This window comes from Canis aureus, chromosome 1 (genome assembly GCF_053574225.1).
Source record: "Canis aureus isolate CA01 chromosome 1, VMU_Caureus_v.1.0, whole genome shotgun sequence".
Lineage (NCBI taxonomy): Eukaryota > Metazoa > Chordata > Mammalia > Carnivora > Canidae > Canis > Canis aureus.
Genome location: NC_135611.1, coordinates 113113389 through 113392568, shown reverse-complemented (window position 1 = coordinate 113392568; position 279180 = coordinate 113113389). Strand labels below are relative to the sequence as shown.

Below are 279180 nucleotides of genomic sequence, written 5' to 3'. Positions count from 1 at the left end.
AACAGATGGGCAGAACTTTGCACAAAGTTTGCACCACCCTCCAAAAAAGCCATGATAACTTTTTTTAAAGATGTTACTTATTTACTTGAGAGCAAGAGCAAGATACATCACAGAGGGAGAGGGAGAAGCAGACTCCCCGCTGAGCAGGTAGCCCGACCTGGGGCTTGATTCCAGGACCCCGGGATCATGACTTGAGCCAAAGGCAGACACTTAACTGGTCCTGAGCCACCCAAGCACCCCAAAAGCCACAATAATTAATTGGCCCCTTTATCACAGGCCTTTTATAGGCTGATGGGGATGCAGTGGTGACCAAGATAGACCCTGTCCTTGTTCTTTCAGAGCCCACAGAGCAGCAGGACAAGACAGACAGCAGATACATAATGTGGCAATAAATATATCATGACTACCCATGGGGCGTTGCCAGAGTAAAGGATGGAAGTATTGAGGGCAGACAAGGGGAGACCTAGGGTAGACTGGGAAGGACCAGCAGAGTTGTAATGGGGGGGATGACTGACATGGGGGTGCAGGAGGTGGGGACAAGGCTGCGGAAGGATGCTCCAACACCAGTGAGCTCAGAGAGAAGCCTGGGGACAGGAGAGGGAGACGCAAGTTGATGCCAGAGGACCTGAGGTAAATAAGATTTTATCTTGGGGGCACCTGGGTGGCTCAGTGGTTGAGCGTCTGCCTTTGGCTCAGGTCGTGATCCTGGGGTCCTAGGATCAAGTTCTGCATCGGGCTTCTCGCGGGGAGCCTGCTTCTCCCTCTCCCTATGTCTCTGCCTCTCTCTCTGTGTCTCTCGTGAATAAATAAGTAAAATCTTAACAAACAAACAAACAAAAAAGATTTTATCTTGAAAGGTTTGGGGCAAAGGAAAGAAAAAGTCTGATTTGGGATTGAGAAACATTTGTCTTGTCTCACTGGTGACAGGTTAGAGGGAGGGAGAGTGGTGGTGGCTGGAAGACCAGGAAGGAGGAAGCTGGACCAGGGTGAGGTCACAGGGAGGAGGGCAACATCAGGCGGGAGAGAGGTCTCTGGAGCTGGGTCCTCCGCAGGGACTTAGTAACTTACTGCAAGGTGGGGAGATGTCCAAGAGGACCCCGAGAGTCTGGCTTTGGTGGTGGGACAGAAGCTGAGGCCCTCAGTGAAGTGACACACATAAGACAGCTCAGGGATGCTTTAAGTGAAGAGCACTGAGTGCCAGGCTGAGGAGCTGAGAGCTCAACCCCGGCACAGTGGAGACTCACAGTTAAGCAGGAGAGGGACGGGGTCAGAGATTTTATCTTTATTTATTCATGAGAGACACAGAGACAGAGAGAATGGCAGAGACACAGGGAGAGGGAGAAGCAGGTTCCATGCAGGGAGCCTGACGTGGGACTCGATCCCGGGGCCCCAGGATCATGCCCTGGGCTGAAGGCGGCGTTAAACCGCTGCGCCACCCACCCGGGCTGCCCAGAGTTGTTTTTTATGTTTGTTTGTTTGTTTGTTTTGAGATTTTATTTATTTTCTCACAAGAGACACACAGAGAGAGGCAGAGACACAGGCAGAGGGAGAAGCAGGCTCCCTGTGGGGAGCCCATTGTGGGACTATATCCCAGGACTCTGGGATCACGACCTGAGCTGAAGGCAGATGCTCAACCTCTGAACCACCCAGGCATCCCGGCAGGGTCAGATTGGAGTTTCAGAAGCGACAGGGGTGGGGAGAGCATGTCCTATACAAGCAGAACGGCCTGGAGCACAGAGATGAATGTCCGACCTCCTCCTGCGCAGACACCCAGGCTTGCAGAGGACCCCCACCCCCATGTGCAAAAACAAAGAGGGATGCGAAACAGATAAACCGTAAAACCGACACACACAGGCACCAGATCCATCTTCAAGGACCAGGGTGCACGGTCCCACCAGACGGAGACGGCCAGAAGGAGACAACAGATGAGGGACAAACAGATGACAGGCAAACACTCCAGGGCACCTTGTCAGCTGTGTTACCGCATGTGAAGAACTGCATGTGTCCTGACATCCTCCCTCTGGCTTACCAAGTGGGCTCTATCCTTATTCCCCCATCTTACAGACGGACACACAGAGGCTCAGGGAGGCCAGTCACTTGCAAGGTCACACAGCGAGAGGTAGAGCTGGGATTCCAACCCGGATCTTTGGGCACCCCTAGTGAGTGCCCCTACCCTTGTGTCCTGTTTCTCTGCCCTCGTGGGGTGGGTCTTTTTTTTGTTATGAGGGCCCACGTCTGCCCTGAGTCTACGCAGGGGATGCCCACCCAGCTGCGTCCTCCCGTTTCTGGTTTCTGAGTTTCTGCGGGCACGGAGTTCCTGATCCGGCTTGTCTGAGTGGGTCCGTGGGCCAGCAGCGTGCCCCTGCACGCCTCCCGCTGTCCCAGCCTCCGAGTGTGGATGACATCTGAGTGTGTGTGTCCCGCCGAGGAGCTGAGAGTGTGAGGGGGGGTGCCTGCCGGGGCTGGGCTGGGGGGTGGAGGCAGAGGAGGGGGCTGTCTCAAGGGCTGAGAGAGGAGTGGAGTTCTGGAAGAATGTTTACCAGACGCTGAAGAGCCTGGAGGGACAGCGCCCAGAGCCGGGATAGAGCCACCCGCACAGCCTCCCTGCCTCGCTGGCCGGGATTCGGGGTGCAGCCTTTGGGGACCCCTTCCCCCTCCGCAGCCTCCCTCCGAGGCCCCTTTAAGACAGGGCCGGTCCTCCCCTCCCCGAGTTAACCCCTCCAAGCCCGGTGGCCCCCGGGGCTCCGGCCTGGTGGGCGGGGGCGGAGGCGGAGGGGGAGCCAGGGGCGGGGAAGGGTTGCCCGAAGTCTGGGAGGGAGAGTAGGAGGCTGGGGAGCAAGGAGGGCGGCCGCTGAGCGAGGGGCCCGCCGCGGCAGGCAGGCAGTGCCAGATCCCGGGAGCCCGCAGCCGGGGGGGAGGGCCGGGGACAGCCCGGCCCTGCCCCCTCTCCCGCGGGGCGCCCAGCAACTTCTGAGGAAAGTTTGGCATCGTTTGCGTGGTGCCCCGAGGATGGGCAGGGTCCCGCTGGCCTGGTGCTTGGCGCTGTGCTGCTGGGGGTGCCTGGCCCCCCCGGGTGAGTGATGGGGGCCCGAGCGGGGAGGACCCCCGTGGCTGGGCTGGGGCAGGAGGGAGCGGTGTGGGGGTGGATGGCAGGTGTTGGGGGGAGTCCGGGCTGGCTCCAGGAGCGTCTGAGGGACCCCGAGAGGGAGACAGGGAGGCCCGGAGACAAGCGGAGAGGGGCCGGCGAGAGAAAGGGGCTCCGAGAGGAACAGGACCAGAAACAGAAACTCGGAGGGTCCGAGTCGGAAAGAGGTGGACATAGAGGGCTGGAGCGGGGCTGGGCTTGCCCCGGAGGGCCTTAGGGAGAGGGGCTGAGCTGGGGGCTGCCCCGGAAGGAATCTTCCAGAAAGGAGTAATTAAGTCAGGCAGTGGGTTGAGGAGGGCTGCGGAGCTCTGGGGAAAACCCTCCTCACTGTCACCCCCACACACACACTTGTCCTTACCCCGTCACTGCCTGTCTGCTCCACCTCTGGGCCAAAGTTCTCTGGTGCTGGCTCTATCTCCACCATCTCTGTGAGATTCATTTCTCTGACCTGGTCTCCATCTTTATCTCTCCCTATTTTCTAGATGTCTCTATGATGTCTCTTTCTCTGTCTCTGTCTGTGTCTCTGTTTCCTTCAGTGTCTCTCCCCTAACTTCCTTCCCTCTCACTGTCTCTCTCCTCATCTCTCATCCCCTGTGTCTCTCCAGTCTCTGTTCTTTGCTGTCTCTGACTCCTCTTGCCTGACTTTGGCTTCTCTCCGTCTCTCCTTCCCTCTTTCTCTCTCTCTCTCCTCTCCCTCCCCACCTCTTTTTCATCCTCACCATCCACCAGCCCGATCTATCAAGTCCCTAGAGACCCTAAGGGAGGGCAGCAGGGGTGGGGGAGCCAGGGGGCTGGCCCTGCCGGGCAGGCCGGGCAGTCCAGGGGCGTGGGAGGCTGCCAGACCCGGGCCTACTTCCCGACGGACCAAGGATAGGGGCCCCTGGGAGGATGGAGGCCGGACCCCAGTCCCCTGGGAAGGCTCCCATCCTCCCCCAAGCCTCCACCCTCCACCGCCCCCCCGCTGAGGTCACTTTACAACTATGTGAGCCTAAGGGCCTGGCAGGCTGGGAGGAAGCAGGGGTTCCTAAGCTAAGTCTTCCCTGTCTCCGGTCTCCCAGCAGGCACACAGGCTGAGGCAGACCCCTTTGTGGGGAGTCCAAGGAACATCACCGGTGCCCGAGGACTCACCGGGGCCCTTCGGTGTGAGCTCCAGGTTCAGGGGGAGCCCCCCGAGGTGACGTGGCTTCGGGATGGACAGGTGCTGGAGCTGGCGGACAGTACCCAGACCCAGGTGCCCCTGGGTGAAGACGGGCAGGATGACTGGAAGGTGGTCAGCCAACTCAGGTGCCCAGCCTCCCCCTGACCGGCTTCACCCCTCCTGATCCCTGTCCTCCCCCACTGCCACCTCCAGCACGTGGTGGGTGAAAAGCTATGGGCAGGAGCCCCACCTGGGCTAGGACCCTGGTGTGGCCACTCGCTAGCCGTGTGGCTTGGAGCATGTGATGTAACTCTGGGTTTCACTTTCCTGTTCTGTAAGACGAGTTAATAATACTACCCACTTCTTAGCTTTGAGGAGTTTCTAGTCCAAACCCCCTGTTTCAGTTCTGATTACCCCCGCCCAGTGTCCGGCACTGACCCTTTCTCTCTCTCCTCTTGCCTGGTTAGAATCTCATCCCTGCAGCTCTCAGACGCCGGGTGGTACCAATGTGCCGTGGTCCTGGGAGGAAAGACCTTCGTGTCGCAGCCTGGCTACGTTGGGCTGGAGGGTGAGCCCTGGGCTCAGAGGCCATGGGAGGGCAAGAAACCTGAGTGATCAGAACGTGCTGGAGAATTCAGGGTGTCCCCCGGGGACATGCAGCCTGGGAGTGTCAGCGATCTTTGGGGGTCAGGAATTACTGAGGAATCTCTGAATTACTAGGGGCAGGACTGGGTGAGATGATCTGTCCCTGGGTGGGGGGGAAGACATCTTGGGGGTTGTGGCATGTCCTAGGGTCATAGTGGGGGTAGGACATTCTGGGGATTGGATAAGGGGTCAGAGGTACAATTTAACCCTCTCCCCCACCCCTGGGGCCCTCACTTTACCCATTGGTAAAATGGGATGAGAAGCCAGACATTTTGGAAAAGAGACATGAGGGACTCAGATGTCCCTCGGGTCAGACACTGGCTGGGGCATCAGATACTGGGATCATGTGATCTGAGGGTAGAGGCCTGAGAGGTCAGACATCTGAAGGAAGTTTGGGTGTCCTTCGGGATCAGATATGGGGGGGTAAAGAATCTGCAGCCTGCAACGTCCTAGCAGTGAGTCAGACACCTGGGGAGGGGGACTCAGAGGGACCTCAATGACTACCACCCTCCCCAGGCCTGCCTTACTTCCTGGAGGAGCCCGAGGACAGAACCGTGGCCGCCAATACCCCCTTTAACCTGAGCTGCCGGGCTGAGGGACCCCCAGAGCCTGTGGATCTACTCTGGCTCCAGGATGCCGTCCCCCTACCTCTAGCCGCGACCCACAGTGCCCAGCACACGCTGCGCATTCCAGGTAAGCCTGGGGTTGTAGCCAGCTCAGCACCGAAGGCCAGACAGGATGGGAGTGGGGAGGGATCCCTGGGTGGCACAGCGATTTGGCGCCTGCCTTTGGCCCAGGGCGCGATCCTGGAGACCTGGGATCGAATCCCACGTCGGGCTCCCGGTGCATGGAGCCTGCTTCTCCCTCTGCCTGTGTCTCTGCCTCTCTCTCTCTCTGTATGTGACTATCATAAATAAATAAAAATTTAAAAAAAAAAAAAAAAAAAAGGATGGGAGTGGGGAGCATGGGCACCTCCCGTGCCTCTGTCCCTCTGTCCTTCATTGTCTGTCTCATTGTCCACCCCCCCTCTTTCTCTCTCTCTGTTTTCTCTCTGTCTATCTGTCCCTGCATGTCTGTCCCTATCTATCCCCTCGTGTCCCTCTGTATGCTTTCTCTGGCCCCTTCTGTCTCTCTGTCATCTCGTTCTCTGTTTCTCTTTTTTCTGCTTCTCTGTATGTGTCTGTCTCCCTGTCCCTCTGTCTCCTCATTCATCCCAGCCTGTCTGAATAGAACCCTTTGTCCTGGGTTTCCTCTGAGCTGCCCCATGGCCCAAATGTGTGTGTGGGCCTAATGCCCCGTTATCAGCCCTTGACCCTAAGCAGGGCATCGGAAGTAACCCTGCCCTCCTCTCCTCCACCTCCTTCAACCTGCCCACCTCTGGATCTGAAAAGCTTCACTGGGGCAGGCCAAGCTGAAAGCAGAGACAGAAGAGAGGGTGGGACAGTCACCGGGAGAGAGAGAACAAGAGACACAGGAGAGACAGGCCACCCGGGTAACCTAAGATGGAGAGAGAGACAGGACAGAGAGGTCTGAGAAGCAATAGAGACTCTCCTAGTTCCATCCCCTTCAGCACCGCATCAATGGGCAGGACCTCACTTGGGATCACGGAACAGTCAGAGGCAGAGCTAGGGCCGCTGGATGCAGAGGTCCCCCCTACCACGCTCACTGAGGAAGGAGAGATTGGGGAACACAACCGGGTTAGGATCAGGCAGAGGGAGGCAGCTGACCGTGGAGGGCTTCAGCTTCTGGCACCTCCAACCTGCAGCCTCATCTGCAGAGATGGGAGGGGAACCTCCTGCCTGAGGGTCTCCCCAGGCAGGAGAGGGAGGTGTCCACATTCTCAACATTCCGGGGACCCTGAGTGTGCAAGGATGAGGTGGTGAGCATGCCAGCCCTTAGAGGGGTGACTCAGGTCCGTGGCTCTGGGGTCTGAGTCAACCTGGCAGGACCCTGGAGATGGGAATGGAGTGGGGGATGGGCCCCGCACCCCATCCCAGGAAGGAGAAATGCCCCACACACACCCCTCGCCACGGGCATAAGAGGGCCTGCGTGTGTATCAGTGTGTGGTAGAGCTGTAGGGGGAGGCTGTCTGTATGTGTGTCTCTGTGTGTGTGTGTGAGGTCTGGGTGTGGACGCATCCATGTCCCACTGGATCTGCATCTCTGTGTCTCAGTGTCTGTTGGCATCAACCTCCTTGGATGAGGCTGCACTTTAGGGCAGGCCAGCTTCTATGGATTTTTAGTGTGTGCACGCACGTGTGTGTGTGTCTAAGAATACCAGTGTCAGCCTGGTGTCTGTCCTCCTTTGTGTTTGTGTGTTCACAGGTGTGACTCATTGTGTGAAGGTGGAGTGTGGGTGTGGGGGCGGGGTGGAGAGATGGCAAAGTGAGGGAAGGCAGTGTTTTGTGGCTGTTTAGTATATACCTCCTTTAGTCACCTCACAGGTGTGCATCTATGGCTGTGAGTGTGTCTTGGTGGGGGCATCTGTATCCTTGTGGAATCAGGATGTATCAGTGGACAGCTCGGTGTTCCTCGGTGTGTTGCTCCTGACTATGGCTGTCCGTGTGTATTTATGCCTGTGTCCATGGATGTCTCTGTGGTTTCTCGTATGTGTCACAAGGTGAGTGTGTTGGTCTGTGACTCTCACATGGACCCTGTATCTGTGCATGTGTGTGTGTGTGTCTGTGTGTATGAAGGAGAGAGATTCACAGCAGGCAGCAACAACTCACAACTGCTTCTGTCCTGTTTCCCTGTGTATCAACCCCAGCCCTGATTTCCTCTTGGGCCATAAACTTACCAACCAGCGTGTATGTGTGCGTCTATGCCGCCTCCGTGCACACGGCAGCTGAGTGTCTGCATCAGTGTTTATGCAAGCGTGTGTTTTTGTATAGTCTGCATCTCCGTATATGTGTCTGAAGCAACCTGAGTGTCCAGCTGTGTTTGAAGGACTGGCTGTGTTTGTTTGCAAGCAAGTCAACATCAACCTCATTCATGTCCTGGTGTGTATCCGCGGGGCTGCCTCGACTTCCATGTGCGTGTGTCGCTCGCGGTGTGTGTGTATTTCAGCCTGGGGAGGGCTTATGTGTTTGTCAGTGTCAGCCTGGCACATTGTGTTGCTAGGTGTTTGTAGTCCAGGTACCCATGTTTGTGTGTTTATGTTTGTGGATATATGTTTGTGTGTGTGCCCGGATGTCAGCCCCTGTGTACATGCGTGCAAGTCGCTGAGTGGATACTGGTGTCCCTGCGCGTTTGCCATCAGCCCTTGGTCGCTTAGCCAGTGCCCGGTTTTCTGTTTCTGTGCCAGTAACGGCCCCTGTGTGATTCACTGTGTGTGCTGGGTGGGGGCGGGAGGGGGGCTGTGTCAAGGAATTTTGTCCGTTTATGTGTGTCTGTCCCTCGATCTCTGACTCAGGGCGTGCCCTCTCTCCTTCCATCCCTCTGATTCCCTCGGAAAAAGCGCGGGGGAGGGGGGAGGAGGAGCGGACAGGGAGAGGGAGAGGGAGAGGGAGAGGGAGAGGGAGAGGGAGAGGGACAGTGCATCTGGAAAGCACATCTGGAGCAGGCCCGCTCCAGCCGCGGAGGCAGAGCCCGCTGGAGGGGAGAGGGTCCCAGGGCCCCTCATCCCTGCTCTCCCCGTCCTCGAGGTGCGCCGGGCCGAGGAAGGGGGATCCTGGGCCGCGGCCCCCCAGGCCACCGGAAGTGCCGGAGCGGGAGGGGGGCGCCCCGGTGACTCAGGCGGGGGCAGGAATGCTGCGGTTGGAACGGGACCGGGTTCCAGAACTCCCTCCCGCCCCAGGGCTCCTCGGGCGGGCGGGCGGGCGGGCAGCGCCAGCCCCCGCATGGTGACCCTGGCGGGCCCCCACGTGCCAGGTGGCTGGAGCGGCCCCAGGCTCCCCCCCTCGGGCAGCCGTCCCGGGGCGCTCCTGCCCTCCCCCGCCGGCGAGGGCTGCGCCGGGCACCTGACCTTGGCGGGGAGCTGTGCCCGGGCAGCGGCGCTGGGGAGCGCCCCTGCCCACCCCCTTCCGTCCTCGGCCCACTTTCCCTGGGTCCGCTCCCTCTGCCGACTGAGAAAAGGAAACTCTGTGTCTGCGGGTGGATGGTGGTGGTGAGAACACAGGCGCGCGCACACACACACACACACACACACACACACACACGCAGACCGAGCAGGAGGCACACACAGGCACGCAACATCCATAGACACACACAGACCTGCGGTCGCACGTGCAGACTCAGACTTGGTCCTCCTACATCCTGTCACCCACCGTGTGTGTCTCTATTTCTCTGTGTGTGAATCTGTGGATGTTGTATAGCTGTGTATGTCTGTGTTTGTGTGTCTGTGTCATGTTTGTCTCTCAGTGCATGTCTTTGTGCCGGTGTGTGTCTGCCTGTGTTCCCACCAGCACCACACTGCAGAGGGGGGGCAGTCCACCCCCAGACACCCAGAAATAGGTACTCAAGACACATATTGGGACATCTGGGTGGCTCAGTTGGTTAAGCATCTGCCTTGGGCTCAGGTCTGGATCCCAGGACCCTGGGATGGGCTCCCTGCCCAGCAGGGAGCTGGCTTGTGCTCTCTCTCCCTATCTCTCTCTCTCAAATAAATAAATAAATAAGACCTTAACAAAAGAAAAAAGACACATATTAAATCACTTACCCGGAGAATTACACAAGCTCACATTTCTACATACATACATACCCAGAAACACTCATAAGTACACAAAGGCATACGCATAGATTCATTCACTCGTTCAACAGGCACTTATGGAGTACCTACTGTGTGCAAGGCCATTGTAGGCCCTAGGGCAGACAGCAGAGAACAGAAGAGATAGAAACCCCCGCAGTCCTGGAGCTGACAAGTAGCTGAGTGAGCAAGATATACAGGTAATAGGTATAGGTAAAGGTAATAGGTAATAGGTAAAGTATGTGGTGATGAGAAGACCCAAAGAGGAGAAGTAAAACTGAGGAGACGGTAGATGTGGACGTGAGGTCCCAGCTCTCAACAGGGCAGCCAGGGACAGAGCCAAGGAGAAGGGGGGGTCTGGGTACCAAATGTGAAGGAGGGTGGGAGGGAGCCATGTGCACATCTGTGGGAAGACTGATCCAAGCAGAGAGAACAGAAATGCAGAGTTCCTGAGGTAGGAACATGCCTGATGCCTGTTTTCCAGAAACACCCGGAGGCTAGGGAGGGAAGGAGAAGGAGGGGAGCTGCTAGGAGCTGAGCTTTGAGCTTTAAAATGAGCAAACACCTCTAGCTTTACACACATCCATGAGGGTGCTCCTTTGGTGTGTGCCTGTTAGGGATCTGTGCCACTATGTGCATCCGTGAGGCTCTATGTGATCCTGTGTGCGTGTGCACATGAATGTGTGTGTTGGTGTGTGTCTAGGTATGAGTATGTGTGCTTTTGCAAGTGTGTGTATAACTGTGTTGGTGTATGTGCCTGGTGTGTCTATTTGTAACTACCTCTGTGCACACGCATAAGTATGTGTGTTTTAGCATGTGTGTTTCTAAGTGTTGCCTGTGTGAGTATATAAGTGTGTGTGTGTCTATGTGGGGTTTTTTTTTTCTATGTGGGTTTTTATAAATCTATGTGCTAAGTGTGTATATATGTATGTGTGTATCTGTATGGGTGCTGGTGTGCATCAGTAGGTGTGTGTGTTTATGTGGTGGAGCATTAGGACTGAGGCCATCAGCCTCTCCTTGGGCTGGCGATGGAGGCCTGTGCTCACAATTCATCCCGCCCGCCCCCACAACTCTCCCTTCAAGCAGGTGCCCATGTGGGCCGCCCTGACTCTATCAGGCAGGGCATGGTAGGAGGTGGCCCAGCATGCCTGGGAAATCCTCCCTCCCCTCTCTGACACTGGGCCTCTCTTTCTATGGCTCCCCAGGCTTGAACAAGACATCTTCTTTCTCCTGTGAAGCCCATAATGCCAAGGGGGTCACCACATCCCGCACAGCCACCATCACAGGTGACAGGAAAGGGAGCTGGGGAGCTGGGTGTCAGAGGATGTGGGGTCTGGGCCAAAGGTCGGAGCTGAGGTAAAGGGCAGGGTGGGGGTGGAGGGGAGCTTGGGCAAAGGCCCCCCAGGGTCAGTCCTTCCCCTCATCTCTCCACAGTGCTCCCCCAGCGGCCCCGCAACCTCCACCTGGTTTCCCGCCAGCCCACAGAGCTGGAGGTGGCTTGGACTCCAGGCCTGAGTGGCATCTATCCCCTCACGCACTGCACCCTGCAGGTGAGACCTCACATTTGCTCAGCCCTCCTTCCACCACACAGAAGCCCCCATCTCCTCCCTGGGAAACCCGCCCTCCCAGCCATTCATGTGTTGAGAGGCAGTAGAGCCTCAAGTCCCACCAGATGTCCTGGGTTCAAATCCTGACTCCCCCAGCACTGGCTGCAGGAGCTTAGACCGTGACTTAACATCACTGGACCTCAGTTCTCTCATCTGTAAAATGGGCAGATAGGCTTGCTGTAAGAATTCAATAAGTGAATGTAGACAACAAACTTAAAATAGCATCTGGAATACGGGAAATGCATAATAAGCTATCACCTGTTTTAACTTTTTTTTTGTATTAGTAATATTGACTGGCCAGAGTAGGAGTCCTGAGACAGCAGGGCTCAGAGCCATCTCTTTCACCATCGGGTGCCCACAGCCTTATGCTTCTCCCATCCCAGCCCTGATCACTCGGGGTTGTCAATATCTGGGGGTAAGTCTGTCCCCACACGAGACTGGGAGCTCTGGAAAGGCTGGTCCCGGCTATCTCAGTCACCACTGGGTCCTCACGATTGCCCAGTGCTGACCTCAAGTAGGGCACCTTTTTTTTTTTTTTAAGATTTTATTTATTTACTCATGAGAGACACAGAGAAAGAGGCAGAGACACAGGCAGAGGGAGAAGCAAGCTCCTCAGGGGGAGCCCAATGCAGGACTCGATCCCAGGATCCCGTGATCACGACCTGAGCCAAAGGCAGATGCTACAGCCACTGAGCCACCAGGTGCCCCTCTAGTAGGGCATGTTTGCTGGAGGAGTACGTGACCTGAAACGCTCTTGACCCAGCTTTCAACACCAAATTCATTCCAATTCTATACTAAGAAAAACAAATGCAGATCTCTGAGTACAAGACAAAGTTCTGGCCTGATGTTTTCTGAGATTTGGAAATTGGAGTGAGGCTTGGATAGTGCCTGCCAAGACAGATGACAATAATTAATAATGACCAGCTTTTATGGAGCGTCAGTTCCTTACGCACACCCCCTTGTGTGTTTATGGAGCAGGGTCTATGGTTACACCTGCTTTCCAGATGAAGAAACTAAGGCTCAGAGTAGTTAAACAACCTGGCCAAGATTACAGGTGGGAAGTGGCGGAGGTGGGATTCAAACCCGCATCTCCCCAAACCCATACAATCCCCTTCACCTCCTTATCCTTAGAGTCCATTCAGAGCCAGTGCTCCATCGAGTAAGAGCCGTCTTTCTTTTAATTACATGCCCCAGACATAATCTCATTCACTTGTCATTTTAACCCTAGAAAATAAAAATAAAAATTAAAATTAAAAAAAAAAAAAAACCTAGAAAATAATCTGCTAATCTTCCCGTTTTCAAGGGAAGGAACTGAGGCCCAGAGAGGGGAAGTGACCTATCCCATTGGCCAAAAAAAGATAAAACTGATTCAATCACCGAGACTGGGCCCATTTGGGAGACCTCAAATGCCAGGTCAGGCATCAGCCGTACCCCTAACCCACATGCGTCCAGTGGCAAAGGAAAGCAGAAGTGTGTCCTCTTCCTTCTCCAGAGCTCACTTCCTGCTGTGCCTGGCCTGGGTGGGAGGGTTCGAACGGGAGGGTGACAGGAAAAAGAGAAGTGGGAGTGGGCATTGGGAGGCTGACTGTCTGGACTTAAGTCCCTCTCTCCCCTTTACCCCAGCAGAGGTTCCCCTTCCCATCTGTCACTGCAGGTCAGAGAGCAGGCATGGGGACAGCTCCCCCCCACCCATCCTGTTACCCACCAACTGCCCACTCCCTACCAGGCCTCATGGTGCTATCCTCACCACACAGGACTCTGTGTGGCTTCGGGCAAGCTGCTGAACCTCTCTGGGCCTCTGTTTCCTCATCTGTGAAATAGGAATGAAAAAAGAATTTGACCTCAGAGGGTGGTGGTAAAAAGCCAGTGAGTTCATCTAGGATTGCGCTTGTATCAAGCAGGGTGCTTGACACAGGGTCGGTCCTCAAGAAATGTTAGCTGTTGACAGGGTGTGCAAAGCAGCTTACATGCGGTATGTCATTAAGTCTCACAACCTGCCAGGTAGGGAGGACTCGTGGATGCCCATTTTCCAGAGATAGAAACGGAGACTCAGAGAAGTAAAGACACCCACTCTAGGTCACACAGCAGATGATAACCAAGCCAGGACTTGGATCCAAAGAATCTTGGGTCCACACCCATAAGCAGTAAACTCCTTCTGAACACACAGTGTGGCAGTGTAGGTTGGGTCTCCTGGTTGCTTCCTGAGGGGGGATGGCAGCGTCCTTACCGTGTGGGACTGTGCTTGTATGGCTGTAGAGGGTGTGTGGTTCTGTGTGGCAGGGCTGTACAAATATATTGCCCAGCTGTGGCCCCTGCCATGCCGATCATGCTATTCCCAGGGACCAGATGAGCCTCCCAGCCTGTGCTGCTGTGTAGGGTGTGCAGAGTTTCACATTTGTATTCTGGCAACCTCTCACGCACACACAAAATAATCACGGTAAGGGATCCCTGGGTGGCGCAGCGGTTTAGCGCCTGCCTTTGACCCAGGGCGCGATCCTGGAGACCCGGGATCGAATCCCACGTCAGGCTCCCGGTGCATGGAGCCTGCTTCTCTCTCTGCCTGTGTCTCTGCCTCTCTCTCTCTGTGTCTATCATGAATAAATAAATAAAATCTTTAAAAAAAAATCACGGTAAGCACTCAGTGTGCACAGGTTCTTCTAAACGCTTACAAGTTAAACGCTTGCAAGTCAACCCTGCAAATCAGGGAACCATCACTATTATCCCATTTTATAGATGAGGAGACTAAGGCACAGAGAGAGCTAGATGCTGGTAGAGGCTGGATTAGAATATCAGATCCAGCATCCGTGTTTAGCACTGAGCTACACGGCCCCTCTGAACAGGGGAGAAGTATTGTTACTATCACCCATGTTCTTTTTTTTTTTTAAGATTTATTTATTTACTTATGATAGAGAGAGAAAGGCAGAGACACAGGCAGAGGGAGAAGCAGGCTCCATGCCGGGAGCCCGACGCGGGACTCGATCCCGGGACTCCAGGATTGCGCCCTGGGCCAAAGGCAGGCACCAAACCGCCGAGCCACCCAGGGATCCCCTATCACCCATGTTCTTAAATGGACATCCTCACTGTGAGCGGGGCAAAGGTTTTGAAGATAGGTTGGGGTTTCGTTCCCAACGTCGTCAGTGACAAGCTGGTGACTTTGGGCAAGTGATTCCATCTCTCTGAGACTCAATGTGTTCATCTGTCAGTGGAGATGCACACAGTACCCACAGGCAGGGCTGACGTCAGGGTCAAATGAATTCAGATGTGTAAAGGGATTTTCTTTTTATTGAGCTGTAACATACATAATGTACATAATCTTTCATGTACACCTAGATCCTTTATTTTTTTAAGATTTTATTTATTTATTCATGAGAGAGAGAGAGAGGCAGAAACACAGGCAGAGGGAGAAGCAGGCTCCATGCAAAGAGCCCAGTGTGGGACTCGATCTCCGGACCCTGGGATCACACCCGGAGCCAAAGGCAGATGCTCAACCGCTGAGCCACCCAGGCGTCCCAATCCTTTTTTTTTTTTTTTAAGATTTTTTTATTTATTCATGAGAGACACACAGAGAGAGGCAGAGATGCAGGCAGAGGGAGAAGCAGGCTCCCCACAGGAAGCCTTGCATGGACTCAATCTCGGAACTCCAGGATCACGCCCTGAGCCAAAGGCAGACGCTCAACTGCAGAGCCACCCAGGCTTCTCCACCTAGATCCTTAAACATGAATGTTCATGTATTGTCACGAGCCTCCAAATCACCACCCACCAGCTCCCCACAAGTATCCCTCAGCCCCTAGAGATGCCCACTCTTCTGATTTTTTTAAAGATTTTATTTATTTATTCATGAGAGACATACAGAGAGGCAGAGACATAGGCAGAAGGAGAAGCAGGCTCCCTATGGGGAGCCCGATGTGGGACTCGATCCCAAGACCCCAAGATCACGCCCTGAGATGAGAGCAGATGCTCAACCACTGAGCCACCCAGGCGTCCCTACTCTTGCGACTTTTGCCTGTGGTTGAATGTCATCGTCATTCTATTGATGCTGACCGCCTGCCACACGCTGTGCAGCTTGTCCTACTTTCAACCTTTAGGCAGCCTTGGAAGGTGTTTGCTCCTCCAAGCCCCCATGTTCCAGATAAGGAAACTGAGGTTCAGAGAGGGGAAAATCTTGCCAGAGGTGGCTTTTGCAAGTGATGACAGAGCCACACCGTGCAACTGGGTGGTCTTCTCGCTTTGCAAATGCAGGTGCCCATGTTACCCCAGCATGGAGCTCACATATACACACACACACACACACACACACACACATCCTTGCAAAGTTGTGTAATCACACTGGGGCCACCACCAACGACTTGTGTGACTGACTACCTCTTGAGATTTCGTGACCATCCTGTCCTCATGCCCCTTCCCTGTCCCCAGGCTGTGCTGTCAGATGATGGGGTGGGTGTCCAGCTGGGAGAGCCAGACCCCCCGGAGGAGCCTCTCACCTTGCAAGCGTTTGTCCCCCCTCACCAACTTCGGCTGGGCAGCCTCCATCCTCACACTCCTTACCACATCCGGGTGGCCTGTACCAGTAGCCAGGGGCCCTCACCCTGGACCCACTGGCTTCCTGTGGAGACACCAGAGGGAGGTAAGAAAGGGCTGGTCGGAGGCAGATGTCACTTGCAGCCCTGCTGGACCATGCTCACAGCAGTGCCACCCCCAGCAGCTCTTGTCCCCCATTTACCCCATGTGGCCTCAGTCCTTCCCATCCAGTCCCTGACCCCTCAGCATGGCCCACTGGCATGTCTCCCAGACCTCTTCCCTCTGCTTCCGCTCATGCGAGGCCTGCACAAGTTGCCCACGCGCATGCCCTTTGCACCCTGCCCCTGCTTCCTGGGAACAGGGGAGGGGGTCAGGAAGAGGTGGGGGTGCCAGCTTCCCCTCTTCCCTGTCCTCCAGTGCCCCTGGGTCCCCCCGAGAACGTTAGCGCCTTGCGGAATGGGAGCCAAGCCCTCGTGCGTTGGCAGGAGCCAAGGGCGCCCCTGCAGGGCACCCTGTTAGGGTACCGGCTGGCCTACCGAGGCCAGGACACCCCCGAGGTGGGTGCTGCTGGCTGGGCTGGGGCGGAATGGCTGGGTGGAGGGAGATGGGGAGGACAGGACACGAGTGCAGTTGGGGTAATATGAGACCACACTACACCTAGGAGGGCACATCCTGGGAAGGGGTCCAGGCAAGGGGTAGGGAATGGGAGTGGCTATTTACAAGTCCTTGTGAAAAACATTTCAGTAGACTTACAAATGTACTATCATGATTTTACAGCAGATAATTGTATAACATCTTGAAGAAGGGGTGACTTTTCCTAATTTGCACAAAGGTGGTCTTGGAGCAAGCAGCACCCTGGGTTGGAGAGGTGGGTGGGAGAGAGAGGGTGGGGGGTTAGGAGGGGATAAAGAGAGGAACCTGGGTGGAAAGATGAGGGTTCAGTCCCTCACTTGCTAGCACTTGACGACGGGCTGTGAATGAGGCAATGGCCCAGTCCCGGTGGAGCTGATGTTGGAGTGGGCATGGGGATGGAGAATGGAGGTGGGGGTGACAGTGGGGATGATGGGTCGGAAGAGGTAGGGGTGAAGGGCTAGGGGGTGGGGAGGGGGCTTTGAGAAAGATAGGGACTTAACGGTGAGGGTGAAGTCTTAAGAGTTAGGGGTGGCGGGGTGGGGGCTTTACCTTGATGCTACATCTGGACGTCCTAGGTGCTCATGGACATAGGGCTAAAGAGAGAGGTGACCCTGGAGCTGCAAGGGGATGGGACGGTGCCCAACCTGACAGTGTGTGTGGCAGCCTACACTGCTGCTGGGGATGGACCCTGGAGCCTCCCTGTGCCCCTGGAGCCCTGGCGCCCAGGTAACTCCAAAGTCCTGCTCAGCCCCCTTCAACTGATTCACGAGGACCCTGTCTTGCCCAGATAGCCCTGACTTGCTCCCTGTACCTTTCAATGTTACCCCAATCTGGGCTCTTTTCCTACCCAAAACCTTCCTGAGAGTCTCACCGGTGTCACACCAGTCTTATCCTCTCTGAGTCCTCCCTCTGTCCTTTCTCCTCACAGGGCAAGGACAACCAATCCACCAGCTGGGTAAGGGCTTCACACCCTCTTGCCTCCCTCCTTTGCCTTCATGCCCAGTGAGGACCCCATCACCACAAACATACCCATAGACATTTCTTTCATGTTTCTCAAACTCATCATTCTAATCTTCTACTTCTCGGGTTTGTGTGGTCCTTGATGTTGTCAGGAATGGCCCCCGTACATTGTAGGTACTCAATGAATGGTGGATGGATGGATGGATGGATGGATGGATGGATGGATAGATAGATAGGTGGATGGATGGGTGGGCAGGCAGATGAGCTATCCCCCTCAAATCCATCCCTCTCAAATATTTCTCCAGCAATTCTCAAACACCCTTTGTACCCTCCTAGCACTATTATAGTTCATCTCTTGTAACTCAACCTACTATTCTTAAGGATTCCTTATGTGCCTTCCTGCATTTCTTTGCATACCCTTTCCACACTAATGCCAGCCTTCTGTCCCATTCATCCTATTATTGTCCTTCGTTCCTCACACATGCCTCCCAAACCCAGTGCACACCCACACTTCTCATTCACAGACTGCACACTTTTTACACACTCGCCGTATATCCCACATTGCAAATACTGGAAAATTTTGGATCCACACTATCCCACACTCTTCAATTCTTCCTGCACACAGGGAGTGATGCTCCTTACACATTACTCCCTCAACACTCGCCAATCCTAACCCGTTCCCACTCTGCACACACCCACACCAAACTCCTGGGACACTCAGCACGTACCTACCCATTTCCATCCCTTACATACCCATTCCCACCCTTTGACACCCCATTTCATCTCCTCCCATGCCCACACTCCTCTCACACCAACGTTACATCCTTACCAAAAAGTTGCTCATGAGGTGTATCTAAAATGCCTTAACTACTCCTCACTCACATACCTCTAACTCCTCCAATACCCATCTGACATTCTGTGCACCCTTCTTTTGCACATGTATTTCACTTCTATCCCTCGCTTAATAGAAGCCCCTCCATCATCAGTGCATGTTCCTCAAGACCATTCCTTGGTCGTTTGTCCATGAGCCTCATACTCCTTGTATACTCCTCGCATGCGCTCCACACACCCATCCTACACTCCACACATCCCCTCCCCTGCTCACACAACTTGTGTGTTTTCCACACCCAAGTCCATCTCCCTGGATAAGTAGATGCACCTACCTACTACATGCCTCATTAGATATTTCCACATCTGTCTCCCTCCAACATCATATCTTTGGGTCCTGGGGAGCAGGATCCAGGGCTTCATCCATGACCTGTGTGCCATACCCCCTGACAGTGAGTGAGCCCCCAGCCCCTGCCTTCTCATGGCCCTGGTGGTATGTATTGCTGGGAGCAGTCGTGGCTGCCGGTTGTGTCCTCATCTTGGCCCTGTTCCTTGTCCACCGGCGGAAGAAGGAGACCCGCTATGGGTGAGTTGGAACTACGTGAGTAGGGAGGCTAACTTGGACTGGGATGGAGAGGCTGGAGTCAGGGAGACCATGAGGAGGCTGGTGCGAGATGAGAGATTACCAAGAGTCAGAATGAGGTCAAGGGTCTGGGTAATAAATGGAAGGCAGAAGGTAGAAGTCCAAGTCATACTCAGCAAATGCTGGAGGAGAGGGCGGGCAGGGCTTGGGGTTAAGGGTGGTGTTCGCTTTCACTGTTGTCCGAGAAAGGGGGTTCCACCTGGTCCTGCCCTGCCCTCACCTCCTGCCTATTCCCCCCAGAGAGGTGTTTGAACCAACAGTGGAGAGGGGTGAGCTGGTGGTTAGGTACCGTGTTCGCAAGTCCTACAGTCGCCGGACCACTGAAGCCACCTGTAAGTGAACCTCATACCTCCCTGCCCTGGTGTGGGGATGACAAGTGTAGAGATTGGGGTCTGCCGGGCTTCTTTCGATGCATGAACCCAGAGTTTCCAAAGACCCCGGAATACTAGGATGTGAGAACCATAGACTAAGAACAACAGAATTGTGAAACCACACAGATCCTTAAAATAACAGGGTCCTAGACAATAAGTTATAGAAAGACCAAACTTTAGGGCCACAGGATCCTAGAACAGTATAATGATGATGACGATAATGATGATGATGATGGCAATGAAGAGGACAAGGATGGTTAGATAATTGTAAAGCCAATAATGACAGCCAGCCCTAGCACTTCCTATGTGACAGGTGCTGTTCTAAGTGTCCCACACGTCATTTAATTGAATTCTCACGACAACCCAATGAAGTAGGTAAGTCACTCTCCACTTTCACAGATGGGGAAGCTGGGTACAGAGTGGTTAGTAACTTCCTCAAGGCCACACAGCTTTTAAGTTAGACAGCTGGGCTTTGAACCCTGGTCATTTTGCTCTGAAGTTCATCCTCTTAACTACCTCTTGGAATTCTAGAATGTTAGAGAGTGGAATGGATTTTGGCCGAAACAATCATAGGCTCAATATCATAGACCCTTAAGATCTGGAAAACCATATGCTCTAAGAGCTCTAGACTCTCTGTAGACTGTGGAATTTTGAAGGGTCCCAGCTAAGGAAGGACCTCAGAGTGCACCTTGTCTAATCTCTTCATCTTTCCAGCTGGGAGAAACTTAAATCCAGAAAGGAAAGAGACAGAGTGATGTCTCTTCCCAGGACACAGTGAGAAGGCTGCCGGGGCCCCAGGGAGATATTGGAAGGGGCTGGGAAAGACATTTATTTAGGAGAAGCAAGAATAAGAAGCAAGGAGGTCATGGCGCTCTAGTGGGGTGACATGCAGCAGCAGTTCTCAGAGTGTGATCCAGGTCCCTGAGGGTCCCTGAGACCTTTGCAGGGGGTCCATGAGGTCAAAACTATTTTCATAATAATTCCAAGATGTTATATGCCCTTTAACACTCTCGTTCTCTCACATGTGTTCCGTGGAGTTTTTTTTAGAAGTTCTCTGATGTGTGATGGTTGACACTCTATTGGTTGACAAATGTGTGTTGGTTTATTCTTGTGTTTGAAAAATCTATCCATTTTAATTTTGAATACAGTAAGTATTGATCCATATAATCCCAGTGAATGAAAGCTCTATGTAGTCCTCAGTAAATTTTTATTTATTTATTTATTTATTTATTTATTTATTTATTTATTTATGAGACACAGAGAGAAAGAGAGAGAGAGAGGCAGAGACACAGGCAGAGGAAGAAGCAGGCTCCATGCAGGGAGCCCGACGCGGGACTCGATCCTGGGTCTCCAGGATCACGTCCAGGGCGGAAGGCGGTGATAAACCGCTGAGCCACCCGGGCTGCCCAGTCCTCAGTAATTTTAAGAATGAGAACAGGTCCTGAGGCCAATAAGTTTGAGAACTGTTGCCATATAGCAATGAAAATAAATTGCAATTACACACAACTAACTACATGACAGCTGTCTCATAGACACTGTGTTGAATGAAAGAAGCCAGACATGAAAGAAAACATAGTACGTGATTCCATGTTTATGATTATATTCCCAAACAGAAATGGCCAATCTATGAGAAGAGAAGTCAGGAAGGTGGCCACTCTTAAGAGGGCAGGTCATGGTCTGTTCTTGACTTGGGTGCTAGTTATATTATTGTGTTTGCTTTGTAGAAATCCACTGAGCTGGGGTGCCTGGGTGGCTTTGTCACTTGAGCATCCAGCTCTTGGTTTCAGCTCAGACCATGATCTCATGGTTCATGAGATGGAGCCCCATGTGGGCCTCCCCACTCAGCTGGGAGTCTGCTTAAAGATTCTCTCCCTCTGCCCCTCCCTGCTTCACTCGTGTGCACTCTCTCTAGAAAGAATAAACTTTTCACCTGGGTGGCCCAGTTGGTTAAGCAGCCAACTCTTCTTTTCAGCTGAGATCATGATCTCAGGGTCGTGAGATTGAGCCCTGTGTCAGGCTCTGTGCTCAGCAGGGAGTCTTCTTGGGGTTCTCTCTCCCTCTCTCTCTGCCCCTCCCCCTGACTCATGCATGTGCAAGTGCTCTCTCTCTTTCTCAAAAAGAAATCACCGAGCTGCTTGATGAGGATTTGTGCAGATTATATTTCAATAAAAAGTCAAGAAATATTTTTGGCAGGACACTGACCAATCAGGGTGCCCACTGGTGCAAGATTATGTGCCAGGCTCTAACCCTTTAGCTGGTCTGGGAGAAGATTCAGGGGGTCTAGAGGAAGAGCGAAGGTGGGATGTGTGCTCAGGGCAGTAGCTGTTTTTGAATGAATGTAGAAATATTTCAATATTTTAACAATGGATACATCCCTCATGATATCCAAATGTTACCTGAGTGTCAGCCCTGCTGCATGGCTCTGTCCACCCCCATCTCCCATGCAGTGAACAGCCTGGGCATCAGTGAAGAGCTGAAGGAGAAGCTTCGGGATGTGATGGTGGACCGGCATAAGGTGGCGCTGGGGAAGACCCTGGGAGAAGGTGAGTCCTCCCCCTGCCCCCTCACCCAGAGTACACACACACACACACACACACACACACATCCCCCTGAACCATGAAGTCCTTCACTTCCCCACTCCTACCCAGTCACAGGAAATGCAGTCCCCACAAGCCCCCCTGAGGTCAATATCTCCCTCTGGTCCCCCACAGGAGAATTTGGAGCAGTGATGGAGGGCCAGCTCAACCAGGATGACTCTATCCTCAAGGTGGCTGTGAAGACAATGAAGAGTGAGTCTGTACTTGCGTGTCCATGTGGATGGGACCCTTACCCCATAACTGTAGGCCTTTTCCCTATGCCCCCAACGAGGCAGAAGAGCAGAAAAGTGAGTAGCAAATTAGCCCTGTCACAGAATCCCAGGGTTTCTGGGCAGGAAATGGAGTCCACACTAGGTACTTCAAAAGAAGGAATTTAATATGGGGACCTTTACTACAAAGGCATAGGAATGACATGGAGCAGCGAGGCCACCTGGAGATTAGCAGCAGCAAGGCCTGAAGGGCAGAGGGAGGAAGTGGTGTCACCAGAGCCTACGGCCGGGCACACATGGTGGGATTTGGGATCACAGATTTAGGGGCTGCCTTGTGGAAGCTTGAAACACACAGCTTTCACCAAGGCAGTGCTGAAAGCAGTAAGGGACAGGGTGAAATACCCTGACTTCTCCCCCTCCACCCTCCCACCTGCCAGTCTCCCATCAGTACTTCCCATTGGCAAACTCCAACAGGAAAATAGTATGGAAGGGAGCCTGGGAAATCTAGTTTTTGGGGATCAGCCCCCTGAGTTACCTAACAGAACAGGGAAGGTCTGGAATGAGGCACACCTGGCTTCATTAGCCAGCTGTGTGATCTCAGGCAAGTGACTCTGCCTCTCTGAGCTGCCTGCCGTTCATCTGGAAAAAAAGGATCATAATGTCCTTGTTTCCTAGGGTGAGCCAAAGCACTTAATGCTGGGAACCGTATGTAGTTATGTGCAATGAATGTGGAGTGTGGCTGTATTATTTACATGGTCAGGGACGGTGGGAGCCAGTCCAGGGTCACACAGCACAGGAAGTCTGGGACCAAGCCCCTTCCATACAGGGAAGAGGCACTGAGGGTCAGGCTGCCGCTGGTGGTGAGGGAGGAAGGATCCTTTCTGCATCACTGGGGCAAAAAGCCTGGGTTGTGGGGTTATCAGTCTCTCCCCATTCATTCATTATTGAGCACTTCTTACGTACCAGGTTATGCTCTTCACCTCGGTTTGAATCCCAGCCGTGTGACCTTGGGCAAGTCGCTTTGCCACTATGAGCCAGTGTCCTGAGTTATAAAAAGGGAGAAATCGTATGGATCCCCAGGGAAGCAACCTAGCATGGTGTGTGCACAGGGACCTCAGAGCCGGACCACCAGGCTTCTGATTCTGCCTAATTCACTTGCAAGCTGTGTGTGCCCTTAGGCAGATTTCCTGACCGTTCTGTGCTTTGGCTTCCCCATCATTAAAACAGGGAGAACCTCAGAGGGTTAAATGAGTTAATATATAGAAAGTGCTAGAGTGTGGCACCAGGTACTTAGTAATCATGTTTGATGAAGAGGATGATGATGAAAGAGAGGAGGGGAGAAAGGGTCCTCCCTCCCCTCCTCCTTATCCACCTTTCTCTCTCCCCCAAGTTGCTATCTGCACAAGGTCGGAGCTGGAGGATTTCCTGAGTGAAGCTGTCTGCATGAAGGAATTTGACCACCCCAACGTGATGAGGCTCATTGGTGAGGGAGGGGCAGATTTAGGGGGCTCTACAGGCCCCATTGAGGCCACTCCAGAAGGAAGACCCCTCCCTCTGGCACTGGGAAGATCAAACCTCTAGGCTCTCTGCTTCCCCCTCCTTCAGAATCAGCAAGCTCCCCTCCTTCTTCTTTCTCTCAGCTTGGAATGTGACCTCTGACCTTTCCCAGAAATAGCTGAGGTCCCCAGGAGGGCTCTGGAAACTTCCCTGGGAACAGTGCTACAATCGGCTTCTCTGAAGCTTGGTCCTTGCCACCCCACCCGTCCCACCCCCAACAATTTGGAAGATTTGAGGGGGAGGGAGAGACAGAGTGGAGGGAGGGGATGTCTTCCCCTCTCTGTCCAACTGGAATGACAGGGGCTGCCTGGCGGTGGGGGGGGCTCAGGCGTCTGTTTCCAGGGTTCCGAACGAGAGGGCTTCCCGGCACCGGTGGTCATCTTACCTTTCATGAAGCATGGAGACCTGCACAGTTTCCTTCTCTATTCCCGGCTTGGGGACCAGCCAGTGGTGAGGGACGTTTCCTTGTCTGGTCTACAGGTGTTAATTGAGCACCTGTTAGGTACCCAGCACTGATCAGACCATGGTGACCAAGAACTTGCCCTCATAGAGCTGTCTGCCGTGAGGGGTCCAGGCAACAAATAAGTTAACAAATAAGCAAGATAATTTTAGGTGCCAGGAAGGAAATAGAGTCAGATGAGCCACAGAGAGTCCAGGCAGTTAGTTTGGGTGGACAGAAAAGGTCTTACTGAGGAGGCAATCTTGAAGGAAGAGGCAACCAGCAGGAGGTGGGGAGACCTGGAGGGAAGGGGTGCTGGCAGAGGGCACAGCATAGGCAAAGGCTTAGAGGTGGGAACAAGCATAATCTGTCTGAAAACCAGAAAGGAGGCCCCTTGCTGGAGTGAAGGTCACATGTCCCAGGCAATAACATTAGATCAACTTGGTGGGGAGGGCAGGAGGAGATTGTACAGGGCCTTATTGGAAAGATGTTAGATTTAATTCTTGGAGCCATGGGACACCACTGCAGGGAAGAAGGGAGGGAGGAGTGCTGGATCTCAGGGTCTTGGCCGACCTCGACTCCCTCCTGCTCTGCCCCCAGTTCCTGCCCACTCAGATGCTGGTGAAGTTCATGGCAGACATCGCCAGTGGCATGGAGTATCTGAGTACCAAGAGATTCATACACCGAGACCTGGCCGCCAGGAACTGCATGTGAGTGTTGAGGCTTGCAAAGATACCCCCTCACTCTCTCCTTCAGGGAGCTGCCTCTCTCTTCCATTCCAGGATGGAAGATGGGTCTAGACATACATACCCTTCAGGCAGGCCAGAACTCAGGACTGCGATAGAGAGGTCAGCAAAGGGATTGGAGGAGCCTTCCTGGAGGAGGTGTGCCTGGAACTGAGATCCTGGAGAGGGGTACTTGGATGTGGAGGAGAGGCAAGAGGGAAGGTTCAGTGGGTGACATGAGATGAGCAAAGGGGCAGAGATGACCAATGATGGTGGTGGCACTGAAGCCTCATCTCTGTCTCCCTCCCTGCTGAGTGTCTTGCCTGGGGCTGCCCTGAGGGAGGCGCCACATTGAAGAAGGGGACCAGACACCACCACCACCCCTGCCCTGCCAACAGACATGCCAGAAAATAGGGCAGAACTAAACTAAGGTGAGGGTGGTGTGTGTATATACATACCTACATATATACGGTCCTACCCGTCCAATCCATATTCAGATTCTTCAGTTTTCCTCCAAAATGTCTTTGAGGGCTGTTTTATTTTTGCACCAAATCAGGATCTATTCAAGATTGTTTTCCACGGAGTTTGGTTGTTACGGCCCTTTGGGCCTTTTTAATCTGAAATAGCCTCCCCTACCACCACCTTTTTTTTTTTTTTTTTTTAAGATTTTATTGATTCATTCAGGGGAAAGGAGTACACATGTGTGCCAGGGGAGGGACAGAGGGGGAGGGAAAGGGATAAGCAGACTCTGTGCTGAGCGGGGAGCCCTATGTGGAACTCAACACAGGGCTCATTCTCATGATCCTGAGGTCATGACCCAAGCTGAAACCAAGAGTCAGATGCTTAACCAACTGAGCGACCCAGGCACCCCCTATGTTTTATATTTTTACAGCATATACTTTGGAAGAGACCAGGCCATCTCTCTTGTGGGATGTGACATATATGTATGTGTTTCCTTGTGGTGGCATTTGCCTTATTCCTCGTTTCCTGTATTTCCTGTTAAGTAGAAAATGTATGTAAAGGGTTCAATAGACTCAGTGAAATGGAAATTCCTTTCCTTCTGCAACTTGGGCTGATCCTCATCAAGCCCCCCCATGGAACAATGACATTGAAAATCAGAGTAGACAACCCATTGCGGGGGTTTTTTGTTTTTATTCATTTGTTTGTTTATTTTTTAGACAACCCATTGTTATGCACCTGTGCTTTTTTTTTTTAAGATTTTATTTATTTATTCATGAGAGACGCACAGAGAGAGGCAGAGACATAGGCAGAAGGAGAAGCAGGCTCCATGCAGGAAGCCCGATATGGGACTGGACCCTGGGACTCCAGCATCATGCCCTGAGCCAAAGGCAGACACTCAACTGCTGAGCCACCCAGGCATCCCACACCTGTTGCTTTTAAGTTAAAATATTAAGAGGCTCCTGGTCAGTTCAGTTGGTGGAGTGTGCGACTCTTGGTCTCCAGGTTGTTACTTTGGGCCCCATACTGGGCATAGAGGTGACTTAAAAAAAATCTGAAGGGGTACCTGGCTGGCTCAGTAAGTAGAGCATGCAACTCTTAATCTCAGGTTGTGAGTTTGAGCTGCATGTTGGGCATGGAGCCTACTTAAAAAATAAAAATAAAATAAAATATTTTCTTAAAAGGAAGTTCTTGGGGCACCTGGGTGGTTCAGTTGGTTAAGCATCCAATTTTTTTAAATATTTTATTTATTTATTCATGAGAGACACACAGAGAGAGAGAGGTAGAGACATAGGCAGAGGGAGAAGCAGGCTCGCTGTGGGAAGCCCGATGTGGGACTCGATCCCAGGATCACGCCCTGAGCCAAAAGCAAATGCTCAACCACTGAGCCACCCAGGTGCCCCTAGCCCACGTCTTTGTTAGCTTGCTTTTTTTTTTTTTTTAAGATTTTTTATTTATTTACTCATGAGAGACACAAAGAGAGAGGCAGAGACACAGGCAGAGGAAGGAGAAGCAGTCTCCATCCAAGGAGCCTGATGCAGGACTTGATCCCAGGAATCTGGGATCATGCCCTGAGCCAAAGGCAAACGCTCAACTGCTGAGCCACCCAGGTGTCCCTAGCCCACAACTTTGTACATATTGGTTAGTTCCTTTTTCTTTGCTCTGTGGTATTCCTTTATACAGATGATGTCCCACGACATTCTGTCTCTTAATCTGGGTGGCGGTTACATGGGTGTGTTTATGAAACTTCATATGGAGGGAACAAGAAACAATACATTTCCCTTCCATCTGGGGTTGACAGATCCTCACCCCCAAGGACAGCCAGAGTGGGAAATGAAAGCGGAGTCTGAGAGTTGAGGGCAGGCTTCCTGGTAGAGGAGGCAATGCGGTCACCCTGTTCCTCTCCCCAATCTGGGCAGGCTGAATGAGAACATGTCCGTGTGTGTGGCGGATTTTGGGCTTTCCAAGAAGATCTACAATGGGGACTACTACCGCCAGGGACGCATCGCCAAGATGCCAGTCAAGTGGATTGCCATTGAGAGCCTGGCTGACCGTGTCTACACCAGCAAGAGTGATGTGGTAGGTGCACCCTTGAGAGGAGCGAGGGTCAGTGGCCTGTTCATCACTCACTGCAGTGGGGAAGCACAGGGGCCTGACCACATGGGCTAGGCATGTCTGCGGGTGTGGTGGGAGTCTGTGAACGGTGGTGTGGACATGCTGGGGATATATACAGGTTCATGCGTGCATGGTGGCAAGTTCATACAGGGGACATGTGGCCAATTTAGGTTGGGAGAGGCAGAGGTAAGTATACATGTGTGTACAGCCAGGGTGTGGAGGGTGACACATGAGACCATGTGTCTATGAAGTGTGTAAATGTGTGCATGGAAGTTACCTCTGTGAGTGTGCAATGTACCAAGATAGCTATGTACACATGTGTACATATATGTGGGTGTACCCATGAACCTATGTGTTGGGGGGTGTCTCTGTGCAGGAGAGACCAGCTAATTCTCTCCCTTCTGCCCCCCCCCACAGTGGTCCTTTGGGGTGACGATGTGGGAGATTGCTACACGGGGCCAAACCCCATATCCAGGAGTGGAAAACAGCGAGATTTACGACTACCTGTGCCAGGGAAATCGACTAAAGCAGCCTGTGGGCTGTCTGGATGGACTGTGAGGATCCTTAGGACCCCCTCACCCACCCCCGTCCCATCCTAGATTTCACTCCAAAACCCAGAGCACCCCACATGGCCCCAACCCTCTAAAACTTGCACAGAATCCCTCAGGCTGTTCAGGAACCCACACTGAGACCCCCCCACCCCCAAAATTCTAATTCACCCCAGACTCCTGAGCACCTGTATTTCTCCAGTGCTCTTCAACACCCAGGACCCTCTGCCAGCCCTCCAGTTTGCCATATTGGGCTTCTCCAAACTCACAGGTCTCCTCTGAGATATCCTCAGGATTCTTTAGGACAGTGCTTACCAAACTTTGCTGTCTTACAACACGCAGAGGAGAGCAGAACATTTATCCAGCATTTTGAGGGCAAAGTCTGCTCTAGCAAACCCTCCCTAGAACACTACCCAATACCCAGGGAGGTTCCCCAAGACCCTTTCCAGCTCCCGCATGTCCCAGGACACCCCTTGGAAACTCTTGAGAATTCCCAAACCCCAAACTGCTAAGGTTCCTTCCAGTTCCATAAAATGCCCCCAAACTCCCAGAATGCTCCCCTTCTGAGCTCCTGCTCAGTCTCCCACCCCTCATTTTGCTGCCCTAGGTATGCCCTGATGTCCCGGTGCTGGGAGCTAAACCCCCGGGACCGGCCGAGTTTCTCAGAGCTTCGGGAAGATCTGGAGAACACACTGAAAGCCCTGCCCCCTGCCCAGGAGCCCGAGGAAATCCTCTATGTCAACATGGATGAGGGTGGGAGTCATTCTGAACCACTTGGAGCTGCTGGAGGAGCTGACCCCCCAACTCAGCCTGACCCCAAGGATTCCTGCAGTTGCCTCACCGCGGCTGAGGTCCATCCTGCTGGACGCTATGTCCTCTGCCCTTCTACAGCCCCTGGCCCCGCCCTGCCTACCGACAGGAGCTCCCCAGCTCCTCCAGGGCAGGAGGATGGAGCCTGAGACATCGCTCCACCTGGGACTCCTTCTCAGGACCCAAGCTAGGCACTGCCACTGGGGGAGCCTCCCCCCCAACTATTTCACCACTCCAGGCCTCATCCTCGACTATAGCCTTCTCTTCCTACCCTATTCCACTTCCATCCCAGATGGATCTTCTCTTTTCTTCATGCCTTAGTGTCCCCATGTGTAAAAGGAAGCGGTTGGGCTGCAATCCCTAGGGGTCCTCCCAGGTCTCATATTCCAAGATTCTAGATTCTAAGGTTCAAAGAGTCTAGATGTAAAGGTTCTAAGTTTCAAAGATGTTATTAGTCTTTGGCTCTAAGGACTTAAAATCCCAAAGTCTCTAATTCTAAAGTGCAGGACTTAAAATCCCAAAGTCTCTAATTCTAAAGTGCTAAGGTTCCAGACATGGAAGTTGTGAGGCCTATATTCTAAGGTTCTAAGAGTCCATGGCTCTAGATTTTTCTGATTCCAGGATTCTTTTTTTTTTTTTTTTGATTCCAGGATTCTTGATAAAGCCCACAAGATTTTAAGTTCTGAAGCTCTAAGATTCTAGTTCTAAGACCCAAGGCTCTATGATTCTAGATTTTGTTTTTCTAGGGTTCAGAGTCCTCAGAGTATAAGATTCTAGATTCTGCAATTCTAGACATGGAGATTCTAAGGCCTAATGTTTTAAAATTTGATGTTCTAAGCCTCTTAGACTGTAAATCCTCTGGCTGTAAGACTCTATATCGTAAGGCTTCTAGATTTTTGTCTTCTCAAGTTCTAAGATTCTAATAATGGTTAATTATAAGTTCTAAGGCTTTATGATCCTTGAAACTCTTATTATGAGATTCTGGATGCTAAAGATTTAAGATTCTAAAATCTGCCATTCAAAAGTTCTAAGAGTCTAAAGATGGAGGCCCAGAGGTCTAATGTTCTAAGATGTGGTGTTCTAAGACTTAGTCTAAGAACCTAGATCCTGTGTCTAAGATTCTAGACCATATGCTTCAAGATTCTAGATTATTAAACTCTAAGATTCTAATGTTGTTCTGTTCTATGTTCCAAGACACTCTAGACTCTATCGGTCCAAGACTCTGGATCCTTAGCATCTAAGGTATAAGACTACAGTTAGTTGTGACTAGCTAGATACCAAAGTTCTAATCATTTCCAGTGTTGGATATATTTAGTTTCTATGTGGCATTCCACCTGCCTAGGATTTTAGTTAAGGGTCCAAGAATCTACAGTTCTAAGTCTTAAGATCCTAGGCATTGTAGTTCTAAGATTCAAATACTGTCAGATTCTAAAGGTCTATAGGTCTAGAATTCCAAGGGATGATTCCAAGGTTCTAATTTTATAGATTCTTCTGTTTGACTCTCCCCTTCTGAGCCACCTCTGCTTCCTCCTCCCCTTAAGCCTGTGCAATAATGCATTAGGGATGCCTCCTTTCCCCAGGGGGCAATTTCCCTCCTTTTGGGCCATGCTGCCCCCGCCCTGAGCCAGTCCCTCAAGCCCCCTGTACAGAGGTGTGGACTCTGGCACTTCCAGAGGGGCTCAGATCACATAAAACTTTATAACCACACTTCTGTCTCCTCTTGTTTCCACTCAGCTGCCATGTAGCCCCCTCTCCCTGGCAACTTCCCATCAGTAAAAAGAAAGGTTTGGCGGGGTCTTGGAGTTCTTCCTTTACAGAGAGGGCAGAAATGAGCATCCATATAAACAAAAAGACATGCAAACAGCAGCCTCTCCGAAATCCCTAGTGAGGAACAGGCACTCAGAGACTCAGTGTCAGACACACTCTCCTCCGCACCCCAAAGTAGCAAACCCATTAGGATATACTCAGGCATACCTGGCCACGAATAAGAGAGATGCTGAAATTCAGACACATGTAGTAACAGATGCAAAAGATTACACAGACACAAACATATTTACAAACATATGAAAGGCAGATATACTCACCAGGGATAGGAAGAAACCCGAGTAACACAGATCACAAAGAGTACACACAGAGCACAACAGGTACTCACAGACTTAAGTGTTCAAATTCACAAGAAAACACAGGCACAGGACACCTCCGATCATCACGGGCCCACAAAGGGATTCCTGCCAAGGCAAACCCACTGTGCTTTGCATGCATCCTGGGCCCGCGATCCCGGGTGCACCCGGCAGCACATGGAGAAACCCTTGCCAGCGCCCGGACGCCCCCCGGTGGCGGCTCTTGAGAACCGGGGATAGTTCAATCCGGGCCACAAACTTTTTTTAGAACAAACCCTTGTGGGAAGCTGGGAGGAGAGAGGAAGTCGGACGTTGGCGAGGGGCGGGGTGTCTGGACTGGAACCTCCGGGCCCACGTGAGTGTCTGCCCCGATTCTGAGTGGGTGCTGTGTGTCGGGGTTGCCGTGTCAGCTCGTAGCGTAACTTGTCCTTTGTCTTTATCATTCGGTGCCGCCTGCCAGTGCGGACCTTAGCGGCCCCTTCTACGTTCCCCTTAACTGATGCATCCAATCTGACCCACGGCCACTTGTTTATCTCGTCGCGTGTGTTTTTGTCCAAGTAGAGGTGGTGTGCGGCTTCCGTGGGCGTAACGGTGCGGCTTAGCGGGCAACGGGCGTTTGCATCGCACCCCCCCCCCTTTGTGTATCTTTGCAGAAGTTTTGTGTGTTTTGAGTTAAGAGGCAACAGGTGGTGGTGCAGCGCGGTAGACACTGCGAAACTCTGGCGTTTGCCCTTGCAGCGTGAGGCTGAACTACCAACCTGTGTGTCTGAACTTGTCAGTCTCAGACGCCAAACAGCCAGAACTACTCGACAGCGGTTTAGAGGATTTGGAGTGGAGACCCGCGAACTCCTGGAGGTCTTCCCGGAGGGGAAAGGCTCTATGGTCGCGCGCAGAGCGCCCACTCCACGTAAGATCCCAACCGTAGAGAACGGCGGCGGCGAAGCTATGACCGTGGCAAGAGGCGCCCCTTGAGATCAAAGGGAAGAGGGTGCGATTTCCTTTACAACTTTTCTCCCGTGTGTTTGCTTAGCCTCTTTCAAACCCGCGGGACTCTCTGAAGCCAAGTTTCCTTTGCATAAAGGCGATGGAGTTAGAAGATGGATAATTTATCTACTTTACCTCGCCGCTCCCCGCCCCCCCCCCCGCTCCCCCCCCAGCGACATTTGCGAGGCCGTGCGGGGAAGAACGGCCAATCTGGTTAGCTTTATCCAGCGAGCCCAACTGTACCCGCTTTATAGGATAAAACAGTCATCGCGATTGGCGGGCAGATTGTTTTGAAACCGCCCTAACGGCAAGGGGCGGGCCCTTGGCGAATTCATCTTTCCGGTTTCTTAAAGGCGACAGCGGAACGGAGGCGGGGGGAGTGGGTCGGCCGACCCTCCGTTTGATTGGTTCTAGTCGTTTTACCCGCCTGGACTCCTCTAGGGGCGGGAGATCTCGACCAATCAGGGTAGGTGTTACAGGAGCCCCCAGTTTGATGAAAGGACCGCTCAGGGAAGGCCGAGAGTGTGTGTCTGTATATGTGTGTATGTGTTGGGGGGCGGTGGGGGTTCATTCTAAGATCTCGTCGCTGATTGGGCCAAGTCTTTACTCCTTTTTCTTCATTTGACCCTACGGGAGCGGGCGCGCGGGCACTACCCAGTCACCGCGTGCTCCGCCTCCCGCCTTTTCCCGCCCTCCGCCCTGGCGGCGGCAGCGACGTAGGCCAACGCTTCCTCTCTGGCGGCTCCAGAGCCCTTTCATTGCCGTTCTTTTGAGAGCTACGCTCTGATTGGCTGAGCTTCCAGGCCCGCGCCCGTTGTCTCCACGCGGTGGCCAATCGGCACCCGTGTTGCATCGCATGGAGACACGGAGGAGGGGGAGGCGGCGGCGGCGGCCATTTTGAGCCGCCGCCGCCATTGGAGCGGGCCCCCCCCCCCTTTCCCCCTTCGCCTCCTGACAGGAAAGGTTTAAGGGGGACAGAGCCCTGGGAGGCCGGGCCGGGCTCGGGGGCCGCCCCGGGGGCCCGGGCCATGGATGTGCGCCGTCTGAAGGTGAACGAACTTCGCGAGGAGCTGCAGCGCCGCGGCCTGGACACTCGCGGCCTCAAGGCCGAGCTTGCTGAGCGGCTGCAGGCGGCGCTGGAGGCCGAGGAGCCCGACGACGAGCGGGAGCTCGAGGCCGACGACGAACCGGGGCGACCCGGGCACAACAACGAGGAGGTCGAGACCGAGGGGGGCTCCGAGCTGGAGGGGACCGCGCAGCCACCGCCGTCCGGGCTGCAGCCGCACCCGGAGCCTGGCGGCTACTCGGGGCCGGACGGACATTGTGAGAGTGCGCGGGGCGGGGGTCGGGGAGCCCGGAGTGCGGGCCGAGGAAGGGCTGTGGGACGCGGAGTCCGGCGCCTGAGGTCGGGGAGACGGTCTGAGAATTGGGGGATCCCGCTGCCCGTCGCTGAGAAGGATCTAGGGCCGTGGGCCTCGGGACGACGAGAGGGTGGACCCTGGCATTCGGGGCAGGGGAGATACTGGAGTGGGGGCTCTGGGTTTCGGCAATGAGGAAGGTCCGGTGGGGGGAGGGGGGAGCGTAGAGGATTCCGGAGCCTAGTGCTCGGAGACCGGAAGCTGTGGTTTCTGGAGCCGAACAGTCGGAAGAACAAGAGGTTTTCTAATCGGGGACTGAGGAGGGTCTTGGAAATGACGATTATTTCAGGGTTTGGAGCTGGGTGGGCTTAGGGACTCTGCTAAGCCCAGCGTCTCGGCTGGGCGTCGGGAGCCGTGTATTTTAGAGCTGGGAGAGTTTTTGAGAATAGAGGATCTTGGAGTTTGCTGCTGGGTGGGGTATGGGGAATTCTCTTGTTTGGTACTCGGATGGGTTGGTGAAATGGAGGTGCTGGTGTCTGGCCAGGAGGGAGCTGATGGACTGGGTGCTCTGGTATTTGCTAGTGAGCACTTAGGGAATGTGGGAGACTACCATGTGTTTGGACTGTGGAGGACCCACCTCTTTCTGAGGATGGCCTGGGGGACTCAGGGCTGGAAGGCCAACGTTGAGGCAGGGCCAACTTGGGCATTTGGTGCTGGGAGATCTGGGGACCTTCTGGTTGACTTCCAGAGGAGGTAGGTATGGGGATCCCGGGTCACTGGAGGCAGGCAGGAGAGGGAAGAATGCTTCGCTGGGCAGGGAACCTAGAGGTATTGAGCTGGTAGGTTCTGAGGACCGGTAATTTCAGCGGCTACTGCTGAATGGTTTTGGTTTAACACTATGGATTGTTTGAAGAACAGGAGGTAGCTGGGGGTGGGGTGTGGCAGAGAACAAATTGGTGGAGCTTGAAGTTGATGGAGTATCTGTGGGACAGAGGATCCTTGTGTCCAGTACAGGAGTGTATATGTGGTCTAGCATATAATGGGAGGGAAGAGACTCTAGAATGGAAAGATAAAGAAAACCTGTTGACTTGGCTAGGGGCCTCTGGATGGAGTGAGGGAGGGGAGTGTTTCTGAGGCTGAGTGTCTTGTCCATGACAAAGCTCCTTGGTCCCCAGAAACAGTTATTTGCGTGCCCGGGGATTGGGGGTCTCTGGTGTAATAAGGAATCATTGCATGAGCCAGAAGTTATGACTCAGAATGAGAAAGGACAGGGTAGATGTAAGATTATCTGAAGAGAGAAGACCCTGGAATGGAAGGGAAGAACTCTGGAGTTAGAAAAGCATGGTTTTCTAGCAGGACTGGGGAGCCGGGATTGGAGAAGTTAAAGAGTAAATAGAAAGGACTCTGGCATCCAGCGTTTGTGGTTTTTCTGAAAAGAAGGTGCTATGGGGGTGAGAGAAGAGACAAGAAATTGGGTTGGCATTGGGTGTTTACTGACTTGGTTCATGAGAGGTGGGACGTCCTGGAGTAAAGATTTGCAGTGGGGGCAGCCTAGGGATTGTCCAGGACCCATGTGCCCCTGCAGGGAAGAATACTTCCCCTTGCAGAGACCTATGTAGGAAGGAGAAGTGGCCAGTGTGCTTGTCCAAGGCAGGAGAGACCCTGGCAGGAATGCCTAGGAGGAAGGGCCAGTGATCAGAGGTGCCTCAGAAGAGGGCATGTTAGACTTAGACGGACTTTGTTTTAAAGATGGCTCAATGACTTGTGAGCCCTAGTTTCTTTGTGTGTATGACAGGGGTAATTACAGTGCCCCCAGGATTGTTATGAATGAGGTCACATGTGTAGGGGTTTTAGCACTGGGCCTGCCTATTATTGGGAGGCAGATGTTTTAAAGAGCGGAGGACCCCACAATCATGGCTTATTAGGGTGAAGCTTCCTCCTTGAGCACAGGAGAAATTCTTAAGAAGAGATGTGAATATTTGTGGGAAGAAGAGCACTGTGCTTGGAGCCCCAGAAGAAAACCAAATGGTTTGATAAGCCTGCCCTGTGTTCCAATTAAGGAGATATTCTATTTCTTCCTTTTTCTACTAACCCCTACAGCAAAATCCTCTGAGCCCGCTTCAGGCCCCACTGCAACCCTTCCTTCAAGCTCTGGTAAACAGGGCTGTAGCAAAAACCACGTGATCTGTTACTTTCCTCCCTTTGGGCTGCACCTGGTTTGTCCCCAGATGTATTTGTCCTCTGCGAAAGGATCCAATCAGTTAGCAGGTAGAGAAGAGTCTCCTTCCCTCTGCTCCTGTGGGTTCTGGCCCTAGAGGCACCTAGCAAAGCTTGCTCCTGGGTGGAAAGCCAGCTTGCTGCTCATCCTAGGTTTCCAAACTTCTCTCTGGGTTTGGCTATAAGGGTCTTGAGTTTCCTACTCTGGTTTTGGTCTTACCTCGGAGCTTTCACATGTTATTCTAACCCCAGGAATGTTTTCTCTATTCTCGTCACTGAGCTCTCACCTATGTATTCTCTGAGCTGAGGCTTATCTTACTTTCTGGGTCCCTGTCTTAATTTCTTTATAGACCTGAACACAATTAGAATATGCTTTTTGTCTCTTAAGTATTTGTTGAACGTACATCCATTTCACTAAACTGAAGGCTTCAGCGAGACAAACTTATTCTTAGCCGTACCCCAGGGTCTGGTGTATAGTATGCACTCTATGGATAGTTAATATTATTCTTATAAGTTTCTATTCTTCGTCTTATTCCATAATATACCTTCTCAAAACCCTTCCCATCTAGCTCCAAATATTTCAGGACTTATCCCTAATGAGTCTAAAAGGCCACTGTTATGACTCCTGTTTTCTTAACAGTTCCTTTCCCCCCTTCCACCCCAGTTCCCCTTCAACTGGTATGGTTACCCTTTTATCTTTGCAGCTATCGTGGGGTGGAAGGGATTCGTAGAGAGGGTGGACTGTGCAGATGGTAGTGAATTGGGTCCAGCAGAGGACTCATATGTGCCCTGAGCAGTTTTTAAGGTTGTGCTCTACAGCCAACTCCCTACACATTATACCATGTCAGAGTACAGCCAGACTGGTGGTTTTTAAACTGTGCTACGTGGAATCCAAGGTGTCTGTAGAGTTGCCCCAGCCTTGGAGTGAGGACTTAGGGAGTAAGGTCAAGCTGGATACCTTCTCTGACCTTCCCATCTCCTTACTTTAACCAGAGCAGTTCTACTTCATTTGGTTTAGTTTGTTGGGATTCTGTACAGCCCAGTCACAGATGCATCACCAACCATTTGAGGGACTAGAGGGCATGTCCTCAGGCAGCTGGGGCCGCTGACTGCCCAATATGTTTCTATCTGAAGGCATTGCCACACCTCTTAGCCTTTGGCAGGCTATCCCCAGTGGGGATGACATTGTGTAGCACCAAAAAAGCCACCTCTGGTCCCAAGAAGCACCTTCTAACTGGCCACTTTTTGTTTTAAGATGTCATGGACAATATTACCAGGCAAAACCAATTCTATGAGAGCCAGGTCATCAAGCAAGAGAACGAGTCTGGCTACGAGAGGAGACCGCTTGAAATGGAACAGCAGCAGGCCTATCGCCCAGGTGGGAAAGTGCACATGTATACTTCTTTTGAGGGAAATAAGATCTGTACGTGGCTCATCCCCTCTGCTGAAAGCCTGTCTTTCCAGAGAGATTTTGCATCTTCCTCTTGGGCAGTCCATTTGGGCTCTGTCCCTCTGGCAAGGTTCTTCTGAAGGAGAGAACTTAATCCTGCTCCCAGGTGTTAAGAGAGGGGAGTGGTATCTGTTTTCAAATGTTAGTATCAATACTGGGGAGAGTTTAGACTCGGGCCAGTATTTAAGTCTTATTTAAAATCTTAGAATGTAGCATTCAGCAAGGACCTTCTAAATCTAGTCCAGTTGTTCCCATGTTATGAAGAATATTGTTCCAGGAGATATCATTAGGGACTTCCCAGGAAAGGGTTCCTTGGCCAAAATATATCTGGAAAATGCAGCACGTGCTGTCCCATCCCTGGGAGAGTCACTGTAAAGGCTCTGAGAAGTCCTGGACTGAAAAAAAAAAAAAACTCTGTGTCACATTGTTTAAACTCATGGTTTCCCAGATGTGTAAATATGTCTTTTCAACAAAGTTCCCTGCAGTGTCAGTTTTGGAACCACAGATGTACCTTAGCTCTTGCCTCTCATTTTACAGACTGGGGAGGTGGCTTGTCTGATGGCAGAACTGGGGTTAAAACCCGGGAAACTGGAGTCCAGGCCACTGCTCTTGGTTAATGAGGAGCATTCCCAACCATTTGTGTCCTACTGTTTGAAAAGCAAGCTCCCACTGTTGAGTAATGATGGAGCCAGGACTGCCTCCCAGCTTGTGCTCCTTTCACTGTGTTGTGGCCCCAGTGCCTTTTCTTAGTGAATCTAGTTGAATGTATCTAATTTCATTCTTGGTTCATCCACAAAGTGAAATGCCCAGACATTTCTTGTGGGTGGCTCAGGATTGATTGATTGATTGATTGATTTTAAGATTTAATTTATTTGTTCATGAGAGACAGGCAGAGAATAGGCAGAGGGAGAGGCAGGCTCCTTGTGGGGAGCCCGATATGGAACTCGATCCTGGGACTCCTGGATTGCGCCCTGAGCTGAAGGCAGATGCTCAACCTCTGAGCTACCCAGACGTCCCTGGCTTAGGATTTTAATTTTTTTTTTTTTTTTTTTTTTTTTTTATTCAGAGGCAGAGAGAGAGAGAGAGGCAGGCAGAGAGGCAGAGACACACGCAGAGGGAGGAGCAGGCTCCATGCAGGGAGCCCAATGTGGGACTTGATCCCAGGTGTCCAGGATCACACCCCAGGCTGCAGGTGGTGCTAAACCGCTGTGCCAGCGGGGCTGCCCATGGATTTTAATTTTAATGTAGGTTAAACTGTAGATTCGTGTCAGGCTCTGTGACACTCGTGGGATCTTTGGCCCAAGGAGAGAGTCAGCCTGAGACTGGGCCTTTCCCTTGTTTTACAGCATGTTATCCTATCCTTTCTATTTGTGGTGTGACTTAATAAGGCCGTCACACCTATAGGCTGGCTTAAGTGTAGACCCCTTCCCTTTCCCAGGGGTGACTCTGGGCTTTGTGGTAGAATGATTGAAGCCAGTGGAGTTAGCTATAGGACCACAGTGTCCTGTTGAATTGACCTTCCCCCTCCCTTTCCCTTGCCAGACTGAAGAAGCTTTGTAAGAACTGAGGTGGAAAAGATCTCTGGGAGGAGAAATTAAAGAATGTCAGATCATGGGATCTCAGCTTAAAGGAATCTTAGAAATTTTCTAGGGCTATCTCCCACTTGGTATGGGCCAAGGTAGCTGCTAGCTTTCATGGGGCCTTTGGCAAAGTAACCAGAGGCAGCCATTCCACCTTTGGGTGGGCCTGTAAGAGAGCTTGCCTTTATTTAGTGCTGAAGCCCCTCTCCCTCCCCATGAGGCCTGAGAATCATCTGGCTGACATGGGTCACCCCATCAACAGTCAGTGCCAATGTGCCTGGCTAGCCATCTCCGGCCTCCCTGTGCCCTGGCTCTTTTCTGCAATGCAGCCTCCTTGGCTTCCTTGGCAGGCTTCTATTGAACCCAGCAAGCTGCTTATGCCCAGTCCATCATCACTGTAGTCAGGATCCTGTGAGCATCTCCTAAGGTCAGGGGACCAGAAAAATGATAGCTAAGGAGTTTCCTATCTTGATCACCTGGATTTGTCCTGACTGTAGAAGTGAAGACTGAGATGAAGCAAGAAGCACCCACCAGCTTCCTCCCGCCCGAAGCTTCTCAACTCAAGCCAGACAGACAGCAATTCCAGAGTCGCAAGAGGCCTTACGAAGAAAACCGGGGACGGGGGTACTTCGAGCACCGAGAGGATAGGAGGTGGGTGTGTGAGGTGATGGTAACCCCTTTTCCAGTGGGTTTCTGTGCCTGTAGCCTGGTCCCCATGGGGACCTTTGTACTCAGCCAAGGGAGCAGAGCTCTTCCTGCCCTTACACATTTGCTTAGTCCTCCAGGCACTCATTGCCAGATTTAGCTTGGCTAAACTTTTGCTCCTTCCTTCAGCTCTTCCCTCCTTGTTACCTGCAGGGTGAAGTCTAAACACTGCCTTTCATGTGTGAGATGCCAGCCTCCCTTTTCAGTCCTTTCCCTCACTGCCTGGTCTTCCTGCACGGTGTCCTACTATTCTTCATGGCTGCTTAATATTCCCTGATGGAAAAGATTTATTTCCTGACTCTTTTCCCAAACACACCCTTCTGTCCATCTCTCATTCATTCATTGATTGTCACACTCATGCTCTTTTCACAAAGTACCTGCCTTTGGGCTGAACACAGATACGTGATTTGGACGGTGGGTTTTACCTTCTTTTGATCCCAATCTAGGGCCTGAGACAGGCGCATATGTAAGTAAGTCACCACCTAGAGGGGCCAGTAGGCAGGGTGCGTTTCAGTGTCGGATCAGAGTGGGGAGTGGCCTATCTGCCCTGGTCATTTTCCTTTCCTGACAAGCTCTCCCTGTGCCCCTGCCCTTGCCCCCCCCTTCCGTTTCTGCACAAAGATTTTTCTGATCACGGAAATTTAAGAATGACCATTCCTTCTCTAGTTATGTGGACTAGTTGTCTGACAGGTTTTATTTCCTACTTGGTGGAGTCTATTCTCTCACCAGCTTGTGACTCAGACAGGGCCTGGGTCTGCTGGCTGCGACTAAAGGTAGGATGCGGAACTACCTCCGAGGAGTTTCTCCCAGTGCCTTCTGCAGAGCAGAGGCCTAGGCTACTAGTCTGTGGAGAGAGAGAAGGAATACTTGATCTGATTTGTGACTGGCAGGGATAGCTTTCTAGGATGGACTTAGTGTGTGCTGCACTCCTTCTTTGTACAGGTCTTTGTGCTAGCCAAGGGCCAGAAAGGCATTCCACCAGAGGGAAGCCTCCCGGGTGGGCTTTGGTATTTGATCCGGGCACATGGTGGACAAGGGTCTGATGTTCCAGGCAGGACCCTGGGCATTAGGCCCCATTCCTTCCACATCTCTCCTTTATTCCTATAAGGTGGAAACCAGCAGTATTTTAACATTAGTCCCTTTTTGGTGTTTTTATTTTTGTTTTTTTTTTTTAAGATTTTATTTATTCATGAGAGAGACAGAGGGAGAGAGAGGCAGAGACACAGGCAGAGGGAGAAGCAGGCTCCATGCAGGGAGCCTGGCGTGGGACTCAATCCTGGGTCTCCAGGATCAGGCCGTGGGCCGAAGGCTGCAACAAACCGCTGAGCCACCTGGGCTGCCCCCTTTTTGGTGTTTTGATGGGAGATGAGTCTCATTCATAATTTAGGACACTTGACAGAAAGACTGAAAAAATGGGTCATTTCAAACACTTGTGGATGTGGAGTCCTGGGAAGATGTGGACAGATGGTGATCACTGGGGTTGATCTGAGCCTTTGCACATTTCCCTTCCTGGCTCAGTCCCCTCTGGGCTACTGTATCCTCTCATCAGCAACAGAACCCAGTATATTTTTATTTTTTTTATAAGTTTATTTATTTATTTATGATAGTCACACAGAGAGAGAGAGAGGCAGAGACACAGGCAGAGGGAGAAGCAGGCTCCATGCACTGGGAGCCCGACATGGGATTCGATCCCGGGTCTCCAGGATCGCGCCCTGGGCCAAAGGCAGGTGCCAAACCGCTGCGCCACCCAGGGATCCCCAGAACCCAGTATAGAGGCAGCTCTCGACACTCCCAGAGTATGGGTCAGAATCTTGGAGTATGCGAGAAGAGTCATCTTTGAACAAGCTGGCCAGTTAATTGTGCCGGCCCTTTCAAGCAGAGCATGCCCTCTCTAGTCCCCGTCCCCACCCTAGGAGTTAACAGTCATTGCTCTCATGGCAAGGGTGTGAGGTGGCCGAGTTCTTTTGCTAACCTCTGTGGGAAGAAACTGAAATCCAGGAAGCAGTCTGGAGGATACTTGTAAATTCTAACAGAACCTCCATTTCCCTTCCTCTCTGCTTATCCAATCCTTCTTATGGGACTTAATCCTTTTTCTGACAGGGGCCGTTCTCCTCAGCCTCCTGCTGAAGAGGATGAAGATGACTTTGATGACACCCTTGTTGCCATCGACACATGTGAGTCCTTGGGATGCCTGTCTAATTCTACTTTGCAGTCAGTATTGGGAGACTGGTATGAGAGAAACGAGGCTCAGGAGTGAGGTATTGGTTCAGAGGCCAAAGGTCTCCTCCCACTTTTAGCTGGTATCCTGGGCAGATCATTCTGCTTCTCTCACCTTCTCTTTAGGGAGGCATAATCCTGCCCTGATGACCTCAGAGGACTTTCAGTGACATTCCTCAGAATGGGTATGAGAGCATTTGGAAAACCCCGAACACCCAAGGGGTTGTCATCTAATCAAGAAGGGAACCTGAGTGCAGCTGAGGAAACTTAACTCTTTGACTACCAGTCCACCAGTTTCCATCTGCTGCTCACTTTCCTGGTGAAACCAATGCCACCTTGTCCTCTGAGGCATTAGCCTGGCCCTCCCTGTTCTCCGTCCTCCAGTTTCTTTCCACTGGATAAGTGGCTTCCCCTTGACTGTGCATCAGGTGTAGTGGGTGTTAATAGGCCCTGCCTCTCATCAGACAGGATCTCAGCGGTAGAACTTGGGAATCTGACTTTAAAAAGAAGCCCAATCAGGTATGAGAAGACTGTACTTTCAACAGAGCAGAAACTCACCAGTAATTCATATATTTCTTTATTTAGCTCGTGTTTATAGAGCAGTGGCTGTGTACTTTGGAAGAGAGACGGACTTCTCTTACATAGTCCCCTCTATCACAGGATCTCAAAGCCCGTATACCCAGAGTAAAACCAAACTTTTTTAAAAGTATAGGATGGCAGTAGTCAGTGAAGTGGTGGCCGATCAAATGCCAAATGTACAGACCACAACTTGCAGCCTTTTAAAAAAAAAAGGCAGCCTGCTGGATGGGATGGTCAGGAAGGACTTTCTTGGAGGTCTGACTGGCTCCTTAAAGAATGGGAAGAATCAGAGCTCCAGCAGGAGAGTCTGAGGGCTGCAAAGGAGGTGGGAGCCTGCAGTATACTTGGACAGTGGTGCCAGAGTGGCAAGTGTAGATCCAGGTCAGATGTTTGTGCCGCTGTTGGCAGCAGGAGTCTGGCTCCCAAACTGATAGCATTACCATGGAGAAATGGTTAAAGTGTATGGCTGTGGGATCAGCCTTTTTTTTTTTTTTTTTAATGCTAAATCCCTTGAACGTGTTGAGGTACTCTTACTATCAAATGTACATTCCTTCCTGCAAAGTGCATTTGTGCACAACTTCTAGGGGTTCACCTAATGGCCATCTTTGGCCTCACCAGATGGAGAGCCCAGTTCCTATGTCTAATGGCAGCTTTGATCCTGTGCAGGCCAGTTTGCAGTAGTCTGGAGCCTTGCTACTAAATGGGAGAATGGCTGGCTGGTGTTGGTTTGTCATGAACCATACTATGTCTGCTTGTGTACTCTGGTTAACACTTTCGGAGGACTTAACCTTTGCCTGTGCCTGTGCCTGTCCCTTTCTTGGATCTTTAAAATATCAGCCAACTCCTGGCTTTTTCCTCCACAGATAACTGCGATCTCCACTTCAAAGTGGCACGAGACCGGAGTAGTGGCTATCCTCTCACAATTGAGGGCTTTGCCTACCTGTGGTCAGGAGCCCGTGCCAGCTACGGAGTCAGAAGGGGCCGTGTGTGTTTCGAGATGAAGGTGAGTGGGAGGAACAGACAGGTTAGGTACAGAAAGCATGTTCATCCTTTAGAATGAGCCTGTCATTAGGTACTTCGGTCAGAGCCATTTTTTTTTTTTTTTTTAAGATTTTACTTATTTATTCATAGAGACACAGAGAGAGAGAGAAAGAGAGAGAGAGAGGCAGAGACACAGGCAAAGGGAGAAGCAGGCTTCATGCAGGGAGCCCGACGTGAGACTTGATCCTGGGTCTCCAGGATCACACCTCAGGCTGCAGGCGTCGCTAAACCACTGCGCCATGGGGGCTGCCCAGTCAGAGCCATTATTATAAAAAGAGATTTAATAGAGCATAGACTGCATGTCAAAGCAAAAAAAAAGCATGGTGGGCTCTAGAGAGTTATGCCATTGCTAAGTGTCCCATTGGGAAGACAAGCCAATCATACATTACCTCATTGAGCTGATTTTTCCTTGGTGGGATTTTTTTTTTCCCTCAGTAAGATTTGATCCAGGTATTATACAGCCAACCTTACTAGGGATGACTGGTTGTAGAACTGGTAAAAAGAGTTGTTTGGAAGAAAAAATGAGCTAGAAAGAATGTAAGTGGGCCCTTAGAGAGAGGCCAGAGTTAAAGAGAGGCCAGAAGGAGACCTGGGCAAAGAACAGTCCTGCTACCAGGCAATCCTCTACCATCGTCTCCCATGGTGTGTGACAGGTTATATTTAGGAAAACAATATGTTCTTATGTTCAATGAAATTGAGACAGCACAGAAGACTGTAGGGTAAAAAACAAACAAACAGAAGTTAGACTCAAACCCTCCCAGTCCCTACTCTACTTTACAGAGAAAACACGTGTTGACAGTTTCTTGCACGTCCTTTATTTATCCAAACTTGTTTAGAATCACTAATATTTACAGAACCATTGACATGCACTAGATAATGGTGCTGGGCCCTTTACATGGACATCTGCATTAATCCCCAAGGTACCATCATGAAACGGGCACTGTCCTTCCTCCTTTTTTAAGAGGGGCGAGTTGACACTGATACCATTTTTTATTGACTAAGTCTGTCAGTTGTGAGTTGCACATTGTTTTGTTTGCCGCTCAGAAACACTGTCAGTAAAACTGCCAGAGTGCTGTCTTACCACATCAATTATAAGATCTGCCCTGATTTGGACATGTCAAAATGTGGAAAACGTGCATCCAAAAGGTAGCAAAGTAGAGTAACTTTACAGAAGCTACCAATTAATACACATAGGTGTAGGTGTTAGGCAGTCTAACCTGTAAGGTAAGTCAGAGGTGAGGTTTATTCTTTCTGCTTCTTGTACTTAGTACTGTGTCTTGGACAACATGTTCCATACCGATCCCTTAGCCCTGGTTCATTCTCTGGCTGCTTCACCTATTCTGTGGCATGGATGTGCTGTAATGTGGCGGTGCCTTACTGATGGTTTGAGGGGGGTGGTTGTTTTTCATATAAATAGTATCACTTTGAATATTTGTGTGTGGGGGGGTGTGGTCATACATACACCTATGGGTGCATCTGTAGAGTAAACTGGAAGTTGAATTGCTGGGTTATAGAGCATATGCATTTGCAGTTTAGATAGAGGTTGCTAAATTGCCCTCCAAGAACATGGTGCCAATTTATCCTTCTACACTAAATATGAGAGTCCCTGTTTCCCACACAGCATGTTAAAATTTTAAAAAATTACTGTACTTTGAAATGCCTATCTCTGTGGCCCTATACTTCCCGAGCCCTTCAGTGGCTCTGCTTTCAGGGCAGCAGGCCCTTCTGAGCAGCTTCAACACCTTTTCCCCAGCAACAGAAGCCACTGCTGATTTTTAATGCCTGCATGCTTCTCTCTTGTATTGCCTTATAACCTGCAAGTCTCTGAGCATCAGTTCTGAGCCCTCTAATTCTTTGTCCCCAGATCAATGAGGAAATCTCCGTGAAGCACCTTCCTTCCACAGAGCCCGACCCACATGTTGTCCGCATCGGCTGGTCCCTGGACTCTTGCAGCACACAGCTGGGTAAGGGGAGGTCAGCCTAGCAGGCCAGAGAGTGGATTCTCAAGCTCCCTAAGCTCCTCTTCCCAGCGTGGGACTCAGAACACAGCTAGCCTGGGGTGGAACACCTGCCTGTCTTCAGGCATATAAGATTCAACTGAAAGGACTACAGTCAACTTTACTATGAAAAATGTATTCATCTTTTAGGAGAGGGTCCAAAGTTCTCTTCAGAAGGCTGATCCTTTTCTTTCTTAAAGATTTTATTTATTTATTTATTCATGAGAGGCAGAGACATAGGCAGAGGGAGAAGCAGGCTTCCCGTGAGGAACCCGGTGTGGGACTCAGTCCCAGGACTCTGGGATCACACCCTGAGCCAAAGGCAGGCTCAACCACTGAGCCACCCAGGCGTCCCTGATCCCTTTCTTTAGAAAAATCAGTTGTCTTCTGTCCTCAAACCATGCTGAAAAGAAGTTCCTCAAGCCCTGTTTGATTCTGACTGGGGTTTTCTGTCCAAAGCCAAACCCAGAGTAAAAGGGGAAGCAGGGGGCTGGTTGGCAGAGGCAGAGGCTGACCATTGAGAGGTTTTGAATGTTTAACAGGCCTCCAGGCCTCAAGTGACATCCTGGCCCCGGGTGGCTGATTTCAATGACTATTGCTGAGACCTTTTGCTTTGGTCATAAAAACATTCTGATTATGAAAGTAGTACGTGCTCTTTGTAAGAATTCAGGCCACATGGAAGGGGGGGTGGGGAATGAAAATCCTCCCAAAACTGTGAGATAACAACCAATGTTAACATTTTTATCTACAGTCTTCTGGCCAGTTCTTTTGTTCTTTGTATATCTCAAACTGGGTCACACTATGTGTACTATCTCATAGCCTGGTTTCTTTTTCCTACTTAATAGATACCAGGCATATTTTTGTAAATAAGTAGAGCTGCTTGACCACTACACAATTTTCCATTTTATACTTGTGTCACTTACTTGTTAAGTGTTTTGTGGATCGTGTAAGTTGGTTACAATTTTTTTCTGTTAAACTCTTGAGCCATCCTTGTGTGATGATCTGACCATTCACTTAAGACTGACCCTTAAAAGTAGAAATGTTAGGTCAGAAGGAGTGTATAGTTTCATTTGGATAGATATTCACACTTTTTACTTCAGATGCCTATGTCCTCTTGATTTCTCTCTTGGTTTTTGGGTGTAAGCGGTGGGTAGTTGATACAGGTAAAGATTCAAAACCCAGAACGGTCAGATGTCCAGGGCCAGCAGCTGGTATGTTGAAGCACTGGGCTTGGAATTCATACCTGTTGGTTCCTGCTTTTCTGGCAGGATGCGCCGTGGGTTCCTGGCCAATGATTTCCATATAACCCAGGTGTCAGGCAGAGCCCTCAGGATCTCACTCCTCCTCCCATTGGCAGTCTTAACCGGCCTTTGCCTGTTTGTTCCATCAGGTGAAGAGCCTTTCTCCTATGGCTACGGAGGCACTGGGAAGAAGTCCACCAACAGCCGGTTTGAGAACTATGGAGACAAGTTTGCAGAGAACGATGTGATTGGCTGCTTTGCGGTGAGTTCCGGCAGCCTATGGGAGGGTGCAGAACCAAATGTTGGTCCTATCAGCCAAACCCGTAGGCTTCTTTCTTAGAATACCTCTGTCCATCGTCTGCCTCGTGTCCAGCGTCTCTTGCTACAGCTTTTTGTCTCTCTTTACCAAACTGGAATGCTGGCTGGCTTTTTGGGCAAGGTGCTGCCATTCTCCTTTCTCTGATCTTCTGTGCGAAGCTGTCAGATGGCACCTTGGAGAGGTTTGGGGACATCAGGTGTGTGTAGCCTTTCCTCCGATCCTAGGTACCAAAGGGACATTTTCTGAACAAACTGAGGATTTCTTTTCTTTCTTTGCTATGGAATACCCTACCTGCTCTCAAGGGCAGTGCTGTTGGCTCTCGCCCCACTGTGGCATCCTCTCATTCCCAGACCTCTCCCTTCCTTCATATCACACTGGTGGAGCCAGACTTCCTACAGTGCACTGTTTTCTAGAAGGATGGTGGTGTGAGTAGATGCAAAACAGAACAAGATAGAGAGTGGCTCCCCTGCAGTCCAACTTCAGTCCCTGAGAACAGTGACTGACCCTTGACTTTTTTTTTTTTTTTTTTTTTTTGACCCTTGACTTTGCTGTACACTATGGCTGCCAGCTATGGGGCCAGACTCACTAGACCTAGTTCTGCTTGTCCATTCAGCCCTGGGCAGCCCCCCTCCCAAATACTCCCCAAGTATTTCAGCATGCTTTCAACGAGAGTCGACCCCTACCTCAGAATTGTGTGTAGGGTCAGTAAGCCAATTCTTTAGAAATACTTCTAACAATGCCTGGAGCATATGAAGTGTTCAGTAAATATTACTTAACATTTTTATCATTAGGTGTTCTAGACATTGTAGAGCGTGTCACAAGACCTCAGGTGGGGTGGCTACCTGGTGCTTCCTCTTGATCTTGTTCTTCTCCCTCCCTCTTACTTGTATCCATGTACTGTTTTGTTTTTCCTCATTCTCACTTTAAAATGATTTCAAACTCAAAAGCCCTAAGAAATCTCAGTCCTGCCCAGATTATAACATTTGCCAATTTGCCTTTACCATTTCTTAAACATATATGCATATGTGTCTGATTTGTATCTGGTCTACTTGAGAGTAGGTTGCCTATATCATGTCTTTAGTTTTTAATCTCCAGTCTGCATTTCCTAAGAATAAAGCTGCTGTCTTAACCACAATAGTTATCAAATTTAACATTGATGTAATGCTATTATCTACTCCACAGGCCGCATTAAATTTTGTCAGTTGTCCCAACAGTATCCTTAGAGCAGTTTTGTTCCTCATCCAGGATCCAGTCCAGGATCACGGATTGCATTCTCAAAGCTTTTTTTTTAGTTTGAAATAGTTTATCAGTTTTCTTTTGTTTTTCATGACCTCATTATCATTTTAATAAAAAACATGTTTTCTTCACCAAAAATTCACCACATTTATGCTCTATAAACTGCTCTAAACCTTGCATTTTTTCCCCATTTAACAGTCAATCTTGGCTGTCTTTCCTTCTCCACACAGATAGTATAGATCTAGATCAGTTAAAAACATTTTTGAATAGTTAATGAATTCATATGGCTTCCAAAGATATCAAGAGAGATATATCAAAAGATACGCAGTGCAAAGTCTTCTGCAGACCTTCCCCTTCTGCCCATTGTTCACATACCCCCTCCCCTCACAGGAACCCACCAATCTTAGGATTTCTGTATCCAAATACAAGAAAGATGATTGTCATTTTTCTTTTGTGCAAAAGATAGCATAGCATACCTGTTATTCTACATTGTTTTTGCTTAATTATCTTAGAGATTTTTTTTTTTGTCACTACCTAGAAGACTTTTTGTTCTTTCACATAGTCTGCAGTCATTGTGTGGACCTACCGTATTCACACAATCAGTTCTCCATTAGTTGGCATTTGATTAGTTTCTCTCTTTTTTTATTAGGTGGCGCCTAATATTCTGGCACAGGCACCAGTTTACCCTGCATTAATTTAGCCACTCTCCTGTCGCGATGGCTGGGGAAGCTGTTTGCTGGGGTAGTCAATGCTGCAGTGACAGGTTTTCCTTTTCCCACTTATCAGAGTATCTTGAGGATCTTTCTGTGTTTCCACACTTGGATCTCCTCTTCTCCTCTGTCCCATAGTCTCTCCCACTTCCCCATTGGGGCACAGTTGGCAGTGCTGTGTTAAGTGATTTGTATATACATCTTTGCATTCTTGTGGGAATCCACCTGAAGTGTTTATTTCTGAAAGTGTAATTTCTGGGTCAGAGGTGGGTTTTTAAATTTTGATCACTGCCACCAAGACCATGCTCCAAAGAGGCTGTGTCAGTTTAACATGTCACCAGCATGTTAGGGCAGCATCCCCCATACTGTCTCCCATCTGAGCATGAGGCTCTGAGTCTGTGCCAGTTTAGAACTATAGGCCTTGACTCTTGCTGCAGCTAGATCATTCAGCCAGGGACCCCTCTACTTCTGTTTTTAAGATTCTATGCCCAGTTTCCTTTTTTCAAAGGGTGCCATAACTTTTTAAAAGGCTTGGGGTGAGGGGTTGGAGGAGGTGTGAAAACCAGCGGCCTGAGGGAAGCCAAGGGGAGCCCATTTGTGTTAGATCTTGAGTTCTCAACAGTCACAAAACACAGGACAAAATGGCTGCCAGGCAGTGAGAATAAGATAACCCATTTCAGCAGACCGTAAGGAGTAATGTACTTGGAGCCTTAGGGACAACACAAGGAGGTGTGAGAGATGAGGCTGCAAAACTGATGGGCTCTGAATAACACTGGGCATGATGACTTTGAGGTTTGAGGCCCTGGACCAGCACCATGTATTCTAGCAGGAGTGACAGGACCACACTTGCCTCTTGGACAGGTGGCCCCAGCGGTGGTAGATTGTCAGTTGAGGGAGCTGGTTTCTGTACAATATGGTAAATTTCCTTAGTGAAGCTGGTGGCCTTAAGGAAGGCTGACCCCCTCCCCCGGATGTTCATCTCCATGGTGGAGCAGTGGGGACCTGGGCCACTCTTGCTCAGGTAGGAAGATATGGCAAGGATCCTGCTGCAGGGATTGGGCAGGATTCACTCTGGCAGATGTTTGTGTGTCTACTCTGCATGGCCTTGACCTCTGTGAGCATTTAGAGATGAACAGGTAAGCACTATATAGAGCTGTGTCCTGTGAGCACTGAGGACAGTGGTGAGGAAGCTACTTAGGGAAAGGGATTCTCACCCCTTCTTAAAGGACAAGTCCCAAGGTGGTCTCCCCATCAAGGAGGGAAGGAATATCACATCTTGGATTTTTATATCAGGAACCTGACCTTGTACTTGGCTTTAGTCTGGCATCTGATGACAAGTTTTGAGTCTCTCTTAAATGTAAACCTTTACCCTGCACCCAGAGTGATCATTTTGAAACCACTTTGACGGGCCATTCCCCTGTTCAAAAAAGGTCAGGGGCTCTGCTCTGCCATCAGCATGGAGTCCACACTCCTGAGGTGATTGAGAGCCCCTCACAACACTGAGGGCAGCCCATGATGCCTGGCATCATTGCTCCTATTGACCCACTTAATCCTCAGAACAACCCTTTGCAGCAGAAAATCTTGTCACCGCCCCCCCACCCCTTGTTTGATAGGGAAGCTGCAGATGAAACACCAGGGTCACACAGTGTGTAAATAGGAGAGCTAAAGCAGCCTGCCTTCCCAAATGGTCTGAACCACTAAGTTCTAAGCTCCAGCTGCTCCACAAGGACTCCATAGTTGTTGAATGAACAGATATGCCTGACTTTCCCGCTGCACCTGAAGTTACTTCTCCCTCATCTTTTATGCTTTAGCCAGGCTGACCCTTTGTTCTCTCACCATCAGATTTATAAACAAGCCACACTTCTCTGTAGGACACTCTCCTCCCACCGAAGACTTGGCTCGTTTCCATGTATTGTTCAGGACTTGGCTTACAGGTTTCCTCCGAGAATTTTGCTCCCAGATAGGTGCTCTTACCGAATCAGGATGGTGTTCTTGTCTGATTCCCCACTAGGCCCCGAGCTCTGTCAGGCCCAGGTCACCATAGACGTGTACATAAGGAAGAGCAGGAGCTGTGCAACATGTGTTGAACAAACATGAGTGCATTTGTAGAGCTGGGCTTGACTCAGAAGGCCCTGTTGTGGCTTGCTTTCCAACTGTTCTCTTCGCAGACTGCCCTGACTGGGCTTGAGGAGAGACAGAATCGTCTTTTCCTTCACGATTATCTCAAGCTCGGCACAAGACTTGGCACTTCCTAATAGGACACATGTCACATCCCCTGGGTTTGGGAGCAAGGAGGGCTTTGGCTGCACTTTCTCAGCAGTTCCCTGGTGGTGCTTCATGTATCTGTGCTGGGGGAGGGAGGCCCTTAGTTGTGGGCAGGAGCCTGTGTTTCCATTCCCTGTGTCTGCTCCCACCCAGCTTTGGCTCCTAATGCCTAAAGCAGAGCGTTGCCAGTTATCTTCCTTTGGCTTTTTCTCCTAGGACTTTGAATGTGGAAATGATGTGGAACTTTCCTTCACCAAGAATGGGAAGTGGATGGGCATTGCCTTCCGAATCCAGAAGGAAGCCTTGGGGGGTCAGGCCCTCTACCCTCATGTCCTAGTGAAGAATTGTGCTGTGGAGTTCAACTTCGGGCAGCGGGCAGAGCCCTACTGTTCCGTTCTCCCAGGCTTCACCTTTATCCAGCACCTTCCCCTGAGTGAGCGGATCCGGGGCACCGTTGGACCAAAGAGCAAGGCAGAATGTGAGGTGAGTGGGACTGGAAGACCGAATTGGAGGCCACCACTCAAGAGCCACGTCCGCTGCCAAGGCAGAGGGGAGACACGGCAGCCAGGTGATGAAAGGGGCACAGCCTCTCTTGAAGGAGTAACCGTGGGGCCTCTCCTTCCAGGCTTCCCAGAACTAGGAGAGAGAGGTGAGGGTGGTAGGTGTGGCTTGGGCTGAAGAGGGGAGGGGCTGAGCTAAGAGACCTAAATCTTGGAAGGGTTCCCAAAGGAAGTTGTCATGTGGCTTCTTCCACACTGCATTTTCAGGGAGTCCAAGACTGTCCAAGAACAAAAAATGACAGTTGATCTTGGGGGTGATTTGGCTGCAGAAGCTGTACTGGCGAGCTTTGCTCTCAAAATAATGTTTTTTCAGATACATAAGTGATTTTATGTTTATTCAAAAAAAAAAAAAACTAAACATGAAGATTAGTATCCAATAATTCCACTGTCTGCAAATAAGTTCATCGATAGAATTTTCAAGTTTATGCTGTCCTTTTTGCTGTGCTGGGTGCCTGTTTTATACACACACACGCTTATAATTGAGATTGTAAAGTATAAGCATTTTGATATCCGCCCTTTTCACTCAATATTATTTTGTCAGCTTTATCCTATTACATGAACCCCTTTTTAAAATCTCATTTTTAATGGCCTTACAAATGAATCATTCCCCTCTTGGTGGGCATTTAAGTTGTATCTAGTGTTTGGCAAATTCTAAATGTACTAAATAAATAAATACCATGCTTGTACTCCTGTGTATAGTCTGTCCCCTTCTCAGACTCCAGGAAGGTTGTACCACTACTCACGGCCACTACATGTGCCATTCACAGTGCATGACCCTCTCTGGGCTTTTCCCTGTCAGCCACTTAATCCCGCCTGAACAAAAACGTAAATATTCATGATAATAATACATGATTTTGTGCTCTCCCCATGTGAGGCCCTCTGTTAAGCATCTGACTCCTCATGTCTTTGAATCTCAACAGCAGCACTGTGAGGTAGACACTATTATTGCTTCTGTTTTCTGGAGGCAGCCATGAGGATTAGAGTTACCCTTGAGGTCACCAGTGAGTGAAGATTGTGCCAGGCTGCCATACCACCTGCTGCTACTGCTGCAGTGTCACTCTGTCCCATTCTTGTAGATTCTGATGATGGTGGGCCTGCCCGCTGCTGGTAAGACCACATGGGCCATCAAACATGCAGCTTCCAACCCCTCCAAGAAGTACAACATTCTGGGTACCAATGCCATCATGGATAAAATGCGGGTAAGCATGGTTCCTGGTTTCTTTGTAACCACTTCCCACCCCTCAAATGCTGCTTGGCAGCCAGGACCACCCACCATTTCACCACCCTCTGCCTGCAGGTGATGGGCCTACGCCGGCAGCGGAACTATGCTGGCCGCTGGGACGTCCTGATCCAGCAGGCCACCCAGTGCCTCAACCGCCTCATCCAGATCGCCGCACGCAAAAAACGCAACTACATTCTAGATCAGGTATTTACTGGTGACCATCATGTCCCAGGAAAGGGAAGGGGTCTGTTGAGTGCCTCAGAATTCTCTGGTCCTTTTATTTTTTTTTCTCCAGAATGTCTGGGACTGCAGTGCTGATCAGGGAGTCAGCCATACATGATGACACAGTCCCAGACTCTTAGCATAGTTGTCTGAGCCCAGTCTGTGGGTAAGGTCTGAGGTCATGATCCAGATGTAGCTCAGGCTCTCAGCAGCCCAAAGAACATCATCAGGTAAGAGCTATTTAGTAAAATGGAAGGGACATGGTTTTCTGAGCCGGACAAACATCGGCTTAAATCCAAGCTGTGCTACTTCCCAGCTAAGTGCCTGTGGGCAGCTGGTTTCATCCTTCAAATCTCAGTCTCCTGGTTGGGAGAGATCATAATGGTGCCCACGTAACACACGTTTTGGCAGATAGTAGCTGGAGATTGTTGTTAATTGCTCTACAAAATATTTATGTCCTAGCTGCTGTTAGCCTGGTTTTTGTTTGTTTTTAAATATTTTACTTATTCATGAGAGACGCAGAGAGGAAGAGGCAGAGACACGGGCAGAGGGCGAAGCAGGCTCCGTGCAGGGAGCCCAACATGGGACTCTATCCCAGATCTCCAGGATCACACCCTGGGCTGAAGGCGCTAAACCGCTGAGCCACCCAGGCTGCCCTGTTAACCTGTTTTTATGACTGTTGGATACATACCTAAGTATGTATTTTCTACCAGTTATGAGGAAGGTTCTTAGCATCAGGCAATCTGAGAACCTTTGAAATTAAACCATAATTTTGTATGCAAGCAGAGATATGTCCTTTAAAAAAAAATAAACTGGACATGGGCAGCCCCGGTGGCACAGCGGTTTAGCACCGCCTGCAGCCCAGGGCGTGATCCTGGAGACCCTGGATCGAGTCCCACGTTGGGCTCTCTGCATGGAGCCTGCTTCTCCCCCTGCCTGTGTCTCTGCCTCTCTCTCTCTCTCTCTGCATCTCTGAATAAATGAATAAAATCTTAAAAAAAAAAAAAAAAAAAAAAAAAAACCTGGACAGTTTTGAGTTAGGATAGGAAGATTGTTCATGGCTTTCAGCATTCTCAAAAGAATGAGTGACCCAAACATGGTTAAGGATCCCTTTCTCAGAGTAATGAATTCCTTAGGTTGGGCGCCTTGAGACGTCCTTCTTGATACTGTCCTAAAGGCTGTCTCAAGTAGTAGATCCTTTATTTTGGGATCTCTGAACAAGCCTCTGCTCCCCTTAACCTTGTGCACGGGCTTTCTTAAAAATCTGTGAGTGCAAATACGAGTAGCACCCCCTACCCCCACCCCACCCCAGCCCTTACTGGAGTGCCTTCCATACATGTAGCCCTGGATACTTGATTACCATGAATTCAAAGAGTTCCTGATGAGGGTGGAGCTGGTGGGGGTAGGCTTGTCAGAAGGGTGGTTGGAAACTCCAGGGAACCAAGTTGGCTTTGTGTAGGAGTAAGCATCTTCTACAAAAACAATTGAGCAGGAACTCCAGGTTGGGCTTGTGGACATACGGAGATTTGGGGAGAGTGGTGCCGAGAAAGCACAGAATTTCTGTCCCATTCCCTATATCTTGCCCTATGTATCTTCCACCTAGCTGTTCTCAAGTTACATTCTTTTCATAATAAACCAGTAAGTTGATGTGTATAGCAGAAGAAATGAAGTCTCATAGCCAGCATTTGAAAAGAGCACATAATAAGAACTAGGGTTTTTTAAGTAATTTTTTATTTTTATTTTTTATTTATTTACTTTTTTAAGATTTTATTTATTTATTCATGAGAGACACACGCAGAGAGAGAAGCAGGCTCCATGCAGGGAGCCTGATGTGGGACTCGGTCCTGGGACTCTGGGATCGCACCCTGAGCTGAAGGCAAACGCTCAACCACTGAGCCACCCAGGGTTCCCCTAAATAATTTTTTTAAAGATCTATTTATTATAGAGAGGGCACACAAGTTGGGGGAGGGGTAGAGGGAGAGGAGTAGGGAGAGAGAAGCCAACTGAGCCAACAGCAGCCAACTATGCCTGCTGAGTGTGGGGCTTGATCTCACGACCTTGACATCATGACCTGAGCTGCCATCAAGAGTCAGACACTAAAAAAAAAAAAAGAGTCAGACACTTAACCAGCTAAGCCACACAGGTGCCCCAATGAGAAATTAGTTTTTAAAGATAAAAAGAAGCTATTAGCTGGTGATAGTTTTTTATGGTAGACAAATTAAAAGATCCTGAGAAGTTAAGTGTTGAGTGGAAATATGTGGTTTGCTGATGAAACCGCATACTACAAAACCTTAAAAGTTGGCCAAGGTTATGCCACACCTTTGGCTCTCTTACATGATGGTGGACATGTGAGATTCACCCTAGATGTTGCTTTTCTAAAAGATGGACCTGAAAGGTGTATTTTCATCCAGTGAGCAATGCTGCAATCATAAGATTGAGCCCTGAAGACTCCCATTTGTAAAGAACACAAGACATGAGACACCTGGTTTGGTCAGTGGTTGCGTCTGCCTTTGGCTCAGGGCCTGATCCTGGATCCAGGGATTGAGTCCCATATCAGACTCCCTGAGAAGAGCGTGTTTCTTCCTCTGCCTGTGTCTGTGTCCCTCATGAATAAATAAATAAAATTTAAAAAAAAAAAGGACATGATCCTATAATACTAAACTTTGATAAAAATAAGTCATTGCAAAAAAATAAAAACTTTAAAAATTTTTTTAAAAATAAAAAAAAAAATAAGTCATTGAGCTAATGAAAAAAAAAACACAGTTGAAAACAGTTGAGCACAGGATAGTCTAAGGGCCACCCAAGGTTACTATCCCAGCTCAGCCCCATTCATGATGCATATAGCCAGCCTTTTCCCCCTTTAAAAGACTTTGTCTTTTATTTTTCTTTCTTTTTTCTTTTCTTTCTTTTTTTTTTTTTTTTAATTTCAGTCTTCTACACCCAAGGCTCAAATCTATAACCCCAAGATCAAGAGTTACATGCTCTACCAACTGACCCAAAGACTATGTTTTTTAAACAAGCCTCATTTTGCCACATACTTAGGGTGTTTTGAAAGTATAGTCCACCTTGACCCCAGTGTGATTCCAGGTCCTGAAAAATAGAGAGCTGCACCCTCAGGATTCCTTGTTTGGATACCCAAGAATCCTTGCCCTTTTTTTTTTTTTTTTTTCCTCTGTTTCCTAATTAAATCATTTGTGAAACCCATTTCAAATATGTGGCCCAGTGGAGAAGGATTATAATCCTAGGGGAAAATGGTCTTTAATGTCTGTATTCAACATTTCAAGGTGGGCTTTCCCTGGAAGTCAAGCCCCCAGCATCTCAGCCAGGCACAGAACAGCTGAGGTCTGAAAAGACTCACTGTTGGCCTTCTTGGTTTGTGCTAGCTTGTTCAGGGACAGGGTCCAGGGCTGTACCAGGTGCACCTGTACTCTTCAGGGCTGCTGGCCTCCTGGTGGAGGGACCTGCAGGTCAAGTCAAGTGACCCAAGCCAACAGAGAGGCAAAATAACCTAAACTCTGAAGGAGGAACAGGAGAGTTCTCTGATTAACCACAGATTGGAGGATTGAATAGGGGCCTGAAGCTATAGATTATTCAGGCCTCAGAAGAGGTCTGAAGCCAGTGATTTGACCTATTGTGGGCTTAAGCCCCAGAAGTGGGTTCCAGAAAACCGTGGAGGTAGGATGTAAGATTCAGAGCAGAACCCTGGCCAGGTGCTGGCACTTCCCACTCCACCAACTTCAGCAGTGAGGGATAAGTCGATGTATAGCTGAATCCTGAGCTAGATAGAACTCCCAGAGCAGAGACAGTACCGCCGGCAAAATCCCTACAGTCCTAGGGTCTTAGCTTAGGGTTATCTTTTCCCTTTCCCCTCTGATTTTTCCTAAGTGGTCAGACCTCCCCACATTTGGCTCTCCCAAGGTTGGCCTCAGAAATGCTCATCCTTAGAGGGAAGGAGAAAGAGGCTATGTGAGCCAGAATTCTGCCTTTGGCCAGAATCCCAGCCCCTATCCCAGGCTGTGTCTCATTGAGCACAAGCTCTCAGGTGTGTTGGAGCCTGGACCTATATATCATGATGATTTCAGTACTCTTGATATGGGGGTGTTAGAGCTGTGGGACATCTGAGGAGGGCAAGAAAAAAATAGCTGGATTTGGGGGGGAAGCTGAGCCCTCATCAGAGAAAGGAACATATTTGAAGTAATGTAGTCAGTTTACTGGTAGAACAGGTTTTAGCTGACCTCCCAGAAAAATCACAGCCAAGAATGGTGGGGTCTATGGTGGAAAATTAGGAAAGCTGTCTGGAAATGGGGTGCCTGGCCAGGATATGGACGATGATAAAAGGAGTTGAGACTTTGTCCTGAGGGCAGTGGGGAACCAGGATCATGTTTTCATCAGAGAGGGACATGGCTAAAGGCCAACAGAGAAGTAGGAGGCCACATTGCCTCAAGTGCTCTTTAGGGCCCTTTCTTACCCATGGAAAGCCTCTGGAATGAGTTCCTGCCTGGCCTGCTCCTGGCCTACCATAGAGCTTTGAGATGGTGCAGAGCAGGGGCAGGAACTCTCCTGAAGGCTTTGAGAAGGCCTCTGCAGGGCCATGTATGAGGGCCCCAAACCATTCCCAGAGTTGAGGGCTGCAGGCAATGAGTTCTCTTAGGGCTCTCACAGCACAGAGCCAGGCCAGGCAGTAGTAATCAGAAGCAGAACTGGATGTGACAGCATTGCCAACCCTGTCTCAGTCGTCAGAACCTGTGGTATTAGTCCTAGTCCTGCTTTGCATCCCCGTTGATGATGATGACCAAGAACAGATAGGAGTTAAAAGCCTAACCATTGGGAACCTCCCCATGTCCTGTCAGCAGCTGTCAGCAGCCGCTTTCCCAAGTCCCATGCCATGCCTTCCCGTGAGACAGAAACCTAGAGCTAAGAGGAGAGGTCCAGAGTAAACCGCCTCTTGATGGCAGTTGTTGTAGAGAGGGAGGTGTTTCTCTTCTCCACCTTCCCCATCCCCAGAGCCTCAGCCTGTTGCATTGTTGACAATTCCAGACAGTTCTCTTCCTGCATTTGTGGTTCCTTCCACTGGGTTTACCTCCAAGCCCAGAGTTCTTTTGTCACTGACTTTGTCACCGGCTTTAAATGTGCTCCTCTGGGGTCCAGCCAGGTTCCTGTCATGGCCAGCCTGACCCTACTAAGCTCTGGACAGGAGACAGTGGGACTCTCACAGCCGGAGTTATTTCTGCTACTGTATTTCTCCCTCATTCCCCCAGACCATCATACACCAGAACTGCCCACAGAACTTCTTGGAGAAACTCAACTCCTGTCCTTTGGCCCACTTCGCTGGGGATTGAGGATAGCTAGGGAGCCAGGGAACACAGCCCCAGACCTTCTTAGAGTCAGCATCTCTAAGCAGGGTGGGACCGGGAGAAGCAGGAGCTGGGCAGAGGGATCCCACACAGCTGGAAGAGCTGACCTAGCTGTTGTGCTGGTCTCCTAGCAACAGCCACCAGCAGCCCCCAGTGACCATAGCATTGCTGGGCCAACCTAAGGGCTCTGACCTCACTGTGTTTGCTGTAGCAACAGCTACCAGCAGCTAACTCCCTTTCCTCCAGGAAGCCAGACATTTGGATTTCTGCTGGCCTGGTTCAGACTCTCTTCTTCCCTTCCCCAAGACCAGGAATAAGGGGAGGGAAAGACACTCTTAAAAACACTCGCCAAGTGTGTTCTCAGTACCTCCGTTCCAGAGTGTCTGAGGACCCATCCCTCAGAGTCTAGCCACTTCCCAGGACAGGGGCTGACTATTATTAGGAGTCCAGTATGCTCCACCCCCACTCCTCCCACTCCCATGAAGCTTCAAGGACTAGCCTTCTTGACCACATTGCTTCTATTTTCTGCCCCCTCATCAGCACATTTACAGGGCAGGTCTGCCCTTGGAAAATCTCCAGGAGGTGTTTATCCCTGTCTTTGGGGTTTGAGGCAGTCAAAATAGGATCATTTCTTATGGGCAAGAACCGTGGAATGGGTTGTCCACAGAATGGTCTGGAGCCACAGTCACTCTGGCTTTTGTGCCAGGAGAAAACCTCATTATTTAGCTGGAGGAGGCCAAATTCTATCTTGTTATGATCAGATGCCACCTTGTTTTGCTTTTAGGAATGAGTCCAGGAAGAGCAGTGGGAAGAGGGCCTTTTCCTCTGTAACCTGATGTGCCTCTTAACCACTTGTGGCCCACGGCCTCTCCAGGGGCCAGTCTTCAGGGCCCAGATCCCAGCATGGGTGTGTGCTTGCAGCATAGACTATCCTCCTCCCTCTCCTTGAAGGGTGGAACATTTTCCCTGGGGCACGGGGAAGAACATCCCTGCCTGTTGTGTGTCAGGATCAAGGGTCTGATTGGTTTAGAGAACAGCTGCACCTACAGCCCAGATCTCCCAGCAGATGTGCACTGGGGTCCTTGGCCTCTGGCCGACCTACAGCCCAGTATCCTCTTCCTTGTGCCTTGGGAGAGGATCTCTTGTGTCTTGTCTTTTCTTCGAATTTAACTTTCCTTGGTCCTTTCCATTGGGAAGCCTTTCCTGGGACAGTGTCAGTCCTATTGGCCATATTTTCAGATCCACCCTATGTGTGTTGACTTGGAACTTTCCCTGCCCCCTCCTTGCCACATGCCAGACACTCACATCTGCAAATCCTCATCAGAGCCAAGAGGAAGATCTGATCCCTCTCTTTCAGATGAAGAAATTTGAGACACAGGCTAATTAGGTGACTTGTCTAGTCTCACAAATAGTAGGAGGCACAGCTGGGATTTCAAACCCCAGCTTCTTCCCCAAAGCCTGTGTTCTTTCTACCCTGTCTCACTGTACCTGCCTTTTAGAGTATGAGCAGGGAGAGGGAGAGAGAGAATCCCAAGCCCACTTCATGCTGAGCACAGAGCCTGACTCAGGACTCAGACCCACGACTCTGAGATCACGGCCTGAGCCAAAACCAAGAGTCAGATGCTTAACCAACTGAGCCACCCAGGGGCCCCTGTCCCTGCCTTTCCTTTTTTTTTTTCTTTCTTTTTAAGATTTTGTTTATTTATTCATGAGAGACAGAGAGAGAGAGGCAGAGATACAGGCAGAGGGAGAAGCAGGCTCCATGCAGGGAACCCCATGCGAGACTTGATCCCAGACTCGAGGATCATGCCCTGAGCTGAAGGCAGATTCTCAACTGCTGAGCCACCCAGGCGTCGTCCCTCTGTCCCTGTCTTTCTGATGGGAAGTCACTATTAATTTGATCTTCCCGTGGTCTGGATCACTTCACGTTTACTTTACAGTGAGACTAACCATGGCATACCTCCCTCCCCAGTAACAGCCATAACAACAGTGGCTCCCATTTGTTGAATGTTGGCTGTGAGCCAGGCCCTGGGCTAACCAAGGGCTTTTACTCAACATGAATTCCTGAAGTCTTAATAGTGAACATATGACATTCATACTATTTTCCCCTTTCAGGGCTTGAGACTCATTAAATGCAAAGTCTGTTGATTTTACAGACAAGTAGGTTGAGTGGAACTTGTTCACCCAGGGCCACGGGGGTGTGACCTGACCACACTCTAACTTAGGTTAGAGTTGGGATATGCCAAGCCACCCACACACACACTGCCTGCCTCTATCAAGACAGCTCCCATGCTGGAGGCTGCCTCAGAAACCCCACTCAAGGTCTTAATTGTGTTTGGGGCAGTTGTTCTATTATCCTTTTCCGCTCAGTCTTTAGCAGCCCTGGCAGGGAGGCATTTCATCTGATTTACAGATGAAGCAACTATAAGGACTGGCCAGAGTGAGTTAATGGCCAAACTAGGACTTGACCCTGGGCTTTTCCACCCTATCAGGATGGAAATACAGTATTTTTTGTGTCTCTTGGTACCTGCCCCTCAAGGGCTTTTCCCTTGAGTCCCTTTCAGAGCTGCTAAAAGTTGTTCAAAAGCAGGTATTCCTCAGGACTCCTAATTCTCTTCAGTGTCTTAAGTTTGGATAGGGAGGATACCTGTATGGTGCCTGGGTCCCGTCTCCAGAAACGAGTTTGGTAATTCCTGAGTGGCATTAGGGCTATTCTCTTTTCCAGTAGCATCCAGGTGATTTGGGTGTACAGGCTGAATCTGTGAGCCCTGGGGTGCCACAGGTCTGGGTCTCAGTTCCAAAGAGCACATAGAAGGTACTCAGTAAATGGAAGCTGTTGGCAACTGCTACTCTTGGTCAGGTGTGTTCTAGAGCACCACTTTGTGCCAGAACCAGCCCAGGACACACCTGTGCATCACCTAGAGGAAGGGAACAGAACGTTAGCAGCAAAACTGCACTTGTGAAAAAGCATGGGCTGTTGCCTTGTCCCGCTCTCTGGGTAGAAGCCTGTGGGTAAGCCTGATGGCTTTAGAGAAGGACTAGGGGAATAAAAGAACCACAGTGTTGATGACAACAGTCCACAAAACTGTCAGAAGGGGCTGGTTAATTATGGCAACCATTCTGTAAATATTATGTAGCCATTAAAAGAGAACACTGGCCCAGAAAAACGTTAGAGAAACATTAAGTGAAAAAAGCCTTCCAGAGAGTATGTAGCATGATTCCACTTGTATTAAAAATCACACACATCGGGATGCTTGGATGGCTCAGCAGTTTGGTGTCTGCCTTCAGCTCAGGGCTTGATCCCGGGTGCAGGGATCAAGTCCCATTTTCGGCTCCCTACAAGGAGCCTGCTTTTCCTTCTGCCTAGGACTCTGCCTCTCTCTCTGTGTCTCAGAATAAATAAAAAATTTTAAAAAATCTTAAAATAGAATAAATAAAATTTATTCTTAAATTTATTTATTGTTAGAATAAATAAAATCTTAAAAATCACAAATCTGTGTTGATTTCAACAGCACATACGCTAAAATAAAATTGGAACGATACAGAGAAAATTACCATGGCCCCTGCTTGAGGATGACACGCAGATTCGTGAAGCGTTCCATATTTTAACTATGACCAATTTCCCATGTGTACCTCTAAGATTTTTCCATCATATCTCAAAGTAAATGCTTTAAGAAAGAAAAAAATTCATACAGATCTTTCTAGAAATACATAAATTCAGTTCGGGTCATCTCTGGGAAGGAGGAATGGCAGTAAGCAAATAAAGGGATTCTTAACAATAAATTCTTATTCCTCTGAAGTTTTTACCATGAGCCTGTGTTTCTTTGGAATTGGGGAGAGGGTATGAAGTGGCGTACCAAGAACAGATAGGAGTTAAAAACCTAACCATTGGGAACCTCCCCATGTCCTGTCAGCAGCTATCAGCAGCTGTCAGCAGCCGCTTTCCCAAGTCCCATTTTCTGAGGACTGGCTCAAGAATATTAAGAGCAGTAAAAAGAGCAGTTTCCTGAGTTTTTCTGCTTAGGAGAACTATCATTCTTTTCTCAAATCCTGGCCTACATAATACCTGACAAGAAAAAGCCCAAGTTGTAATGTACCATCTCTTGCCTCTTTTGTTATCTCCCCGTAGACAAATGTTTATGGGTCAGCCCAGAGACGAAAAATGAGACCATTTGAAGGCTTCCAGCGCAAAGCCATTGTAATTTGTCCCACTGATGAGGACCTAAAAGATCGAACAATAAAGCGAACCGACGAGGAAGGAAAGGATGTCCCAGATCACGCGGTCCTAGAAATGAAAGGTAGGAGATGAGCCGTTCCCAGGGGGCCAGCACAGCAGGCTCCTCCAGAGAAAAGCTCCTTCCGCAGTCCCTTCCTCCCCAGCTCCTGGCTTATTCCTTTTTTGATCTTGTCCATTCTTCCCTTACTCCTGTTCTGCCCTTCCTTGTCTGGTGCAGCTGTGAATGGAAGAGCTGCTGGCAGTCCTGTAGCACAGTTTTCAGACTAGTTGGGGCTGGGGCAGGATGAGGGAGAAGATGTGTGGGAAAAGACAGTGAGAGCCCCGCACTCAATACCACCAGTGGGGTACTGAGCAGGCTTCAGTCTCCTCCTCTGTAGAAATAAGAATGCTGGTTCCACGTGCCTGGCCCACCTCCTGGGGAGGCTGGAAGGAGTGTTTAAATTTGGTGGCACTTAGCCACCTCTTCAGAAGAGAGGAGGGTCTTTGTTAACTCTTGATCATTGTCAGAAAGATTGAGACTCTTCTCACTTTGTTACTCACTTCTCATCCCCTCTACCATCTCCCTTCTGGCAGGCCAGTGTCCTGGGGGTGTAGGGGACCAGACCTCAGAAGATAATGACCTCTGTTCCCTCTGGGGCCCTGACTTCTTCCTAGCCAACTTCACATTGCCAGACGTTGGGGACTTCCTGGATGAGGTGCTGTTCATTGAGCTGCAGCGGGAAGAAGCAGACAAGCTGGTGAGACAGTACAATGAGGAAGGTCGCAAGGCTGGGCCACCCCCTGAAAAGCGCTTTGACAACCGTGGAGGTGGTGGCTTCCGTGGCCGAGGCGGTGGTGGAGGCTTCCAGCGCTATGACAACAGAGGCCCACCAGGGGGCAACCGAGGAGGCTTCCAGAACCGAGGGGGTGGTAGCGGTGGAGGAGGCAACTACCGAGGAGGTGAGACATCTCAAACAGGGCTCTCTCCGCTTTTGGCTCCCAGAGCAGGGTTGGGCTTTGTGATTGCTTACTCAGTCAATAGATGAGACTTCTGTAGGACTAGCTATGGGCTGAATTCTGGTGGAGAACCACAGCAAGTCCAATTCTGGGCCCTCAGGGGAACTCTCCTGCTGTCTTGCTTCCCCTGGGCATTGTTCCTGAAGCCCATACCCCTTTGCAGGTCACTAGTATCATTGGTGAATCTTCCCTTCCATCTGACCATGAGTTTATTGCTAGTCTTGGGTTCCAGGTCAGGACCTAGTACAAGATCGATGTTAGGACTGTTTTGGGTACTAGGTGTCAAATAGAGAAGTGGGCTGAAAAAGGTTAATTTGCCCAGCTAAATCCAGAGATGGGACCAAGTGGTCCAAAGCCCAGGCTTTCTGTCACTAAGTTCTGCTATCTCTGAAGCAAAGTGTATGATGATCTAACTAGCATGCCCAACTCTGTTTCAGTGTTATGCTAGATGATTCTGGGGACACAGCCATGACCCAGACAGACACATCAGCCTGTAGTGACAGTCCAGAAGGATTCTGGGCCGAGTGGCAAAGCCCAGGGTTAGTGTGGGCTTGGCTGATACCTGATCCAGCCTGGGAGGGAGCTCAGGAAAGGCTTCCCAAAACACCAGTGGCTAAGCTGAGGTCCAGAAACCTGTTGGAGCTGGCAGGGGGAAGGATTCTGGGCCCAGCCACATCTGTTCAACGACTCAGGAGAGACCGGCTGTGTCCTCGGTACTTAGTTCCCCTCTTCCTGACCACCCCTTCCGATTGGTTCAACAGCCATTGAGTTGCTGGGGACACAGTAGAAACCCAAACAGCCCTGGTCCCAAGCTCACAGTCTAATGGGCAAGACAAGCCTGTCTGCAGATAGCGATGACTTAGTTATTAAGGCTGCATGGCGGTGGGGAGGAGCCCGGGGGTCTGAGGGTTCGGAGCGACCGGACCTCTCCCTGGCTTCTCCGATACAGGCTTCAACCGCAGCGGAGGTGGTGGCTACAACCAGAACCGCTGGGGTAATAACAGCCGGGATAACAACAACTCCAACAACCGAGGCAGCTACAACCGGGCTCCCCAGCAACAGCCACCACCCCAGCAGCCGCCACCGCCGCAGCCGCCACCCCAGCAGCCGCCGCCACCGCCCAGCTACAGCCCTGCTCGGAACCCACCAGGGGCCAGCAGCTACAACAAGAATAGCAACATCCCTGGCTCAAGCGCCAATACCAGCACCCCCACTGTCAGCAGCTACAGCCCTCCACAGGTGAGAGAACACGTGTGTGTGTGTGTGTGTGCGCGCGCGCGCGCGCACATAGGCCAAAGGAAGTGGACCTGGGGAATGGCCAATATGTGCTCAGCCAAGATGGCTCTCTGCTTTTCCCTCCAACCCTGTCCTTCTTCCTGGCAGTGCTTTTGACTGTGACGGACCCTAGACTAGATGTTCCTTCCAAACCCAGATAAATTGGGAACCTACCCATTCTCCCAACCCCTTAGGGTTGTGTGCTGTGAGCATTGGTTGCTCCAGCAAGTACATTTCTCGTGGTGGTGTCGCCTCTGCTAAATCCTGGAGGAAGTACTTGATTGGGTTTCCTTTTCCCTAGGTTGGAGGAAGGAGCCAACCCCCTTATCTCCAGCATATGGAGACAGACCCTAAGTTTGGGAGGTCTTGCCCTGGGCCCTGAGAGCTTCACTCTGGAGCAGCTTCTGGCTTGGTTCCAGTTCTCCAAAAGCTGGTGCTTGGGCTCTGGAATGCACAGGCCCCTGTTAACCAGAGCAGTCCATAGCCGTTTCTTGAGTGTCTTTCAGATGCCAGGCCTGAGAACAGCTGCCAAGAGACAGATGAATGGCTCCCAGTCCTGGTCTAACCAGAATATTTCCTAGAACAGGATGGGAAGGCACAGATTCAAACCCCAGCCCCACAACATCTTGGTTCTGTAACCTTGCACAAACAGTTTAACCTCTGTGGACCTCATTTTTTTCATGAAGGACTAGAGCTGTTAGTAGAACTCATTTTCGAGGTTTGTTGCAAGGGATGGGTGGTATTACAACTTTGTGGGTAAGACTCTGGAACTAGACAGACCAGAGGCTGAGTCCCTGCTCCACCACCTTTTACTGTGTGACTTGAGCTCAGTAATTTCACTGCCCTGAGCTTCGGCTTCTTTCTCTGTAAAATGAAGCTAGTAGAACCTGCCCCACAGAGTTGATGGGGGGATTAGATGGGTTAATGATACCATCTGCACGTGGGAAGCACTTGGGAAATTGCTACTACTTTTCTCAGCCGACCTTCCCAAACAACTACCACCATTTATAGAGTAGCCAGTGGCTTGTACACTCAGGCTTACTGAATACACAAGGCAATCTGAAGGGGTAGTTCTGTTGTAATTATCATTTTACGGGGCGGGGAAGCAGTGGAATTTCAGAAGATGCTTCTGCCTTGCTCCCCCAGGGTCTTAGAGCTGGGAGTAGAGCCCAAAACACAACCCTACCTCCTACCCTGTCTCAGCATGCCACAGAGCTGACCCATTTCCTCAGCCTTCAAATAACCTCCACCAGGGAAGTTCCTTTGTGGCCCACTGCTTATAAAGGTCCTTTCTCCATCCCAGCTGAGCTATTTCACAGAGCCCTGGTTTTCCCCCCTATTTTCCAGCCGAGTTACAGCCAGCCACCCTACAACCAGGGAGGTTACAGCCAGGGCTACACAGCTCCACCACCTCCACCTCCACCACCACCTGCCTACAACTATGGGAGCTATGGCGGCTACAACCCGGCTCCCTACACCCCACCACCGCCTCCCACTGCACAGACCTACCCTCAGCCCAGCTATAACCAGTATCAGCAGGTAGGTGCCAGATTTAGGAGGGAGTCTGGGACTTGGGGGGCGGGTGCATATAGAGAGACTTCTGGGGGACCCACATGAATGTGTATTCCGTGATTGGAGTCCCTATTTATTCCTGCTGCAGAGATGGGCTGGCCTTGAGCTGGCATTCATCTGATGTAGCCATTTCATTCAGTCAACACTTCTGCACTGGCTGCTAATAAATAACTGTATCTGAACCTCTTCTCCCCAGTAAAGCCAGCAAATGGCATAGTAGAGGCCTCCAAATCCTGCTTCAGCACCATGGCCAGTGTCCATTCCCTTGGTTGATGCTAGACCATCATACCTGTTGCTATTTGGAATATGGTATCTACCTACACCTGGAAGGACATTAGGTTGGCAGGCCAGGAGGTCTGGGCTGTAGCCCCTGACTCCCCAGCAATGTGGCATTAGGTCAGTCACATGTCATCCCAAGGGACCTTGATTTCTCTGTCAGGGGACCCGTGTGTTGGCTATCGTCAGCACGCTCATCTCTGCCCTGGGTGAGAGTGGGGTCAAAGCAGCAGCCATATGTGGATCTGGGTAAGGACAACCTGGTGCTCTTGGTTTCTCTCTCCAGTATGCCCAGCAGTGGAACCAGTACTATCAGAACCAGGGCCAGTGGCCACCATACTACGGGAACTACGACTACGGGAGCTACTCCGGGAACACACAGGGAGGCACGAGCACACAGTAGCCAGTGTGCTCTGGAGGCCCCTGCCGGCTTCCTCCACCAGCGCCCACCTCGGCCCCCTCGTCTACCCACCCTGGGTCCTGTGGTGCTGGGGGACGGGTCATCCGAGGGCTGCCTCCTTTCAGCCCACTGCCTCCCCTCTGAGGGGCTTCTTCCCCAACACAGGGCTGGGCATTTTTCTCTGGATTCAAACAGGCAACAATGACCTTTTATTTTCTGTTTGTCCCCTTACCTTCTTCCTCCCCCTCTTCCTCTTCCTCCTCTTCCCTTCCTCATTTTTGACTAAAGACACATACCCCCCTTGGTCATACAGTGAGGCTACAGTGGCTGAGGGGGGCCCTTCTGCCCACCTCTCCCAGCCCTGCTCCAGCCCCTCAGCTTCCAGACCCTCATGCAGTTGGTTGTACATTCTTCCAGGAGCTGTTTTACTGTCTACTTTTCAGGATTAAAAAAAAAAAAAAATCAAAAATTAAAAAAAAAAACACAAGTTTAAAAAGTAAAATGTGGAGGGAGGAAGCAGTGACAGATATTTTTTGGTAATTATGCTTTTTTTTTTTTAATTTTTAGAATATCTGTTTTTACTGTGGCTGTTGATATTTCATCAGGATAACCATTTCTTTGCTGAGTTCAGGTGACTGAGGAAGAGCCACACCCTCAAAACAAAACAAAATACACACAAAACAAAACCACAGAATCATCTTTAACCTAACTTTTTATACGATGTCTCAGTTTCCCGTAACCTTGCACACAAGCTTCTGTGTTGAGTTGAATTGTAACTGCTTTTTGTATTTGGAGAGAGTGTGACTATTGAACTTGAAACCTTTTATTCCGGGCGTCTTGGTAGTTTCTGGTGGGATTAAGCGGGTGAGAGGGAAGAAGGGGAGGTTAGGGGGGGCTCCTTCCCTTCAGAACATGAAATTTCTCCCACCGCCTCCTCTCCAGAGGTCTCCCAGGTGCCAGACCTAAAGGTTTTTCCTACAATGATCCTCTGATTATTTTTACTCCCCCCTTGACCCATATGTTTTAACAGGATTTTAACAAACTGCACTTATTAAGAAATGTGTTTGCTTTGTTTTGTTTTCTTTCAATAAACGACATGGCACCTCCTAGCAGGAAGGAAGCAGGGTTGAAACCCTGAAGTGTTACTGCAGTTGGCCTTTAATTGGGGTGGGACCTTTTCAAGGGGACATTATTTACTCATCCATTAAACACCTACTGAGGGATGCCTGTGCCTGGCCCTGTTTTTGGTGCTGGGGATGCCCCCGCTTAAACCTGGGGCTCTCAGTTTAAAATCCACTAGTTCATTTTAAAATGGTTCCACTTCTGGTCCACTCACAGCCCCAAATCTCTCCTGGAATTTGTGTAAAGAAGGCATGGCAGGTCCCTAGGTAGAGCTGATGGGATGGAGACCACGGCTGGACTGTTGGGGGTTATCATTGGGTGTGACTGCCCATCTACCTCGGTCCTGGCCTTGGATGCTGGAGTTAGGACAGGTCCTGCCCGCACTCCTGGATCCAGGCCAGTGGGGATTCCAGGAACTTTTTTTATCCAGCAACTATGTGTTAGGTACTTGCTCTATGCCTCACTCTTTCGACAGTGCTGGGAATATAGCATGGTTAGGGCAGTTCTGAGCCCTGCTCTCGCATGTCTCCCAGTCCAGAGGTAACACAGACTTGTCATCAGACGGTGACAGCACCAAGTGGTCAGCTGTGAAAGCCTGAGAGTGGGGAGTGTGGTAAGGGGAGATCTTCCTGGAGAAGGGAACAATTTTTTAAATAGCCAGGGTAGAAAGACTGTGATTGCATCGCTATAGCCCAGTATCTTCCTTCCCCAGCAACTGGAGTCATTTTCTTTATCACTTTGGGATATATGGTGTTCCTGGCCCCTTGTGAGGGACAGTGCTGGGGCACAGGAGTGCCGTCTCAGTCCCATCCCTTCCCTTACAGGAAGACCTCAGAGCCTTAGGAAAGCAATGGCTGCAAAAGGAGGAAGGCTGACTAGTTTGGAGGTCAGGGATGTGAGGTGGAGCCAAAATTGGTGGCCAGTTAGACTAAAAGGGACTCAAGAGTGCCTCCATCTGCCTGCAGGAGGGGAAGGGCCTCAAGTCTATCCAGGAAGTCCCCTTCTTTGCAGGTCCACGTGTTGGGCAACAGCACCCTCTGCTGGCCTCTCTGGGCAATCTCAAGTGGCAGTTGCCACCTATCAGCTGTGACAAATGGGCATCCAGATTCCTTATCCTGGCAATGCAAATGGGAAGTTTTTCAGCTCCAGTCCACACGGTGTGGATCAGTGCACCAGCCTCCTCACAGATCTCCCTTACCTCCAAACCCTGATGCTTTCCCTGCCCCAACCCCGCCACCCGAAGGATAAAAGAACACAAGCTACTTAGTGTGGCTTAGGAGGCCCTGTGTGCCTGGTCTCCAGTGACCTTTCTGGCTTCACCTTTTGCTACTCCCCCTTTGAACTTCAGACTGCTGGTTTGTTCTTGGGGAGTCACAAATCTCAATCCAAATGCTATCAACTCTGCTTTGGAAAATGCACATGTACATGGAATTTTGCAAAAATATTCAAGAAGTTCTCAGATCTGCAGTCCAACCATGGCCCTTAAGTTCTAACTTTTTTATTCCCTAACCACACAGAAAGCCTTGCAGTAGCCAGAAACATCCATGCAAAGTCTTTACCTTGCCCTTTGCTTCCTAAAACCTTCCACTTTAATTCCTATTCATCTTTCAGGTCTCAGCTTGAGTGTCCCTTCTTTCTAGAAGGAAAACTTCGTAACCCTCCAGGCAACCCCAGGAGAGCCTGGGCCAGTCAGGGTACTCACCTGTGATAGGTCTGTCCACTTTGTTGCTAACACACCTGAATGAGTCAGTACCCATCACCCAGAGCAGATCCAGGACCAGGGTTATCACCCTTCACATCTGCAATTCTTCAGGTCCTGGAACACACCGGGAAGTTCTATCTGATCTCACCACCCATATCGTGCTAGTCCGGGACTGGTTTTGATGACAGTAGTAAGAGACAAAGCTTAGTAGATACTCTTTGAGGTGCTGAAGGAAAAACGGATGGAGTCTAAACCAAAGTACAAATCTTCAAGAGGCTCAGGACTATGGCCATTCAACCATCCATCCCAGAAGTAAGCATGCCAGGCTCTGGAGTCAGCGGTGAGCAGGTTGAACGAAGGGTCACATCCTTTCTGATAGTGCAATTCCGCAGCAGGTCGGATGGGGGCGGGGGGGTTGGGGCAGGGAAAATCCACTGACCCGGGCGCCCTTTAGGTTCCCGGCTGCGGGGGGCGGGGCCAGGGGGCCACGCATGCGCATTGGAAGGTCCGCCTTCAGCCCGGAACTGTTGTTTGGGACTCCGCCGAGCACCCGGCCCCCGGAGTGTGCTCAGCCGGAAGTGGCCGTCCAGGGCTCGGGCCCGGGATTGGCGTGCAGACCCCACCGCGGCGGCTAATTAGTGGAGAGTGAGTATGGAGGCCGTGGCGACCGCGGCGGTGGCGGCGAGGGAACCCGATGAAGGTGAGGTCCTGGCCACGCGGAGGTGGCGGGAGGGTGGGCCTGCGGTGTCACTGGGAAATGATTCCCCGTCGGCGCGCAGGAGGACTCTTTATAGGGGGACGCTTGCGGGGTTACCAGTCCCCCTCGCCACTCTGTCCAGATTAATTCCACTCTTGTCGCGGGCTGCCGCCCTCGCCCCGTCCCCTGCCCCGAAACTCTCCCCTTCAGAGTTCCAGGCCAGCCCTTTCCATGTGCCAGGCTAACCCGACTCCTCACCAGGTATCAGGTCAACCCACACCTGGCCCCTGCCCACCCGCCCCCCTGCGTCGCACTGCCCCTTGCCTTGCTCCAGGCGGGCCTTCCTCTTGTCCCACGCAGACTCCGCTGATGCCACATGTACAGCTCCTCCGCTTCGTTCTCATTCCCCCGAAGTCCACAGTGCCGTCTGCGTTCTTAGGTCCCTAATCCGTTTCTGTGCTCCCTCCATCTCTCTCCTTTGCATTTTCATCTTATCTCCCCTGATGCCTTCCCATCAGAATCTAAAACGCCTTCCTTCTGCTCATCTTAAAATTTCATGCCTGGGACCCTTGGGTTTCTCAATGGTTGAGCGTCTGCCTTCTGCTCAGGTCATGACCCCGGGGTCCTGGGATCGAGTCCCTCATGGGGGGGCGGGTACTCCTCGCAGGGAGCCCGCTTCGCCCTCTGCCTGTGTCTCTACCTCTCTGTGTGTGTCTCTCATGAATGAATAAATAAAGTCTTAAAAAAATTCCATCCCCCTGTTTCAGATTCATCCCAGGTGGTGGGAGATGTAGTTGAGAGGTTGGCTGAAACATCACTGGCCAAGAATTGGTCATTGTTGAAGCTGGATGATGGGTATATGGGTATATTGTATTCTCTACATTTGTGCATGTTGGAAATTTCCCATTAAATTTTTTTTGCTTAACCTAAAAAAATCTATCGCTCGATTCCATGGGCCTTAAGATACCGTGTATCTTCTTCAGAGTCCTCCACACCTGCCTCCATTTCTTCACCTCCCACTGACTTGCAGTCCAGATTCTGCATCCACAAACTGCTCTGATCAGGGTCACCAGTGACCCCACCCCCCCTCAGTGTAGTTAAAAGGAGTCACCCCAGTCAGGTTTTCTCTTATTAGACCACTTGGAGAATTCAATGCCATCGACCCCTCCATCCTTCTTGAAAGCTGTCCTTTGGTTGGTTGGTTTCCTTCTTTCTGAGATTTATTTATTTATTTGAGGGGGAGGGCAGAGGAAGAGAATCTTCAAGCAGCCTCCCCACCAAGTGAGGAGCCTGAAGCCCAACTCCATGCTCTGTCTCATGACCCATGAGATCACGACCTGAGCCAAAACCAAGAGATGGACACTCAACCAACTGAGCCACCCAGGGTGCCCCTTTGGTTTCTGTGACACCACTTTTTGACTTTCCCTTCTCTCAGCTCCTCCCACTCATCCTCTCACAGTTTCCTATGGCTGCTGCAGCAGAGGACCACAAACTGGGGTCATCTTAAGATGCAGAATGCATTTTCTCACAGTTTTGAAGGCCAGAGGTCTGAAATCGGTACCATGAGGCTGAAATCAAAGTGTTAGCAGGACCGTGGAGGGCTCCCTCAGAGGCCCTTCCAGCTTCTGGTGGCTCCTGGCATCCTTGGCATGTGGCCACATCACTCTGATCTCTGCTTCTGTCCATCTCCACATGGCCTTCTCTTCTCTGTATGTCCAGTCTCCCTTGGACTCTCTTATGGACCCTCCTCATGACATGTAGGGCCCACCTGGACAAGATAATCTCCCTGTCCCAGGATCCTTTAACTTCATCACATCTGTAGAGACCCATTTTTTGGCCATAAACAGTCACACAGGCTCCAGAAATTAAAGCGTGGCTGTCTTTCCGGGGCCCATTTTGTAGCCTTCCATGGCCTTCTTTGTAGGCATGGCTTCTCCCCATCCAGTCAGGCTCTCCTAGCCTACTCTTCTCCCATCCTCACACACTTCCCTTGCCCTCCCCAAGAGCTCTCATTTCCTTTAGCTTTGGTTCTTGACTTGGTTCTGCTGACTCCATGGCTCTGTCCCCAGCCCTATACTTTTCTCCTGAGAAGTCGCTAGCCCCACACACCAGCAGTCTCTTAGATGTCTCCCCTTGGAAGTCCCCTGGGCCCATGTCCCAGACTGGCCTCAGCATCTCTGCCTGCCCCTGCCCCAAATCTGCTCCTCATCCATTACTGTCTCAGGGACATTTTGATTAGTTCCCAGACCAGAGCCCCAGACCTGAACTGGTTGCACCCCTCGCCTCCCAGCCCTTCAGCGCCATGGCTTGTCTACTCAGCTTCATGAACATCTTTCTAACCACCAACTGCCTCCTGTGCCCTCCTCCACGGCCCCTGCCCTGGTTCAGCTTAGTTTTCTCTGGTCCCTCTCTGAAACCCACTGCACTTGTAACCCTCGCCCCCTCCCTCTTCCCTGTCCCAGCCAAACTGCCCAAAAGAGTTGCCTGTACTTTCTGTCTTCTCTTATTTCCTGCTTGCTCAGCCTCGCTCCAGTTCCTAAACATTTTGAGAAGCATCTCTCAACAAGGTTTGCCTGTTACCAGTACCTGTTTTGTCTTTGACCTTCCTGTCTTCCCCATCATACTGGCTGTTCCCTGAGGGCAGGAGTTGGGCTGGCTCATTCCCATGGATCTTCAGCATGGCCCAGTTCAGGGCCTCACAAGATTTGGAGTTGCTGAAAAGTGGCTAGATGAATGTGTGAGTGAGTAGGAGAGAGCAAGGGAGTGAGTGAACAATTTAGTGGATGTGTTAGTGAACAAGTGAAAAGGCAAGGAATTGAGTAAGTCAATGAATGAGGTGGTGAAGGACCAACTTAACACACTAAACACACTCCTACCTCAGGACCTTTGCACTGGCTGTTCCCTTTCTGTGGAACTGTCTTCCCCAAAAAATGTCGTGGCTCAGTCTCTCAACACCTCAGGTTTCTACTGTCGCTTTTTGGCAAGGTCTTCTCAGACTGCCCCATTTAAAATTGCAGCCTGGGGTGGCTCAGTCAGTTAAGCGTTTGACTCTTGGTTTAATTTCAGGTCCACGTTGGCTTGTGCTCAGCACAGAGTCTGCTTCAGATTCTTTCTCCCTTTTTCTCCCCCTCCCCACCTCCCTCTTCCCTCTTTCAAATAAATTAAATTGCAGCCTGCCCACCACTGACCCCATTCCCTCTTCCTTCCCTCTTCATTTTTTTTTTTTAAAGGAAAGGCTTAATTTAATTTTTTTTAAGATTTTATTTATTTATTCATGAAAGATACAGAAAGAGAGGCAGAGACATAGGCAAAGGGAGAAGCAGGCTCCCCTCAAGGAGCCTGATGTAGGACTCGATCCCGGACCCCAGGATCATACCCCAAGCCAAAGGCAGACATTCAACCCCTGAGCCACCCAGGTGTCCCTCTTCATTTTTCTACATAGTTCTTAGAACCATACAACAGACTGTATGTTTGCTAACACATCATATGTTTTCAATAATTCTATTTTTCATTGTTCATGTCCCCTATTAAAATGTCAACTTTGTGCTTACTGCGGTATCTTTAGAACCTAGAACAGTGCCCAGGAGATAGTAGGTTCTCAGTAAATGTAAAATGAGTTCTTTCTACCCACTCCACCTCTCCCGCATTCCCATCTCAGGACTAACAAATCTTCCCTCTCTCCATAGACTGTACACAGGCCAGTACTGGGCACTGGGGAGAACTGAGCTGGACACCTGTCCCACCCAGACCCCAGAACAAGGTGGAAGCAGCAGAGAGAGCACCAGGGGCCCCAGATGATGACTCCCCTGGGGCTGAGAATGCGGCGGTGAGTGCCATGCTGCGTGCTGTGGCTGCCAGCCGCCTGCCTGTGTGTAGCCAGCAGCAGGGCGAGCCTGACCTGACTGAGCGGGAGAAGGTGGCCATCCTGGGCCAGCTATACCACGAGAAGCCACTGGTGTTCCTGGAGCGCTTCCGCACGGGCCTCCGAGAGGAGCATCTGGCCTGCTTTGGCCACTTGCGCGGTGACCATCGTGCAGACTTCTACTGTGCCGAGGTGGCCCGGCAGGGCAGTGCCCGACCCCGCACCCTGCACACCCGCCTACGTAACCGACGCTACGCTGCCCTGCGTGAGCTCATCCAAGGTGTGGGGACAGGTGGGCTGGGTGGGTAGGGATACTGAGGCAGAGGAAGTAAGAAACAGGATGCAAGGACAGAGACATGGGCAGAGGTCCTGAGAGATAAGTTTTGAGACACGGACACAGGGAGGTTGAAACAGAAACATGAAGTGATGAGGCAAGATAGGTAGAGACAGGAACCCAGGGAAGAGAATGGGACAAGCAGTGAGAAGGGCCAGAATTTAGTAGATGACATCAGTGGATCACAGACACAGAACCCAGCACTATGATGGCTGGTTATCCCTCAGGGAAACACGATTCCCTACCTCACACCATACACAGAGGTGCTGAGGAAACCCAGGACAGTATGTCTGTGACTCTGGGGACAGAGGCCCTCTGAAACAAAGCACACATGTGAAGGCCATGAAGGAAAACACCCATACCTTTTTGACCACAGCAGAATTACAAGCATCTTTCTGAACAAGGACACCAGAACTGAAGTTGAAAGATGAAAGCACACAAAGCAGAGAGTGAGTGAAGATTCTGGTTAGGGAAAAGACACAGGCCCTAGAGCAAGGGAGGTGGAGAAGATAGGACTCTGTGACAGGCAGGAGTGAAGAAAGATGGGAGGGAGGAGGATCCAATGAATGGGGTAAGGGGGTGACAGACACAGAACCCAGGAGGGACAGGAGGCAGAACGGCAGAAACAGACTGAGGGAGAGAGGCTGACAGCCAGAGAAATGGAGAGAGAGAAACACTATGGTGGGAAACACCAGAAACAGATGGATGAGGGGGACGGTTAGAACAGGGATGGCCACAGACCCCAGCGCTGCAGAGGCCAGGATTCTGGTTAGATTCTTGCCCTGGGCCCTGAAAACAGGGCTGGGACCTGTGGGTAGGAGGGACTGGGCAGATTTAACTGTTTTCTGAGGGTCAGAGCCACCCTACAGGAACAGGCAGCCAGGGGAGACTCAGAGATCCTGGGTTTGAGGGTGGTGGGGAAGCCAAGCCCACCTGAGGGAAGGCTACTGAGAAGAGCACTCTGGGGGAGAGGTGAGATCTGGGGTCTGGAAGACCACCAGGGATGCCCACATCTGGCATGTCCAGCTTGTGCACAGACGGCCACACATAGTCTACATCCTGGCTCCTGTGTGCAGGCCACTTGGCTGTGGCATCCTTTTTTTTTTTTTTTTTTTTTTTTTTAATTTTTTTATTTATTTATGATAGTCACAGAGAGAGAGAGAGAGGCAGAGACATAGGCAGAGGGAGAAGCAGGCTCCATGCACCGGGAACCCGATGTGGGATTCGATCCTGGGTCTCCAGGATCGCGCCCCGGGCCAAAGGCAGGCGCCAAACCGCTGCGCCACCCAGGGATCCCCTGGCTGTGGCATCCTGCACGCCGACTCCCAAACACGCCCAGTCATGCATTCAGGAGGCTGTGTATACCTGTGTGACCATGGACACCAATGGGCAGGGATGTGTGAACTCTGCCCAGGCATAGCTGTGCACGGGCCCCAGGCCACCGGTGCTCAGGGGCCAGAATGTACATGGCTGACCATGCACGCGTGAGTACATGTGCTGATACAGGGCTGATTGCGCACACATGCTCAGATGCATGTGCGAGTACTCCAGTCACGTGACCTCAGTCCCCTGCACGTTTCCCTACGTGTCTGAATGTACACACATACGCTTGCACTTGTGCGCTCATGGCTCCCTACAAGCATGATCACGGACATGTGTCTGCTCAGACATGCTCATCCTGCACCCAGGCCCCAGCTTCACGCATAGACCCCTGACCCCATACGCACCCTGTCTCTGCAGGCGGCGAGTACTTCAGTGACGAGCAGATGCGGTTCCGGGCCCCACTGCTATACGAGCAGTACATCGGGCAATACCTAACCCAGGAGGAGCTTAGTGCCCGCACCCCAACCCACCAACCGCCCAAGCCCGGCGCCCTCGGCACACCTGCCTGCCCGCTCTCTGACCTGCTGCTCCAGTCCTACCAGGAGCGGGAGCTGCAGCAGCGGCTGCTCCAGCAGCAGGAGGAGGAGGAGGCCTGCCTGGAGGAGGAGGAAGAGGAGGACGACAGTGATGAGGAAGGTGAGGGACAGTACCAGGGAGCCTCCCAGGCTGGGCCTCTGACCTGCAGGAGCAGACCTCGCGTCCCTCTCCTCCCTGCATGGCCTGAGTGCCCAGACTATTCCCAATCCTTCCAGCATCTCTGTTCCCCACTCCCCAAAGGCACCCAGCAATCGCTCACCTCTAGGCCATTGTTCATGCTGTTCCCTCTGCCGGGAATGCCTTCCCTTTACCACACTCCAGGTAGCAGGTCCTGACCCTGTTCTGCAGCCTCCAGAGCACTGTACTGTCATTGTGTCTGGCATGGGCCCCAGGAGGGCCGGGCTGGGGCTGTCTTGGTCACCACTGTATTCCTAGTGCCACCAGCACAGAGGAGGCGGCTCCCAGGGTCTGAGTGTTCAGCACCTCCCCAAGTGGTCTGCTCACATCACCCCCACTGTGGGTGTCCACCCTTACAGACCAGAGCTCCAGCAAAGACTCAGAAGCCTGGGTGCCTGACTCAGAAGAACGGCTGATCCTGCGGGAAGAGTTCACCAGCCGGATGCACCAGCGCTTCCTGGACGGCAAGGATGGGGACTTTGACTACAGGTGACTGGGGCCCCACTCCCCTTCCCCCAGCCTGGCACCCCACAGCCCTCACTCTGCTCAGATGGCACGAGGGTTTCACATCAACCAGAGATTGGTGGGTGTCCTTGGTTGAGCTTTGTCCATCTCTGAGTCTCCATACCCTCACCTGATGAAGGGACTAAGCAGGGCTGACGATCAGCTCAAACTGGATAAAACATTGAAATATTTCCATTCAGGTGAGTGGTGGTGGCCTTGTAGGATGCCACCACCCCAGGCCTCCCCAGGTGTCTCCCAGGCACCCCAGCTTCTTCCTCAGACTTCCCTGTGCTCAGGAAATAACCCCTGGCAGTCAGTGTCTGGCACAGGGGGTATTTTGGGGGCTGCCCCCACAGTGCTGCTCGTTGACATCCCCATTGTAACATGGCAAGACACAGCCACTGCTTTGGAAAGGATTCTTGCCATCAGTGAAAAGGACACAGGAGCAAAGTATCCAAGATAAATGGTTTTGACAACTGAGGCAGTCTCGCCTTGTGGGTGTGCCAGCCAAGGGCCGGCTTCAGACCCAGCCCCAGCAACACACGAACAAGTGGAGCCTCACTGGCTGAGTGGGGAGCGCCATTGCCACGGCCACCGGGAGCATCGCAAGCCTGATCTAGGGCTACCCCCACCCCACCACCCAGCTCTAGAGGCAAGGCTGGTTGATCCACTGCCAGCTGTGGTAGAGCCTCTGGGCCCAAGTTCCCACACAAAGCGGGGCACAGAGTTCCTGGGCCGTGGGGAGCCCTCAGAGAGCCAGGTGCCCATGAGGAAACTGGGTATGACGTAAGGGAGAGGAATGAGTGGTGAGCAAAGCCCATCCCCTTGGAAGGGCCACTGCTGGGTAGCAGGGCCAGTGGGTCCCTCATCTGCTTTCAGCTGCTGTGTGCTGAGTACCTGCCGTTTCCAGACTCCTGGGCTAAAGCAGTGAACAAAACCGACAAAAGGGTTCCCTGCCCTGAAGAGAGTCCCATTCTAGTGAGGAAGCAAAAGAAGTATTTAGCATCTAGTACTGATGGGCCTGTAAAGAAAATAAAGGCAGGGTCCAGGAGTGGGGGGTTGGGAGTAGTGACGAAGTGGCCAGGGAAGGCTCTCCAAGCAGGTGACGCTTCAGCACAGACTTACATGATGTGAGGGGTAAGCAACATAAATATCTGGGATGAGAATGTTCCTGGCAGGGAGAACAGCAGGTGCAAGGGCCCCGAGGTAGCTCAGAGGAACAGCAAGGTGGCCCAGGTGGCTGGAGCAGTCCACGAGGGGCGAGGTAGGTGGTCTCATCAGAGGTTGCGGGACCAGATTAGACCGCTTTCTGCACCCAGGCAAGTGTGGTGGAAGTCATGGAAGAGTTTGGTGTTGAGCCAAGGGTCCTTGACAATTCAGGATCACTGGTCACCTTAGGGTAGACATTTCTCAGCACTGTTGGCGTATTGGGCCAGATGATTCTTCATGTGGAGCATCATCCTGTGCACAGTAGGGTGCTGAGTGGCTTCCCTGGTGTCGAGTCCCCACATGCCAGTAGGAGCCCCCTAGCTGTGACAACCAGTGTCTCCAGTTATCCCCAAACATCCCCGGAGGGGAGAATCTTCCTGGTTGAGAACCACTCGGGAGTGTGAGTCCTCCTGTCACCACATCTTCCAGCTTTTTGAGAGAAACCAGAAGTTTTTTGTTTGTTTTTAAGATTTTATTCATGAATAATAAGAGAGAGAGAGAGACAGAGACACAGGCAGAGGGAGAAGCAGGGAGCCCGATGTGGGACTAAATCCGGGGACTCCAGGATCACGCCCTGGGCCGAAGTCAGACGCTTAACCCCCAAGCCACCCAGGTGTCCCAGAAACCAGAAGTTTTTATGTAAAATCTCTGCTTTGGAAAATGTTGCCTTTTGTTTGAAGCTCTGAGAGACTCTGTGCCACCCCTCCAGGGGTCAGCTCCCATTTACAGCTGCCAGCATATGGCGTTTGACTTTGGGGGCCCACAGAGCCAGCCCCTGACAGCCCCCTCCATCTGCAGCACTGTGGACGACAACCCCGACTTTGACAACCTGGACATCGTGGCACGGGATGAGGAGGAGAGGTACTTCGATGAGGAGGAGCCTGAGGACGCACCCAGCCCAGAGCTGGACGGGGACTGATGGCCTGGCCACCTGCCCCACCCACGACTCCCTCTAGGGCACAGCCTCGCTGGCTCTGGTGCCATCCCAGCTGACTCCCTGCCCCTCTGTGTGTGGGGTTCCCTGCTTCCCCACCACCCCCCCCCCGCCCTCCAACCCCCACTCCGCCTGTGTCTGTCTCTCTGGCTCACTCGCTTTTTCTCCCCGCTTTTCTCTTGCTTTCTGCATCCCTTCCTCCCTCTGCACCTGTCTTTCCTCTCTGCCTTTCTCTCTGTCCCCTTCCCTGTGCCTCTCTCCCCACGACAGGGCCCAGGCCGAACATCCTCCCCTTGAGCAAGGCCAGTGGGCCCCTCGTAGCTGTAGGCCACGTGAGGCCAGGTGGATGGAAGTGCCCAGTGCAGGGTCCGGGTCTGCCCCCGGCCTCTCCCCTGAGCCTCTTGTTTCTCCACCTCTGCACTGCACCTCTTGCCTCCTTGCCTCTGTTCCATCCTGTCTCCTTCAGCCTCGCTCCGGGGCTCTGGCTCTTCCTGCCTGTACGCTCCCATCTCTTGCGCTCCACGCTGTCTCTGGCCCTCTGTCTGCCTCTCAGGCTTTCTGTCTCTGGTTTCCATGTGGTCCCCCCAGAGCCCTGACTGCAGAGGAAGGTGGCTACCAGCAGTCACCTCTCCGCCAGGACCCCGGCTTGGGAGGAGGATGCAGGGGCATCACTGGGGCCACGAGCCTGCCAGCTTGGGTGTGGCGGGAGGGGGCAGGGGGCTCTCCCCTGTCAGCCCCACACCCCCGTCTGCTGGCCACAATGTTCCCTTCCTTCATTTCCTCCGCCTCCTTCTCCCTCTCCTGTTTACACTCCCTGAATACGCACAGGCTGTTATCATGGGTCCTGAGTCATCCCACACACAGCCTGCCCCAGCATCCCTGCCCCCAGCTGGCCACAGGGCCCGCCCCACAGAGCCCCCTGCCGCCCCGGGCTAATGGGAGCCAGATGGCCTCCCGGTGACTCAGCCACTGGCCTGTGGGAACCCAGGCGTCCCGCCTTCCCATGCCCCCACACCCGGCTCCTGCTACCCCAGCAGACACACATGTGGAGACAGGGTTAGCTTCTTACGTGGGGGTGGGCGCCACAGGTCAGAGAGGCGGGGCCTGGGGACCCTTTGCTCCTGGAAGCCAGAATGGTGGCACCTCGCCATAGCCAAGCCCACAGGACCCTCAAGACCACTTCAGGCAGGCAGCCCAGCGTAAGGGGAAGACCCCGAGGCCTCCTGGGGCCACAGCTCTTGACCCTTGGGCGTCAGCTCTGCCCTCTGGGTCAAGCAGGACTAGAGCCAGACACAGAAAGTGAGAGCTGGCCTAGAGGCCGAGGGACATTCACATGGAGAGACTTAAGTATGGAAGCATCCAGTGACTGAACAGCCCTGTCCTTTGCCGGGCCCGGCGCCACACTGAGTCCTCCAAGCAGCCCTGTGAACCGGGGACTCACCTCCATTTCATAGGTGAGTCAGGGGAGGCCAGAAGGGAGATGTCACTTGGTGAAGGCCGCCCGGCCAGTGGAGATGGAACACTGGGTCTAGGACCTCACAGGTGCTGGAGACCACTGTCGTAGGCTGCGTGTCAGGAAGACCAAGGAGGAGCTGGCTGTCAGGATACCAGCCGCTAAGCTTCGCCCCCTCCCCACGCGCTTGGCACCGCCCCGCAAGGGCTCGGAACCGTCTGGATGCGTGTAAGTCAGCACCTGGACCGGAACCATCACGGCGCTCCTGCGCCCCACGTACCGCCGCGTCGCTGCCCCGGCTCCCCGAGAAGCGCAGCATCGCCGCCGGCCCGGCTTGCCCCTGGGGTATGTGTGTGCCCGCAGCCCGGGAGGGTTTGCTAACACAGGAGCAGCCCTCCGTGATGTGTGCGGGTTTCGTCCGTCTGTCATTTGGTCATTAATGCTGTTTGTGATATACTTTGCCGGACGTAGATTCGTTACATAATAAAGTGATGAGAGACAACAGCAGCTGAGTCAGAATTAGGGTTAGTCAGATGGCGGAGACGGAGCGTTGGCCGCTGAGACAGAGGTGGGGCCGGTGGAGAGGGCCTGTGGGAGACACACCCCCGACACAGCCCGCTGCGACCTGGAGGTGCCCCGGGGGGCGCCTGGCCCTCCGCCCCCAGCCCTCGGTCGGGGTGGACGGAGAGGCTGAGTCAGGGAGGGAGAGCCCCTCCGTGGGCATCCGGCCCCCACCCCGTCTCCTGTGTGTCCTGGCTGGCCCTGCCGGCCGCCACCCGCACCCCTGTCTGACCCCCCTGCATCTCCTGCCTTCTCATCCTGTCCCTCCCACCGCTGCCCCCCTCCCCTCCCTCCTCTCAGCCCCTTGGGCCTCCCCGGCTGCTCTGATCTCCCATCATTTCCCACCTCCCCTCTAGCCCTCTACTCTCCGCCCCCCTCCCCGTCAGTCCTGCCCAAGAAGTCTGCCACCCTCTGGCTTCCCTCCCGTTCAGCCCTCCACACGGGTCTCTGCACCTCGCAGACCATGCCTGTGCCTTCTTACCAGAGGCTCCACCCCCTTTTCTCCCTCTCCCTGGGGTCCCCGGCCTGCCCCCTCACCCCTGCCCCCTCACCCCGGGGCGGCTAATCCCTCTTCTCGGTCTCCCAGACCCTGGGAAGCCCAGTGAAGATGTTCAGGTCAGAGGGTCACTGGTGGCCCCTGGGAGCCCAGGATGAGGGGTCACCGCCACACCCCCATCCAGAAAGGGGGCGGGAAGGGGCAGTGAGGCTGTGGCCTGTCTGGCCAGAAGGAAGTGTCTGCGCTGTGGCCTGGTCACCCCCGCCCCCAGGACCTGCTGGGCTGCCGCCGCCCCCAGGCTGGGGCCGAGTAAACACAGCCGCCGGCAGCTGGGATATTTATACCAAGGTCCGGGCGTGGGTCCAGTGCCCACCACAGCCCCTGCCCTGCCCGCCTGCCACAGCCAGCCCCGAGCCAGCGTGGCACCAGCCGGCAAGGGGACACACCGCAGACGCAGCCTCCACTCAGCACAGAGGCCACTGGGCGTGTCGCTCGGGATGCCAACGGCTTCCCTGGGGACACACCATGCCCCCCCCCCCTTGCTCCAGCCCTGGAAACACCAGCACAAAACGCAGACCTGCAGGACACAGTGCCACCCCCCTGAAAACTCAAAACACCTCGAAGATCACATGATGCAAAATAGAGACCCACACAACAGCTCACACACCGAAGTCACCAGCCCACATGTGGGGAGACAAAACGCAAACACCATCTGCTCCTAGAGCTGAGGATACCAGTCCCTGAATGGACAGATGGACACACACACACACACACACACACACACGAGGAATATGACAGCAAGCATGCTGGAGACACACCCCACAGACGCAACGTGCTCCGAATACCAGTGATGCACACACTGATCCCAAACATCACCCAGAAACAAGCCGCCCACAGCACACAGACGCTGCGAACTGCCGCACACAAGCACTGGAAAGCCAGCTCCCACAGCAAACTCCTGGAAACACCTTTCTCGCAGACGTGTAAACATGCACAGAAAACATCCGCATTTCAAGTCAAACTTCCCGCAGAATGCACGAATTTACGCCCTGAGAACAACAGCAAAGGTGCTGAGAAAAAGCTCAGACACACAGCCCGCCCCAGGGAGACGACCCACTCCTGCACACAGACTTGCTGAGACACACAGTGTCATGTCACAGAGCCCAGAGAGAACACCAGCTTCTAGACCGAAACACAAAACTCGGACCCACGGAGGGGACATGTGCTGGGGACACACTCTGACAGTACCTGCCCACACTCAGCACAGCTGGAGGGTATCTCAGGGTGGTTAGAAACCCCCATGCTAGACACAAAACTCAGAGCAAAAAGCTTGCGCGCGCGCGCACACACACACACACAGGGGTCCTGAACGTGTTCAAATATACATTAGAAACACAAGATACCAATCAGGTTTGGAGGAAGGGGCTTTCTCTCATCCCCCTCCCCCACCCTTGCTCCCCCCACTCCCTCCAGATGACCTAGCTCCCAGGCCTCTAGGGGAGGGGGCAGGAAGGCCTGAGCTGGCCTCCCCGCCCGCTTCCTGCCCCCGTGGGGGCCGGACGGGAAGCTGGGGCTCCGGCCGGAACCCAGGCTCCCCCCACGACTTCCCTCCCCTCCAGGGCTGCCCGCAGAAGTGGGGGAGGGGAGCGGGGCGCCCCGAACCCCCGGTCCTGCCCCGCCGGTTGGCTAGGGGCCAGGACTCCCTCGTCCCAACGGCCCCCAGCGCCCCTGCGGCCGGAGGTGCCGGGTAGCAGGGCAGGGGCCGCCCGCAGGCAGTCCAGGAAGGTGCTGAGCCCGCAAGTTTCCCTTCCTGGGCGGCCTCCCCGCCAACTCAGCCGGGCCGGCAGGTGGGCGGGGTGTGTCACGAGGGCGTGGCGAGGGCTCAGGCGACCGCGGGGCGTGCCACCCCCAGTGTGCGGCCAGGACTTGTCCTCGGGCCCAGGCACGGGCTGGGCGTGCGAGGGCCGCGACCCTGGGGGTGTGTCTGGGTGTGTAGGACTGCTCCGTCTGGGACCCGGGGTGTGACAGTGTGTCTGGGTATGACGGGCCAGCTGCTGTCTGCCGGGCCTCGTGGGACTCCCCCGGCCTGAGTGTGTGGGGCCAAGAGATGTCAGACTGAGTGGGCATGACGGGCCTGCAGTCTGTGTGACCCTGACGTGTGTCTCTATGTGTGGTGTGTGTCTGGGTGGGACTGGGCTGTGTCAGGTGGTGTGCGCGTGCACTGTGCCTGTTTGTGAGCCTGACCCCATGGAGGATGTTTGTGTAACTGTTGGTGGGTCCCGGCAGGAGTCTCTGTTCCATTTCCTGACGGGGCTCCGATGCTGGGAGGTGCATGTCTGTGCGTGGCACCGTATCCGGTGTGCAGTGGTCGTGACTGTGACCCTGCAGAATGCATTTGTGCGGCTGTGTTCTGCTGTGTGCCGGGGAGGCCCCAGACTGGGCTGTGCACATGTAGTGGGTGGCATGCATGGGCTGCGTCCACCAGGTGTCAGGAGTTTTTGTGTATCCCCTGTGGCTCAGAGAGGTGAAGGTGTCTGGGGAGACTGTGGGACACTGTCCATATAACAACCTGTGGAGAGTGTGAACGCGTGTGTAGTTGTGCCGCATTTTCACAGGGCTCCAGTGGCTACGGTCTGTGTCACCACGTGCTTGCAAATGTCTCCACACAGGAGGCTGGTGAAAATGGTAGCATGTCCTTACACAGTGACCCCCACCCAGGGTGATCCCTGGGCTAGGAGCAGAACAGGACCGGGCCCTGGGGAAGGGCAGGAGATAGTGGGGGGAATCAAAACCTGGGACACAGAGGGGAAGCTGCAGAGGCAGAGAAAAGAGGAAGGAGGAGAGAATTCATGGGCAAGCCCCTAACAGATGGGAAGAGACAGGGCAGCAGATGGAGGGCCACCCTGGCTCAGGGCACTGGCATTTCCCACTTGGACAAATGGTCGCCCTGCAGCTCCCCTTACCCTCATTCAGTGGAGGGACCCTCTGAACCCCGAAGTCAAATCACACTCCTCTTCTGTTCCAAACCTGATGTAGCACCCATCTCCCTTGAAGTACAAGTTCTCACAGGCCCCCAGAGGCCTGATGTGGACCGGGAAGCAGTCCCAGTGCAGGGGTTGCAGGCCTAGATCCTCAACTCAAGCTGTTTCGGTTCGAATCCTACCTCTGCCACGTGCCAGCTGTATGACCTTAAAAAGTAGCAAACCTCTCTGTGCCTCAGTAGTCCCATCTGTAAAGTGAGCAGCAAAGGGTCTCTGTAGCAAGAGCTGGCAATTTTTTTCTGTAAAGGGCTAGATAATAACTATTTGTGACTGCATACAGTTTCTACTCAGCCCTAAGTGATGTACAAAGGAATGGGCATGGCTGTGCTCCAATAAAACTTTATTTACAGACATAGGCAGCAGGCCAGAATTGGCCTGCAGGTAGTAATTTGCCAACCCCTGCTCTGCTGGGCTGTGGGAAGAATAGGGGAGCTCCTACACCCGTACCTGGCAGGGGGACTATTATCACTCTCTGCCCCTTGATCATTTATCAACTGACTCAGCACCCAACACCCTTCCCCTTGTCCCTCCCCTCCAACCACATTGGCCTTTCCTCCTAGTGTTGCTCACTCCAACTTCATCCTCATGGCCAAGCTCTGCCTAGGTCTTCCTACCAAGAACACACTCCCTCAGGGCTCCCCCCAGACTGCCTTTTTGACTTCCTTCAAGTCCCAAATGCTTACCTCCTCCAAGGAGTTCTCCCTCCTCCTCTCAGTCTATCCTGCTTTCCTGTCTTAGTGTCGCTTTCCATATCTACTTCCCAGAAAGTAGGTTCCAGGTGGGCAGGACCTATTCCCTTAATCTCTCTGGGCTCTGGCTTCCTCACCTTTACACTGAATGTTATCTCACATAACACAGCATCTCAGAGCTTTGTTACTGTGATCAATGTGTTAATCAATTTAAAACATTTGGAACCGAGCACTAAGTGCTCAATAAATAAATCTAGCGTCCACCGGGGAGTACTTGGAGCTTAGCGAGTGCTCCGCAGGTGTCGGTGGGAGGAAATGAATGAGAGCTACACGAGGGGGCAGATGGAGCGGGAAGCCGGGAACGTCGGGAATGTCGGGAGGGGGACCCAGTCAGGGACCCAACGACACACAGAGACCCCAGTCCTCTCTCCACCTTTAATGGACCCCGGGGATGGGGGGGGGGGATGCCTGGGGCGCGGTGTCCTTAAATACAGCCCGGCGCAGCGGGCGGGGGCGGGGCCGGGCCTGCCGGTGGGCGGGGCCTGCCGGACGGGGCGGGGCCTCAGCTGCACTTGCAGGAGCGCACGATCATGTTCGACAGCTGCTCCACCTTGGGCTTGCGGCCCACGTAGTACACGATGGGCAGTGGCTCCAGCGCCTGCGGCACGCAGCACGGCGCCGCCGACGCGCCCGGGTTGTGCTGGTTGTACAGGGCCAGGACCTGCGGGCGGGGTCAGGGCCGGGGGTCGTGGGCGGGATGTCCCCACCCGCCCCCTGCCGGTCAACAGCCCCCCGCCCCCCGCCCTCCCTCCGTCTCATCTCGGTCGGATGGGCGTTCAGTCTCGGCCTCTCCGCATTTGCCGCTCCTGCCCGGTCTTCGGTCTCTGCATGGCGGGCGGTCTGTGGACTCCGGCCTCTTGCTCCCCTACCCTCTCCGGCTCCCTCTCCTTCCGTCCTCCCCGCCTCCCGCACGCGCCGCGTCACTCAGCCTCGGTGGAGACGAGGGTCTCCCCAGACATCCGTCTCCCGCTGCGCCCCGTCTCTACCTGCTCAGACCTTGTCTCCATCCCCTCAGATCGATTTCCCGGTCTCTCTCCACCTCTAAACTGCCCAGTTCCCCTCTGTCTTTACCTGTTCGTCTCCCTCCACTCCCTGGGTCCCTGCTTGCTCCCCAGCCCGTGGCCAGACGCACCTTGCTGTACTGCGTGTCCAGGCTCCAAATGTAGGGGCAGGGCCCCAGGCAGAAGTTAGCGTGGTAACCCTTGGGCTCATGGATCCACTTCCAGCCCAGATCCTTGCGGAAGTCAATGTAGAGCTGCCGGACGCAGCAGTTCTTCTCCGTGGAGCTGCAGGCGGGAGGGAGGAGCTGGGGTCAGGAGGGGCTGCTGCAAGGGCAGCCGCCCCCTACCCACCCCCGGGAGGACACCTCGGTTGCCCCTAGCACAGTCCCCATCTCGGTCTCCCCTGCACCGCCTGTGACAATGACAGCAATAACAGCAATAGCAACGATAAACACTAACACCGACAGCACTCAGGCTAGTCCAGCACCCCGCTAAGTGCACCATAGTAAACCTTATCTCACGCAAAGCTCAGAACAAGCCTGTAAGAAGCCAAAGGACTGTCCACATGCATGCACTGAGTTCGATGTGGGCAACAAATGTTTGTTGATCCCGTGTGCTTGGCTGGGATCTACTAGGGACTCAGTACAAATGAAACAGAAATCCCTGCCTTCTGGGGCCACATGCTAGGGCTTGTCATGTTGCTCCTCTGAACAGGGCTCAAACACCACTCAGGGCAAATGCCCAAGTCCTCACCAGGAACCACAAGGTGCTTCCTGGTCTGGCTGGCTGATCTCAACTCCCTCCCCACTTTCCCTGACTCCAGCCACACTAGCATCCTCCCTGTTCCTCAAACACAGCCCTGTCCCAGGACCTTTGCACTTGTTCTTCCCTCTTCCTGGCTTGTTATTCTGACAGATACCCACTCTGGCTTGGTTCTGCAGTTCATTTAAACATATGCTCAGATGTCTTTTACACAGGGAACCTCTCCTAGAACACTGGCTGACATGCAGCAGGCGCTCCATAAATATCCAAAATACCAATCCAAATGATCATGAATTCCACTCAGTATAATAATGGCATTTTAGTTATGGAAGAAAATTTGACAATGTCTGTATCTGAAGTAGGGCAAATCTTTTTTTTTTTTTTTTAAGATCTTATTTTTGGGGACACCTGGGTGGCTCAGTCCAGTTGAGCATCTGCCTTTGACTCAGGTTATTATCTCAGTGTCCTGGGATCGAGCCCTACATCGGGCTCCCTGATCAGTGGGGAGCCTGCTTCTCTCCCTCCCTCTGCTTCTCCCCACTGTGCTTTTTTTTTCAAATAAATAAAATCTTACTTTAAAAAGATATTTAATTTTTAAGTAATCTCTACACTCAAATGTGGGGCTTGAACTCACAACCCTCAGATCAAGAGCCGCATACTCTACTGACTAAGCCAGTCAGGCACCAAGTGGGACAAATCTTGATACCTGTTGAAGCTGGATGAGAATTCATGGGACTTCATTATACTATATCTTGGTTGCTTTTGTCTACATTTCAAATTTTCCATAATAGAAGAAAATTTTAACCAGAATGGAAAAATAGTCTCCAATATCTAGTTTTTTTCCTCTTCCTCTATTTTCCATTTTTTAAAAAAAGACTTTATTGACTTATTCATCAGAGACACAGAGGGAAGCAGAGACATAGACAGAGGGAGAAGCAGGCTCCTCACAGGAAGCCCAATGTGGGACTCTATCCCCAGACCAGGGTCACGCCCTGAGCCAAAGGCAGACAGTCAACCGCTGAGCCACCCAGGCATCCCCCTCTATTTTCCTTCTTAAAACTTATTGAAAAAAAAAAAAAAAACTTATTGCCACATGGGGCACCTGGGTGGCTCAGTCAGGAGAGCATGCAACTCTTGGTCCCTGGGTTGTGAGTTCAAGCCTCACATTGAGCTCAGAGATTTTTTTTTAATTTTTATTTATTTATGATAGGCACACAGTGAGAGAGAGAGAGGCAGAGACACAGGCAGAGGGAGAAGCAGGCTCCATGCACCGGGAGCCCGACGTGGGATTCGATCCGGGGTCTCCAGGATCGTGCCCTGGGCCAAAGGCAGGCGCTAAACTGTTGTGCCACCCAGGGATCCTGAGCTCAGAGATTAAAATATATTTTTTTAAATATCTATTTATATAATATATTTTATACAATATATGTGTGTGTTAGGTTTTTTAAAAACACGTTGGAGAATAGTGATGTATAACACTCTACTGTTCTGGACTCATAATCTCTGTCCCATGCTCAGAAGTTAAAGCCAATCCTATGCAGCTGGAGGCCCAGGCTCCTGCTTGTCTGGAAGGAACTGGGACCTTTTATGTGCTGGCTTCTGGGGCCATGGCTGAGCTGGGCAGGGACCGTGGCTAAAAAGCTTGATTCACGGGCAGCCGAGAATGCTTTATATTCCAGGTACATAATGTATGAAAGAAACACTATGCAAAGCTACAAGTGCAGTATGATCCAAATTCTGTTTTGCATAAAAGGACTGGAAGGAACTATATTCAAATGTTGACTTTTTATGTGTGGTGGTATGATGGGTAATACCTTTCTGTATTTTCCAAATTCTTTTTTTTTTAAGATTTTATTTATTTATTCATGAGAGACAGAGACAGAGAGAGAGAAGCAGAGACACAGGTAGAGGGAGAAGCAGGCTCCATGCAGGGGGCCCGATGTGGGACTCAATCCCAGGACTCCAGGATCATGCCCTCAGCTCAACTGCTGAGCCACCCAGATGTCCCTGTATTTTCCAAATTCTTAACAGTGGGTATGTGTTACTTTTAAAATGGAAGGAAGGAAGGAAGGAAGGAAGGAAGGAAGGAAGGAAGGAAGGAAGGAAGGAAGGAAGGAAGGGAGGAAAGGGGAGGGGAGGGAAGGAGAGAGGAAAAAACATACAGTGCCCTCTCCACATCCACACTACTAAAGGACTCTACAATTTGGGCAAAATAAAAAATATATGGCTATGTATAAGTGTTTCAAACAGACACTATCTCTGGAAGGAGACACGAAGCCAAGAAAACTGGCTGCCTCCTCTTCAGAGAGGGGTGGGTGTCAGAGCTGGAGGGTCTCTGAGAATCCTTTCTAGATTTGGTCCACATTCACCTATTTACCCTTTCAAAAATTAATCAACAGAGAATGAATTATCTCCAAACCCTAAGAGGCAGGCCTTATTATTATTCCCATTTGAAGGGTGAAGAAACTGAGCCCTGAAGGAGGGAGTGCTGCCTGCCCACACACAGCGGGTAAGTGGAGATTGGGGCTGGGTTCCCACCCAGGAGCCTGAGCATGGCCATGTCAGCTCAAGCAGAGCGGGAAGAGGTGATGATACAGCATTTCCTGGGGCAAGACAAGGCCTCTGCAAAAGCCACAGAACCCTGAGAAGGGAGCCAGGAAACCAAGATCCCTATGAGCTCAGCCTGGTCCCCCCCCCTCCCCGGTCTGTTTGAGCCTCAGTTTCCCCATCTGTCCAGAGACACAGGGGATGTTAGGTCAAGTGAGGTGCTGTTAAGGGCCAAGGAGGTTATCAGGGAGTCCATGTTTGGGTTCAGCAAGGATCCTGAGCTCCTGGGGCTCCTGGGTGGCTCAGTGGTTGAGCATCTGCCTTTGGCTCAGGTCATGATCCCTGACGGAGGGATCAAGTCCCACATCAGGCTCCCGGCAAGGAGCCTGCTTCTCCCTCTGCCTGTGTCTCTGTCTCTCTCTCTGTGTCTCTCATGAAGAAATAAATAAAATCTTTAAAAAAGGGGGGGGAGATCCTGAGCTCCCAAAACCATAGGCACATATGTGTGCATTTATAGACCTATTTTTGGTGAAATTTCCTGGCTTTCAGTTTCTCAAGGGGGTCCTAAACTCAAAAAAGGTAAAGAACCCTCATCCAGAATAATCTTTCACTTCTGGCTCAACTCCAGCTGCTGGGGGTGTTCTGAGGTCCTGAGATTTGAATAGTCTGTGACTCTTATCACCCACCTGGGACATTCTCCATGTGGGGTCCCCACAGCAGCAGATGTACCACCTGCAAACTTGTGCAAAATGCAAATTCCCTGGCCCCACCCCCAACCTAATGAACCAGAAACTGGGGGTGGGCTTGGGCTGGGGGACAGTAGGCCATACTTAACAAGTCTGCAGGTGACTCTGAGGCGCTGGGTAACCCATTTGTTCAGGGCAAGTCTGAGGCCTCTTGCAAAGCTTCTAAGTACAGTGGGGTGGCCATGCTCAACATGGAGCTTGAACTCACAACTCTGAGATCAAGAGTCACACGCTCTACTGACTGGGCCAGCCAGCCCCCGCCCCCACCCCACCCCCGGCTTGAGAAGCTCTTGCAGAGCCTTTCTGCCATCAAGTCAGGGCTGGATAGGTAAAAGAAACCCACTTGGGGACCCAGGACAGGCTTAAGGGCGTCACATTGTCCTTGGGTGCCGGGGAAGTGTTCAGGGAGGCTAGTTGCCACAATCTCACATCACGGCCAAATTCACTGCATCTCTGCCCCTCCCACCATCTCCTCTCCTGCTGGATGATTTCAAAGTACAGACCATCTACCATGTCATATCATCCATAAATATTTCCCCACACATCTCCAAAAAAAATCAGGAATCTTTTCAAACATAACCACAATACCACATAAAAAAGAATTCCCCAATTATTCCTTGATATCATCAAACATATAGAGTTCATAGTTCCCCAACTATCTTGCAAACATTTTTTTTTGTTTTCATTCGCCTGCAGAAATAAAGATCCAAATAAGGTCTACAATTGGTTGATGTATCTATTCAGATCCCTTTAGAAATCTACAGAACTGTCTACTTCACCCCCCCGACACCTAGCTTTGCATTGCATTTGCTGAAGAAAGTGGGTCAGGTTTCCCACAATCTAACCATTGCTGACTGCAAGCACATGGTGTTGTTTAACATGTTCCTCGGTCCCTGCGTCTCTGGAAAATTGGTAGTTGGATCTACTGCCTTGATCAGCTGCAGGTTCAATTTTTTGGTCCAATTTCCTAGGTGACACCATGACCCTACCTAAGGAGGCTCACTGGCTGGCTGCCTCCCTTTGTTAGATTTATTAATGTCACTAGCGCTGAAGACCTCAATCCGTGCATTCATTCACAGGGTTGCGGGTCTGAAGGCTGGGGCTGAGCCTGGGAGCAGAACTGACTTTCCAACAGGAGAACAGCATATAAGAAAGCCCAGAGGTACCATCACAATATTAGCCAGGGGAGGGACAAGGTCAGGTTATCATTCTAATTCTGCAACACCTGAATCTGAATTTCCACATTTTAAGGAAGCCAATTTCTCAACTTTCTTAGATTGCAATATTCCAGCATCTTAGGGTTCTAACCCTCCAGCAGCATTTCCAACTTGCTGGGATTGCCACATTCCCACTCTAGGATCTTGCCATTTAGAATTCCAACATTACAATATTGCATATACCAGCGTTCCATAATCCTGAGCCCATCACTCAAGAGGTCCAAGCTGCCACCTCCTTAGATCCCAGCCTTCTGAGATTCTAACATTCCAACACTGAGCCCCAACCCTCTAGGATCCCAATACTCTGGCTTTCTCCAACCCCAACATTTGTGGATGCTAGTATTTCAACATAGGCTTCCACCATTCTGAGCCCAATAGTCAAAGACTCCAATCTGCCAATGAATGGCACAGGACTCCAACATGTGTGATCTTCTAATTCTGAATCCCCAAATTCTAGGAGTCCCCAACATTCTGTGAGTCCAATGTTCTCAGGTTTCAGTCAGTAATGCTGAATCCTAGTGCCCTACAGTCCCAACATTCTAGAACGCCAACCTCCCCCCCTCGGAACTCCCACATGCTCCTTGTCCCTCGTTCCAACTGTCTGATTCCAACACACCGGCGAGAAAGCAAGCTGATCTCAACACTAGGGCCCCCCAGAGCACACACCATCCCACCATTCTAGAACTCGGGCCTTGTCCTCTGAGCCTTCCAGGCTGGAAGAGATGCCACCCCACACATAGCACCAGCCAGGTGCCCTATGTGGCACACCTGGTCAGCCTAGGAGGCCGGGTCGAAGGCAGAAAGGTCACCTGAAGCAGTAGTTGGTGTCCAGGGCCCGGCGCTGCCGGGAGCTGTGCAGGTGCTGGGCCCTCTCCAGTGGGGTGGCCATGAGGAGCAGGAAGGGTCGGTTCATGCCATGAATGGTGGCCAGGTCACCTCGGCGGCTGGAACTGAACCCTGCTTTGGTTTGGAGTTGGGGGTGTGTGGGGGAGACAGACACACACTCTCAGATGGATGAATAGGGACAGGGGCAGCGGGAGGAAGACTCTCTCTCTCTCTCTCTCTTACACACACACACACACACACACACACACACACACACACACACGCTGGCATGGGTCTGGGCCAGGGAGATGGGCCTCACCGTTAATGTCTACTTGCAGTGTGTTATCTTTGCTGTCACAGGAACAGTGGGCACTGAGGCGAAAGCCCTCGACTTCCCCTGTGGGAGTGGGGAGGGGGAAGCCAGTATGAGGTGTGGCTCACCCCGATGCTGCAGGGGGCGGGGAGCAGCCCTAGGCGCAGGTGTGGGGTGGGGTCAGGGCTCCTGCCTGCCTCTTCCCCCACCCCCGCCTGCCCCCTCCCTGCACCCTCTTAAGAGTTCCAGTTCTTGGCCTTGCTTCCTCCTCCTCCTCCCACTCCTCCTCCTCCCCTCCTCCTCTTCCTCCTCCTCTGGGTCTTAGCTCAGAGGTCACCTCCTCCAAGAGGCCCTCCAGGACATAGGCCCCACCCCCACAGTGGCACCACTTTATTTTCTCCATAGTACTTACCCTCTCTGACACTGGCATCTGCCTATTTATTTTCCCTCACTGTTCTCAGTGGAAAGCAGGACACCTGGGGGCAGGGATTCCTGTTTTCTTGCTCCCCGCTGGGCCTAGCCCACAGTCATAAAAACAAACATCTACTGCAAGGCCCTGTTCCAGACACTCTGCGAGCATTATCTCCTTAAATCTTCACCAAAGCTCCCCATTTTACAGACACAGAAGCCAAGGCCCACAGAGGGGAGATGACTCGCCCCAAGTGGGAAAAAGAGATAGGGCTGGGATGCAAACCAACAGGGCAGCTGTGGGAGAAGTTTCTTGAACGAATGAGTGAGTGATTTCCTAAGCTCCTACTAGGTGCTGGGCTCTGTCCTTGGTACTACTGTAGCCTCAGCAGTGATCAAGACCAGCCCTTGTCCAGCGGCCCAGGACACTCCTCCCAGCTCCCACCTGCTCCTGAACCCCCTACTCTCAACACCTGGCCGAACCACCACTAACCCCACAAGTCTCAACACTATCCCCTTCCTCCAGGAAGCCCTCCCAGACCCCCTCGGATGGGTCCAGGCGCCTGCTCCTGACCCCCACTGCACTCAGGGCCTCCCCACCCTGACACTGCTCCTTCAGGTCATTGCTGCCACCTCAGGCTTTGCTAAGACTGTCTAGGTGTCTGAAAGTGACTGTGGGTCCCCGGAGGGCAGGACCTAGAAGTGGTCTTCATTACCACTGTACCCCCAGCATCACCCCACACAGGGCCAGTCTCAGAGCAGGGACCTACTGGCACTTGTTGAGGGGAGGCATGAAAAGAGGGAGATTAGGAAAGGTGATGTGGGTGCTGTGGGCTCAGACAGTCCTCTCACAGACACATCAGATGTGTCAGGCTCTCCCTGGACTCAGGTTCTGCCTCGAACGCTCCTGCCCCCCTTGTTTTCTGGGCCGGTTCCATTTATCCCTCAAATATTAGCTCCAATGTCCCATCCTCCAGGAAGCCCTCCTGACCTAAGGCTGGGTTAGGCAACTCCCTTGGGCTCCCCTTCCCAGCCCTACTCAGTTTTCAGGTCTTTCCCTATTTCCCCCACCCCAACAGTGGACCAAGAGCTCCATGAGGTTAAGGCTGGGATTATTTGGGTCACTGCTGGATCTCCGGCATCACACAGCACAGGGCAGGTGCTCAGGAAATGCAAAAAGCGTTCATCGCTCAAGTGCGAGGGTTTGGGAGGAAGGCTCTTGGCTCTTTGGCACCAACATGGGGTGGCAGCTGCTAGGCAGGGCGGCCCCCAGACAAAGAAGGGGATTGATCCCATTTTAAAACAGGGGTGGTGCAAAGAAGTGGTCCTCACCTCCATGGCTCAGCCACTGCCTCACGACTCCAGTGACATCAAAGGACAGCCATTCTGGCGTGTCGCTGGGCGCCAGCAGCCGGTTGCTGAGGTAGCGCCAGGAATCATTGCTATATTTCTGGGGGATGATAAATTGGGGCAGGGGGAGACAGTGAGTAGATGCTGCTCCACACCCCCAAATACACTGACTGTACCCTTACTCATTCTGCTCCACCAGACAGGCCTCCAGAGAATCCCACAGACAGTCCCCCCTAGACATCCGTGCTTGTGGAGCCCCTTTAGGAACCACCCACCCCCAGAGCGGCCCTGCGAGGAGAGAGACCCCCAGGGCCAGGGAGCCAAAGCACCTGGACAGCCCAGCCTCTGCCCTGAGCCCCTGTGGCGCCCTCCCCAGGCCTGAGTCCTCTCACTGGTGAAATACCAGGCCCCTTTTGGCTTGGACAGCCTACCACGCTAAGATCGTCCTTGTACATCCTGAGGTCCACTGAGCATACAACTCTGCAAATTTAGGGGTGCCTGGGGGGGCTCAGTCAGTTAAGCATCTGCCTTTTTTTTAAATTTTTATGTATTTATGATAGTCACACACAGAGAGAGAGAGAGAGAGAGAGGCAGAGACATAGGCAGAGGGAGAAGCAGGCTCCATGCACCGGGAGCCCGACGTGGGATTCGATCCCGGGTCTCCAGGATCGTGCCCTGGGCCAAAGGCAGGCGCTAAACTGCTGCGCCACCCAGGAATCCCCCAAGCGTTTGCCTTCTGCTCAGGTCATGTTCCCAGGGTCCTGGGATCAGGTTCCACATCAGGCTCCCTGCTCAGTGGGGAGTCTGCTTCCCCCTCTCATCTCCACCTGTGCTCTCTCTCGAATAAATAAATAAAATCTTAAAAAAAAAAAAGAAAGAAAGAAAGAAAGAAAGAAAGAAAGAAAGAAAGAAAGAAAGAAAGAGAAATGTTCTGCAAATCTGATGCCCTGACTTCTGAAACTCTAACTTTCTAGGGGCTATATATTAGAAACCATTCTGGATCTTCAGGACTCCGTGGTAGCACCCCAAGAATTATACATTCAATAGGCCTGAGAAGTTCTAGGATGTTCTCCACACCCAGCACTCGGACATGCCCCAAAATACAGATGCTGCAGATGCCTGACACCCACATGCAATAACCCTCTGGGGCCAGGCACATCACTCCAGGCACTGGCTGCATAGAGCGGAGTTCTCTAGACTCCAAGAAGTTAACAACAGACAAAATTCCTTTGTTGTAAGAGCCAACCACCCACCTAAACCTAACGTTCCATACGACGTGGATTCTAGGTCTCATAACCTTCTAGAGACTCCAGCCCTTCCAGACACCCCCATCTTCCTGGAGACTCTAAACCTTCTAGAACAGAACTATCCAAAGGAACTTTCTCTGATGATGGAAATGTTCTTTATCTGTGGCATCCAAAATAGCAGCCACTAACCACATGTGACTACAGAGTACTTGAAATATGGCCAGTGAGACTGACAAATTGAATTTTTTCTTTTAATTTTAGTCAACTTAAATGGCCATGTGTGGCTAGTGGCTCCCCTATTGGACAGAACGGTTTGGGAGCCTCTAACCTTTCAAGATTCCAGCCTTCTAAGTGTTTCACACCCTAGGGGGCTAGGAGTCTGAAAGTTTCAAAGAGCCCTACGATTCCATGGTGTGCACACCTCTATTCTCCAGGGTCTATGTGGACCCTGGAACCCACGAGCCATCCTGCCGCCCACCTTGACCCAGTGCGCATGGCCCACCTCCAGGGCCTGGGCCCCCACCTGGTACAGCTCCACATGCTGCTCCGCTTTTAACTTGAGCCTCAGCAGGCGCAACTCTGCCCGGGAGAGCAAGACGGGCTCAGGCACTGCTTCTCGGAGCTCTGATGTGTTGAAGAGCATATATATGCTGTGCGGACTTTTCTTGACTTTCTCATAGATTTCTAGGCAGGACGAGCAAAGAGGATGGATGTCAAGGGTTGGGCAAGGGCAGGCAGCTGGCACACCCCAAGTCTAGGAACATGAGCTCCAGGGCTGACAACCCTCAGTTAGAACCTGTTTCTGACTCTTAAGCTGTGTGATCTTGGGCAAATGACTCCCCCTCTCTGGATTTGTCTCCTCTATAAAACAGGATCCTAACCATCCTTCTCTCCCATCATCTGTAGAGTATCCACGCATCCACTTGGCACATGGCAGTGGGGGGCTGCTGTGTTTGCTCAGTCCCCCTCCCCCCAGCACTTGGAGCCTCAGATGCAAATTCAAGTGGTACAGGATCAAGGGCATTTGGATCAGACCTTGCTTGCCTCTGCTGCCTTCCAGCTCTGTGACTTTGAGCAAGTCACATTCCTTCCCAGAGCCTCACTTCCCTGCTATTTTTTGGGAACAGGCAACCACATCAAGCTCCCTAACTTCCAGCAGGCTCTTCTAACTGAAGCGCCGTGTAGCTTTGGGCAAGTGAATTCTACTCTCTGAGCCCAAGCCTCATCTGTAAAACGAGGACCGACCACAGGGTTATAGTGTGACATAGGTGAGATGACACAGATAAAGCATGTAGCAGAGCCTACACATGGGGGTGGTGCGCGCTCATGTGTGTGTTAAAAAGTGCTCACCACTTGCCAGGTGCAATTCATAACTTTCCAAGCGTTAAGACATTTAAACTTCACAACCGCCTTAAGAGAAAAAGATGGTCATTATACCCATTTTATAGATTGGCAAATAGGTCATTTGCCCCACGGTGACATAGGTAGGGAGCTACAGAGCTGGGATTCAAACTCAGGCAGTCTGGTCCCAAAGACTGTGCTCTTAACCCCTAGGCTCTGCTGCCTCCCTGCTATTGTGCCATTATTATTACTATTATTATTATTATGAAATCCTTCTTCCCTTCTCTTCCTCCATCAGCTGGTTAGACAAGTCAAAGTTCATTCTAGGTAGGAATGGCTTCAGGGGCAGGGGGATGGAGAAAATTAGGAAGAGTGCTTTCTAGTCTAGGAAAAGTTAGGGATGAGCCCGCAAGCCATGACCTTCCACTACTGGGGAACATGCTTTAGGCCTCTACAGTTGGGGTACAGAAATGGTGGAGACAGGATCTGAGGAGAGAGGGGATGGAAACCCCTCCCATGGGCTCCTGCCCCTACTCCTCCCTAACTCTAGCCAGGCTAGCCCAGCCCCCACAAAGCAGCCCTATCTCGACCCAGGCCTTATTCAGCAAACCCCAAAGGAAGGGTGGCTCAGGGGCGTGGAAGGAGGGGGGGGGGCAGAGAGGGAGGGGGAGAGAAAGGAGGGGCAGGACCCGTGAGAAGGAGGGATGGAGACCCGAGGAGCAGGGCGGAGGAGAGAGAGCGAGACAGAGGGAGGAGACAGCACCGGGGAGAGCGTGCAGGGAGATGCAGGAGAGAGGAAAGGCAGAGATGGGGCAGGCACACGCGGGAGAGACACGGGGTTTGGGGGCCAGATGGAGGCAGCCTGGGAGGGGAGGCGAGGATGGAAGGTGTCAGCGTTAAAGAAAGGTGAAGCGACCACGGAAGAGGTGAGGCCGAGCTGTGGGTGGGGAGGGGCGTCATCTGGTTGGAGCTGCCACCCAGGCGTAGGGGGACCCACAGGTGCACCACTCAAGACAGAGTGTGCGAACAGGGGCACCCCACCCCACCAAATCTCCACGCCACGCGGGCCACCTGGGTCCCCGCGTGGGCGCCGGGGGGGCGGGCCCAGCGGCAGCCCCGCCCCGCGCAGGGGTGAAGAGGGCGGGAGGCGCCGCCGCCGCGAGGGCGGGGACGCGACCTGCCCCGTCTCGCCCCAGGCTCCGCGCGCGATCCCCGCCCCCCGGGCACGGGAAGGAAAGGGAAGGGAGGACGAGGCGGCCGGACGCTGGGGTTTCCCCGGCCTCCCGGAGAGGAACTGGGAATCTGGGGTCCAGGCTCTCCCCGTTCAGCCGTGCGGGGTCCTCCTCCCCCCGCCTTCCGGGAGGGCAGGCTCCACCCTCCGCGCGTGGCACCCACGTGGGGCTCCCTCACCCCGACCCAGTCGGTTTTCTCACCCCGATCTTGCAGAGTCGCACCCACCCACTTCTCCCCCGAGGGCTCGAGTCCTCACTCAGCCCACTTCCTCCCCTCCCGCGGCGTGGGGGCTCGCTGCTCCCGGCACGGCGCTATTTATGTCTCCTTGCACCCCCTCCCCGCCCCCCTTTCCCCAGCTTGTCTCCCTCTCTCTAAACCCCTTCCCACCGCCCAAGTGTCCTGGGGGCTCGCTCGGCTCACGTCCCTATGCCAAATACTCGGGGCACCTGGCGCGCATCCCGGGGGGCTCCGCTGCCCCCCCGCTGGGACCTCCCCCCACCCCACGACCTCGGGCCCCCTTCTTCCCCGCACTCAGCAGCCCCCTCGCCGCGTCTCTGTGGGCCCTCCCCAGCCCCGCGTGTTCCCCGCGCCCGCTGCGAGTGGGGCCGCTCTTCACTTCCCCGGCACCTCGGGGCTTCGCTTCACCTAGTTTTTCTGTCCTTGAATTTTCTCGCCTCGTGACCCCTGGGCCCTGGGTCAGCTTTCCCCTCCTGGCTCTCCTTTCCTTTCTCAAATGCTGGGGACTTCGCTTCTCCCGAAGCGGGCTCCCTCTCTGCAGCCCTCACCCCAGGACCCCCACCCTCTAGTGCCCGGTGGCGAGGGAAGCCCTTCTATCCTTCCACACCCCCCCAAACTGCTTCTCTCCCTCTAGGGGGCTGCCCCACGGGCCCGCGTGTTCTCACGGCCCTCTAGGAGCGGTCCACTAAGCCCCTATCTCCTCCTCTCCGGGCCAGATACCCGGGGGTTAGGGAGCTCAGTCCTGTCCTCTTTGAGACCCCCTCCCGCGTTCCCGGCAACCCCGGGGGTCCTCTTCCTCTAGCCGGTTTCCTCTGCCAGTAATTTCCTCCCCGTGACCCCTGCGCTGCGGCGCCCCCTGGGGGCTCCCCTCCAGGGTCCCCGGCCCCTCTGAGCTCACTGTTGGTGTTTTCCACCATTAGCACGCGGGTGACCTCCTTGGCGTAGTAGTCCGCCTCGGGCTCGGGCTCCGGCTCGGCGCTCTCCCCCGCCACCCGGTCGCGGGTGCTGTTGTAGAGGGCCAGCACGGCCTCGGGCAGCGGCCCGGGCGGCACCTCCCCCTGGCTCGGGGGGCTGGCGAGCCGCAGCTTGGACAGGATCTGGCCGCGGATGGCCTCGATGCGCTTCCGCTTCACCAGTTCCATGTCGATGGTCTTGCAGGTGGACAGTCCGGCGGCCGGCCGGCCAGGCGTCAGCACTAGTAGCCGCAGCAGCGGCAGCAGCAGCGGCAGCAGCCGCAGCCCGGAGGGCGGCATGGGGGAGGCGGCGCCCCCGGCACTGCCGAGAGCGCGAGCGGGGCTGGGGAGGGAAAAGGGAGGCCCCGCCCCTACAGGGGCTGGGGGGTCTCCCGAAGAAAGGTAGGAGGGTCGGGGTTGGGGGTGGGGTAGTTGAAGCCCTCAGCGAGAACGGAGCGGAGGTGGAGGGGAGGCTCTGATGGGCGGTTTCTCGGTATCCCAAGGAAAAAACCGAGATGGGCGAGATCTGGTACCAGAGGTGGGTGGTCCTGAGCAGGGGGGTTGAGGCAGGTCCGAGAGAGGTCCCGTCTCCCGGATCCCGGAGAAGGGTCCTTGGATGCGCGGGGGCTCAGGAGAGAGGCTGGGGGTGGGGGAGCGGCGTGCAGGGGGGTGCGCCCGAGGTCTGGGGTCAAGTCTTCGCGGGAGTCCGGGTTGGCGGCTCCTGAGGGCTGGTCCGGAATGGGGGCGCCGGGGGGGGCGCCGTGGAGGGGGCAGGGAGGGAGCAAGCGTCCGAGGCGGCGGTGGGGGCGGTCTGGGGTCCCCAAGTCCTGCCTCCTGGCGGGGCAGCGCCGCGCCAATCGGTCCCCGCGCCTCCGGTTCCCAGCGGCAGCGGAAAAGTCTCAAAACTTTTTTTCCTCTTCTCCCAACCAGCTCGTCCCTCCTCCCGCTCCTCCTCCCCCTCCTCCCCGCAGTGGCGGCGGCGGCGGCGGGGGCGGCGGCGGCTCGTCTCAGACTCTGGGGCCTCGGGCTGCTCCGCGGCGGCTCCTTCCTCCGCTCCCGGCCGAGGCCGGCCCGCGGGCGGCTCCGAGCCGGGGGGTGCCCCGGAGGGGGCGTCCCCCCTGCCCCCGGCCGGGGGCCTCGCTGTCTGGCGGATCCGCGGCGGGAGGAGGGGGTGGGACGGCCCGGGGCGCGAAGGGCGGCGGCGGCGGCGGCGGGGACCGGCTGGGGCGGCGGGGGGTTTTGAAGCCGCCCCGGCCCCACCCAGGAAGCGCGCGGGGCGGGGGCGGCCCCCAGGGGGAGGACATGGGGGGGCCGGGCCACCGTCCTCATCTCGCGTGGGCGGGCTCCGAGGGGGGTCCCTTAAGCCCCGGGGGGAGGGGGCGGGCACCCCGGCTCCGCCCCGCGAACGGGGTGCTGCCTCCTGGCGGCTGAGCGCGACCCTAGCGGGCCAGCGGGCGGCGTGTGCTCCGAGGGCTGCGCGGGGTCACGGAGAGAAGGACCTGGCGGGCGGGCCCCATCAGAGGTTGGGGACACCGGGCACGGGGGATCCGAGAGTGGGAAGGCTGGGAAGAGGGTCCGCCGGAAGACGGGGTCCCAGGGGGAGAGGGGCACAGAGGAGAGACCCCCCCCCCAAGGAGACAGGGTCCTAAGTGGGGGAACCCAGAGTGGGGAGGGGGACAGAGACTGAGGTAGAGGGTAGGGGAAGTGGGTGTGTCAGAGGTGGGGGCCTGAAGGAGGGTGTCAGTGGGAGGACAGGGCACAAGGCACCTGGCCGGTGACGGAAGTCAGGAGGGCACCCACACCTGTAAGAACCGCTCTCCTTTATTGAGCATTTGCAGGGCAAACCAGCCTCTTCTCACCTGACCCCCGCCACCCCGCACACTCACTGTCCCCATTTTACAGACAAGGAAACTGGATCTGAGGGGGTGGCCACCGGGCTGGAGGTGCTAGTGGGGACAGAAGCCACTGCCGTACTGGCTGGGGTCAGACCCGACAGTGTCCAGAGCCCCCGGCCCCCTCCCGGGCAGGCAGGGTCAGCACTCCACCCCGTAGCGGTCGAAGTGGCGCAGCAGCAGCCCCAGCTCCAGGTGGACCAGGCCTCCGGCCGCCGTGTGCAGCCGGTAGCGGTCGGCGCCGCTGTAGATGGCATCCCCGTGCAGCAGCTGAGGGCCGCCACCCACGAAGGCCCGAGCCAGCTGCTCCCGCCAGCTGCCCAGGGGCCGCCACGTGGGGCAGTCCAGCCGGTGGGTGCCCGGGCTGCTGGGCACGTGGCAAAAGCCGTAGCCCGCCAGCTGGCAGCGGCCGAAGCTGTCCTGCGACCACACCTGGAGATGGAGCCGGGGCCAGCCTGCAGGGTGGGAGGGAAGGAGGAAGGACGGGAGCGATGGAGGCCCCCGGCCCCCTCCCCACTGGGTTTCTGCCCCAGCCTTCTCTCTGGACTCCCATCCATGAGGCAGCCAAAGGGATCTTTCTGAATCTCTGTTCTTCCACTGCTGAAAACCCTTCCATGGCTCCCCAGTGCCCTCATAGAAAGTCCAACCTCTGGACCAGCTGACCTCCCTTCTGTGGCCTCTTCTTCAGTGTCCCCCTATCAGGGCAGCGCAGTCCCCAGGTGAGCACTTTGGGCCTAGTCCCAGACACCTCCCCTCCTCCCTCACCATGGCCCACCCTGTGCTCTCTGAGCCCAGGGCCTCCCTTCTTGGCTCTCCAATGCACCTTCCACCTGGCAGCTGGAAGCATCTTTCTCCCACTTCCATAGGTTTCTCGGTGTCCTTAGAACACCATTCAGGTCCTCAACCTGGTAGGCTGGAGATCTGGCCCCATTTCACCCTCCTTCCTGTGCCCCTCTGCTCTAGGCCCTATTCTAGAAGCTGGGGACACAGTGGTGAACAGAGCAGACAAAAATTCCTGACATCCTAGACAACGAATGTAGTAAATAAGCAAATTATAGGGTATGTCAGATGGTGATCACCGCTCTGGAGAAAAATAAAGCTGGGTATGGTGGGGGTGGGGATGCAGTTTTAGAAAGTGGGTGAGCAAGGGAAGCTTCACGGAGAAGGTGACATTTGAGCAAATGCTTAAAGGAGGAGAGGGAGTGGGCCATGTGGATGGACATCCAGGGAAGAACGCCCCCGAGAGGGAAGAGCTGGTGCAAAGGCCCTGAGATGGGAGCTGCCTGGTGGGGCCAGCTGGCTGGAGCCAACTGAGAGGGAGAGGGAGAATGAGGAGGTGACAGACCAGATTGTGCAGGGCCTTATGATCGACAAAAAGGCTTTGGCTTTTACCCTAAGAGGGGTACCGTGGAGAGTTCTGCATAAAGAAGGAATGTGCCCCAACTTGGGTGTTCACAGGGGACAGACTCTGGGGGCAGGGTGGGAGCATGGGTGAGAGGTGAGGGTAGGCAGACCAGGGTGCCCGGGGAGAGATGTGGGGGGATTTAGGATACATTTCAAAGGTAGAGCCAAAGGGATTTTCTGATGGGCAGAACGAGGAGGGGGGGCTGTTGAGGAAAGAGGAGGCAAGGATGAATGATGCCCACGCTGGAAGACGTGAGGTCTGCAGAGCTGAAGGGCAGCTGCCTGCCTCACAGTCCCAGCTCCTCCTGGCCCTTCTCAGCAAAGCTGATCAAACCTCCCCTCCTCCAGGAAGCTCTCCCGGAACTCCCTGGCAGTCAGGCATCTCCTCTGGACTCCCCTACCCTCTAGGATCCTCCCATCCTCGATGGGCCCACTCTGGGCCACCCCTGTCTGGGGACAGCTCTGTCTCCCCCAAGGGAATGGTGATTCGCGCGAGGACAGGGCTGTGGGATGAAGGGGGCGGCTGTCTCAATCACCAACATTTCCCTGGCATCACCCAACACAGGCTGGGCACCAGGCAGACACTCGGTAAATATTATTTATATTGTTAAAATACATGGCATGTTTACCTAGGCTATTTCCTAGAATCCACTCCTCTCCAGTGATCTAAATTTTCCACGAGGAAAGGTTTTCTGATACCCTTCCTCCCCCGCATACTGTTTCCCCCTGTGAGCAGCTGAGCTGGGCTGCAGGGCTGCAGAACAGCTCGGCTAGCAGCCCTGCCTCTCTCCCTCACAACCCCTCCCCGCTTCCTCCTGATTGAAGATTCTTGTTTGTCTCTTTGAAAGCCACCTCCCTTCTCTCCCTGGTCCCCACCTCCCCCTCGCCCCCCTGGCCCCCAGAGCCCTGGCCTCTGGCCTATAGTCCTATACCCTCTGCGCCAGTCTGCAGGCCCCAGCTCAGCCTCTCCCAGGCCAGGCCTGGCCAGGAAAGGGTCCCAAGGGCTAGGGAACAGGGCTGGGACTTGGTTCCCAGTCCCAGCGGCTTTGGGCACCACTAGTCATCCCCCCACCCCCTCAGCCTGGCCCAGGGCTTGTGCTGGGGACCCACCTTGGAGACCTTTGGTGGCGAAGTGCAAGTCGATTGGGTGGGACCAGTAGGCCATGTCCCCTACTTGGGGGGTGTCCACCTGTGTCTGGCCCTCCCGCACGCCAGACAGGAGCTTCCACGCTGCCCCTGCAGGGAGGGGTGGGAAGCAGACATCAAGAAGGGGAAGCTACTGCAGCTGGAGGACCCTGTTTCTCCCTGGCAGTGGGGGAGGTGGGGAGTCAGGAGTTACAAAGTGTGGACTCGAGAGTCAGATGTCTGGGTTCAAATCCTGATCCTACTTCTTTTTGCCTGTGCAACCTTGGGCGAGTTACCTGTCTCTGCCTTGGTCTCCCCTTCTGTAAAATGGGTATAATAACGCATCCCTCATAGTTTTGTGAAAGGATTAAATGAGCCAATACACAGAAAGCCCTCGGAACAGTGTCTAGGGCACAGTGAGTACTGGATAAGCGTTGGATGGCATTTTGTCACTCTTCTCACCCCACATTAGAGGCCTCGTCCAAGGACTAAAATGGGGCCCAGGGTGGCCTTCAGGAGCTTGAGCACATGGTGAAAGGCACATAGTAATAGCAATAGTCCTGGGGGTGACAATAATAGCAAAAGCCAGACGCTGTGCTAAGCGCTTTAGCCATGAATTCATTTAATCTGCCCTCTGGGTCTCTTAATCCCCACCCCACCCCCCAGTTTAGACTCCCCCCCCCCAAGCCCACAAGGCCCTGCTTGGTGTGGCCTCCTGTGCCCCCTTCCTGAACTCATCTCTCACCACTCTCCCCATCCCTCACTACCCTCTAGCCTCACTGGCCTGATTTCTGTTCCTCTTCCTCAGGGCCTTTGCACCACCTCTGGCTTCTGCCCAGAAAGCTCGGCTCCCGGATGTGCCTGTTTTTTTCCTTCAGGGATCGGCCCAAGTGTGCCACTCTCACAGAGGGGTGCCCCCCCCACCCTCCTATCCGAACACTAGTCCCTATCACGTCATCTCCTCTCATTTCTTCCCATAGTGACCACTGTCAGTGATCCCTGTGCTCATTTCCTTACCTGCTTTTTAAAAAAAATTTTGTCTCCTCTACTGGGAGCCCCAGGAGAGCATGCCTCTTCTACACTGCTGGGTCCCCGGGACCTCAAACTCTGATCTTCGTACACAGAAGGTGCTCAATAAGTGTTTGTTGGACAAATAAGTGCTCCTAGGAGGTGGGTGTTAATAGAATCCCCATTTTACAGGTAAAAAAAAACAGACTCTGAGAAGGAAAGTCACTTGGCCACTTATTCCATGAACACCTAGTGAACGCCTCTGTGTGCAAGCACGGTCATCCAGGCTGGAGCACAGCAGGAACGCAGCTGCCCAACATCCCGTGGTGGTGCTGGACTCAAACTGTGATCTCGACTGCAGGGTCCAAGCCCTTTATGTGGATGCCCCTGAGCTTGCTGCTGGATTAACTGTCCCCCCCCACTAAGAAACCCCCTAAAATAATAAAAATCATGTCAGTTATCCCTCCCTTCTGGGCCAGGAAAGTACCAGGCTCTTCACATATGAGATTTCCCAACACCCCTCTGAAAGACAAAGATTCCCACTTTCCCACTTTACAGATGAGGAAAAATGAGACTCCAAGAGGGGGCAGCACCTGGCCAGGGTCACAGAGCAGGTGAGTGGTGGGGTCCAGACTGGAAACCAAGTCTGACTCCGGAGCCTGCCTCTTATGTGCTGAGCTGCAGGAACCCCCTTTCCCTGGGAATCTCAGCCAACATCCTACCTGCCAGTGAAACTGCAAAGGGCCCAGGCCCTCCAGAGAGGATGATGGCAACAGCCACTCACTTCGTGAGCATTTACTCTACGCTAGGCAGCACACCCGAGGCTTTACTAACAGAAGTCCATTCGGCTTTTACATAAGCCAGGCAAACACTTAACTGGGCCAGGCCCTCTTCTCAGTGCTCTTGATTTTCATTTAGTCCTCAGGACAACCTCATGATGTAAGCGCTGTTATTATTCCCATTGTACAGATAAGGAAATCAAGGCAAAGATGAGCGCCCAAGGCCACAAAATTAATACGCAGTTTAATTTAACACTCAGTCCGCTCTTAACCTCAACACTATGTTGCCTCTTAGCTGCTATTAGCTTCATTTTTAGAGAAGAAAGCAGAGAGGTCAAGGCCAAAGGCCACCAATCAATAAGTGAGGGAGTTAGTATTTGAGCCCAGATCTGGTGGCCCATGGCCCTACTTGTTACACTGGCTACTATACTGCCTCTGATGGGAAGCCCTGAAAACGGGGGCCTCTGAAGTCCCTCCTGGGCCTGTGTGAATGAACGTGGATAGCTGATCCAAGGGGCTCCTACATCCTCACAGAGAATTATGAATACAGGAGGGTGGCCTCTTCTCTGTACAGCGGGGATGGAGGTCCACTTTATAGTCGGAACTCAATAAAGCAAAGAAAGCAGAGTAGGGGAGGGACCCAGCGCACCCCTAAGACCAAGTCCAGTGGGGTTAAGCAGCCTAGTGTTTTGAGGATTGGGAGTGTGTGTGTGTGGGGGGGGGGGGGGCGTCTAGCCCCATCTTCAGGGGCTACGGGTTCAGAGATGGGTGCCAGAGCCCCCAGAGGGAAGGGATGGGAAGAACAATGTGAGAGTCACATCGTCAGAGTATGGTCGTGGCTAGGAGTCCTGGGAGCCAATGGAAGATGCGGATCAGGGACTAGGCCAGGGCAGGTCAAAGAAGAAGGGCAGAAACTCGGGGCGGGGAAATGAGCCAGGCCCGGGAATACCTGTGTGGACGCCCCACTTGCAGAAGAGGCTACTTTCCGAGAAACCGGTGGCCCCCATGATCTGCCCGATGACGTGCACCTCAGCCATGGCCCTGAGAGAAAAATAATCACAGCCCTGTGAAGTGTGTACTATCATCGCCAACTTGACAGATGAGGAAACTGAGGCCTACCAAGTAAGGCGTAGCACTAGCATTCCCGGCTAGTTTCGTCAAACTACTGAGCTTGCAGTCCTAACCACGATCCTGACCGCCTCCCCAAGAGAGCCCCGGAAAAATGAGGGGGGCGGGCCGAGAGCTGGGCGAGGAGCTGGCTTCTAACTAACTACCCGCCTCTGAGATAACTTCTTCCTTTGGCTCAGCGCGGCGGAAAACCCCGCCCCAAGACCCTGAGGCCCCGCCCACAGGCGCAAAGCCCCGCCTCCTCGCGTCCGAGCGCCGCGAGGCGCATGCGTCTTAAGTGCAGGGCCGCCTGAGCCCCGCCCCCAAGCCCGCGCATGCGTTATTCCTACCTCAGAGCACCTAACGGTTAGGTGGGGCGAAGCAGCAGCGTGGGGTGCAGTTCATGCGCCTAACCTGTCCCTCTGTCGGCGGACTCCGACTTCCTAGGCTTGGCTCGCGCCTCTCCCACGAGCTTCCTGGCAGCGAGACACCCGAGGCGCCGGTCTCTCCGAGGCTGCGCCCGCCTTCGGGCTCCCTGGTTGTTGCTGGGGCAACCACAGCCTCCTCCTAGCCTGGCACCCGCCTTGCGGGCCGTTAATTGGCCCGAGCAGTGAGCGAGGGCGGGGCTAAGGTGTGATGGGCGTTTTCTCTCCCCTCTCTCTCCATTTTGGGAAGAGTGGCTCTCCCAGCGCGACTCGTGGTTCCGCCATGTGGGGCGTGGTCGGGCCGCTGCCATCTTGAGTGTGGCTGAGGAAGCCTGCGCGCCAACTGCTAATCCCGGACGCCTTCCGCACAAAATAAGCGCGCGCATCTGGCCATGCTAAGACTCTCCCAGCCGGGACCGAGATCAGACGCTTGAGCCAGGAGCAAGGGGGAAGCTCCCTGAGGTCATGGCTTGCTTCCCCCCCGCCCCCCCGCCTTATCATGAAAAAAAAATCCTTCCTCCCTCAGAGAGACTCAAGCTTGGGAGGGGGTTTTCCTTCCTTTTTTTAGAGTTTCCCTTGGCTCCCCGAGTACTGATAAATGCAACTTCCCTCTCCGGAAGGCCGCCCAGTTCGCTGTTACTGATTCTGAGCAAGGATGGGAAGCGTGGGGGAAGGGGTATGAGAAATGAGGAACCGAGGCCCCTTTATCTGCAGAAAACCTAGTTCTTGGAGGCTGGACTCAGCCAGTAACGTGTCATGTGACTCTCTGCGCAGCTCCAGGTCTCAATTATCTCATCCGTGCAATGGGTGCAAGTAGAGTGACTGAGTCAGAGGCACTGATTACCTGAGCAGTGTATCCTCCACCCTCAAAATCCACTTGAACCCCTAGTCTGTCCCTATTCCTCCAGCCCAGACCAGGACCGAAGGAGCCTCATGTTCCTATTTCTAGCAAAATGGGACCACACGAGTAGTCAGTCACCACCTCAAAATCATAAATGGGGGGGAGTTAGTTGGTGGCTCAGTGGTTAAGCCTCTACCTTTAGCTCAGGTCATGATCCAGGGTCCTGGGATCCAGCCCTGTTGGGCTCCCTTCCCAATAGGGAGTCTTCCTCTCCCTCTCCCTCTGCCCCTCCTCCCCAGTTCATTCTCTCTCTCTCTCTCTCTCTCCCTTGCAAATCAATTCTTTAAAATTACAGGTGGGGGGGGCAACATCTTAATAGGATAATATTTATAGGGCAGCCTGGGTGGCTCAACGGTTGAGCCTCTGCCTTTGGCTCAGGGCGTGATCCTGGGGTCCTGGGATCGAGTCCTGCCTCTTTATGTCTCTCATGAATAAACAAATAAAATATTTTTTAAAAAAGAAAGAAAATGGTTCCCAGGTCAGCTACCTAGATTTAAGTCTTAGCTCTGCCCCTTCTGTGTAACCTATAGCCTCTCTGTACCTTGGTTTTCTTTTCTGCAATGTGAGGATGAACAATAGGATCCACTTTGTTGGACTGTTGTCAGGATTCGATGAATTAAATTTTTTTTTTTTTTTTTTTTTTTTTTTATTTATGATAGGCACACAGTGAGAGAGAGAGGCAGAGACACAGGCAGAGGGAGAAGCAGGCTCCATGCACCGGGAGCCCGATGTGGGACTCGATCCCGGGTCTCCAGGATCGCGCCCTGGGCCAAAGGCAGGCGCCAAACCGCTGCGCCACCCAGGGATCCCCGGATTCGATGAATTAATGTATGAAGTTGTTTTAAACTATGCCTACAGATTTTGTCTTTTTTTTTTTAAAGATTTTATTTATTTATTCATGAGAGACGCACAGAGAGAGAGGCAGAGACACAGGCAGAGGGAGAAGCAGGCTCCATGCAGGGAGCCCGATGTGTGGGACTCGATCCCGGGACCCCAGGATCAGGCCCTGGGCGGAAGGTGGCGCTAAACCGCTGAGCCACCAGGGCTGCCCTTTTCTTTTCTTTTCTTTTCTTTTCTTTTCTTTTCTTTTCTTTTCTTTTCTTTTCTTTTCTTTTCTTTCTTTTCTTTCTTCCTTTCCTTTCCTTTCCTTTCCTTTCCTTTCCTTTCCTTTCCTTTCCTTTCCTTTCCTTTCCTTTCCTTTCTTTTCTTTTCTTTTCTTTTCTTTTCAGTAAGTGCTGTGCCCAACTTTGAGGCTCGAACTCACAACCCCAAAATCAAGAGAGGCATGTACTTCCGACTGAGCCAACCGGGCGCCCCGTCCACAGATTCTTTGATATGCCTTCATTCTTTTATTATTATTATTATTTTAACTTTTATTTATTTAAGTAATCTCAACACCCAACGTGGGGCTTGAACTCAATCCCAAGATCAAGAATCTCATGCTCTTCTGGCTGAGCCAGCCAGGCACCACTGATAGGCCTCCTTTCAATACACGGAAGCTGATTCCTTTCCCCCTTGATTACAGGTTGCACTTAAAGCTCACTTCTAGCCAATACAGTGTGGCAGAAGTGTTGCTGTGTGACTTCCAAGACCAGGTCATAAAAGGCATTGAAGCTTCCTCCCCGCTCTTTCTCTTGGGTGGTTCACTGTGAGGGAGGTCAGCCACCATGTTGTGACAGCAGAGAAGCAGCCAGTGGAAAGACCCAAGTGGGGCAGAACCGGAGCCTTCTGCCAACAACCGGCACCATGCGAGTGATCCACGTTGCAAGTAGATCTTCCAACCCCAGTGGGATCTTCAGATGACCACAGCCCTGGCCAGCATGAGACTCCTGGAATTAGAACCACCCAGCCAAGACACTGATTAGCAGAAACTATGTCAGATGATAAATGTTTGTTTTAAGCCACTGGGTTTTGGGGACTGATTTGTTATGAGGCAATAGATAACTACTACAAATTGTAATGAATCTGGGACGGTGCCCGCCAAATAGGAAGTAACTGTTTGCCCATTATTGATGGGTTTTCTTATTGGTGTGTTATTACTGAAGTGGAATATTTCACATCCCCTTTCTTTTTGCAACAATATTCTACATATCTTTTCCAAGAAGCAAACTGAATATTTAATTACTTTTTACTTTTTAAATTTAAAAAATTGTGGTAAAAAGGCACATAAGATTTACCATTTTAGCCATTTTTAGCTGTACAGATCAGTGGCTTTAAGTCCATTCACATAAATGTGCAACCGATCTCTAGAGCTCTCGTCATCTTGCAAAATGGAAACTCTGTACCCACAAAAGAACAAAGTCCCTGGGGCAGCCCAGGTGGCTCAGTTGGTTAAGCATCTGACTTGGTTTCGGCTCAGGTCATGATCTCAGGGTCATGAGATGCAGCTCTGCATTGGGCTCCATCCTAGGCATGGAGCCTGCTTGAGATTCTCTTCCTCTTCCTCTGCCCTTCCCACCCCCCATTCCTGCTCTCTTTCTCTCCCTCTCTCACTCTAAAAATATATAATAAATAATTTTTTAAAATTTAATTAAAACAACATCCTAAGATTATGTTTTCTGTTGGTTGCCAGAGGGAAGGGAGATGGGCAAACTGCATGAAGGGAAGTGGGAGACAGAGGCTTTCACTTGTGGAATGAATGAGTTGGGGGTGGAAGGTGCAGAATAAGGAGTACGGTCAATGCTATTGTAATGGCTCTGTAGGGTGACAGATGGTAGCCACACTTGTGGTGAACATAGCAGTTGGGTCTAGAGCAGTTGGGTCACTATGTTTATACATGAAACTAATGTAACATTGTGTGTCAACTATACTCAAAAAATGAAAAAAACAAACAGGGGCCCCTGGCTGTCTCAGTGAGGCCTGCGACTCTTGACCTCGGCATCATGACTCAGAGCACCATATTGGGCTTACCCAAAAATACATAAATACATAGATAAACAAACTACAAACAAAACCCACCACCGCCACCAACCCCTTCCTTTTCCTCCAGGTCCTGGCAACCACCATTCTACTTTCTATATTAATATGACTATCTGGTGCCTCACAGAAATAGAATGATTCAACAGTTGTCCTCAGGGTTAGTCCATATTGTCGCACATGTCAGAATTGTCTCCCTTTTGTTTCATTTATTTTATTATTATTATTATTTATTATTTTTATTTTTAAGCAGGCCCCAGGCTCAACATGGGGCTTGAACTTACAACCCCGAGGTCAAGAGTCTCAGGCTCTACTGACTGGGCCAGTTGGGAACCCCTGAATTTTCTTCCTTCCTAAGACTGAATACTATATACCCCATTTCCTTCATCCAGTCATCTGTTGATGGACCCTGGGGTTGCTTCCATCTTTTGGCTATGGTGAATAAGGCTGCCATGAACAGGGTGTACAAATATCTCTTCAAGATCCTGCCTTCAGTTCTTCGGGATCTTGTAGAATTGGTGGGTCATATGGTTATTCTATTTTTTTAAGATTTTTATTTATTTATTCATGAGAGACACACAGAGAGGCAGAGACACAGGCAGAGGGAGAAACAGGCTCCTTGCAGGGAGCCCAATGTGGGACTCGATCCCAGGACCCTGGGATCACGCCCTGAGCTAAAGGCAAATGCTCAACCACTGAGCCCCCCGGGGTCCCAGTAATTCTATTTTTAATTTTTGGAGAAACTGCCATACTATTTTCCATAGCAACTGTACATATTGTTTTACATCTTGCTTTTTTTCACTCAGTGATACATCTTAGAAAGTTATCCATGTCCGCATGTAGAGATCCAACTCACTTTTCCCCCCAAAATAACTGTTTTGAAGTATAATCTATGTGTAGAAAAGTGCATAAATCATAAGTGAACAGCTGGATTCAATTCCATAAATGCACCTGATAATTAGAAGTCAGCTCAAGGAAAGAACATGACCTTTCCCCACAGTGCCCCAAGGGTAACTACTAACTGGACTTCTAACAACATGGATTAATTTTGCCTGTTTTTTTTTTTGTTTAAGATTTATTTATTTATTTATGATAGGCATAGAGAGAGAGAGGCAGAGACACAGGCAGAGGGAGAAGCAGGCTCCATGCCGGGAGCCCGATGCGGAACTCGATCCCGGGACTCCAGGATCGCGCCCTGGGCCAAAGGCAAGCCCTAAACCGCTGAGCCACCCAGGGATCCCCAATTTTGCCTGGTTTTAAATTCTATATAAATGAAATCACACCGTATGTATTGTCAGGCATCTTCTGTCTTTTGCGCAGCATTTCGTTTGCGAAACTCATCCACACTGTTGCACGTGGCTGTAGATTTTTCCTTTCCTTTGCTGTATAATTTCCTTTATGTGAAGATGCTACAACTTATTTACCTATCAGTTGGTGGAAATTTGTCTCGTGGTGGACATACAGTCGCATCTAGTTGGAGTGGACTTTCTGGGTCACAGGATATATACTGAGTGATAGAAGAAACTGCTCCAAGATTTGGTGGAAAACTGAGACTGGTGGGAATTCACACCCTGTCCCCCACCCCCCATCCTACAAATAGGGATTATAGGGCTACTTTGTGCCAGGTGCTGTTCTAGGCTCTGGTGAACAAAAAGGATCAAATCCCAGCCCTCCTGATCTGACCCCAGTGTAGGAGAATTCAAACCACAAACAATAGAAATCTATGCTTCATGGTGACAAGCTGTATGAAACAACCGCCAGAGCAGGTTAAGGAGCTAGTGACAGGTTATCTCTCCCAGATCAAAACAATCCTGCTCCAGGTCCCTGTCGTCTACCCTCTGGTGGGTCTCCCTGCCTGTCTGCCAGAAACTCTGGCTGAGCCAAGTGCACTTGCAGACACCATCTGCTCTCCCTGGGAGTGGGGCCGGTGCCAACTCCAGCGTCTGGACTCTTGGCACAGAGCCCTGGAGCCCTGGAGCCCTGGAGCGAGGGAACTCTGGCCAGCCCCACATCCAGAGGGAAATCCTTCAGTTTGGCGGGGGCTGGTGAGATGGAGGGCCCCTGGGAAGGAGAAGCTGGTGCGAGCTGGGTGGGCTCCAGGAGGGAGAGGGTGAGGAGGGTCTCTTACTCAGGCTGATGGAGACACAAGTGGATAATGATACTCATAAACATCATCAGACATATCCAGAGTGCCCACGTTTCCAGACTTTGGGTAAATGTGGGATGTTGGTTATCGCCCCTGATGTGAGTGCTTTATGTAAGAGGCAGGGAGTGTTGAGCCCATTTCACGGATGAAAAACTTAGGGTTCAGAGGTGATGCCATCATCCAGAGGCCACACAGCAAGCGCCTTGAAGAGCCTGGAAGGCCCCCTGGGCCTGTGTGGGTCCAAACACTGATTCCTGACCATGCCTTCTACCACCTGATCACCAGGTGGGCACCTGGGCCTCCTTTCCCTGGAAACTCCCACCCCCCCTTCTGCCCCGCTGCCCCCTCCCGTTCCCTTGGGCCAGCGAGGAACACAGCCCTTGCTGTAATCTGCCCACCCCGGCGCCGGTTGTTCACCTCGGCCAAGTGAACCCACACCCCTGGACCTCAGCCTCTTTATCTGTAACCCGGGGACGGCGATGCAGCTGCCGGGAAGCAGCAGCGCGATGATGACTGTGAAGCCTCTACCGCACGGGCCAGGGGTCCGGGCTTAGTCTGCACCCAGGGAACCGGGCCCCCCGCGTACCCCAGGACGGTAAACGACTGCGCCTCCTGGGCCGTCCTGGGCGGTAAGCGTGTACGTGTCCATGCACAGCGCTAAGAGCACCGCGCACCGTTAGCCGCCGTGGCTCGTATCATTACTGGCGGGGCGCAGGCGGGCCGGGCCGGGAAGGCCCTGGAGGAGCGGGGCGCCCCCTCCTCCGCCCCGCAGCGCGTGGGCCTGGGCTGGGGCGGGGGCGCGCTCAGGGCCCGCCGCCTCCGAGCCCCCCGCGGGCTCCCGCGCCCCTGGGCCGGCAGGGGTTGCGCGCTGGGCGCTGACGTCGGCCTTCAAGGCCCCCTCCCGGGCCGCGGCGGAGGGCGGAGCCGCAGCCCGCCGCCCCGCCCCCATCCCCGCCCCCGCGCGCTGCGGGCCTGGGGCGCCGAGCCGGGAGCCCGCGGAACGCGCAGACCCCGCGCCCCCAGGCCCGGCTCCCGGGGTGCGCGGGGCTCCCGGAGTTCCGTCGCCTGCGGGCCGCAGGGTCCGGGCGGCTGTCGGTGCGGGGGCCCGGGAGGTCCCGACGTACGGCCGCGGGCGGTGAGTGAGGGGCGCCGGGGGGGCGGCACGGTGCTGGGGATGGGAGGCAAACCCTCGGTGAGGAAGTGCGCCCAAGCCGGGTTTGGAATGAGGCGGGAGGCTTGGGGGCCCCGCGGGGGACCGTGGGGTAGCAGTATTCCTGGTGGTTGAGTGTGTACGAGTGTGGCGGGTTGGGGCTGTTATGGGGGGAATCGTGCAAAGGCGGATTCTGGTCAAACAGGAAGTGTGGGGGAGCTGGTGGGTGTGCGGGCAATCGTGTAGCGCCACGGATGTGGGTGGAGTAGGAGAGGGATGCGTGGACCGGGTGTTTGGGGCAGGTGTGCAAGGGAAGTGAGTGATGGGAACAAGGGAGGGTGTCTGGGGTGCATGTGTGGGAAGCCTGAGCTTATGTATGCAAATAGGGGGTCTGATGCTGGGGGAGCTAGGAGTGTGCAAGGGGTCATTTGGATTGAGTGTGTAAGGAGGTTGGGGGCTCCAGAGGGGTATTTAATGGGAGCTGATGTTGTTCAGGGTAAGTATGCAGGGACCCCTTTGGGAGATGGGTGCCTGAAGGTGGGGGTTGGGTTTGCCTGGATGAGTCTGTGTCGCCAGGTACTGGTGTATTCAGTGTGCAGACCTATAGGCACACGGGACGTGTAGTTCGTGGGGCAAGTAAGTGTGCAAGGCACGGTTTGGAATAGGTGCGCAACAGGTATGTCTTTTTGCCTGGAAGACAGAATCCCACACTAGACTGCCGAGCCCGCCCCCCCACCGCCCCATTCTCTTCACAACTTGGCCCAACCTCTTTAATCCCGTGGGCCTCAGTTTTCCTCTCTGTAAAACGAGCCTGAGGGTCAGTGAACTAACTAGTCTCTGCCAGGAATCTCTCCAGAGTCAGGGGTCAGAAGAAACATGATGAGATTTTTACAACTTTCTTTTTTTTTTTCTTTCCTCTACCTTCAGGAAACCTCTCCGGGAGCCTTTCCCTAGCCATGGACAACCCCAGTCTTCGAGAGCTCCAACAGCCTCTGCTGGCGGGTGTGGGCTGTGGGCCCCCCCTCCAGAAACCTGGTGAACCCCAGCTGGGGCCTCCCTTTCGGGAGACGGCTTTTGCAGAGTCCCTGAGGGGCTGGCAGTTCTTGCCCCCACCTGTTCCTTCTGTGAGCGCTGGTCTTGGGGAGCTAGGGCCCCCTGACCTTGAGGTAGGAGCACCAGGCCTTATGGGAGCGGGCGGGGCTGGACTGGGGCTGGGGGTATCTACCTCCTGCCTGGAGTCTCAATTCTTCGATGCCCAGTTGTTTTTCCAGGTCTATGCCTCCCCTGGTTTCTTTACCTTTTTCTAGATTTGTCACTCATCTTTCTTTCCTCACCTTGGCTATCTTCCCTCTGATTTCTGGCTCCCCTGTTCTCTGTCTTTCCCTCTCTCTCTGGTCCTGATCTCTTTTTTTCAGATTAACGTGTTAATTTGTATCATTTCTTTTTCCTTGTATATAGTGTGAAGCTTGTCTTCTATTTATTTCTTTCTTTAAAAGAATTTATTTTATTTTTTAAGATTTTATTTATTTATTCAGAGAGAGAGAGAGGCAGAGACACAGGCAGAGAGAGAATCAGAGAGAGAAGCAGGCTCCATGCAGGGAGCCCGACGCAGGACTCGATCCCGGGTCTCCAGGATCACAACCCGGGCTGCAGGCGGCTCTAAACCGCTGCGCCACTGGGGCTGCCCAATATTTTATTTTTAAGTGATCTCTCTACCCAGCTTGGGGCTCGAACTCATGACCCTGGGATCAAGAGTCACACGCTCTACTGACTGAGCCGGCCAGACTCCCCACTTGTCTTTTATTTCTTACACTTGGTTTTCCAAGTTACTATTCCTGTAGAAGAAATCACCCCAAAACTCAGTTGCTTAAAACAGCAACAATCATTATGGCTCATGGTTTCCACGGGTCAGGAGTCTGGGAGGGCCTGGGTTGGGTGGTTCTGGCTCGGTGTCTTTCATGAGGTTGCGGTCAGCCACTGGCTAGAGCTGAACCAGTCCAGGGCTGAAGCAGCTGGGAGCTGAGTGGGTGTCTCTCTCTTAATGTGTAGTCTTGGGGCTTCTGCATGAGGCTCCCCTTGTGGGTTGGTTTGGGCCTCCTCACAACATGGCAGCTTCAGCACAGTCCGCATCCTTCTGGGCCTCCCGCCTCCAGCACCAGTGCTTCGGCGAGGCAGAAACTGCCTCACCTTTCCTGACTTATGCTTGGAAATCATGTGGCATGACTTCTACCACATTCTACCAATTATGAGTGAGTCACAGCCTGCCCGGTCTCAAGGAGAGGGGACAAAGACCTCAGCCCTTGGTGGGAAGAGTATCACTCACACTATAAGAAGAGCATGTGGGATGGGAGACGGTGGTGGTCATTTTTGGAAACGCGGTCTGCGTCGTGGTGGCAGTTAGCGTCACTTTGACATTGTATGTGTCTGATGATTCCATTCTTTGAAGATGTTGGGGGCCTTATTATTTCTGCTCTTTAGGGTTTGTTGTGTGCCTGGTTATCTTTGGACTGTATGCTGGTCATCATGTTTGAAAAGCTATTTTCAGGAAAGATTATTTTGAGGCCTAGACGGAAGGTACACACCTTTCTGCAGAGAGGGTTTGGTTTGCTTCTGTCAGCTGCCTGGGGGCACTACCAGTTAGAGATCGCTTTGAATCTAGTTCACGGGTTGACTGAAAGGTGTTTTTTTTTTTTTTTTCTTCTGGGATTGACACTCGGCTGCAGGGCAAAAGAGGCTTTCTCCGTTCATTTGACCTCTCTGCTAACTTTGTTTTTCTTTTCAGTTTTGGCCTTAATCTTGGGAGCTATTTAATACAAGATTAAAACAAAAAGCAATACCATTTTTTTTTAAAGATTTTATTTATTCATGAGAGACACAGAGAGAAAGGCAGAGACATAGGCAGAGGGAGAAGCAGGCTCCCCACAGGAAGCCCGACATGGGTCCTGATCCCAGGACTCCAGGATCACACCCTGGGCTGAAGGTAGATGCTTAACCACTGAGCCACCCAGGCATCCCAAAGCTATACCATTTTTTTTTTTAATCTAGAATTTATCGTTTTCAGCTGGCAGGTTTGTCCTAGTAACGTAGGCCACCAGAGCTCTCTTGATCTCCAACTTTTTGCCTGTTCTTGTCCCGATTAGTGTCTGCCTCCAGTTTGGGGGCTTTTAATTCTTCAATTGCAGTATCCGTGAGGGGACCTGTGAAGTCTTTGGAATTGCACATAAAACTTTGGGTGTGGGTGGGGTTCTTTGGAGACAGGGTACAGAGCTTCCCCTCAAAGGGATCCAGGGTGTAGAAAGTTAAGAGCCAGTTTCCTGGAACACTTTCCTCTCTTGGGTGTTTCCGGGGAGGCCCTGGTATTGGTCTTTGGGGGCTATGGGGAGCAGAGCAGGGGGGCAGGGAAGGTGGGTGGTGGTGCCCACGCAGGCCCTTTATCCTACGCATAGGATGCATCATCCAGCGACAGTGATTCGGACTGCGATGGGGGCAGCCTTCTCTCCCCGCTCCTACCCCACGACCACCTCGGCTTGGCTGTCTTCTCCATGCTCTGCTGTTTCTGGCCTGTGGGCATCGCTGCCTTCTGCCTGGCCCAGAAGGTCAGTCGTGGGTGGGGCTGGGAGCGGGCTGGATATAAGGGGAAAGTGCCTTCCGAACAAAACAGAGGTGCAGTGCGTGGGTGGGGTGGGCAAAGTGGGGAGAAGGACGTGTACAGAAACGTGGAAGGGTAAACCGAGCGTTTCACAGTGAAAGCCCCGAGTGGTGGTTAGGAACCTGAGCCCAAGTCCCAGGGGCGGCACACTAAGATTTTGGGGGCGAGCCACTTAACCTCCCTGTGCCTCTTTTTCGTCGTCTGTGAAACGGGAATAATCCCCACCTCTGGGTCATCGTGGGGCTCAAATGAGTTAGAGCAGGGGCACAGGGTAATAGGTGGGTACTTTTATTAGCCACCTGGGCTCCCCTGTCCCCAGCTGTCTGACCCGCAGGGGCCGCCCCCAGTCTTTGGAATCTATGAATGCGTCCGCGGGTGCGGGGGGCGCTGCGGGCGCCGGGGGGACGGGACGGGGGCTGCCTGAGTCACCGCTGCCCACGCCTCCACAGACCAACAAGGCTTGGGCCAAGGGGGACGTCCAGGGCGCAGGGGCCGCCTCCCGCCGCGCCTTCCTGCTGGGGGTCCTCGCCGTCGGGCTGGGCGTGTGCACCTATGCGGCCGCCCTGGTGACCCTGGCCGCCTACCTGGCCTCCCGAGAGCCGCCCTAGCTGCCCCTGCGCCCCCGCTGCGAATCAGGGCCCGGGAGCCGGGGCGTCGGCGGGCGACGTGGAGCAGCCCCGGGGAGGCGGCCGCAAGCCCCCCCTTCCCGGCCGCGGCGTGAGATTAAACTCCAGACGCTCTCGCAGCCAAAGCTGTGTGTGTGTTGTACTGGGGGTGGGGGGAGACCGGGGAGGGGCCGTCCCCGGGGTGCTCCCCGAGGCCTCAGAGGGGAAGAGGGCTCCCCAGCTTGCAGACTGCTCTCCCCAGTGTAGCCCTGGAGTAAATAAGCGCTGGGCCCAAGGGCTTACTCCTCACCTCGGCCCAAGAGACAGCTCTTTGAGCCCCCCATACCCCCCCTTCTCTGCCCCTGGGAGCTTTGGGGAAGGCCGAATGGGCTCCCCACTGAGCTCCTTCCGCAGCAAGAGGCAGAAACTCCACTCAACAGCAACAAACGGGAAGGAGCCGGAGGCAGAACTGGACTCTGGGGCTGGTGTGAAACGGTCTGATCCCTCCATCTCTTGGGCCTCCTTCTGTGCTGCCTTGGGGTGGGGGGATGGCCCCAGGAGCTTAGGCACCCCTGTGGGAATCACAGGGCCAGGCCAGGAGCAGACCTGAGCGCCCACTGAGCCGGCCGGGTGGGTGACCGAGTAATGGCAGGACAGGCGGTTTGGTTTTCTCACTGTTTAATGCCATTCCGGTGGATCTTCCTAGAAGAAAACGCTCTCCCACTTGGCGTTCTCCTGAGTCTCACGGAGCACAATTTCAAGCTGAAGACTTTGATGCTTTTTCCTTCTTGGTTACTGGGGACGAAAATGACACAGGCTCCAAGGGGGCAATTGTGGGAACTGTGTGAACTAGTTCAAGCATGTGAAGCACGCAGCAGAGGGCCCGCCAGACATATAATTTTCACTGTAAACCCCCAATGTCAGTGCCCCATGGAATCTGGTGACCATGTGGCCCAGCTGTGGGACAGTCCCTCCTCATGGGATGCTCTTGCCTTCTTGGCTCCCGCCCACTAGATACGGGGGCGGGGACCACAGCAGACCAATGTTGACTAGCCCCCTATATTTTCACACACCTTAGGGGGTGCTACACCCATGAGAGACCATGGGCCTCGGCCACCTCTGGTTACAGATGGGGAGCTGTGGTCCTGGGTGTCCTGGTATCTCTCGGGCTGGTCTGAACACTGAAAGGCTCTGGGGCTGGCCTCTGAGCAGAACCCCTGCTCCATCACCAACTAGCTGGTACCTCCAGCAGCTGACTGACCTGAGCTTTTTTCACGTTAAGACAGGATGCCAAGACCCACAAGGCCCTGCCGCTGTGACCATTCCCCCCCTGACCCAGCTCTTCCCTCTCAGGTCCCCACCTGCTCTGCTCCAGCCACTAGAGCCACACTGGAGCCTCACCACCTTCCATAGGCCTCCTCCGGGGCTTCCCTTGGATGCCTCCATCCCCTGGGCATCCCTTTTAAAAATTCACCCTCCTCAAACCCCTCTTCCCTGCTTTATTCATAGCATTTACCACCACCTGATAAACACTGATATTCTTTGCCCATCACCCCACTGCTTCCTGAACCTGGGGGGGTCATCATTCACCCCCGAGTCTAGCACCTGGCAGGGCCTGCACATAGCAGGTACCCCAGTATTAGATTGGTGGTTGGGTTGGGGAAGGAAGGGCTTTCCCAGGTCGGAAATGCTTTCTTGGGGGCCGGGGTCCTGTGCCCCAGGCCCACGAGCTCATCCGGGCACACAGGGACTGAGAGGCGAGGTTAGCTGCTGGTTTATTTTCCACGGAGGTAGTGGGTGGTGGCGGTGGCTGTGGCCACAGCGGAGGGGCGCCCTGCCCCAGCTTGTCTCAGCTCTTGGAGTAACGCCTCTGCAACGATTCCCGGTAGAAGCGGAAGACGTGTTGTGAGGCGGCCTGGGCGGCGGCCAGGCACTGCTGGAGCTGGAGGCAGAGAGAGCTGCTGGTGCCGGGGCCTCCCTGCTCCCACCCAGCTGACCCCACAGCTTACCCTGACCTCAGCTGGTTCCCTGAGCCCCCAGACCTCCTGCCTCCCCTGCAGTGGCCTTTCTTTCTTCCCCATTTCGTGGGATCTTTCTTAGAGGGGACACAGAGAGAGGTGAGGGCTTCAGGGGTCCGATTCCGGCAGCTCCAGGAGCATGGATGGTGGGACCAGGCATCCTGACCGCTGGACGAAGCCTCAACGTGGCACAGCCCCAACCGGAGATCTAGAACTTTTGAGCCACAGGCCCTATGGTGCCAAATCACCCTGAGAGTTGCAGAATCTGGGACCCCAGATCCCGACCACCACACATTCCTAGGTTCACAGGAAGCCCAGGTTGGAGGCGCTCTTGGAGACCAGAGTGCTGGAATTCTGGGGGGCAAGCTGAGCTGGAAGGGGAGGGCTTTCAGGTGCCTCCCCTCCTTTGCTCTCCAGACTAGGGCTTCCCTTTAAAATTCCCACAAGGGTTTCTGTGCCTGCATCCAAAAGGGATGTAAAAAGGCGCTCTCCTTCAGCCTCCCGGTGTCCCGACAAGACCTCACGTCAGGAGGGAGGGATCTGGCCTCCACCCCATCTCCACACTGGTACCTCAGCAGCAGAGTAGAGCCCCTTGGTGGTGGACATTAGCAGCTTCCGTTCCACGCTGTCCAGTGCAAAGGTCAGGACGGCCCGGGCCTCCTAGAGACGAGGGGTAGGAATGCCTGGACTCTCCCCTCAGGCACAAGCTCAGCTGGTCCCCAAGAGGGGACCTGCCCTTCCCACAGCCCACACTCCCAAGTGTGTCAAGTGGAGGTGTGTACAGTTTCCCTGGACAACGCTCTTGGCCTTTCCTTCTTCAGAAGCCCCATGCCCTCATTCCACCCACATGGTTCCAACAGGGGCAGCCGCACGGCCAGTCATCAGCTGGTACCTCTAAGCCCCCTGCTCCCCTTCCCTGCTTTGTACCACCCAGGCTGGAGGCTGGCAAACTATTTCCCAGACTCCTTTGCCTGTTAGGGGCCACCAGTAATCTGGAGGAGCGGCTGAAGGAGGGAGGACCGCATCCTGTCCTTGCTCTGACAGGAGCAGGGGCTATGGCTGTGGCAGTTCCCACAGGGCCACAGAGGCCGGAGTGGGCTCTGGACTTCGGCTGCCAGGGCGAAGCCAGGACGCCTTGTGTGCACCCAGAACCCACTGTGACTGTGTCTCCTGAGAGCACGGAGTGGGAGCACCCTACTGGCTTCTGGTCTCTGGGTATCGCCCTTCTTCCTGGTTGCTCCTTCGACTCTTCCAACATTATCATAACCGGTTCCCTCAGTGGATTCCTGTCTGAAATACCTCAGGTGGGTTCTGCTTTCCCGCCAGGATGCACCCATCACGGTACCAGGTGAGGATCTCGGAGGAACCCCCAGGGCACTGTGACCTTGAGCTGGTGAGGAAAGTCTAGAGTTCTGGAGGCTGGTCATAGCCTTGGGCCAGGGGCTGGCTAGAGAACGGAACCAAATGGAACCAACATGCAGAAGACAGCAGACACTGAGAAGCAAAACAAGGGCATCCTCAGGGTGTTTGAGGCCCTGGCTCCAGCTGGACCTCTGTTCTGAGGCCCTCTGTCCCGAAGGTCAATATGTTCCCTTTTATTTTTATTTTTTTATTTTTTATTTTTTTTAATATGTTCCCTTTTAACTGAAGTGGGTCCGAGCTGGGGTGCTAGCACTCGCCCTGATGAATGAACCCGAACTTGCCAAATGAGACTGACGTGACAAGTGTTCCGGGAAGTGAGGCCCAGGGGAGGAGTGTCTGCTCAAGGCCGTTCACCAGCCATGGCCTTCAAACTTACCTTCTCTTGCTTGGCTGTGGGATCCAGCACGAGGGTGCCATCAGAGTTCAGAGCACAGGTGACCCCACAGAAGAGGGCCCGCATGGGCACACCTGCGTCCACCAATGCCATGCAGGCGGCGTTCAGGCAGCAGGCCAGGAGCTGGGTGCCACAGGGAGGGGTTAAGAAGCGTTCCCACTATAGTGGTGGCCACAGAGTAGGTCTATCCCTCCATTCACCCCGCCGCTGCCAGTGGGCCCACTTCACTAACTGATCACAGGAAGGCAGCGTACGGCACGGTGGCTCGAAGTGGTTCTGGGGTCAAGTGTCCTCGGGTTCCTGACCCACCTTTGCCACCTCTTGGCGGTGTGAGCTTGAGCAAGTGACTTATTCTCTCTGAGTCTCAATCAGGGGTCATAAGGATACTCAACAGATTTGTACCGGGTGGGGGGGTAGGGGAAGAGAGAAACCTTCCACGATCGCATAGGGAGGGAGTGGCAGGGCCAGGCCTGGAGCCTGGGGATCTGGAGGCTGCCACCACCAGCTGACAGCCTGACAAGGTGACAGAAGGAGGAGCAGTCATCTTTAGGGGTGAGGTGTGGCTGTGGCATGCGCAGGAGAGCCGAGGCTGGAGCCTAACAGCCAGCCCTGCCTCAGTTTCCTCTAGTCTCTGTGCCCAGCCCCGTCACGGTGGCCACGAGTCGAGCTTTAGGTTTAGGGTCAGTCGGTCCCATCTCTGCCACTGTCCCTGTTACCTCCCCTCTGGCCTTCAGTTTCCTGCTCTGGGAAATGGGGCCTGCTCAAAGCTGGGCCACGCAGCTGCAAGCCCCTCTAGAAATGCCCATTTCTGGCCCTCAGTCCCAACCTCTCACTGAACCACAGGGATCTACAGTCGAGCTGCTGACCCAACTCCTCTGCCCGCTCAGGACTCCCCGCTCAAGGTCAGAGAAGGTCAATGGCACAGGTTTTGTAGGCAGTCAGGCCTGGGCTTGAGTTCTGCCCCTGCCGCCTTCCAGCTGTGTGACCCTGGGTAAGGGACTTCCCCTCTCGGGGCCTGTTTCCTCACCTCAAACATGGGAACATAGGAACTCCCATCTGCCCGGGGCCTCGGGCTCTGGGAGCACATGGCTTGGGCTCAAATCCTGGCTCTGCATTATTAGACAGAAGCTGACCTTCCTGTGCCTTAGTTTCCCCATTTGGGCCATGGGGGATTATAGCGGCACCGAACTGTCGTGCCGTGAGGATGAAGTGAGTTAACATGTATAAGGCACTCAGACCAGTGCCCGACGCGTGGTGAGCACTCAAGTGGGTTTGCTATTCTTCAACAAGAGGGTGCCTGTCAAGTGTTCGGAGGCCTCCTGGCTAACAGAGCAAGGGAGGCCACCACGGAGATTCTGGAGGACTTCCTGGAGGAGGCGGCCTGGGGGGGGAAGGATACAGAGCCAGCATCACTGACGACCTGCAGCACCACAGTGATGGAGGTGCGGGGGTGCAGCGTTCCCAATACCACTGCTTCACACGTGTTCCTGATCAGTCGCTCCCGGCTCTTCTCCGCGACGCCTGGGGAAAATCAGGGGTGGGGCGGGGCGGGGTGGGGTTGTCAGCCTCTTCCCTTCCTTCCATCTGGCTCACCTTCCTCCACACGCCCCACCCAAGCCCTCTGGAGAGGGCCTGCCATCTCCACCAGGGCTGGTGCAGGACCCTGCACGGATGACAGAGGACCCCCAGTGGGAAGGAGGCAGGGCCTGACCGGACCCACCCCGCCCCATCCCTGCCCCCTCCAGCATCCAGCAAGGGAGCCTCTTGGGGGAGGAAAACCCTGAGTTCCTCTGTCCCCTGCCGCTGCCCACTTCTCAGCTGGCTGCTGAACCCAGCCTCAGCGTAAGGGGGAGAGTAAATGGGTGGAAAAACAGGTTAGTGGAAAGAAGGGGAGATGGAGCCAGGAAAGAGGAGTAGGGAGGACAGACTAGGAGGTGGGGGACAGACAGGAGGCCAAGAGCCGGGGAAAGGCGCAAAGAGCTGAGGGTGGGGACGGCGGAGGGGAAGACGGTGGAGCTCCTGCCGCCCATTACCAGGCAGCCCGATCTTCGGCCTCAGGATCACCTCCAGGGTGGCCTTGTTGAAGATCTCTTTGCTGACTTTCACCTCGGCTGGCCCGTACACGCCCGCCAGGACTGACGTGTCCCCTGGGGAGAGAGCAGGGCAGGTCTCATGCACACCTTGCCTTCCTGGGGCTGCAGGGGTCAGGGTGGGGGCACCAGGGCAGTGAGCTGGCGGCTGGCCTTCCCTGCGCCAGCCCCGGGTCTGGCCCACCTTTTGCTGGTAGTGGTTCTTTGAGCACTGGCTTCACTCACGTCTCTGCCTACGCTTCTTCATCTGGGACATGGGGATGATGGCAGCACCTAACCTTGTAGCGTCGTGAGGATTAAACGAGGTCATCCACGTCAAACACTGCAGCTATGGCCCAGCGCACCACTGACTTTATCTATTCTTAACTTCAACGGGAAGTTCTTCCCGAGGGCTAACCTTCCTCCTCCTTACTGCAGTTGGTCTCAACTCCTCACAAAGCTTCCTCCAACCTAGCTCTCTTCCCTCGGGCTCACGTCCCCAAACTCTGCAGTCATCGGGACCCCCGAGAGTGAGAAATACCCAGGAGTGGTCCTGAGTGGGCACGAATGGGGTCCGCGGAGGTAAGACCTGAGAAGCAAAAGCCTGGCTTCAGGGAGTGCCTGGTGGCTCAGTCGGTTGAGCATCTGCCTTTGGCTCAGGTCATGATCCTGGGATCGAGCCCCAAGTGGGCTGATCTTCTCCTTCTCCTACTCCCCCTGCTTGTGCAAGCATGCACGCTCTCTCTTGCTGTCAAATAAATCTTCAAAAAATCCAAAACCAAACAAAGAAAGCCCCCCAAACCCCTGACTTCTGGTCCTGCCTGCTTCTTGCTAGCTCTGTAACCTTGGCTGATTGTACTCACTTCTCTTGGCCTCAGTTTTACCATCTGCAAAATGAAGAGACTGAACTACACCAGTGGCTGTTGAAGCTTTTCTTGCCATAACTCTCAATTAAAAAAATGTATTTTCTGGCACCACCCCAAGTTCATGCAAATCTCCATGTGTGGACACGCAACAAAGGCCTCATAAAACGCCTCTTACCATCACTGCTCTGACACTCTAATGCTTTCTACTCTACTCTACTCTAGTTCATTTAATTTTATTTACTTTTTATTTATTTATTATTTATTAAAGATTTTATTTATTTATTCATGAGACACACAGGGGCGGGGGTGGGGGGAGCAGAGACACAGGCAGAGGGAGAAGCAGGCTCCATGAAGGGAGCCCGATGTGGGACTCGATCCCAGGACTCCAGGGTCACACCCTGAGCTGAAAGCAGATGCTCAACTGCTGAGCCACCCAGGCGTCCCAACTTATTTACTTTTTTGATTTTATTTTTACATGGGGCTCAAACTCACAGCCCTGGGATCGAGAGTCGGACGCTCCTTGGACAGAGTCCGTCAAGCGCCCCTACTCTATTCCAGTTAAAAAGTACTGCCAACCGCAGCAGTGGTCCTGAACCCTGGCTGCACGCTCAGAATCACCGGGGCACTTGAAAAGACGTCCAGCCCCCTCCCCCAGAGATCCTAATTCAGCTGCCGGGTGGGGCATGGGCACTGGGAGCATAAGAGTTCCCACGGGTCATTCTGACGTGCAGCTGGGCCCACAGTCTGCAGTGGGAAAAACAGCGCTTGAGCACAGCTTCGAAACACTGCAAACAGAATCTCTGCAGCGGTTACAGATGGAGAGGGGCCAGCCTTAGCAGGTGTGCGGTGGATTCTGGGACCCTGCCTTTTTAACAACCCCATCAGAGATTTGGAGGCCAAAGGCGGGTGGGACGTACTTTCCAGGGTCTGCCAGGGGTCCCAGAGTTTGGGAGTTTTAGAACGTGGAAGGCGTTAACCCTCCTCAGTGTTTCTGAAGTCTAAGAAACTCCAGGCATATGATTTTAGCAGAAGAGCAAAGTCTCCAGGAGGGCCTGGGAAGGTCCCCAGGGTCAGGGCATGTTTCCTGGGTTGGGGAGAAGGAGCTGCACCAGAGCTGAGGGATTCTCTTGGCTCCAGGAGAATCTGCCCTCAGAGGGGAACTTAACCACACAGGACGAGATCCACACGTTGCTCTTCATTCTTTTCTGGATGAGCTGCCTGTGGCCCCCATGAACCTAGGAGATCCTCCCTCTCATCTTCTCAGGGACATGGCCCCAGCAATTTTCGGGAGCAATTCAAGGAATTCTATATTCTTTGGATCCACATCCATCTTCAACTCCTGCCCCATTTATCTGATCCTCTTCCAGCAAAGCTCTCAAAGACAAGTCTGACTTGCTGTCTTCTTCTCCTCCCTGACCCCACCACTCCACCGAACAGCTCTTGACAGCATCACAGATGACATAGGTCCGGACTGTCCACCGACAGGTCTGGAGGACGGATGCAGCTGGTGGGCCCTTACATCTCAAACACTTCTCTGAGCCCCTCTGAGGTCAGTGTCCTCTCTGGGTTTTCCTCCCACCTTATTGGCTGCTTTTCTCTGGTCTTTTCCTAGCTCCTCACAGGTTAGACAACCCTGGATTTAGTCTGTGACCTCTTCTCTTTCCACCTACACTTGTTCTCTTTATTTCATCCAATCAATAGTGTGAAACACCATCTATAGCCAGAGAATTCCAAATTATATATTTAGGTTGAGTCTCTCTCTTTTTAAGATTTTATTTACTTATTTGACACAGAGAGAGAGAGAGAGAGCGCACAAGGGGGGAGCAGCAGGCAGAGGGAGAGGGAGAAGCAGGCTCCCCACTGAGCAGGGAGCCTGATGCTGGGTGGGATCCTAGACCCTGAGATCATGACCTGAGCTGAAGGCAGATGCTTAACTGACTGAGCCACCCAGGCGCCCCTGGGTCTCTCCTCCCAAATGCAGACTTCTATATCCTATTGCCCTGTCCATATAGTCACTGTGATGTCCACCAGGCACTGCAAACTTAATGTTCCAAATTGAACTCCTTATCTCCCAGTACAGCTGATTTGGAAAAAAAATCTTGGTGTTATCCCTCTCCTTCTCACACTCCAACACTGAACCATCTGCAAGTTTTGTGTTTTACTTTCAACATACATACACCCAGAATCTCACCACCTCCACTGCTTCCACTCTGGTCTGAGCCACCGCATCTCCCCTTCTTTCTCATATCTATACAGTCAACACTGCAGCAGAGAGATTCTGTTAAAATATATCCAGATCATGTCAACCCTCTGAGCAAAACTTGGAAGCAGTGGTCCCCAGCTCATTCATTATGCATCACATGACAAGCAATCCTCCTTAGCTCTCCCCAGCCTCCTCACTGCTCTGGCCACACAGTCTACAGACTATTCCTCAAACACACCAGACAAATCCTTGCCTCAGAGCCTCTGCCCCTGCAGTTCTTCATCCTAGGTATGCTTTTCCTCCTGCTTATCTTCAAGGTTTGCTCCCTTACCTTTAGGTCTTTATTCAAATGTTACCATCTCATCAAGGCCTTTCCTGACTATCCGGTTAAGATCGCAACCCTCTCTGGCACACCCTATTTCCTTTCCCTACTATAATTTTTCTCCATAGCATCTTCCGACATATTTTTTTTTAAAGATTTTATTTATTTATTCATGAGAGACACAGAGAGAGAGAGAGAGAGACAGAGACACAGGCAGAGGGAGAAGCAGGCTCCATGCAGGGAGCCCGATGAGGGACCTGATCCTTGGTCTTGAGGATCACGCCCTGGGCTGAAGGCGGTGCTAAATCGCTGAGCCACTCAGGCTGCCCTCCTACATATTTTTTTTTTAAAGATTTATTTATTTATTTATTTTATTTATTCATGATAGACAGAGAGAGAGAGAGAGAGAGGCAGAGACACAGGCAGAGGGAGAAGCAGGCTCCATGTGAGAGCCTGACGCGGGACTCGATCCCGGGACTCCAAGATTGCGCCCTGGGCCAAAGGCAGGCGCCAAACCACCGAACCACCCAGGGATCCCCTTCCTACATATTTTACTTATCTTTTGTCTGTCTCCTCGACTAGAACATAAACTGTTAAGTCAGGGATTTAAAAAAAATTTTTTTTTAAGATTTATTTATTTATTCATGAAAGACAGAGAGAGAGAGAGAGAGAGAGGCAGACAGAGAAGCAGGCTCCATGCAGGGAGCCGGAGGCAGGAGCCAAACCGTGGAGCCACCCAGGCATCCCTTTAAAATGTATTTTATTGGGATCCCTGGGTGGCGCAGTGGTTTGGCACCTGCCTTTGGCCCAGGGCACGATCCTGGAGACCCGGGATCGAATCCCAGTCTGGCTCCCAGTGCATGGAGCCTGCTTCTCCCTCTGCCTGTGTCTCTGCCTCTCTCTCTCTCTCTCTGTGTGACTATCATAAATAAGTAAAAATTAATATAAAATAAAATAAAATGTATTTTATCCACGTATTCCCAGGACCCAGGACAGCGCTTAATGCGAATACACGTGTTCAATGAAGGAATGAATGAAAACAGGTTTTGTACCTGGGTAGAAGGTAATGCCCCTAGTGAGGAGGCTGAAGCATTTATGGGGGTGATTCTTAGGCTATCTTCAGAGGAATATTCACCCGGGGCAGGGAGCTGAGATGCATTTGGTCACGGGAAGGAGATATTTTACCCAATAGGGAAAGCCTGCCCCAAACCTAGGGATATTTACACGTATGGAGAGATGTGTATTGCTGTCAAAGGGATATATACCGCACAATCACTCTCAAATACTCTGAAGAGTATTTACCTGGACAAAAAGACATGCCGCAGTCCAGAGAGTAATGAAGCCGGTAGTGTTGATTTGCGGGTCTATTTACGCGCATGGGCAGGTTTGCCGCAGCCTGGCGTGCATGGACCCGGGGTGTCCGCGGGGGAGGCGGGAGACGAATTTAATCAAGGGAGATATTTACTCTGCTGAGCGCCTCTCTCCTCGGAGTATTTACCACGGTGGCGATACCGTCTCCCTTCTAGCCGGGAGCGCAGGATACGTTACTGCGGCATATCCGGGAGTATCCTCCCGGGCAAGAACTGCACCACCCGTGCAGGAGGGACACTTACCAGCTAGTGGCACTCCTCTGCACGGTAACCTGTAACCTTCCGAAACAAATACAACGTGGCGAACGTGGCACAGGCAGTATTTGCCTAGGGTAAGTCCTTACCTTGCAGGAAAGAGGCAGAGCCATCCGGCCGGGACAGCAGGTTCTGCTCACAAGCAAAGTGCCGGAGGCTGCAGCCCGGGCCCCGAGGGCCGGACTCTGTTCCAGACTCCGCGCAGGTCTTGGCGTCCGCCGGCAGCGCCCCCTCCATCGCCCCAGACCCCACGTGCCGCTGCAGGACCTCGCTTCCGCACGGGAGCGCGCGCGGGCGTCCAGCCTGCGTGCCCAGTGCGCACGCGCAGGTCCGGGGCGCCAGGACCCGTTCCCGCACGTGGCTCCGCGTTTACTAACAATCTGGCCCCTCCCACTCCCGCCTCGCAAGCCCATTGGAGAGTAGCGAAGAGAGGGCGGGCCTTGGCATGGACTCGTCCTACCCGAAGCCCCCGCGCCCTAAAGCCCTAAGGCTCTGGTCAGGTTGTCCTCTCCTTTGCCTGTTACAGAAACAACTAAGATGAAGTGATGAGAGTAATTTTGGCAAGCTAGATTGTTTGTTCCTCCCGTACCCGTGCCCTGGAGACTGCAGGGTGGGTCGCTGGTGGTTTCTTGGCAGGGCGGTGCTAGCATTTGAGTCAGGCTCATGAAGGGGCAGCCCCCAGTCTAGCCGAGGAGAGGGGCGGAGCTCTGAGGGGTTGTGAGCCAAGATGGCGGTGGCGGCGGCGGCAGCGAGGGTCTGGGGCTCGAGTCGAGGTTTGGGCCAGGCTGGTCTCCTGCTCCTGCGCCGGCCTTGGGCTCGGGGGCTGGCTAGATCTGTGAGTACCTGGGGAGTTTTTCCCGAGGGAGAATAGGGATGTCAACGCCGTCTTCCGACGTGGGGTCCGTGCAGGGAGTGAGCGAAGGGCTGTCACAGAGGGGACCGGGGCTGAGAGAGCTGCTCCGTGAGGACATTCGGGAAGAACTTCCACTCCCTCAGGAGAGGAGAAGTGAGGCAGCCTCCTCTGTGGGCCCGGAGAGAGGGAGACAACTTGGAGAGAGAGAAGGGGTTCCGCTTTAGTTGCCACTCATGCCCACGGGAGGCCGCGTGGAGGGACACGGTGGGACGGCGAGACATTGCCCCGCAGGCGTTGGAGACTGCGACTGCCCGAGGCTGAGGCTTCTGGGTGTGGCTCCCCCTCAGGAAGGAGAAAAGAGAGATCAGGTTCTCCGACGCGGGCTTTTATAGTGCGCTGCGTTTGTTTTACTATTGTTCTTTTTTTTTTTTTTTGAGATTTTATTTATTCATGAGACCCAGAGAGAGGCTGAGGGAGAAGCAGGCTCCCTGCAGGGAGCCTGATGGGGGACTCGATCCCAGGACCCCAGGATCAGGACCTGGGCGGAAGGCAGACGCTCAACCACTGAGCCACCTGGTCATCCCACCCACATTTCTGGGTAACACTTGAGAGATGCCTCAATTCTTATCAAAAGTGTCAGAATTCCCTTGGGTTGATGCTGCAAACTGTAAGTTCACACAGCGGAAGTCTAACTTAGAAGCTCGTTCAGTGGGAGAGAGGCCTTGGGCTGCGGAACCATGAACTGAAATTTCCCAGGTCAGAGAGTAGTGTTTGGGAAGGCGGGTTCCTGTCCCCCACATGCTGGACAGAGGACTGCCCCTCCGGACCTCAACAGAGGGGCGCGTTCCCCTTTCTATAATGCTAACTGACCACCTCGTAGGGTTGTGGTAAAAATCAAGTATGTAATGTGCTGAGAACTGGACCTGGTATTTGATACAAGCAATAGGAATGTTGGTCACTGTTGTTGAAAGTGAGGGTGGAGGGAAGGGAGAGAAACTGACCTTGGAGATCAGGAGAAGAAAGGAGGTGACCTTGGTCGGACCTGAACAGGTGAGGGCCCTTGGAGGGAAAAGCGCCAAGATTTTGTGGGGTTGGGTCTGACCCTCTGATTCCCTAATTCATTAGGGAAGGAAGATAGAATCTATGGGAAAGACACTTTAGGGAGAAGAGCAGGGAAGGAGTTGGGGAGAGAGGATGGGCCAGGTTTGAGAGGAGGGAGAATAGGTAGGAAAAGGAGTCCTCAAAGCAGGTGATTATGGGAGGGTTCCTGGAGCAGGCTGGGGGTGGGGTAGCCTGGTGCCTTTAGGCGGTTCTTTGTCACTTTTTTTGGAATAATCAGATCCTGCCTGGCCAATCCCAGTCCTTCTTAGTCCATTGGCTGGACCTGTGGGGAGGAGGTGGGCAGGACTAGGGCAGAAAGTAGGTAAAGGTCATTTGAGGCTGATTAAATGTTTCCTTCCTGGTTCCCTCTCCCTATAACTTTTCCCTCTTGACTCCCCTCTTTTTGGTGGGTGACGGGATAGGGGTTTTGGAGGGGGTCTTTCAGATATCTACCTTTTATTATATTTTATTTTAAATTTATATATTAAACAAATTTTTTTAAAGATTTTATTTATTCATAGAAACACAGAGAGAGAATGAGAGGCAGAGACACAGGCAGAGGGAGAAGCAGGCTCCATGCAGAGAGCCTGACGTGGGACTTGATCCAGGATCTCCAGGATCACGCCCTGGGCTGCAGGCGGCGCTAAACCGCTGCGCCACCGGGGCTGCCCTAAATTTATATATTTTTATAGTCTTTGTTTTTTTTTTTTCTTCCCCACTTTTATTTTTCCCACTTATTTTTTGAAAAAGATTTTATTTATTTATTCATGAGAGACACAGGCAGAGGGAGAAGCAGGCTCCATGCAGGGAACCCGATGTGGGACTCGATCCCGGGTTTCCGGGATCATGCCCTGAGCCAAAGGCAGATGCTCAACTGCTGAGCCACCCAGGCATCCCCCCACTTACTTTTTAAAAAGATTTATTTATTTATTTATTTATTTATTTATTTATTTGAGAGAGTGAGAGCACAGGTGGGGGTGAGGGGCAGAGGAAGAAGCAGGCTCCCTGCTGAGCAGCAAGCCAGAGGTGATGTGGGACTGGATCCCAGGACTCTGGGATCATGACTTGAGCCGAAGGCAAAATGCTCAACTGACTGAGCCACCCGGGCACCGTAAAATATTATTTATTTATTTAGTCAGTAAGTAATCTGTACACCCAACATGGGGCTCGAACTCACAACCCTGAGATCTAGAGTCTTATGCTCTACCAACAGAGCCATCCAGGCACCCCTCTCCTACTTTTTTCTAAGATTAAAAAGGAGACTTTTGAGTGAAGGGAAGGAGTAATGGCATTTAGTCAAAGAAGATTTTATTTTTATTTATTTTTATTTTTTTTTCAAAGAAGATTTTAAATAAGTATTTTAAATTTTTATTTATTTATATGAGAGAGAATGAGAGAACACACGTGCACATGAGTGGGGTTGAGGGCAGAGGGAGAGGGAGAAGCAGACTTCCCACTGAGCAGGAAGCCTGATTTGGGGCTCCATTCCAGGACCCCGGGATTATGACTTGAGCCCAAGGCAGGGGGTCAACCACTGAGCCACCCAGGCATCCCTAATCAATTTAGGGGTTGATTATGGACCAGGATCTATCCACTGGAACATTTTGCGATGATGATGAAGTTATGGATATGTGCTGTCCAGTACAGTAGCCACTTAACTACACATGGCGACTGAGCTCTCAGAATGTGATTAATATGGCCCAGGAACTGACATTTTCATTTTTTAAAATTTTAATGAGTTTAAATAGCCACAAGTAGCTGGTGGCTGCCATATTGGATGACGCAGTTTCAGCCCATCAAGGCTGAGCCCAGAGATAGTGCTTTGGAGGAAGGTTGAGAGGCGGTGTTGTAGCTGACGGATGGGTTGTTGGTGCAGGGGGGTCGGGGGAAAGGCTGGGGCTGTCTGACTTCATCTCTGCCTGCTTACCTCTCCCCATTCATCGCTTTCTTAACTAAACACCCTGTAGCTCAGGGAGGCATTTGCCTGGTCCTTCCTCCCTCCTTCCCGCTCCAGTTCATAGCAGATGTTTTAGTGCTCAGGGAGAAGAGGAGAAAGGAAACTTAATTGTCAAGGAGTCCTGAGTCTCTCAGCCACCACCCCAGAAAGCAAGAGGGACCCCAGCCATGTCCCTTCACTTCTTTGAGCTTAGCAGGGGGGATGACTGGAGTCCCTCCTCTGGGAGGGAGGGAACATCTAGAGTTCAGTCTGTGTGGATCATCAGTGATGATGTTTCTTCGACCCAGCTGTCGGGGGCAGCCTATTGGGGACCCAGTGCTCTAGCGCCCTGTGCATTATCTCCAAGTGGTGGTGCCCAGTGTGTGCTGAGGCACGAATGGAGATGGTCATTACCAGTTCCTAACCATATGGGTCCATCTCCCTCTTGACTGGTGTCTGAAGGAACTAGCCTGCGTTTTTCACATCAGGAAATGCTTTATGATTTACACTGCCATTGCACACCATTATTCTATCTAATACAGCCACACTGCAAGGTGTTTTCTCCTATGACGAGTGGGGAAACCAAGGCCCAGAGAGGTGAGGTCTGAACTTGGAGTTCTGGACTCTAAAGCCCAGTTTCTCTCCATAGTACCAGGCTGCCAGGAGAAGCCATAGGACTTTGGTTCAAGTCTTACAACATGCTGCTGAGTCTGGCCTTGGCGTGTATGAGCAGCTTCTGCCTGGGGCCTTCTGGGCTGGAGAAGCTGGGTTGGAGGGGCCAGCCTCAGTCCTCACTGTGCCCTTCCCTCCCTGAACTTTAGCCACTGGTCCTTTTTCCTTCCCTTGGATAAGCTCCGTCCACCTGGAGGCCTTGGTAGGAATATGGTCCTTTAAGTGTCGGCTGAGGGCCACTTCCTCAGAGAAGCATTCCTGACCCCTTCCCCCCTACCCCGTCCCCCAATGTCCATCTGTAAAATGGGGACAGCAGTAGTGCCACCCTCAGATGTGTGAAGATGAAGGGAAATGGTCCTTAGGAGGCACTTCCCATGTATCCCAAGCATTCAGTAAGATCTCAAAAGTGGGGGGCTGCAGTTCTTCTCCAGGGACAGTAAATCTGGTGTGGTCAGAGAAAGGATGTCCTCCCTCGGGGCTTTCCACTAGCAGTGCCCCAGGTGGCGTAGTGCTGTGGAAGCCCCTGGGTCTGAGTGACCTTAGCTATCTTAGATGCAGAGGACTCAGTTCGCTGGCACATCCACAAAACTGTCCACGACCGGACCCCACCTTTCTCTCCAGGCTCCTAAGGTAGCTGTAGTCAGTCTGCCTGGATTCATAGGCTGACATCATTCGTGATCTCCCTGCTCTTGAACGAGTCACTTTACCTCTCTGAGACTGGGGCCATCTCTGTTCTACAGAAGTGAGGCAATAGTGCCTGCCTCACTGGGTTCAGAGAACACAGAAGTGTCAAGGAAGTGCTTTGTGTGGCACTGAGTTAGCTCTTGTTACTAACTTGCCACAGCCTTACAGGTCCTCAGGGTCTCCCAGTATCTCTACTCTTGCCTCGGCCTTGGTAGTTCCAGGGGACTGGCACCTTCCTCCCCTTAGTCTCTGCCTGGCTCACCCCTGCTGGTCCAGCAGGCCTCAGCAAAATTCCCCTTCTCCAGAAAGCTTTTCCTCATGTTCCTTCTGATGCTGGTAGCACAAGTTCCACCTAGAGCCCCAGCAGGTACTTTGTACCCACCTCACCCCAGGCCTGTGGAGTAGCAGTTCTCATCCTTTCCACAAGGGGACGCAGGTTCAGGGACACGCGGGGACGCTGCTGCTGGAAAGGGGACCCAGCAGGCAGTTTAGCCCTGGAGTCCGTCACCCTGCCCTGCTGCGTGGTCAACCATCTGGCTGTCGTGGCCCTGACCGTAACCTATGTGTTCAGGGTTGGTCACCTGGCTCTCACTCGCCTCCAGCCTGTTCAGGGCCTGGCCTGGTGCTATTTGGTAGCTACCTGCTTGACAGTAAGGATCATCAAATACAGTACGAGCTGCCTGTGTTTGCTGAGTGTTGGTTATGTGCGGGGCTCCAGGCTGAGTGCTCCTTTCGTCCCCGTGATGACCTGTGAGATTGGTGGTCATACCCCCGCTTCTGGAGGAGGAAACAGGCTCAGGGAGCTCTAGTTATGCAGTCAGGAGGCTGCAGTCTACTCTGCAGGGAGTCTTAACCTTAACCTTGGCAGCGGCACCAGAGGAAGTAGCCCCGCAGGGGGCACCTCAGTACCTGCTGGGCAGTCGGGCCATCCAGAGCAGGCCTCTCTGTTTCCTGTGTGGCCAGAGGGGATTAGCAGGAAAGCTTTGTGCAGATCTCTGTAGCCTCTGCCATTGTAAGTTACTGGCCACCAGGACAAAGGCATCCCCACCCCCACTGCAATCTGAAGAAAAAGTGGGTGGAGTCACATCCTTCCTCGTGGGCATTTTACCACCCCTCCCAAGGGGGAGCATTTCCTCAGGGCTGGCCGCTCACCCAGTGAGCACAGCGCCCCAGCATTTCCACAGGCCCAGGAAGGAAAGGCCCCCCCTGCACTCCCACAAGGCCTGAGGCCAATGTGGGGGTGCGCCAGGGTGCCTGGATGGCAGCTCTCCAGTCTCCGGAGGCAGGCAGAGTCCTGCCCTGACAGCCCAGTCTGTTTTCAGTCCTCTGCCTCCTGCTGGCCCCTAAGCTGCCGCCCTTGGGTTCCATGGTCTGCTGCTACACTCAGGTGTGTCCTGCTGCCAGACCTTCTCCCCAGTTCTTCCCTGTCCTCTTCCCAAAGAGCCAGTCATTTTCTGTTTCCCGTTCCTAGCCATCTGAGATTTTTATTTTCCTTTTTACCAAGTTTTGACCTCATAATACGTCCCATGCCTGTCCTGAGCCTTTTGTGTGCCTCATGTCAGGAACTTTCTGCAACAGCCCTATGCAGCCTTTCCACGGATGGGGAAATTCGCAGGGACAAGGTGGTTTTTTTTGTTGTTGTTTATTTGTTTTTTTAAAGATTTTATTTATTCATGAGAAACACACACAGAGAGAGAGGCAGAGACACAGACACAGGCAGAGGGAGAAGCAGGCTCCATGCAGGGAGCCCAACACGAGACTCGACTCCGGGATCACGCCCTGAGCCAAAGACACACACTCAACCGCTGAGCTACCCAGGTGTCCCAGGGACAAGGTGTTTTGCAGAGAACCACACAGCTAAGATCCTGGCACCCACGTCAGTTGGCCTGAGGCCAGCGAACCTAACTGCTCATTCATCTGTCCCTTCATTAATGGCCTGTCCAGTGTCTGCTGTGTCAGCCGAGTTGGACCTGCTCCCTGCCTTCACTGAGCTTGTGGTCTGTGTGGGAGGCAGTCACAGACTGCAGATCCTCCAGGGGGACGGAAAGAAAAGGTCTGTCAGGGTGGGTGCTCAGGAGGGGAGAGGCGTGCAGGTGGCCAGCGTTCAGCTGCTTCCCTCACAAGCGCAAGGGGAGAAGTCTGCTGCCCGTTGTCAGGCCTGGACCTGCCCTGCCATGGGGAGTGTCATTTCCTTGATTTCCTCAGAGCCACAAATGCAGATAAGTGCCCCGGTGCTCATACTTCCCCCCCGGATGCTCGGATGCTCTCCTGGGCAATGAAAGGAGGGGGAGTGGGTGGCATACCTGGACGCACCCGTGTGAGATCTAGCTCCTGGAGGACTGGGCCACACTTGTTGAGCTCTTCTTGGAAGTGAAGCCGCAATCACTGGTGGCCCTGGGCAGGGAGCTGTAGACGAGCAGGCCATGACCGGGGCAGCAGTGGCAGTTGGGGTGAGGAGCGGGGCCTTGGGGTCTGAATGTGAGCCCAGCCTGAATTGGAAAGCTCAGTCCTGACTCACAAATTTTTAGCTCTGGTGCAGGTGATTTTTGCCTCCCGATATCTTGGCTTCCTCCTCAAGGGCCATCGTAGGCATTTTGTGCCTCAGACACGCTCTGAGCACTCAGTGAAGTTGTGGGTACAGAGCTCAGCTGGCAGCCAGCAAGTCCTTGATGCAGGAGAGCAGTTGCAGTGGTGAGACTTGTTGAAGGCTGCCTAGCTCCAGGGCCGAGAAATGGGGTTGGTGCACATCCCATAGCACCTTGAGGCTTCTCAGTGATCTTACCCAGGGCTTTCCCAGCCAGCTGAGGAGGTGCTGTGCCCCCTACAGGGCCCCTTCAGCCACTCTCCGGGATCTGCAAGTGATATCCGGTCCCTCACTTTCTGCCTTTTGCGTGTTCTGTGACCCTGGCCTCTGGGCTCCTTCCCTGACTCCTAGCTGTCCCCCGGCTCTCGGCTCTCAGGTTGCTTCTTTAGAAACTGGCTCCTTTCCACTCTGCCGTGTTCAAGGCTTCTTTCTGGCAAAGACGAATCAGCCTCAGCCATACTTGCTGGGCAGCAGTGACAGATGTCTTGCTTCTTTTAGGTCCCCAGAACACAGCACAAGGCTCAGAACAAAGCAGGTGCTTAAATATTTGTTGAAGGAGTCAGTCTGGGCCTGGAGGATGGGGGTTAGGACTGGAGTTCAGAGGTCACTGAAGTGTGGAAGTTTGCCGGGGGGGCCAAGGGGTAGGGCATGACAGATGTTCTAGAGAAGAGGTGGGTGCAGCCCTGTGGGGGTAGAAGTGACAGTTCACATTTTCCCGAGCATTTGCTCAACTTCTAAGTCCTCTCCTGTTTTATGTGCATGATCTCCCTTAAGCGTCATGGCAGCTCCATGAGGTGGTCTCCCTTTTACAGATGAGAAAGGAGAGACTTGGAGAGGAGAAGTCACTTTCCTATGGTCACCTAGCAAGGGATCTGAACCCAGGCAGGCCGACCCTTGAAAGCTCACAGACGTGCTCTATTATGGGCAGCTGCTCTGGTTGTGCAGAGTCAGCGAAGAGCCCATCTGGCCAACTTGAGGGCACTGGGGTGTGTGTGTGTGTGTGTGCGCGCGCGCGCGCACACGCGCACACCTGTGGTGGCAGTGGGAGACAGAGAGGGGGTGTCTGGCCAGACTGGGGGGGCCTTTGATGCCTAGGTGAAGAGTTTGGGCCTCTGGGAGAATGGCTGCCGGTTCTTGAGCCAGCCACTACTCTACTGAGTGGTTTGATCCTTACAGCCACCCTGTAGGATAGAGTGTATCTGTGCCCAAATATTACAGATGAGGAACCAAGACATAAAGAAGTTCTAGTAACTCGCCCAAGGTCACACATGAAGAACGTGGTAGAGCTGGGATCCACGGCCCCAGGATCTTCTGGGGCCGTTGGTGGCTTAACTACCAGGCCATATTGCCTGCTGCTATGTGGTCGAGTCAGGGGAACCTCTGCTGCTCCTGACATAGGTATCCCCATCCCCACCCTCTTCTCTCTCTCCCCAGCACCCCCAGAGACAGGAGCAGCAGCACTTCCCATCCCTGGATGACAAGCCCCAGTTCCCGGGGGCCTCAGCGGAGTTCATAGACAAGCTAGAGTTCATCCAGCCCAATGTCATCTCTGGGATCCCCGTCTACCGCGTCATGGACCGGCAGGGCCAGATCATCAACCCCAGCGAGGATCCCCACGTGAGAGGCCCCCTCCTTCCCACCCTGTGCCCCCCACGCCCAGGCCCCTTGTCCATCTCCTCTCTGATCCCAGCTGCCCCACATCTGTCTGTGCCTCCATCCGCAGCTGCCCCAGGAGAAGGTGCTCAAGTTCTATAAGAGCATGACTCTGCTCAACACCATGGACCGCATCCTCTACGAGTCCCAGCGGCAGGTGCGTGGACTCAGGTTGGCGCTGGGGGGTGCTGGGAAAGACCCGAGGTCACCCTGCCTGTTCTTGGCCCAGAAGATAACTCCCAAGGAGGAGAAGGTGGGACGGAGATCCTTTGTCTTGGGATCCTTAGAGTTCTTGGAGCTCTGTTGGTGCTCTGAAGGAAGAGTGTGGGAAGGGTGCTGCCCAAGGGCAGGGGGATGGACCAGATCTCTAAAAATACCTCCTGTGTTCCAGGCTCGGGGCATGGCTGTGCTGGGAAGGGACAGGCAGGAAGACTTGATGGGCCTTTCACTTGGGAGCTCACAGTCCTGAGAAACAGAGTGACCCTCTGTGCTTCCTGGGGTGCCCATGTCAGATTGTGCTGTGAGCCTCAGCCGTGTCCGTATCAGTGGGCAGAGACCCGGTCAGAGCAGTGTCATCAAAGAGACAATTTATTGACTCAAATAACTTCAAGTCCAGAGGGTCCTGTTTCAGGTGTAGCTAGATCCAAGATGCTCAATGTTATTAGACCTGTTTCTCTGTCCAAGTGTCTTTTCTACTATCTTGGCTTCCTTCATTCTCAGGCAGCAGTTATCTCTGGAAAGTCTAGGCTCCAGGACAGGTGGCAGAGAAAGGATCAGGGTAGGGGCTCTAGAGCAGGACTTTACAACTGAAGTCTTCCTTTGGTCACTCTCTAGCTTTGGGGCCCTGGGAAGGTTGCTTAGTTTTCTTGTCTGTACTTCATTCATGGCATTGGCTTAAAGACAAGTGGTGGCATATGTAATGGCCTCAGGAAGAGCGACACTGGTGTTTAGCCAGCACACAATAGATATTAGCTGTTATCACCCTGCCAGCCTCACAGCAATTACCCTTTCTGCTTAGCAGTAGAGATAGAAGGTCTACTTACTAATATTCCAGCAAAAGGCCATGATTAATGCTCACTGCTTGGGCTTTGGTCACAGACCCCGCTGTGAGCCTGCCCCTGGCCAGGAGGACCGTGTGTCCATCCCCGGGAACCAAGTAAAGATAGCAGTGGAATCTGTCCCTCCCAGGGCCCAGGGGTTTCTGTGGGAAAGGGGGGAAGGACGTTGGGCAGTGGCCACCCAAGGGCCCAGGAGTAGGTCAGGAGTAGGGGTGGGCTTGAGAATCTGCATTTGTGTCACGCCCCCAGACCATCCCCCTTGGACTAAAGCCTGAGGCCCAGTGGCCTACAGGGCAGTTCTGACCAGACTCCCTCTCACAGGACATTATGTGCGAGTTTTTCCAAGTTAGGGTAGTACCTGTACCCTGAAACTTGCTCAGAAACTTCCCATGGCTCTCACAGCCCACAGGGGCAGGTCTGGCCCTTCCTGTTCCCCTGTGGCCTCAGCTCTCTGCACCCCTCTCCGCAGCCTTATCGCTAGGCCAGGCCACCCCTCCCACCCTCTCAACATGCCCGGGCTCCTTCCTGCCTGTGTTGGCTGCACAAACAGGGGCTTTGGAATCCAGCCAATATGGGTACAGTCACAGCTATGACTTTGGGCAGCGATGTTTCCCATCTCTGCCTCAGTCTCTTCAGGATGTTGACAAGTGGGAATAGCAAGGTAGGGGTAGGGATTCTGTGAGGCCCAGCACATAAAGCCCCTTGTCTACTGGCTGCCACAGAGGAGGCCTCAGTAAGATCAACTCGTATGTCAAGGCTCAGCTTGCATTAGCTAGGCTTCTCTTTAGCTGTAACTAACGGACCTCCCCTTGAGCTCCCTCCAAATCCCAACAGAAACAAATGCAGTAGCTTAAACAGATTAGTAGGGTTTTTATCTTCTATAAAGTAATTCTGAGAACAGGTGGTTTGGGGCTGGTATGGTGGCACCACGATGTCACTGGAGACCCAGCTTTGGCTTCTAGCCTCGAGGGCCCTTCATGAACCAAGTGGCCACTGGAGCTCCCTCCATCATGCCTCATTCCAGGCAGGAAGTGAAGGAAGCTGGCAGGTCAGACATGGCATGTCCCAGCTATCTCCTCATACTCCCCTTTCTAGAACTCTGCAGACCGTCCCACCCAGTAGCATCTGACACTGCACCGGTCCCTCCCAGCTACAAGGGAGCCCAAAATGTGGTCTTTTTTTTTTTTTTTTTTAAGATTTTTATTTATTTATTCACGAGAGACAGAGAGAGGCAGAGACATAGGCAGAGGGAGAAGCAGGCTGCGTGTAGGGAGAATGATGTGGGACTCAATCCCAGGGTCCTGGGATCACACCCTGAGCCAAAGGCAGATGCTGAACCACTGAGCCACCCAGGTGTGCCCAAAATGTGGTCTTTCCATCCAGGCAGTTGCTGCCTGTGGAATGAGGTCTCGGTTAGCAAATGGGAAGGGAGGTAGGATACTGGGGAGGCAAACTGTGACCTCTGCCACCAGCCAGGTCCTGTTTCCTGGGTGGGAGGGCACTCAGGCTCCTCCCATAGCACTCTCCACAGCTCTCCCAGGCCTTAAGTGGCCAGCATCCGCCCACGTGGCTGTGGGAGGTCAATTAACTTTTAATTGGCTCCCCACTTAGAAGAAAGTAGTATTCGGGATCCCTGGGTGGCGCAGCGGTTTGGCGCCTGCCTTTGGCCCAGGGCGCGATCCTGGAGACCCGGGATCGAATCCCACGTCGGGCTCCCGGTGCATGGAGCCTGCTTCTTCCTCTGCCTGTGTCTCTGGCTCGCTCTCTCTCTCACTGTGTGCCTATCATAAATAAAAAATAAAAAATTTAAAAAAAAAAAAAAAAAAAAAAAAGAAGAAAGTAGTATTCATCTCGTTCTCCCACCACTTGGAAAGCCATCCCTGTAGAACACATGAGGACTGGGCAGAGGGCTCTTTCACCTGAGCTCTCACTGTTCACATGGTGCTGGGGAGCCTAGTTCTGGCTCTATGCCAGAGGTTCTCCAACTCTCCAGCTGGACTTCACTTTTTAGCCCCAGATCTACCTGGCTTCTTGCCTTGTATGTCGTACACCAAATTCAGCCTGTCCAAACTTGACCTGGGCGACTTTTTCCCTTAGAGTGTTTTTCAGCAGAGGGTGCCACCATCTACCCATCTGCCCAAACTGGAGACCTGCTTCTCCTTCCTGTCTCCTTTCTCTGCCTCACAGAACTTTCTCCCGTCTAATTTACTTTGTCCTTGTGGGTTTAGTTAGAAATCCATTCTGCTACTTGGCACCACATCAGGACCCCAGACTTCCTACCTTTCTGCTTTACCATCGTGGGCGAGTTGGTTTTCATCCCACACTTGTTGCCTCATTGTCACAAGATGGCTGCCCCTGGTCCAGCCTCACAGCTGTGTGCCAGGCAGAAGAAGGACTGGCGCCAGCTACACCCATCTCTTTTTTATCAAGAAAGCAAAAGCAGACCTGCTCTTAAGTCTCTGGCCAGAACTGTGTCCCACAGCTACCTCTGGCTGTAAGGGAGATTGGGAACCTGATGTTGGACTTTCCAGGCTCTGAGATTGGGGGGCTCAGGAGAAAGGAGTCCACTCAGGGCACTGGTGTGGCCAGCTGGCAGGGTCTGCTGCTCCCTGGCGCTCTGACTCTGCTTAAGACTCACCCCTCTGCTCCTCCTGCCATGGCCAGGCCAGGCCACCACCCCCTCCTGCCTGGCTGGGCTGCATTCCATCCATTTCCCACCTGACAGCCAGAGAGACCTTTCTAAATGGTCACTCCCCTGAGGAGAGCCGTGGGTGCAGTTCTCAAGGTAAAATTCAGGTGTGCCATTCACAGCTTTCCTGGTATTGCCTCTCCCACGTTTCCTGTCCGCACTCCTCCCACTTACTATCCCAGCCATTCCTGCCTCGTGGCCTTTACTGCTTCCTCTGCCTGGAAGCCTGCATCTACCCCCAGCTTTGCTGGGCTCAGGCCTTTCTCCTTGGTGCCCCTCGTGGTGGGCTGGACAGCCATGTGGGCCTCCCTGTCACAGCTCCATCACTCTGGTTTTCACCAATCTGGCAGTTCTTCTGTGAAGGTGGGAGCCCCAGTGGGGCCAGCCCAGGAAGTGTCTGGTGGTTGATGAAGTCTCCAGAAGTTGGTTTAGTTATTTGGATGGTTCCCTGCCATTGGCCAACATAACTGAGCCCAGGCCCTCCTGCACCCCGCAGGGCCGGATCTCCTTCTACATGACCAACTATGGCGAGGAAGGGACGCATGTGGGGAGCGCAGCAGCCCTGGACAACACGGACCTGGTGTTTGGCCAGTACCGGGAGGCAGGTATGTCTGCTCTCCAGATTCTGGAGGCCTGAGTCTGTGGTCCCCACGGAGGCAGGTCAGGCCCAGTGCCTCCTGGTGGGAAGGCTAGTCTCAAATCAGCTACCCATGTGCTGGTCCAGGAGCAGCGTGATGCCAGAGAGGTCTAAGGAGCTGGAGGAAGAGCTTTCTGAGCAAGAAAGAGTGAAGCCGGGGGCAGGAGTTTGTGGAGGCAGGCTTCCTCCATCTGGAGGCCAGGCAGCACTGTACGGAAGAGCCTGTACTAGTGGCTGCCCATGCTCTGCCGGCTACCAGCTGTCAGATTTGGGGCAAGTCCGTTCCCTTCTGTGAGCCTCCGTGTTCTGGTCTCCGATACAGAACTGATGATGGTACTGTGACCCCTGCCCTGGGGGTGCTGGCAGCACGCAGTCAGGACAGGCCTGGCTCTGGGGTGGGCACACACGGGGACCCATCCATAGTATGGGGCGCTCCTGGCCTCTCCCAAGCACCGTGCCCTTTAGGGAGCAGAGCAGGTAGGAGGGACCTGGCAACTCCAGGGAGGATCTGGCCCCTTCTGAGTGAGTGAGTGACAGGAGGGAAGGGTTGGAGAGGAGATGAAGTATGAAGCAGACCCATGAGCACTGAGGGGTGATGGGGGGGGGATTCGTGGGGCAGGGCATACAAAGCCATCAGCACACGGCCTGGCACTGGGTAAGCGCTCAGAGTTGGAGATGATGTGCAGGCCTCTCACCTGGGACTCTTCAGCAGGGATGCAGGCTGGTGGGGCAAGCTGGTCCACGGCGGTCCTTGGCTGCCCTGCAGGAGGGATCCCTCCTGTGCTGAGGCCTCGGCAAGGAGCCCCTGAGTCTGAGCAGCTATGTGGGGTGCACAGTCGCTGGGGAAGGAACTACGGAATTCTGTACCTGGCCTTGACTCAGCAGCCACTCCCCTCTCTCAGTCCCCAGCGATGAAGTGGGGAGAGCAAGGGTGCTCAGACCAGTAGCTGGCACTCACTGAGCTCTCATAGGCTACGGTGCTGTTCTAAGTGCTGGAAGCAGTGGGGGCTCTACTGCCTTTTACCTGCCTAGACCCCGCTGGAGGAAGGAGCCGCCCAGCAGCCATGTTTCCTGGTCTGAGTCAGGTGATAGAAAGCCCAGGACATGTCCCAGTACCCAGGCCACATGCCTCATGGGGTGGAGCAGGGGTCTCCAGGAGTCAGCCCTCACTCACTGCGTATGCGGGGCTGTTTGGTATGAACCAAGGATGTACATGGATTGCTGACCATGGTAACTGGGCAGGAAGGGACACTCGTGACGAGGAGCTCAGAGACGGCACCGTTTCCATCCAGAGCAGTAGTTGCCACAGGGCCTGCGGTTTCCTGGGCCAAGTCAGAACCACCCAGGCCCTGGGGCCAGGACGCTATGTTTGTAATGTCCCCACCCACTGACTCTCATGTGGTGGGCCACGGACCGCATTGTGAGGCAGCCCCTTCCACACAGCTCCCTTTTCCTGTTTCAACCAGAGCATCCCCCCTTTGATCTGTTTTATATACAGTGTGGCCACTCTGTGTGAGTGTGTGTTGCATGACAGGAAATCCCACATCTGGTTACATGAATGGTGAAAGCTGAAGTCACACCCAGCGCTCCTCACCCCAACCTCCATTTCAAGTGCAAGCTTGCAGAGCCAATTGTCTGGGCGATGCTCACTGTGTGTGTGTGGGTGTGGGGTATCTCGGAGGTGGCACCCCATTAGCTGGTAAATAGACCTACTCCCTTCCACTGCCTACCCCGTTCTTCTGCAGGCTTAGTCATGAAATGCAAGTTTTGTGTGGCCCCGGGCACTCTACTCCGCCACTTGCCACTTCGCGGTGTGACCTCGAGCTGGTCATGGGAGCTCTGCTACCTCAGTTTCCTCATCTGTAAATGAGAATAATCTCACCACCCTCGGGGGGTTGTTTTTAATCAAGTTAACCTCTGGAAAGTGCTTGGGATGAAGGCGCCTGTCACAAAACATTATTCTCATATTGTGGTTAATTTTTTTTTTCAAGATTTTATTTATTTATTCATGAGAGACACAGAGCCAGAGACACAGGCAGAGGGAGAAGCAGGCTCCCCGCAGGGAGCCCGGTGCAGGACTTGATCTCAGGACTCTGGGATCAGGACCTGAGCCGAAGGCAAATGCTCAACCACTGAGCCACCCAGGCATCCCCCATATTGTAGTTATTCAGGGAAGATGTGCACAGCCTGCACAGAATGTGACTCCTGTAGAATGTGACCCCCATTATGTCATCATGTGAAGAAAGAGTTCCTTTAGTAAAGGAAAAGATTTGGAAATGCCTGCGCCAGCCAGCTGCTCTGTAATGCTCAGGTTCTGGGTGTTTCTGCTGGTGTCCTGGAACCCCAGCCTGGCCCCTCAGGTGCAGGTGTGACGATCCCCTCCCTTTTCAGGTGGGCCATAGTGGGTCATTGCTCATCCCAGGACCATCTCAACCAACTCCTGTCCTCTGACTTAGCAGGCAAGACCCCCTACACTCAGAGCAGTTCCATTTGGTGGTGAGGGTTTGTTTGAAGGAAGGATTTTACCATCATAAGCAGATTCAAATATTGTCTCTCTGGTTCAGAAGTTGTGCACTAGCAGCCCGTAGTTTTGTTTGGTTAAGAGAATGACTTCTGAAGTAATTTTATTAGTTGAAACAGAAACATCAGGTAGTTTCTCATTAAAAAAAAAAAAAAAAAACTTAAGCCAGATTTTGCCTTCTTTTGAAGACCTGGGCCACCCAGCGTCCCTGAGCAGCTGTCAGGTGGCTGGAACACTGACCTCCCTTTGGGGACAGGCCTATGCTTTCTAGTCTGCCCTACTGCCTGGTTGCCACAACCATCTGAATCTCCCCTGTAGTTTGAGGCCAGTTCCTTTCTGGAACCACCAGGGAGGACAGGGAGCCAGAGCCTGGACAGAAAGGAGTGTGCCCTGGAACACCCCCATTCCTATCCCCCCGCCTCCCCACAGGCTCACACAGCTGCCTCCCCCCTCCCCCCAGGTGTGCTCATGTACAGAGACTATCCCCTGGAGCTGTTCATGGCCCAGTGCTACGGTAACGTCAGCGACCCGGGCAAGGGGCGCCAGATGCCCGTGCACTATGGCTGCAAGGATCGCCACTTCGTCACCATCTCCTCTCCATTGGCCACGCAGATCCCGCAGGGTGAGGACTTGGCCCCTTTGCATCCCTTGGGGTCAGAACGCTGGTCCGGTTCCAGGCTTTACAGACACCGTTCATCTGGGAGCCTCTTCAGGAGGGCCCTGGTGTCCTAGACTATATCCCATCCCGTTCATTCATCCGCTCACCCTCACCGGCACAGCAGCTGCGCATGACTGAGCGGATACCAACTTCCTTGCCAAGGGTTGCCCGGCAGGCAGTGAGGAGCAGGGACTCAGGTGTGGCTGTGGCTCCAGAGCTGAGTTCTTGCCCCCGACCCTGCTCTGCCTCAGTCCTTGGAGTTTGACTACCCCTGAAGCTTACTCTGGAAGTCCACAATACCTAGAACAGCTAGTCTTTTCCTCAAAAGTGACAGCTTGGGAAGTTGACCCCACAGGGGAGAGGCTTGCATCCACACGGCTTGGAGACCCTGGAGCCTGCCCTTGCTCCCTGCCCTCTGGATCCTGCCATCTGGTTGGTTGAGGGGTCCAGGGTTGGGCTGGGCTCCGCCCCACAGTGGACAAGAATCACGCATTGGTGTGTCCCTGGGGCTCAGCAGTGGGCTGCTAGGAAAGCCCAACCTTACCTGTCAGGTCATAGTGCTCTGGGAATGAGGAGCTGTTTGCACCTCTGAGGTGGGAGGCAGGTAGGACGGCTTTGTGAGGGGATGTGGCACATTCCTTGAAGGTAGGTAGGATTTCCAGGAGGCTGGGCCCTGGCCCTTACCTTCCGTTTGAGTGACCATTAAGCTGCTTAGTGGGCCAATATATGGAGTCCCTATTTGTAGGCATCATGTGAGGCTCAGTGAACGAGAGACAGACAATATCTCAGCCCTCCTCCATGTGGGGGAGACCAGCAGTAAGCATGCAGGAGGGGCACTGGGAGCAGATCAGGGCTGAGAAGTCCTGCAGGGAGAAACAAAGCCGAGAGGGAGTCCTGTGTGTGCCATGGAGGAAGGTGGGGGTCATACCACAGGTGACATTTCAGTACAGACCAAGAGGAGCTGGGGAGGAAGCCACGTGGGGTCTTGAAGCAAGTGCTTGCTTGAGGGGCAGGAGGAGCCTGGGGAACTGGGGGCAAGGGGTGGGGGGTGGCGGCAGGATGGGCTTAGAGGTTCAGGAAGGGTTCAGATATAGGGGAAACTGGGCCTTTGACCTTTGCCTGGAGTGGAATGGGAGCCTTAGGAAAGAGAGCCCCTGGGGTGGAATGTCAGCCTGGTTCACACTTTGACCATTTTTAACTTGCATCTGGCCATCTGCCATCCTAGGGTAATGGGGTGGGGGTGGGGAGGCCAGTGAGGAGGCTCAGGTCTGGGAACTCAGGCCAGAGGTGACTGGTGGAGTAGATTGCCTTGAAAGAGGCAGAGGGCCGGGGTCAGATTCTAGCCAGGTTGTGAAGGTGGAAGAGGTGTGGGGGGTGGCACAGCCTGGAGTCAGAGGAGCCTGTGGAGCTGGAGAGGGCAGCGGCCGTCAGCTGAGAGGCAAGAGTAGGGTTGAGGCAGGTTGTGGGGTTGGGCGAGAGGTCAGAGCTGGTGGGGTGGGGAGAGCATGTGGCTCTGCTCCTGCTCACCCCCTTCTCTCCCTACAGCGGTGGGGGCAGCCTACGCGGCCAAGCGGGCCAACGCCAACAGGGTGGTCATCTGCTACTTTGGGGAGGGGGCGGCCAGCGAGGGGGATGCACATGCCGGCTTCAACTTCGCCGCCACTCTCGAGTGCCCCATCATCTTCTTCTGCCGGAACAACGGCTATGCCATCTCCACGCCCACCTCGGAGCAGTACCGCGGGGACGGCATTGGTAGGGGCCCAGCAGGCTGCTCCCCAGTCTGCCAGCATGCCCTCCCTCCCACCCCCTGGGCCTTTTTCCTCCTGGTGTTTGGAACAAGGAAGGTCACCGGAATGCTGCTTTGCTTGCTCCCCTCTCCTTCCCTCTCCCTGCTCTCTGCTCATTGTCCTCATCTGAGTCCCAGGATCCAACCTGCCTCTCTGTCCCCACAGCTGCCCGAGGCCCGGGCTATGGCATCATGTCCATCCGTGTGGACGGCAACGACGTGTTCGCTGTGTACAATGCCACCAAGGAGGCCCGGCGGCGGGCCGTGGCAGAGAACCAGCCCTTCCTCATCGAGGCCATGACCTACAGGTGCCTGCCTCCCCCCTCTTCCCCTGCGGTCTTGACACCATCTCCCCTGCATTGGTCACTGTCCCCAGAACATGACCCCATCGCCTGTGTTGGATCACCTTTGTTGCCTTTATTCTATTGCCATCCCTTCTCTCATCCACCGCCCCCCCCACCCCAGTCCTGACCTACAATGGGGGGCTTCAACCTGAACCTGGCCCTGTCCACTGGCAGGATCGGTCACCATAGCACTAGTGACGATAGCTCAGCCTACCGGTCAGTGGACGAGGTCAATTACTGGGACAAGCAGGACCACCCCATCTCCCGGCTGCGCCACTATCTGCAGAGTCGGGGCTGGTGGGATGACGAGCAGGAGAAGGCCTGGAGGAAGCAGTCCCGCAAGAAGGTGGGGGCCTCCTTCTGTTGGAAACCCATGCCTCAGGGGACGTGTTCTGGGGTGGGAAATGGCGGAGAATCCTGGAAGGACTGGGGGACACATTACTGGGAGGCTCAGGCATAGCCCAGTGATGCCCCTAAGTGTGGTCTGCTACGGTGGGCTGCCTATGTTCCTCTGCTGGTTCTATCTGTGTCCTTGGCACGATGCTTGCCCTCCACGCCCTCATATCTGAGCAGGGACATGGAGGACCATTGTTAGAGGGTAGGTGACCTCGTTAGGTGCAGTGAGTGTCCCACCCGGGTCCACGCGCGGCCCTCAATGGCCTAGGGAGCCGGGGCACTGTGCCCAGTGGTTAGGACCACCCTGGCTTGGGCCCCGAGGACATCACTGAGGTGCGTCCCCTCTGTGCCTTGGATTCCTTGCCTCTAAACTGCCTGCTGCCTAGTTCTGCTGAGAGGCTAAACCAATTCTTGCATTTAGGGCAGTGCCCAGTGGTGCAGGAGAGGAGAGGCCAACTTTGGGGGGAGTTGACGAGGTTGTTAGTTCTCACCACTGCTAGATCCTTATCTCGGTTTATATGGGAACCCAGGCGCTGAGGGGTAACCCCTCCCAAGCGCTGATATCCCACAGGCTGCATGTCTACTATCCCCCATCCCCCAGGTGATGGAGGCCTTTGAGCAGGCGGAGCGAAAGCCGAAGCCCAACCCCAACTTGCTCTTCTCAGACGTGTACCAGGAGATGCCCACCCAGCTACGCAAGCAGCAGGAGGCCCTGGCCAGGCACCTCCAGACCTACGGGGAGCACTACCCCCTGGACCACTTTGAGAAGTGAGGCCCACTCATCCCCCACCTCAACTACCCCAAGGGGCAGTCCCACTCTGGGGGACCCAGGGAGTGGCAAGATGCTACCCTCCTTCCAGGGCCAGCTCCCTCCAAAATACTGGGGCCAGGGCTTCAGTCCCCCATCCCCACTCCTCCAGGCTGTTACCTGGGGGTGCTCCAGTGGCCCCTCTTTGCCTGTTACAGTGCCTTCTCCCAGGGGCTGGGCCAGGGTGCCTCCAGGACTGGAAGCCCCTCTGGGGTGGGCGTGGTGGGTCAGCCTGTGGAAGTCACTCCTCAAAGTGAGAGGTGGTCAGCAGGTGGCCAATAAACTCTGTATTTGGCTCTGTACCCCCTGCTGGTCTGTTTCCTGGAGATTGGGAGGTAGGAGGAGAGCCTAGCACGACTGGTTGGGGACCACCCCTTGTTTCCCCCTTCTACATAAAGGAGGCCAGGCTGTTGAGAGGTGTACTTCCCCCGGAAACTTCAGCAAGCTGGAGAGTCCGGTTCAGCAGACCGGGTGGGGGTGGGGGCCCTCCCGAGATGGTCTCCTGGTCTCCCTTAGGTGGAACAAGCAGCTGTTCAGCAACGTAACTGGGAGGCCATCAGAGCTGGCCCTGTTTACTAAGAGTGAGGAGGGAGTCCAGTGTGAAGGTCAAGGTGCGGGTGAGCTCTACTTTTGTCAGCTTCTCCAGGGCCCCACAGGCAGAAGGACGACTCCAGGTCTGGGTAGGGGGTGCATATTTTTCAAAAACAAGAAGTAGAAACAGTCTGTTGCCTTCTGCTGCCCAGCTCCTTGCCTGGGGGGACCCAGAAAGGGCTCAGGCAGTCATGATTCTAGGATTCCTCCCTCACACCAAGGCCCAGAGGGAGAAGCTGAGCCAGGGATGGGCATAGAGGTTCCGGCCAGGCCCACCCTCCCCTCCCCAGCTCCACCGAGACTCAGCACTGGAGCTTAGGGTCCTGCAGCTGTTTCCAGAGCCGAATGCTGTTCTGGGGGCTGAGGGGCTGCGCCAGCAGCAGGTCCCGGAGAGTACAGGGGTCAGCAGTGCGGTCTGCTGGCCAGGCTGTGAGGAAGCCTTTGTGATCCCTGGGTGCCAGACCCAGGGCACGGAAGCACAACCCAGTGTAGACATCGTCGAAGGGGAAGGGGGCCACACGGGCTGCTGCCTGTAGCAGCCAGGGTGCCAGGCGCCCAGCAATGACATAGCCCCCTCCGCTTGCATAGGCTGGGTAGCCACCTTTAAAGAAAGATTTAGGCACGTAGTAGGGTCCTCCAGGCTTCCGGAAGGGTTTGGCTTGGTTAAACACCTCACCAAGGTAGAGGCCTCGGGCCCAGCTGGGTGGCAGGGCCTGCAGGTGGTCCAGAAGGGCAGGTGTATGTACGAAGGCATCATCCCGAGTTTGCAGGATGAAGCTCACGCCCGGGCAGTGGCGGCCCAGCCACGCCAGCAGCAGCAAGTCTTTGAGCGTCTGATTGAAGGGGACGTCAAGAAAGTCCCAGAGCAGCAGGTCACTGTAGCGGTGGCTCTCCCAGGTCACCAGGGAGCTCAGGTCAGGCCCCCCCTCACCCTCCGGCGACCCCAACAGGAAGAGCAGCCGGACTCCAGGCGCCGGACTCCCCCACGTCTCCCTCACAGCCTGCCGCTCCTCAAAGTGCCCTGGTTCCGACTTGACAGCCAGCAGCAGGTAGGGGACGTCGGTACCCGAGCAGCTGGCCACTTGGCCTCTGCCACTCCCTGGCCGCCACTGTGGGAAGCTCCGGCAGGCTGCTGACAGCAGGAAGCGCTGGAGGTCCGTGGGGTAGGAGGCAAAGTCTGGGATTTGGGCAGCAGCGGCAGCCCCCCAAGCCCGGCAGCCCCCTGGCTCAGTGCTGTCACCCCTGGGCAGGGACCCCAGCTGCCACTGCTGCTGGTTCCAGTAAGCAGAGAGCAGTGGGCCAGTCTGGCCCAGCCGGGCAGAGAGGTTAGCTGGCAAGGTGGGCTCGGGGCTGGCTGGCGTGGGGCCTGGTGCCGTACCCCGGGGTCCCCAGTAGGCCTTGCTTAGCCGAGACTCGGATGTCCACTCGATGTACACCTTGAGGCCCAGGAGGGTGAGCAGCGCTGACAGGCAGAGAAGGCACTTGGGGCAGCGCATGACCCGGAGCCTGGAAGGGGTGGCCGCGGGAGCTGCGGAGAAGCCACAGAGGCCTTTGGGGTGCAGGAATGGGCAGCAGTCTCCGCCAGCCCCCGTAACCATTTCTCTTAGCCTCAGCCCCAGCCCCTAAACCCGCCCCCGCCCAGGACCTGGCTCTTCCCTATTCCTGGACCTCAGAACCTAGTTCCAGTTCTTTCGACACCCAGCCCAGCCCAGCCCAGCCCCTTCCACCGACCTATTCTGCAACCCTGCCCCAGGGACTGGGGACTGGGCCATTCTAGCCCCTCTTCGTTCCCTCACCGGGAATCAGAATCACGGGGTCAGCTCTTTCACCTTCTAGAAACCCAGCCTCCCTCGTTCCAACAATCCCCACCCCAGGGAAAGGGGGGCCGAGGACCTGCTCCCTCCTCTTTACCTCTGGGTACAGCTCCCGCCCGCGCCGCGTCCGGGCCCTCTGGTCAGGCCCTCCCTCGCTCCCTCCCTTCAGCCCCTGCTGTGCAGCGGTGCTGTAGTCGGAGCCCAGCCCAGCCAGTCCGGACGGGCGGGGAGGGAGGCCGCCAGGGCCCCAGGGGCCGGGAGGGGCCGGGGCGGGGCGACGGAGGGGAGGAGAGGAGAAGGGAAGAGAGGAGAGGGAGGGGGGAGGGCAGGAGGCCAACCTGAGGGTTGGGGCTCTGGCGTGTTGGGGCTGGTTTTCTGGTGAGACAGCGGGAAGGTGCAGGGTGGCCAAGGCACAGATGGGGGACACGGCGAGGCCTGGTGGGGAGAGCCAGGGGCTTGGGAGAGTCTGAGGGAGGGTGAGGCTGAGGGCCAGGCCCGAACTGGGCTGGGCAGTAGCGAGATGGCCCAGGGACAGGCAGAGTCCCAAAGTGGCGGAGCTGGGCGGGGAGGTGGGGGGCTGGCGCCTGCCCGCCGCGGCGGCGGCACTGGCGGCAGTTAATGTGCTAAGGGGATGGGTCGGCTGTGCCAGAGATGGGGTGTGTTGTGGCCGCAGGAGTCGGGTGGGGGTGGGGAAGGGGCTGGTGGGGAGGAGAGATAGTCTGGGTAGTGGGGAAGGCAGGATGGGGGGAAACCTCCCAGGCAGGTGGGGGCAGAGAGAGAGGAGGGACGGAGGGGGAGGCGAAGAGAAGAGGGTAGGGAGAAAGGGTAGGGAGGGAGGCGGAGCTGGATGCCCCTGTGTGGGAGGAGAGAGAAGTCAGAGGCAGGTGGGCGACAGACCCGGGTGGGGTTGGGAAGGGCGCCAGCAGATGGCCAGAGCCGAGGAGGAGCTGGAGGGGCCCAGATGGGAGGGGAAGGGGAGGGGGCCCCTGGAGTGCCCAAGCTGGAGGGTGGGGTGGGGGCACTGGGGCACTCCAGCTGAGCTGACCCTGGCACCTCCTCCGCCCCCTTTGGTGCCTGGTGTTTGCCTAGTGGGGCGGGGATCCATCCCTGTCCTTGCTCTGGCCCCGCCCACAGCTGTACTGTGACTCCGGTACAGCTCACATCCGGCCCCCTGGGACAGGAGAAGGTGCTTGCCCGTGTTTGCATCCCGGCCCTCTGGGGGCCTCTGCTGTTGGGGCTGCAGCAGCTGTCTGGGGAGGCGGCCAGGCGGGGCCTCCTTTACCTGGGACCTCCTAGAACCTTGGGCCTAAGGGTGGGACCTAGGGCCCCACCGAGCCTGGCCTGACCCGACCCCCTTTGTTCCACCCTGGGTTGGGAGGACGGTCTGGATCATCTCATCCTTGGCACCTTGTCTGTCAGCAGCTGCTGATTATCTGTCCAGAGCTGATTTCCAACTCCCAAGTTTGAGTAATGGAGCCCATGGGAGCAGCTGGAGGAAGAGAGTGCAGAGGAAGTGTCGGATGTTAATGCAATAGAAGTGAGAGTGGGAGTGAGAGTGGAAAGGCAGCAAGCCAGGGCCCCAGCCTCCCCCACCCTGGGCCTGGGAGAGGTGGCAAGCCCACCCACCCCCCTCCCCTGCCTTGAGCTGCCCTGGCTCTTCTAACTTCTCCCAGGGGTGCCGACACTGCTCCTCCTGGGGGTAGTTGGGAGTCTCGGTAGGGTTTGGGTTGCTATGGGCATTAGTCTGGGTTCAGTCAGGAGGAGAAAACCACCAGCAGTTGGAACAGGGAAAGTCCATCATCAAGAGTGACTCAAGAGGTGCCTTCTTGGGGAACACGGTTTGGGGTGGGAGTGCAGCTCCAACTTGAGTAACTCAGCCTCTCTGAGCTCTGGGTCCCCGCCCCCCCCCCCCCCCCCCCCCCCCCCCCCGATTATGCCAGTAGTGGCTCAGCTCCTGACCTCAGGAACTGGAGACCACGCTTGAGTCCAAGATTGAGCCAGCGGCCTGAGAAAGTCTCTAGAGTCGCTCAGCTACACGAGCTAGTGAACTCCGTACCTCTAGTAAGTGCCCAGACATGAACTTGGCTCTCACTGGTCTAACACCCTTAGACTTGTGTCCCCACCCCCAGGTTTCTGACAGTAGGTTTCCGAATCTTGCAATTCTTCTAGTATGGAGGCCGCCCCCTCTGGGTCCTGGTGGGAGGCTGTGTCCCAGAGCCTGCTGAAATGTGGCCCTGCATGGCTGTGGGTCTGGTGAGAGCCGGGTCGCTTGTGATGAGTCTGAGCAAGAGCAAACACCTGGTTCCAAGCCATTGGCCCGGAGGAGGGGAGCACAGGCAGGCTGTTGGTCTCCTCAGACACTGAGGAGGGCATGGATGCTCGAATGCCTGGGGGGTTTGAGATCATCCATTTCCATGGCGCCCAGCCAGATGACCCCATTCCAGATTTCAGGGTCCCTCTGTGTTCCAGTCGGTGCCCTCACTCGCACATGAGAAACTTGTCGAGACTGCGGATTACTGTTGTCACTTGGTGACCTGCAAACTGAAATGAGTGTTTTCAGCAGTGTCAGCCCCACGCTACAAGGAATTTGGGGACCAGGCATAGAAGTTCTCCCCTGCTCTGAGCAAACAGACCTGAGACTGTCATTGTCTGTGAGTGCTCAAGGGCACTTCGCAAAATGTGTCCAGCACCTGCCTATCTTTAGAGTTGTCATTACTGCCACAGTAGTCAGGTGCCGCGGCCGCAGGGCTCACGTGCTTCAGTTGGCACCTTGTGTGTCATCCGTGTCCCCTCCTCCCCTCCAGCGCTGGACTGTGGTGCCACCATACGTGCACCCCAGATTTCTACACCCCACTTCCTGCTGTGCCCCAAAGGCAGGAGCCACACCAACCCCAAATCCCCTCCTTGTGAGCCTGTCTCCTGGAATGTACCAGATGCCAATGCTGTGTCAGTGTGGATCCAATCAGGAAAGAAAAACTACACAGCTGGAACAGGTAAAGTTTAATATAAAGAATTGTTGACTTTAACAGCGAATTGAAATAAGGGGTTCACGGCTAAGGTGCCTTGGCATTTGCTGAAAATACTGTTCTGGGACGCAGTGGAGAGTCTTTCCCAGGGAGGTGCCTCCGTGGGGCAGGGTGGGGGTTGGCGCTGCTTTCTGAAACTGCTGGAGGGGAGGCCAGGAGACAGGCACAGAGCAAACACACCAAAGCAAAGGCCTTCCTCCTGTAATCCCTCTGGTGCCCTCTACTGACAAACCTTATCATGCCACTTAGCAAAGGAAAATTATTTCAACAGCCAAGTCTGTTTTCAGGGAGCAAACAAGAAAGCTGAATTTGGAGTGGAGTCAATAAATGGATAACCAGGGCGGGGGGGTGGGGGTGCTGGGTGACGGGCACCGAGGTGGGCACTTGACAGGATGAGCACTGGGTGTTATTCTATATGCTGGCAAATTCAACACCAATGGAAAAAAAATAAATTTGTAAGTAAAAACAAAAAAAATGGATAAGCGGGAACAGTGTGGGTGGTGGGGGGGGGGCGCCCTGGGCACTTAGCACAGGCCAGGGATGCTGCAGCGTGTGGTGAGCGGGGTGAGGTCACACAGGGAAGAACCTCCCCAGTAATGTGCCAGTAATGCCTCTACCTCAGCCAGGGTCTGGACAAGAAAGAGCACGTTCACTAAGGATACTTTATTTTTTTATTTTAAAAAAGACTTTATTTATTCATGAAAGACCCAGAGACAGACATAGGCAGAGGAAGCAGGCTCCTCACTGAGCAGGGAGCCTGATGTGGGACTCGATCTCAGGACCCTGGGATCAAGACATGAGCCAAAGGCAGATGCTTAACTACTGAGTCACCCAGGCATCCCAGGATACTTTTTAAAAAAAGATTTTATTTGAGAGAGAGTGTGCACACAGAAGCAGGGGGAGCAGCAGAGGGAGAAGTAGAAGCAGGCTGCATGCTGAGCAGGGAGCCGGATGCAGGGTTCAATCCCGGGATCCTGGGATCCTGACCTGAGCAAGAGGCAGGTGCTTAACCGACTGAGCCACCCAGGTGCCCCATTCAAATAAGGATACTCTGAAAAGAGTCTCTGGACAAGAGAGGAGGGTTTCTTGACATGGTAGTGGGCAGGGGGGAGTGCAGCTCCCTGGGGCTGCTTACCTCCCCCAGGCCTGAGGAGGCAGGAGGCAGCTGCAGGAGCCCAGGAGAGAAGCACGTAGGAAGAGCTGCCTGACAGGATGACAGGTGATGTGACCCTTCAGCCAAGGGTGCAGCCAGCCAGAGCCCCCGAGGTGGGGAGTTAGTACCCCAGCCTCCCACTCTCCCCTCTGACCTGCTGGCACCAGCCTAACCCCCAGAGGAGTGAACCTGGCCGGAAGCCACAGTAACAGAACTGTCAGCTCCTCCATGGGCCCGCTGCCGTCCAGCCTGATGGGGAGGAGCTGAGGGCTAGGCAGGGATGGGGCTGGTTATGTCCCGATACTGCTCCTCCTGCCCCACCTTGAGGCCCCGGGCCCAGTCGGCCCCCACCACCTTGCAGTCGGGCAGCATCTCCTCCACCAGGATCTGCGTGAGGCCTGGGTTGGACACGGCGGGGAGGTCTGAGATGTCCAGCTTACGTAGGTTCCTGAGAGGAGGAAGGAAGGGGCAAGGGGGAAGCCCGCATAAGGGAAGGGGCCTCTGTGCAGGGGGTTGGGGTGGTGGAGGTGGAGGGGGCACACCAGCCCCCACTTCTGCCCCCAGCTCCTTAAAATTAAAGTCCTTAATTGTCCAGAAACAGCTAGGTCTAGGACATCCACTGTGTTAATTACAACTGGAAGCTCTGGCTCCTCCCATTCCCAACAGTATAAATGTCATGGGGTTTTCATTTAAAAGGAAGAAAATCCAGGAGTGCTTCCTCCCTCCCCACCCGATTCACTGCGATTGATCTGTGCTGACCTCCTGGCATGTTCCAGGCCAGGCTATGGGGATTGCCCGACTGCCGCCCACTCCCCGCTTTCCAGTATCTGTGTCAGGTGCCCCCCCCCCACTGCCCTGGGCTTGGGGCCCAGCCTGAGCTGAGGTCTCACTGGAGATGGTGGAGGCAGGCGAGGCCCCGTTCAGAGATTTTGGGACAACCGGCCAGCGAGAGCTCCTGCAACGAGCTGGCCAGTGGGTGGAGGCGGCTGAGACACCAGTCATCCACGTGGGGGCAGCGCTGCAGCCACAAGACCTGGAGCTCCTTTAGGGCCACTGTAGGGGGGGGGGAGGGAAGTGTTGGCACTGAGGGCCTTTCTGGAACCCACCACACCAGGGCAAATGCACAGAGCTCCACTTCCGCCCCACTCACAGAGGCTGTCCAGGCCTTGGTAGTTGACGGCACAGCCGCTGGCATCGACCGCCTCTACAGGCACCGTCTGGAGCTTCAAGAAGTCAAGAGAGAAGTGGCCACGCGCATTTGACCGGATCCACTCCTTGCCCTGAAACCTGGAAGAGGACAGAGGGGGTGAGAGCAGGGCACCCCCGCCCCCCGCCAGCCTTCTGAGGATGCTCTCCAGCCCTGGCTGGTGACAGGTCATACCCTGCAATTAAGCCTTCGTATTTTGGGGCTCCCCAGGTCCCCTGACATTCCCATCAGAGATAGAATGTTGGCCTTTTAAAAAAGATTTCTTTAGGGATCCCTGGGTGGCGCAGCGGTTTGGCGCCTGCCTTTGGCCCAGGGCGCGATCCTGGAGACCCGGGATCGAATCCCACATCGGGCTCCCGGTGCATGGAGCCTGCTTCTCCCTCTGCCTATGTCTCTGCCTCTCTCTCTTTCTCTCTCCGTGACTATCATAAATAAATAAAAATCTAAAAAATAAAAATAAAAAAAGATTTCTTTAAAGTAGGCTCCACACTCAGCATGGAGCCCGATGCAGAGCTGGAACTCACCACCCTGAGATTGACATGTGAGCTGAGGTCAAGAGTTGGCACTCATCTGATCCCCATATTTTATCTTTTTTTTTTAAAGATTTATTTATTCATGAGACACACATGGGGGGGGGGCAGGCCCCACACGGGAGCCTGATGTGGGACTCGACCCCAGATCCTGGGATCACACTCTGAGCCGAAGGCAGATGCCCAGCTGCTGAGCCACCCAGGCATCTGCCAAAGGAATATTCTAATTGGAGCCAAGTGAGGGGCAGGTGCACGAGCTACTTTTTCAGAAAAAGGGGAGAAAAGCCAAAGTGGGGAGGAAGGAGGAGAAAGGAAAGAAAAGGAACACGGACATTTACTGAGTTTGTGTGCTGTGTCAGGCCTGTTCCCAGCGCTTTTTTTTTTTTTTTTTTGACTCCTACTTAGTCCTTCTCATCTTTAGTTTTCCTTTAATCATCCAATGAATTTATTTATCATAAATTTATTTTTTATTGGTGTTCAATTTGCCAACATATAGAATAACACCCAGTGCTCATCCCGTCAAGTGCCCACCTCAGTGCCCGTCACCCAGTCACCCCACCCCTTCCACCACCCCTAGTTCGTTTCCCAGAGTTAGGAATCTTTCATTTTCTGTCTCCCTTTCTGATATTTCCTAGCACTTCTATTGCAAAATACCTTTGAATCTTTGCAGCAAACCCTGCAGGTCTGATACCACCGCAGAAGCCGAGGGAGAAGGCCCAGCAGGGGGCAGACCCGAGCTCCCTCCCGGGGAACTCCGAAGAGCTTCAGGCTTGGGGCTCCGCCTCCCCACCCCCGCCCCAGACGCTTTTACCCTCATACTTGACAGCGCCTCCCAGCTTCAGGATGAAATAGGCACCCGCGGCGTAAGGACCGTAGCGCTCTCTGATGTAGGTGAAGGGCCTGTGGAGAGAAAAGTGGCTGAGGGTGAGGCCGGGGGACCACGGCACCCCATCGTCACACTCCAATGCTGCGAGGGTCAGCGTCCACAACACCAGCACTGAGCCAGGCCGCAAACATTTACTGAGCATCTATTAAAAGTGCCGGGCACCCAAAAGATAGTGGTCCCTATCCTGAGGCTAACTGGCAGAAGGAAACGGATAACAACCCAGAAGTTAAGAGCAAACCGCAGAATCAGTTCCGTGATGAAGGTAACACAGAGGGACTGACTGGGCCGGGGTGGGGATGGAGAAGGCTACTTTAGTTTGGGTGTTAAAGAGGTAACTTCTTGCAGGAGGTGGCGCTCCAGCAGAGATTTGAGTGGTGGGAAGAAATTCAAAGGTCAAGGCAACAGCTAGTGCAAAGGCTCCGAGGCTCAAATCAGAATGGCGGAACAAACAGCAGTAAGGTCCCCATGCTGGTGGGGGTAAGGGGAGTCCCCGCTAGGGGTCTCCATGCCCAGATCTTAGGCCTTGGAGTCTGATTTTGATTCTAGTTGCAACAGGAAACCAGTTGAGGGTTTTAAGCAAAGTGGTGCTTTCTATGTTAGTTTCTTGAGTCCTTCGGATGATTTATAGACCATACCAGACCGGAGGGGGCAAAAGGTGACCCATTCAGGAGATTACTGCCCTCAACCAACCATAAAACAAAGGGGCTCAAACCAGGCTACCAACAGCAAGGAGGTTAACAGCTAGGCCATCTGGGACCGTCTGGTATTGTATCAGTGTGGAATACTTCCGGGTGTGGAAGACAGAGAAGCAAGAAGAATCAGGGAAGACACCTTAGAATTTGGCCTGAATACCTTGGGAATAGTGCTGCTGCTTCCTGGGATGGGGAAGGCTTGGGGGTGGGCTGACTTTCTTAGGGGGAAATCAAGGGTTTGCCATTAGTCATGTTAGGTTTGAGGTGTCAGTGAGACCTCCAGGAGAGGGTGGGCAGCAGGGCCCGTATATGAGCTGCAGCCCTTGGGCCTGGATCTGAGTTCTGCCTGGTAAGGCCCCAGCAGCAGGGTCTTGTCCATCAAGGGTTCTCACCGATTTTTCTGGTGCATCTTCCACGCCTGCTTTCGGAGAAGGTACTCCCTGAGAGCCTGCACGTCGTAGAAGCGGTCAGCCAGGAACTGCAGCAGCGACCTCCCCTTTTTCTGATTGCCCTCCGGGGCCGCCGCCCTGCTCAGGCCTCGGATGCCCCTGGTACCCGCGTTCCATCGTGGCGCCACAAGGTGCAGAGGCTGGGGAGGACGGGAAAGGACAGGCTGAGGCTGGAGCCTCCTGTGAGAGTCAGAGCAGATCCCCCTGTTCCTGGTCCATGAACCTCACCCCGCTGCACGCTCCCATTCCCACTGCTTCTTCCTAGCTCACCAGATTCTCCTTTCAGGACTTCCAAATTCTGCTTTTGAGATCCTCCAAATTTCCCCATGTTTCCCCCAAGTCCCTCCCCTTAACACTAAATTCTTTTTTGACTTGGCCAAACATTCTGGGTCTTCCCAATTCTCCCCTCATCTTTTCCCCAAACTCTTATTTTTGTTTCAGGTCCTCATTATCTGACCTCTTAATTTCCCACAAAATACCCCCTTATTTTATCCAATTTTCCCTGGAGTCTTCCTGAATAACCTACTTCTTTCCCAAAAATATGATCTTAATTTCTCTCCAAACCACCCTTACCTCTTTTTTTTTTTTAAGATTTTAATTATTTATTCATGAGATACACACACACACACACGCACACACACAGGCAGACACAGGCTCCATGCAGGAGGAGCCCGACGTGGGACTCGATTCCCGGTCTCCAGGATCAGGCCCTGGCTGAAGGCGGCGCTGAACCGCTGAGCCACCGGGGCTGCCCCTTTAACTTACCTCTTAAAGCCCCCAAACTCTTCCTTCAATCTCCCTCCAGTCTTAGCGTGCTCCAATTTCTTTTTTGCTTCACCCACATTTTCTCAGTAATTTGCCCAAATCCTTATCTTCCCTTAAATTCCTACGTCTCCAACCTCTCACTTTACTTTTCCCTAAATCCATTCCTTGATTTTACTCAAGTCTTTCTTCCTAAATTCTCTCCACGAATATCACAAATTCTCCCCTTAATTTCCCCCAGGTCTTTCCTTCGGAATTCCCAAATTCACCTTTTGGCACCTGTCCCTCACCTCCATCATCATCCCTTTGGTTTTCCATAGAAATCCCTACCTCTCCCATGAGCTCCCCTCACCCGTACCCTTCGGCCGCCTACCCTAGGCCCTCGAGCCCCAGCTTCTCCACCGAACCCACCGCAACCTCTTCGTCAGCGGGTCCCACTCGCGCCCCGCCGACTCCCAGCGCCCTCTGATTGGCTGGGTGCGCCACCTTCGGAACGTGCTCCCTGCTCCCCCACTGGCTTGTCTCCGCCAAGTCCCCGCCCCGCTTCCCCTAAAGCGCCCCGGCTGTCAGCGGCTCGCTCAGGTCGGTCGTTCCCGGCTCCCGAAGGCCGCGTGTCTGTGCTTCCAGGGCGATCCTTAGTAGGAGAGGCCTCCTACTCTCTTGCCCGCTCCCTGGGTGTTGACAGAAGCCCTGACGGCGAAGGCAGCACAGCGGAACTCAATCTCGGGGCTCTAGGAGCTCCGGTCACTTACCGCCCTGGGCGCCGCCATCTTGCTGCGATTACGTAACCGGAAGGGATCAGGTTTTCTCAGTCCACCCACTGGGTTCAGCCGGAGACTTCTTTTCCTTTGGCCACGCCCCCTCGTGTTTCCCAACTCTCCTCTTAAAGGCACCCGGGCACTTTTTACTTAACTGGCTTAGGGATTGCTCTGAGCACCGTTTCCAAGGGCATTGAGACTCTGCAGCCTTTCCCTGGGAGAGAGGGTCAGTCCTTCCTGTTAGATACCCTCCCTCCGACTGTACTCACAGCCCCCCTTGCTCCAGCTTTTATAAGGCTACTCTGTAATGACTAGGAGACTGACCGAGTCATTCTTGATGCCAGGGATCAGGGAAGAAAAAGGTCTGTTGGCTGGTGAGACTAGACTTTAGGGTAAGAGAGGTGAGATCTCAAAGTATTGTGATGTGTTTGCGATTTCATTTTGGAGTTCAGCGCTTTCTTTCAGCGTGAAGATTTAATGTGAAGTCTTGTGGATGGAATTTTCATTCATTCATTCATTCATTCATTCATTCATTCGTTGCAGAGATTTACTGAGCACCTACCACGTGGCTTTACACTGTTTTGCTGAGGTTACTATGGTGAACAAGACAGACCAAGCCCTTATCTTCCGGAGCTAACATTCCAGGCTGGGAGAGGATAGACAAGAAACAAATGAGTAAGCAAGATAATTCAGATAACGTTTGATAAGCAAATAAGAACAATCAGTATAATAGGCAGTGATTAGCCGGTAAGGGCATTGGCAGAGGTCTCTCTGAAGAGGTGATATTTAAGTGGAGGTGAAGGATGAGAAGGAAACAGCTGTTCAACGATCTGGGGGAAAGCTGTTGCTGGCAGACAGGTAACAGCCAGTGCAAAGGCCCAGGGGTGGGGAACCAGCTGACAGAAGTAGAAGACCAGGTCAGAGAGGTGGGCAGGAAGCTGTGTTTGTATTCTCAGGGACATATCATGATCTGACTTACGTTTTTTGCTTTACAAAAATTTTTTTAAAGATTTAAAAATTTTTAGGGAGTTGAGTGAGGTGAGGAGCAGAGGGAGAGGGATAAACAGGTTCTGAGCTGAGCACAGGGCTCAACATGGGGCTTGATTCCACAACCCTGAAACTATGACCTGAGCCAAAATCAAGAGTCATATGATTAACCATCTGAGCCACCCAGACGCCCCGATTTATATTTTTTTCTTTTTAAAAAAATTTCTTTTTATTGGAGTTCAATTTGCCAACATGTAGCATAACACCCAGTGCTCATTCCATCAAGTGCCCCCCTCAGTGCCCCAGCCCCCCGCCCACCTCCCTTTCCATCACCCCTTGTTTGTTTCCCAGAGTTAGGAGTCTCTCATGTTCTGTCTCCCTCTCTAAGGGCAAAAGGCAACCTAAGCCCGACCCCTAGGATCCTGTGAGTCTACTTTCACATATACAAATTCCTATAGAAATTTCCTTTATCTCTACGTCCCAAGATACATGCTGGCAATCATCCCCCCAAGCATGTGGCCCACCGACATACATCTGAAGGGTCTCATGACTCAGGCTTTATTAGACGGTAATAAGTGCCCTTTTCCCAACAACAGCTACCCCCTCAAGGTCTTGGAAACCTTGCTAACCGAAATTCCTTAGAGAGTGTGCTATCCTCAAACCCCTCCCGACTCCCAGATATATAATCAGCCACCCCTCCCAGGCCCGGGGCAGCAGCTCTTCCTGCCCACGGGTCCTGTCCCTGGGCTTTAATAAAACTACCATTTTGCACCAAAGACGTCTCAAGAATTCTTTCTTGGTCATTGGCTCTGGACCTCACCCCACCAAACCTCACTTATATTTCAAAACTTCATCAGCCTGGACACTGAGGTGCCACAGCTGAGGGATTGGGGTTCCTCGGGCCCACTAATCGTGATGCTCTAGGGTGACCCAAGTGGAGAAGACAAGGTCTAAACTGGGGCAAGCCAAAGAGTGAGGAGGGGCGGTGGGAGGGGGCCCAGAAGAGGGGGATAAAGGAGGCCAGGCTTCCACAGACACCCAGCACCCACGAGGGGTTAGGTTTGAGTTGGGGTCAGGAGGGGTGGGAGTTGCTGTGGCTGGACACTTATGGGCAGAGTTGAGGTTAGACTTTAGAAGGAAGAAAATCCTCACGAGGCCATGAGTGCACACCAGAACTTGGACTTTGAAATGCTGACCCAGGCACCCCTTCATGCCCTTTGTTCCCCCGTTCCCTTGCTGGCTCCTTAGGAGACCGGGTCAGTCTGGACCTTGCCACTTGGTGCTCCTGGCTGCCACTACACAGAGACTATGGAGCTGTGGAGGCAACTGAATCAGGCAGGACTGGTGCCCCCTGGGCTGGGCCCGCCTCCCCAGGCCCTGAGGGAGCCCCCTGCAGTGGGGAGAGCTGGCCAGACCCTCATATCTCCAGGGGCAGACACTGCAGGCGCCAGGGAGGGTCTGCTGTGGCTCTGGGAGGAGCTGGTGAGTGAGGGGTTTGGAGATGCAAGAGATGGGACACAGATGGGGGCAGGGAGCGAGACTTGGTGATTGAAGGGCAACAATGAAGTTGTAGGGGGCCAGAGATGGAAGGACAGAGATTGAGAGACAAGAATAGAGAAACAAGCAGAGAGAAACAGAGACAGAGATCCAAAGAGAGAGAGACAAGAGTAGAGAGAGACAGGGACAGCGAGACCCAGAAAGGGAGAGACATAGAAGGCAGACACTGAGACTCATTGAATCTGAGACAGAGACAGACAAACAACGGTGGGCAGAGAGCAGAGAGAGAGAGAGACAATAGGGGAGGCACAGAGACACACGATGAAATGGAGAGACAGAGGCCGAGGCCCAGAGCACCTGGGAGAAGCCGGCTGGCCGGCAGGGTCTAGGGCACAGTGAGACCTCGCCATGTGCTGCAGGCCCTGGTATCTATTTATCCGTCTGTCTGTCTATCTATCTATCATCTATCTACTTATTTATTTAAATTTTATCTATTTATTCATGAGAGACACAGAGAGAGGCAGAGACACAGGCAGAGGGAGAAGCAGGTCCCTGAAGGGAGCCCAATGTGGGACTCATCCCAGGACCCCGGGGTCATGACCTGAGTCACAGGCAGATGCTTAACCCCTGAGTCACCCAGGTGCCCCAACAGGCCCTGATTGTTAAAGAGAAGCTGGCCTGTGGCCCCTATTAAAGACGGTGGAGGGGGCAGGGGTGGGGCACAGAGAGAAGGATTTGGCTCTGAGCACAGCAGGGGCAAGTGGGAATTTCTAGGGAAGGAGAAGGTGGGGGTCAGGTGGGAAATCTCAAGCCAAAGCCTCAGGGGGAAGCGGGCATCCTCTGGCGTAACTTGCTGGAGGCAGGTCAGGGAGATTGGAGATGAGACCTGGGTGGGGGATGGGGGATAAGGAACCAGATCAGGTACTGGGAGTGATCAGATGTGGAGGATGGGAGATTAAAACCGGATTTTACAAGGAAGTGCACAGATGGGCCCAGGAGAAGGTTTAGGAGTTGGGCTAAAGTTCTGTCAAGCAAAGAATCTTTGCCAGGACTCTGAGCAGGTTTGGGGGTTGGGGGGGGTGGCACGCTGACCCCGCCCCCACCCCCCACCCGCCCTCTGGGGTTGGATGCCCATGACTCCCCCTTCCCATTGGCAGGGACACCTTCGCCAGGTGGACATCCAGCTGCTGGGTCAGCTTTGCAGTCTGGGGCTGGAGATGGGGGCGCTGCGGGAGGAACTGTTCACCTTCCTGGAAGAGGACGAGGAGAGCCTCATCGAGGAGGAGGAGGAGGAGGAGGAGGAGGAGGAAGAGCCTGAAGGGAAGCAGAAGGAGGGACACCTGGAGGCCTCCTGCTCAGCTCTGCGCAACCAGCTCCCAGACTTCGAGATGACGATCTGAGGCCCTGCCCCGTGCTTCTGAGAGCCGCAAGAATGAGATGCAAATATATGCAAAGGAGGGGGCATTTGCAGGTCAAATCAACCTTCCTACCTGAATTGGGAATCAACGCGCCCGTTCTTGAGCAAATGCCTTCTCTGGAGATTTCTGCATCTAGACTGAGGAGCTGGCCTGTGAGCTGTGGGTGTTTGCAGCTGATGTGGGAGGTTTGCAGAGAAACCTCCCACAGGTGTATTTGCAGGTGAACTGCCGGCGTGTTGCCAGGGACACGTGGGTCTTTGCAAATAGGATGGGAGATGCTTGCCGGTGATCCAATACGGTGGCCACTGGGCCCTTGAAATGAGGCTAGTCTGAACTGAGGCGTGCAAGGGCTTAGTATGATGAAAAGAATATAAAACATTTCAATAATCCAAAGAATTTGTTGAAATGATATTTTCCACATAATGAGATAAATAAAAATATTACTAAAACGAATTTCACCTGAGTATTGAACAATTTTTTTTAATGTGGCAACATGTATATAATAAAATTTACCATTTTAGCCATTTTAAGCGTACAGCTCAGTGATAGTAAATCCATCCACCTGTTGTACAACCATCACCACTGTCCATCTGCAGAACTCTCTATCTTATAACCCTGAGACTGGACCCATTAAACAACTCCCCAGCCCTTGGCAACCAACATCCTACTTTCTTGTCCACTCTAGGAACCTCATAGCAGTGGGATCACACAGTATTTGTTTTTTTGAGTCCAGCTTATTTCACTTAGCTTGATGTCCTCAAGCTTCATTTGTGTTGCAGTGAGAGAGGCAACATCTCCTTCCCTTATGTGGCTGAATAATATTCCTCAATAGAAACACACCACATTTTGTTTATCCATTTTTCTGTCCATGGGCTCTTGGGTTGTTTCCACCTTTTGGCGACAGTGAATAACTTTCCTGTGAATGAGAATATATGAATATCTGTTCAAGTCCCTGCTTTCAATTCTATGGGGTATATGTCCAGAACTGGAATTGCTGGATCATATGGGAATTCCATTGATTTTATTTTATTTTATTAATTAATTAAGTTATTTATTTATTCATGAGAGACACAGAGAGAGGCAGAGACATAGGAAGAGAGAGAAGCAGGCTCCCCACAGGGAGCCTGTCAACCACTGAGCCACCCAGGCGTCCCCATGTTGATTTTATTTTTAAGATTTATTTGTTTTATAAAACAAGATGAAACCAGAGTGGGAGACAAACCATAAGAGACTTAATCATAACTAACTGAGGGTCACTGGAGGGGATGTGGGTGGGGGCATGGGGTAACTGGGTGATGGGCATTAAGGAGGGCACGTGATGTAATGAGCACTGGGTGTTATGTATGCGTGATGAATCCCTGACCTCTGCCTCTGATACCTATAATACATTATATGATAATTAATTGACTTTTAATAATATTTTTTAAAGAGAAAAAATATTTATTTTAAGAGAGAGACAGTGTGAGGGGGGGAGAAGGAGAGGGAAAGCAGACTCCCCACAGAGCAGGGAGCCCCACACGGGGCTCGACCCCAGGACCCTGAGATCATGAGCTGAGCTGAAATCAAGAATCAGACGCTTAACCCACTGAGCCATCCAGACACCCTTCCCTGTTTGAATTTTTAAAAAGATTTTTATTTATTAATTCATGAGAGACACAGAGAGGCAGAGGCACAGGCAGAGGGAGAAGCAGGCTCCATGCAGGGAGCCCGATGTGGGACTCGATCCCAGGATCCCTCGGGGTTGCAGCTTGAGCCAAAGGCAGAGGCTCAACCACTGAGCCGCCCAGGTGCCCCTGCTTATTACATTTTGAAATACAACTGCTAGAAAATGTAAAATTATGTACGAATCTCCTGTTGTATCTCTACCGCACAGCACTGTTTAGAAGTTTGCAAACGAGATGTGGGTGTGAGTGAGCAGATGCACAGGGAGGGTTTCTAGAAGTTCCCAGCTTTGTTGCAAATGTGTCAGAGCTTCCCCTGCAGGAGGCAGGCAGATACCTGTGGATGGCGGTGGAGGAGAAGCCCACACGTAACTATTCCGGCCCTTTCTTTGCAGGAAAGAGGCCCTGAGTCAGCAGGTGGAGGGCTCCTGCCGGAGGAGAGACATTTCTTCAGGGGAGGCGTGTGGACATTCACAAAATCATTATTTCCCGGTGAAGAAAAACAAGTGCTTACATTTTTGCAATTCTTCATCAGAACACTTTCTAGTTGGGAGCGAGGATGTTCCCAGAGAAAGGAGATGCTGGTAGAAGAGGTGCTGAACCCCTGCCCCTGCTTACTTCCTCCTTAGAAGCAACCTGCTGGTCTTTGTCCAGTGGGGTCCTTCAAGACTGGGGGTGGGCAGACGTGCAGGGGACTTAAGGGGTCCAGGATCCATCCCCAAACCGGTCCTCCCTTGCCAACCTTAGCCAGGTCTACAGTGGCTGGGAAATCTGCTGTGGGGGTAGGGAGAGTGTTGGCCGTCAGACCCTAGCTCCCAGGGAAGGAGAAAGACACCCCAAGAGGGTACAAATGAGCAGAGCCCCTCTCTCTCCTGAGATGCTCTGGGAGGAAGCTGGGGGTGGTCTGGGGTCTCTGGGCAGCTCTATCCAGAGTGGGAGTCATGAGGGCTGAGGCTGTGGCTCCAGTGTTACTGGGGCTGGGTTGCTTTTAGGAAGGAAAAGATGGGGGGGGGCGGCTGAGAGGGAGATGGGAGGGGCCCCCTGGGAGTGCATCATCCTGGGTTATCTGTGTGAATCCTAAATCCAGTGGGAAGTAGAAGAGGAGAAGGCACACAGGGGAGAAGACCACATGAAGACAGAGGCCAAGGTTGGCCCAAGAATGCCGACGGCCCCCAGAAACTGGAAGAGGGAAGGAACAGAATCTCTCCCAGAGTCTCTGGAGGGAATGTGGTCCCGCTGATGCTTTGGTTTTGGATTTCTGGCCTCCAGAACTGTTGTAGGATAAGCTTTTTCTTATTTCAAGCCACAAATGACCAAGCATGTGGTCATTGGTCATGGCAGCCGCAAGAGACTAATGCCCTGTCCCCCTCGAAGGCGAGAAAACCATCCCCCCAATAGGAATGGGGAGATCTGTCTCCTCATCATTATCTCCCTGGTCCCTCAGATCCTGTGGGGCCCTGAGGGGACACCGAATGCCTGTGAATGTCACATCAGCCCCCTCCCCTCCCCCCATCCTCCATCTTGTTCTTGGCCCAAGCCCACTGTGCACAAGGACAGTCACTAACTGTCATCCCTCTTGGCTTCAGACACAGGCACTTTCTGTGCAAAGGGCTCTCCCTTACTTCTGGACCCTGGCATCTGCTGGAAGGACAGGACCCAGGCTTTCCGGGTGAGGAGTTGCTCAATGTCACCTCCACCTCCAGTGGGGATGGGATAGGCTAGGGGATGATTTTTGCTGCCTCTGTTTTGAGGGTAATTGTAGATTTTTATATAGTCAACGTGTTGCCTTGATTTTTTTTTTTTTTTTAATGTTAGGATCATCTCCAATTTGGTCATTGATCTGGCCAGAGCAAATTCCAGGTGAATTTTTTTCTAAAGAAAGGAAACTCAAAACTGTCCTGTTGGGGATTAAAAGACAGTCAGGGCTCACCATTTCTTTCTTTCTTTTTTTTAATATTTTATTTATTTATTTATGAGAGACACACAGAGAGGCAGAGACACAGGCAGAGGGAGAAGCAGGCTCTATTCAGGGAGCCCGACGTGGGACTCGACCCCAGGACCCCGAGATCACACCCTGAGCCAAAGGCAGACGCTCAACCACTGAGCCACCCAGGTTCCCAGGGCTCACCATTTCCGTAGTTTGTGGCTTCAGCTGATGTGGCATTCACATGGGGGACTGAACCCATCCGTTTGCCCTGTGAGGCAGGGCTGGCTTCCCGGGCTGGCAATCTGCCATCACGCAGTCACTCAGGAGGGCCTGTGGCCAGGTGTAACACTCGGCTTTTGCCATCTTAAAATTATTAACGGTTTTTAAGCGAGGAGCCCTGCATTTTCACTTTACATTGGGTCCTGCCATTTGTGCAGCTGGTTGCCCCAGGAGTGACCCACCATGGACTCAGTCTCCTCTAGGACGCCACCATCCATGCAATGCAATGGGCAGCCACCAGGGGGCAGCACTACCACAGGGTCGCCTGGAGGGTGGGTGGGCCCTGAGCGCCACCAGCAGTTTGGCTTTTTTCCTTTTCTTTGTCTCCTAATAGGTCTCTGTCTCCACCCCTTTCCCCTTCACGGTCTCCCCAGCTCACAGAGGGAATGTGCTTCAGCCCTGATGTACTTTACAGATACACATTTTTTAAAAAAAGATTGTATTTGTTTATTCATGACAGACACAGACAGAGAGGCAGAGACACAGGCAGAGGGAGAAGCAGGCTCCATGCAGGGAGCCTGATGTGGGACTCGATCCCAGGACTCCAGGATCACGCCCTGGGCCAAAGGCAGGTGTTAAACCACTGAGCCACCCAAGGATCCCGATACACATTTTTTAAAAAAAGATTTTTTTAATTTATTCATGAGAGACACAGAGAGGCAGAGACACAGGCAGAGGGAGAAATAGGCTCCGGGCAGGGAAGCCTGATGAGGGCTCCACCCCAGGACCCCAGGATCACACCCTGAGTCAGAGGCAGACACTCAACCACTGAGCCACCCAGGCATCCCAGATACACAGTTTTGACTCCACAATCCAAGGTTGGGGCCGGTGATCACAACTCTTTGCCTCAAACGTGACGGGCATTAAATAGACATAACAACGTCTACACTAAATATTGGTCTTAGGAAAATAGTGCAGAGACTATTGGGAGATTGCTCATGTGTCGTGGTGATGGGGAAGGGAGCAACCAAGTCCCCGTTTTCCAAGAGGGAAGACTTTAGCACGTAAAGGTGAAAAATCACTAAGTAGCCTCAGAAGGTGTTGAGCAGAGATGAGGGCCTTCCTGCAGGGGAGCTGGAGCTGTTCCCCCCACATCTCCCCGAAGTGGCCCCAGACAGAGAAGCCAGGGCTTTCCTGGGATCACTCTTAGGCACAACACACAGCGACACAGGCTTACCACAGCAACGTCCAGTGTGGTCGCCAATACAAGACGAAGGAACGTCCCTCCTCCTGGGAGGGAGCCCCAATCGGTTTTGCTCCCGGTGTGGATATGGGGACTAGAGTAATCATTCCATGTTCGAGCTGCAGAGGGGCTGCATGACAACGAGCTCACGTCTCCCTGGGGTTTCGGGTCATCCCCATCAAAATAGGTCTGCTCTGGGCCAGCCATACACAGCTGATTAAGATTAGTCCCAGAAGCCCAAACTTCTTCAGTCTTTGCCCATATAACATATGATGGGGACTGACTTCTCTCTCTGTCTCGCCTTTTTTGACATCAGGGGGATGGAATGAAAAACTCAAAATCTGGGGCATTTGGGTGGCTCCCTGGTTGAACGTCTGCCTTTGGCTAAGGGCGTGATCCCGGGGTCCTGGGTTCGAGTCCCGCATCAAGCTTCCTGCCAGGAGCCTGCTTCTCCCTCTGCCCGTGTCTCTGCCTCTGTGTGTGTGTGTCTCATGCATAAATAAAATCTTTAAAAAAGAAAACCTTGTAATCTCAGTTAAAGAAAACCTCATAATCTTCAGTCGATAGATCATCACCCATCAGTAAATGGCCTGCTTTCCTTTTTTAGGGAATATTACTTACTTAACTTAATTTTTATTTTTTACTTATATCTTTGGAAGCAGGCTCCTGCGGCAGCTTCCAGAAAGAACTCCTAGGAGGGCCTGTAGATCCAGCTTGCTAAGGAAGCTGTTGCTACTTCTTTTTTTTTATGATTTTATTTATTTATTCATGAGAGAGAGAGAGGCAGTGACAGAGGCAGAGGGAGAAGCAGGCTCCCCACAAGAAGCCCGATGTGGGACTCGATCCTGTGACCTTGCTGCTACCAAGAAGCTGTAGGGGTGCTGCGTCCCGAAGCCAGCACAGTGTCTTGGTTTCCCAGTTTTTCCCCTCTAGGAAGTAGCAACAGGGACAGCTGGGTGGCTCAGCGGTTTAGCGCCGCCTTCAGCCCAGGGGGTGATCCTGGAGACCTAGGATCGATTCCTGTGTCGGGCTCCCTGCATGGAGCCTGCTTCTCCCTCTGCCTGTGTCTCTGCCTCTCTCTCTCTCTCTCTCTCTCTCTCTGTATCTCTCATGAATGAATAAATAAATAAAATCTTAAAAACAAAAACCCAGGGTTGTTCCTCTGCTCAAAGCCCTTATGTTGCTCACCTGTGAGTCACATCAAAACCCAAAGTCCCTGCAGCCCACAGGTCCTACGTTGGAGCTACTAGGAATGCTGGTCTGTAAGAAGATTCCAGCAGGTCTGTCAAGTTAGCGCCTGAGTTGAGAAAGTCTTGCAATGAAGAAAATGTTAGTGGAAATCAACAGGGCGCTTAGTGATGTGGACCGTCTGCCTCCTGGGCCAGGCTCCTCCCTTCCTTGCAGACAGCCCTTTGAGTAGCACTGCCCCTACCCAACCTGGCTCCTGCCCATACTGCGCTGTCCTACTCACCCCATGTGTTCCGGCCACAGGGGCTTTCTGACCCTTCCTCAACTCTCACGCAAGCTTGGGTCTCCCCCTGCTCCCCAGCATCTATTCCCTTTCCAGGAAATCATCTTTGTCCAGAGACTCGCAGCACTGCTCCCGCCCTCTCTTCCCATCTCAGATGTCACCCCACCATGAAGGATTTCTTTTTTTTTTTAAGATTTTATTTATTTATGCATGAGACACACACACACACACACACAGAGAGAGAGAGAGAGAGAGAGAGAGAGAGAGGCAGAGACACAGGAGGAGGGAGAAGCAGGCTCCATGCAGGAAGCCCGATGTGGGACTCGATCCCGGGACTCCAGGATCATGCCCTGGGCCAAAGGCAGGCGCTAAACTGCTGAGCCACCCAGGGATTCCTCCAGTGAAGAATTTCATTAACTTTCCTATACAAAGGAACAGGATCTCCCCGTGAAACCCTCACTCTATGTTCTTCACCCTATTTTGGTTCTCTGTTCGATGGCTTTAGAGGACAGAAATACTGCCTTTTATATCTTTTTTCCCAGATGAAATGGACGTGTAACGTTGGATTAGTCTAGGTGTACGGCACACTGATTCGATATATGTAAACATTGTGAAGTGATCACCGCAATAAGCATAGTTAATGTCCATGACTTTGTGTAGTCATACTTTTTGCTTTTAGCAAATTTCAAAAATGCAATGCAGTATTTTTTTTTAAAGATTTTATTTATTTATTCATGAGAGACACAGAGAGGGAGAGGCAGAGACACAGGCAGAGGGAGAAGCAGGCTCCATGCAGAGACCCCGATGCAGGACTCGATCCTGGGACCCCAGGATCATGCCCTGAGCCAAAGGCAGACGCTCAACCACTGAGCCACCCAGGTGCCCCTGCAATGCAGTATCCTTAACAGTAGTCACCACACTGTGCATTACGCCTCTAGGACTTATGTATCTGGGAGATTTGATCTTTTGATCACCTTTACTCATCCCCACCACCCCCTGCCCCTCAGGCAAGGCAACCGCAGACAGTTCTCTGTCAGATTCCACCTGTAAGCAAGATCATAGAGTATCTGTCTCTCTTTGACTCGCTGGCTGCTCTTAGCACAATATCCTCATCCATGTTGTCCATCCATGTTGTCACAAAAGGCAAGAGTTTCTTCCTTTTTGTGGGTGAATAATATACCATTGTATGAGATCCCACCTTTTCTTTTTTTTAAAATTTTTTTTATTTATTTATGATAGTCACACAGAGAGAGAGAGAGAGAGAGGCAGAGACACAGGCAGAGGGAGAAGCAGGCTCCATGCACCAGGAGCCCGACGTGGGATTCGATCCCGGGTCTTCAGGATCGCGCCCTGGGCCAAAGGCAGGCGCTAAACCGCTGCGCCACCCAGGGATCCCTCCCACCTTTTCTTTACCCATTTATTCCTCAACAGACTTTTAGGATGTTTCTGTATCCTGGCCTTTGTGAATGATGCCACCGTAAACCTGGGGGTGCAGGTATGTTTTTCAGGAGGTGATTTCATTTCTTTTGGTCATATACCCAGAAGTGGAACCGTTAGATCAGATGATAGTTCTATTTTTAATATTTGGAGGACTCACCATATTGCTTTCTGTGGGGTTTTTTTAGATTATTTATTTATTTGAGAGAGAGCAAGAGAGTGCGCATGAGTGAGGGGGAGGGGCAGAGGGAGAGAGAGAGAATCCTAAGCAGACTGTCTCCACAATCAGTCCGGAGCTCAACTCTGAGCTCAGGCCCTGGATGCTGAGATCATGACCCTGAGCTGAAATCAAGAGTCAGATGTTCAACCAACTGAGCCACCCTGGCACCCCCAACTCCGGGCACCCCTCTTTCTATATTTTTGGGTATTCCAAATTTTGGATATTAATCCCTTACCAGACATATGATTTAAAATGTCTCTCCCACTTGGTGGGTTGCCTTTTCATTTCCTCATGGTTTCCTTTGCTGTGCAGAAGCTCTTCAGCTTGATGAGGTTCCACCCACTTATTGATTTTGACTTTCATTGCCATCCAAAAAAATAATTGCCAAGACTGATGCCAAGGAACTTACTGCTTGTGTTTTCTTCTGGTAGTCTCATGGTTTTAGATCTTATACTCAAGCCTTTAATCCAATTTGAGTGAATGCACATGGTGCTCCTGCTGGAGCTCTCACTCTCCTGGATCCACTGCTCCGAAATTGTTGACACTTTGTCGGGTGGTTGTAACAGGAGGGCACTGCATGTTCTTGAGGGTGAAAAGTCTTTACAATTGACCTAATTTGAGCCCATTGAATTCATACACCATTTCTGAATCTGAGTACTTTCACACCAAAGCAACTGATTGTGGGAGAAACTTGTCCTCACCGGGCAAATTTGGGTTTATATTTGAAATAGTACATAAGGGGCGCCCGGGTGGTTGAGCGTATGCCTTTGGCTCAGATCACGATCCCAGAGTCTTGGGATTGAGTCTTGCATCCGGCTTCCCGCAGGGAGCCTGCTTCTCCCTCTGCCTGTGTCTCTGCTTCTCTCTGTTTCTCTCATGAATAAATAAATAAAATCTTAAAAAGAAATTTGCAGGGCAGCCCCGATGGCCCAACGGTTTGGCGCCGCCTTCAGCCCAGGCAGAGTCTGATCCTGGAGACCCGGGATCGAGTCCCACGTTGGGCTCCCTGCGTGGAGCCTGCTTCTCCCTCTGCCTCTCTCTCTCTCTCCGCCTGTCATGAATAAATAAATACATAATCTTTTAAAATAAACAAACAAATAAATAAATAAATGCGTAAATAAATAAATAAATAAATAATTTATAGGAAAGGAGCCAAGAATATACAGTGGAGGAAGGGCATGTAATATCTTCAGAAAAGGCAAAGGTATTCTTAAACACAAGGGAGCTTCAAAGGCCACACAGAACACCGGACTCAGGAATCTTCCAACCTGCTCATCTAAGTTGTCGCCCTCATCATCCCCTGTCCTCATTCTTCTTTTTTTAATTTTTAATTTTATTTATTTATACATTTTATTTATTTATTCATGAGAGACACAGAGTGAGAGAGAGAGCAGAGACATAGGCAGAGAGAAGCAGGCTCCATGCAGGAAGCCCGATGTGGAACTTGATCCTGAGACACTGGGATCATTCCATGAGCCAAAGGCAGATGCCCAACTGCTGAGCCATCCAGGCCTCCCCTCATTTTATTTATTATTATTATTATTTTTTTAAGATTTTATTTATTTATTCGTGAGACACACACACACACACACACACAGAGGCAGAGACATAGGCAGAGGGAGAAGCAGGCTTCATTCAGGGAGCCAGACGTGGAACTCGATCTTAGGACTCCAGGATCGTGCCCTGGGCTGAAGGCAAGTGCTAAACCACCGAGTTTTAATGAGTATTCATATTTATTTTATTTTTATATTAAAAGAATATTTTAAATTAGGCTCCATGTAAGCATAGCACCCCACAGGGGGCTCGAACACACAACCCTGAGACCAAGACCTGAGCTGAGTTCATAACTTAGACGCTCAAACAACTGAGCCTAAGAACTTTTAAAAAAACATTTATTTATTTATTTATTTATTTATTTATTTATTTATTTATTTATTTATTTATTTGAGAGAGAGAGAGGCAGAGACACAGGCAGAGGGAGAAGCAGGCTCCATGCCAGGAGCCCGATTCAGGACTCGATCCCGGGACCTCAGCATCGTGCCCCGGGCCAAAGGCAGGCGCCAAACTGCTGAGCCACCCAGGGATCCCTGTTTTTTTTTTTTTTTTTTTTTTTTAAATAAGTTCTACTTGGGGCCTGAGCCCACCATCCTGAGGAAAGAGTTTCATGCTCTAGGTATTCAGCAACCCGGTCGCTCCCTTTTCTTCTTCTTCTTTCTTCCTTTCCTCCTTTCTTTCTTTCTTTCTTTCCTTCTTTTTTTTTTTAATGCCACATCTTAGACTCTTTGGCTGTCTTGAATCCCTCAATCTGCCCCCCTCCCACACAGCTGCTCCTCTACCCATCTTTCCATCCCTGCTCAGCCCTTCTCCTCCCACCTTGGCCCCTCAACTCCTGAGAACCCCTGGAGCCTCGAGCCTCTTCCCTGTTATGGACTCTGGAGGGGCTCAGAGCCCCATGAGCTGCCATGGGAGGCTGAAACGGGCTGGCTGGGAACACAAAATGAACCTCACCCACCAACACTTTGTATTGGTCACACCCAGAGCTTCCTCTTGGAAGGCAGGAAGGTTTCAAGGGCCCCAGGGATCTTCACCCCAATTTCTTCCTTAAATCTGTTAAAAATTATGGTGAAAAACTCATAACATTACATTCCCTACCATTCACCGGGAACCAGGATACAGATGAGCAGGGGTATCAATATTCTCAGGGGCGTACAATGCATCTCTAGCACCCGTTCGTTTTGTAACAGGAAGTCTGTACCCACAGTTTCCTGTTTGCTCCTCCTCGCCCCCACCAGCCCCACATGTCTTCTTTCTGTTTCTATAAATTTGACTATGACGGGTAGGACATACAAGTGGAATCATAGGGTATTTGTCTTGCTGCGACCTGCTCATTTCATGTGGCAGCGGGTCCAGAACTCACTTCTTCCTTAGGATCGATGCTCGTTCCACTGGAGCTGGATGCCCCATGATCTTTCTCCGTTCCTCTGTGCGTGGACACGTGGGCTGCGTCTACATCTTGACTCTTGTGAACAACACTGCGATGAACAGGGATGAGCGGGGATCCCTTCATACTGTTGGCTTTCAGTTCTTACAGATGTAAAATGAATAAGGAGTTGGCTCCATCACATGGTAAGTCTATTTCTTAATTTGGAGGAAACCCGGCACCATGTTCCAAGCTGATGTCTGATGTGCCATTTTACTTTTTCACCAACATTTGCCAGGGTTCCGATTTCTCCAGATCCTCACCAACACACATTAATTTATGGTATTTGGGTTTGGGGTCCTTTTGCTTATTGTTGTCTTTTTTATTTATTTTTTTATTTATGATCTTCACACACAGAGAGAGACAGAGAGAGTCAAAGACACAGGCAGAGGGAGAAGCAGGCTCCATGCACCGGGAGCCCGACGTGGGATTCGATCCCGGGTCTCCAGGATCGCGCCCTGGGCCAAAGGCAGGCGCCAAACCGCTGCGCCACCCAGGGATCCCTTGCTTATTGTTGTTGATGGTGACTATCCTGATGGGTGTGACTTGATATATATTTGTGTTCTATTTGCTTTCTGTAATGATTAGCGATGTTGAGCATTTCCTCAGAAGCTGGGTGGCCACTGTATACCTTCGGAGAAATGTCTCTTTGACATTTTTGCCCATTGTTGATTTTACTGATTTTTTTGTATACCTTTTTATTGGAGTTCCATTTGCCAACACTAGTACAACACCCAGTGCTCATCCTGTCAAGTGCCCCCCTCTTTACTGATTTTTTATTTATTAAAATATTTATTAAAAATTTTATTTATTAATGGGTGCCTGGGTGGCTCAGTGGTTGAGTGTCTACCTTGGCTTCACGTCATGATCCTGGCATCCTGAGATGGAGTCCCAAATCGGGCTTCCCACGGGGAGCCTGCTTCTCCCTCTGCCTACGCCTCTGCCTCTGAGTGTATGTCTCTCATAATACATAAATAGTCTTTAAAAATATTTTATTTATTTATTTGTTAGAAAGAGGGCACGAGAGGGGGAATGTGCAGAGGGAGAGGTAGAAGCCAACTCAATGCTGGGCACAGATCGAAATGAGGCAGGCTCAAACTTCCAGGGCAGCCTCAGGACCTGCGAGGTGCTCTGGGGAAGGTCATTCCACTCACATCCTTTCCCCTCCACAGGGTTTCTCCTGACCCAAGGGGCGCGTTCTCGTGAGCCCTCTGAATTTCACCATCACCCATCCCAACATGGGTCCCTTGAAGATGAGTTTGCGGGGAGCTGTCCCGTCCCCCAGCTCAGTCCTCAAGAGGCTGGCTCTACCCTGGTCAAATTTGGGATATATGCCTTACAAGTGGTAAAGATGCTTTCAACCAGTTCAGGGTTCTCTGTGTCGGACTTTGAACTTCTCTGGGAAAGGGGACACATCCCCAGAGCCTTCTGGGCTGCCGTGTCCCAGACCATCAGCCTTGGAAACCACCTCCACCCCCATCCTCCATTCAGCATATATCACCCAGGTTGCGTACCCATCCCTCCCCAACCCCTGCCAAGCCATGGAGTTCTCTATCCATCACCCTGGTTTTCCCTCCTCTTCCTCGGTGCCTTGCAACAGACCCTAAGCTACACAGGGTTGGAAGGAAATCAGCCTAGAATGGAGCAGTAAGGCTGCAGACATGCCATTGCCTGAAAGGAACTTTATTTGCTCAGTATGTGAAACAGGACAGAGTTGAGGCTGCAAAAACAAACACACACACAAAAAAACAAAACAAAAAAAAACTGTACTGAAATCAAAGGGGCAGCCCGGGTAGCTCAGCTGTTTAGCGCCTGCCTTCGGCCCAGGGCGAGATCCTGGAGAACCAGGATCAAGTCCCACGTCGGGCTCCCTGCATGGAGCCTGCTTCTCCCTCTGCCTGTGTCTTTGACTCTCTCTCTCTCTCTGTGTGTGTGTGTGTCTCTGATGAAAAAAATAAAATCTTGAAAAGAAAAAAAAGAAATCAAGGAGACACAGATTCAAGAAGAACCAAATGTGCTCTGGGGGCTGAGGGGGTGAGGGGCTCAATTGATGAAGGTAACACCATAGGTTGTAGAAGTTCTTCTGAAAGGATTAGGATCGATGCAGCATAAATAACTGGCTTTGCCACATAGAGACGGTGTCACTGGGTGGAGTTCAGCGAAATAAGCTTCCTTGTGACAACTGTGGCAGAACGGAGCTGTGTGTCGGTTGGTACGGGCTGCAAGTTCATGTGACATCAGACGCGGAGGCGGATCAGACCAACTTGCACATTGGTCTCCGGCCTCCCTGTCAGGCTGCTGAGCATTAGGGTTTCAATATCAATGTTTCCACTCACAGTTGTGAGCCAGTGTTCCTTGTGAGAGGACAGAATGGGCCAGGCTCGGGGAGAGAGCCGAGCGTGCACACAAGCCTCCAGTGGCAGTAGATAAGCGAGGAAAGTCCTTTGCTCTCCTCCGGGTGCCAAGTATCCCCCCAACGACTGCAGGGTGAGTAGGTGTAAGAGTAGCTAAACGACAACCACAGCTGTGGGTTCAGAAACCATCTTTTTGTGTAGAAAGTAATATAGCTTATTGATGAAGACTTCTCCAACAATTAGATTGTGTATAATGGACGCAAGAGAACTCAGGACATAAATAAGGGTCTTCTTCACCATAAACTGGCACATCTTTTTGAAACAACCCAGGAACTTCCATTGGTTCTCCAGTATAGTCAAGGACAATGCAGGAACATAACTTCTTATCTTACCCAGGATAAAGGTAGCTACAACTTCCACCATTAATTCTGTGAACCAAAGTTTGATATTGAGCATAACTGACCTGGTACAGAACATAGGTAGTGTCCCCTTGTCTGCTTCGGTCCCAAAGAAGATGTGAAGCCTAGAGAGCCAGCCTTTAATAGTCACTGCTACACAGTAGGAGCTGGGCACGTGATCTCTGTGTCTCATTTCTGGAGAAGTTGTGCCACTTTAGAATTACATCCTTTATGTTTATAAATCTTGTGAGCCCTCTGAAAATAGGTTGAAATAGGTCCCAAAATAGTACAAATCAATTTGTTGGTAAATTTATATGACTACTAATAATTTGCTTATGATTTGAGTCAATGACCCTGTGGCCTTTTTATAGGCTCCACAAATGTAAGGAAAATCCTCCATCAATAAAAATAACCCCATAAAGTTTGAAATTGGATTTTTTTTTTGAAATTGGATGTTTTTTATCTGAAACACCTCATTCGGATTTTTTTTAATCCGATGTTTTTTATCTCAAACATCTCAATCGGGTGTTTTTTTATCTCAAACATCTCAATGGGTTGTTTTTTATCTCAACGAAAGCCATTGTTTTTTTTTTTCCCCTCATGCCTCCTAACATTGCTTCTTGTGAGAGGGTTGAAAAAAACCCCTTCTCCTCTTGTTTATACATATTGTGGCAAAATGTAGGTACTTTCAGTTTCAATATTTTGTGAAAAAGTTCAAAAAACCCTGTTCTTTATCACAGACATAAGGTCGCCAAATACAGGATTTATAGTGCCATATTTTGTGAGAATCTTCAGATAACCTTGTCATTTTTATACATATCATAGTGATACAGAGGTACTTTTTGTTCCAATATTTTGTGAAAAGCTTCAAAAAAAAAAAACAAAAACCCCGTCTTCTTTTCTACACATATGCTGGCTAAATATAGGTATCTTTTGTGACAATATTTTGTGAAAAGTTTCAAAAAACCCTGTCCTCTTTTTTCCACATATCTTGGCTGAACATAGGTATTTTTTAATACTATTTTGTGAAAAAGACTTCAAAACCTTGTCCTGTGTTTTACACGTCTCCTGGCTGAACCTAGTTATTTTTTGTGACAACTTTTGTGTGTGACACGCTTTCAAAAACCATATCCTCTTTTATACATGTATCCTGGTCTAACATACACATTTCTTTTGTGACAAGATTTTGTGAAAGGCTTCGAAAACCCAACCTCTTTCTTACACATATCCTGGGTGAACGTAGGTATTTTTTGTGACAATAGTTTGTGACAGGTTTCAAAACCTCTGGCCACAAAAAACAAAAAACAACAAACAAAAAACAAAACAAAAAAAAGACAAACAAAACCTCTGGCCACATTTTTACGTATATCCTCTTCTAAAAAATTGAGATTTTATTTATTTATTTATTATTTATTTATTTATTTAAATGTTCTTATGTTATTATGTTCTTTGTGAGAGGATAGAATGGGCCAGGCTCGGGGAGAGAGCCGAGCATGCACACAAGCCTCCAGTGGCAGTAGATAAGCGAGGAAAGTCCTTTGCTCTCCTCCGGGTGCCAAGTATCCCCCCAACGACTGCAGGGTGAGTAGGTGTAAGAGTAGCTAAACGACAACCACAGCTGTGGGTTCAGAAACCATCTTTTTGTGTAGAAAGTAATATAGCTTATTGATGAAGACTTCTCCAACAATTAGATTGTGTATAATGGACGCAAGAGAACTCAGGACATAAATAAGGGTCTTCTTCACCATAAACTGGCACATCTTTTTGAAACAACCCAGGAATTTCCATTGGTTGTCCGGCCATGTCACAAACAATGCAGGAACATAACTTCTTATCTTACCCAGGATAAAGGTAGCTACAACTTCCACCATTAATTCTGTGAACCAAAGTTTGATATTGAGCATAACTGACCTGTTACAGAACATAGGCAGTGTCCCCTTGTCTGCTTCGGTCCCAAAGAAGATGTGAAGCCTAGAGAGCCAGCCTTTAATAGTCACTGCTACACAGTAGGAGCTGGGCACGTGATCTCTGTGTCTCATTTCTGGAGAAGTTGTGCCACTTTAGAATTACATCCTTTATGTTTATAAATCTTGTGAGCCCTCTGAAAATAGGTTGAAATAGGTCCCAAAATAGTACAAATCAATTTGTTGGTAAATTTATATGACTACTAATAATTTGCTTATGATTTGAGTCAATGACCCTGTGGCCTTTTTATAGGCTCCACAAATGTAAGGAAAATCCTCCATCAATAAAAATAACCCCATAAAGTTTGAAATTGGATTTTTTTTTTGAAATTGGATGTTTTTTATCTCAAACATCTCAATCGGATTTTTTTTAATCCGATGTTTTTTATCTCAAACATCTCAATCGGGTGTTTTTTTATCTCAAACATCTCAATCGGTTGTTTTTTATCTCAACGAAAGCCATTGTTTTTTTTTTTCCCCTCATGCCTCCTAACATTGCTTCTTGTGAGAGGGTTGAAAAAAACCCCTTCTCCTCTTGTTTATACATATTGTGGCAAAATGTAGGTACTTTCAGTTTCAATATTTTGTGAAAAAGTTCAAAAAACCCTGTTCTTTATCACAGACATAAGGTCGCCAAATACAGGATTTATAGTGCCATATTTTGTGAGAATCTTCAGATAACCTTGTCATTTTTATACATATCATAGTGATACAGAGGTACTTTTTGTTCCAATATTTTGTGAAAAGCTTCAAAAAAAAAAAAAACAAAAACCCCGTCTTCTTTTCTACACATATGCTGGCTAAATATAGGTATCTTTTGTGACAATATTTTGTGAAAAGTTTCAAAAAACCCTGTCCTCTTTTTTCCACATATCTTGGCTGAACATAGGTATTTTTTAATACTATTTTGTGAAAAAGACTTCAAAACCTTGTCCTGTGTTTTACACGTCTCCTGGCTGAACCTAGTTATTTTTTGTGACAACTTTTGTGTGTGACACGCTTTCAAAAACCATATCCTCTTTTATACATGTATCCTGGTCTAACATACACATTTCTATTGTGACAAGATTTTGTGAAAGGCTTCGAAAACCCAACCTCTTTCTTACACATATCCTGGGTGAACGTAGGTATTTTTTTTGACAATAGTTTGTGACAGGTTTCAAAACCTCTGGCCACAAAAAACAAAAAACAACAAACAAAAAACAAAACAAAAAAAAGACAAACAAAACCTCTGGCCACATTTTTACGTATATCCTCTTCTAAAAAATTGAGATTTTATTTATTTATTTATTATTTATTTATTTATTTAAATGTTCTTATGTTATTATGTTCTTTGTGAGAGGATAGAATGGGCCAGGCTCGGGGAGAGAGCCGAGCATGCACACAAGCCTCCAGTGGCAGTAGATAAGCGAGGAAAGTCCTTTGCTCTCCTCCGGGTGCCAAGTATCCCCCCAACGACTGCAGGGTGAGTAGGTGTAAGAGTAGCTAAACGACAACCACAGCTGTGGGTTCAGAAACCATCTTTTTGTGTAGAAAGTAATATAGCTTATTGATGAAGACTTCTCCAACAATTAGATTGTGTATAATGGACGCAAGAGAACTCAGGACATAAATAAGGGTCTTCTTCACCATAAACTGGCACATCTTTTTGAAACAACCCAGGAATTTCCATTGGTTGTCCGGCCATGTCACAAACAATGCAGGAACATAACTTCTTATCTTACCCAGGATAAAGGTAGCTACAACTTCCACCATTAATTCTGTGAACCAAAGTTTGATATTGAGCATAACTGACCTGTTACAGAACATAGGTAGTGTCCCCTTGTCTGCTTCGGTCCCAAAGAAGATGTGAAGCCTAGAGAGCCAGCCTTTAATAGTCACTGCTACACAGTAGGAGCTGGGCACGTGATCTCTGTGTCTCATTTCTGGAGAAGTTGTGCCACTTTAGAATTACATCCTTTATGTTTATAAATCTTGTGAGCCCTCTGAAAATAGGTTGAAATAGGTCCCAAAATAGTACAAATCAATTTGTTGGTAAATTTATATGACTACTAATAATTTGCTTATGATTTGAGTCAATGACCCTGTGGCCTTTTTATAGGCTCCACAAATGTAAGGAAAATCCTCCATCAATAAAAATAACCCCATAAAGTTTGAAATTGGATTTTTTTTTTGAAATTGGATGTTTTTTATCTCAAACATCTCATTCGGATTTTTTTTAATCCGATGTTTTTTATCTCAAACATCTCAATCGGGTGTTTTTTTATCTCAAACATCTCAATGGGTTGTTTTTTATCTCAACGAAAGCCATTGTTTTTTTTTTTCCCCTCATGCCTCCTAACATTGCTTCTTGTGAGAGGGTTGAAAAAAACCCCTTCTCCTCTTGTTTATACATATTGTGGCAAAATGTAGGTACTTTCAGTTTCAATATTTTGTGAAAAAGTTCAAAAAACCCTGTTCTTTATCACAGACATAAGGTCGCCAAATACAGGATTTATAGTGACAATATTTTGTGAGAATCTTCAGATAACCTTGTCATTTTTATACATATCATAGTGATACAGAGGTACTTTTTGTTCCAATATTTTGTGAAAAGCTTCAAAAAAAAAAAAAAAAAACCCCGTCTTCTTTTCTACACATATGCTGGCTAAATATAGGTATCTTTTGTGACAATATTTTGTGAAAAGTTTCAAAAAACCCTGTCCTCTTTTTTCCACATATCTTGGCTGAACATAGGTATTTTTTAATACTATTTTGTGAAAAAGACTTCAAAACCTTGTCCTGTGGTTTACACGTCTCCTGGCTGAACCTAGTTATTTTTTGTGACAACTTTTGTGTGTGACACGCTTTCAAAAACCATATCCTCTTTTATACATGTATCCTGGTCTAACATACACATTTCTTTTGTGACAAGATTTTGTGAAAGGCTTCGAAAACCCAACCTCTTTCTTACACATATCCTGGGTGAACGTAGGTATTTTTTTTGACAATAGTTTGTGACAGGTTTCAAAACCTCTGGCCACAAAAAACAAAAAACAACAAACAAAAAACAAAACAAAAAAAAGACAAACAAAACCTCTGGCCACATTTTTACGTATATCTTCTTCTAAGAAATTGAGATTTTATTTATTTATTTATTTATTTATTTATTTATTATTTATTTATTTAAATGTTCTTATGTTATTATGTTCTTTGTGAGAGGATAGAATGGGCCAGGCTCGGGGAGAGAGCCGAGCATGCACACAAGCCTCCAGTGGCAGTAGATAAACGGGGAAAGTCCTTTGCTCTCCTCCGGGTGCCAAGTATCCCCCCAACGACTGCAGGGTGAGTAGGTGTAAGAGTAGCTAAACGACAACCACAGCTGTGGGTTCAGAAACCATCTTTTTGTGTAGAAAGTAATATAGCTTATTGATGAAGACTTCTCCAACAATTAGATTGTGTATAATGGACGCAAGAGAACTCAGGACATAAATAAGGGTCTTCTTCACCATAAACTGGCACATCTTTTTGAAACAACCCAGGAATTTCCATTGGTTGTCCGGCCATGTCACAAACAATGCAGGAACATAACTTCTTATCTTACCCAGGATAAAGGTAGCTACAACTTCCACCATTAATTCTGTGATCCAAAGTTTGATATTGAGCATAACTGACCTGTTACAGAACATAGTTGTGTCCCCTTGTCTGCGTCGGTCCCAAAGAAGATGTGAAGCCTAGAGAGCCAGCCTTTAATAGTCACTGCTACACAGTAGGAGCTGGGGACGTGTTCTCTGTGTCTCTTTTCTGGAGAAGTTGTGCCACTTTAGAATTACATCCTTTATGTTTATAAATCTTGTGAGCCCTCTGAAAATAGGTTGAAATAGGTCCCAAAGTAGTACAAATGAATTTGTTGGTAAATTCATATGACTACTAATAATTTGCCTATGATTTGAGTCATCAATAACCCTGTGGCCTTTTTATAGGCTCCACAAATGAAACGAAAATCACTCCACCAATAAAATAACCCCATAAAGTTTGAAATCGTTTTTTTTTTTTTTTTGAAATCAGATATTTTTTATCTCAAACATCTCAATTGGATGTTTTTTATCTCAAACATCTCAATCGGATGTTTTTTATCTCAAAATCTCAATTGGATTTTTTTTTTAAAGATTTTATTTATTTATTCATGATAGTTACACAGAGAGAGACAGAGAGGCAGAGACACAGGCAGAGGGAGAAGCAGGCTCCATGCAGGGAGCCTGATGTGGGACTCGATCCCAGGACTCCAGGATCACGCCCTGGGCCAAAGGCAGGTGTTAAACCACTGAGCCACCCAAGGATCCCGATACACATTTTTTAAAAAAAGATTTTTTTAATTTATTCATGAGAGACACAGAGAGGCAGAGACACAGGCAGAGGGAGAAATAGGCTCCGGGCAGGGAAGCCTGATGAGGGCTCCACCCCAGGACCCCAGGATCACACCCTGAGTCAGAGGCAGACACTCAACCACTGAGCCACCCAGGCGTCCCAGATACACAGTTTTGACTCCACAATCCAAGGTTGGGGCCGGTGATCACAACTCTTTGCCTCAAACGTGACGGGCATTAAATAGACATAACAACGTCTACACTAAATATTGGTCTTAGGAAAATAGTGCAGAGACTATTGGGAGATTGCTCATGTGTCGTGGTGATGGGGAAGGGAGCAACCAAGTCCCCGTTTTCCAAGAGGGAAGACTTTAGCACGTAAAGGTGAAAAATCACTAAGTAGCCTCAGAGGGTGTTGAGCAGAGATGAGGGCCTTCCTGCAGGAGAGCTGGAGCTGTTCCCCCCACATCTCCCCGAAGTGGCCCCAGACAGAGAAGCCAGGGCTTTCCTGGGATCACTCTTAGGCACAACACACAGCGACACAGGCTTACCACAGCAACGTCCAGTGTGGTCGCCAATACAAGACGAAGGAACGTCCCTCCTCCTGGGAGGGAGCCCCAATCGGTTTTGCTCCCGGTGTGGATATGGGGACTAGAGTAATCATTCCATGTTCGAGCTGCAGAGGGGCTGCATGACAACGAGCTCACGTCTCCCTGGGGTTTCGGGTCATCCCCATCAAAATAGGTCTGCTCTGGGCCAGCCATACACAGCTGATTAAGATTAGTCCCAGAAGCCCAAACTTCTTCAGTCTTTGCCCATATAACATATGATGGGGACTGACTTCTCTCTCTGTCTCGCCTTTTTTGACATCAGGGGGATGGAATGAAAAACTCAAAATCTGGGGCATTTGGGTGGCTCCCTGGTTGAACGTCTGCCTTTGGCTAAGGGCGTGATCCCGGGGTCCTGGGTTCGAGTCCCGCATCAAGCTTCCTGCCAGGAGCCTGCTTCTCCCTCTGCCCGTGTCTCTGCCTCTGTGTGTGTGTGTCTCATGCATAAATAAAATCTTTAAAAAAGAAAACCTCGTAATCTCAGTTAAAGAAAACCTCATAATCTTCAGTCGATAGATCATCACCCATCAGTAAATGGCCTGCTTTCCTTTTTTAGGGAATATTACTTACTTAACTTAATTTTTATTTTTTACTTATATCTTTGGAAGCAGGCTCCTGCGGCAGCTTCCAGAAAGAACTCCTAGGAGGGCCTGTAGATCCAGCTTGCTAAGGAAGCTGTTGCTACTTCTTTTTTTTTATGATTTTATTTATTTATTCATGAGAGAGAGAGAGGCAGTGACAGAGGCAGAGGGAGAAGCAGGCTCCCCACAAGAAGCCCGATGTGGGACTCGATCCTGTGACCTTGCTGCTACCAAGAAGCTGTAGGGGTGCTGCGTCCCGAAGCCAGCACAGTGTCTTGGTTTCCCAGTTTTTCCCCTCTAGGAAGTAGCAACAGGGACAGCTGGGTGGCTCAGCGGTTTAGCGCCGCCTTCAGCCCAGGGGGTGATCCTGGAGACCTAGGATCGATTCCTGTGTCGGGCTCCCTGCATGGAGCCTGCTTCTCCCTCTGCCTGTGTCTCTGCCTCTCTCTCTCTCTCTCTCTCTCTCTCTCTGTATCTCTCATGAATGAATAAATAAATAAAATCTTAAAAACAAAAACCCAGGGTTGTTCCTCTGCTCAAAGCCCTTATGTTGCTCACCTGTGAGTCACATCAAAACCCAAAGTCCCTGCAGCCCACAGGTCCTACGTTGGAGCTACTAGGAATGCTGGTCTGTAAGAAGATTCCAGCAGGTCTGTCAAGTTAGCGCCTGAGTTGAGAAAGTCTTGCAATGAAGAAAATGTTAGTGGAAATCAACAGGGCGCTTAGTGATGTGGACCGTCTGCCTCCGGGGCCAGGCTCCTCCCCTCCTTGCAGACAGCCCTTTGAGTAGCACTGCCCCTACCCAACCTGGCTCCTGCCCATACTGCGCTGTCCTACTCACCCCATGTGTTCCGGCCACAGGGGCTTTCTGACCCTTCCTCAACTCTCACGCAAGCTTGGGTCTCCCCCTGCTCCCCAGCATCTATTCCCTTTCCAGGAAATCATCTTTGTCCAGAGACTCGCAGCACTGCTCCCGCCCTCTCTTCCCATCTCAGATGTCACCCCACCATGAAGGATTTCTTTTTTTTTTTAAGATTTTATTTATTTATGCATGAGACACACACACACACAGAGAGAGAGAGAGAGAGAGAGAGAGGCAGAGACACAGGAGGAGGGAGAAGCAGGCTCCATGCAGGGAGCCCGATGTGGGACTCGATCCCGGGACTCCAGGATCATGCCCTGGGCCAAAGGCAGGTGCTAAACCGCTGAGCCACCCAGGGATTCCTCCAGTGAAGAATTTCATTAACTTTCCTATACAAAGGAACAGGATCTCCCCGTGAAACCCTCACTCTATGTTCACCCTATTTTGGTTCTCTGTTCGATGGCTTTAGAGGACAGAAATACTGCCTTTTATATCTTTTTTCCCAGATGAAATGGACATGTAACGTTGGATTAGTCTAGGTGTACGGCACACTGATTCGATATATGTATACATTGTGAAGTGATCACCGCAATAAGCATAGTTAATGTCCATGACTTTGTGTAGTCATACTTTTTGCTTTTAGCAAATTTCAAAAATGCAATGCAGTATTTTTTTTTAAAGATTTTATTTATTTATTCATGAGAGATACAGAGAGGGAGAGGCAGAGACACAGGCAGAGGGAGAAGCAGGCTCCATGCAGAGACCCCGATGCAGGACTCGATCCTGGGACCCCAGGATCATGCCCTGAGCCAAAGGCAGACGCTCAACCACTGAGCCACCCAGGTGCCCCTGCAATGCAGTATCCTTAACAGTAGTCACCACGCTGTGCATTACGCCTCTAGGATTTATGTATCTGGGAGATTTGATCTTTTGATCACCTTTACTCATCCCCACCACCCCCTGCCCCTCAGGCAAGGCAACCGCAGACAGTTCTCTGTCAGATTCCACCTGTAAGCAAGATCATAGAGTATCTGTCTCTCTTTGACTCGCTGGCTGCTCTTAGCACAATATCCTCATCCATGTTGTCCATCCATGTTGTCACAAAAGGCAAGAGTTTCTTCCTTTTTGTGGGTGAATAATATACTATTGTATGAGATCCCACCTTTTCTTTTTTTTTTAATTTTTTTTATTTGTTTATGATAGTCACACAGAGAGAGAGAGAGAGAGGCAGAGACACAGGCAGAGGGAGAAGCAGGCTCCATGCACCGGGAGCCCGACGTGGGATTCGATCCCAGGTCTTCAGGATCGCGCCCTGGGCCAAAGGCAGGCGCTAAACCGCTGCGCCACCCAGGGATCCCTCCCACCTTTTCTTTTTTTTTTTTTTTTTTCCTCCCACTTTTTCTTTACTCATTTATTCCTCAACAGACTTTTAGGATGTTTCTGTATCCTGGCCTTTGTGAATGATGCCACAGTAAACCTGGGGGTGCAGGTATGTTTTTCAGGAGGTGATTTCATTTCTTTTGGTCATATACTCAGAAGTGGAACCGTTAGATCAGATGATAGTTCTATTTTTAATATTTGGAGGACTCACCATATTGCTTTCTGTGGGGTTTTTTTAGATTATTTATTTATTTGAGAGAGAGAAAGAGAGTGCGCATGAGTAAGGGGGAGGGGCAGAGGGAGAGAGAGAGAATCCTAAGCAGACTGTCTCCACAATCAGTCCGGAGCTCAACTCTGAGCTCAGTCCCTGGATGCTGAGATCATGACCCTGAGCTGAAATCAAGAGTCAGATGTTCAACCAACTGAGCCACCCTGGCACCCCCAACTCCGGGCACCCCTCTTTCTATATTTTTGGGTATTCCAAATTTTGGATATTAATCCCTTACCAGACATATGATTTAAAATGTCTCTCCCACTTGGTGGGTTGCCTTTTCATTTCCTCATGGTTTCCTTTGCTGTGCAGAAGCTCTTCAGCTTGATGAGGTTCCACCCACTTATTGATTTTGACTTTCATTGCCATCCAAAAAAATAATTGCCAAGACTGATGCCAAGGAACTTACTGCTTGTGTTTTCTTCTGGTAGTCTCATGGTTTTAGATCTTATACTCAAGCCTTTAATCCAATTTGAGTGAATGCACATGGTGCTCCTGCTGGAGCTCTCACTCTCCTGGATCCACTGCTCCGAAATTGTTGACACTTTGTCGGGTGGTTGTAACAGGAGGGCACTGCATGTTCTTGAGGGTGAAAAGTCTTTACAATTGACCTAATTTGAGCCCATTGAATTCATACACCATTTCTGAATCTGAGTACTTTCACACCAAAGCAACTGATTGTGGGAGAAACTTGTCCTCACCGGGCAAATTTGGGTTTATATTTGAAATAGTACATAAGGGGCGCCCGGGGGGTTGAGCGTATGCCTTTGGCTCAGATCACGATCCCAGAGTCTTGGGATTGAGTCTTGCATCCGGCTTCCCGCAGGGAGCCTGCTTCTCCCTCTGCCTGTGTCTCTGCTTCTCTCTGTTTCTCTCATGAATAAATAAATAAAATCTTAAAAAGAAATTTGCAGGGCAGCCCCGATGGCCCAACGGTTTGGCGCCGCCTTCAGCCCAGGCAGAGTCTGATCCTGGAGACCCGGGATCGAGTCCCACGTTGGGCTCCCTGCGTGGAGCCTGCTTCTCCCTCTGCCTCTCTCTCTCTCTCCGCCTGTCATGAATAAATAAATACATAATCTTTTAAAATAAACAAACAAATAAATAAATAAATGCGTAAATAAATAAATAAATAAATAATTTATAGGAAAGGAGCCAAGAATATACAGTGGAGGAAGGGCATGTAATATCTTCAGAAAAGGCAAAGGTATTCTTAAACACAAGGGAGCTTCAAAGGCCACACAGAACACCGGACTCAGGAATCTTCCAACCTGCTCATCTAAGTTGTCGCCCTCATCATCCCCTGTCCTCATTCTTCTTTTTTTAATTTTTAATTTTATTTATTTATACATTTTATTTATTTATTCATGAGAGACACAGAGTGAGAGAGAGAGCAGAGACATAGGCAGAGAGAAGCAGGCTCCATGCAGGAAGCCCGATGTGGAACTTGATCCTGAGACACTGGGATCATTCCATGAGCCAAAGGCAGATGCCCAACTGCTGAGCCATCCAGGCCTCCCCTCATTTTGTTTATTATTATTATTATTTTTTTAAGATTTTATTTATTTATTCGTGAGACACACACACACACACACACACAGAGGCAGAGACATAGGCAGAGGGAGAAGCAGGCTTCATTCAGGGAGCCAGACGTGGAACTCGATCTTAGGACTCCAGGATCGTGCCCTGGGCTGAAGGCAAGTGCTAAACCACCGAGTTTTAATGAGTATTCATATTTATTTTATTTTTATATTAAAAGAATATTTTAAATTAGGCTCCATGTAAGCATAGCACCCCACAGGGGGCTCGAACACACAACCCTGAGACCAAGACCTGAGCTGAGTTCATAACTTAGACGCTCAAACAACTGAGCCTAAGAACTTTTAAAAAAACATTTATTTATTTATTTATTTATTTATTTATTTATTTGAGAGAGAGAGAGGCAGAGACACAGGCAGAGGGAGAAGCAGGCTCCATGCCAGGAGCCCGATTCAGGACTCGATCCCGGGACCTCAGCATCGTGCCCCGTGCCAAAGGCAGGCGTCAAACTGCTGAGCCACCCAGGGATCCCTGTTTTTTTTTGTTTTTTTTTTAAATAAGTTCTACTTGGGGCCTGAGCCCACCATCCTGAGGAAAGAGTTTCATGCTCTAGGTATTCAGCAACCCGGTCGCTCCCTTTTCTTCTTCTTCTTTCTTCCTTTCCTCCTTTCTTTCTTTCTTTCTTTCCTTCTTTTTTTTTTTAATGCCACATCTTAGACTCTTTGGCTGTCTTGAATCCCTCAATCTGCCCCCCTCCCACACAGCTGCTCCTCTACCCATCTTTCCATCCCTGCTCAGCCCTTCTCCTCCCACCTTGGCCCCTCAACTCCTGAGAACCCCTGGAGCCTCGAGCCTCTTCCCTGTTATGGACTCTGGAGGGGCTCAGAGCCCCATGAGCTGCCATGGGAGGCTGAAACGGGCTGGCTGGGAACACAAAATGAACCTCACCCACCAACACTTTGTATTGGTCACACCCAGAGCTTCCTCTTGGAAGGCAGGAAGGTTTCAAGGGCCCCAGGGATCTTCACCCCAATTTCTTCCTTAAATCTGTTAAAAATTATGGTGAAAAACTCATAACATTACATTCCCTACCATTCACCGGGAACCAGGATACAGATGAGCAGGGGTATCAATATTCTCAGGGGCGTACAATGCATCTCTAGCACCCGTTCGTTTTGTAACAGGAAGTCTGTACCCACAGTTTCCTGTTTGCTCCTCCTCGCCCCCACCAGCCCCACATGTCTTCTTTCTGTTTCTATAAATTTGACTATGACGGGTAGGACATACAAGTGGAATCATAGGGTATTTGTCTTGCTGCGACCTGCTCATTTCATGTGGCAGCGGGTCCAGAACTCACTTCTTCCTTAGGATCGATGCTCGTTCCACTGGAGCTGGATGCCCCATGATCTTTCTCCGTTCCTCTGTGCGTGGACACGTGGGCTGCGTCTACATCTTGACTCTTGTGAACAACACTGCGATGAACAGGGATGAGCGGGGATCCCTTCATACTGTTGGCTTTCAGTTCTTACAGATGTAAAATGAATAAGGAGTTGGCTCCATCACATGGTAAGTCTATTTCTTAATTTGGAGGAAACCCGGCACCATGTTCCAAGCTGATGTCTGATGTGCCATTTTACTTTTTCACCAACATTTGCCAGGGTTCCGATTTCTCCAGATCCTCACCAACACACATTAATTTATGGTATTTGGGTTTGGGGTCCTTTTGCTTATTGTTGTTTTTTTTATTTATTTTTTTATTTATGATAGTCACACACAGAGAGAGAGAGAGAGAGAGTCAAAGACATAGGCAGAGGGAGAAGCAGGCTCCATGCACCGGGAGCCCGACGTGGGATTCGATCCCGGGTCTCCAGGATCGCGCCCTGGGCCAAAGGCAGGCGCCAAACCGCTGCGCCACCCAGGGATCCCTTGCTTATTGTTGTTGATGGTGACTATCCTGATGGGTGTGACTTGATATATATTTGTGTTCTATTTGCTTTCTGTAATGATTAGCGATGTTGAGCATTTCCTCAGAAGCTGGGTGGCCACTGTATACCTTCGGAGAAATGTCTCTTTGACATTTTTGCCCATTGTTGATTTTACTGATTTTTTTGTATACCTTTTTATTGGAGTTCCATTTGCCAACACTAGTACAACACCCAGTGCTCATCCTGTCAAGTGCCCCCCTCTTTACTGATTTTTTATTTATTAAAATATTTATTAAAAATTTTATTTATTAATGGGTGCCTGGGTGGCTCAGTGGTTGAGTGTCTACCTTGGCTTCACGTCATGATCCTGGCATCCTGAGATGGAGTCCCAAATCGGGCTTCCCACGGGGAGCCTGCTTCTCCCTCTGCCTACGCCTCTGCCTCTGAGTGTATGTCTCTCATAATACATAAATAGTCTTTAAAAATATTTTATTTATTTATTTGTTAGAAAGAGGGCACGAGAGGGGGAATGTGCAGAGGGAGAGGTAGAAGCCAACTCAATGCTGGGCACAGATCGAAATGAGGCAGGCTCAAACTTCCAGGGCAGCCTCAGGACCTGCGAGGTGCTCTGGGGAAGGTCATTCCACTCACATCCTTTCCCCTCCACAGGGTTTCTCCTGACCCAAGGGGCGCGTTCTCGTGAGCCCTCTGAATTTCACCATCACCCATCCCAACATGGGTCCCTTGAAGATGAGTTTGCGGGGAGCTGTCCCTTCCCCCAGCTCAGTCCTCAAGAGGCTGGCTCTACCCTGGTCAAATTTGGGATATATGCCTTACAAGTGGTAAAGATGCTTTCAACCAGTTCAGAGTTCTCTGTGTCGGACTTTGAACTTCTCCGGGAAAGGGGACACATCCCCAGAGCCTTCTGGGCTGCCGTGTCCCAGACCATCAGCCTTGGAAACCACCTCCACCCCCATCCTCCATTCAGCATATATCACCCAGGTTGCGTACCCATCCCTCCCCAACCCCTGCCAAGCCATGGAGTTCTCTATCCATCACCCTGGTTTTCCCTCCTCTTCCTCGGTGCCTTGCAACAGACCCTAAGCTACACAGGGTTGGAAGGAAATCAGCCTAGAATGGAGCAGTAAGGCTGCAGACATGCCATTGCCTGAAAGGAACTTTATTTGCTCAGTATGTGAAACAGGACAGAGTTGAGGCTGCAAAAACAAACACACACACAAAAAAACAAAACAAAAAAAAACTGTACTGAAATCAAAGGGGCAGCCCGGGTAGCTCAGCTGTTTAGCGCCTGCCTTCGGCCCAGGGCGAGATCCTGGAGAACCGGGATCAAGTCCCACGTCGGGCTCCCTGCATGGAGCCTGCTTCTCCCTCTGCCTGTGTCTTTGACTCTCTCTCTCTCTCTGTGTGTGTGTGTGTCTCTGATGAAAAAAATAAAATCTTGAAAAGAAAAAAAAGAAATCAAGGAGACACAGATTCAAGAAGAACCAAATGTGCTCTGGGGGCTGAGGGGGTGAGGGGCTCAATTGATGAAGGTAACACCATAGGTTGTAGAAGTTCTTCTGAAAGGATTAGGATCGATGCAGCATAAATAACTGGCTTTGCCACATAGACACGGTGTCACTGGGTGGAGTTCAGCAAAATAAGCTTCCTTGTGACAACTGTGGCAGAACGGAGCTGTGTGTCGGTTGGTACGGGCTGCAAGTTCATGTGACATCAGACGCGGAGGCGGATCAGACCAACTTGCACATTGGTCTCCGGCCTTCCTGTCAGGCTGCTGAGCATTAGGGTTTCAATATCAATGATTCCACTCACAGTTGTGAGCCAGTGTTCCTTGTGAGAGGATAGAATGGGCCACGCTCGGGGAGAGAGCCGAGCATGCACACAAGCCTCCAGTGGCAGTAGATAAACGGGGAAAGTCCTTTGCTCTCCTCCGGGTGCCAAGTATCCCCCCAACGACTGCAGGGTGAGTAGGTGTAAGAGTAGCTAAACGACAACCACAGCTGTGGGTTCAGAAACCATCTTTTTGTGTAGAAAGTAATATAGCTTATTGATGAAGACTTCTCCAACAATTAGATTGTGTATAATGGACGCAAGAGAACTCAGGACATAAATAAGGGTCTTCTTCACCATAAACTGGCACATCTTTTTGAAACAACCCAGGAATTTCCATTGGTTGTCCGGCCATGTCACGAACAATGCAGGAACATAACTTCTTATCTTACCCAGGATAAAGGTAGCTACAACTTCCACCATTAATTCTGTGATCCAAAGTTTGATATTGAGCATAACTGACCTGTTACAGAACATAGGCAGTGTCCCCTTGTCTGCTTCGGTCCCAAAGAAGATGTGAAGCCTAGAGAGCCAGCCTTTAATAGTCACTGCTATACAGTAGGAGCTGGGCACGTGATCTCTGTGTCTCATTTCTGGAGAAGTTGTGCCACTTTAGAATTATATCCTTTATGTTTATAAATCTTGTGAGCCCTCTGAAAATAGGTTGAAATAGGTCCCAAAATAGTACAAATCAATTTGTTGGTAAATTTATATGACTACTAATAATTTGCTTATGATTTGAGTCAATGACCCTGTGGCCTTTTTATAGGCTCCACAAATGTAAGGAAAATCCTCCATCAATAAAAATAACCCCATAAAGTTTGAAATTGGATTTTTTTTTTGAAATTGGATGTTTTTTACCTCAAACATCTCAATCGGATTTTTTTTAATCCGATGTTTTTTATCTCAAACATCTCAATCGGGTGTTTTTTTATGTCAAACATGTCAATCGGATGTTTTTTATCTCAACGAAAGCCATTGTTTTTTTTTTCCCCTCATGCCTCCTAACATTGCTTCTTGTGAGAGGGTTGAAAAAACCCCTTCTCCTCTTGTTTATACATATTGTGGCAAAATGTAGGTATTTTCAGTTTCAATATTTTGTGAAAAACTTCAAAAAACCCTGTTGTTTATCACACACATAAGCTGGCCAAATACAGGATTTATAGTGACAATATTTTGTGAGAACCTTCAGATAACCTTGTCATTTTTATACATATCATAGTGATACAGAGGTACTTTTTGTTCCAATATTTTGTGAAAAGCTTCAAAAAAAAAAAAAGAAAACCCGTCTTCTTTTCTACACATATGCTGGCTAAATATAGGTATCTTTTGGGATCCCTAGGTGGCGCAGCGGTTTGGCGCCTGCCTTCGGCCTAGGGCGCTATCCTGGAGACCCGGGATCGAATCCCACATTGGGCTCCCAGTGCATGGAGCCTGCTTCTCCCTCTGCCTGTGTCTCTGCCTCTCTCTCTCTCTCTCTCTCTCTCTCTCTCTCTCTGTGACTATCATAAATAAATAAAAAAAATTAAAAAAAAAATAAAAAGTCACAAAATTAAAAAAAAATATATAGGTATCTTTTGTGATTATATTTTGTGAAAAGTTTCAAAAAACCCTGTCCTCTTTTTTCCACATATCTTGGCTGAACATAGGTATTTTTTAATACTATTTTGTGAAAAAGACTTCAAAACCTTGTCCTGTGTTTTACACGTCTCCTGGCTGAACCTAGTTATTTTTTGTGACAACGTTTGTGTGTGACACACTTTAAAAACCATATCCTCTTTTATACATGTATCCTGGTCTAACATACACATTTCTTTTGTGACAAGATTTTGTGAAAGGCTTCGAAAACCCAACCTCTTTCTTACACATATCCTGGGTGAACGTAGGTATTTTTTGTGACAATAGATTGTGACAGGTTTCAAAACCTCTGGCCACAAAAAACAAAAAACAACAAACAAAAAACAAAACAAAAAAAAAGACAAACCAAACCTCTGGCCACATTTTTACGTATATCCTCTTCTAAAAAATTGAGATTTTATTTATTTATTTATTTATTTATTTATTTATTTATTTATTATTTATTTATTTATTTATTTAAATGTTCTTATGTTATTATGTTCTTTGTGAGAGGATAGAATGGGCCACGCTCGGGGAGAGAGCCGAGCATGCACACAAGCCTCCAGTGACAGTAGATAAGCGAGGAAAGTCCTTTGCTCTCCTCCGGGTGCCAAGTATCCCCCCAACGACTGCAGGGTGAGTAGGTGTAAGAGTAGCTAAACGACAACCACAGCTGTGGGTTCAGAAACCATCTTTTTGTGTAGAAAGTAATATAGCTTATTGATGAAGACTTCTCCAACAATTAGATTGTGTATAATGGACGCAAGAGAACTCAGGACATAAATAAGGGTCTTCTTCACCATAAACTGGCACATCTTTTTGAAACAACCCAGGAATTTCCATTGGTTGTCCGGCCATGTCACGAACAATGCAGGAACATAACTTCTTATCTTACCCAGGATAAAGGTAGCTACAACTTCCACCATTAATTCTGTGAACCAAAGTTTGATATTGAGCATAACTGACCTGTTACAGAACATAGGCAGTGTCCCCTTGTCTGCTTCGGTCCCAAAGAAGATGTGAAGCCTAGAGAGCCAGCCTTTAATAGTCACTGCTATACAGTAGGAGCTGGGGACGTGTTCTCTGTGTCTCTTTTCTGGAGAAGTTTTGCCACTTTAGAATTACATCCTTTATGTTTATAAATCTTGTGAGCCCTCTGAAAATAGGTTGAAATAGGTCCCAAAGTAGTACAAATGAATTTGTTGGTAAATTCATATGACTACTAATAATTTGAGTCATCAATAACCCTGTGGCCTTTTTATAGGCTCCACAAATGAAAAGAAAATCACTCCACCAATAAAATAACCCCATAAAGTTTGAAATCGTTTTTTTTTTTTTTTTTTGAAATCAGATATTTTTTATCTCAAACATCTCAATTGGATGTTTTTTATCTCAAACATCTCAATCGGATGTTTTTTATCTCAAAATCTCAATTGGATTTTTTTTTAAAGATTTTATTTATTTATTCATGATAGTTACACAGAGAGAGACAGAGAGGCAGAGACACAGGCAGAGGGAGAAGCAGGCTCCATGCAGGGAGCCTGATGTGGACTCGATCCCAGGACTCCAGGATCACGCCCTGGGCCAAAGGCAGGTGTTAAACCACTGAGCCACCCAAGGATCCCGATACACATTTTTTAAAAAAAGATTTTTTTAATTTATTCATGAGAGACACAGAGAGGCAGAGACACAGGCAGAGGGAGAAATAGGCTCCGGGCAGGGAAGCCTGATGAGGACTCCACCCCAGGACCCCAGGATCACACCCTGAGTCAGAGGCAGACACTCAACCACTGAGCCACCCAGGCGTCCCAGATACACAGTTTTGACTCCACAATCCAAGGTTGGGGCCGGTGATCACAACTCTTTGCCTCAAACGTGACGGGCATTAAATAGACATAACAACGTCTACACTAAATATTGGTCTTAGGAAAATAGTGCAGAGACTATTGGGAGATTGCTCATGTGTCGTGGTGATGGGGAAGGGAGCAACCAAGTCCCCGTTTTCCAAGAGGGAAGACTTTAGCACGTAAAGGTGAAAAATCACTAAGTAGCCTCAGAGGGTGTTGAGCAGAGATGAGGGCCTTCCTGCAGGAGAGCTGGAGCTGTTCCCCCCACATCTCCCCCAAGTGGCCCCAGACAGAGAAGCCAGGGCTTTCCTGGGATCACTCTTAGGCACAACACACAGCGACACAGGCTTACCACAGCAACGTCCAGTGTGGTCGCCAATACAAGACGAAGGAACGTCCCTCCTCCTGGGAGGGAGCCCCAATCGGTTTTGCTCCCGGTGTGGATATGGGGACTAGAGTAATCATTCCATGTTCGAGCTGCAGAGGGGCTGCATGACAACGAGCTCACGTCTCCCTGGGGTTTCGGGTCATCCCCATCAAAATAGGTCTGCTCTGGGCCAGCCATACACAGCTGATTAAGATTAGTCCCAGAAGCCCAAACTTCTTCAGTCTTTGCCCATATAACATATGATGGGGACTGACTTCTCTCTCTGTCTCGCCTTTTTTGACATCAGGGGGATGGAATGAAAAACTCAAAATCTGGGGCATTTGGGTGGCTCCCTGGTTGAACGTCTGCCTTTGGCTAAGGGCGTGATCCCGGGGTCCTGGGTTCGAGTCCCGCATCAAGCTTCCTGCCAGGAGCCTGCTTCTCCCTCTGCCCGTGTCTCTGCCTCTGTGTGTGTGTGTCTCATGCATAAATAAAATCTTTAAAAAAGAAAACCTCGTAATCTCAGTTAAAGAAAACCTCATAATCTTCAGTCGATAGATCATCACCCATCAGTAAATGGCCTGCTTTCCTTTTTTAGGGAATATTACTTACTTAACTTAATTTTTATTTTTTACTTATATCTTTGGAAGCAGGCTCCTGCGGCAGCTTCCAGAAAGAACTCCTAGGAGGGCCTGTAGATCCAGCTTGCTAAGGAAGCTGTTGCTACTTCTTTTTTTTTATGATTTTATTTATTTATTCATGAGAGAGAGAGAGGCAGTGACAGAGGCAGAGGGAGAAGCAGGCTCCCCACAAGAAGCCCGATGTGGGACTCGATCCTGTGACCTTGCTGCTACCAAGAAGCTGTAGGGGTGCTGCGTCCCGAAGCCAGCACAGTGTCTTGGTTTCCCAGTTTTTCCCCTCTAGGAAGTAGCAACAGGGACAGCTGGGTGGCTCAGCGGTTTAGCGCCGCCTTCAGCCCAGGGGGTGATCCTGGAGACCTAGGATCGATTCCTGTGTCGGGCTCCCTGCATGGAGCCTGCTTCTCCCTCTGCCTGTGTCTCTGCCTCTCTCTCTCTCTCTCTCTCTCTCTCTCTGTATCTCTCATGAATGAATAAATAAATAAAATCTTAAAAACAAAAACCCAGGGTTGTTCCTCTGCTCAAAGCCCTTATGTTGCTCACCTGTGAGTCACATCAAAACCCAAAGTCCCTGCAGCCCACAGGTCCTACGTTGGAGCTACTAGGAATGCTGGTCTGTAAGAAGATTCCAGCAGGTCTGTCAAGTTAGCGCCTGAGTTGAGAAAGTCTTGCAATGAAGAAAATGTTAGTGGAAATCAACAGGGCGCTTAGTGATGTGGACCGTCTGCCTCCGGGGCCAGGCTCCTCCCCTCCTTGCAGACAGCCCTTTGAGTAGCACTGCCCCTACCCAACCTGGCTCCTGCCCATACTGCGCTGTCCTACTCACCCCATGTGTTCCGGCCACAGGGGCTTTCTGACCCTTCCTCAACTCTCACGCAAGCTTGGGTCTCCCCCTGCTCCCCAGCATCTATTCCCTTTCCAGGAAATCATCTTTGTCCAGAGACTCGCAGCACTGCTCCCGCCCTCTCTTCCCATCTCAGATGTCACCCCACCATGAAGGATTTCTTTTTTTTTTTAAGATTTTATTTATTTATGCATGAGACACACACACACACACAGAGAGAGAGAGAGAGAGAGAGAGGCAGAGACACAGGAGGAGGGAGAAGCAGGCTCCATGCAGGGAGCCCGATGTGGGACTCGATCCCGGGACTCCAGGATCATGCCCTGGGCCAAAGGCAGGTGCTAAACCGCTGAGCCACCCAGGGATTCCTCCAGTGAAGAATTTCATTAACTTTCCTATACAAAGGAACAGGATCTCCCCGTGAAACCCTCACTCTATGTTCACCCTATTTTGGTTCTCTGTTCGATGGCTTTAGAGGACAGAAATACTGCCTTTTATATCTTTTTTCCCAGATGAAATGGACATGTAACGTTGGATTAGTCTAGGTGTACGGCACACTGATTCGATATATGTATACATTGTGAAGTGATCACCGCAATAAGCATAGTTAATGTCCATGACTTTGTGTAGTCATACTTTTTGCTTTTAGCAAATTTCAAAAATGCAATGCAGTATTTTTTTTTAAAGATTTTATTTATTTATTCATGAGAGATACAGAGAGGGAGAGGCAGAGACACAGGCAGAGGGAGAAGCAGGCTCCATGCAGAGACCCCGATGCAGGACTCGATCCTGGGACCCCAGGATCATGCCCTGAGCCAAAGGCAGACGCTCAACCACTGAGCCACCCAGGTGCCCCTGCAATGCAGTATCCTTAACAGTAGTCACCACGCTGTGCATTACGCCTCTAGGATTTATGTATCTGGGAGATTTGATCTTTTGATCACCTTTACTCATCCCCACCACCCCCTGCCCCTCAGGCAAGGCAACCGCAGACAGTTCTCTGTCAGATTCCACCTGTAAGCAAGATCATAGAGTATCTGTCTCTCTTTGACTCGCTGGCTGCTCTTAGCACAATATCCTCATCCATGTTGTCCATCCATGTTGTCACAAAAGGCAAGAGTTTCTTCCTTTTTGTGGGTGAATAATATACTATTGTATGAGATCCCACCTTTTCTTTTTTTTTTAATTTTTTTTATTTGTTTATGATAGTCACACAGAGAGAGAGAGAGAGAGGCAGAGACACAGGCAGAGGGAGAAGCAGGCTCCATGCACCGGGAGCCCGACGTGGGATTCGATCCCAGGTCTTCAGGATCGCGCCCTGGGCCAAAGGCAGGCGCTAAACCGCTGCGCCACCCAGGGATCCCTCCCACCTTTTCTTTTTTTTTTTTTTTTTTCCTCCCACTTTTTCTTTACTCATTTATTCCTCAACAGACTTTTAGGATGTTTCTGTATCCTGGCCTTTGTGAATGATGCCACAGTAAACCTGGGGGTGCAGGTATGTTTTTCAGGAGGTGATTTCATTTCTTTTGGTCATATACTCAGAAGTGGAACCGTTAGATCAGATGATAGTTCTATTTTTAATATTTGGAGGACTCACCATATTGCTTTCTGTGGGGTTTTTTTAGATTATTTATTTATTTGAGAGAGAGAAAGAGAGTGCGCATGAGTAAGGGGGAGGGGCAGAGGGAGAGAGAGAGAATCCTAAGCAGACTGTCTCCACAATCAGTCCGGAGCTCAACTCTGAGCTCAGTCCCTGGATGCTGAGATCATGACCCTGAGCTGAAATCAAGAGTCAGATGTTCAACCAACTGAGCCACCCTGGCACCCCCAACTCCGGGCACCCCTCTTTCTATATTTTTGGGTATTCCAAATTTTGGATATTAATCCCTTACCAGACATATGATTTAAAATGTCTCTCCCACTTGGTGGGTTGCCTTTTCATTTCCTCATGGTTTCCTTTGCTGTGCAGAAGCTCTTCAGCTTGATGAGGTTCCACCCACTTATTGATTTTGACTTTCATTGCCATCCAAAAAAATAATTGCCAAGACTGATGCCAAGGAACTTACTGCTTGTGTTTTCTTCTGGTAGTCTCATGGTTTTAGATCTTATACTCAAGCCTTTAATCCAATTTGAGTGAATGCACATGGTGCTCCTGCTGGAGCTCTCACTCTCCTGGATCCACTGCTCCGAAATTGTTGACACTTTGTCGGGTGGTTGTAACAGGAGGGCACTGCATGTTCTTGAGGGTGAAAAGTCTTTACAATTGACCTAATTTGAGCCCATTGAATTCATACACCATTTCTGAATCTGAGTACTTTCACACCAAAGCAACTGATTGTGGGAGAAACTTGTCCTCACCGGGCAAATTTGGGTTTATATTTGAAATAGTACATAAGGGGCGCCCGGGGGGTTGAGCGTATGCCTTTGGCTCAGATCACGATCCCAGAGTCTTGGGATTGAGTCTTGCATCCGGCTTCCCGCAGGGAGCCTGCTTCTCCCTCTGCCTGTGTCTCTGCTTCTCTCTGTTTCTCTCATGAATAAATAAATAAAATCTTAAAAAGAAATTTGCAGGGCAGCCCCGATGGCCCAACGGTTTGGCGCCGCCTTCAGCCCAGGCAGAGTCTGATCCTGGAGACCCGGGATCGAGTCCCACGTTGGGCTCCCTGCGTGGAGCCTGCTTCTCCCTCTGCCTCTCTCTCTCTCTCCGCCTGTCATGAATAAATAAATACATAATCTTTTAAAATAAACAAACAAATAAATAAATGCGTAAATAAATAAATAAATAAATAATTTATAGGAAAGGAGCCAAGAATATACAGTGGAGGAAGGGCATGTAATATCTTCAGAAAAGGCAAAGGTATTCTTAAACACAAGGGAGCTTCAAAGGCCACACAGAACACCGGACTCAGGAATCTTCCAACCTGCTCATCTAAGTTGTCGCCCTCATCATCCCCTGTCCTCATTCTTCTTTTTTTAATTTTTAATTTTATTTATTTATACATTTTATTTATTTATTCATGAGAGACACAGAGTGAGAGAGAGAGCAGAGACATAGGCAGAGAGAAGCAGGCTCCATGCAGGAAGCCCGATGTGGAACTTGATCCTGAGACACTGGGATCATTCCATGAGCCAAAGGCAGATGCCCAACTGCTGAGCCATCCAGGCCTCCCCTCATTTTGTTTATTATTATTATTATTTTTTTAAGATTTTATTTATTTATTCGTGAGACACACACACACACACACACACAGAGGCAGAGACATAGGCAGAGGGAGAAGCAGGCTTCATTCAGGGAGCCAGACGTGGAACTCGATCTTAGGACTCCAGGATCGTGCCCTGGGCTGAAGGCAAGTGCTAAACCACCGAGTTTTAATGAGTATTCATATTTATTTTATTTTTATATTAAAAGAATATTTTAAATTAGGCTCCATGTAAGCATAGCACCCCACAGGGGGCTCGAACACACAACCCTGAGACCAAGACCTGAGCTGAGTTCATAACTTAGACGCTCAAACAACTGAGCCTAAGAACTTTTAAAAAAACATTTATTTATTTATTTATTTATTTATTTATTTATTTGAGAGAGAGAGAGGCAGAGACACAGGCAGAGGGAGAAGCAGGCTCCATGCCAGGAGCCCGATTCAGGACTCGATCCCGGGACCTCAGCATCGTGCCCCGTGCCAAAGGCAGGCGTCAAACTGCTGAGCCACCCAGGGATCCCTGTTTTTTTTTGTTTTTTTTTTAAATAAGTTCTACTTGGGGCCTGAGCCCACCATCCTGAGGAAAGAGTTTCATGCTCTAGGTATTCAGCAACCCGGTCGCTCCCTTTTCTTCTTCTTCTTTCTTCCTTTCCTCCTTTCTTTCTTTCTTTCTTTCCTTCTTTTTTTTTTTAATGCCACATCTTAGACTCTTTGGCTGTCTTGAATCCCTCAATCTGCCCCCCTCCCACACAGCTGCTCCTCTACCCATCTTTCCATCCCTGCTCAGCCCTTCTCCTCCCACCTTGGCCCCTCAACTCCTGAGAACCCCTGGAGCCTCGAGCCTCTTCCCTGTTATGGACTCTGGAGGGGCTCAGAGCCCCATGAGCTGCCATGGGAGGCTGAAACGGGCTGGCTGGGAACACAAAATGAACCTCACCCACCAACACTTTGTATTGGTCACACCCAGAGCTTCCTCTTGGAAGGCAGGAAGGTTTCAAGGGCCCCAGGGATCTTCACCCCAATTTCTTCCTTAAATCTGTTAAAAATTATGGTGAAAAACTCATAACATTACATTCCCTACCATTCACCGGGAACCAGGATACAGATGAGCAGGGGTATCAATATTCTCAGGGGCGTACAATGCATCTCTAGCACCCGTTCGTTTTGTAACAGGAAGTCTGTACCCACAGTTTCCTGTTTGCTCCTCCTCGCCCCCACCAGCCCCACATGTCTTCTTTCTGTTTCTATAAATTTGACTATGACGGGTAGGACATACAAGTGGAATCATAGGGTATTTGTCTTGCTGCGACCTGCTCATTTCATGTGGCAGCGGGTCCAGAACTCACTTCTTCCTTAGGATCGATGCTCGTTCCACTGGAGCTGGATGCCCCATGATCTTTCTCCGTTCCTCTGTGCGTGGACACGTGGGCTGCGTCTACATCTTGACTCTTGTGAACAACACTGCGATGAACAGGGATGAGCGGGGATCCCTTCATACTGTTGGCTTTCAGTTCTTACAGATGTAAAATGAATAAGGAGTTGGCTCCATCACATGGTAAGTCTATTTCTTAATTTGGAGGAAACCCGGCACCATGTTCCAAGCTGATGTCTGATGTGCCATTTTACTTTTTCACCAACATTTGCCAGGGTTCCGATTTCTCCAGATCCTCACCAACACACATTAATTTATGGTATTTGGGTTTGGGGTCCTTTTGCTTATTGTTGTTTTTTTTATTTATTTTTTTATTTATGATAGTCACACACAGAGAGAGAGAGAGAGAGAGAGAGAGAGTCAAAGACATAGGCAGAGGGAGAAGCAGGCTCCATGCACCGGGAGCCCGACGTGGGATTCGATCCCGGGTCTCCAGGATCGCGCCCTGGGCCAAAGGCAGGCGCCAAACCGCTGCGCCACCCAGGGATCCCTTGCTTATTGTTGTTGATGGTGACTATCCTGATGGGTGTGACTTGATATATATTTGTGTTCTATTTGCTTTCTGTAATGATTAGCGATGTTGAGCATTTCCTCAGAAGCTGGGTGGCCACTGTATACCTTCGGAGAAATGTCTCTTTGACATTTTTGCCCATTGTTGATTTTACTGATTTTTTTGTATACCTTTTTATTGGAGTTCCATTTGCCAACACTAGTACAACACCCAGTGCTCATCCTGTCAAGTGCCCCCCTCTTTACTGATTTTTTATTTATTAAAATATTTATTAAAAATTTTATTTATTAATGGGTGCCTGGGTGGCTCAGTGGTTGAGTGTCTACCTTGGCTTCACGTCATGATCCTGGCATCCTGAGATGGAGTCCCAAATCGGGCTTCCCACGGGGAGCCTGCTTCTCCCTCTGCCTACGCCTCTGCCTCTGAGTGTATGTCTCTCATAATACATAAATAGTCTTTAAAAATATTTTATTTATTTATTTGTTAGAAAGAGGGCACGAGAGGGGGAATGTGCAGAGGGAGAGGTAGAAGCCAACTCAATGCTGGGCACAGATCGAAATGAGGCAGGCTCAAACTTCCAGGGCAGCCTCAGGACCTGCGAGGTGCTCTGGGGAAGGTCATTCCACTCACATCCTTTCCCCTCCACAGGGTTTCTCCTGACCCAAGGGGCGCGTTCTCGTGAGCCCTCTGAATTTCACCATCACCCATCCCAACATGGGTCCCTTGAAGATGAGTTTGCGGGGAGCTGTCCCTTCCCCCAGCTCAGTCCTCAAGAGGCTGGCTCTACCCTGGTCAAATTTGGGATATATGCCTTACAAGTGGTAAAGATGCTTTCAACCAGTTCAGAGTTCTCTGTGTCGGACTTTGAACTTCTCCGGGAAAGGGGACACATCCCCAGAGCCTTCTGGGCTGCCGTGTCCCAGACCATCAGCCTTGGAAACCACCTCCACCCCCATCCTCCATTCAGCATATATCACCCAGGTTGCGTACCCATCCCTCCCCAACCCCTGCCAAGCCATGGAGTTCTCTATCCATCACCCTGGTTTTCCCTCCTCTTCCTCGGTGCCTTGCAACAGACCCTAAGCTACACAGGGTTGGAAGGAAATCAGCCTAGAATGGAGCAGTAAGGCTGCAGACATGCCATTGCCTGAAAGGAACTTTATTTGCTCAGTATGTGAAACAGGACAGAGTTGAGGCTGCAAAAACAAACACACACACAAAAAAACAAAACAAAAAAAAACTGTACTGAAATCAAAGGGGCAGCCCGGGTAGCTCAGCTGTTTAGCGCCTGCCTTCGGCCCAGGGCGAGATCCTGGAGAACCGGGATCAAGTCCCACGTCGGGCTCCCTGCATGGAGCCTGCTTCTCCCTCTGCCTGTGTCTTTGACTCTCTCTCTCTCTCTGTGTGTGTGTGTGTCTCTGATGAAAAAAATAAAATCTTGAAAAGAAAAAAAAGAAATCAAGGAGACACAGATTCAAGAAGAACCAAATGTGCTCTGGGGGCTGAGGGGGTGAGGGGCTCAATTGATGAAGGTAACACCATAGGTTGTAGAAGTTCTTCTGAAAGGATTAGGATCGATGCAGCATAAATAACTGGCTTTGCCACATAGACACGGTGTCACTGGGTGGAGTTCAGCAAAATAAGCTTCCTTGTGACAACTGTGGCAGAACGGAGCTGTGTGTCGGTTGGTACGGGCTGCAAGTTCATGTGACATCAGACGCGGAGGCGGATCAGACCAACTTGCACATTGGTCTCCGGCCTTCCTGTCAGGCTGCTGAGCATTAGGGTTTCAATATCAATGATTCCACTCACAGTTGTGAGCCAGTGTTCCTTGTGAGAGGATAGAATGGGCCACGCTCGGGGAGAGAGCCGAGCATGCACACAAGCCTCCAGTGGCAGTAGATAAACGGGGAAAGTCCTTTGCTCTCCTCCGGGTGCCAAGTATCCCCCCAACGACTGCAGGGTGAGTAGGTGTAAGAGTAGCTAAACGACAACCACAGCTGTGGGTTCAGAAACCATCTTTTTGTGTAGAAAGTAATATAGCTTATTGATGAAGACTTCTCCAACAATTAGATTGTGTATAATGGACGCAAGAGAACTCAGGACATAAATAAGGGTCTTCTTCACCATAAACTGGCACATCTTTTTGAAACAACCCAGGAATTTCCATTGGTTGTCCGGCCATGTCACGAACAATGCAGGAACATAACTTCTTATCTTACCCAGGATAAAGGTAGCTACAACTTCCACCATTAATTCTGTGATCCAAAGTTTGATATTGAGCATAACTGACCTGTTACAGAACATAGGCAGTGTCCCCTTGTCTGCTTCGGTCCCAAAGAAGATGTGAAGCCTAGAGAGCCAGCCTTTAATAGTCACTGCTATACAGTAGGAGCTGGGCACGTGATCTCTGTGTCTCATTTCTGGAGAAGTTGTGCCACTTTAGAATTATATCCTTTATGTTTATAAATCTTGTGAGCCCTCTGAAAATAGGTTGAAATAGGTCCCAAAATAGTACAAATCAATTTGTTGGTAAATTTATATGACTACTAATAATTTGCTTATGATTTGAGTCAATGACCCTGTGGCCTTTTTATAGGCTCCACAAATGTAAGGAAAATCCTCCATCAATAAAAATAACCCCATAAAGTTTGAAATTGGATTTTTTTTTTGAAATTGGATGTTTTTTACCTCAAACATCTCAATCGGATTTTTTTTAATCCGATGTTTTTTATCTCAAACATCTCAATCGGGTGTTTTTTTATGTCAAACATGTCAATCGGATGTTTTTTATCTCAACGAAAGCCATTGTTTTTTTTTTCCCCTCATGCCTCCTAACATTGCTTCTTGTGAGAGGGTTGAAAAAACCCCTTCTCCTCTTGTTTATACATATTGTGGCAAAATGTAGGTATTTTCAGTTTCAATATTTTGTGAAAAACTTCAAAAAACCCTGTTGTTTATCACACACATAAGCTGGCCAAATACAGGATTTATAGTGACAATATTTTGTGAGAACCTTCAGATAACCTTGTCATTTTTATACATATCATAGTGATACAGAGGTACTTTTTGTTCCAATATTTTGTGAAAAGCTTCAAAAAAAAAAAAAGAAAACCCGTCTTCTTTTCTACACATATGCTGGCTAAATATAGGTATCTTTTGGGATCCCTAGGTGGCGCAGCGGTTTGGCGCCTGCCTTCGGCCTAGGGCGCTATCCTGGAGACCCGGGATCGAATCCCACATTGGGCTCCCAGTGCATGGAGCCTGCTTCTCCCTCTGCCTGTGTCTCTGCCTCTCTCTCTCTCTCTCTCTCTCTCTCTCTCTCTCTGTGACTATCATAAATAAATAAAAAAAATTAAAAAAAAAATAAAAAGTCACAAAATTAAAAAAAAATATATAGGTATCTTTTGTGATTATATTTTGTGAAAAGTTTCAAAAAACCCTGTCCTCTTTTTTCCACATATCTTGGCTGAACATAGGTATTTTTTAATACTATTTTGTGAAAAAGACTTCAAAACCTTGTCCTGTGTTTTACACGTCTCCTGGCTGAACCTAGTTATTTTTTGTGACAACGTTTGTGTGTGACACACTTTAAAAACCATATCCTCTTTTATACATGTATCCTGGTCTAACATACACATTTCTTTTGTGACAAGATTTTGTGAAAGGCTTCGAAAACCCAACCTCTTTCTTACACATATCCTGGGTGAACGTAGGTATTTTTTGTGACAATAGATTGTGACAGGTTTCAAAACCTCTGGCCACAAAAAACAAAAAACAACAAACAAAAAACAAAACAAAAAAAAAGACAAACCAAACCTCTGGCCACATTTTTACGTATATCCTCTTCTAAAAAATTGAGATTTTATTTATTTATTTATTTATTTATTTATTTATTTATTTATTTATTATTTATTTATTTATTTATTTAAATGTTCTTATGTTATTATGTTCTTTGTGAGAGGATAGAATGGGCCACGCTCGGGGAGAGAGCCGAGCATGCACACAAGCCTCCAGTGACAGTAGATAAGCGAGGAAAGTCCTTTGCTCTCCTCCGGGTGCCAAGTATCCCCCCAACGACTGCAGGGTGAGTAGGTGTAAGAGTAGCTAAACGACAACCACAGCTGTGGGTTCAGAAACCATCTTTTTGTGTAGAAAGTAATATAGCTTATTGATGAAGACTTCTCCAACAATTAGATTGTGTATAATGGACGCAAGAGAACTCAGGACATAAATAAGGGTCTTCTTCACCATAAACTGGCACATCTTTTTGAAACAACCCAGGAATTTCCATTGGTTGTCCGGCCATGTCACGAACAATGCAGGAACATAACTTCTTATCTTACCCAGGATAAAGGTAGCTACAACTTCCACCATTAATTCTGTGAACCAAAGTTTGATATTGAGCATAACTGACCTGTTACAGAACATAGGCAGTGTCCCCTTGTCTGCTTCGGTCCCAAAGAAGATGTGAAGCCTAGAGAGCCAGCCTTTAATAGTCACTGCTATACAGTAGGAGCTGGGGACGTGTTCTCTGTGTCTCTTTTCTGGAGAAGTTTTGCCACTTTAGAATTACATCCTTTATGTTTATAAATCTTGTGAGCCCTCTGAAAATAGGTTGAAATAGGTCCCAAAGTAGTACAAATGAATTTGTTGGTAAATTCATATGACTACTAATAATTTGAGTCATCAATAACCCTGTGGCCTTTTTATAGGCTCCACAAATGAAAAGAAAATCACTCCACCAATAAAATAACCCCATAAAGTTTGAAATCGTTTTTTTTTTTTTTTTTTGAAATCAGATATTTTTTATCTCAAACATCTCAATTGGATGTTTTTTATCTCAAACATCTCAATCGGATGTTTTTTATCTCAAAATCTCAATTGGATTTTTTTTTAAAGATTTTATTTATTTATTCATGATAGTTACACAGAGAGAGACAGAGAGGCAGAGACACAGGCAGAGGGAGAAGCAGGCTCCATGCAGGGAGCCTGATGTGGACTCGATCCCAGGACTCCAGGATCACGCCCTGGGCCAAAGGCAGGTGTTAAACCACTGAGCCACCCAAGGATCCCGATACACATTTTTTAAAAAAAGATTTTTTTAATTTATTCATGAGAGACACAGAGAGGCAGAGACACAGGCAGAGGGAGAAATAGGCTCCGGGCAGGGAAGCCTGATGAGGACTCCACCCCAGGACCCCAGGATCACACCCTGAGTCAGAGGCAGACACTCAACCACTGAGCCACCCAGGCGTCCCAGATACACAGTTTTGACTCCACAATCCAAGGTTGGGGCCGGTGATCACAACTCTTTGCCTCAAACGTGACGGGCATTAAATAGACATAACAACGTCTACACTAAATATTGGTCTTAGGAAAATAGTGCAGAGACTATTGGGAGATTGCTCATGTGTCGTGGTGATGGGGAAGGGAGCAACCAAGTCCCCGTTTTCCAAGAGGGAAGACTTTAGCACGTAAAGGTGAAAAATCACTAAGTAGCCTCAGAGGGTGTTGAGCAGAGATGAGGGCCTTCCTGCAGGAGAGCTGGAGCTGTTCCCCCCACATCTCCCCCAAGTGGCCCCAGACAGAGAAGCCAGGGCTTTCCTGGGATCACTCTTAGGCACAACACACAGCGACACAGGCTTACCACAGCAACGTCCAGTGTGGTCGCCAATACAAGACGAAGGAACGTCCCTCCTCCTGGGAGGGAGCCCCAATCGGTTTTGCTCCCGGTGTGGATATGGGGACTAGAGTAATCATTCCATGTTCGAGCTGCAGAGGGGCTGCATGACAACGAGCTCACGTCTCCCTGGGGTTTCGGGTCATCCCCATCAAAATAGGTCTGCTCTGGGCCAGCCATACACAGCTGATTAAGATTAGTCCCAGAAGCCCAAACTTCTTCAGTCTTTGCCCATATAACATATGATGGGGACTGACTTCTCTCTCTGTCTCGCCTTTTTTGACATCAGGGGGATGGAATGAAAAACTCAAAATCTGGGGCATTTGGGTGGCTCCCTGGTTGAACGTCTGCCTTTGGCTAAGGGCGTGATCCCGGGGTCCTGGGTTCGAGTCCCGCATCAAGCTTCCTGCCAGGAGCCTGCTTCTCCCTCTGCCCGTGTCTCTGCCTCTGTGTGTGTGTGTCTCATGCATAAATAAAATCTTTAAAAAAGAAAACCTCGTAATCTCAGTTAAAGAAAACCTCATAATCTTCAGTCGATAGATCATCACCCATCAGTAAATGGCCTGCTTTCCTTTTTTAGGGAATATTACTTACTTAACTTAATTTTTATTTTTTACTTATATCTTTGGAAGCAGGCTCCTGCGGCAGCTTCCAGAAAGAACTCCTAGGAGGGCCTGTAGATCCAGCTTGCTAAGGAAGCTGTTGCTACTTCTTTTTTTTTATGATTTTATTTATTTATTCATGAGAGAGAGAGAGGCAGTGACAGAGGCAGAGGGAGAAGCAGGCTCCCCACAAGAAGCCCGATGTGGGACTCGATCCTGTGACCTTGCTGCTACCAAGAAGCTGTAGGGGTGCTGCGTCCCGAAGCCAGCACAGTGTCTTGGTTTCCCAGTTTTTCCCCTCTAGGAAGTAGCAACAGGGACAGCTGGGTGGCTCAGCGGTTTAGCGCCGCCTTCAGCCCAGGGGGTGATCCTGGAGACCTAGGATCGATTCCTGTGTCGGGCTCCCTGCATGGAGCCTGCTTCTCCCTCTGCCTGTGTCTCTGCCTCTCTCTCTCTCTCTCTCTCTGTATCTCTCATGAATGAATAAATAAATAAAATCTTAAAAACAAAAACCCAGGGTTGTTCCTCTGCTCAAAGCCCTTATGTTGCTCACTTGTGAGTCACATCAAAACCCAAAGTCCCTGCAGCCCACAGGTCCTACGTTGGAGCTACTAGGAATGCTGGTCTGTAAGAAGATTCCAGCAGGTCTGTCAAGTTAGCGCCTGAGTTGAGAAAGTCTTGCAATGAAGAAAATGTTAGTGGAAATCAACAGGGCGCTTAGTGATGTGGACCGTCTGCCTCCGGGGCCAGGCTCCTCCCCTCCTTGCAGACAGCCCTTTGAGTAGCACTGCCCCTACCCAACCTGGCTCCTGCCCATACTGCGCTGTCCTACTCACCCCATGTGTTCCGGCCACAGGGGCTTTCTGACCCTTCCTCAACTCTCACGCAAGCTTGGGTCTCCCCCTGCTCCCCAGCATCTATTCCCTTTCCAGGAAATCATCTTTGTCCGGAGACTCGCAGCACTGCTCCCGCCCTCTCTTCCCATCTCAGATGTCACCCCACCATGAAGGATTTCTTTTTTTTTTTAAGATTTTATTTATTTATGCATGAGACACACACACACACAGAGAGAGAGAGAGAGAGAGAGAGGCAGAGACACAGGAGGAGGGAGAAGCAGGCTCCATGCAGGGAGCCCGATGTGGGACTCGATCCCGGGACTCCAGGATCATGCCCTGGGCCAAAGGCAGGTGCTAAACCGCTGAGCCACCCAGGGATTCCTCCAGTGAAGAATTTCATTAACTTTCCTATACAAAGGAACAGGATCTCCCCGTGAAACCCTCACTCTATGTTCTTCACCCTATTTTGGTTCTCTGTTCGATGGCTTTAGAGGACAGAAATACTGCCTTTTATATCTTTTTTCCCAGATGAAATGGACATGTAACGTTGGATTAGTCTAGGTGTACGGCACACTGATTCGATATATGTATACATTGTGAAGTGATCACCGCAATAAGCATAGTTAATGTCCATGACTTTGTGTAGTCATACTTTTTGCTTTTAGCAAATTTCAAAAATGCAATGCAGTATTTTTTTTTAAAGATTTTATTTATTTATTCATGAGAGATACAGAGAGGGAGAGGCAGAGACACAGGCAGAGGGAGAAGCAGGCTCCATGCAGAGACCCCGATGCAGGACTCGATCCTGGGACCCCAGGATCATGCCCTGAGCCAAAGGCAGACGCTCAACCACTGAGCCACCCAGGTGCCCCTGCAATGCAGTATCCTTAACAGTAGTCACCACGCTGTGCATTACGCCTCTAGGACTTATGTATCTGGGAGATTTGATCTTTTGATCACCTTTACTCATCCCCACCACCCCCTGCCCCTCAGGCAAGGCAACCGCAGACAGTTCTCTGTCAGATTCCACCTGTAAGCAAGATCATAGAGTATCTGTCTCTCTTTGACTCGCTGGCTGCTCTTAGCACAATATCCTCATCCATGTTGTCCATCCATGTTGTCACAAAAGGCAAGAGTTTCTTCCTTTTTGTGGGTGAATAATATACTATTGTATGAGATCCCACCTTTTCTTTTTTTTTAATTTTTTTTATTTGTTTATGATAGTCACACAGAGAGAGAGAGAGAGAGGCAGAGACACAGGCAGAGGGAGAAGCAGGCTCCATGCACCGGGAGCCCGACGTGGGATTCGATCCCAGGTCTTCAGGATCGCGCCCTGGGCCAAAGGCAGGCGCTAAACCGCTGCGCCACCCAGGGATCCCTCCCACCTTTTCTTTTTTTTTTTTTTTTTTTCCTCCCACTTTTTCTTTACTCATTTATTCCTCAACAGACTTTTAGGATGTTTCTGTATCCTGGCCTTTGTGAATGATGCCACAGTAAACCTGGGGGTGCAGGTATGTTTTTCAGGAGGTGATTTCATTTCTTTTGGTCATATACTCAGAAGTGGAACCGTTAGATCAGATGATAGTTCTATTTTTAATATTTGGAGGACTCACCATATTGCTTTCTGTGGGGTTTTTTTAGATTATTTATTTATTTGAGAGAGAGAAAGAGAGTGCGCATGAGTAAGGGGGAGGGGCAGAGGGAGAGAGAGAGAATCCTAAGCAGACTGTCTCCACAATCAGTCCGGAGCTCAACTCTGAGCTCAGTCCCTGGATGCTGAGATCATGACCCTGAGCTGAAATCAAGAGTCAGATGTTCAACCAACTGAGCCACCCTGGCACCCCCAACTCCGGGCACCCCTCTTTCTATATTTTTGGGTATTCCAAATTTTGGATATTAATCCTTTACCAGACATATGATTTAAAATGTCTCTCCCACTTGGTGGGTTGCCTTTTCATTTCCTCATGGTTTCCTTTGCTGTGCAGAAGCTCTTCAGCTTGATGAGGTTCCACCCACTTATTGATTTTGACTTTCATTGCCATCCAAAAAAATAATTGCCAAGACTGATGCCAAGGAACTTACTGCTTGTGTTTTCTTCTGGTAGTCTCATGGTTTTAGATCTTATACTCAAGCCTTTAATCCAATTTGAGTGAATGCACATGGTGCTCCTGCTGGAGCTCTCACTCTCCTGGATCCACTGCTCCGAAATTGTTGACACTTTGTCGGGTGGTTGTAACAGGAGGGCACTGCATGTTCTTGAGGGTGAAAAGTCTTTACAATTGACCTAATTTGAGCCCATTGAATTCATACACCATTTCTGAATCTGAGTACTTTCACACCAAAGCAACTGATTGTGGGAGAAACTTGTCCTCACCGGGCAAATTTGGGTTTATATTTGAAATAGTACATAAGGGGCGCCCGGGGGGTTGAGCGTATGCCTTTGGCTCAGATCACGATCCCAGAGTCTTGGGATTGAGTCTTGCATCCGGCTTCCCGCAGGGAGCCTGCTTCTCCCTCTGCCTGTGTCTCTGCTTCTCTCTGTTTCTCTCATGAATAAATAAATAAAATCTTAAAAAGAAATTTGCAGGGCAGCCCCGATGGCCCAACGGTTTGGCGCCGCCTTCAGCCCAGGCAGAGTCTGATCCTGGAGACCCGGGATCGAGTCCCACGTTGGGCTCCCTGCGTGGAGCCTGCTTCTCCCTCTGCCTCTCTCTCTCTCTCCGCCTGTCATGAATAAATAAATACATAATCTTTTAAAATAAACAAACAAATAAATAAATGCGTAAATAAATAAATAAATAAATAATTTATAGGAAAGGAGCCAAGAATATACAGTGGAGGAAGGGCATGTAATATCTTCAGAAAAGGCAAAGGTATTCTTAAACACAAGGGAGCTTCAAAGGCCACACAGAACACCGGACTCAGGAATCTTCCAACCTGCTCATCTAAGTTGTCGCCCTCATCATCCCCTGTCCTCATTCTTCTTTTTTTAATTTTTAATTTTATTTATTTATACATTTTATTTATTTATTCATGAGAGACACAGAGTGAGAGAGAGAGCAGAGACATAGGCAGAGAGAAGCAGGCTCCATGCAGGAAGCCCGATGTGGAACTTGATCCTGAGACACTGGGATCATTCCATGAGCCAAAGGCAGATGCCCAACTGCTGAGCCATCCAGGCCTCCCCTCATTTTATTTATTATTATTATTATTTTTTTAAGATTTTATTTATTTATTCGTGAGACACACACACACACACACACACAGAGGCAGAGACATAGGCAGAGGGAGAAGCAGGCTTCATTCAGGGAGCCAGACGTGGAACTCGATCTTAGGACTCCAGGATCGTGCCCTGGGCTGAAGGCAAGTGCTAAACCACCGAGTTTTAATGAGTATTCATATTTATTTTATTTTTATATTAAAAGAATATTTTAAATTAGGCTCCATGTAAGCATAGCACCCCACAGGGGGCTCGAACACACAACCCTGAGACCAAGACCTGAGCTGAGTTCATAACTTAGACGCTCAAACAACTGAGCCTAAGAACTTTTAAAAAAACATTTATTTATTTATTTATTTATTTATTTATTTATTTATTTATTTGAGAGAGAGAGAGGCAGAGACACAGGCAGAGGGAGAAGCAGGCTCCATGCCAGGAGCCCGATTCAGGACTCGATCCCGGGACCTCAGCATCGTGCCCCGTGCCAAAGGCAGGCGTCAAACTGCTGAGCCACCCAGGGATCCCTGTTTTTTTTTGTTTTTTTTTTAAATAAGTTCTACTTGGGGCCTGAGCCCACCATCCTGAGGAAAGAGTTTCATGCTCTAGGTATTCAGCAACCCGGTCGCTCCCTTTTCTTCTTCTTCTTTCTTCCTTTCCTCCTTTCTTTCTTTCTTTCTTTCCTTCTTTTTTTTTTTAATGCCACATCTTAGACTCTTTGGCTGTCTTGAATCCCTCAATCTGCCCCCCTCCCACACAGCTGCTCCTCTACCCATCTTTCCATCCCTGCTCAGCCCTTCTCCTCCCACCTTGGCCCCTCAACTCCTGAGAACCCCTGGAGCCTCGAGCCTCTTCCCTGTTATGGACTCTGGAGGGGCTCAGAGCCCCATGAGCTGCCATGGTTAGGCTGAAACGGGCTGGCTGGGAACACAAAATGAACCTCACCCACCAACACTTTGTATTGGTCACACCCAGAGCTTCCTCTTGGAAGGCAGGAAGGTTTCAAGGGCCCCAGGGATCTTCACCCCAATTTCTTCCTTAAATCTGTTAAAAATTATGGTGAAAAACTCATAACATTACATTCCCTACCATTCACCGGGAACCAGGATACAGATGAGCAGGGGTATCAATATTCTCAGGGGCGTACAATGCATCTCTAGCACCCGTTCGTTTTGTAACAGGAAGTCTGTACCCACAGTTTCCTGTTTGCTCCTCCTTGCCCCCACCAGCCCCACATGTCTTCTTTCTGTTTCTATAAATTTGACTATGACGGGTAGGACATACAAGTGGAATCATAGGGTATTTGTCTTGCTGCGACCTGCTCATTTCATGTGGCAGCGGGTCCAGAACTCACTTCTTCCTTAGGATCGATGCTCGTTCCACTGGAGCTGGATGCCCCATGATCTTTCTCCGTTCCTCTGTGCGTGGACACGTGGGCTGCGTCTACATCTTGACTCTTGTGAACAACACTGCGATGAACAGGGATGAGCGGGGATCCCTTCATACTGTTGGCTTTCAGTTCTTACAGATGTAAAATGAATAAGGAGTTGGCTCCATCACATGGTAAGTCTATTTCTTAATTTGGAGGAAACCCGGCACCATGTTCCAAGCTGATGTCTGATGTGCCATTTTACTTTTTCACCAACATTTGCCAGGGTTCCGATTTCTCCAGATCCTCACCAACACACATTAATTTATGGTATTTGGGTTTGGGGTCCTTTTGCTTATTGTTGTCTTTTTTATTTATTTTTTTATTTATGATCTTCACACACACAGAGAGAGAGAGAGAGAGAGAGAGAGAGAGTCAAAGACACAGGCAGAGGGAGAAGCAGGCTCCATGCACCGGGAGCCCGACGTGGGATTCGATCCCGGGTCTCCAGGATCGCGCCCTGGGCCAAAGGCAGGCGCCAAACCGCTGCGCCACCCAGGGATCCCTTGCTTATTGTTGTTGATGGTGACTATCCTGATGGGTGTGACTTGATATATATTTGTGTTCTATTTGCTTTCTGTAATGATTAGCGATGTTGAGCATTTCCTCAGAAGCTGGGTGGCCACTGTATACCTTCGGAGAAATGTCTCTTTGACATTTTTGCCCATTGTTGATTTTACTGATTTTTTTGTATACCTTTTTATTGGAGTTCCATTTGCCAACACTAGTACAACACCCAGTGCTCATCCTGTCAAGTGCCCCCCTCTTTACTGATTTTTTATTTATTAAAATATTTATTAAAAATTTTATTTATTAATGGGTGCCTGGGTGGCTCAGTGGTTGAGTGTCTACCTTGGCTTCACGTCATGATCCTGGCATCCTGAGATGGAGTCCCAAATCGGGCTTCCCACGGGGAGCCTGCTTCTCCCTCTGCCTACGCCTCTGCCTCTGAGTGTGTGTCTCTCATAATACATAAATAGTCTTTAAAAATATTTTATTTATTTATTTGTTAGAAAGAGGGCACGAGAGGGGGAATGTGCAGAGGGAGAGGTAGAAGCCAACTCAATGCTGGGCACAGATCGAAATGAGGCAGGCTCAAACTTCCAGGGCAGCCTCAGGACCTGCGAGGTGCTCTGGGGAAGGTCATTCCACTCACATCCTTTCCCCTCCACAGGGTTTCTCCTGACCCAAGGGGCGCGTTCTCGTGAGCCCTCTGAATTTCACCATCACCCATCCCAACATGGGTCCCTTGAAGATGAGTTTGCGGGGAGCTGTCCCTTCCCCCAGCTCAGTCCTCAAGAGGCTGGCTCTACCCTGGTCAAATTTGGGATATATGCCTTACAAGTGGTAAAGATGCTTTCAACCAGTTCAGGGTTCTCTGTGTCGGACTTTGAACTTCTCCGGGAAAGGGGACACATCCCCAGAGCCTTCTGGGCTGCCGTGTCCCAGACCATCAGCCTTGGAAACCACCTCCACCCCCATCCTCCATTCAGCATATATCACCCAGGTTGCGTACCCATCCCTCCCCAACCCCTGCCAAGCCATGGAGTTCTCTATCCATCACCCTGGTTTTCCCTCCTCTTCCTCGGTGCCTTGCAACAGACCCTAAGCTACACAGGGTTGGAAGGAAATCAGCCTAGAATGGAGCAGTAAGGCTGCAGACATGCCATTGCCTGAAAGGAACTTTATTTGCTCAGTATGTGAAACAGGACAGAGTTGAGGCTGCAAAAACAAACACACACACAAAAAAACAAAACAAAAAAAAACTGTACTGAAATCAAAGGGGCAGCCCGGGTAGCTCAGCGGTTTAGCACTGCCTCAGCCCAGGGCCTAATCCTAGAGACACGGGATCAAGTCCCACGTCGGGCTCCCTGCATGGAGCCTGCTTCTCCCTCTGCCTGTGTCTTTGACTCTCTCTCTCTCTCTCTCTCTCTCTCTGTGTGTGTGTCTCTGATGAAAAAAATAAAATCTTGAAAAGAAAAAAAAGAAATCAAGGAGACACAGATTCAAGAAGAACCAAATGTGCTCTGGGGGCTGAGGGGGTGAGGGGCTCAATTGATGAAGGTAACACCATAGGTTGTAGAAGTTCTTCTGAAAGGATTAGGATCGATGCAGCATAAATAACTGGCTTTGCCACATAGAGACGGTGTCACTGGGTGGAGTTCAGCGAAATAAGCTTCCTTGTGACAACTGTGGCAGAACGGAGCTGTGTGTCGGTTGGTACGGGCTGCAAGTTCATGTGACATCAGACGCGGAGGCGGATCAGACCAACTTGCACATTGGTCTCCGGCCTCCCTGTCAGGCTGCTGAGCATTAGGGTTTCAATATCAATGTTTCCACTCACAGTTGTGAGCCAGTGTTCCTTGTGAGAGGACAGAATGGGCCAGGCTCGGGGAGAGAGCCGAGCGTGCACACAAGCCTCCAGTGGCAGTAGATAAGCGAGGAAAGTCCTTTGCTCTCCTCCGGGTGCCAAGTATCCCCCCAACGACTGCAGGGTGAGTAGGTGTAAGAGTAGCTAAACGACAACCACAGCTGTGGGTTCAGAAACCATCTTTTTGTGTAGAAAGTAATATAGCTTATTGATGAAGACTTCTCCAACAATTAGATTGTGTATAATGGACGCAAGAGAACTCAGGACATAAATAAGGGTCTTCTTCACCATAAACTGGCACATCTTTTTGAAACAACCCAGGAACTTCCATTGGTTCTCCAGTATAGTCAAGGAGAATGCAGGAACATAACTTCTTATCTTACCCAGGATAAAGGTAGCTACAACTTCCACCATTAATTCTGTGAACCAAAGTTTGATATTGAGCATAACTGACCTGTTACAGAACATAGGCAGTGTCCCCTTGTCTGCTTCGGTCCCAAAGAAGATGTGAAGCCTAGAGAGCCAGCCTTTAATAGTCACTGCTATACAGTAGGAGCTGGGCACGTGATCTCTGTGTCTCATTTCTGGAGAAGTTGTGCCACTTTAGAATTATATCCTTTATGTTTATAAATCTTGTGAGCCCTCTGAAAATAGGTTGAAATAGGTCCCAAAATAGTACAAATCAATTTGTTGGTAAATTTATATGACTACTAATAATTTGCTTATGATTTGAGTCAATGACCCTGTGGCCTTTTTATAGGCTCCACAAATGTAAGGAAAATCCTCCATCAATAAAAATAACCCCATAAAGTTTGAAATTGGATTTTTTTTTTGAAATTGTATGTTTTTTATCTCAAACATCTCAATCGGATTTTTTTTAATCCGATGTTTTTTATCTCAAACATCTCAATCGGGTGTTTTTTTATCTCAAAAATGTCAATCGGATGTTTTTTATCTCAACGAAAGCCATTGGTTTTTTTTTTCCCCCTCATGCCTCCTAACATTAGTTCTTGTGAGAGGGTTGAAAAAAACCCCTTGTCCTCTTGTTTATACATATTGTGGCAAAATGTAGGTATTTTCAGTTTCAATATTTTGTGAAAAAGTTCAAAAAGCCCTGTTCTTTATCACAGACATAAGGTCGCCAAATACAGGATTTATAGTGACAACATTTTGTGAGAAGCTTCAGATAACCTTGTCATTTTTATACATATCATAGTGATACAGAGGTACTTTTTGTTCCAATATTTTGTGAAAAGCTTCAAAAAAAAAAAAAAACCCCGTCTTCTTTTCTACACATATGCTGGCTAAATATAGGTATCTTTTGTGACAATATTTTGTGAAAAGTTTCAAAAAACCCTGTCCTCTTTTTTCCACATATCTTGGCTGAACATAGGTATTTTTTAATACTATTTTGTGAAAAAGACTTCAAAACCTTGTCCTGTGTTTTACACGTCTCCTGGCTGAACCTAGTTATTTTTTGTGACAACTTTTGTGTGTGACACGCTTTCAAAAACCATATCCTCTTTTATACATGTACCCTGGTCTAACATACACATTTCTTTTGTGACAAGATTTTGTGAAAGGCTTCGAAAACCCAACCTCTTTCTTACACATATCCTGGGTGAACGTAGGTATTTTTTGTGACAATAGTTTGTGACAGGTTTCAAAACCTCTGGCCACAAAAAAACAAAAAACAACAAACAAAAAAGAAAACAAAAAAAAGACAAACAAAACCTCTGACCACATTTTTACGTATATCCTCTTCTAAAAAATTGAGATTTTATTTATTTATTTATTTATTTATTTATTTATTTATTTATTATTTATTTATTTAAATGTTCTTATGTTATTATGTTCTTTGTGAGAGGATAGAATGGGCCAGGCTCGGGGAGAGAGCCGAGCATGCACACAAGCCTCCAATGGCAGTAGATAAGCGAGGAAAGTCCTTTGCTCTCCTCCGGGTGCCAAGTATCCCCCCAACGACTGCAGGGTGAGTAGGTGTAAGAGTAGCTAAACGACAACCACAGCTGTGGGTTCAGAAACCATCTTTTTGTGTAGAAAGTAATATAGCTTATTGATGAAGACTTCTCCAACAATTAGATTGTGTATAATGGACGCAAGAGAACTCAGGACATAAATAAGGGTCTTCTTCACCATAAACTGGCACATCTTTTTGAAACAACCCAGGAATTTCCATTGGTTGTCCGGCCATGTCACGAACAATGCAGGAACATAACTTCTTATCTTACCCAGGATAAAGGTAGCTACAACTTCCACCATTAATTCTGTGAACCAAAGTTTGATATTGAGCATAACTGACCTGGTACAGAACATAGGCAGTGTCCCCTTGTCTGCTTCGGTCCCAAAGAAGATGTGAAGCCTAGAGAGCCAGCCTTTAATAGTCACTGCTATACAGTAGGAGCTGGGCACGTGATCTCTGTGTCTCATTTCTGGAGAAGTTGTGCCACTTTAGAATTATATCCTTTATGTTTATAAATCTTGTGAGCCCTCTGAAAATAGGTTGAAATAGGTCCCAAAATAGTACAAATCAATTTGTTGGTAAATTTATATGACTACTAATAATTTGCTTATGATTTGAGTCAATGACCCTGTGGCCTTTTTATAGGCTCCACAAATGTAAGGAAAATCCTCCATCAATAAAAATAACCCCATAAAGTTTGAAATTGGATTTTTTTTTTGAAATTGGATGTTTTTTACCTCAAACATCTCAATCGGATTTTTTTTAATCCGATGTTTTTTATCTCAAACATCTCAATCGGGTGTTTTTTTATCTCAAACATGTCAATCGGATGTTTTTTATCTCAACGAAAGCCATTGTTTTTTTTTTCCCCTCATGCCTCCTAACATTGCTTCTTGTGAGAGGGTTGAAAAAACCCCTTCTCCTCTTGTTTATACATATTGTGGCAAAATGTAGGTATTTTCAGTTTCAATATTTTGTGAAAAACTTCAAAAAACCCTGTTCTTTATCACACACATAAGCTGGCCAAATACAGGATTTATAGTGACAATATTTTGTGAGAAGCTTCAGATAACCTTGTCATTTTTATACATATCATAGTGATACAGAGGTACTTTTTGTTCCAATATTTTGTGAAAAGCTTCAAAAAAAAAAAAAAAAAAACCCGTCTTCTTTTCTACACATATGCTGGTTAAATATAGGTATCTTTCGGGATCCCTAGGTGGCGCAGCGGTTTGGCGCCTGCCTTCGGCCTAGGGCGCTATCCTGGAGACCCGGGATCGAATCCCACATCGGGCTCCCAGTGCATGGAGCCTGCTTCTCCCTCTGCCTGTGTCTCTGCCTCTCTCTCTCTCTCTCTCTCTGTGACTATCATAAATAAATTAAAAAAATTAAAAAAAAAATAAAAAGTCGCAAAATTAAAAAAAAATATATAGGTATCTTTTGTGACAATATTTTGTGAAAAGTTTCAAAAAACCCTGTCCTCTTTTTTCCACATATCTTGGCTGAACATAGGTATTTTTTAATACTATTTTGTGAAAAAGACTTCAAAACCTTGTCCTGTGTTTTACACGTCTCCTGGCTGAACCTAGTTATTTTTGTGACAACTTTTGTGTGTGACACGCTTTCAAAAACCATATCCTCTTTTATACATGTACCCTGGTCTAACATACACATTTCTTTTGTGACAAGATTTTGTGAAAGGCTTCGAAAACCCAACCTCTTTCTTACACATATCCTGGGTGAACGTAGGTATTTTTTGTGACAATAGTTTGTGACAGGTTTCAAAACCTCTGGCCATAAAAAAACAAAAAACAACAAACAAAAAACAAAACAAAAAAAAGACAAACAAAACCTCTGGCCACATTTTTACGTATATCCTCTTCTAAAAAATTGAGATTTTATTTATTTATTTATTTATTTATTTATTTATTTATTTATTTATTTATTATTTATTTATTTATGTATTTATTTATTTAAATGTTCTTATGTTATTATGTTCTTTGTGAGAGGATAGAATGGGCCACGCTCGGGGAGAGAGCCGAGCATGCACACAAGCCTCCAGTGGCAGTAGATAAGCGAGGAAAGTCCTTTGCTCTCCTCCGGGTGCCAAGTATCCCCCCAACGACTGCAGGGTGAGTAGGTGTAAGAGTAGCTAAACGACAACCACAGCTGTGGGTTCAGAAACCATCTTTTTGTGTAGAAAGTAATATAGCTTATTGATGAAGACTTCTCCAACAATTAGATTGTGTATAATGGACGCAAGAGAACTCAGGACATAAATAAGGGTCTTCTTCACCATAAACTGGCACATCTTTTTGAAACAACCCAGGAATTTCCATTGGTTGTCCGGCCATGTCACGAACAATGCAGGAACATAACTTCTTATCTTACCCAGGATAAAGGTAGCTACAACTTCCACCATTAATTCTGTGAACCAGAGTTTGATATTGAGCATAACTGACCTGGTACAGAACATAGGCAGTGTCCCCTTGTCTGCGTCGGTCCCAAAGAAGATGTGAAGCCTAGAGAGCCAGCCTTTAATAGTCACTGCTATACAGTAGGAGCTGGGCACGTGATCTCTGTGTCTCATTTCTGGAGAAGTTGTGCCACTTTAGAATTATATCCTTTATGTTTATAAATCTTGTGAGCCTTCTGAAAATAGGTTGAAATAGGTCCCAAAATAGTACAAATCAATTTGTTGGTAAATTTATATGACTGCTAATAATTTGCTTATGATTTGAGTCAATGACCCTGTGGCCTTTTTATAGGCTCCACAAATGTAAGGAAAATCCTCCATCAATAAAAATAACCCCATAAAGTTTGAAATTGGATTTTTTTTTTGAAATTGGATGTTTTTTATCTCAAACATCTCAATCGGATTTTTTTTAATCCGATGTTTTTTATCTCAAACATCTCAATCGGGTGTTTTTTTATCTCAAACATGTCAATCGGATGTTTTTTATCTCAACGAAAGCCATTGTTTTTTTTTTCCCCTCATGCCTCCTAACATTGCTTCTTGTGAGAGGGTTGAAAAAACCCCTTCTCCTCTTGTTTATACATATTGTGGCAAAATGTAGGTATTTTCAGTTTCAATATTTTGTGAAAAACTTCAAAAAACCCTGTTCTTTATCACACACATAAGCTGGCCAAATACAGGATTTATAGTGACAATATTTTGTGAGAAGCTTCAGATAACCTTGTCATTTTTATACATATCTTAGTGATACAGAGGTACTTTTGTTCCAATATTTTGTGAAAAGCTTCAAAAAAAAAAAAAAAAACCCCGTCTTCTTTTCTACACATATGCTGGCTAAATATAGGTATCTTTTGGGATCCCTAGGTGGCGCAGCGGTTTGGCGCCTGCCTTCGGCCTAGGGCGCTATCCTGGAGACCCGGGATCGAATCCCACATCGGGCTCCCAGTGCATGGAGCCTGCTTCTCCCTCTGCCTGTGTCTCTGCCTCTCTCTCTCTCTCTCTCTGTGACTATCATAAATAAATAAAAAAAATTAAAAAAAAATAAAAAGTCACAAAATTAAAAAAAAATATATAGGTATCTTTTGTGACAATATTTTGTGAAAAGTTTCAAAAAACCCTGTCCTCTTTTTTCCACATATCTTGGCTGAACATAGGTATTTTTTAATACTATTTTGTGAAAAAGACTTCAAAACCTTGTCCTGTGTTTTACACGTCTCCTGGCTGAACCTAGTTATTTTTTGTGACAACTTTTGTGTGTGACACGCTTTCAAAAACCATATCCTCTTTTATACATGTACCCTGGTCTAACATACACATTTCTTTTGTGACAAGATTTTGTGAAAGGCTTCGAAAACCCAACCTCTTTCTTACACATATCCTGGGTGAACGTAGGTATTTTTTCTGACAATAGTTTGTGACAGGTTTCAAAACCTCTGGCCACAAAAAACAAAAAACAACAAACAAAAAACAAAACAAAAAAAAAGACAAACAAAACCTCTGGCCACATTTTTACGTATATCCTCTTCTAAAAAATTGAGATTTTATTTATTTATTTATTTATTTATTTATTTATTATTTATTTATTTATTATTTATTTATTTATTTATTTAAATGTTCTTATATTATTATGTTCTTTGTGAGAGGATAGAATGGGCCAGGCTCGGGGAGAGAGCCGAGCATGCACACAAGCCTCCAGTGGCAGTAGATAAGCGAGGAAAGTCCTTTGCTCTCCTCCGGGTGCCAAGTATCCCCCCAACGACTGCAGGGTGAGTAGGTGTAAGAGTAGCTAAACGACAACCACAGCTGTGGGTTCAGAAACCATCTTTTTGTGTAGAAAGTAATATAGCTTATTGATGAAGACTTCTCCAACAATTAGATTGTGTATAATGGACGCAAGAGAACTCAGGACATAAATAAGGGTCTTCTTCACCATAAACTGGCACATCTTTTTGAAACAACCCAGGAATTTCCATTGGTTGTCCGGCCATGTCACGAACAATGCAGGAACATAACTTCTTATCTTACCCAGGATAAAGGTAGCTACAACTTCCACCATTAATTCTGTGAACCAAAGTTTGATATTGAGCATAACTGACCTGGTACAGAACATAGGCAGTGTCCCCTTGTCTGCGTCGGTCCCAAAGAAGATGTGAAGCCTAGAGAGCCAGCCTTTAATAGTCACTGCTATACAGTAGGAGCTGGGCACGTGATCTCTGTGTCTCATTTCTGGAGAAGTTGTGCCACTTTAGAATTATATCCTTTATGTTTATAAATCTTGTGAGCCCTCTGAAAATAGGTTGAAATAGGTCCCAAAATAGTACAAATCAATTTGTTGGTAAATTTATATGACTACTAATAATTTGCTTATGATTTGAGTCAATGACCCTGTGGCCTTTTTATAGGCTCCACAAATGTAAGGAAAATCCTCCATCAATAAAAATAACCCCATAAAGTTTGAAATTGGATTTTTTTTTTGAAATTGGATGTTTTTTACCTCAAACATCTCAATCGGATTTTTTTTAATCCGATGTTTTTTATCTCAAACATCTCAATCGGGTGTTTTTTTATCTCAAACATGTCAATCGGATGTTTTTTATCTCAACGAAAGCCATTGTTTTTTTTTTCCCCTCATGCCTCCTAACATTGCTTCTTGTGAGAGGGTTGAAAAAACCCCTTGTCCTCTTGTTTATACATATTGTGGCAAAATGTAGGTATTTTCAGTTTCAATATTTTGTGAAAAACTTCAAAAAACCCTGTTCTTTATCACACACATAAGCTGGCCAAATACAGGATTTATAGTGACAATATTTTGTGAGAAGCTTCAGATAACCTTGTCATTTTTATACATATCTTAGTGATACAGAGGTACTTTTTGTTCCAATATTTTGTGAAAAGCTTCAAAAAAAAAAAAAAAAAACCCCGTCTTCTTTTCTACACATATGCTGGCTAAATATAGGTATCTTTTGGGATCCCTAGGTGGCGCAGCGGTTTGGCGCCTGCCTTCGGCCTAGGGCGCTATCCTGGAGACCTGGGATCGAATCCCACATCGGGCTCCCAGTGCATGGAGCCTGCTTCTCCCTCTGCCTGTGTCTCTGCCTCTCTCTCTCTCTCTCTCTGTGACTATCATAAATAAATAAAAAAAATTAAAACAAAATAAAAAGTCACAAAATTAAAAAAAAATATATAGGTATCTTTTGTGACAATATTTTGTGAAAAGTTTCAAAAAACCCTGTCCTCTTTTTTCCACATATCTTGGCTGAACATAGGTATTTTTTAATACTATTTTGTGAAAAAGACTTCAAAACCTTGTCCTGTGGTTTACACGTCTCCTGGCTGAACCTAGTTATTTTTTGTGACAACTTTTGTGTGTGACACGCCTTCAAAAACCATATCCTCTTTTATAAATGTACCCTGGTCTAACATACACATTTCTTTTGTGACAAGATTTTGTGAAAGGCTTCGAAAACCCAACCTCTTTCTTACAAATATCCTGGGTGAACGTAGGTATTTTTTCTGACAATAGTTTGTGACAGGTTTCAAAACCTCTGGCCACAAAAAACAAAAAACAACAAACAAAAAACAAAACAAAACAAAAGACAAACAAAACCTCTGGCCACATTTTTACGTATATCCTCTTCTAAAAAATTGAGATTTTATTTATTTATTTATTTATTTATTTATTTATTTATTTATTATTTATTTATTATTTACTTATTTATTTATTTAAATGTTCTTATATTATTATGTTCTTTGTGAGAGGATAGAATGGGCCAGGCTCGGGGAGAGAGCCGAGCATGCACACAAGCCTCCAGTGGCAGTAGATAAGCGAGGAAAGTCCTTTGCTCTCCTCCGGGTGCCAAGTATCCCCCCAACGACTGCAGGGTGAGTAGGTGTAAGAGTAGCTAAACGACAACCACAGCTGTGGGTTCAGAAACCATCTTTTTGTGTAGAAAGTAATATAGCTTATTGATGAAGACTTCTCCAACAATTAGATTGTGTATAATGGACGCAAGAGAACTCAGGACATAAATAAGGGTCTTCTTCACCATAAACTGGCACATCTTTTTGAAACAACCCAGGAATTTCCATTGGTTGTCCGGCCATGTCACGAACAATGCAGGAACATAACTTCTTATCTTACCCAGGATAAAGGTAGCTACAACTTCCACCATTAATTCTGTGAACCAAAGTTTGATATTGAGCATAACTGACCTGGTACAGAACATAGGCAGTGTCCCCTTGTCTGCGTCGGTCCCAAAGAAGATGTGAAGCCTAGAGAGCCAGCCTTTAATAGTCACTGCTATACAGTAGGAGCTGGGCACGTGATCTCTGTGTCTCATTTCTGGAGAAGTTGTGCCACTTTAGAATTATATCCTTTATGTTTATAAATCTTGTGAGCCCTCTGAAAATAGGTTGAAATAGGTCCCAAAATAGTACAAATCAATTTGTTGGTAAATTTATATGACTACTAATAATTTGCTTATGATTTGAGTCAATGACCCTGTGGCCTTTTTATAGGCTCCACAAATGAAAGGAAAATCCTCCATCAATAAAAATAACCCCATAAAGTTTGAAATTGGATTTTTTTTTTGAAATTGGATGTTTTTTATCTCAAACATCTCAATCGGGTGTTCTTTTATCTCAAACATGTCAATCGGATGTTTTTTATCTCAACGAAAGCCATTGTTTTTTTTTTCCCCTCATGCCTCCTAACATTGCTTCTTGTGAGAGGGTTGAAAAAACCCCTTGTCCTCTTGTTTATACATATTGTGGCAAAATGTAGGTATTTTCAGTTTCAATATTTTGTGAAAAACTTCAAAAAACCCTGTTCTTTATCACACACATAAGCTGGCCAAATACAGGATTTATAGTGACAATATTTTGTGAGAAGCTTCAGATAACCTTGTCATTTTTATACATATCTTAGTGATACAGAGGTACTTTTTGTTCCAATATTTTGTGAAAAGCTTCAAAAAAAAAAAAAAAACCCGTCTTATTTTCTACACATATGCTGGCTAAATATAGGTATCTTTTGTGACAATATTTTGTGAAAAGTTTCAAAAAACCCTGTCCTCTTTTTTCCACATATCTTGGCTGAACATAGGTATTTTTTAATACTATTTTGTGAAAAAGACTTCAAAACCTTGTCCTGTGGTTTACACGTCTCCTGGCTGAACCTAGTTATTTTTTGTGACAACTTTTGTGTGTGACACGCTTTCAAAAACCATATCCTCTTTTATACATGTATCCTGGTCTAACATACACATTTCTTTTGTGACAAGATTTTGTGAAAGGCTTCGAAAACCCAACCTCTTTCTTACACATATCCTGGGTGAACGTAGGTATTTTTTGTGACAATAGTTTGTGACAGGTTTCAAAACCTCTGGCCACAAAAAACAAAAAACAACAAACAAAAAACAAAACAAAAAAAAGACAAACAAAACCTCTGGCCACATTTTTACGTATATCCTCTTCTAAAAAATTGAGATTTTATTTATTTATTTATTTATTTATTTATTTATTTATTTATTTATTTAAATGTTCTTATGTTATTATGTTCTTTGTGAGAGGATAGAATGGGCCACGCTCGGGGAGAGAGCCGAGCATGCACACAAGCCTCCAGTGGCAGTAGATAAGCGAGGAAAGTCCTTTGCTCTCCTCCGGGTGCCAAGTATCCCCCCAACGACTGCAGGGTGAGTAGGTGTAAGAGTAGCTAAACGACAACCACAGCTGTGGGTTCAGAAACCATCTTTTTGTGTAGAAAGTAATATAGCTTATTGATGAAGACTTCTCCAACAATTAGATTGTGTATAATGGACGCAAGAGAACTCAGGACATAAATAAGGGTCTTCTTCACCATAAACTGGCACATCTTTTTGAAACAACCCAGGAATTTCCATTGGTTGTCCGGCCATGTCACGAACAATGCAGGAACATAACTTCTTATCTTACCCAGGATAAAGGTAGCTACAACTTCCACCATTAATTCTGTGAACCAAAGTTTGATATTGAGCATAACTGACCTGGTACAGAACATAGGCAGTGTCCCCTTGTCTGCGTCGGTCCCAAAGAAGATGTGAAGCCTAGAGAGCCAGCCTTTAATAGTCACTGCTATACAGTAGGAGCTGGGCACGTGATCTCTGTGTCTCATTTCTGGAGAAGTTGTGCCACTTTAGAATTATATCCTTTATGTTTATAAATCTTGTGAGCCCTCTGAAAATAGGTTGAAATAGGTCCCAAAATAGTACAAATCAATTTGTTGGTAAATTTATATGACTACTAATAATTTGCTTATGATTTGAGTCAATGACCCTGTGGCCTTTTTATAGGCTCCACAAATGTAAGGAAAATCCTCCATCAATAAAAATAACCCCATAAAGTTTGAAATTGGATTTTTTTTTTGAAATTGGATGTTTTTTACCTCAAACATCTCAATCGGATTTTTTTTAATCCGATGTTTTTTATCTCAAACATCTCAATCGGGTGTTTTTTTATCTCAAACATGTCAATCGGATGTTTTTTATCTCAACGAAAGCCATTGTTTTTTTTTTCCCCTCATGCCTCCTAACATTGCTTCTTGTGAGAGGGTTGAAAAAACCCCTTGTCCTCTTGTTTATACATATTGTGGCAAAATGTAGGTATTTTCAGTTTCAATATTTTGTGAAAAACTTCAAAAAACCCTGTTCTTTATCACACACATAAGCTGGCCAAATACAGGATTTATAGTGACAATATTTTGTGAGAAGCTTCAGATAACCTTGTCATTTTTATACATATCTTAGTGATACAGAGGTACTTTTTGTTCCAATATTTTGTGAAAAGCTTCAAAAAAAAAAAAAAAAAACCCCGTCTTCTTTTCTACACATATGCTGGCTAAATATAGGTATCTTTTGGGATCCCTAGGTGGCGCAGCGGTTTGGCGCCTGCCTTCGGCCTAGGGCGCTATCCTGGAGACCTGGGATCGAATCCCACATCGGGCTCCCAGTGCATGGAGCCTGCTTCTCCCTCTGCCTGTGTCTCTGCCTCTCTCTCTCTCTCTCTCTGTGACTATCATAAATAAATAAAAAAAATTAAAACAAAATAAAAAGTCACAAAATTAAAAAAAAATATATAGGTATCTTTTGTGACAATATTTTGTGAAAAGTTTCAAAAAACCCTGTCCTCTTTTTTCCACATATCTTGGCTGAACATAGGTATTTTTTAATACTATTTTGTGAAAAAGACTTCAAAACCTTGTCCTGTGGTTTACACGTCTCCTGGCTGAACCTAGTTATTTTTTGTGACAACTTTTGTGTGTGACACGCTTTCAAAAACCATATCCTCTTTTATAAATGTACCCTGGTCTAACATACACATTTCTTTTGTGACAAGATTTTGTGAAAGGCTTCGAAAACCCAACCTCTTTCTTACACATATCCTGGGTGAACGTAGGTATTTTTTCTGACAATAGTTTGTGACAGGTTTCAAAACCTCTGGCCACAAAAAACAAAAAACAACAAACAAAAAACAAAACAAAAAAAAAGACAAACAAAACCTCTGGCCACATTTTTACGTATATCCTCTTCTAAAAAATTGAGATTTTATTTATTTATTTATTTATTTATTTATTTATTTATTATTTATTTATTATTTATTTATTTAAATGTTCTTATATTATTATGTTCTTTGTGAGAGGATAGAATGGGCCAGGCTCGGGGAGAGAGCCGAGCATGCACACAAGCCTCCAGTGGCAGTAGATAAGCGAGGAAAGTCCTTTGCTCTCCTCCGGGTGCCAAGTATCCCCCCAACGACTGCAGGGTGAGTAGGTGTAAGAGTAGCTAAACGACAACCACAGCTGTGGGTTCAGAAACCATCTTTTTGTGTAGAAAGTAATATAGCTTATTGATGAAGACTTCTCCAACAATTAGATTGTGTATAATGGACGCAAGAGAACTCAGGACATAAATAAGGGTCTTCTTCACCATAAACTGGCACATCTTTTTGAAACAACCCAGGAATTTCCATTGGTTGTCCGGCCATGTCACGAACAATGCAGGAACATAACTTCTTATCTTACCCAGGATAAAGGTAGCTACAACTTCCACCATTAATTCTGTGAACCAAAGTTTGATATTGAGCATAACTGACCTGGTACAGAACATAGGCAGTGTCCCCTTGTCTGCGTCGGTCCCAAAGAAGATGTGAAGCCTAGAGAGCCAGCCTTTAATAGTCACTGCTATACAGTAGGAGCTGGGCACGTGATCTCTGTGTCTCATTTCTGGAGAAGTTGTGCCACTTTAGAATTATATCCTTTATGTTTATAAATCTTGTGAGCCCTCTGAAAATAGGTTGAAATAGGTCCCAAAATAGTACAAATCAATTTGTTGGTAAATTTATATGACTACTAATAATTTGCTTATGATTTGAGTCAATGACCCTGTGGCCTTTTTATAGGCTCCACAAATGTAAGGAAAATCCTCCATCAATAAAAATAACCCCATAAAGTTTGAAATTGGATTTTTTTTTTGAAATTGGATGTTTTTTATCTCAAACATCTCAATCGGATTTTTTTTAATCCGATGTTTTTTATCTCAAACATCTCAATCGGGTGTTTTTTTATCTCAAACATGTCAATCGGATGTTTTTTATCTCAATGAAAGCCATTGTTTTTTTTTTCCCCTCATGCCTCCTAACATTGCTTCTTGTGAGAGGGTTGAAAAAACCCCTTGTCCTCTTGTTTATACATATTGTGGCAAAATGTAGGTATTTTCAGTTTCAATATTTTGTGAAAAACTTCAAAAAACCCTGTTCTTTATCACACACATAAGCTGGCCAAATACAGGATTTATAGTGACAATATTTTGTGAGAAGCTTCAGATAACCTTGTCATTTTTATACATATCTTAGTGATACAGAGGTACTTTTTGTTCCAATATTTTGTGAAAAGCTTCAAAAAAAAAAAAAAAAAAAACCCCGTCTTCTTTTCTACACATATGCTGGCTAAATATAGGTATCTTTTGGGATCCCTAGGTGGCGCAGCGGTTTGGCGCCTGCCTTCGGCCTAGGGCGCTATCCTGGAGACCCGGGATCGAATCCCACATCGGGCTCCCAGTGCATGGAGCCTGCTTCTCCCTCTGCCTGTGTCTCTGCCTCTCTCTCTCTCTCTCTCTGTGACTATCATAAATAAATAAAAAAAATTAAAAAAAAATAAAAAGTCACAAAATTAAAAAAAAATATATAGGTATCTTTTGTGACAATATTTTGTGAAAAGTTTCAAAAAACCCTGTCCTCTTTTTTCCACATATCTTGGCTGAACATAGGTATTTTTTAATACTATTTTGTGAAAAAGACTTCAAAACCTTGTCCTGTGGTTTACACGTCTCCTGGCTGAACCTAGTTATTTTTTGTGACAACTTTTGTGTGTGACACGCTTTCAAAAACCATATCCTCTTTTATACATGTACCCTGGTCTAACATACACATTTCTTTTGTGACAAGATTTTGTGAAAGGCTTCGAAAACCCAACCTCTTTCTTACACATATCCTGGGTGAACGTAGGTATTTTTTCTGACAATAGTTTGTGACAGGTTTCAAAACCTCTGGCCACAAAAAACAAAAAACAACAAACAAAAAACAAAACAAAACAAAAGACAAACAAAACCTCTGGCCACATTTTTACGTATATCCTCTTCTAAAAAATTGAGATTTTATTTATTTATTTATTTATTATTTATTTATTTATTATTTATTTATTTATTTATTTAAATGTTCTTATATTATTATGTTCTTTGTGAGAGGATAGAATGGGCCAGGCTCGGGGAGAGAGCCGAGCATGCACACAAGCCTCCAGTGGCAGTAGATAAGCGAGGAAAGTCCTTTGCTCTCCTCCGGGTGCCAAGTATCCCCCCAACGACTGCAGGGTGAGTAGGTGTAAGAGTAGCTAAACGACAACCACAGCTGTGGGTTCAGAAACCATCTTTTTGTGTAGAAAGTAATATAGCTTATTGATGAAGACTTCTCCAACAATTAGATTGTGTATAATGGACGCAAGAGAACTCAGGACATAAATAAGGGTCTTCTTCACCATAAACTGGCACATCTTTTTGAAACAACCCAGGAATTTCCATTGGTTGTCCGGCCATGTCACGAACAATGCAGGAACATAACTTCTTATCTTACCCAGGATAAAGGTAGCTACAACTTCCACCATTAATTCTGTGAACCAAAGTTTGATATTGAGCATAACTGACCTGGTACAGAACATAGGCAGTGTCCCCTTGTCTGCGTCGGTCCCAAAGAAGATGTGAAGCCTAGAGAGCCAGCCTTTAATAGTCACTGCTATACAGTAGGAGCTGGGCACGTGATCTCTGTGTCTCATTTCTGGAGAAGTTGTGCCACTTTAGAATTATATCCTTTATGTTTATAAATCTTGTGAGCCCTCTGAAAATAGGTTGAAATAGGTCCCAAAATAGTACAAATCAATTTGTTGGTAAATTTATATGACTACTAATAATTTGCTTATGATTTGAGTCAATGACCCTGTGGCCTTTTTATAGGCTCCACAAATGTAAGGAAAATCCTCCATCAATAAAAATAACCCCATAAAGTTTGAAATTGGATTTTTTTTTTGAAATTGGATGTTTTTTATCTCAAACATCTCAATCGGATTTTTTTTAATCCGATGTTTTTTATCTCAAACATCTCAATCGGGTGTTTTTTTATCTCAAACATGTCAATCGGATGTTTTTTATCTCAACGAAAGCCATTGTTTTTTTTTTCCCCTCATGCCTCCTAACATTGCTTCTTGTGAGAGGGTTGAAAAAACCCCTTGTCCTCTTGTTTATACATATTGTGGCAAAATGTAGGTATTTTCAGTTTCAATATTTTGTGAAAAACTTCAAAAAACCCTGTTCTTTATCACACACATAAGCTGGCCAAATACAGGATTTATAGTGACAATATTTTGTGAGAAGCTTCAGATAACCTTGTCATTTTTATACATATCTTAGTGATACAGAGGTACTTTTTGTTCCAATATTTTGTGAAAAGCTTCAAAAAAAAAAAAAAAAACCCCGTCTTCTTTTCTACACATATGCTGGCTAAATATAGGTATCTTTTGGGATCCCTAGGTGGCGCAGCGGTTTGGCGCCTGCCTTCGGCCTAGGGCGCTATCCTGGAGACCTGGGATCGAATCCCACATCGGGCTCCCAGTGCATGGAGCCTGCTTCTCCCTCTGCCTGTGTCTCTGCCTCTCTCTCTCTCTCTCTCTGTGACTATCATAAATAAATAAAAAAAATTAAAACAAAATAAAAAGTCACAAAATTAAAAAAAAATATATAGGTATCTTTTGTGACAATATTTTGTGAAAAGTTTCAAAAAACCCTGTCCTCTTTTTTCCACATATCTTGGCTGAACATAGGTATTTTTTAATACTATTTTGTGAAAAAGACTTCAAAACCTTGTCCTGTGGTTTACACGTCTCCTGGCTGAACCTAGTTATTTTTTGTGACAACTTTTGTGTGTGACACGCTTTCAAAAACCATATCCTCTTTTATAAATGTACCCTGGTCTAACATACACATTTCTTTTGTGACAAGATTTTGTGAAAGGCTTCGAAAACCCAACCTCTTTCTTACACATATCCTGGGTGAACGTAGGTATTTTTTCTGACAATAGTTTGTGACAGGTTTCAAAACCTCTGGCCACAAAAAACAAAAAACAACAAACAAAAAACAAAACAAAAAAAAAGACAAACAAAACCTCTGGCCACATTTTTACGTATATCCTCTTCTAAAAAATTGAGATTTTATTTATTTATTTATTTATTTATTTATTTATTTATTTATTATTTATTTATTATTTATTTATTTATTTATTTAAATGTTCTTATATTATTATGTTCTTTGTGAGAGGATAGAATGGGCCAGGCTCGGGGAGAGAGCCGAGCATGCACACAAGCCTCCAGTGGCAGTAGATAAGCGAGGAAAGTCCTTTGCTCTCCTCCGGGTGCCAAGTATCCCCCCAACGACTGCAGGGTGAGTAGGTGTAAGAGTAGCTAAACGACAACCACAGCTGTGGGTTCAGAAACCATCTTTTTGTGTAGAAAGTAATATAGCTTATTGATGAAGACTTCTCCAACAATTAGATTGTGTATAATGGACGCAAGAGAACTCAGGACATAAATAAGGGTCTTCTTCACCATAAACTGGCACATCTTTTTGAAACAACCCAGGAATTTCCATTGGTTGTCCGGCCATGTCACGAACAATGCAGGAACATAACTTCTTATCTTACCCAGGATAAAGGTAGCTACAACTTCCACCATTAATTCTGTGAACCAAAGTTTGATATTGAGCATAACTGACCTGGTACAGAACATAGGCAGTGTCCCCTTGTCTGCGTCGGTCCCAAAGAAGATGTGAAGCCTAGAGAGCCAGCCTTTAATAGTCACTGCTATACAGTAGGAGCTGGGCACGTGATCTCTGTGTCTCATTTCTGGAGAAGTTGTGCCACTTTAGAATTATATCCTTTATGTTTATAAATCTTGTGAGCCCTCTGAAAATAGGTTGAAATAGGTCCCAAAATAGTACAAATCAATTTGTTGGTAAATTTATATGACTACTAATAATTTGCTTATGATTTGAGTCAATGACCCTGTGGCCTTTTTATAGGCTCCACAAATGTAAGGAAAATCCTCCATCAATAAAAATAACCCCATAAAGTTTGAAATTGGATTTTTTTTTTGAAATTGGATGTTTTTTATCTCAAACATCTCAATCGGGTGTTCTTTTATCTCAAACATGTCAATCGGATGTTTTTTATCTCAACGAAAGCCATTGTTTTTTTTTTCCCCTCATGCCTCCTAACATTGCTTCTTGTGAGAGGGTTGAAAAAACCCCTTGTCCTCTTGTTTATACATATTGTGGCAAAATGTAGGTATTTTCAGTTTCAATATTTTGTGAAAAACTTCAAAAAACCCTGTTCTTTATCACACACATAAGCTGGCCAAATACAGGATTTATAGTGACAATATTTTGTGAGAAGCTTCAGATAACCTTGTCATTTTTATACATATCTTAGTGATACAGAGGTACTTTTTGTTCCAATATTTTGTGAAAAGCTTCAAAAAAAAAAAAAAAAACCCGTCTTATTTTCTACACATATGCTGGCTAAATATAGGTATCTTTTGTGACAATATTTTGTGAAATGTTTCAAAAAACCCTGTCCTCTTTTTTCCACATATCTTGGCTGAACATAGGTATTTTTTAATACTATTTTGTGAAAAAGACTTCAAAACCTTGTCCTGTGGTTTACACGTCTCCTGGCTGAACCTAGTTATTTTTTGTGACAACTTTTGTGTGTGACACGCTTTCAAAAACCATATCCTCTTTTATACATGTATCCTGGTCTAACATACACATTTCTTTTGTGACAAGATTTTGTGAAAGGCTTCGAAAACCCAACCTCTTTCTTACACATATCCTGGGTGAACGTAGGTATTTTTTGTGACAATAGTTTGTGACAGGTTTCAAAACCTCTGGCCACAAAAAACAAAAAACAACAAACAAAAAACAAAACAAAAAAAAGACAAACAAAACCTCTGGCCACATTTTTACGTATATCCTCTTCTAAAAAATTGAGATTTTATTTATTTATTTATTTATTTATTTATTTATTTATTTATTTATTTAAATGTTCTTATGTTATTATGTTCTTTGTGAGAGGATAGAATGGGCCACGCTCGGGGAGAGAGCCGAGCATGCACACAAGCCTCCAGTGGCAGTAGATAAGCGAGGAAAGTCCTTTGCTCTCCTCCGGGTGCCAAGTATCCCCCCAACGACTGCAGGGTGAGTAGGTGTAAGAGTAGCTAAACGACAACCACAGCTGTGGGTTCAGAAACCATCTTTTTGTGTAGAAAGTAATATAGCTTATTGATGAAGACTTCTCCAACAATTAGATTGTGTATAATGGACGCAAGAGAACTCAGGACATAAATAAGGGTCTTCTTCACCATAAACTGGCACATCTTTTTGAAACAACCCAGGAATTTCCATTGGTTGTCCGGCCATGTCACGAACAATGCAGGAACATAACTTCTTATCTTACCCAGGATAAAGGTAGCTACAACTTCCACCATTAATTCTGTGAACCAGAGTTTGATATTGAGCATAACTGACCTGGTACAGAACATAGGCAGTGTCCCCTTGTCTGCGTCGGTCCCAAAGAAGATGTGAAGCCTAGAGAGCCAGCCTTTAATAGTCACTGCTATACAGTAGGAGCTGGGCACGTGATCTCTGTGTCTCATTTCTGGAGAAGTTGTGCCACTTTAGAATTATATCCTTTATGTTTATAAATCTTGTGAGCCTTCTGAAAATAGGTTGAAATAGGTCCCAAAATAGTACAAATCAATTTGTTGGTAAATTTATATGACTGCTAATAATTTGCTTATGATTTGAGTCAATGACCCTGTGGCCTTTTTATAGGCTCCACAAATGTAAGGAAAATCCTCCATCAATAAAAATAACCCCATAAAGTTTGAAATTGGATTTTTTTTTTGAAATTGGATGTTTTTTATCTCAAACATCTCAATCGGATTTTTTTTAATCCGATGTTTTTTATCTCAAACATCTCAATCGGGTGTTTTTTTATCTCAAACATGTCAATCGGATGTTTTTTATCTCAACGAAAGCCATTGTTTTTTTTTTCCCCTCATGCCTCCTAACATTGCTTCTTGTGAGAGGGTTGAAAAAACCCCTTCTCCTCTTGTTTATACATATTGTGGCAAAATGTAGGTATTTTCAGTTTCAATATTTTGTGAAAAACTTCAAAAAACCCTGTTCTTTATCACACACATAAGCTGGCCAAATACAGGATTTATAGTGACAATATTTTGTGAGAAGCTTCAGATAACCTTGTCATTTTTATACATATCTTAGTGATACAGAGGTACTTTTGTTCCAATATTTTGTGAAAAGCTTCAAAAAAAAAAAAAAAAACCCCGTCTTCTTTTCTACACATATGCTGGCTAAATATAGGTATCTTTTGGGATCCCTAGGTGGCGCAGCGGTTTGGCGCCTGCCTTCGGCCTAGGGCGCTATCCTGGAGACCCGGGATCGAATCCCACATCGGGCTCCCAGTGCATGGAGCCTGCTTCTCCCTCTGCCTGTGTCTCTGCCTCTCTCTCTCTCTCTCTCTGTGACTATCATAAATAAATAAAAAAAATTAAAAAAAAATAAAAAGTCACAAAATTAAAAAAAAATATATAGGTATCTTTTGTGACAATATTTTGTGAAAAGTTTCAAAAAACCCTGTCCTCTTTTTTCCACATATCTTGGCTGAACATAGGTATTTTTTAATACTATTTTGTGAAAAAGACTTCAAAACCTTGTCCTGTGTTTTACACGTCTCCTGGCTGAACCTAGTTATTTTTTGTGACAACTTTTGTGTGTGACACGCTTTCAAAAACCATATCCTCTTTTATACATGTACCCTGGTCTAACATACACATTTCTTTTGTGACAAGATTTTGTGAAAGGCTTCGAAAACCCAACCTCTTTCTTACACATATCCTGGGTGAACGTAGGTATTTTTTCTGACAATAGTTTGTGACAGGTTTCAAAACCTCTGGCCACAAAAAACAAAAAACAACAAACAAAAAACAAAACAAAAAAAAAGACAAACAAAACCTCTGGCCACATTTTTACGTATATCCTCTTCTAAAAAATTGAGATTTTATTTATTTATTTATTTATTTATTTATTTATTATTTATTTATTTATTATTTATTTATTTATTTATTTAAATGTTCTTATATTATTATGTTCTTTGTGAGAGGATAGAATGGGCCAGGCTCGGGGAGAGAGCCGAGCATGCACACAAGCCTCCAGTGGCAGTAGATAAGCGAGGAAAGTCCTTTGCTCTCCTCCGGGTGCCAAGTATCCCCCCAACGACTGCAGGGTGAGTAGGTGTAAGAGTAGCTAAACGACAACCACAGCTGTGGGTTCAGAAACCATCTTTTTGTGTAGAAAGTAATATAGCTTATTGATGAAGACTTCTCCAACAATTAGATTGTGTATAATGGACGCAAGAGAACTCAGGACATAAATAAGGGTCTTCTTCACCATAAACTGGCACATCTTTTTGAAACAACCCAGGAATTTCCATTGGTTGTCCGGCCATGTCACGAACAATGCAGGAACATAACTTCTTATCTTACCCAGGATAAAGGTAGCTACAACTTCCACCATTAATTCTGTGAACCAAAGTTTGATATTGAGCATAACTGACCTGGTACAGAACATAGGCAGTGTCCCCTTGTCTGCGTCGGTCCCAAAGAAGATGTGAAGCCTAGAGAGCCAGCCTTTAATAGTCACTGCTATACAGTAGGAGCTGGGCACGTGATCTCTGTGTCTCATTTCTGGAGAAGTTGTGCCACTTTAGAATTATATCCTTTATGTTTATAAATCTTGTGAGCCCTCTGAAAATAGGTTGAAATAGGTCCCAAAATAGTACAAATCAATTTGTTGGTAAATTTATATGACTACTAATAATTTGCTTATGATTTGAGTCAATGACCCTGTGGCCTTTTTATAGGCTCCACAAATGTAAGGAAAATCCTCCATCAATAAAAATAACCCCATAAAGTTTGAAATTGGATTTTTTTTTTGAAATTGGATGTTTTTTATCTCAAACATCTCAATCGGATTTTTTTTAATCCGATGTTTTTTATCTCAAACATCTCAATCGGGTGTTTTTTTATCTCAAACATGTCAATCGGATGTTTTTTATCTCAATGAAAGCCATTGTTTTTTTTTTCCCCTCATGCCTCCTAACATTGCTTCTTGTGAGAGGGTTGAAAAAACCCCTTGTCCTCTTGTTTATACATATTGTGGCAAAATGTAGGTATTTTCAGTTTCAATATTTTGTGAAAAACTTCAAAAAACCCTGTTCTTTATCACACACATAAGCTGGCCAAATACAGGATTTATAGTGACAATATTTTGTGAGAAGCTTCAGATAACCTTGTCATTTTTATACATATCTTAGTGATACAGAGGTACTTTTTGTTCCAATATTTTGTGAAAAGCTTCAAAAAAAAAAAAAAAAAAAACCCCGTCTTCTTTTCTACACATATGCTGGCTAAATATAGGTATCTTTTGGGATCCCTAGGTGGCGCAGCGGTTTGGCGCCTGCCTTCGGCCTAGGGCGCTATCCTGGAGACCCGGGATCGAATCCCACATCGGGCTCCCAGTGCATGGAGCCTGCTTCTCCCTCTGCCTGTGTCTCTGCCTCTCTCTCTCTCTCTCTCTGTGACTATCATAAATAAATAAAAAAAATTAAAAAAAAATAAAAAGTCACAAAATTAAAAAAAAATATATAGGTATCTTTTGTGACAATATTTTGTGAAAAGTTTCAAAAAACCCTGTCCTCTTTTTTCCACATATCTTGGCTGAACATAGGTATTTTTTAATACTATTTTGTGAAAAAGACTTCAAAACCTTGTCCTGTGGTTTACACGTCTCCTGGCTGAACCTAGTTATTTTTTGTGACAACTTTTGTGTGTGACACGCTTTCAAAAACCATATCCTCTTTTATACATGTACCCTGGTCTAACATACACATTTCTTTTGTGACAAGATTTTGTGAAAGGCTTCGAAAACCCAACCTCTTTCTTACACATATCCTGGGTGAACGTAGGTATTTTTTCTGACAATAGTTTGTGACAGGTTTCAAAACCTCTGGCCACAAAAAAACAAAAAACAACAAACAAAAAAGAAAACAAAAAAAAGACAAACAAAACCTCTGACCACATTTTTACGTATATCCTCTTCTAAAAAATTGAGATTTTATTTATTTATTTATTTATTTATTTATTTATTTATTTATTATTTATTTATTTAAATGTTCTTATGTTATTATGTTCTTTGTGAGAGGATAGAATGGGCCAGGCTCGGGGAGAGAGCCGAGCATGCACACAAGCCTCCAATGGCAGTAGATAAGCGAGGAAAGTCCTTTGCTCTCCTCCGGGTGCCAAGTATCCCCCCAACGACTGCAGGGTGAGTAGGTGTAAGAGTAGCTAAACGACAACCACAGCTGTGGGTTCAGAAACCATCTTTTTGTGTAGAAAGTAATATAGCTTATTGATGAAGACTTCTCCAACAATTAGATTGTGTATAATGGACGCAAGAGAACTCAGGACATAAATAAGGGTCTTCTTCACCATAAACTGGCACATCTTTTTGAAACAACCCAGGAATTTCCATTGGTTGTCCGGCCATGTCACGAACAATGCAGGAACATAACTTCTTATCTTACCCAGGATAAAGGTAGCTACAACTTCCACCATTAATTCTGTGAACCAAAGTTTGATATTGAGCATAACTGACCTGGTACAGAACATAGGCAGTGTCCCCTTGTCTGCTTCGGTCCCAAAGAAGATGTGAAGCCTAGAGAGCCAGCCTTTAATAGTCACTGCTATACAGTAGGAGCTGGGCACGTGATCTCTGTGTCTCATTTCTGGAGAAGTTGTGCCACTTTAGAATTATATCCTTTATGTTTATAAATCTTGTGAGCCCTCTGAAAATAGGTTGAAATAGGTCCCAAAATAGTACAAATCAATTTGTTGGTAAATTTATATGACTACTAATAATTTGCTTATGATTTGAGTCAATGACCCTGTGGCCTTTTTATAGGCTCCACAAATGTAAGGAAAATCCTCCATCAATAAAAATAACCCCATAAAGTTTGAAATTGGATTTTTTTTTTGAAATTGGATGTTTTTTACCTCAAACATCTCAATCGGATTTTTTTTAATCCGATGTTTTTTATCTCAAACATCTCAATCGGGTGTTTTTTTATCTCAAACATGTCAATCGGATGTTTTTTATCTCAACGAAAGCCATTGTTTTTTTTTTCCCCTCATGCCTCCTAACATTGCTTCTTGTGAGAGGGTTGAAAAAACCCCTTCTCCTCTTGTTTATACATATTGTGGCAAAATGTAGGTATTTTCAGTTTCAATATTTTGTGAAAAACTTCAAAAAACCCTGTTCTTTATCACACACATAAGCTGGCCAAATACAGGATTTATAGTGACAATATTTTGTGAGAAGCTTCAGATAACCTTGTCATTTTTATACATATCATAGTGATACAGAGGTACTTTTTGTTCCAATATTTTGTGAAAAGCTTCAAAAAAAAAAAAAAAAAAACCCGTCTTCTTTTCTACACATATGCTGGTTAAATATAGGTATCTTTCGGGATCCCTAGGTGGCGCAGCGGTTTGGCGCCTGCCTTCGGCCTAGGGCGCTATCCTGGAGACCCGGGATCGAATCCCACATCGGGCTCCCAGTGCATGGAGCCTGCTTCTCCCTCTGCCTGTGTCTCTGCCTCTCTCTCTCTCTCTCTCTCTGTGACTATCATAAATAAATTAAAAAAATTAAAAAAAAAATAAAAAGTCGCAAAATTAAAAAAAAATATATAGGTATCTTTTGTGACAATATTTTGTGAAAAGTTTCAAAAAACCCTGTCCTCTTTTTTCCACATATCTTGGCTGAACATAGGTATTTTTTAATACTATTTTGTGAAAAAGACTTCAAAACCTTGTCCTGTGTTTTACACGTCTCCTGGCTGAACCTAGTTATTTTTGTGACAACTTTTGTGTGTGACACGCTTTCAAAAACCATATCCTCTTTTATACATGTACCCTGGTCTAACATACACATTTCTTTTGTGACAAGATTTTGTGAAAGGCTTCGAAAACCCAACCTCTTTCTTACACATATCCTGGGTGAACGTAGGTATTTTTTGTGACAATAGTTTGTGACAGGTTTCAAAACCTCTGGCCATAAAAAAACAAAAAACAACAAACAAAAAACAAAACAAAAAAAAGACAAACAAAACCTCTGGCCACATTTTTACGTATATCCTCTTCTAAAAAATTGAGATTTTATTTATTTATTTATTTATTTATTTATTTATTTATTTATTTATTTATTATTTATTTATTTATGTATTTATTTATTTAAATGTTCTTATGTTATTATGTTCTTTGTGAGAGGATAGAATGGGCCACGCTCGGGGAGAGAGCCGAGCATGCACACAAGCCTCCAGTGGCAGTAGATAAGCGAGGAAAGTCCTTTGCTCTCCTCCGGGTGCCAAGTATCCCCCCAACGACTGCAGGGTGAGTAGGTGTAAGAGTAGCTAAACGACAACCACAGCTGTGGGTTCAGAAACCATCTTTTTGTGTAGAAAGTAATATAGCTTATTGATGAAGACTTCTCCAACAATTAGATTGTGTATAATGGACGCAAGAGAACTCAGGACATAAATAAGGGTCTTCTTCACCATAAACTGGCACATCTTTTTGAAACAACCCAGGAATTTCCATTGGTTGTCCGGCCATGTCACGAACAATGCAGGAACATAACTTCTTATCTTACCCAGGATAAAGGTAGCTACAACTTCCACCATTAATTCTGTGAACCAGAGTTTGATATTGAGCATAACTGACCTGGTACAGAACATAGGCAGTGTCCCCTTGTCTGCGTCGGTCCCAAAGAAGATGTGAAGCCTAGAGAGCCAGCCTTTAATAGTCACTGCTATACAGTAGGAGCTGGGCACGTGATCTCTGTGTCTCATTTCTGGAGAAGTTGTGCCACTTTAGAATTATATCCTTTATGTTTATAAATCTTGTGAGCCTTCTGAAAATAGGTTGAAATAGGTCCCAAAATAGTACAAATCAATTTGTTGGTAAATTTATATGACTGCTAATAATTTGCTTATGATTTGAGTCAATGACCCTGTGGCCTTTTTATAGGCTCCACAAATGTAAGGAAAATCCTCCATCAATAAAAATAACCCCATAAAGTTTGAAATTGGATTTTTTTTTTGAAATTGGATGTTTTTTATCTCAAACATCTCAATCGGATTTTTTTTAATCCGATGTTTTTTATCTCAAACATCTCAATCGGGTGTTTTTTTATCTCAAACATGTCAATCGGATGTTTTTTATCTCAACGAAAGCCATTGTTTTTTTTTTCCCCTCATGCCTCCTAACATTGCTTCTTGTGAGAGGGTTGAAAAAACCCCTTCTCCTCTTGTTTATACATATTGTGGCAAAATGTAGGTATTTTCAGTTTCAATATTTTGTGAAAAACTTCAAAAAACCCTGTTCTTTATCACACACATAAGCTGGCCAAATACAGGATTTATAGTGACAATATTTTGTGAGAAGCTTCAGATAACCTTGTCATTTTTATACATATCTTAGTGATACAGAGGTACTTTTGTTCCAATATTTTGTGAAAAGCTTCAAAAAAAAAAAAAAAAACCCCGTCTTCTTTTCTACACATATGCTGGCTAAATATAGGTATCTTTTGGGATCCCTAGGTGGCGCAGCGGTTTGGCGCCTGCCTTCGGCCTAGGGCGCTATCCTGGAGACCCGGGATCGAATCCCACATCGGGCTCCCAGTGCATGGAGCCTGCTTCTCCCTCTGCCTGTGTCTCTGCCTCTCTCTCTCTCTCTCTCTGTGACTATCATAAATAAATAAAAAAAATTAAAAAAAAATAAAAAGTCACAAAATTAAAAAAAAATATATAGGTATCTTTTGTGACAATATTTTGTGAAAAGTTTCAAAAAACCCTGTCCTCTTTTTTCCACATATCTTGGCTGAACATAGGTATTTTTTAATACTATTTTGTGAAAAAGACTTCAAAACCTTGTCCTGTGTTTTACACGTCTCCTGGCTGAACCTAGTTATTTTTTGTGACAACTTTTGTGTGTGACACGCTTTCAAAAACCATATCCTCTTTTATACATGTACCCTGGTCTAACATACACATTTCTTTTGTGACAAGATTTTGTGAAAGGCTTCGAAAACCCAACCTCTTTCTTACACATATCCTGGGTGAACGTAGGTATTTTTTCTGACAATAGTTTGTGACAGGTTTCAAAACCTCTGGCCACAAAAAACAAAAAACAACAAACAAAAAACAAAACAAAAAAAAAGACAAACAAAACCTCTGGCCACATTTTTACGTATATCCTCTTCTAAAAAATTGAGATTTTATTTATTTATTTATTTATTTATTTATTTATTATTTATTTATTTATTATTTATTTATTTATTTATTTAAATGTTCTTATATTATTATGTTCTTTGTGAGAGGATAGAATGGGCCAGGCTCGGGGAGAGAGCCGAGCATGCACACAAGCCTCCAGTGGCAGTAGATAAGCGAGGAAAGTCCTTTGCTCTCCTCCGGGTGCCAAGTATCCCCCCAACGACTGCAGGGTGAGTAGGTGTAAGAGTAGCTAAACGACAACCACAGCTGTGGGTTCAGAAACCATCTTTTTGTGTAGAAAGTAATATAGCTTATTGATGAAGACTTCTCCAACAATTAGATTGTGTATAATGGACGCAAGAGAACTCAGGACATAAATAAGGGTCTTCTTCACCATAAACTGGCACATCTTTTTGAAACAACCCAGGAATTTCCATTGGTTGTCCGGCCATGTCACGAACAATGCAGGAACATAACTTCTTATCTTACCCAGGATAAAGGTAGCTACAACTTCCACCATTAATTCTGTGAACCAAAGTTTGATATTGAGCATAACTGACCTGGTACAGAACATAGGCAGTGTCCCCTTGTCTGCGTCGGTCCCAAAGAAGATGTGAAGCCTAGAGAGCCAGCCTTTAATAGTCACTGCTATACAGTAGGAGCTGGGCACGTGATCTCTGTGTCTCATTTCTGGAGAAGTTGTGCCACTTTAGAATTATATCCTTTATGTTTATAAATCTTGTGAGCCCTCTGAAAATAGGTTGAAATAGGTCCCAAAATAGTACAAATCAATTTGTTGGTAAATTTATATGACTACTAATAATTTGCTTATGATTTGAGTCAATGACCCTGTGGCCTTTTTATAGGCTCCACAAATGTAAGGAAAATCCTCCATCAATAAAAATAACCCCATAAAGTTTGAAATTGGATTTTTTTTTTGAAATTGGATGTTTTTTACCTCAAACATCTCAATCGGATTTTTTTTAATCCGATGTTTTTTATCTCAAACATCTCAATCGGGTGTTTTTTTATCTCAAACATGTCAATCGGATGTTTTTTATCTCAACGAAAGCCATTGTTTTTTTTTTCCCCTCATGCCTCCTAACATTGCTTCTTGTGAGAGGGTTGAAAAAACCCCTTGTCCTCTTGTTTATACATATTGTGGCAAAATGTAGGTATTTTCAGTTTCAATATTTTGTGAAAAACTTCAAAAAACCCTGTTCTTTATCACACACATAAGCTGGCCAAATACAGGATTTATAGTGACAATATTTTGTGAGAAGCTTCAGATAACCTTGTCATTTTTATACATATCTTAGTGATACAGAGGTACTTTTTGTTCCAATATTTTGTGAAAAGCTTCAAAAAAAAAAAAAAAAAACCCCGTCTTCTTTTCTACACATATGCTGGCTAAATATAGGTATCTTTTGGGATCCCTAGGTGGCGCAGCGGTTTGGCGCCTGCCTTCGGCCTAGGGCGCTATCCTGGAGACCTGGGATCGAATCCCACATCGGGCTCCCAGTGCATGGAGCCTGCTTCTCCCTCTGCCTGTGTCTCTGCCTCTCTCTCTCTCTCTCTCTGTGACTATCATAAATAAATAAAAAAAATTAAAACAAAATAAAAAGTCACAAAATTAAAAAAAAATATATAGGTATCTTTTGTGACAATATTTTGTGAAAAGTTTCAAAAAACCCTGTCCTCTTTTTTCCACATATCTTGGCTGAACATAGGTATTTTTTAATACTATTTTGTGAAAAAGACTTCAAAACCTTGTCCTGTGGTTTACACGTCTCCTGGCTGAACCTAGTTATTTTTTGTGACAACTTTTGTGTGTGACACGCCTTCAAAAACCATATCCTCTTTTATAAATGTACCCTGGTCTAACATACACATTTCTTTTGTGACAAGATTTTGTGAAAGGCTTCGAAAACCCAACCTCTTTCTTACAAATATCCTGGGTGAACGTAGGTATTTTTTCTGACAATAGTTTGTGACAGGTTTCAAAACCTCTGGCCACAAAAAACAAAAAACAACAAACAAAAAACAAAACAAAACAAAAGACAAACAAAACCTCTGGCCACATTTTTACGTATATCCTCTTCTAAAAAATTGAGATTTTATTTATTTATTTATTTATTTATTTATTTATTTATTATTTATTTATTATTTACTTATTTATTTATTTAAATGTTCTTATATTATTATGTTCTTTGTGAGAGGATAGAATGGGCCAGGCTCGGGGAGAGAGCCGAGCATGCACACAAGCCTCCAGTGGCAGTAGATAAGCGAGGAAAGTCCTTTGCTCTCCTCCGGGTGCCAAGTATCCCCCCAACGACTGCAGGGTGAGTAGGTGTAAGAGTAGCTAAACGACAACCACAGCTGTGGGTTCAGAAACCATCTTTTTGTGTAGAAAGTAATATAGCTTATTGATGAAGACTTCTCCAACAATTAGATTGTGTATAATGGACGCAAGAGAACTCAGGACATAAATAAGGGTCTTCTTCACCATAAACTGGCACATCTTTTTGAAACAACCCAGGAATTTCCATTGGTTGTCCGGCCATGTCACGAACAATGCAGGAACATAACTTCTTATCTTACCCAGGATAAAGGTAGCTACAACTTCCACCATTAATTCTGTGAACCAAAGTTTGATATTGAGCATAACTGACCTGGTACAGAACATAGGCAGTGTCCCCTTGTCTGCGTCGGTCCCAAAGAAGATGTGAAGCCTAGAGAGCCAGCCTTTAATAGTCACTGCTATACAGTAGGAGCTGGGCACGTGATCTCTGTGTCTCATTTCTGGAGAAGTTGTGCCACTTTAGAATTATATCCTTTATGTTTATAAATCTTGTGAGCCCTCTGAAAATAGGTTGAAATAGGTCCCAAAATAGTACAAATCAATTTGTTGGTAAATTTATATGACTACTAATAATTTGCTTATGATTTGAGTCAATGACCCTGTGGCCTTTTTATAGGCTCCACAAATGAAAGGAAAATCCTCCATCAATAAAAATAACCCCATAAAGTTTGAAATTGGATTTTTTTTTTGAAATTGGATGTTTTTTATCTCAAACATCTCAATCGGGTGTTCTTTTATCTCAAACATGTCAATCGGATGTTTTTTATCTCAACGAAAGCCATTGTTTTTTTTTTCCCCTCATGCCTCCTAACATTGCTTCTTGTGAGAGGGTTGAAAAAACCCCTTGTCCTCTTGTTTATACATATTGTGGCAAAATGTAGGTATTTTCAGTTTCAATATTTTGTGAAAAACTTCAAAAAACCCTGTTCTTTATCACACACATAAGCTGGCCAAATACAGGATTTATAGTGACAATATTTTGTGAGAAGCTTCAGATAACCTTGTCATTTTTATACATATCTTAGTGATACAGAGGTACTTTTTGTTCCAATATTTTGTGAAAAGCTTCAAAAAAAAAAAAAAAACCCGTCTTATTTTCTACACATATGCTGGCTAAATATAGGTATCTTTTGTGACAATATTTTGTGAAAAGTTTCAAAAAACCCTGTCCTCTTTTTTCCACATATCTTGGCTGAACATAGGTATTTTTTAATACTATTTTGTGAAAAAGACTTCAAAACCTTGTCCTGTGGTTTACACGTCTCCTGGCTGAACCTAGTTATTTTTTGTGACAACTTTTGTGTGTGACACGCTTTCAAAAACCATATCCTCTTTTATACATGTATCCTGGTCTAACATACACATTTCTTTTGTGACAAGATTTTGTGAAAGGCTTCGAAAACCCAACCTCTTTCTTACACATATCCTGGGTGAACGTAGGTATTTTTTGTGACAATAGTTTGTGACAGGTTTCAAAACCTCTGGCCACAAAAAACAAAAAACAACAAACAAAAAACAAAACAAAAAAAAGACAAACAAAACCTCTGGCCACATTTTTACGTATATCCTCTTCTAAAAAATTGAGATTTTATTTATTTATTTATTTATTTATTTATTTATTTATTTATTTATTTAAATGTTCTTATGTTATTATGTTCTTTGTGAGAGGATAGAATGGGCCACGCTCGGGGAGAGAGCCGAGCATGCACACAAGCCTCCAGTGGCAGTAGATAAGCGAGGAAAGTCCTTTGCTCTCCTCCGGGTGCCAAGTATCCCCCCAACGACTGCAGGGTGAGTAGGTGTAAGAGTAGCTAAACGACAACCACAGCTGTGGGTTCAGAAACCATCTTTTTGTGTAGAAAGTAATATAGCTTATTGATGAAGACTTCTCCAACAATTAGATTGTGTATAATGGACGCAAGAGAACTCAGGACATAAATAAGGGTCTTCTTCACCATAAACTGGCACATCTTTTTGAAACAACCCAGGAATTTCCATTGGTTGTCCGGCCATGTCACGAACAATGCAGGAACATAACTTCTTATCTTACCCAGGATAAAGGTAGCTACAACTTCCACCATTAATTCTGTGAACCAAAGTTTGATATTGAGCATAACTGACCTGGTACAGAACATAGGCAGTGTCCCCTTGTCTGCGTCGGTCCCAAAGAAGATGTGAAGCCTAGAGAGCCAGCCTTTAATAGTCACTGCTATACAGTAGGAGCTGGGCACGTGATCTCTGTGTCTCATTTCTGGAGAAGTTGTGCCACTTTAGAATTATATCCTTTATGTTTATAAATCTTGTGAGCCCTCTGAAAATAGGTTGAAATAGGTCCCAAAATAGTACAAATCAATTTGTTGGTAAATTTATATGACTACTAATAATTTGCTTATGATTTGAGTCAATGACCCTGTGGCCTTTTTATAGGCTCCACAAATGTAAGGAAAATCCTCCATCAATAAAAATAACCCCATAAAGTTTGAAATTGGATTTTTTTTTTGAAATTGGATGTTTTTTACCTCAAACATCTCAATCGGATTTTTTTTAATCCGATGTTTTTTATCTCAAACATCTCAATCGGGTGTTTTTTTATCTCAAACATGTCAATCGGATGTTTTTTATCTCAACGAAAGCCATTGTTTTTTTTTTCCCCTCATGCCTCCTAACATTGCTTCTTGTGAGAGGGTTGAAAAAACCCCTTGTCCTCTTGTTTATACATATTGTGGCAAAATGTAGGTATTTTCAGTTTCAATATTTTGTGAAAAACTTCAAAAAACCCTGTTCTTTATCACACACATAAGCTGGCCAAATACAGGATTTATAGTGACAATATTTTGTGAGAAGCTTCAGATAACCTTGTCATTTTTATACATATCTTAGTGATACAGAGGTACTTTTTGTTCCAATATTTTGTGAAAAGCTTCAAAAAAAAAAAAAAAAAACCCCGTCTTCTTTTCTACACATATGCTGGCTAAATATAGGTATCTTTTGGGATCCCTAGGTGGCGCAGCGGTTTGGCGCCTGCCTTCGGCCTAGGGCGCTATCCTGGAGACCTGGGATCGAATCCCACATCGGGCTCCCAGTGCATGGAGCCTGCTTCTCCCTCTGCCTGTGTCTCTGCCTCTCTCTCTCTCTCTCTCTGTGACTATCATAAATAAATAAAAAAAATTAAAACAAAATAAAAAGTCACAAAATTAAAAAAAAATATATAGGTATCTTTTGTGACAATATTTTGTGAAAAGTTTCAAAAAACCCTGTCCTCTTTTTTCCACATATCTTGGCTGAACATAGGTATTTTTTAATACTATTTTGTGAAAAAGACTTCAAAACCTTGTCCTGTGGTTTACACGTCTCCTGGCTGAACCTAGTTATTTTTTGTGACAACTTTTGTGTGTGACACGCTTTCAAAAACCATATCCTCTTTTATAAATGTACCCTGGTCTAACATACACATTTCTTTTGTGACAAGATTTTGTGAAAGGCTTCGAAAACCCAACCTCTTTCTTACACATATCCTGGGTGAACGTAGGTATTTTTTCTGACAATAGTTTGTGACAGGTTTCAAAACCTCTGGCCACAAAAAACAAAAAACAACAAACAAAAAACAAAACAAAAAAAAAGACAAACAAAACCTCTGGCCACATTTTTACGTATATCCTCTTCTAAAAAATTGAGATTTTATTTATTTATTTATTTATTTATTTATTTATTTATTATTTATTTATTATTTATTTATTTAAATGTTCTTATATTATTATGTTCTTTGTGAGAGGATAGAATGGGCCAGGCTCGGGGAGAGAGCCGAGCATGCACACAAGCCTCCAGTGGCAGTAGATAAGCGAGGAAAGTCCTTTGCTCTCCTCCGGGTGCCAAGTATCCCCCCAACGACTGCAGGGTGAGTAGGTGTAAGAGTAGCTAAACGACAACCACAGCTGTGGGTTCAGAAACCATCTTTTTGTGTAGAAAGTAATATAGCTTATTGATGAAGACTTCTCCAACAATTAGATTGTGTATAATGGACGCAAGAGAACTCAGGACATAAATAAGGGTCTTCTTCACCATAAACTGGCACATCTTTTTGAAACAACCCAGGAATTTCCATTGGTTGTCCGGCCATGTCACGAACAATGCAGGAACATAACTTCTTATCTTACCCAGGATAAAGGTAGCTACAACTTCCACCATTAATTCTGTGAACCAAAGTTTGATATTGAGCATAACTGACCTGGTACAGAACATAGGCAGTGTCCCCTTGTCTGCGTCGGTCCCAAAGAAGATGTGAAGCCTAGAGAGCCAGCCTTTAATAGTCACTGCTATACAGTAGGAGCTGGGCACGTGATCTCTGTGTCTCATTTCTGGAGAAGTTGTGCCACTTTAGAATTATATCCTTTATGTTTATAAATCTTGTGAGCCCTCTGAAAATAGGTTGAAATAGGTCCCAAAATAGTACAAATCAATTTGTTGGTAAATTTATATGACTACTAATAATTTGCTTATGATTTGAGTCAATGACCCTGTGGCCTTTTTATAGGCTCCACAAATGTAAGGAAAATCCTCCATCAATAAAAATAACCCCATAAAGTTTGAAATTGGATTTTTTTTTTGAAATTGGATGTTTTTTATCTCAAACATCTCAATCGGATTTTTTTTAATCCGATGTTTTTTATCTCAAACATCTCAATCGGGTGTTTTTTTATCTCAAACATGTCAATCGGATGTTTTTTATCTCAATGAAAGCCATTGTTTTTTTTTTCCCCTCATGCCTCCTAACATTGCTTCTTGTGAGAGGGTTGAAAAAACCCCTTGTCCTCTTGTTTATACATATTGTGGCAAAATGTAGGTATTTTCAGTTTCAATATTTTGTGAAAAACTTCAAAAAACCCTGTTCTTTATCACACACATAAGCTGGCCAAATACAGGATTTATAGTGACAATATTTTGTGAGAAGCTTCAGATAACCTTGTCATTTTTATACATATCTTAGTGATACAGAGGTACTTTTTGTTCCAATATTTTGTGAAAAGCTTCAAAAAAAAAAAAAAAAAAAACCCCGTCTTCTTTTCTACACATATGCTGGCTAAATATAGGTATCTTTTGGGATCCCTAGGTGGCGCAGCGGTTTGGCGCCTGCCTTCGGCCTAGGGCGCTATCCTGGAGACCCGGGATCGAATCCCACATCGGGCTCCCAGTGCATGGAGCCTGCTTCTCCCTCTGCCTGTGTCTCTGCCTCTCTCTCTCTCTCTCTCTGTGACTATCATAAATAAATAAAAAAAATTAAAAAAAAATAAAAAGTCACAAAATTAAAAAAAAATATATAGGTATCTTTTGTGACAATATTTTGTGAAAAGTTTCAAAAAACCCTGTCCTCTTTTTTCCACATATCTTGGCTGAACATAGGTATTTTTTAATACTATTTTGTGAAAAAGACTTCAAAACCTTGTCCTGTGGTTTACACGTCTCCTGGCTGAACCTAGTTATTTTTTGTGACAACTTTTGTGTGTGACACGCTTTCAAAAACCATATCCTCTTTTATACATGTACCCTGGTCTAACATACACATTTCTTTTGTGACAAGATTTTGTGAAAGGCTTCGAAAACCCAACCTCTTTCTTACACATATCCTGGGTGAACGTAGGTATTTTTTCTGACAATAGTTTGTGACAGGTTTCAAAACCTCTGGCCACAAAAAACAAAAAACAACAAACAAAAAACAAAACAAAACAAAAGACAAACAAAACCTCTGGCCACATTTTTACGTATATCCTCTTCTAAAAAATTGAGATTTTATTTATTTATTTATTTATTATTTATTTATTTATTATTTATTTATTTATTTATTTAAATGTTCTTATATTATTATGTTCTTTGTGAGAGGATAGAATGGGCCAGGCTCGGGGAGAGAGCCGAGCATGCACACAAGCCTCCAGTGGCAGTAGATAAGCGAGGAAAGTCCTTTGCTCTCCTCCGGGTGCCAAGTATCCCCCCAACGACTGCAGGGTGAGTAGGTGTAAGAGTAGCTAAACGACAACCACAGCTGTGGGTTCAGAAACCATCTTTTTGTGTAGAAAGTAATATAGCTTATTGATGAAGACTTCTCCAACAATTAGATTGTGTATAATGGACGCAAGAGAACTCAGGACATAAATAAGGGTCTTCTTCACCATAAACTGGCACATCTTTTTGAAACAACCCAGGAATTTCCATTGGTTGTCCGGCCATGTCACGAACAATGCAGGAACATAACTTCTTATCTTACCCAGGATAAAGGTAGCTACAACTTCCACCATTAATTCTGTGAACCAAAGTTTGATATTGAGCATAACTGACCTGGTACAGAACATAGGCAGTGTCCCCTTGTCTGCGTCGGTCCCAAAGAAGATGTGAAGCCTAGAGAGCCAGCCTTTAATAGTCACTGCTATACAGTAGGAGCTGGGCACGTGATCTCTGTGTCTCATTTCTGGAGAAGTTGTGCCACTTTAGAATTATATCCTTTATGTTTATAAATCTTGTGAGCCCTCTGAAAATAGGTTGAAATAGGTCCCAAAATAGTACAAATCAATTTGTTGGTAAATTTATATGACTACTAATAATTTGCTTATGATTTGAGTCAATGACCCTGTGGCCTTTTTATAGGCTCCACAAATGTAAGGAAAATCCTCCATCAATAAAAATAACCCCATAAAGTTTGAAATTGGATTTTTTTTTTGAAATTGGATGTTTTTTATCTCAAACATCTCAATCGGATTTTTTTTAATCCGATGTTTTTTATCTCAAACATCTCAATCGGGTGTTTTTTTATCTCAAACATGTCAATCGGATGTTTTTTATCTCAACGAAAGCCATTGTTTTTTTTTTCCCCTCATGCCTCCTAACATTGCTTCTTGTGAGAGGGTTGAAAAAACCCCTTGTCCTCTTGTTTATACATATTGTGGCAAAATGTAGGTATTTTCAGTTTCAATATTTTGTGAAAAACTTCAAAAAACCCTGTTCTTTATCACACACATAAGCTGGCCAAATACAGGATTTATAGTGACAATATTTTGTGAGAAGCTTCAGATAACCTTGTCATTTTTATACATATCTTAGTGATACAGAGGTACTTTTTGTTCCAATATTTTGTGAAAAGCTTCAAAAAAAAAAAAAAAAACCCCGTCTTCTTTTCTACACATATGCTGGCTAAATATAGGTATCTTTTGGGATCCCTAGGTGGCGCAGCGGTTTGGCGCCTGCCTTCGGCCTAGGGCGCTATCCTGGAGACCTGGGATCGAATCCCACATCGGGCTCCCAGTGCATGGAGCCTGCTTCTCCCTCTGCCTGTGTCTCTGCCTCTCTCTCTCTCTCTCTCTGTGACTATCATAAATAAATAAAAAAAATTAAAACAAAATAAAAAGTCACAAAATTAAAAAAAAATATATAGGTATCTTTTGTGACAATATTTTGTGAAAAGTTTCAAAAAACCCTGTCCTCTTTTTTCCACATATCTTGGCTGAACATAGGTATTTTTTAATACTATTTTGTGAAAAAGACTTCAAAACCTTGTCCTGTGGTTTACACGTCTCCTGGCTGAACCTAGTTATTTTTTGTGACAACTTTTGTGTGTGACACGCTTTCAAAAACCATATCCTCTTTTATAAATGTACCCTGGTCTAACATACACATTTCTTTTGTGACAAGATTTTGTGAAAGGCTTCGAAAACCCAACCTCTTTCTTACACATATCCTGGGTGAACGTAGGTATTTTTTCTGACAATAGTTTGTGACAGGTTTCAAAACCTCTGGCCACAAAAAACAAAAAACAACAAACAAAAAACAAAACAAAAAAAAAGACAAACAAAACCTCTGGCCACATTTTTACGTATATCCTCTTCTAAAAAATTGAGATTTTATTTATTTATTTATTTATTTATTTATTTATTTATTTATTTATTATTTATTTATTATTTATTTATTTATTTATTTAAATGTTCTTATATTATTATGTTCTTTGTGAGAGGATAGAATGGGCCAGGCTCGGGGAGAGAGCCGAGCATGCACACAAGCCTCCAGTGGCAGTAGATAAGCGAGGAAAGTCCTTTGCTCTCCTCCGGGTGCCAAGTATCCCCCCAACGACTGCAGGGTGAGTAGGTGTAAGAGTAGCTAAACGACAACCACAGCTGTGGGTTCAGAAACCATCTTTTTGTGTAGAAAGTAATATAGCTTATTGATGAAGACTTCTCCAACAATTAGATTGTGTATAATGGACGCAAGAGAACTCAGGACATAAATAAGGGTCTTCTTCACCATAAACTGGCACATCTTTTTGAAACAACCCAGGAATTTCCATTGGTTGTCCGGCCATGTCACGAACAATGCAGGAACATAACTTCTTATCTTACCCAGGATAAAGGTAGCTACAACTTCCACCATTAATTCTGTGAACCAAAGTTTGATATTGAGCATAACTGACCTGGTACAGAACATAGGCAGTGTCCCCTTGTCTGCGTCGGTCCCAAAGAAGATGTGAAGCCTAGAGAGCCAGCCTTTAATAGTCACTGCTATACAGTAGGAGCTGGGCACGTGATCTCTGTGTCTCATTTCTGGAGAAGTTGTGCCACTTTAGAATTATATCCTTTATGTTTATAAATCTTGTGAGCCCTCTGAAAATAGGTTGAAATAGGTCCCAAAATAGTACAAATCAATTTGTTGGTAAATTTATATGACTACTAATAATTTGCTTATGATTTGAGTCAATGACCCTGTGGCCTTTTTATAGGCTCCACAAATGTAAGGAAAATCCTCCATCAATAAAAATAACCCCATAAAGTTTGAAATTGGATTTTTTTTTTGAAATTGGATGTTTTTTATCTCAAACATCTCAATCGGGTGTTCTTTTATCTCAAACATGTCAATCGGATGTTTTTTATCTCAACGAAAGCCATTGTTTTTTTTTTCCCCTCATGCCTCCTAACATTGCTTCTTGTGAGAGGGTTGAAAAAACCCCTTGTCCTCTTGTTTATACATATTGTGGCAAAATGTAGGTATTTTCAGTTTCAATATTTTGTGAAAAACTTCAAAAAACCCTGTTCTTTATCACACACATAAGCTGGCCAAATACAGGATTTATAGTGACAATATTTTGTGAGAAGCTTCAGATAACCTTGTCATTTTTATACATATCTTAGTGATACAGAGGTACTTTTTGTTCCAATATTTTGTGAAAAGCTTCAAAAAAAAAAAAAAAAACCCGTCTTATTTTCTACACATATGCTGGCTAAATATAGGTATCTTTTGTGACAATATTTTGTGAAATGTTTCAAAAAACCCTGTCCTCTTTTTTCCACATATCTTGGCTGAACATAGGTATTTTTTAATACTATTTTGTGAAAAAGACTTCAAAACCTTGTCCTGTGGTTTACACGTCTCCTGGCTGAACCTAGTTATTTTTTGTGACAACTTTTGTGTGTGACACGCTTTCAAAAACCATATCCTCTTTTATACATGTATCCTGGTCTAACATACACATTTCTTTTGTGACAAGATTTTGTGAAAGGCTTCGAAAACCCAACCTCTTTCTTACACATATCCTGGGTGAACGTAGGTATTTTTTGTGACAATAGTTTGTGACAGGTTTCAAAACCTCTGGCCACAAAAAACAAAAAACAACAAACAAAAAACAAAACAAAAAAAAGACAAACAAAACCTCTGGCCACATTTTTACGTATATCCTCTTCTAAAAAATTGAGATTTTATTTATTTATTTATTTATTTATTTATTTATTTATTTATTTATTTAAATGTTCTTATGTTATTATGTTCTTTGTGAGAGGATAGAATGGGCCACGCTCGGGGAGAGAGCCGAGCATGCACACAAGCCTCCAGTGGCAGTAGATAAGCGAGGAAAGTCCTTTGCTCTCCTCCGGGTGCCAAGTATCCCCCCAACGACTGCAGGGTGAGTAGGTGTAAGAGTAGCTAAACGACAACCACAGCTGTGGGTTCAGAAACCATCTTTTTGTGTAGAAAGTAATATAGCTTATTGATGAAGACTTCTCCAACAATTAGATTGTGTATAATGGACGCAAGAGAACTCAGGACATAAATAAGGGTCTTCTTCACCATAAACTGGCACATCTTTTTGAAACAACCCAGGAATTTCCATTGGTTGTCCGGCCATGTCACGAACAATGCAGGAACATAACTTCTTATCTTACCCAGGATAAAGGTAGCTACAACTTCCACCATTAATTCTGTGAACCAAAGTTTGATATTGAGCATAACTGACCTGGTACAGAACATAGGCAGTGTCCCCTTGTCTGCGTCGGTCCCAAAGAAGATGTGAAGCCTAGAGAGCCAGCCTTTAATAGTCACTGCTATACAGTAGGAGCTGGGCACGTGATCTCTGTGTCTCATTTCTGGAGAAGTTGTGCCACTTTAGAATTATATCCTTTATGTTTATAAATCTTGTGAGCCCTCTGAAAATAGGTTGAAATAGGTCCCAAAATAGTACAAATCAATTTGTTGGTAAATTTATATGACTACTAATAATTTGCTTATGATTTGAGTCAATGACCCTGTGGCCTTTTTATAGGCTCCACAAATGTAAGGAAAATCCTCCATCAATAAAAATAACCCCATAAAGTTTGAAATTGGATTTTTTTTTTGAAATTGGATGTTTTTTACCTCAAACATCTCAATCGGATTTTTTTTAATCCGATGTTTTTTATCTCAAACATCTCAATCGGGTGTTTTTTTATCTCAAACATGTCAATCGGATGTTTTTTATCTCAACGAAAGCCATTGTTTTTTTTTTCCCCTCATGCCTCCTAACATTGCTTCTTGTGAGAGGGTTGAAAAAACCCCTTGTCCTCTTGTTTATACATATTGTGGCAAAATGTAGGTATTTTCAGTTTCAATATTTTGTGAAAAACTTCAAAAAACCCTGTTCTTTATCACACACATAAGCTGGCCAAATACAGGATTTATAGTGACAATATTTTGTGAGAAGCTTCAGATAACCTTGTCATTTTTATACATATCTTAGTGATACAGAGGTACTTTTTGTTCCAATATTTTGTGAAAAGCTTCAAAAAAAAAAAAAAAAAACCCCGTCTTCTTTTCTACACATATGCTGGCTAAATATAGGTATCTTTTGGGATCCCTAGGTGGCGCAGCGGTTTGGGGCCTGCCTTCGGCCTAGGGCGCTATCTGGAGACCTGGGATCGAATCCCACATCGGGCTCCCAGTGCATGGAGCCTGCTTCTCCCTCTGCCTGTGTCTCTGCCTCTCTCTCTCTCTCTCTCTGTGACTATCATAAATAAATAAAAAAAATTAAAAAAAAATAAAAAGTCACAAAATTAAAAAAAATATATAGGTATCTTTTGTGACAATATTTTGTGAAAAGTTTCAAAAAACCCTGTCCTCTTTTTTCCACATATCTTGGCTGAACATAGGTATTTTTTAATACTATTTTGTGAAAAAGACTTCAAAACCTTGTCCTGTGGTTTACACGTCTCCTGGCTGAACCTAGTTATTTTTTGTGACAACTTTTGTGTGTGACACGCTTTCAAAAACCATATCCTCTTTTATACATGTACCCTGGTCTAACATACACATTTCTTTTGTGACAAGATTTTGTGAAAGGCTTCGAAAACCCAACCTCTTTCTTACACATATCCTGGGTGAACGTAGGTATTTTTTCTGACAATAGTTTGTGACAGGTTTCAAAACCTCTGGCCACAAAAAACAAAAAACAACAAACAAAAAACAAAACAAAAAAAAAGACAAACAAAACCTCTGGCCACATTTTTACGTATATCCTCTTCTAAAAAATTGAGATTTTATTTATTTATTTATTTATTTATTATTTATTTATTTATTATTTATTTATTTATTTATTTAAATGTTCTTATATTATTATGTTCTTTGTGAGAGGATAGAATGGGCCAGGCTCGGGGAGAGAGCCGAGCATGCACACAAGCCTCCAGTGGCAGTAGATAAGCGAGGAAAGTCCTTTGCTCTCCTCCGGGTGCCAAGTATCCCCCCAACGACTGCAGGGTGAGTAGGTGTAAGAGTAGCTAAACGACAACCACAGCTGTGGGTTCAGAAACCATCTTTTTGTGTAGAAAGTAATATAGCTTATTGATGAAGACTTCTCCAACAATTAGATTGTGTATAATGGACGCAAGAGAACTCAGGACATAAATAAGGGTCTTCTTCACCATAAACTGGCACATCTTTTTGAAACAACCCAGGAATTTCCATTGGTTGTCCGGCCATGTCACGAACAATGCAGGAACATAACTTCTTATCTTACCCAGGATAAAGGTAGCTACAACTTCCACCATTAATTCTGTGAACCAAAGTTTGATATTGAGCATAACTGACCTGGTACAGAACATAGGCAGTGTCCCCTTGTCTGCGTCGGTCCCAAAGAAGATGTGAAGCCTAGAGAGCCAGCCTTTAATAGTCACTGCTATACAGTAGGAGCTGGGCACGTGATCTCTGTGTCTCATTTCTGGAGAAGTTGTGCCACTTTAGAATTATATCCTTTATGTTTATAAATCTTGTGAGCCCTCTGAAAATAGGTTGAAATAGGTCCCAAAATAGTACAAATCAATTTGTTGGTAAATTTATATGACTACTAATAATTTGCTTATGATTTGAGTCAATGACCCTGTGGCCTTTTTATAGGCTCCACAAATGTAAGGAAAATCCTCCATCAATAAAAATAACCCCATAAAGTTTGAAATTGGATTTTTTTTTTGAAATTGGATGTTTTTTATCTCAAACATCTCAATTAGATATTTTTTATCTCAAACATGTCAATCGGATGTTTTTTATCTCAATGAAAGCCATTGTTTTTTTTTTCCCCTCATGCCTCCTAACATTGCTTCTTGTGAGAGGGTTGAAAAAACCCCTTGTCCTCTTGTTTATACATATTGTGGCAAAATGTAGGTATTTTCAGTTTCAATATTTTGTGAAAAACTTCAAAAAACCCTGTTCTTTATCACACACATAAGCTGGCCAAATACAGGATTTATAGTGACAATATTTTGTGAGAAGCTTCAGATAACCTTGTCATTTTTATACATATCATAGTGATACAGAGGTACTTTTTGTTCCAATATTTTGTGAAAAGCTTCAAAAAAAAAAAAAAAAAAAAACCCCGTCTTCTTTTCTACACATATGCTGGCTAAATATAGGTATCTTTTGGGATCCCTAGGTGGCGCAGCGGTTTGGCGCCTGCCTTCGGCCTAGGGCGCTATCCTGGAGACCCGGGATCGAATCCCACATCGGGCTCCCAGTGCATGGAGCCTGCTTCTCCCTCTGCCTGTGTCTCTGCCTCTCTCTCTCTCTCTCTCTCTCTCTGTGACTATCATAAATAAATAAAAAAAATAAAAAGTCACAAAATTAAAAAAAAATATATAGGTATTTTTTGTGACAATATTTTGTGAAAAGTTTCAAAAAACCCTGTCCTCTTTTTTCCACATATCTTGGCTGAACATAGGTATTTTTTAATACTATTTTGTGAAAAAGACTTCAAAACCTTGTCCTGTGTTTTACACGTCTCCTGGCTGAACCTAGTTATTTTTTGTGACAACTTTTGTGTGTGACACGCTTTCAAAAACCATATCCTCTTTTATACATGTATCCTGGTCTAACATACACATTTCTTTTGTGACAAGATTTTGTGAAAGGCTTCGAAAACCCAACCTCTTTCTTACACATATCCTGGGTGAACGTAGGTATTTTTTGTGACAATAGTTTGTGACAGGTTTCAAAACCTCTGGCCACAAAAAACAAAAAGCAACAAACAAAAAACAAAACAAAAAAAAGACAAACAAAACCTCTGGCCACATTTTTACGTATATCCTCTTCTAAAAAATTGAGATTTTATTTATTTATTTATATATTTATTATTTATTTATTATTTATTTATTTATTTATTTAAATGTTCTTATGTTATTATGTTCTTTGTGAGAGGATAGAATGGGCCACGCTCGGGGAGAGAGCCGAGCATGCACACAAGCCTCCAGTGGCAGTAGATAAGCGAGGAAAGTCCTTTGCTCTCCTCCGGGTGCCAAGTATCCCCCCAACGACTGCAGGGTGAGTAGGTGTAAGAGTAGCTAAACGACAACCACAGCTGTGGGTTCAGAAACCATCTTTTTGTGTAGAAAGTAATATAGCTTATTGATGAAGACTTCTCCAACAATTAGATTGTGTATAATGGACGCAAGAGAACTCAGGACATAAATAAGGGTCTTCTTCACCATAAACTGGCACATCTTTTTGAAACAACCCAGGAATTTCCATTGGTTGTCCGGCCATGTCACGAACAATGCAGGAACATAACTTCTTATCTTACCCAGGATAAAGGTAGCTACAACTTCCACCATTAATTCTGTGAACCAAAGTTTGATATTGAGCATAACTGACCTGGTACAGAACATAGGCAGTGTCCCCTTGTCTGCGTCGGTCCCAAAGAAGATGTGAAGCCTAGAGAGCCAGCCTTTAATAGTCACTGCTATACAGTAGGAGCTGGGCACGTGATCTCTGTGTCTCATTTCTGGAGAAGTTGTGCCACTTTAGAATTATATCCTTTATGTTTATAAATCTTGTGAGCCCTCTGAAAATAGGTTGAAATAGGTCCCAAAATAGTACAAATCAATTTGTTGGTAAATTTATATGACTACTAATAATTTGCTTATGATTTGAGTCAATGACCCTGTGGCCTTTTTATAGGCTCCACAAATGTAAGGAAAATCCTCCATCAATAAAAATAACCCCATAAAGTTTGAAATTGGATTTTTTTTTTGAAATTGGATGTTTTTTATCTCAAACATCTCAATCGGATTTTTTTTAATCCGATGTTTTTTATCTCAAACATCTCAATTAGATATTTTTTATCTCAAACATGTCAATCGGATGTTTTTTATCTCAATGAAAGCCATTGTTTTTTTTTTCCCCTCATGCCTCCTAACATTGCTTCTTGTGAGAGGGTTGAAAAAACCCCTTGTCCTCTTGTTTATACATATTGTGGCAAAATGTAGGTATTTTCAGTTTCAATATTTTGTGAAAAACTTCAAAAAACCCTGTTCTTTATCACACACATAAGCTGGCCAAATACAGGATTTATAGTGACAATATTTTGTGAGAAGCTTCAGATAACCTTGTCATTTTTATACATATCATAGTGATACAGAGGTACTTTTTGTTCCAATATTTTGTGAAAAGCTTCAAAAAAAAAAAAAAAAAAAAACCCCGTCTTCTTTTCTACACATATGCTGGCTAAATATAGGTATCTTTTGGGATCCCTAGGTGGCGCAGCGGTTTGGCGCCTGCCTTCGGCCTAGGGCGCTATCCTGGAGACCCGGGATCGAATCCCACATCGGGCTCCCAGTGCATGGAGCCTGCTTCTCCCTCTGCCTGTGTCTCTGCCTCTCTCTCTCTCTCTCTCTCTGTGACTATCATAAATAAATAAAAAAAATAAAAAGTCACAAAATTAAAAAAAAATATATAGGTATTTTTTGTGACAATATTTTGTGAAAAGTTTCAAAAAACCCTGTCCTCTTTTTTCCACATATCTTGGCTGAACATAGGTATTTTTTAATACTATTTTGTGAAAAAGACTTCAAAACCTTGTCCTGTGTTTTACACGTCTCCTGGCTGAACCTAGTTATTTTTTGTGACAACTTTTGTGTGTGACACGCTTTCAAAAACCATATCCTCTTTTATACTTGTATCCTGGTCTAACATACACATTTCTTTTGTGACAAGATTTTGTGAAAGGCTTCGAAAACCCAACCTCTTTCTTACACATATCCTGGGTGAACGTAGGTATTTTTTGTGACAATAGTTTGTGACAGGTTTCAAAACCTCTGGCCACAAAAAACAAAAAGCAACAAACAAAAAACAAAACAAAAAAAAGACAAACAAAACCTCTGGCCACATTTTTACGTATATCCTCTTCTAAAAAATTGAGATTTTATTTATTTATTTATATATTTATTTATTATTTATTTATTAATTATTTATTTATTTATTTAAATGTTCTTATGTTATTATGTTCTTTGTGAGAGGATAGAATGGGCCAGGCTCGGGGAGAGAGCCGAGCATGCACACAAGCCTCCAGTGGCAGTAGATAAGCGAGGAAAGTCCTTTGCTCTCCTCCGGGTGCCAAGTATCCCCCAACGACTGCAGGGTGAGTAGGTGTAAGAGTAGCTAAACGACAACCACAGCTGTGGGTTCAGAAACCATCTTTTTGTGTAGAAAGTAATATAGCTTATTGATGAAGACTTCTCCAACAATTAGATTGTGTATAATGGACGCAAGAGAACTCAGGACATAAATAAGGGTCTTCTTCACCATAAACTGGCACATCTTTTTGAAACAACCCAGGAATTTCCATTGGTTGTCCGGCCATGTCACGAACAATGCAGGAACATAACTTCTTATCTTACCCAGGATAAAGGTAGCTACAACTTCCACCATTAATTCTGTGAACCAAAGTTTGATATTGAGCATAACTGACCTGTTACAGAACATAGGCAGTGTCCCCTTGTCTGCTTCGGTCCCAAAGAAGATGTGAAGCCTAGAGAGCCAGCCTTTAATAGTCACTGCTATACAGTAGGAGCTGGGCACGTGATCTCTGTGTCTCATTTCTGGAGAAGTTGTGCCACTTTAGAATTATATCCTTTATGTTTATAAATCTTGTGAGCCCTCTGAAAATAGGTTGAAATAGGTCCCAAAATAGTACAAATCAATTTGTTGGTAAATTTATATGACTACTAATAATTTGCTTATGATTTGAGTCAATGACCCTGTGGCCTTTTTATAGGCTCCACAAATGTAAGGAAAATCCTCCATCAATAAAAATAACCCCATAAAGTTTGAAATTGGATTTTTTTTTTGAAATTGGATGTTTTTTATCTCAAACATCTCAATCGGATTTTTTTTAATCCGATGTTTTTTATCTCAAACATCTCAATTAGATATTTTTTATCTCAAACATCTCAATTGGATGTTTTTTCTCTCAAACATCTCAATCGGATGTTTTTTATCTCAACGAAAGCCATTGTTTTTTTTTTCCCCTCATGCCTCCTAACATTGCTTCTTGTGAGAGGGTTGAAAAAACCCCTTGTCCTCTTGTTTATACATATTGTGGCAAAATGTAGGTATTTTCAGTTTCAATATTTTGTGAAAAACTTCAAAAAACCCTGTTCTTTATCACACACATAAGCTGGCCAAATACAGGATTTATAGTGACAATATTTTGTGAGAAGCTTCAGATAACCTTGTCATTTTTATACATATCATAGTGATACAGAGGTACCTTTTGTTCCAATATTTTGTGAAAAGCTTCAAAAAAAAAAAACCCGTCTTCTTTTCTACACATATGCTGGCTAAATATAGGTATCTTTTGTGACAATATTTTGTGAAAAGTTTCAAAAAACCCTGTCCTCTTTTTTCCACACATCTTGGCTGAACATCGGTATTTTTTAATAATATTTTGTGAAAAAGACTTCAAAACCTTGTCCTCTGTTTTACACGTTTCCTGGCTGAACCTAGTTATTTTTTGTGGCAATTTTTGTGTGTGACAGGCTTTCAGAAACCATATCCTCTTTTATACATGTATCCTGGTCTAACATAGACATTTTTTTGTGACAAGATTTTGTGAAAGGCTTCGAAAACCCAGTCTTCTTTCTTACACATATCCTGTGCGAATGTATGTTTTTTTTGTAACAATACTTTGTGACAGGTTTCAAAACCGCTGGCCACATTTTTGCGTATATCCTCTTCTAAAAAATTGAGATTTTATTTATTTATTTATTTATTTATTTATTTATTTATGAGAGATGGAGAGAGAGGCAGAGGGAGAAGCAGTCTCCCTGTGGGGAGCCTAATGGGAGACTCTTTCCCAGAAGCTCGGGAACAGGGCCTGAGCTTCTGCTCAACCACTGAGCCACCCAGGTGCCCCGCATATATCCCTGTTGTTACTTGTCAGTCTCCTTCATTTTAACTGCTGGCTAGGATCCCACCATAGGAGTAAACTCGTTGCACTCCTGAAAGGCTGCGAGTTGAAACCACTGGTTTGGCTATCACAGCTAGATTTCTGCATCCTGGAACATGTTTTCTTCCACACAGGCTGAAGAGTTTCCCCAGGAGATGTATTCATGCCCAACGTAAGGCTAGTTGGGCAGCCCGGGTGGCTCAGCAGTTTAGTGCCGCCTTCAGCCCAGGGTGTGATTCTGGAGACCTGGGATCGAGTCCCACATGGGGTTCCCTGCATGAAGCTTCCTTCTCCCTCTGTCTCTGTCTCTGCCTCTTTTCCTCTCTCTCTCTCTCTCTCTCGAAAATAAAAAGAGAAAGAAATCTGGGAGACGTAGATTCAAGAGGAACCAAATGTGCTTTGGGGGCTGTGGGGGTGAGGGGCTCAATTGATGAAGGTAACACCATAGGCTTGTAGAAGTTCTTCTGAAAGAATTAGGATCGATGCAGCATAAATAACTGGCTTTGCCACATAGAGATGGTGTCACTGGGTGGAGTTCAGGGAAATAAGCTTCCTTGTGACAACTGTGGCAGAACGGAGCTGTGTGTCGGTTGGTACAGGCTGCAAGTTCATGTGACATCCAGACGTGGAGGCGGATCACACCAACTTGCACATTGGTCTCCGGCCTCCATTCAGTAACTTTTGATGGCTCTCATTTCACTATAGAATTTTTGCAGCCTTCAGGGGGAAGGCATGTAGTAGGTAAGTACCTCTCTTGAAAAAGCCACTTGGAATCCACTCTTTTTGTGAAGATTTAAGCCCATGTCTCTCAGTAATTTTAGGGCAAACTAAACAAGAAGGGTATAGAATATTGGAGCAGTGCAAGCAACTTGGCCTGTATATACATAAAATGCTGCAATACAGTTTTTCCAAGCAAACAAGGCAACTTTATGAATATTTGCCACATACTACACCAAAGAGCAACTTTCAGTAAATACTCATAGATGTAATGCTCTGTAAACACTGTGCTATGAAGTTAGAAGTCCGATTACAAGGATGTCTAGAACATCACCATCTGAATGGAAACCACCTTTTAAAAAACTTGTGCTTGAAGGAGAAATGATAACGGCCATTTCAAAATTTGTATAACTAAAAGTAAAAATACTTTCCGTAGGGACACCTGGGTGGCTCTGTGGGTTAGGCGACACTTGATCCCAGCTCAGATCTTGATCTCAGGCTCCTAAATTAAGCCCACCATTGGGCTCCACACTGGCCATGGAGCCTACTTAAAAACAAAACAAAACAGCTTTCTTTTTTTTTTTTTTCAAAACAGCTTTCTTTAGAACACATAGGATGCAACTGAGGCGGGCTTCTGGGCAAATTTAAAACACTAAATTGCTTAATAGGAAAGGATAAAAGGTTGGTTGTTTCTGAGCTAATTATCCGCTGGTTGAAGTAAGAAGGAACAAAGTCAAAGGAAAAAGAACGTAAGTGGTGAGCAAGAAACACAAAATTCTAGATATGGTTCTTCTGACCGCGTGATCAGGAAAAAAAAAAAAAAAAAAAAAGAACCAAGGGGCAAGAAGCAATGTTAGGAATCAAAAAGGGAAAAAAAGGACAATGGCCTTGAAAGAGATGATGAACATTTTGATTTCAAGCTTTGGTATTCATTTGTGGAGTGATTACCTACAAAAAAGGACCAAACTGGGTCAAAATGGAAGAAAAACATGAATAGCCGTATGAGACATCCAACAAACTGAGTTTTACTATTTTGGAACTATTTCAACTGGTAGGAGAGATTTTTAAACATTCATGACTCCATTCTAATCTGACGCATACTCTTCCAGAAAAGAGAAAGAGAAAACATGTCCCCAGCTCTTACTGTGGGGTACAGTAACTTTGACCCCCAAACCAGAAAAAATACAGCAAGGAAAATACCAGGCCCAAGTCAGCACATACAAACATCCTTCAGGGCTCGGAGACACAATGCAGAAATGAATGAAAAAGATAATGTGCATGGAAATGTAGGGTTTATTCTAGGAATATAGTAGTTTCAAAGTAGAAAATCAGTGTCATTCATGGCATTAATGGTTTAAAGGAGGAAAACCATGTGAGTTCTTTGAAGATGCATTAAAAAAAAACAAATGCCTCTACCTAAAATTCTGGTTCCATTGATGGTAAAACTCAGTAAACCTGAAATTAAAAGGAATTACCTTCATCTGATATAGAGTATCTCCAAAATGTTACAGCAAACGTGGTATTAAGATCAGGGGGCCAAGGCTTGGGGACTGCCATCTCCAGGAAGGGTGTTTAGGGGGACTTGCCATACAGCAAGACAGAAACAGAAAAGGAATGACTTGAGAAGGAAAAATGCAGAAACAGTGTCCTAATTCACAGGTGGTATCATTGCCTAGATCAAAAACTCAGAAGAATCTGACAAATTATCAGAATCAAAACTGTAATTTACCATGAATGCCTGATAGGAGCATCCATGTGTGAGGCTCAATGGCATGGCTTTATAAGAGCACCTGTGATTTCTTAAAAAAAAAGATTTTATTTGTTTATTTGAGAAAGAGAGTGAGCAAGAGAGAGTGAGAGAGCACAGCAGGGGGAGCAGCAGAGGGAGAAGGAGAAGCAGGCTCCCCACGGAGCAGGGAGCCCAATGGAGGCACAGAGGGGCTGAGGGGGGTCGTGTGATCATGACCAGAGCCTAAGGCAGATGCCCAACAGATTGAGCCACTCACATGCGCCCCGCACATGTGATTTTAAATAATATTTGTAATGGCAATCTGAGAAGAAACAGATTTATTCTTTATTTAGAACAGAAAACTTAGCTGAATGTGAAAGCTTGACTGTGAATTAGCAATAGGTAACAGATGACAAATAACAGGAAAGAAAGGAAGAGATACCAGAGAGTATCAGTAAAGGGAGGACTTAGTTGGGTGGAATAACTGTTCTCCCCAAATTATCTGGACAATTATGAATCTCCAATAGCATTGTAGTTGCTTGCTTTAAGTGGGCAAGCCAATTCTAAAATTAAATAGCATAACAGAGGACCTCAAAGAAGAGTAATGAGGTGGCAACTGCCCTGCTAGGTGTCAAGATGGACCACCAAGAGCCACACTGTTAAAAACTGGTGCTGTGTCTCCAATGGCGAAGGGAATACAAACTCAGGCACCCCTCCTACACGGACAGAGAAACTTCATAAGGGAGATTGTTTGACAGGTAAGGTGTGCAAAGGAGCATTTTTCTCTAAAATGATTCTGAAAAACCGGTCTCACACACACGGCCTTGGGAAAATATTCTAAAGTAGGGTGAAAATGCACTAATGCAAAGGTAGAAGAAATGATTTCCACTGTATATTCTAAAGTAGGGTGAAAATGCACTAATGCAAAGGTAGAAGAAATGATTTCCACTGTATAAAAATTAGTATCTACTTAAGAAAGGACACTCTAAGGAAAGAACAAAGACCAGCCAGACTGGAAGAAGGGTAGAACACATGGCTGGCAAAGAATGACATCCAGAATATATAAAGACCCTTACAATGCAACAAGGAAAAGGCAACGCAAGAGAAAAGCTGAAATTGTTACCCCCAGGAATGTGTGTGTGTGTGTGTGTGTGTGTTTGTGTGTCTGTGTGCGTGTGTTCTAGCAGACATGTACAGAGGAACGTTCGTAGAGGCAGTATTGATACAACAAAAGAAAACATTTTTTAAAAATCCCAAATGTTCACAAGTAGCCAATAGGAGGGAAAGAGAATGTGCTAATAAGTTCATTCAATGGGAACCATATAGCAATGAAAATGCCCAACTCACATCGAGGCACCTGCAAGAGTGAATCTGGGGAACATAGTTTTTTAAAAAAGATTTTATCTATTTATTTGACAGAGAGAGAGAGAGAGAGCAAGCAAGCACAAGCAGGGGGAGCAGGAGTTGGAGAAGCAGACTCCCTGCTCAGCAGGGAGCCCGATGCGGGACTTAATCCCAAGACCCCAGGATCTGGACTTGAGCCCAAGGCAGATGCTCAACCAATTGAGTCACCCAGATGCTATGGGGAACATAATTTTGACAGAACAGAGCAAGTAGCAGAAAATCCAATGTAATTTCATTTTTATGAAAGTCAAAAACACTCAAAATTAAATCTATGGTTTTTAAGAAGATAGGATGTGAAAAAAAATGAAGTGTAGGGGTGGGGCATATTTTGCAAAATGCAGCTGGGCGTGGAGTGGACTGGGGGTTGGACTGGCTGGGAACACAGGAGTGGTGGGGTGCTGGTTCTCTCCTTCCTTTAGCTGAGTGAAGACACAGAGTGAGGCTTTTTCTTTAAATTATTGCTCTCCACACCCAGCACAGCTGGTATAAGAAATTACTTTGAATATCTCCAATACTCAAGATGAAAACAAGAAAAAGTTTGTAGGTTTTTGCTGTTAAGAAGAAAAAGCTCCAGTATAGATTCCTACAAATACTGAGCAAACCTTGAGCCTACACTCATGATAATCAACCGAATTCTACTAAACAAGTGCTTTATTTTTTTAAAACATTTTATTTATTTATTCATGAGAGACACAGAGAGAGAAGAGGTAGAGACACAGGCAGAGGAAGAAGCAGGCTCCTCGCAGGGAGCCCAATGTGGGACTCGATCCCAGGACTCCAAGATCACGCCCTGAGCCAAAGGCAGACGCTCAACCACTGAGCCACCCAGGTGTCCCTAAACATGTGCTTTACAACCAAGAATCATAACATTTGAGAAGAATCCATAAGGAGATAGGAAAAGGGGGGAATGGAGGAGAAAGTAGGTGGCCAGTGCACACACGTCTGAGGAGACCCAGCTGAGGCAGGTCCGGGAGCAATCACCCGAGGTAGAAATGGAACCCGTGACTGCTGGAAACCTCGTGTAAAAGCGTAGATGGAAACTTCTCAACATCCTCCTGACACCCAGGGATTCAGGCAGATGGCTGATGAACTCCCATGGAAAGGGTGCAGTCAACTGAAAAAAGACTTCCCAGAAATTCACACACACACACACACACACACACACACACACACACACACACACACAAATGGAATGTGTCTGTTAAATAATTGGACTGTAACTGATGAAAAAAACAAATGATCTGGAAGATACAACCGAGGAAATCAACCATGAATCCGGGAACAAAGACGGGGTGTGTGAGAGAGAAGTGCTTGGGGAGATGCACCCATTTGTTTAGTGCCTGACGGGTGCCAGGTGGTACGCGCGGGACTGATACTGGCTACTTTAGTCTTTAGGCAGCCTAGGAGGATGTCAATGTGTCCCTTTCCCAGTTTCCTCTGCGTGTCAAAGGATTTTTATATTTTTTAGAGTTAGGGTTGACTTTTATCAAATAATTTTATTAAATCTATGGAGATAAGTAATTTTCTCCTTTATACTGTTGATGTGGATTGCTACATTCTGATATTGAAACACATCTGCATTCCTTTTTTTGCTTTGTAGAGAGAGAATGAGTGCAGCAGTGGAGGGGACAGAGGTAGAGAGAGAGAATATGAAGGAGGCTCCACGCCCAGTGTGGACCCAAAGTAGGGCTTGATCTGATGACCCTGAGATCATGACTTGAGCTGAAATCAAGAGTCAGATACTTAACCAACTGTGCCACCCAGCTGAGCACCCCCACTTTTTTAAAAAACACACTTGCATTCCTGATAGATATCCTATTGGTCATGGTAACTTTTTTGTCTCTATGTTTTTTTTATTATTAATTCTGCACTTGGTTTTCTAATGTTTCCTTTGATTTTGTACATGTATTTGTAAGTGAAATTGGCCTATAATTTCTTGCCTGGTTTTCTAGCTTCATAAACCGAATTAGGAAGTGATCTCCTTTTACTACTTTTTATTCCCTGTAGGGATTTGTTGAGGATTATTTTTACTTGAAGATTTATTAACTCACCCATAAAACCATTGGGTCCTGATATTGTTTTTTTTTTTTTTTGGTGGAGGCTAATTAGTGGCTCTCATTTTAATTTCTTTAATGGTTATTGCTCTACTCATATTATCCATTTTGTTCTGAGGTCAGTTTAGGTAATTTACATTTATCTAGAGAACTGTTCATCATCCATATTTGTAAATACATTGGCATAGGTTTTGTGGTCATCTCCTGATAACGTTTACAATCTCTTTTGTATCTCTGTGATAAGTCCTCAAAGATTTTTATCAATATACCAATAGATCCCTTTCTTTTTTAATTTTTATTTATTTTTAAAAAGATTTTTATTTATTTATTCATGAGAGACAGAGAGAGAGAGAGAGAGAGGCACAGGCACAGGGAGAGGCAGGCTCCATGCAGGGAGCCTGATGTGGGACTCAGTCCCGGGTCTCCAGGATCGTGCCCTGGGCTGAAGGCGGCGCTAAACCACACAGCCACCCAGGCTGCCCCCCTTTCTTTTTTTAAATATTTACTTATTTATTTGAGGAGGATAGGGGAGAGAGAGAGGAAGAGAGAATCTCCAGCAGACTCCATGCTGAGTGGGGAGCCCAACATGGGGCTCTATCTCACAACCTTGAGATTGTACCTTAGCCAAAGCCACGAGTTGGGCACTTTTTTTTTTTTTGAGTTGGGCACTTATCTGCACTATCCAGGTGCCTCTCAGTTGGTCCCTTTCTCTGTTTTTCTCTACTTCTCTCTCTGTATCTCTGAACACCATGATTTAGTGGTGAATGGTACATGGTAGAGGAAAACTCACAACGAAGATTCTCTCCTGGACAGACTTTAGTCAGGTTCTCTGAGTCTCTTCCTTGACTAGGCCTGACCATATGCTTTAGGTTCAGACTGAACGAGAAACCCGCTAAGTCAGTTGAGCCAGAATCCTCCACTCTTGCTATCTGACCAAATTCCTCATGTCCCAGCATCCCATAGATAGTCTGTGATCACTCTGGCCTATCTTCAGTAAAAGCCCTGTTGGGTCAGTTTAGCAAGAATTACTCTACCTTCCTGGTAACTTTCCATCCACTGACCATCACTTGGTGCTGCCCCTTGGCTCTAATTCCCCACTCTTCTTGTTTTTGAAGTGGAGTCCAATCTGTGTCCCACACTGCAAAACCACTGCAGTAGTCTGCCTCAACAAAGTGTGCCTCACTGTCCTAATGAGTGTTGGAATACTTTTTTTGGTAACACATGGAAACAAATAATGACAATATGATTGATGAGGGCTAGAAGAAAGTGCATGCCAGGAGCTCTGTGGTTTCTAGGTAATCCCTCAGGGGCATTTAAAGGTTTAAGAATTTGGAAAATATTGAGAATAGTGATAAGATGTTATTTAGAGTGGACCAAAAGACTGGGGAAATAACAGGTGGGGGAGACTGAGAGAAATTACCCCATCAGTATGGGCAAAGCAAGTGAGGACCCCACAGAACAAGTGTCAGAAGAGCTGAGATCTAATAAGCATTTCAACATTTTATGTCCAAAAGGTAGCTCTTTGGTAAATTTTCCCCCAAGTGTTTTCCCCTAAAATACTCAGTTTCCCAGGTCACAAACTGGAATCAATATTCCCTCTGTGTTGAACAAGCTCAAAGCTTCAGAAAGAGCAGTGAGGGCTTGCATTCTGAATGCACTTTTCTTCCTTTTCTTTTACTTTTTTAGTTTATTTTAGGGAGAGAGCTCACGAAAGTAAGTAGTGAGGAGGCAGTGTGAAGGGACAGAGGGAGAGGGAGAGAATCTAAAGCAGACTCCCTGCTGTATATGGAGCCTGACATGGGGCTGGATCCCACGACCCTGAGATCATGACCTGAGCTGAAATCAAAAGTCAAATGCTTAATGGTCAGGGCCACTCAGATGACCCAATGGATGGACTTTTCAAGTGTGTGTGGGGACATGGGGGGCTCGATGGATGCCTTTCCAGAACTCTGTGGCAGGTGAAGTTTGTCCTGGGAGTTCTGATTGCTGTATTATCAGGAAACCCGTCAGTGGGAGATACTTTCAACACAGCAGGGGCTGTTCCAAAACAGGAGTGATAATATTTTTTATCAAAAACGAGAGTTCTGGGTGAAGCAGTGCAGTGGATGTTCCTCATAGCTAACTGTGGTGGGGGAAATAGGATAATTCATTCACTGTTCCAGTGTTTCCATGAATTAGTTGACAGGACAATCCAAACCTTTAAACTTTGTTTCAGAAGCGACAAGTGAACATCATCAACAGAAAGAAGGCAGCCGATGGTCCGTTGTCAGCATGACTCTTTGGTCCAGATGATGCTTCCAGTCTCTCGGGGTATGACCCCTGCCAGTGGGGTCGCAGAAACCTAGACTGAATTCCACTAATCAGAAGGAACGTTGTACACTAGGACCCCCAGAGTCAGGTAGGTGCCCTGGAGGTGAGCTGTGTTCAAAATCTGAGCCCAACCATTTTTCTGGTTTGCTGGTCACCAGAGAAACCTGACCATGTTCCCTAGGCCCTGGCACTGCCCTGTCAGCTGTATCTTTCCATCTGTGCAGAATCCCATCATGAGCCCAAGGGTTCCGGAGGGTGTGGTTGGTCACAGGGCTTCAAGGATGAGCCACCACTCACTCTGTGAGCTGGCAGCTGTGTGCTGGGAGGCGGCACATGGACTCGGGTCACCCCCACAGATGTTACTGGTTCCTCTTCTCCTTCCTGATTGTGTGAAGACAGATGGTGTTTACAGGGAGAAGGAGGGATGAGTCTTCTGACTATAGGAGTGTTTGCTTCTGTCGCTACCCTGGTGGTGGTGGACCTTGATTTGTGTTTCTTTTGGTTTTGTTCTTTTAGTATCTTCAAGCTCCACGAGGAAAGGAAACAAAAGATCCTCAGGACAAAATGTAGGTTGGATTACTACTGTCTTTGTAGTTGGGCCCGTGAAGCACAGACATGCCAGTAATCTTGACAGCACACAGAATACAAGCAAGACCGAAGGATGTGGGTGGTGAATGTGCCCCAACCAGTGACTCTGTGACTGTAGCTGCAACATCCAGGCTGTTCTGGCCACCAGCAGGGCTGCGGTCACACAGCACCACAGGCTGCAGGACAGAAAGGTGTTGCTCCAGCTGGGGCCTCACTCCGGTCCATGCATCTTGTCAGCACAATTTGTGAATCCTAGAGTTTCATAGATCAGAAGCCAATGATATAGCCAATGATCACCCAAAATAATCTCTTTATTCATTCATTCATTCATTCATTCATTCAGGAGAGCGAGAGAGGGAAAGAGCATGGGCATGAGGATGCGGAGTAAGGGAGCAGAGGCAGAAGGAGAGAGAGAATCCCAAGCCGACTTTCCACTTGGGGCAGAGCCTGACACATGGCTCCATCCCTGGAGCCCTCAACCATGAGCTCAAAACCAAGAGCCACCCAAGTGCTCTGATAATCTCCCCATTTAAGGGCCACATTAACACCTTTAATTCCCCGGGATCCCTGGGTGGCGCAGCGGTTTGGCGCCTGCCTTTGGCCCGGGGCACGATCCTGGAGACCCGGGATCGAATCCCATGTCGGGCTCCCGGTGCATGGAGCCTGCTTCTCCCTCTGCCTGTGTCTCTGCCTCTCTCTCTCTCTCTGTGACTATCATAAATAAATAAAAATTTAAAAAAAAAAAAAAAAAAAAAAAAAAAAAAAAAAAACACCTTTAATTCCCCATTGCCATGTCCAGTCATGCATTCACAGGCTGGGGAGCAGGCATGGACATCTCTGGGTGCAACTCTTCTGCCTACCGCACTCAGTTTCCACTGTCTCCTCCCTGAGGCCCTCTCCAGCTGGTAAGCAGAGCGATACCACTAGAACAGCATCATATAAGATAGATCATGTCACTTCTGGAATATCAATCAATCCAAAAACAGTCTCTTTACAGACTTCCAGTGGCCCATCAAATAAGGCACAGAGTCCCTCTTGTGGCCCCCAGAGCCCTGCATGATGGGTCCCCAGGCTTCAGGCACACTGGCTGCTCCAGGATTGGGGGCAGGTGGGTGTGAATAGGGATGGTGGGTCTCCCCGGCCTTTCACTCATGGAGGGATATTTCATTTCTTTTTATTGTGTGGTGAGGTCGTGAAAGTCGTGAAGAGTTAAGCCTCTGGGTCATTTTCTCCCTGAAGAGCTCCTCCATGTAGCTCTTTAGACGTTGTGCTAGCCTTCCTGTGATCATCGGCTCAGCACGTTCCAGCAGCTTTATGGACTCGGCCTCTACCTTAGTGAAACAAGCCTGTGAGTGGTTGATCCAGCTGGACCAAAGAATAACAGAATCTGCGATTACACCCTTGTCTGAAGTCCCCACTGTGGGAGGATGGCGAATAGTAGCTATTACCGTATTGAACTATGATCCTTTTCTGCTAAATTTTGAGGGGGGCTCAAAAACCACAAGTAGTATTTTTGTCTCTAGGATTCAAGGTACCTCTACATAACTGATGCCATATTTTGGTTTCGTTTTTTAAATTGTGATATAATTGACACACAATGTTATTGTAGTTTCTGGTACAACAGAACTAGTATTGAACAGAAAGCCTAGTTAATACCTGTTACCACACATTACAAAATTTATTTTTCTTGTGATAAGAACTGTTAAGATCTACTCTCTTAGCAACTTTCAAATATGCTAAAAAGTGTTATTAACTGTAGTCCTCATGCTGTGCATTACATCCCCAAGACCTTTCTTATATTATAATCAGGTGTTTGTACCTTTTGAGGATCTGCACCATTACGTTTCCCATCCCACTCTGCTTCTGGCAACCACCTGTTTATTCTCTGTATCTGTGAACTTGTTTTTTCTTAATTTTTGTTTTTATGATCCACATATAAGTGACGTCATATGGTATTTGTCTTTCTCTAAATTATTTCATTTATCATATTGTTCTGAAGGTCTATATATGGTGTCACAACTGGCAAGATTTCCTCCTTTTAATTAATTAATTAATTAATTAATTTAGAGGGAGCACGTGTAAGCAGGGGTGCCACAGAGCCAGGATAGTTGGATGTGAACATATGAAGAAAGACTCAGAATCTCACTGAATTTTCATCCGAGACCTGGACTCAGACCCTGAGGCTGCGGCAGGAGGCGCGGGATTAGCAGCAGCGGCAGGCGGAGGAAGAACCCCGGCGGGCCCGAGAGGCCCAGGCCTGGGCGCAGCTCAAGGAGCAGGAAGTGTTGCAGCTGCAGGAGGAAGCAAAAAATTTCATTACCCGAGAGAACCTGGAGGCACGGGTGGAAGAAGCATTGGACTCGCTGCTGAAGAGCTACAATTGGGCTATCACCAGGGAAGGGCTGGTGGTCAGACCACAGCATAAGGGATCGTAAGGGTCCAGTAAGGACAGTGCCCACCCAGGGACCATGTGTGTATGGGGTAGGAGGGTTGAGCCGGATCTGGAATAGATATGTTGTTGCTGCTTGGGAAGAAGGAGGCTCAGCCTATTCCAGTGTCCTCCTCACATTCTGCCCTGCACCCACCACCTGGTTGGCAGTTCCCATACACACTGTCCTGTTCTACACCATGTACGACTCAGCAAAGCAGCAGACCTTAGAGGTTTCCAGCTCACAGTGGCGCAGAATGGACCACAGTCCCCTCGATCAACTAGGTCATTTACTAAGTGTCATCAAGGACATGGACAGAGGTTGGCAAATTACAGTCCTTTGGCCCAATCTGTCCTACTGCCTGTTTTTGTAAATAAATTTTATTGGAACACACACACAAAAAAATGGACTCAGACCCATTGCTTTGTCACTTCCAGCTTCATTAAGAGAGCTAGCAGATTGGCTATAGGAATGATTAACTTTGGGAAGCAGAGAAAAACACTTTAACTTCAAAGGGTAAAAGACTAGGCTATTGACTCAAGGAGGGGGAGTGGAGGAGCTGTATCTGGAGAACAATGTAGTCAAGAGTCAGTGTGCCAACTCAGGTCTTCACGTATCCCCAGGGTGCCCAGGACTAGAGAAGCTCCGCAGCTGGTTCCCCATGCAGGACGAAGGGCAGAGGGAGACAGGGAGAGAATCTCAAGCAGACTCCGAGCTCAGCTGAGCTGAGCACAGAGCCCAATGTGGGCTCAATTTCAAGATTCTGAGATCATGACCTGAGCTGAAATCACGAGTTAGACATTTAACCAACTGAGCCACCAGGTGCCCCCAAATATCCTTCCTTTAAATAACTGAATAATATTCTGGGGCACCTGGGTGGCTGAGTCAGTGAAGCATCTGCCTTTGGCTTGGGTCATGATTCTGGGGTCCTGGGATCCACCACTGTGTGGGCTCCCTGCTCAGAGGGGAGTCTCCTTCTCCCCCTCTCCCCACTCGAGCTTTCTCTCTGTCAAAAAAATAAAATCCTTTAATAATTATTTAAAATAGCTGAATAACATTCCATTTTACATACATACCACATTATCTTTATCGTTTCATCCATGAATGGACACTTGGAATTCTTTGCTTTAGTTTTACAGGTTCGGATAAAGAGGACTGATTTGCAAAGCTCCTATAAACCGCAATGTGGCAACGATCTGTCCTACTGGTGGAATCAGTAGAATTAAACTATTTCGGGAAATGTTTCTCAGATTCCCAGGGTTCTTGAAAATGACATAGGGCGAATTTTGGGAATAGAGATTTCTGGCGTGTATGTTCCTGTGGCCAAGTCTGCAATAAATACTTTCCTCTGAGTGGGAGGAGCTGCAGGGGTGTGGGCAGAAGGTGTGGGTGGGTCACTCT

At 48.6% G+C, this 279180-nt stretch overlaps 11 protein-coding genes, 8 long non-coding RNA genes and 1 pseudogene across 42 annotated transcripts; 8 read left to right on the top strand and 12 right to left on the bottom strand.

Annotated features, from left to right (window-relative positions):
• The first annotated feature begins 2798 nt into the window (after positions 1–2798).
• AXL (AXL receptor tyrosine kinase) lies at positions 2799–30337 on the top strand. Of its 4 annotated transcripts, none has more exons than XM_077850713.1 (20): positions 2800–3073; positions 4207–4429; positions 4751–4851; positions 5445–5621; positions 10817–10897; positions 11046–11161; positions 15632–15842; positions 16154–16293; positions 16945–17095; positions 17298–17324; positions 18611–18743; positions 19041–19132; positions 21619–21714; positions 21883–21960; positions 23368–23460; positions 23863–23984; positions 24574–24683; positions 27077–27236; positions 27690–27826; positions 28428–30337. In XM_077850713.1, the coding sequence occupies exons 1-20, from the start codon at positions 3010–3012 to the stop codon at positions 28777–28779; spliced, it is 2664 nt and encodes an 887-aa protein (XP_077706839.1). In that variant the 5' UTR covers positions 2800–3009; the 3' UTR covers positions 28780–30337. The 4 variants fall into 4 exon arrangements, with proteins under 4 accessions (XP_077706849.1, XP_077706839.1, XP_077706835.1 ...); XM_077850709.1 differs by having other exon boundaries at positions 4204–4429; XM_077850723.1 differs by lacking the exon at positions 17298–17324 and having other exon boundaries at positions 2799–3073.
• On the bottom strand, positions 12832–27872 carry LOC144285573 (uncharacterized). 2 transcript variants are annotated; one of them, XR_013353843.1, is made up of 4 exons: positions 22941–27872; positions 22513–22616; positions 21568–22221; positions 12837–13028 (listed from the first exon to the last, which is right to left on the bottom strand). It is a non-coding gene; the product is annotated as an uncharacterized LOC144285573 (long non-coding RNA). The 2 variants fall into 2 exon arrangements; XR_013353842.1 differs by having other exon boundaries at positions 12832–13028; positions 22513–27872.
• Positions 29254–32535, bottom strand: LOC144285580 (uncharacterized). The gene is made up of 2 exons (XR_013353847.1): positions 31026–32535; positions 29254–30858 (listed from the first exon to the last, which is right to left on the bottom strand). It is a non-coding gene; the product is annotated as an uncharacterized LOC144285580 (long non-coding RNA).
• On the top strand, positions 31087–67822 carry HNRNPUL1 (heterogeneous nuclear ribonucleoprotein U like 1). 5 transcript variants are annotated; one of them, XM_077850771.1, is made up of 15 exons: positions 31087–31105; positions 36565–36687; positions 38837–38990; positions 41145–41218; positions 42704–42843; positions 44746–44845; positions 46269–46381; positions 50866–51132; positions 52286–52408; positions 52507–52635; positions 62137–62305; positions 62899–63183; positions 64190–64479; positions 65863–66054; positions 66650–67822. In XM_077850771.1, exons 2-15 carry the CDS (start codon positions 36570–36572, stop codon positions 66764–66766), a joined length of 2271 nt encoding a protein of 756 aa, XP_077706897.1. In that variant the 5' UTR covers positions 31087–31105; positions 36565–36569; the 3' UTR covers positions 66767–67822. The 5 variants fall into 5 exon arrangements, with proteins under 5 accessions (XP_077706897.1, XP_077706889.1, XP_077706881.1 ...); XM_077850763.1 differs by lacking the exon at positions 31087–31105 and adding an exon at positions 31606–31738; XM_077850755.1 differs by lacking the exon at positions 31087–31105 and adding an exon at positions 32069–32200.
• Positions 61503–61615, top strand: LOC144289119 (U6 spliceosomal RNA; annotated as a pseudogene).
• On the bottom strand, positions 62179–70997 carry LOC144285577 (uncharacterized). Its single transcript, XR_013353846.1, has 2 exons — positions 69588–70997; positions 62179–65092 (listed from the first exon to the last, which is right to left on the bottom strand). It is a non-coding gene; the product is annotated as an uncharacterized LOC144285577 (long non-coding RNA).
• Positions 70088–81181, top strand: CCDC97 (coiled-coil domain containing 97). The gene is made up of 5 exons (XM_077850781.1): positions 70088–70287; positions 73971–74426; positions 76221–76499; positions 76937–77066; positions 79089–81181. Exons 1-5 carry the CDS (start codon positions 70239–70241, stop codon positions 79207–79209), a joined length of 1035 nt encoding a protein of 344 aa, XP_077706907.1. The 5' UTR covers positions 70088–70238; the 3' UTR covers positions 79210–81181.
• Positions 81182–85098: 3917 nt separating this feature from the next.
• TGFB1 (transforming growth factor beta 1) lies at positions 85099–100856 on the bottom strand. Of its 2 annotated transcripts, none has more exons than XM_077850666.1 (7): positions 99650–100856; positions 96464–96624; positions 94676–94793; positions 92942–93019; positions 92607–92757; positions 86657–86810; positions 85099–86185 (listed from the first exon to the last, which is right to left on the bottom strand). In XM_077850666.1, the coding sequence occupies exons 1-7, from the start codon at positions 100002–100004 to the stop codon at positions 86027–86029; spliced, it is 1176 nt and encodes a 391-aa protein (XP_077706792.1). In that variant the 5' UTR covers positions 100005–100856; the 3' UTR covers positions 85099–86026. The 2 variants fall into 2 exon arrangements, with proteins under 2 accessions (XP_077706792.1, XP_077706800.1); XM_077850674.1 differs by having other exon boundaries at positions 92607–92754; positions 99650–100849.
• A 651-nt stretch (positions 100857–101507) lies between these two features.
• On the bottom strand, positions 101508–107616 carry B9D2 (B9 domain containing 2). Of its 3 annotated transcripts, none has more exons than XM_077850686.1 (4): positions 107370–107616; positions 106862–106953; positions 104111–104236; positions 101508–102051 (listed from the first exon to the last, which is right to left on the bottom strand). In XM_077850686.1, the coding sequence occupies exons 2-4, from the start codon at positions 106947–106949 to the stop codon at positions 101738–101740; spliced, it is 528 nt and encodes a 175-aa protein (XP_077706812.1). In that variant the 5' UTR covers positions 106950–106953; positions 107370–107616; the 3' UTR covers positions 101508–101737. The 3 variants fall into 3 exon arrangements, with proteins under 3 accessions (XP_077706812.1, XP_077706818.1, XP_077706802.1); XM_077850692.1 differs by having other exon boundaries at positions 107434–107616; XM_077850676.1 differs by lacking the exon at positions 107370–107616 and adding an exon at positions 107032–107255.
• Positions 107617–113858: 6242 nt separating this feature from the next.
• TMEM91 (transmembrane protein 91) lies at positions 113859–118957 on the top strand. Of its 2 annotated transcripts, none has more exons than XM_077850640.1 (4): positions 113859–114044; positions 115485–115723; positions 118004–118153; positions 118656–118957. In XM_077850640.1, exons 2-4 carry the CDS (start codon positions 115514–115516, stop codon positions 118812–118814), a joined length of 519 nt encoding a protein of 172 aa, XP_077706766.1. In that variant the 5' UTR covers positions 113859–114044; positions 115485–115513; the 3' UTR covers positions 118815–118957. The 2 variants fall into 2 exon arrangements, with proteins under 2 accessions (XP_077706766.1, XP_077706761.1); XM_077850635.1 differs by lacking the exon at positions 113859–114044 and adding an exon at positions 114368–114542.
• Positions 118958–120562: 1605 nt separating this feature from the next.
• EXOSC5 (exosome component 5) lies at positions 120563–130055 on the bottom strand. The gene is made up of 6 exons (XM_077850628.1): positions 129820–130055; positions 124679–124792; positions 124045–124166; positions 122628–122768; positions 121400–121489; positions 120563–120753 (listed from the first exon to the last, which is right to left on the bottom strand). Exons 1-6 carry the CDS (start codon positions 129965–129967, stop codon positions 120661–120663), a joined length of 708 nt encoding a protein of 235 aa, XP_077706754.1. The 5' UTR covers positions 129968–130055; the 3' UTR covers positions 120563–120660.
• Positions 130056–130406: 351 nt separating this feature from the next.
• BCKDHA (branched chain keto acid dehydrogenase E1 subunit alpha) lies at positions 130407–150412 on the top strand. 3 transcript variants are annotated; one of them, XM_077850579.1, is made up of 9 exons: positions 130407–130565; positions 138995–139177; positions 139284–139370; positions 143457–143565; positions 146579–146740; positions 148322–148528; positions 148729–148870; positions 149081–149252; positions 149904–150412. In XM_077850579.1, exons 1-9 carry the CDS (start codon positions 130458–130460, stop codon positions 150072–150074), a joined length of 1341 nt encoding a protein of 446 aa, XP_077706705.1. In that variant the 5' UTR covers positions 130407–130457; the 3' UTR covers positions 150075–150412. The 3 variants fall into 3 exon arrangements, with proteins under 3 accessions (XP_077706705.1, XP_077706714.1, XP_077706721.1); XM_077850588.1 differs by lacking the exon at positions 146579–146740; XM_077850595.1 differs by lacking the exon at positions 148322–148528.
• On the bottom strand, positions 148960–152782 carry B3GNT8 (UDP-GlcNAc:betaGal beta-1,3-N-acetylglucosaminyltransferase 8). The gene is made up of 2 exons (XM_077850603.1): positions 152613–152782; positions 148960–152229 (listed from the first exon to the last, which is right to left on the bottom strand). Exon 2 carries the CDS (start codon positions 152195–152197, stop codon positions 151004–151006), a length of 1194 nt encoding a protein of 397 aa, XP_077706729.1. The 5' UTR covers positions 152198–152229; positions 152613–152782; the 3' UTR covers positions 148960–151003.
• Positions 152783–154446: 1664 nt separating this feature from the next.
• On the top strand, positions 154447–166333 carry ERICH4 (glutamate rich 4). Of its 3 annotated transcripts, none has more exons than XR_013353770.1 (5): positions 154447–155508; positions 157847–159579; positions 159663–159771; positions 162522–162653; positions 165620–165758. XR_013353770.1 is itself a non-coding variant. In XM_077850652.1 (2 exons), the coding sequence occupies exons 1-2, from the start codon at positions 164274–164276 to the stop codon at positions 165860–165862; spliced, it is 417 nt and encodes a 138-aa protein (XP_077706778.1). In that variant the 5' UTR covers positions 164115–164273; the 3' UTR covers positions 165863–166333. The 3 variants fall into 3 exon arrangements, 1 of the variants encoding a protein (XP_077706778.1); XR_013353771.1 differs by lacking the exon at positions 165620–165758 and having other exon boundaries at positions 154447–154576; positions 154685–155508; positions 162522–162652; XM_077850652.1 differs by lacking the exons at positions 154447–155508; positions 157847–159579; positions 159663–159771; positions 162522–162653 and adding an exon at positions 164115–164447 and having other exon boundaries at positions 165620–166333.
• On the bottom strand, positions 155501–162085 carry DMAC2 (distal membrane arm assembly component 2). The gene is made up of 6 exons (XM_077850618.1): positions 161973–162085; positions 160402–160598; positions 159251–159331; positions 157845–157981; positions 157585–157747; positions 155501–157142 (listed from the first exon to the last, which is right to left on the bottom strand). Exons 1-6 carry the CDS (start codon positions 161988–161990, stop codon positions 156965–156967), a joined length of 774 nt encoding a protein of 257 aa, XP_077706744.1. The 5' UTR covers positions 161991–162085; the 3' UTR covers positions 155501–156964.
• A 9921-nt stretch (positions 166334–176254) lies between the features above and the next one.
• LOC144285375 (uncharacterized) lies at positions 176255–278184 on the top strand. 6 transcript variants are annotated; one of them, XR_013353660.1, is made up of 6 exons: positions 176255–177184; positions 192707–192904; positions 204982–205179; positions 217271–217468; positions 274668–274850; positions 275279–275898. It is a non-coding gene; the product is annotated as an uncharacterized LOC144285375 (long non-coding RNA). The 6 variants fall into 6 exon arrangements; XR_013353655.1 differs by lacking the exon at positions 176255–177184 and adding an exon at positions 269623–269752 and having other exon boundaries at positions 191825–192904; XR_013353669.1 differs by lacking the exon at positions 176255–177184 and adding an exon at positions 201856–201919 and having other exon boundaries at positions 191837–192904.
• Positions 189761–195737, bottom strand: LOC144285400 (uncharacterized). 2 transcript variants are annotated; one of them, XR_013353685.1, is made up of 3 exons: positions 195574–195737; positions 192431–194702; positions 189761–190853 (listed from the first exon to the last, which is right to left on the bottom strand). It is a non-coding gene; the product is annotated as an uncharacterized LOC144285400 (long non-coding RNA). The 2 variants fall into 2 exon arrangements; XR_013353678.1 differs by lacking the exon at positions 195574–195737 and having other exon boundaries at positions 192431–195141.
• LOC144285415 (uncharacterized) lies at positions 202040–208020 on the bottom strand. Of its 2 annotated transcripts, XR_013353694.1 has the most exons (3): positions 207857–208020; positions 204706–206985; positions 202040–203132 (listed from the first exon to the last, which is right to left on the bottom strand). It is a non-coding gene; the product is annotated as an uncharacterized LOC144285415 (long non-coding RNA). The 2 variants fall into 2 exon arrangements; XR_013353692.1 differs by lacking the exon at positions 207857–208020 and having other exon boundaries at positions 204706–207424.
• On the bottom strand, positions 214320–217092 carry LOC144285427 (uncharacterized). Its single transcript, XR_013353695.1, has 2 exons — positions 216995–217092; positions 214320–215412 (listed from the first exon to the last, which is right to left on the bottom strand). It is a non-coding gene; the product is annotated as an uncharacterized LOC144285427 (long non-coding RNA).
• LOC144285435 (uncharacterized) lies at positions 219004–220346 on the bottom strand. The gene is made up of 2 exons (XR_013353696.1): positions 220160–220346; positions 219004–219284 (listed from the first exon to the last, which is right to left on the bottom strand). It is a non-coding gene; the product is annotated as an uncharacterized LOC144285435 (long non-coding RNA).
• Positions 278185–279180: the final 996 nt, after the last annotated feature.

Bases quoted from the DNA above. Each gene is read 5' to 3' on its own strand.
- TGFB1 (XM_077850666.1), bottom strand. From the start codon at position 100,004: ATGCCGCCCTCCGGGCTGCGGCTGCTGCCGCTGCTGCTGCCGCTGCTG. The intron at 94,794-96,463 runs GTGGGGGCCCAG...ATCATCCCCCAG, and splicing joins AGCATGTGGAGCTGTACCAG to AAATATAGCAATGATTCCTG. The intron at 86,186-86,656 runs GTGCGTCTGGCC...CCCCGCCCGCAG, and splicing joins TGGACACGCAGTACAGCAAG to GTCCTGGCCCTGTACAACCA.
- B9D2 (XM_077850676.1), bottom strand. From the start codon at position 107,054: ATGCTAGTGCTACGCCTTACTTG. The intron at 106,954-107,031 runs GTAGGCCTCAGT...TTTTTCTCTCAG, and splicing joins CTAGTGCTACGCCTTACTTG to GGCCATGGCTGAGGTGCACG. The intron at 104,237-106,861 runs GTATTCCCGGGC...CCCTCCCTGCAG, and splicing joins CAAGTGGGGCGTCCACACAG to GGGCAGCGTGGAAGCTCCTG.
- CCDC97 (XM_077850781.1), top strand. From the start codon at position 70,239: ATGGAGGCCGTGGCGACCGCGGCGGTGGCGGCGAGGGAACCCGATGAA. The intron at 74,427-76,220 runs GTGTGGGGACAG...CTGTCTCTGCAG, and splicing joins CCTGCGTGAGCTCATCCAAG to GCGGCGAGTACTTCAGTGAC. The intron at 77,067-79,088 runs GTGACTGGGGCC...CTCCATCTGCAG, and splicing joins GATGGGGACTTTGACTACAG to CACTGTGGACGACAACCCCG.
- ERICH4 (XM_077850652.1), top strand. From the start codon at position 164,274: ATGGAGCTGTGGAGGCAACTGAATCAGGCAGGACTGGTGCCCCCTGGG. The intron at 164,448-165,619 runs GTGAGTGAGGGG...TCCCATTGGCAG, and splicing joins TGTGGCTCTGGGAGGAGCTG to GGACACCTTCGCCAGGTGGA.
- HNRNPUL1 (XM_077850738.1), top strand. From the start codon at position 32,763: ATGGATGTGCGCCGTCTGAAGGTGAACGAACTTCGCGAGGAGCTGCAG. The intron at 36,688-38,836 runs GTGGGAAAGTGC...TCCTGACTGTAG, and splicing joins GCAGCAGGCCTATCGCCCAG to AAGTGAAGACTGAGATGAAG. The intron at 51,133-52,285 runs GTGAGTGGGACT...CCATTCTTGTAG, and splicing joins AGAGCAAGGCAGAATGTGAG to ATTCTGATGATGGTGGGCCT.
- TMEM91 (XM_077850640.1), top strand. From the start codon at position 115,514: ATGGACAACCCCAGTCTTCGAGAGCTCCAACAGCCTCTGCTGGCGGGT. The intron at 115,724-118,003 runs GTAGGAGCACCA...TCCTACGCATAG, and splicing joins TAGGGCCCCCTGACCTTGAG to GATGCATCATCCAGCGACAG. The intron at 118,154-118,655 runs GTCAGTCGTGGG...ACGCCTCCACAG, and splicing joins CCTTCTGCCTGGCCCAGAAG to ACCAACAAGGCTTGGGCCAA.
- B3GNT8 (XM_077850603.1), bottom strand. From the start codon at position 152,197: ATGCGCTGCCCCAAGTGCCTTCTCTGCCTGTCAGCGCTGCTCACCCTC.
- DMAC2 (XM_077850618.1), bottom strand. The intron at 157,748-157,844 runs GTGAGTGGGGCG...CCCCCCCTACAG, and splicing joins CCAAGGCCTGGACAGCCTCT to TGGCCCTAAAGGAGCTCCAG. The intron at 157,143-157,584 runs GTGAGACCTCAG...TCCTCCTCTCAG, and splicing joins GCCTGCCTCCACCATCTCCA to GAACCTACGTAAGCTGGACA.
- EXOSC5 (XM_077850628.1), bottom strand. From the start codon at position 129,967: ATGGAGGGGGCGCTGCCGGCGGACGCCAAGACCTGCGCGGAGTCTGGA. The intron at 124,793-129,819 runs GTAAGGACTTAC...CTCTCTCCCCAG, and splicing joins CTCTGCCTCTTTCCTGCAAG to GGGACACGTCAGTCCTGGCG. The intron at 120,754-121,399 runs GTACCAGTGTGG...CTCTGCCTCCAG, and splicing joins GGCTCTACTCTGCTGCTGAG to CTCCAGCAGTGCCTGGCCGC.
- AXL (XM_077850709.1), top strand. From the start codon at position 3,010: ATGGGCAGGGTCCCGCTGGCCTGGTGCTTGGCGCTGTGCTGCTGGGGG. The intron at 23,461-23,862 runs GTGAGGGAGGGG...GGGGGGGCTCAG, and splicing joins CAACGTGATGAGGCTCATTG to GCGTCTGTTTCCAGGGTTCC. The intron at 23,985-24,573 runs GTGAGGGACGTT...CTCTGCCCCCAG, and splicing joins GGCTTGGGGACCAGCCAGTG to TTCCTGCCCACTCAGATGCT.
- BCKDHA (XM_077850579.1), top strand. From the start codon at position 130,458: ATGGCGGTGGCGGCGGCGGCAGCGAGGGTCTGGGGCTCGAGTCGAGGT. The intron at 130,566-138,994 runs GTGAGTACCTGG...CTCTCTCCCCAG, and splicing joins CTCGGGGGCTGGCTAGATCT to CACCCCCAGAGACAGGAGCA. The intron at 139,371-143,456 runs GTGCGTGGACTC...TGCACCCCGCAG, and splicing joins TCTACGAGTCCCAGCGGCAG to GGCCGGATCTCCTTCTACAT.